The sequence below is a fragment of the Podarcis liolepis genome (genome assembly GCF_965112155.1).
Source record: "Podarcis liolepis genome assembly, chromosome: 13".
In the NCBI taxonomy this organism is placed as follows: Eukaryota; Metazoa; Chordata; class Lepidosauria; order Squamata; family Lacertidae; genus Podarcis; species Podarcis liolepis.
In genome coordinates, this window is record NC_139573.1 from 24,745,937 (window position 1) to 24,990,963 (window position 245,027).

The 245,027-nt window shown below is 41.7% G+C and overlaps 10 protein-coding genes across 21 annotated transcripts; 5 read left to right on the plus strand and 5 right to left on the minus strand.

Moving 5' to 3' along the window:
* Window positions 1-524: 524 nt before the first annotated feature.
* LOC310691973 (butyrophilin subfamily 3 member A2-like) lies at window positions 525-65,270 on the plus strand. The gene is made up of 12 exons (XM_083472303.1): window positions 525-601; window positions 45,982-46,145; window positions 48,106-48,202; window positions 49,192-49,548; window positions 50,374-50,658; window positions 51,085-51,183; window positions 53,144-53,170; window positions 54,830-54,856; window positions 55,719-55,745; window positions 56,553-56,579; window positions 63,761-63,787; window positions 64,452-65,270. The coding sequence occupies exons 3-12, from the start codon at window positions 48,136-48,138 to the stop codon at window positions 65,006-65,008; spliced, it is 1,500 nt and encodes a 499-aa protein (XP_083328429.1). The 5' UTR covers window positions 525-601; window positions 45,982-46,145; window positions 48,106-48,135; the 3' UTR covers window positions 65,009-65,270.
* LOC310691981 (E3 ubiquitin-protein ligase TRIM39-like) lies at window positions 696-40,760 on the plus strand. 3 transcript variants are annotated; one of them, XM_083472327.1, is made up of 9 exons: window positions 696-762; window positions 3,346-3,630; window positions 4,242-4,340; window positions 5,305-5,331; window positions 36,110-36,130; window positions 36,458-36,478; window positions 37,737-37,757; window positions 38,684-38,710; window positions 39,493-40,760. In XM_083472327.1, exons 2-9 carry the CDS (start codon window positions 3,600-3,602, stop codon window positions 40,035-40,037), a joined length of 792 nt encoding a protein of 263 aa, XP_083328453.1. In that variant the 5' UTR covers window positions 696-762; window positions 3,346-3,599; the 3' UTR covers window positions 40,038-40,760. The 3 variants fall into 3 exon arrangements, with proteins under 3 accessions (XP_083328453.1, XP_083328454.1, XP_083328455.1); XM_083472328.1 differs by lacking the exon at window positions 36,458-36,478; XM_083472329.1 differs by lacking the exons at window positions 696-762; window positions 3,346-3,630; window positions 4,242-4,340; ... (1 more) ...; window positions 36,110-36,130; window positions 36,458-36,478 and adding an exon at window positions 15,104-15,494.
* LOC310692510 (E3 ubiquitin-protein ligase TRIM39-like) lies at window positions 15,527-19,029 on the plus strand (the record flags this gene model as incomplete). The annotated part of the gene is made up of 4 exons (XM_083473455.1): window positions 15,527-15,539; window positions 15,822-15,842; window positions 17,010-17,036; window positions 17,757-19,029. The coding sequence occupies 4 exons, from the start codon at window positions 15,527-15,529 to the stop codon at window positions 18,353-18,355; spliced, it is 660 nt and encodes a 219-aa protein (XP_083329581.1). The 3' UTR covers window positions 18,356-19,029.
* A 3,777-nt stretch (window positions 65,271-69,047) lies between the features above and the next one.
* LOC310691946 (butyrophilin subfamily 3 member A1-like) lies at window positions 69,048-82,721 on the minus strand. 3 transcript variants are annotated; one of them, XM_083472236.1, is made up of 13 exons: window positions 82,303-82,721; window positions 80,813-80,919; window positions 80,244-80,585; window positions 78,514-78,909; window positions 77,505-77,864; window positions 76,577-76,630; window positions 75,080-75,121; window positions 73,525-73,545; window positions 73,366-73,386; window positions 72,652-72,684; window positions 71,191-71,232; window positions 70,858-70,884; window positions 69,048-70,226 (listed from the first exon to the last, which is right to left on the minus strand). In XM_083472236.1, the coding sequence occupies exons 2-13, from the start codon at window positions 80,883-80,885 to the stop codon at window positions 69,712-69,714; spliced, it is 1,926 nt and encodes a 641-aa protein (XP_083328362.1). In that variant the 5' UTR covers window positions 80,886-80,919; window positions 82,303-82,721; the 3' UTR covers window positions 69,048-69,711. The 3 variants fall into 3 exon arrangements, with proteins under 3 accessions (XP_083328362.1, XP_083328364.1, XP_083328363.1); XM_083472238.1 differs by lacking the exon at window positions 75,080-75,121; XM_083472237.1 differs by lacking the exon at window positions 73,366-73,386.
* A 1,831-nt stretch (window positions 82,722-84,552) lies between these two features.
* LOC310691595 (butyrophilin subfamily 3 member A3-like) lies at window positions 84,553-97,443 on the minus strand. Its single transcript, XM_083471454.1, has 14 exons — window positions 96,795-97,443; window positions 95,030-95,132; window positions 94,635-94,706; window positions 93,385-93,660; window positions 92,773-92,871; window positions 91,020-91,046; window positions 90,626-90,652; window positions 89,785-89,811; window positions 89,398-89,424; window positions 88,509-88,551; window positions 88,318-88,370; window positions 87,858-87,878; window positions 87,733-87,759; window positions 84,553-86,398 (listed from the first exon to the last, which is right to left on the minus strand). Exons 2-14 carry the CDS (start codon window positions 95,052-95,054, stop codon window positions 85,860-85,862), a joined length of 1,263 nt encoding a protein of 420 aa, XP_083327580.1. The 5' UTR covers window positions 95,055-95,132; window positions 96,795-97,443; the 3' UTR covers window positions 84,553-85,859.
* A 1,972-nt stretch (window positions 97,444-99,415) lies between these two features.
* LOC310691947 (uncharacterized protein) lies at window positions 99,416-152,317 on the minus strand. Of its 5 annotated transcripts, XM_083472239.1 has the most exons (10): window positions 141,510-141,829; window positions 139,089-139,154; window positions 137,006-137,314; window positions 111,518-111,583; window positions 107,087-107,377; window positions 104,541-104,624; window positions 103,516-103,582; window positions 102,888-102,943; window positions 101,345-101,376; window positions 99,416-100,844 (listed from the first exon to the last, which is right to left on the minus strand). In XM_083472239.1, exons 1-10 carry the CDS (start codon window positions 141,529-141,531, stop codon window positions 100,773-100,775), a joined length of 1,065 nt encoding a protein of 354 aa, XP_083328365.1. In that variant the 5' UTR covers window positions 141,532-141,829; the 3' UTR covers window positions 99,416-100,772. The 5 variants fall into 5 exon arrangements, 1 of the variants encoding a protein (XP_083328365.1); XR_014518617.1 differs by lacking the exons at window positions 107,087-107,377; window positions 111,518-111,583; window positions 137,006-137,314; window positions 139,089-139,154; window positions 141,510-141,829 and adding exons at window positions 117,837-118,127; window positions 124,674-124,691; window positions 150,280-150,570; window positions 151,898-151,963; window positions 152,160-152,317 and having other exon boundaries at window positions 101,345-102,943; XR_014518618.1 differs by lacking the exons at window positions 107,087-107,377; window positions 111,518-111,583; window positions 137,006-137,314 and adding exons at window positions 117,837-118,127; window positions 124,674-124,691; window positions 126,019-126,309 and having other exon boundaries at window positions 101,345-102,943.
* A 2,360-nt stretch (window positions 152,318-154,677) lies between these two features.
* Window positions 154,678-174,736, plus strand: LOC310691917 (E3 ubiquitin-protein ligase TRIM39-like). Of its 3 annotated transcripts, XM_083472187.1 has the most exons (12): window positions 154,692-154,805; window positions 155,570-155,674; window positions 157,412-157,468; window positions 159,178-159,279; window positions 160,892-160,939; window positions 162,860-162,928; window positions 164,589-164,642; window positions 165,669-165,713; window positions 166,631-166,651; window positions 166,881-166,901; window positions 168,042-168,068; window positions 173,767-174,736. In XM_083472187.1, the coding sequence occupies exons 2-12, from the start codon at window positions 155,572-155,574 to the stop codon at window positions 174,360-174,362; spliced, it is 1,143 nt and encodes a 380-aa protein (XP_083328313.1). In that variant the 5' UTR covers window positions 154,692-154,805; window positions 155,570-155,571; the 3' UTR covers window positions 174,363-174,736. The 3 variants fall into 3 exon arrangements, with proteins under 3 accessions (XP_083328315.1, XP_083328313.1, XP_083328314.1); XM_083472188.1 differs by lacking the exon at window positions 164,589-164,642; XM_083472189.1 differs by lacking the exons at window positions 159,178-159,279; window positions 160,892-160,939; window positions 162,860-162,928 and having other exon boundaries at window positions 154,678-154,805.
* Window positions 174,737-177,759: 3,023 nt separating this feature from the next.
* LOC310691596 (vomeronasal type-2 receptor 26-like) lies at window positions 177,760-185,956 on the minus strand (the record flags this gene model as incomplete). Its single annotated transcript, XM_083471455.1, has 4 exons — window positions 177,760-178,664; window positions 183,010-183,673; window positions 184,558-184,849; window positions 185,937-185,956. The coding sequence occupies 4 exons, from the start codon at window positions 185,954-185,956 to the stop codon at window positions 177,760-177,762; spliced, it is 1,881 nt and encodes a 626-aa protein (XP_083327581.1).
* A 2,414-nt stretch (window positions 185,957-188,370) lies between these two features.
* LOC310691597 (vomeronasal type-2 receptor 26-like) lies at window positions 188,371-208,367 on the minus strand (the record flags this gene model as incomplete). Its single annotated transcript, XM_083471456.1, has 10 exons — window positions 188,371-189,281; window positions 191,046-191,172; window positions 192,225-192,452; window positions 192,816-193,679; window positions 195,292-195,583; window positions 196,094-196,240; window positions 202,971-202,990; window positions 204,656-205,513; window positions 206,192-206,483; window positions 208,336-208,367. 10 exons carry the CDS (start codon window positions 208,365-208,367, stop codon window positions 188,371-188,373), a joined length of 3,771 nt encoding a protein of 1,256 aa, XP_083327582.1.
* An 11,459-nt stretch (window positions 208,368-219,826) lies between these two features.
* Window positions 219,827-243,251, plus strand: SSC5D (scavenger receptor cysteine rich family member with 5 domains). Of its 2 annotated transcripts, none has more exons than XM_083470552.1 (13): window positions 219,827-220,108; window positions 227,028-227,378; window positions 228,644-228,949; window positions 230,176-230,490; window positions 230,783-231,088; window positions 232,462-232,776; window positions 234,836-235,141; window positions 236,633-236,947; window positions 237,876-238,190; window positions 239,697-240,026; window positions 241,281-241,604; window positions 241,696-241,827; window positions 242,328-243,251. In XM_083470552.1, the coding sequence occupies exons 1-13, from the start codon at window positions 220,015-220,017 to the stop codon at window positions 242,489-242,491; spliced, it is 3,573 nt and encodes a 1,190-aa protein (XP_083326678.1). In that variant the 5' UTR covers window positions 219,827-220,014; the 3' UTR covers window positions 242,492-243,251. The 2 variants fall into 2 exon arrangements, with proteins under 2 accessions (XP_083326678.1, XP_083326679.1); XM_083470553.1 differs by lacking the exon at window positions 219,827-220,108 and adding an exon at window positions 225,756-225,795.
* Window positions 243,252-245,027: the final 1,776 nt, after the last annotated feature.

Genomic DNA, 245,027 nt, shown 5'->3' on the forward strand with positions numbered 1-245,027 from the left:
GGGACATGATGGGGCAAGGCAAGACATACTCTTATTCCAAATGCAATCTAGCATGATCATGTGACTTAGGGCCTAATTCTCAAAACCTGGGCCCACACCCACCTGTCAGTTCAGGGATAGGGGTTACAGACAGCAACAAATGTGGGTGCCCCTGTTTCACGTTCAAATGTGTAGACTCATGAAGTTTGAAATTCAAATACAAAACAACAACAATGATAATACTTTAGCAAGCCAAGTAGGAAATGAGTCCATTCTTATTCTCATGTAACGTGGTTCTAGTAATTATACACACACACCAACAATATCCAACAAATCCACAAGTCACATACCGGTATATATTGCAGCTACCCATAGTAAATTTTACATAAGTACATATCTGGATTTCACCAGCTGTTTAGCTGAAAGCCTTGTTAGTTACTGGGTGCGCTGCATGTCATGTTACCATTGAGCAAAGGTGAAGAAAATAAAAGTTCTGAAGGAAACTTTGAGAAATGAAGCCCTGTCATCACTGCATTAGCTCTACAAGTATCTGTGGAGCATAGCGTTTACATGGGACAAGCATAGTGTTTGCCAAGAACACTCCTTTATCCTTCAGAGGAAGGTGTTGCACGTCACAGCCATTAAATGTAGAGCAAATTGTTGGCAGTTAGTTATCTCGATGCAGAGCAGGAAAATGAAAGTAAATAACTCCCGTAACAAAGGTCCGCCAGAAGCAGGAGCAAGGTGCAGGAACTGACAAACAAATCTCAGTTTGCTAAGAAGGTAAGAAAAAATATTTCCAGAATTGCATTTCATTCTTTTTGTTATTGGAATGTGTTTGTTTAATGATGAATTGGTGATCAGGTGAAAGGAGCAAGGCTTTTCGCTTGTTTCCATTCAGGATATATATAAGATTAGTTTACCTTCGTGTAGAAACTTTCAAGCCACATTTGCAAATATACTTGTGATAGTAAATTTCAGGGGCTTCCGTGCAAAATTTAAGTTTACAAATATAAATGTGTGTTTGTGTTTGTGTGTGTGTTTGAGAGAAAGAAGAATGAAGGCAACATGCTCCTTTCTGCAGAGATCCTCTGGTGGTTGCTTCTTTCATTTGTAATGGACATAAAATGGCTGCTTCTTTGCCACTCCCATTTGACACTGCCAAGTGATATATATCCCTTGATACACAGAGTTAGCTCTGCCATGGGACATCTCAGATGTTCCTGGTCTTCTTAGTTGGGGATGTCATTGACCATCTCTCAACTTGAAGGGTTTGTCCTGCTTTTCAAGCTCTATAGTTAAATATGGATCTCTCATTTCAGTACAGATGCATAAGCAGCCAATTCTAGACCTTTCTACAAAACCTGTTTTTCACTTTAGAGGATGCAGTTTCTCATTATGGGAATATTTCTTATACCTGAATATGTTGTGTTGTGAAAAGCTCTGTATCAACATTTACATGAGGAAAGTGGATTAGTGAGTGGTGTAGGACAGAAAGAGCAGTAACTGTGTGACATGCATACATGGTGCTACACAACACAATTTACCTGCAACTTTTAAAATTTAGTATTGTGGTTTAACAATATTGGAGCAGTGCATTCGATTATCTGAAATGCTGACAAGATGTGTATGTGTGTGTGTGTGGGGGGGCATAATCTGTCTACTTGCAATAGAGACAGACTAGATAGCTTTTGAATATATATATTACTATATTACTATATATGCAATACATTTCTTTTATCAGATCTAAACTGAAATAGGATAAGAACATAAAACGTATTATATAAAAAAATCCTATACATGCCTCATTTTCAGAAAAGTAAGCCTATAGAAAACAGCTTTAGTTGACACATACATTCTGCTGGTGTGGTGAAATAAAGGTAAAGTTAAAGGTAAAGGTAAAGGGACCCCTACCTGTTAGGTCCAGTTGTGGATGACTCTGGGGTTGCGGCACTCATCTCACTTTACAGTACTGGCCAAGGAAGCTGGAGTACAGCTTCTGGGTCATGTGGCCAGCATGACTAAGCCGCTTCTAGGAAAACCAGAGCAGCACACAGAAACGCCATTTACCTTCCTGATGGAGTGGTACGTATTTATCTCCTTGCACTTTGACATGCTTTCAAATTGCTAGGTTGGCAGGAGCAGGGACTGAGCAACGGGAGCTCACCCTGTTGCGGGGATTCGAACCAGCAACCTTCTGATCGGCAAGCTCTAGGTTCTGTGGTTTGGAAATACACAGCTATAATTCCTTTGTTTTATTTAAAATCATAAGAAATTACAAATATGCATATTTGTGGAGAAGGATTAGAAGAAAGACAGAAGGGGACACTGGAGTGAATGTATAATTTATAAGCAGCAATCTCCTTTTCAACTTCCTTCCAACTCTACAGGAAAGTGAAAAAAGACTTACCAATATCATTGCCACTTTTTTGTTTACCGTTTCCCCACATAATTTGCGTTCAAAGAAATAAACATCAAATGCATGACCAAAAAAAATCACTAAATATATTAACCCATAAAAGCAAGTGAGCCCAGGCCAGAGAGTTCATATCATTGATTTCTGACAGAACTACCCAATTGACCTGACAGAATCATTGAGGCAGCCCCTCCCCCAGTCTCCCTAGGGCTACTGTGTTCCTTGAGGAAAATCAGAAACTGGGATGCCCAGGCTAGGGAGCATGGCAAATCAGCTCCTGATAGGTGGCCTGAGAAAACTACTGGGACAGCCCTCATTTACCCATTAAAGTCCCATTTGCCCTGAGAGATGGCAAGGAAGCCGAGGCCAGGAGCAAATGCCATGAGTCAACCTGAGAGGTCTCTATCACTACATTTTTGATCTACTATTTTAAAATTGTAAATGACCTCAAGTGCATTGACTGAAAAGTGGCGTGAAATAAATGCAATAAATATATAAATAAAACAAGTTCAAATCAAGATAATCAGAATAACAAAAATACATCATAACAGAAAAATAAACTTCAAAAATTGCTTGGCTACGAGGAAGAAGAAAACAAAACATTGTAATGAATACGGTCCTCTGACCCACTTGCAAAATAGGATACAGATTTGCATATATATACAATTCCTGGTATATATAGCATAAATTAAGTTTTAACAGAGTCAAAGTACATTACGTGAAGATTAATGTACAAAAAAGCCTATTTTCTAAAAAATAAAGTAGACAGACTGTTGACAGTAATTAATAAATAGTGACCAGTGGATCTTGCAATTTTATATTTTATTTCTGCCTTCCAACAACTGTACAGGTATAGTCCTATTTTTCAGATCTTTGATCCATGTGTTCTAGACAGGTTCTATTATATTTGGAATGATGAAAAATTTATATGTGGTGTTCTTCTTGTGCAGCAAAAGTAACCGAGCCTACCATTTCCTTGGTGGATTATTAAGGCTGGGGGATTGGCCTCACCTGCAGCTCCAACGGTTGGTACCCAAAGCCCAAGGCTTTCTGGCTGGACAGTGAAGGGAAAGTCTGAAGTAAACAGTCAGACACTACAAATACAGAGACCAAGGCAGGAAACTTCAGTGTTTCCAGTTCCATTATAACAGACTCAGGAGTTGACCATGAAGTCTCTTGCAAAATCATCAACGAACTGCTAGAGATGGAGAGTGAATCGAGAATCCTGATCTCTGGTGAGTAGGGGTGAAGCAAAAGGGCCAAGAGGTTAAATGCTTTCAATGTGTTTTCAGTACAAGTACTATAAGAAGAGAGAGGTTTGGGAAATTAATTCCGTTTTGATGCCTCTGAAGTACACTATGCTCTTTGTTTGAATGGATTATCCAGATTATCTACGAAAGTACAGTGGCACCTTGTATTACATACTACCCTCCTTATGAATGCTTTGGGTTACGAGCTCTGCCAACCCGGAAGTAGATCCCCTTGTTGCGAACACTGCCCCGGGATGTGTGCGGAAGTTGCCCGCCGTGTGGCAGCAGCGGGAGGCGCCATTAGCGAAAGCGATCCTCATGTTAAGAACAGTTTTGGGTTAATAACAGACCTCTGGAACCTTCTGGCTTCTATCCCATATCCACTATTCAGCAGAGAGGCAGGCAGGTCACAGCTGAAGGCCGCCCCCCCCCCCGAACAACTTCAGATCAATCCCTCCCAAAAGAGGAAGTTCAGGAGAGTTTGGGGCAATGAAGGTGAGTGGCAAAGGCAGACTCTGGTTAGGTTAGTTTTGCAACTTGAAATCTTCTTCAAGAGAAATATGTCGCTGTAACTGAGATTTTAATGTGTGTTTCAGATGCCCTTTATCCTACCACTTTCCCTTGGCTAGGACCCTTCCTAATAATTCTGTTGCTTCCCATCTGCCTTCTTCTTTGTATTAAGTGCAAAAAGAGACGTAAGTATTTTAAATCTGTCATTTTCTTAACGTCATTTAACTGTAGATGTGAACCGTTAAGGAAAACTTTTTTTTGTGTACCTATGATTATAAAAATGAACGGTGTGTTCTTAGATACAGAGAAGAAATGCATACCAGTTTAATCAATACGTATTTACTACAGGCATTTATTGCTCCTTAAACTGCCTTAAAATGAGCTTAGTTTAAAAGCTGCTTCAGGCAATCAGAGTCACTTCCCGAGCAAGAATCAAGAATCTTCCTACCATCTGGCAGTGACACATGGTGGTATTCCTGAGGTTCAAACCCAAGAGTCCTTGGCAAGAAAAATCAGTGGCATTCATTTCTGATTTTTGTTTTTTGTTTTTCGTCCTCTATGCTCAGTGTAAAACTTTTACTTTGCTTATTTTCCATATTGGTCTTTAATCTTTATTTTTGACAGAATTGGCTGAAATTGTCAGGCATGTTAACCCCCCCCCCCCAGTTCAGGGGGGATGAATCCTTTCAAAATTAAAAAGAATATCTGCTGTAAAGTTTTTTCAAGAGTAGGCTTTCTGTTTGAAGTAGCAAACAAAAAGTCATATAAATTGCCTTGTTGTTTTACAGTCATATATGAAAACAGCATATATGAAAGAAGTACTTCTGGGAAAGAACTCTTCCAAATTATGGACAAATAGGTCCAGGGTTTTTCTCCCCTGCTGGGCACAAACTAAATTAGAATGAATTTACTTCCCTAGTTTAGATAGCAGTGATTTTATTATGAGAATAGCACACACCATACAGGTATCCATAGGAAAGTAATCTGCACAATTGTAAAAGGAGGACAGAGGCTATAAAATTGCAATGAATGGAGGATGGGCTGCTTCAGGCTAGTGTTCTGCTCAAATTAAACCAAGTATCCCAGGAAGTGAATGAAAAGCTGGGTATACGTGTGCTAAGATTTACTCTTTTTCATTTATTGTTGTAGAAACTGAGAAACGCACAAGAAAAGCAAGTGAGTATCCTTTGAATGAATAACTAGCCACAAAGTGCCTGTAGTCTTTGATAAACTGCAAGCTTCTTTCCTGCACTTATGTGAGCCATTGTTACCAGCTCCTTGATACACAACAAAAGGTCAGCAGACTTGGGTTGGTGCTTAGAAAGCCCTTGGGGTTTTCCCTTCCAGATCTCCAGATAGGCATTTGGGAGGAAGGGTTGGATATACATTTCAAAATGACTCTGCGACATGAAAATAGAGACAATGCACCTACATTTATAACCCAAGAAAATCTTTAATAAAAATTATTTAAAAAATAGAAAATGAAATAAACAAATCCATGTTCTTAGTAGAATAAAGAGCATGGGGAACAGGCCCACCTATTGACTGCTAACAAATAATAGCACAATACATTCTGATGAACTCCTGTTGCAATAACTTTGCTGGATGTTGTGCTGATGAATCCTTCATTGTTCTTGGGGCAGTGAAATAATTTAGTATAAGAGTTTATATGTAATAATAACAGTTTGCAATATATACATAGGAGGGACATGGCTGCAGTGGAGAAGGAGGAAATGAACAGCCAGCAGTGGGGAGCACCGGGGGGTGGATGCCTGGCAGTGACAAGGAACAAGGGGTCCATGTGTGTGTGTGTCAAGGGGAGCAGCACTGTGGGTTTTGCATCTAGTATGTACTTAAAGCAACATAGGACCTATAGGGATTTTTAGTTGTGTAGCTTGTCCTCACATCTTAGTCACTCATTTCGTCTCATATGTTTTCCTAATTCTTCATTGTACTGCTTGAGAAAGTCTAATGCTGTGCTTCAGGATATTTCAGTGTCATCCATTGTTTCTATGATTTTTAAAATGTATCAATGACTCATACTTTGAAGGACGTGGTTTTGCAAAATATTGTAAGCTCCCACTCAGTTTCATTTACAAATAAGTATCTGATCTCCCTGTTTGGTATTTGTTTCTGATTCTCCCTCAAGGAGCTTTGTGGCTCAGTCCCACTTTGCCTTGTTGCCCCTCCCTTACACCTACAGTCCACATATCCCCCAGGCTGAATTGCCTCTCCCAGTTCAGCTCCATGCTGAAGACAACCAAACTACAGGCCTGTTTGTTCCCTTCAGCTTTACAAACTCCAAGGCTTGTGCCTGTGCATCTGCACAGCCCTCATCCTTGGCTATTTTGAGGCAGGTTTGGCAAAGGCTGAGGAGAGGAATAGGATGGCCAGGACTTCCGGGTTGGTGCCATCGGTAATGGCGGACTCCCTCTGAGTTTCTGAGGGACCAGCTCCGCGGGATCGGGTCTGACCACTGTGGCGAAGCGGGGACCCTTTAAAAATCACAGGCGGGTGAAGCCTGTGAACGTGGGGACTCGGCGGGCATCTTTTGCGCCCCCCCAAACTGCGAAGGGACCCTTTTAAGGGCTCCGGAGTGAGACGGGGTGAGCGGCGCGGTGCTGAGAGTCGACTGCTTCTTCCGCGGAGTGAAGCCGCATAGCCGTTATCGGAGAGCGCTGACTTTTTCCTGAGACAATCTGACTTTGAAAGCAACTACCCGTGATTAGGATTAAATTGGATTTAAAGGGAAAAACAAGTTAATTCGGCACCGAAGCGGGAAGGTATAAACAGGAAGTCTGCCTTCCTTTCTTGTAAATAGATCAAAGCAAAGAGACTGTAAGCGGAAACTCTGAAAGACGTTTGAAAAAAGATTTAAATCTCAACATCAGGAAAGCAATCTCCCCTCCGGATTGCAGGAGAGGAGGGGGGAAAGGTTTGAACTGTACTTATCTGCAAAAAGGGGAAAAGGAGCTAAAATCCACCGCCTAAAACCTGGGAATGGACTGCCCCGAGATAAGGAATGCCGCTCTGTGGAAAGCCTATTGGTAAGCAGAGGACTTTTGACAGCTAACTCTGCAAAAGAGATACAGTGTTTCTGAACTTCTCCTGGTTTTAAAGTAACTGATTAAGTGCAACTGAAACTGTTGTTTTTATGTGAATTGGGGGACTTATAAGGACTATTTTCTTTTCTCAAAGTTGCACGCCTTGGCTGTTACTGTGTCCCCCTAGAGGAGGCTTGACACTGCTACAATAACAACTGGGCTAGAGGAATTTTCCATTTCAAAACAAATTCCAGCCGTGGGATCGACCTTGGACTCTCATGAGAGTGTTATGGCAGATGGAAGAGGAAAGTTAGAGTTGACGCAGGAAAAAACTACTAGGTCTGGCAGACCCTATCGGACAGATACTGGGTTGCAGCGAAGGGCTTCAACATCTGATCCTTCTGGACCATCTGGAATACTGGAATACCAGGGGCTGCACCTCCACAAGTTAAACCAAAAGTTATGTCGTCCGAAGACGTTTTGGCTCAGGCACTTGAAAAAATTAACGAATCTTTGGAAAATTTAGCTAAACAAGTAGCTGAAACAAATAAACAAGTAGCCGAAGCTTCAGTTAAAATTGACCAAAATACTACAAGCATTAATAATTTGGGACAGAAGGTGAATACCAACACAGAGTCTATTAAAAATTACTACAGGAATCTGCTTCGACCTGAAAGACAGCTGAAGAAGCAAAAGATATAGCAACTGCTACTCAAGAGAAGATACCACCGATATATAGGCAACTTGAGGACCATGGTTTGACGTTGTCTATGATTGAATTGAAGGAGAAACAAAGAAATTTAAGAATCAGGGCTGTACCAGAACGTGAGAAAGATAATTTGGCTGATTTTCTTACGCAGGAATTCTGGCAACAGGATTTGGGGAAGGAAGAATTTAAGATAGTGAGTGCATTTAGACTTGGAAGAGGAGGAAGGAAGAACAAGGTGAGAGACTGCTTGATCACCCTTCGAACAAAAGAGGAGAGAGACAAAATCTTGAATCTGCATTACCAAAAGACTCTAGAAATTTACGACTCAAGTGTGGAGATATTTAAGGATATTCCAAAACATCTTTTGGATTTAAGGGTTAATTATGGAGATCTGGTTGCCCTGTTGAGAAGTAACAGAATTATCTTTAGGTGGGAATTTCCTCAAGGCCTGTTCTTTAAATATAAAGGAAGAAAAATAAAAATAAGATCAGTCAATGACAAAGATAGGTTTTTGAAGGATCACGGAGAAGATCTACAGAAAGAAGTGGAATCTGGAGAAGAGCCAAAAGCACTGGAAAAAGGAATACTAGATATAGCAAACCTATCTTTTGGATTGCATGGTCCAGAGAAAGTGACACCACTGACAGAACAAGAACAGACACTTGGCGCAGTTGGAGGTAAAGCGAAGTAACCCCATCATGGCTCTGCAACTGTTAAGTTGGAATTGTAATGGTCTAAATTCTCCTCGGAAGAGAAAAAGTGTTTTTCATTTACTAAAAAAGGAGCAATTGGACTTGATTTGTCTACAAGAAACACATGTAACAAGGTTATACAAGAAACTACTGATTAACAAGAGATTGGGACAGGAGTTTATTTCATCTGACAAAGTTAAAAAAAGAGGAGTTGTGATTTATGCAAAGGAGAGACTATCACCAAAATTTATTTTTAAAGATGACCAAGGAAGATTTCTGGCAATTGAAATTCAAGTTCAAGGAGAGAAATTTTTGATAGTAGGAATTTATGCACCGAATGAGGGGAAATCTGAATTCTTTAAAAAGTTGCATGAGACCTTAATGGATTATTTGGATTACAATCTGATTTTGATGGGGGATATGAATGGAGTAGTATCTACAAACATGGATAAGGCACAAAGACAGGTAGTTACCAAGGATGGTAGACTACTGAAAACATTTTTCAAGATGACAGACAATTTGGACTTAGTTGATACTTGGAGAACAAAGAACCCCTTGGGAAGAGAGGGAACCTTCTTTTTCTGAAGCCAAGATGACATGGGCTAGAATTGACCAAATATGGGTAACTAGAGGAATGGCACCAAAGATAAAGAAAGTGGAAATCTGCCCCAAAACCTGCCCCGACCATAATGCTGTAAGGATGGAGTTGAAACTAATATCAACTGGCTCCTTCAGATGGAGGATGACTGACACCTTATTCAGAGATGAAGAAGTGTATAAAAAGGCCCAAAAAACCTTGAGAGACTATTTTGAAATAAATATGATTACTAATGTAGAAAAAAGAGTAATCTGGGACGCAAGCAAAGCTGTCATGAGAGGGTTTCTGATACAACAGAATGCAATAAAGAAGAGAAGTCAAAATGAGAAGAAAGATAAAATTTTGGGGAAAATAAAAGAAAGTGAAAAGAAATTGAGAGCAAAACCAAAGTCGCAGGAGATTTTGAGAGAAATAAAGTTATATCAAGTTCAATATATGGAAATGATGAATCAGGAAATAGAATGGAAAATCAAACAAATGAGACAAAAACATTTGAATCAGCGAACAAATGTGGGAAATTGCTGGCCTGGCAAATGAAAAAAAGACAAAAATTAAATACTATCACAAATTTAGAAGTGGAAGGAAAGAATATACATAACCCAACTGAGATTAGAAACTGTTTCCAGAGGTATTTTAAACAACTATATACACAAGGGCCACAGAAAGAAATGGACTTAGACCAATTTCTGAAGACAAATGGATTACAAAAAATCTCCCAAGAAAGTAAATGAATGTTGAACTATAAAATATCTGAACAGGAAGTAGAAGGTGCCATTCAAAACATGCAATTAGGCAAATCTCCAGGACCGGATGGGCTGACTTCTAGATATTATAGATCTTTGAAAGAGTGGTTATTACAACCTTTAAAGGAAGTCTGCAATGAAATATTGGAAGGGAAAAGGGCACCAGAGTCGTGGAAAGAGGCGTACATTACACTTATACCGAAGACAGAGACTGAAAAGACTCAGCTTAAAAACTACCGCCCCATATCGTTACTTAATGTGGATTACAAAATTTTTGCAGACATTTTGGCCAAGAGATTGAAAAAAGTATTGATGGAAAAGATTCATAAAGACCAAGTGGGCTTTCTCCCGGGAAGACACTTGTCCGATAATTTGAGGAATATAATTGATATTTTGGAAAAACTAGAAGTGAACATAAATACTAAAGCAGTTTTGATATTTGTGGATGCGGAGAAAGCTTTTGATAATATCTCTTGGAGTTTTATGAAGAAGAACCTACAGGGGATGGGGGTAGGCCAAGGTTTTGAAAACGGTATAAGTGCAATTTATTCAGAACAAAAGGCTAAATTAATTGTAAATAATGTGGTGACGGAAGAATTTAGGATAGAAAAAGGGACAAGACAAGGTTGCCCAGTTTCCCCATTGCTCTTTATATTGGTCCTGGAGGTTCTGCTGAATATGATTAGAAGGGACCGGTTGGTTAAAGGTATACAGGTCGGAGCCAAAGAGTACAAATTGAGAGCATTTGCAGATGACTTAGTATTGACGTTACAGGAGCCAGAATCTAGTACCAAAAGAGTTTTAGAACTGATTCAAGAATTTGGTCAAGTTGCAGGATTTAAATTGAATAAGTTAAAGACCAAGGTTTTAGAGAAAAATTTAACACCAATGGAGAGAGAGAGGTTTCAGAATGAGACAGGTTTAACAGTGGTTAAGAAAGTTAAATACTTGGGGATTAACGTGACAGCAAAAAATGGGAATTTATTTAAAGACAACTATGAAAAATGCTGGGCTGAAGCGAAAAAAGATTTAGAAATTTGGTCAAATTTGAAGCTTTCACTGCTGGGCCGTATTGCTGCGGTAAAAATGAATGTATTGCCTAGAATGTTGTTTTTGTTTCAAACATTGCAAATTGTGGACAAAATGGACTGTTTCAAGAGGTGGCAGAGAGATATTTCTAGATTTGTCTGGCAGGGCAAGAAGCCTAGAATAAAATTTAAAATATTAACAGATTCAAAGGAAAGAGGTGGATTTGCCCTGCCAGACTTTAAACTTTACTATGAATCAGCAGCTTTTTGCTGGTTGAAAGAATGGTTGCTTCTTGAAAACACTGACATTTTGGATCTAGAAGGTTTTAACAATGTATTTGGATGGCATGCATATCTGTGGTATGATAAGGTCAAAGCACATAAAGCATTTAAAAACCATATTGTCAGGAAAGCATTGTTTAATGTCTGGATAAGATACAAGGGCTTATTGGAAAATAAAACCCCAAGGTGGCTGTCACCGATGGAAGCAAAAGCTCTGAAAAAGCTCAATATGGAGGCCAAATGGCCGAAATATTGGGAAATTTTGGAACAAGACGGAGATAGACTGAAATTGCAGAGTTTTGAGAAATTAAAAAACAAAGTGTGAGACTGGCTTCATTATTATCAGATAATGGAGGCATATAATTTGGACAAGAAAATTGGTTTCCAGGTGGAAAAATCAAAATTAGAAACAGAACTGTTAGAACCCAAAACTAAGATTTTGTCAAAGATGTATAACTTGCTGTTGAATGGATGAAACAGTGAAATCTGCTATGATTAAATGGGCACAAGATGTTGGAGATAACATAATGTTGTGGTTCGAGGACCCGACCCCTGCGATGTGAAATAAATACACAAGGACACGTGATATAAGGTTAATGGGCAAGAAAAGGCCACAACTTTATTGATTACAGCAGTGAAAAGGTATTGGTTTAGGCATTGGATGTCTAAAACAAGTGGGTTTATTCACCAGTAGGTGGAGCCTGTTGATGCTGATCCAACTATAGGCTCTCCCCTGATGTCACCTGGGGTCGTGCCATGGCCTCCCGCCAAGCAGGCATCAGACAGAGGACATGACCGCCAGATTCCTTTAACGGAATACCCAAAAATTGAAGGTATAGGCGATGGCCACACCCAGCCCTTCGACACACCACAACATATTATTCCAATGCCTAACCTACCCACCAATACCACAAAAAGTTGTGACGATTGCTACGAGGTAGGCGAAAAAACCAAAAAGCCTAATGCCAAATGGAAAAATTCCTACCAGGCCCCCTAGACAACCAGGGCGACTATCCTAAGGTCCATAGCAAGGCCAAAGAACAAAGACCCTGAGCTAAAAGGGAGTGGAGGGTGGGTGACTCGTGACGAGAGGACAGAGAAGAATGAGGCCGAGGAGAGGCTGGCGCCGCCGCAAAATGCTGCTGAACACGCCCCCTCGAAGGCACCTGGTTGGATGCCTGCCAAGGGGGTGTGGGCGCCAGCCAGGTGAGAGGAGGAGGCAGGGGGCTAATGCCCCCTGCTAGGGGCAGTGCTCGGGCTCCCACCCACAACCACTCCCCTCTCTTCCAGGGAGGAGAGTCTATGGCTTACTGGGAACAGTTATGGACCACAGGTATGAAGTTTACAGCATGTAATGCCTTAAGAGAGAATATTATGAAAATGATATACAGGTGGTACATGACCCCAGTCAAGCTTGCAAAAACTTATCATTTGTCTGATAACAAATGCTGGAAATGTAAAGAAACTGAAGGTACATTCTTTCACCTTTGGTGGGCGTGCCCAAGGATTAAGGCTTTCTGGGAGATGATATATAATGAATTGAAAAAGGTATTTAAATATACCTTCTTGAAGAAACCAGAGGCCTTTCTCCTAGGCATAGTCGGCCAATTGGTGCCAAAGGAGGACAGAACTTTTTTTTATGTATGCCACAACAGCAGCAAGAATACTCATTGCAAAGTATTGGAAGACACAAGAACTACCCACTCTGGAAGAACGGCAGATGAAGCTGAATTCTGGCAGAAATGACTGGCAGAATCTGAGACCAGGGAGAAGAGTCGGTGGAAGAAGATTGGAAGAAATTCAAAGACTATCTACAGAAATATTGTAAAATTAATGAATGTTAGAATGATGTTGGATAGAAGTTAAGTGGTTTCCAGCTGTAATGCTTTAAGGGAATATGAAAAATGGGTTGTTAATAAGTAAAAATCTAATGTTACTATTTTAAGACCAAAGATTAGGATAAAGAAAGAGGGTAAGGATTTGCTGAACCAACAAATTGAACTGGAATACAAAAAAGGGAGGTATGAGGAGGTCCGGGAAACAAGCTAAGGAAAAATAAGTAATGGAAAAATTGAGTGGTTTTTAATTATTTTTATTTTGTATTTTGTATTTTTTTCTCCCCCACTTCTTTATCATTTTTATATTGTAACATCTGGAAAATCTTAATAAATATCTTATTTAAAAAAAGAGGAATAGGATGGCCAACCTGTCTTTTCTCTACCACTTTGGGAGAAATGTGCCTCCCATTGCTCTTCTGTGTTTAGACTACCAGGATTCTCAGATGTGGCACACACTCTTAAAAATATAGCATAATAATAGCTACCTTCTCATCCTGTATTAGTAATGGAAAACACAGAGCCCATTTCACCCATAAACATGCATTGCCTTTCTGCGTTCCTTTTCCAGAGAAACGTAAGAATTCACAAAGTAGATATGGTGAAGAAAACAGAAGAAGAATACCAGGTGAGGTTCCTGCTTGAGTTAATCGAATGATGTGCTTCTGGATATTTATGTATGTACATTTATGCTTTAAAGTACTGAAAACCAGCACTGCTGTACAGTGATTAAAGCTAAAGCAAAGCCGTGGATGCAAACTTCCATTCAGATTTGAAAAGAAAGTACCATTACAAGGAAGTGTTATAGGGAAAGGAGGATTAGTCCTGAAAAAAAGGCAGAGGAATTGTTGTGGTTAGGAAGGAGGCTGGGGGCGAGCAGGCAATGATTCAGATGCACCCGAACCAATCTCCCCAGACCAACGTTGTGCATCACAGTACACCTTCTGAATCCAAATCCTCTCAGGCATTTTAGTGGTGATGAGGGAATTTCTCCTTGCCAATGAAAGGAACGTTCGTGGAGGGAATCGGCTGGTGTACAGCACAGGACATATTATCCTCCCGGCTGAACTGCCTCTCTTGCTTCTGCTCCATACTGAAGACAAGCAAACCACAGGCCGGTTTGTTTTCTTCAGCTTTATGAATTCCCAAGTCCAGGCTGACTGAGGGCTTGTAACTGTGCAGCTGCACACTCCTCATTTTGAGCCAGGCTGGGGCAAGGCTGAGGGAAGGAATAGGAGGTCTACCTGTCCTTTGGGAGAAATACTGCTCCCTTTCCTCTTCTGCACTTAGGCTCCTATGTAAAACACCTGCTTTACAAAATAAAGTAATAATACCTTTCTGTATTTGTATTCTTGTTTTTCCAGAGAAATGTAAGATTTCACAATATAGTGGGTCTGAAGGTGAATTTCCTGCTTGAGCTACTCTAATATTGTGATTCATGATATTTCAGAAATTCATAGTCCTCCTCCACCTCTTCTTTTCTTCTTTTTAAAAGTATGGCTAGAGAGTGTGTGGGGCTCCTGCCTCCAGGCACATTGAATTCAATATAGCTAGACCTTCTCAGAGTACTAGGTTTTGAGGATGTACCTCTCTGCAGGGGAATTTTGCATGTTATATATGAAAGGCTAAGGTGTTGGTGGGAGTTTGCATGAAAATATATGAATTTTTTTATGAAATACCATCAAGACCTGACATGCCCAGGGATATTGGTTTCTTATGAAAAGCTGCTAATAAAATGTTTTAAGTATGTTTTAAGTGCAATATACAATGTGACGGTAGATGGCAATGGTGAGCCTTATGGATAATTCAATGTATTTTTAAAAACACTTTTAAAATCATTTTTGGAACGATTTTTATATGCGTGTAGATTCCACCAAAGTGTCTTTCCATAAATCCTGATGTGTCACAGGCACCCTGACTTTGAATGGCTCCCAGTACTCACAATGTATTGCTTTTAGTGCATTTCACTTTTTATTCCTGTGTGGAGGAAATGTAATTGTTTTCTTTTCTCTCCCTGCCCCTCCATTTCCAGATGAATTAAAGGCAATAAATGATAAGTCTTGCAAAATCGTTCAGGTTTGAACATGTAAATCCAAATGACTTTCTCCATTTTGCCATCCAATGTGGTGGGAGGTGTGTGTGTGTTGGGGGGGGGGAACAGCTTGGGTCTGCTGGAACTTTGTGCATGCCCCAGAACTACGTGCCTAGTTTGGTTTTGTTCTGTGCAACAAATGCTGTGTCATTGCCAAGCAGCCATTCTTCGTCTTGACATAGTGATATTGTCATAACCTGCTGAGGAGAAATGGCAGCTAGTAGTGCTCTCTGTCTCTATAAATCAGAAAAGAAAAGTAATTCTTTCTTTGTTTTCTCCCCCTCTTCTTTCGCAGATAAATTAATAGCAGAGAATGGTAAGTCTTGCAAAATCTTTCTGTTCTTGAACATGCAGAATCCAAGTGGCTTCCTCCATTTTGCCATCCCATATATGTTTACTGAACAGCTTGGGTCTGCTAGAACTTTGAACATGCCCCAGAACTATATCATACCCTCCAACATTTCTCTGATGAAAATAGGGGCATCAAGTGTCTAGTTTGGTTTTGATCTGTGCAATGAATGTTGTGTCATTGCCAAACAGCCATACTTGGTCTTGACATGGCAGCTAGGAGTGTTCTGTGTCTCTATAAATCGGAAAAGAAATGTAACTCCTTCTTTTTTTCCCTACCCCCCTCCCTTTGCAGATGAATTAAAGGCAAGGCTTGGTAAGTCTTCCAAAATCTTTCAGTTTTTGAACTTGCAGAAACCAAGTGACTTCCTCCATTTTGCCATCCTATGGATGTGGGTGGGGTGGGAGGGTTACTGAGCAGCTTGGCTCTGCTAGAACTTTGAACATGCCCCAGAACTATATCATACCCTCCAACATTTCTCTGATGAAAATAGGGGCATAAAGTGTCTAGATTGGTTTTGATCTGTGCAATAAATGTTGTGTCATTGCCAAACAGCCATACTTGATCTTGACATGGCAGCTAGTAGTGCTCTCCGTCTCTATAAATCAGAGAAGAGATGCTTTTGACACCCAAGCCTCAAGAAAAAAGCACCGATGCAAGCAATATACTCACCTAAAATATTTCTCCCTTTACCCTCCTCCCCGCAATCCCTTATTATAAAATGTATATCCCATAGAGGTAGCAAAGCATCTTACAACAATAAAATATACAATATACAAAATTCAAAACATAAATTAGACATTTGACAGAAGAAGACTTCCATCTGTGGAAGGGGTCCTTTGGGTACAAGTATTTGTTACTAATTCTAGTTTACAAACTGATTTTCTTGGAATCAGATAGGAGCCCATGAACATAAGGAAATGGGGGCGTGGGGCTTACACATGCACCTCCTGACCCACCACACAATTTTACCACAGTGGAAGAAGGCTTGCGTCATACATAGCAAAGATCTATTGAAATCAAAAAGATGTAATTGAGTCGAATCTAAGTTAAACTGATTTCAAACAGCATGTTCTAAGCATGGTTAAATCTGGATCTCACCCATGGTGTTGATGTGATGTGTAAATAGGTTTATTCACACTTTTGTATACTGCCTTAGGATCCATGGAAGGGTAGAGGAGAAATATTTTAACTGAGCAAAAAAATCAATTGTGCCTGTTTTGTAGGTTGTAGAATGAGTAAAAGTCAGTGCTTTTTTTCTGGGGGGACACAGGGGTACTACACATAACCCTAAACATTTTGTGAATCTTTGTACTTTTGCCCATTTACTGTATTTATTTACCCTGATTTGTACTATAAAATGGTGATTTTCTTCAGTCAAAATGAGAGTACCACAAACATTTTTAAAGAAAAAACGTACTGGTAAAAGTGCCCATCACATTCTTACCAATGAAACCTTTCTGTTCATTCTTTTATTCACAGAATTCTCAGATGCCTGCTTATACAAAGGTGAGGAGGATGCAAAATCATGTGCAGAATGTATATTGGATATTGGGCTTCTTCAATAATGCGTAGCTCAAGCTGTGTACTGATAGATGGTGCTAGACTGTAAATCCTATCATCCCTTGCTATTGGTCATACTGTTTGGGGCTGATGGGAGTTGTAGCCCAGAGCCACACCTACTGGATTAGTTTACATATCTAATTCTATTTGGCTTAAGAAAAGCATGGACATTTTTAAATGCACATTTTGAGGAGAAACACTTTATACAATGTGTTTCAATAGACATACGGGAAGGGTAGATCAATGTGGAAATGGACTGACAGGTAAGCACATGCAAAAGTGAGGATGACCATCATTAGTGTGACAAGAATGTGCTTAGCATATTAAACATGTTGTAGATGGATAAAGCATAAGGAGATATGTTGAGGAATATAGAAGAATTGTTGTAGAGAGAGGATGAATCATGCAATGCAGAAAGCTTGGATAGAAATTGGTATTAGTCATCATATCATAGATTCATAGAATTGTAGAGTTGCAAGGGACCCTGAGGATCAGTTAGTCAAACTGTCTCCAAGGTAGGAATATGCAGCTATCCAGCAGACAGATGAGAGTGTGGTCCACAGACGGGTGACTTAAAAGAGAGATGCCCACAGACAGCCTTACTTAATTAATTTATACGCTTCATTTAAGTCTGTGCCTTTGAATCAAGGCTTCTTTTTGTTGCAGCTGATGTGATCTTGGACCCCAGGACAGCTCACCCAAAGCTAAAAGTGTCTGAAGATGGCAAAAGTGTTTGGAACACAGGAAATGTTTCTAAGGTTTCTGACTGGGAGGAGCGGTTTGACTCCCACACATTCATTCTGGCAAAATGTGGATTTTCAGAAGGCAAACATTACTGGGAGGTGGGGATTGGTCAGAAGAAAACCTGGGACTTGGGAGTTGCCTCTGCAACAGCTTCTAGAAAGGGGGAGATCACCCTGTGTCCTGAGAATGGCTACTGGGTCATAGGATGTGATGATGGGAAAGATTACTGGGCTCGGACAGAGCAATGGACCCACCTGAAAGTGAATGGAAAGCTTAAAAGATTAGGAATATTTCTAGATAAATCAGCTGGAAGCCTATCTTTTTATGATGTCAGCAGTAAAAGGAAATTGCACACTTATAAAACACTTGGTGTTGGGGAGCTTTATCCCTTCTTTTCCACAGGATCTGTGACTGCAGAGCTAGATAGTTCTCCACTAAGGATTCTTCAAAGGACTGAGGAAGTGATTGTGAGTACAGAATGGGAAAACACACCAGCTAGCCCTGGAATAGTTCAGAATTAGTGAAGCCCTTTCATTTAGCCAGGATAGTGGTATAAATCCAGGTGTCAAAAAATGAGAGAAACAGAGTAGACACAATGACGTCAATGAATTCCATCATGTTCCCACATCTAAGAAGTAGAAATGATTCAAAGCATATGGAATGTGGACAAGATTCCAAGATCTACTTGAAAGGGAAACACCTTTATGGCTATCCCCTGTAGAAACCAGTAGACAAAAGAAACTTAATATGATGGAGAATTGGGGCAGATATAGAGACATACTGTATTTTTCTGGAAATGTATGCAAATTGAAAAAGTTTGAAGAAATGAAAGAATGGGTAATGGATTGGTTTCAATATTATGAAATTAATGAGTTATTTAAAATGTGTTTATAGAATGAAGTTCTGATTTTGAAAAGATTTTTCTTGAAGGAAAAGAAAAACAGATTTCAAAAATGTATAAACTGATATTAGAATGGGAGACAAAAGATGAAATGGTTAGATTAGATTAGAAATATAATAGATTATATTGTGGTTATGATTTGGTAGGTAGAAGATAGGGTGTAGCAGAAGGAGAGAAACAACAACTCCATGGAAAATGGGGGGCGATGGGACAAAAATAAAATATGAAACTGTGTTTTGACTGTATATGTTAAAAATGTTGAAACTTAATAAAATATAATTTAAAAAATATAAATGATTCAAAGCCTAGTTGTTCCTTGTAAGCATGTATAAATAGGAAATGTAAATTTCAGTGATGTATAAATGTTGTAGATTGTTCAACAAGGAAATTCATAGTAAATTCTATTGATTTGATTACTGTATTTTGAATAATAATAATAATTTTAGAATTGCTAAATTTAAAATGTCAAGTTTTGGCATGTCATGATACCATAGAGCAAAGGTGAAGAAAATAAAAGTTCTGAAGGAACCTTTGAGAACCGTGTATCTGAAAGATGGATGGTGAAAAGGGGAAGTTACTGGAAAGTCTTATACCACTACAAAAGACAGAGTGTTTTTAGAAGCAGAGATTTAAATATACTGGTAAACTGTAAGAGAGTGGCACAGCTAAATCTGCCATACGGGTATAAATCAGCCTTCCCTAACCTGATAGCCTTCCGAAGATGTTGGATGAAAGCTCCCATCATCAGTGAAGTTAACCTGGCACCATCATTAACATCCATTTGTTTTTGGGATATAACTATTCCCCAGGTATTGGATAGAGTCTTATGATTCTGCTGTTTATTGATTGTATATTTGTGTGCTGCTTAAGTTCTTGCTTATGTTTTATTGGGTCTGTTCTATGGCTTATTGAATTTTCAGTAAATGGGGTAAACATTTGGATTGGATCAAGAGTAATTTAGTTGCACTTCCCATTGAAACTACTGAGACTAATAATGGATTTCACATGGATTTCAATGGGAAATAAGTGTATATTTGTATATACAAAATATACAAATAAGACAGTGTATATGTTGTCCAGACAACTCATGATATTGTTGAACATAATATAGCATATTGTTTTGAAATTGCAAAATTCCAATCAATGGGGACTCCAGTCAGGATTTGTACTGTGGTGAGTAGTTCCTCTCATTGTTCTCTTCCCAAACATTCCTCTGGAGCTGCTATTTGCATCAGGAAGAAAGTTCCCGTTTGTACAAAATGGAAATTAGCTTCTAATGCAAATAGCAGCAGCTGCTAAGTGATATTGGGACCATGATGGGGCAGAAGGGTAAACTTCTTCTCCCTGTGTTCCACAATGGGAGCAACACTTACCTGGGATGCGACAAGTCTGTTGCTTTGTGAGATGAATACCTTAGGTTTTTTTTTTAAAAAAATCATGCAACATGAGTATGATTGTGTACCTTGAATTAGGGCACAACTGATATTACTAGCACTCCTCTAATAGTATATTGGCATTAATCTATATAGCTATGGTGCAAGAGTTCTTATTAATCAATACTAACTAGTCACGTGTTTCTAATAACCTCCTGCACTGCCGTCAGCAGTATGAATGAATGAATCTTTATTTGCATCAGCCACCAGCCATCACAATAAAACAAACAAAATGCGGTATACAGAGGATAAAGGTAAATAGTCAAATAATGGATCTTATTCTAATTGCCCCAGCTAAAAACCTTGCAACCTTTGCTGTCACCTGCTTATCTTGGTCTGCCAAGAGAAAGGACACTGTAACAGTGGTTGGGTGACCAGGAATGGTCAATAATAGAGGAGTGATAACCATACTCTTCAAATCTTTATAAAGAGTGCAAGCCAGAAGGACAAGAGCAGTATGTACTGCATGTGCTTGATGAACTGGACTGTGCTTCACAAAAACCCAGATAGGTAATATATTCAGATTCCACTCTGTTAGAGATTCACATAGTCAGTGGCATAGCATGGGTTGCCAGTGCCCAGGGCCATGTAGAGGGATGGAAATAGATGGAGTACACCTGTGCATTCAGCCGCCTAATGGCATCCACATCACCCAGGAGATCGCAGCCACAGAGATAAGAAGAGTCATTCCACTTTCAGCAGAGGTCACTTCTGGTTCGCATGGAGAAGCCATTTTCAATGGAGCCCAGTGATAGAAGTGCACAGCTGTATTGAAGCAGCACCGGGTGTTGAAATTTTATGCCCTTAACAATTTTGTGCCTGGGGCAACCACCCATGTGCCCCACCATGCTACACTACTGCACATAATTCTGCTCATAAACAAGCCCCTCTAGCCTAAACTAGAAGTGTGCCAATCTGTTAAACATGTGTACATCTAGTTTGGTTCTTAGCTGCCTTTAAATATCTAGCATATTTTTCGTCCCATAGGATGCTCCGTCCCATAGGACGCACCTAGTTTTTTGGGGGGGAAATAAAGGAAAATTCCCCCCCTTTATTTCCCCCCCAAAAAACCAGGTTGGGGAAACCGAACCAGGTCGAGGAACAGTGGGATGGCGGCACTGCGCCTCCCTGCTGTCCCCCGAGCTTGTGGGGCTGGCCGATGTCTGCCCGGCGCGAGGGGCGCTCTGCTTCAGGGCGCCCCTTGCGCTGGGCGGCAGGCTGCTATCCGCAGGGTGGGGAGCCCTGTGGGGAACTCCTGCAGGGCTCCCCACGCTGCGGATGTCTGTCCGGCGCGAGGGGCGCTCTGCTTCAGGGTGCCTCTCGCGCCGGGTGGCAGGCTGCTATCCGCAGGGTGGGAAACTCCCGCAGGGTTGCCTAGGCTGCGGATGCGTTCCTGAAGCGCTGGGCGCTCTGCTTTCAGCGCGCCCGGCACTCCGGGAAGCAGGCTGCTATCTGCAGCCTAGACAGCCCTCCGGGACCTCCCGCAGGGCTGCCTAGGCTGCAGATGTGTTCCTGAAGCGCCCGGCGCTACGGGAAGCAGGCTGCTATCCGCAGCCTAGACAGCCCTGCAGGAACTCCCGCAGGGCTGCCTAGGCTGCGGATGTCTTCCTGAAGCCTGCAGAGTGAGAGGGGTCGGTGCGCACCGACCCCTCTCACTCTCCAAGCTTCAGCGAAAGCCTGCATTCGCCCATAGGACACACCCAGATTTCCCCTTCATTTTTGGAGGGGAAAAAGTGCATCCTATAGGGCGAAAAATACGGTACATAGAGGGAAGGCCTTCTAAATATACTTCTACTGGATGTGCTATTTGCACACCAAAAAAACAATCCTTACAAAACTAAAGCTGTTTTTCCTGTCTGTCTAGGGTCCAAGTCACATGTTACCCTTTTAAGGAGGTAGTACCCATTTCCCAAATTTCCCACACCTATATTAACAGGATAATAATGGCAAAGAGGTGGTGTGGAAATAGCAGTGAGGTGGAAAAAGCAAAATTTTTTTTGCAAAAAGGGCAACACCTCCCACAATGAGAGCAACACTTACCTGGGGTGGGTCAAGTCTCTTGCCTTGTGAGATGAATACCTTTAAAAGTGAACATACTGTAATAAGCTTTTAGTAGCAAGGAAATACTGATTTTGACCTCTTTGAAAGGCAGCAGTGTCATTCAGATGCATGAATCCTTGAGAATATTTAGATTTGCACCTCAAATAAAGACTTACATTACTCTGAAATCACAACTCAATATATGATGCAAAAATACTGTGATATCATTTATTTCCCCAATATTATTTCCCATTACTATGCACTAAAATTAATATGAACATTTGAGGGAGTTTGGAATATGACACTGGAGTGATTGATCAAAGAGAGGAGAGTCAAAATCCCATTTCTACAGTAGCACTTTTAAAAATTATTTCTATTTTTGTATTTTCTATTTCACATAAACAAATGAATTAAAAACATAAACATACAATCCCTTCTGACTTCCCTTCCCCCATTGTGGATCTTAATGTAATGATTTCCCCTCTGCAACTCTATCATAACTCTATTTTTATAAAAATAAAAAAATTCCTTCCAGTAGCACCTTAAAGACCAACTAAGTTAGTTCTTGGTATGAGCTTTCGTGTGCATGCACACTTCTTCAGATACCCTGAAACAGAAGTTGCCAGATCCTTCTATATAGTGAGAAGGTGGGGAGGGGTGTTACTCAGAAGGGTGGTGGGAATGGGAGATAGGCAGATAGCTGGGAGAGCCTGTTGACGACTCTTAACGACTGTAATAGGTCTTACAGGAAAAGGCAAGGGGTGAGGAGGTGAGAAATGGTATTTTTTTAAATACCATTTTTATAAATCCTTTGTCAATCCATAGTTCAAATTTGTTACCACAAATTTTCTGTCAATCCTACCAATGTATGTAGTTGTTTACAATAGCTTTTCAAATAAATTATAAACTTTCCCCATTCTTTGTCAAATACCTCCTCACTACAGTAGCACTTTGCAAACACAAAAATGAGATTGAACAAGAATCTCCACTCACAATTTTCCAGCAATTGCTTTTTGTATCTAAGTCCTTTTTTAAAAAAATGTTTTTTATTAACAGGCCAATCGAATCACATTAATTCCAAATCACATTAATTCCAAATTATACAGCCAATTTTTTAAAAATTTTGTTGGGGGTACCCATACTTCGAGCTCCAAAAGGGATCCAAACATCACTCTTGCTGCTGCTTTAATTTCTCAGTTCTATCCAGTTCTGTCCAGATAGTCTCTTTGTTATTTTCCTCATCTTCTTGTTGTTATCATATATTCCTTTCTTTGTGATCTCTGATAATCTTCACAAGCGGGTTGAAAACAAACATATCCTGTGTGGATTTTACACTCTCCAAGAGCCATATCACATAAAGGACAGATGCCATTTCCACACCTCCATAGAAAACATTCCCAAAGTCTGTCGGTTGATTTCCACAGACCTGCCAATCTGTATCTCAGGGGGCCCTGCCAGGTCAAGTTCACATTCTGATAACCATACATTCACATTCCGATGACCATGGTTCTCCTCCCCCTCGTCCTCCTGTGGGCAGGCCTGTCTTGATGAATCTCCATTTGTAACTGCGTCACAAAGCTTTCTTTCCATTCTTGATGTTCCCACCAGTCCTCTCTTTGATCAGAAATTCATTTCCACACAGTTCTTAATCTCCTGCTTCTAATTAGTAATTTGCAATGATTCTTTCTCTCTGGGGGTGAGGGTTATTGGGTAAGACAAAAAAAAAGAAAAGTTTTTTCCTCCCCCCCTTCCCGTCTCACTCCAACATACCGCTCTTTTAATGATGAGTCTTCACTTGATTTATTATCCAGCCCGTCGCTCCGCATCACAGAGATCCCATTAATCAGCAGTCTTTACTCCCGATCTTCACTTGAAGTATGTGCATTTGCTTCTTTTCTCCAATTCTATATTTCAAGCTGATGCAAACCAGTGCGCGATTAGAGACAGCGTCCGGGAGAGCCTACCTCACCCGAGGGCTTCGTGCCAAGTGCCCTCACCCCCTTCTTTCGAATACGGGGGTGAATTATGGACACAGCAGGCAAGGCAGTGCCCCCCATTCCCTTGGGGGGCAAGAGAGGCTGCATACTCCCATATCAGCCTCTTAATTATGTCGAGTGGGTCGGAGAGATGTTATTGTCGGCCATCTTCCAATGCGTCCCCTGGTGGCCCCCCTCTTTTTGTATCCAAGTCCTTGGATGACTGACAACGATGGGAAAAGGTGTGGGTGGATGTGTTTAGTTTGTTATTATGTTATGTATTTTTGTGTTTTTATACTGTAAACAGCCCTCTGATCCTTGGACGACAGACAGTTTATAAAACAAACAAACAATAAATAAATAAATAAATATGAAGGAGCTACAGAATGTTTCAGCATGCTGGCAAAATATTGTAGTTCATGCAGATTTGGCAAAGGAATTTAGCAACCCTGTAAGAGTGGCTCTTTTTTCATTATAATCCTGACTATTACCGTATTTTTCGCCCTATAAGACGCACTTTTCCCCCTCCAAAAATGAAGGGGAAATGTGTGTGCGTCTTATGGGGCGAATGCAGGCTTTCGCTGAAGCCTGGAGAGCGAGGGGGGTCAGTACGCACCGACCCCTCTCGCTCTCCAGGCTTCAGGAAGCTATCCGCTAGCTGTGGGAGACCCAGCTCTCCCAGGGCTAGCGGAGTGCTTGCCTGCACCCAGAAGCTTGGGGCGCGCTGAGCTCCGCACGCCCCAAGCTTCGGGGTTAGCGCAGCTGTCCGCTAGCCCTGGGTATAGTGGCACTCTGAGGTAAAAGTTTTAGGATTAGGTAGCAGTTTAGGCACAATGACCCAACCTCCCATTTTATCATAAGATGGCCAGTTAAATTTCCCACCTTCCATTTTCCTATTGTGGCACAGAAGCACCCCCCCCTCAAAGCTCCCGTCCAACTAATCTCTGCCTTTTTATCACAGGGAGTGGGGCAGGAAGCAAGCAAAGAGATAACCTCCTTTTAAAGAAACATTTCCTTTTTTAAATGGAGGGGAGCTGTTTAGGGGGAACCAGCAACGTAAACACCAGAAAATGCAAATAAAACACTTCCCCCCTCAGCAGCACATTAGGAAGTGGAGGATTGGGGGAACAAATGTGTGAGAAATAAAGGAGTGAGGGGAGAATTGGGGAGAGGTCGGGGTAAGGAGGAGAGAATGGGGAACATAATGAGGGGAAAGCAGAAGGTGCATGGAAGAGGCCAGCCATGGAGCCCCCTGGCCTAGTGATTCCTGCCTAGGAATGGGGGAAGAATTCAATTTGTATTTAAAGGGGAACCTACCAAATTCATGCTTTCTGAAACAATATGAGAACCACAGCACAACCATCCTTTGAAATTCACACTGCTCCAAATTTTGCCATGCAATTTTCCAGACAAATAATGTGTACAAAAACGCTAACACTGAGGTAAAGTGTGAATAAAAATACATATATATTAGTGAAGATAACATTAGAATGTTCTTTGATACTGTCCTGGCTTCTACTTCATAGGTTTCCTTGTCCTGGGCTGGTTGGCTGCATCTGCCCAAGCCAGGCAGTCTCTGAGGGCACAAGAAAGCATTCATGCCTCAGGCATGGTCAGTCAGGGACAGTGTTTTCCTGGCAGGTGAGGAAGTTTGAAGAGAGCCTTGGAGTAACAGTGCCTTCTACATTTGTAGTGCTGCAGTGAGAAAATGGCAAGTTAAATTTCTTTTTCCAGCCCTCCATATAATATTACCCCTAATCAATTAAAAAACAAGTAATCAAAAATGTCCTAATGTACTTGATAAACTACTGAGTACAATTTGACATGAGGACAACATATCTGGAGAGTTGGGGGTCAGATCCAATCCTTAGAAAAAAGGACCCCTTAGGTAAACTAACTTAGGTTCTTCTAACTGTTCCTGAACAAATCTTGTCATCCTCATCCATACTGGCCGGATCTGATAAAAGTTGAACTGCTGCAACATGTGGAGAGCCACAGCACAGTGTCTGCAATTTGCAAATGTGCACACAGGCCCAGAAAGCTCTCTGTTCAAACACAAGCTACCCATCATAATGACAGGTGGTTTTTGCTAGTATATTTTCTCAGTTACAAACCAGTTTCATGTGTGTCAAGAGGGTGTTCTTGCAAACAAAGGTATTTGTACAATAAGTGGATGGTTAATAGGTAACTAATCCTTAAGTTTTCCTGGTCAATGTTCACATCATGTTGTGCTTTATGATTTATCTACTCTCATTTTCAGTTGTGCCACAACAACATGCATGTCAAATGCAATTCTCATTTCATTAATTGGGGACTGAACTTTGGGATTACGTCTAATGCTCAGGAAAAGGTACATTTTCCTTGTTGTTTCTCTCTCTCCAAATAACATGAAAATGGGTGATATATGGTTTAAAAGGGGTGTGGGCGGTGAGCAGTTCATGAAATATTTTTGGATTATGACCTGTTTCTTTGTCTCCCTCTCATTATATGCAAATTAGTTCACACACCCTTGGATATTAAATTGTGTCACCAATTGAAATTTCGCTTTCCTGGTAGTTTCTGGGACTCAAAAAAACTATAGTTTCAGTAAGAACACCCTGCATAAAAAATGCAAGGTACATTTTTAGCACTTGACAAGGTAATAGATTGTATTATAATTCTACTGGGAAAATTGTTAAATGGTGGTTATGGTCACATACTCTGGTTGTATACTCATCACTGCCTTAAAATGCAGATCTGTCATTCTTTTTCTCATTTCAGTTTGAAGCTGGTCTGAGGGAAAAAACCATCAAAATGCAGCTTTTCATAAGGAAGTTCAGGGTAGATCTATAATGTGTTTAATGTTTCATGTACATGGCTTTTCACACCATCTGTGAGAGTGCACTGGGTGCAGAGTAATCAGAAGTGTGCACCAGCCTTGTTGCACTAGTTGTGTCAGTGACCACTTGTTTGTAAAATGGGTTGTGTTGGTCTTATTTTTGCTTATACAGTGGTACCTCGGGTTACAGACGCTTCAATTTACAGATTCCACTAACCCAGAAATAGTACCTCGGGTTAAGAACTTTGCTTCAGGATGAGAACAGAAATCGCGTGGCGGCAGTGGGAGGCCCAGTTAGCTAAAGTGGTACCTCAGGTTAAGAACAGTTTCGGGTTAAGAACGGACCTCTGGAACGAATTAAGTTCTTAACCAGAGGTACCACTGTACTATTTTCTGAAAAGATGGAGATGATTGAGAGGATGGTGGTGATTTTATATAAAAAAAGCTTTCCCCACCTTTCTTATAGCAGTTCATCCTCAGTGAAAGGTCAGTCCCAGAAATTTTTGATCCCTCTGAAACAGCCTGGTACAAAGGCAGATAGCTGTGGTAGTTACAGATATAATAATAATAATAATAATAATTTTTATTTATATCCCGCCCTCCCCTGCCAAAGCCGGGCTCAGGGCGGCTAACAACAATCAAATAAACAATCAAATAATAACACATTCTAAAAATATTTCATTATAAAAATTAGTTAAAATCAAATTGATGGCAACCGATTAAACAAAATTCTGTGCAGGTTGCCAGAGGAGGGAGTCAGGCTGCGCCCTGACCAAAAGCCTGGCGGAACAACTCTGTCTTGCAGGCCCTGCGGAAAGATGTCAGGTCCCGCAGGGCCCTAGTCTCTTGTGACAGAGCATTCCACCAGTTTGGAGCCGCAGCCGAGAAGGCCCTGGCTCTAGTTGAGGCCAGCCTAACCTCTCTGAGGCCTGGGACCTTGAGGATGTTATTATTTGCAGACCGTAGGTTTCTCTGTGGGGCATACCAGGAGAGGCGGTCCCGTAGGTACGAGGGTCCTAGGCCGTATAGGGCTTTAAAGGTTAAAACCAGCACCTTAAACCTGATCCTGTACTCCACCGGGAGCCAGTGCAGCTGGTATAATACCGGATGAATGTGCTCTCGCAGCGAAGACCCCATAAGGAGTCTCGCCGCGGCATTCTGCACCCGCTGGAGTTTCTGGGTCAGTCTCAAGGGCAGCCCCACGTAGAGCGAGTTACAATAATCCAGTCTGGAGGTGACCGTCGCATGGATCACAGTGGCTAGGTCAGGACGAGAGAGATAAGGGGCCAACTGCTTAGCTTGGCGGAGATGAAAAAATGCCGCCTTTGTTATAGCTGTAATCTGAGACTCCATAGAGAGGGAGGTATCAAAGATTACACCCAAACTCTTAACGGACGGTGCTGGCACTAATTGCACCCCCGCAAGAGATGGGAGTTGCCCTCTCGATCCCATATCGTCCCGCCCCAGCCAGAGGACCTCTGTCTTCGAAGGATTTAACTTCAACCGGCTCCCACGTAACCATCCAGCCACCGCTTCCAGACATCTGGTCAGCGTGTCTGGGGCCGAGTCAGGATGGCCATCCATCAACAGATAGAGTTGGGTGTCATCAGCATACTGATGGCAACCCAGCCCAAAACTCCGGACAAGCTGGGCGAGGGGGCGCATAAAGATGTTAAAAAGCATCGGGGAGAGAATTGCACCCTGAGGCACTCCACACACCAAGGAGTGGCGTGATGACAATTCCCCCCCAAGCGCCACCCTCTGTCCCCGACCAGAGAGAAACGAGCGCAGCCATTGAAGGACTGTGCCCTGGATCCCCACGTCGGCAAGGCGGTGGTCCAGGAGTTCGTGATCGACCATGTCAAAGGCTGCTGACAGATCTAGAAGAATCAGCAGCCCTGACCCGCCTCGATCCAGCTGCCTGCGGAGATCATCTGTTAGGGCGACCAGAGCCGTCTCGGTCCCATGACCAGCGCGGAAGCCGGACTGGAATGGGTCTAGAGCAGATGTTTCATCCAGAAACCTACCAAGCTGTTCAGCAACTGCTCTCTCAATCACCTTACCCAGGAATGGAAGATTCGAGAAAACAGGTTAAATGCGCTCTTCCTTAATTTTGAATCAGGTGGGCTGTTTTTGCATTTGCATGAATGTTACAGAAAGCCATTTCATGTTATTGGCACATATTTATTTTTGCTGGCATTGTTGCTGTTATTTCAGATCAGAACAGCCTGAAGAGGAACAAGAGACTTGGCTCTCACGGAATGTAAATTTTTTGCTTCCTTCTGTGCTGTAATCCTGGGAACACCAATGTCTTTATTAGGTAAAAGGTTCAGAGAAACACCAGAAATGTGCTGTGTTGTCATAGACTTGGTAACGTAGTTAAATGCAGGCTATGAACCAGAACTTCATATGTGCTTGAGGCTCCTATTGCTTCATAGCTGATCGACTCCTACAAATTAATGGGCCTTTCCCCCACCTCCCATAATTCTCATCCAGGAACTCTTACTTGTATATATCAGGTTACCAGAATCAGGAAACGTGTTCGGGGCTATGCTCCTATTACAGATGCTGAGGGAATCCAAGCAACTAAATCTATACCTTTTTGTAGTTCAGGATCAACTTTAAATCTCATTAAAACACATCAGGAACTTTAAACTTTTTAAAAAAGTGTTTATTTGTGACTTCCTGTTGAAGTCATTAAGAGACAAAATACAAACTACATTATTCACATAAACATATCCAAAACTTGTGCTTAGGAGGTCTCATTTCATCTGAAGAAAAAGCAGCGGCAGTGTTTCACGTCACAATCTAGATCAGGGGTCTGCAACCTTTAAGACAAAAAGAGCCACTTGGACCCGTTTCCAAAGAAAAAACAACAACTGGGAGCCGCAAAACCATTGCGACATTTAAAACAAATATATCTCTGGAGCCATGATCTGACAGCGGGCGGGAAGGTGACGTCGGGACCCCATGCGATGTCACAGCCAGTACAGCGCCCGCCACAGTGAGGAGTGTCGGGGCGCACAATGCGCCTCCTCCCCTCGCTAGTATCCGCCCCGGAGCCGCAGCAAAGATGTAAAAGAGCCGCATGCGGCTCCGGAGCCGCGGGTTGCAGACCCCTGATCTAGATTATGAAGGGAGGGAACAGGACTTGCCAACTCCTTCCCAACCAGACCTGAAGGTGTTTTTTGCAGCATCTTCAGGAACAAACAGCACCAATGGGAGGGGTGGGGTGGGGACTTAAGGATAAACTGTTTTGAAGTCCTTGATCTAGAGCATATTCTGGATTATTCACATGGATGCATTATTTACAGAATTTTTTTTAAAAAGTCATTTTGAACTTTTTTGGGGGTAAAAAAATATGAAGAACACAGCCTAAAAAGAAATATCTAAGGCAAGACTTTTCCTACAGCCAACCATCAGCAAGTTAGAATTAGTGAAGAGGGCAAGAATCTGGAGCTCAGCTCAACAGACAGATAAAACAAAACTGTCTACAACTGCTGGCCACAGCAACTGAAGCCAATTGCAGCAACTGCAATAAGATAGGCCCATAATACCTCACAAGAGGTCCACATATCACAAGGGGCCACAAGACACCCATTCTGATAGGGCCTTCACATACTTTGAAAAGGAATTGAACCTGGAGCTGACTGCATGAAAACCCATTTTCTACCACAGGGTGTTGTAGCAGGATTTTAAAGGTTTCTATTGGTTATGAAGAATTCACTCACTATTCCCCCCCCCCTTTTAAGAGCATCACATAATGAAGAAGCACAATTTCTAAATACCTTAAGTCTCTCTGCTTCAGGTAATGATGACTACTCTGTCCTGTGTAGGAGAGGGGGGTGGTACAGCTTATGGTATGTGTAAAATTATATTAAATAGTATTTGAAGTGATTAAATAAATCATGTAAGTGACAAATTGCATATTAAAACATATATTAGGGAAAGTAAATACAAAAATATTTATATTAGGGAGATTAATGTACTAAAATAGATTATACTAGGCCAGCTTCTGTAAGGAAAAATATGTGTATTAGGAAAAATGCACAAGAATCTGATCAAATTTGTGTGCTGATTATCTATCTATATATCTTCAGCTGTCAAAAACAAACTGATGAGAAAATGGGCCAAAGGGAAGATTAGAGAAATGAGAAATGAGAAACTAAGAGAAAGTGAGTCTGTCCTTAGCCACGGTCCACATATTTAAACATGCAATGCCCCAAAATGTGAGAAAAGTAAAATCTATTGGGATGAGCATGCTAAGTCCTCAGAAAAGACATTTGCTTCTGCTTGGGCCAAGCTGTTATACTGTGTTAACTGTCCCATATAACTGATACACTGAAAATGAAAATATGGGGGAATGCAGCCTAGAAAGATGTAATTAATTTACTACCTTCTTTGTTGTGTTTTTAATATTCTGTTAGGAGCTGCACAGAGTGGCTGGGGAAACCCAGCCAGATGGGTGGGGTATAAATAAATAAATAATAGTTATATTAACTTCTTTGACATTTCTGTTTTGCAGAAAACTCTACCTCATATTGCTCTGCTTGGAGCTCTGTTTCCTGGGCACTGCTTGCAGTAGCCATCATAGCTATTCTTGCTTTAATTGCCACATTGATTTGTTTCATTAAAGGTAAATATATGTTTGGTAAAAGGAGTGGGATTTCTTCAATTTCCCCTTTGTTTACAGGTGGGAAATCATGGTTAGGTCTTTAAGTTTAGTTTCAGAAGTTCTTAATGAACCCTCAAAATGATGCCATAAATGTTTCAGAGGGAGAATGCAGAAGTATTCACTATGAGGAAATTGCATCTTCTTTTAAAACTTGCCTCTCTCTTTTTTAAAGGTGTTCTGAAGCTGGGGGCTGGGATAGGAATTCCTATTCCAGTTCACTTATTGGTTTGCCAAAATGACTCCCCTTGCAAATATCTTGTCCCTTTCATTCATGTTGCATTGTGAGCTTGGTCAAAATGCTTCTCAAATTTGGCTGAACCTGTGCAGCAAAATGAATGAATATGAAATATTTCAAGAGAATAAGGAAACACTTTTGTTTTAGGTGTATTTGTGTCATCCATTGTTTCTATGATTTTTAAAATGTATCAATGACTCATATTTCGAAGGACCCGGTTTTGCAAAATATTGTAAGCTCCCACTCAGTTTCATTTACAAATAAGTATCTGATCTCCCTGTTTGGTACAGTGGTGTCTCGCAAGACGAAATTAATTCGTTCCGTGAGTTTTTTCGTCTAGCGAATTTTTCGTCTTACGAAGCACGGTGTCGGAAAAGTTTTGGAAAAGCTTCAAAAATCACCAAAAACCTCAAAAAAGGCTACCACACCATGTTCTATGAGTTGCTCCTCGAAGTCAAGTCGCAACTGTATTAACGGTGTTAAGAAAAAGGAAACAAACTTGCAAGACGTTTTCGTCTTGCGAAGCAAGCCCATAGGGAAATTCGTCTTGCGAAGCAGCTCAAAAACTGCAAAACCCTTTCGTCTAGCGTGTTTTTCGTCTTGCGAGGCATTTGTCTTGCGGGGCACTACTGTATTTGTTTCTGATTCTCCCTCAAGGAGCTTTGTGGCTCAGTCCCACTTTGCCTTGTTGCCCCTCCCTTACACATACAGTCCACATATCCCCCAGGCTGAATTGCCTCTCCCAGTTCAGCTCCATGCTGAAGACAACCAAACTACAGGCCTGTTTGTTCCTTTCAGCTTTACAAACTCCAAGGCTTGTGCCTGTGCATCTGCACAACCCTCATCCTTGGCTATTTTGAGGCAGGTTGGGCGAAGGCTCCCTTTGCTTCCCTTTGCTCTTCTGCATTTAGACTACCAAGATTCTCAGATGTGGCACACACTCTTAAAAATATAGCATAATAATAGCTACCTTCTCATCCTGTATTAGTAATGGAAAATATAGAGCCCAATTCACCCATAAACATGCATTGCTTTTCTGCGTTCCTTTTCCAGAGAAATGTAAGAATTCACAAAGTAGATATGGTGAAGAAAACAGAAGACCAGGTGAGGTTCCTGCTTGAGTTAATCTAATGATGTGCTTCTGGATATTTATGTATGTGCATTTATGCTTTAAAGCACTGAAAACCAGCACTGCTGTACAGTGATTAAAGCTAAAGCAAAGCTGTGCATGCAAACTTCCATTCAGATTTGAAAAGAAAGTACCATTAGAAGGAAGTGTATAGGGAAAGGAGGATTAGTCCTGAAAAAAAGGCAGAGGAATTGTTGTGGTTAGGAAGGGGGCTGGGGGCGAGCAGGCAATGATTCAGATGCACCTGATCCAATCTCCCCAGACCAACGTTGTGCGTCACACCTTCTGAACCCAAGTCCTCTCAGGCATTTTAGTGGTGATGAGGGAATTTCCCCTTGCCAATGAAAGGAACTTTTGTGGAGGGAATCGGATGGTGTACAGCACAGGACATATTATCCTCCCGGCTGAACTGCCTCTCTTGCTTCTGCTCCATACTGAAGACAAGCAAACCACAGGCCAGTTTGTTTTCTTCAGCTTTATGAATTTCCAAGTCCAGGCTGACTGAGGGCTTGTACCTGTGCAGCTGCACACTCCTCAATTTGAGCCAGGTTGGGGCAAGGCTGAGGGAAGGAATAGAAGGTCTACCTGTCCTTTGGGAGGACAAAAAGCAAAACTGATAGTAAACAATATAATAACAGAAAATATTGAAATTATGAAAGGTACAATACAAGGGTGCTCACTATCACCATTATTATTCATATCAGTACTGGAAGTCTTTCTAAGGACAATAAAGAGAAATGAAAAAAATAAAAGGAATTTCAGTTAGTCGGAAGTAACATAAAGTGAAAGCCTTTGCAGTTGACTTGGTATTAACAACAGAAGAAACATTAACCAGTGCTAAAGAAGTATTAGAAGAGATAGAACAATTTGGGCATGTAGCAGGTTTTAAATTGAACAAAAAGAAAACTAAAATGGTAGTTAAAAATATGAAACAAGACTTGATGGATATGTTGCAGTAAAAGATCTGTACAGAAGCTGTCAAAAAAGTTAAATATTTAGGAATATGGTTAACACCAAAGAATATAGACCTTTTTCAGAATAATTATATACCGGTGTGGAATGGAATTAAAAGAGATCTGGAGGTATGGGGAAGGATTTCTGTCATTAAAATGAATGTGCTGCCAAAGATGTTATTTTTATATCAAGCAATTCCAATAATCAAGGGGGCAGCAATTTTTAAGGAATGGCAGAAGATGGTTTCAAGATATATCTGGCAGGGGAAGAAACCAAGAATTCAATATAAGTTGTTAACAGATGTTAAAGAAAGAGGGGGCTTCACCCTGCCAGACTTGAAATTGTATTATGAAGCATCTTGCCTCTATTGGTTAAAGGAATGGATGTTGTTAGAAAGTTCAGATTTGTTGGATTCGGAGGGTTATGATAATAGGTTTGGTTGGCACACATATTTATGGTATAACAAGACAAAAGTCCATAAAGGATTTGGTAAGCATATTTTCTGAAGATCTCTATTTGAAATATGGGATAGGTATAAAAACCTATTTTTGACCAAACTGTGGGAGGCAGTGGAGGACAGAAGTGCCTGGCGTGCTCTGGTCCATGGGGTCACGAAGAGTCGGATACGACTAAATGACTAAACAGAAACATAAAAACCTATTAGAATGTAAAACACTGTGGTGAGTTTCCCCATTAGAAGCGATGAGTGTGAAAAGGACAAATATGAGTAAAAATTGGGTCACATATGAAAAATTAATACAAAAGGAAGGAAGTAAATGGAAACTGAAACCCTATGAAGAGGTTAAAGGATATTTGAATGATTGGCTGCACTATCGCAAAGCCGATGAAATGTTTAAACACGATTTGAAGGAAAAACGATTTGATTATAATAAATCAAAATTTGAAATAGAAAAATTGAATAATGATTATAAAATTTTGTCTAAAATGTATAAATTGCTGCTCAAATGACATTTGAAAGATAAAGAGGTAAAGGTGGTTATGATACATTGGGCCAAAGATTTTGGGTATTGTATACAGTTAAAAGATTGGGAAAAACTGTGGAAAGAAGGATTAAAATTTACAGCACGCAATGCTTTGAAAGAAAATGTGATGAAAATGATGTATTGGTGGTAAATTTCACCCTTGTGAAATTAGCTAAAATGTATAAAATAAGTAATAAATGTTGGAAATGTAAAGAAAAAGAAGGAACTTTTAACCACATGTGGTGGGAATGTAAGAAAGTGAAACACTTCTGGGAGATGATATACAATGAGATGAAAAAGATGTTGAAATATACATTTACTAAAAAACCAGAACCATTTTTACTTGGCATTGTAGGGGAGGATATTAACTGACAGAATTGTAAGTTGTTTTTATGTACAACAATGGCAGCATATTTTTTTAAGCCCATACATATACTGTAGTGCATACATGAGTATGTATATGTGTGGGTGTGGGTGTATATGTGTATTGTTTTTATGTATAATTTTACAACTTTTAATTGACACCATCATTCCCTTGTAAATTATTGCTGCCTTTTATGTTTTTTTTCTTTTCTTCTGGTCTATGACCGTAATAAATTCATTCATTCATTCAACAATGGCAGCAAGTATATTATTGGCACAAAAATGGAAGCAAGAAGAATTACTGACGAAAGAAGAATGGGAAATGAAATTAATGGACTGTGCTGAATTAGATAAATTAACAGGAAGGATTCGAAACCTGCGGGACCAGAGATTCTTTGAAGACTGGAGTAAATATTTGAACTATTTGAAAAGCAATTGTAATAAACAGATTACACTAGTAGGACTGCAAGAAGTTCTGTAAGGAGGATTGTGTTAAATATTGCAAGGAAGACTATGAAGAGAATTATTAGTTAATGATAATTAAAAGTAATAGAGAAACTAAGACATGCAGAACAAGTGATAAAGAACGGAAAATCTTCAGAAGTTGTTTACGGAAGTCTAAAATATTGTATAAGATAAGAAGTTATGTTAAATGACTGTTGGAAATGATATGTTAAAAAATTAATAAAAATGTGTGTGTGTGTGTGTGTGTGTGTGTATGGAAATGTAATTCATTCTTTTTTTTTCTACCCCTGCTCTCTTTTGCAGAGGAATTAAAAGCAGAGAATGGTAAGTCTTGCAAAATCTTTCCGTTCTTGAACATGCAGAATCCAAGTGACTTCCTCCATTTTGCCATCCCATATATGTTTACTGAGCAGCTTGGGTCTGCTAGAACTTAGAACATGCCCCAGAACTATATCATACCTTCCAACATTTCTCTGATGAAAATAGGGGCATCAAGTGTCTAGTTTGGTTTTGATCTGTGCAATGAATGTTGTGTCATTGCCAAACAGCCATACTTGGTCTTGACATGGCAGCAAGGCGTGTTCTGTGTCTCTATAAATTGGAAAAGAAATGCAATTCTTTCTTTTTTTATCCCCCTGCCCTCTTTTGCAGATAAATTAATAGCAGAGAAAGGTAAGTCTTGCAAAATCTTTCTGTTCTTGAACATGCAAAATCCAAGTAACATCCTCCATTTTGCCATCCCATATATGTTTACTGAGCAGCTTGGGCCTGCAAGAACTTTGAACATGTCTCAGAACTATATCATACCCTCCAACATTTCTCTGATTAAAATAGGGGCATAAAGTGTTTAGATTGGTTTTGATCTGTGCAATGAATGTTGTGTCATTGCCAAACAGCCGTACTTGGTCTTGACATGGCAGCTAGGCATGTTCTGTGTCTCTATAAATCGGAAAAGAAATGTAATTCTTTCTTTTTTTCTACCCCTGCCCTCTTTTGCAGATAAATTAATAACAGAGAATGGTAAGTCTTGCAAAATCTTTCAGTTTTTTAACATGCAGAATCCAAATGACTTCCTCCATTTTGCCATCCTATGTATGTGGGTGGGGTGGGAGGTTTACTGAGAAGCTTGGGTCTGCTAGAACTTTGAACATGCCCTAGAAATAGTTTGCATTTGATCAGTGTGGCTGCATTGTGGGATGGCAGAGGCTTCCCTGGGGCCCCAATGGGGGAGTTGGAACAGTGGTGCCCTTCCTGACAGGCGGTGGGGGCATAACCCCCACCCGCCTATCAGGAACTGGATCCTAGCCTGACCCTGCTTCAGCGAATGGGGAGGCAGGCTGGGAGTCAGGCTGTGCCAGGAGGTGGAGCTGTCGGAGTGGGTGGCTTTCCTCGGATCCGCCCCTTGCCCATTTAAGCAGCCCGCCCCTGGGGCACCACCTATTTGAATGTTGTGTCATTGCCAAACTGCTATACTTGATCTTGACATGGCAGCTAGTAGTGCTCTCCGTCTCTATAAATCAGAGAAGAGATGCTTTTGACACCAAAGCCTCAAGAAAAAAGCACCGATGCAAGCAATGTATCCACCTAAAATATTTCTCCCTTTACCCTCCTCCCCGCAATCCCTTCCATTTTGACTCAACCTGAACCAAAGGTTTCCTTCCTCTGATGGAATGAGTATCCTATTTATTATAAAATGCATATCCCATAGAGGTATCAAAGCATCTTACAACAATAAAATATACAATATGCAAAGTTTAAAACATAAATTAGACATTTGACAGAAGAAGACTTCCATCTGTGGAAAGGGTCCTCTGGGTACAAGTATTTGTTACTAATTCTAGATTACAAACTGATTTTCTTGGAATTTGTTTTTCTTTTTTAATTTGAATGAGGCTCTTCATTTCTAAGCCATGCAATTTTTCTTTTGCAGAAACCTTGAAGATCGAAAAAGGCAAGTAGCCTAACATTTTGTATATGTGTTGCAAATATATATATATTCCTGAATCATAAAAATACCACACGTGCCACAACCACTTCATTTCCCCGTTTCTTTGCACTTAGTCCAGGAATTAACCAAAAAGGGTGTGTTCCAAAGAGGAGACACACTTCAAGCTTTTGTATTATCAAATTTTCATCAGTTTTGGACATAAGGAGATTTCATATCACATCTGTGCAGAGTTTTGAAAAAGCTGTCAGTGCTGCATTTTCCTCATCTTAGAAATATATTATATTATATTATGCTTTATAGTTGTGCCTGAGATGAGTAGATACTAACTTATGCTTTTAGAATATATATTTTTAATGAAATATTTATTATAATAGTTGTTTTGATTGTGGTCTTTTGACAAAGGGTGGTTTATTAAATCCACCCACCCACCCACAATATCCATCTACATACAGGATCTTCCAGACTTTAGTTAATGGGGTGAAAAAAGTATGAAAAGAGCTTCTTTGAGCATTTAATTAAACACGATCCATATCTGCCCGGGTTCTTACACTAAAGCTTCCATGTATGTTCAGCTGAAAGCAGGTTAAAGCCCCCTTTAGACATACATGCTCATTGCATCAAGATCAGATAGGAGCCCATGAACATAAGGATGTGGGGGCGTGGGGCTTACACATGCACCTCCTGACCCACCACACACTTTTACCACAGCGGAAGAAGGCTTGGGTCATACATAGCAAAGACCTATTGAAATCAAAAAGATGTAATTTAGTCGAAACTAAGTTAAACCCAACTTATTTCAAACAGTATGTTCTAAGCATGGTTAAATCTGGATCCAACCCATGGCATTGATTGATTAGGTTGTAGAATGAGTAGAAGTATCCATCACTTTCTTGCCAATGAAACCTTTATGTTCATTCCTTTATTCATAGAATTCTCAGATGCCCGCTTCTACAGAGGTGAGGAGGATGCAAAATCATGTGCAAACAGAATGGATATTGGAGAGAAAGCAGCAACTTCTGCAAACTGCTGTTTGTTGACTAGGGCTTCTTCCAGTCATCCTGTAATGGGTAGCTCAACCTGTGTGCTGCCAGATGGCGCTTGACTGCAAATCCCATCATCCCTTGCTTTGGTCATACTGTTTGGGGCTGATGGGAATTGTAATCCAGATCCATACCTACTGGACTAATTTACTTATCTAATACTGTTTGGCTCAAGAAAAGCACAAACATTTTTAAATGCACATTTTGAGGGGAAATACTTTATACAATGTGTTTATACAATAGGTATACAGGAAGGGTAGATCAATGTGGAAATGGACTGACAGGTAAGCAGATGCAAAAGTGAGGATGACTCATCATTAATGTGACAAGAATGTGCTTAGCACATTAAATATATTGCAGATGGCTACAACATAAGGAGATATGTTGAGGAACAGAGAAGAATTGTTGTAGAGAGAGGGGGAATCATGCAATGCAGAAAGCTTGGATAGAAATTTGTATTAGTCATCATATCATAGATTCATAGAATTGTAGAGTTGCAAGGGACCCTGAGGATCAGCTAGTCGAACTCTCTCCAAGGTAGGAATATGCAGCTATCCAGCAGACAGTTGAGAGTGTGGTCCACAGATGGGTGACTTAAAAGAGAGATGCCCACAGACAGCCTTACTTAATTTATACATTAATTTATACGCTTCATTTAAGTCTGTGTCTTTGAATCAAGGCCTTTCTTTTTGTTGCAGTTGATGTGATCTTGGACCCCAGGACAGCTCACCCAAAGCTAAAAGTGTCTGAAGATGGCAAAAGTGTTTGGAACACAGGAAATGTTTCTAAGGTTTCTGACTGGGAGAAGCGGTTTGACTCCCGCACATTCATTCTGGCAAAATGTGGATTTTCAGAAGGCAAACATTACTGGGAGGTGGGGATTGGTCAGAAGAAAACCTGGGACTTGGGAGTTGCCTCTGCAACAGCTTCTAGAAAGGGGGAGATCACCCTGTGTCCTGAGAATGGCTACTGGGTCATAGGATGTGATGATGGGAAAGATTACTGGGCTCGGACTGAGCAATGGCTCCGCCTGAAAGTGAATGGAAAGCTTACAAAATTAGGAATATTCCTAGATCAATCAGCTGGAAGCTTATCTTTTTATGATGTCTGCAGTAAAAGGAAATTTTACACTTATAAAACACTTGGTGTTGGGGAGCTTTATCCCTTCTTCTCCACAGGATCTGTGACTGCAGAGCTAGATAGTTCTCCACTAAGGATTCTTCCACTGAATTTGGAAGACTGATTGTGGGTACAGAATGAGAAAACATACCAGCTAGCCCTGGAATAGCTCAGAATTAGTGAAGCCCTTTCATTTAGCCAGGTTAGTGGCATAAATCCAGGTGCCAAAAAATGAGAGAAACAGAGTAGACACAATGACGTCAATGAATTCCATCATGTTCCCGCATCTAAGAAGTAGAAATGATTCAACGCATATGTTGTGTGGACAAGATACCAAGATCTACTTGAAAGGGAAACACCTTTATTGCTATCCGCTGTAGAAACCAGTAGACAAAAGAAACTTAATATGATGGAGAATTGGGGCAGATATAGAGACATATTTTTCTGGAAATGTATGCAAATTGAAAAAGTTTGAAGAAATCTGAGAATGGGTAATGGATTGGTATCAATATTATGAAATTAATGAGTTATTTAAAATGTGTTTATAGAATGAAGTTCTGATTTTGAAAATATTTTTTTGAAGGAAAAGAAAAACAAATTTCAAAAATGTATAAACTGATATTAGAATGGGAGACAAAAGATGAAATGGTTAGATTAGATTAGAAATATAATAGATTATATTGTGGTTATGATTTGGTAGGTAGAAGATAGGGTGTATCAGAAGGAGAGAAACAACAACTTCATGGAAAATGGGGGGCATGGAACAAAAATAAAATATGAAACTGTGTTTTGACTGTATATGTTAAAAATGTTGAAACTTAATAAAATATAATTTAAAAAATATAAATGATTCAAAGCCTAGTTGTTCCTTGTAAACATGTATAAATAGGGAAAGTAAATTTCAGTGACTGCATAAATGTTGTAGATTCACTGGTCAACAACAAATTTGTTGTCTGCGTTTTTTCAGTTGATTTAGAACGAATCTGATGCGCTGAATCCAAAAATCACATTGGTTTTGCTCAATCAGGTCAAGTTTTTGAGCTATGGCTACATGTCTTTTTTTTAACGTTTTTGTTCACATATATGCTTGTGTGGAGTATTGAAGTTGGTGGGGGTAAAATGCCATGTCGAATAATTGTTTTGATTGGAAATGATTATTTTAATGACAAGAAGTATTCAGGTCCGATAGTTCTGGGTGATTATGTCGAAAAGGGATCAGTTTGAAGTCATAAAACCTCGAAATCTTCCATAAATTGGTCCAGCAAAGCATAAAGTTGGGGGATCAAAACTAAGTTAATGGGGCGGCCGCCCCACAAAGTATCCTGATCTTCAATCAGCACGTCGTCCTGTAGCTCATTGTGATGAAATTCCAGTGCCTATCTTCAGAGAACTTCCTGACATTAGTGACGAAGATGCCTCCAGTGTTGAAGGACATGAAGAAGAAGTGGTTCTTGAAGATGATGCTCCACATCCATTTTCCCAAAAGGAGTTGAATGATCTAGTTCACGACCTCAGCTTGTCAAAGGACTCTGCCGAACTGTTGGCATCCAGATTGAAGGAAAAAAACCTCCTCTCTGACAGTGCTCGCATCAGCTTCTTGCGCAACAGGCATCAAGAGTACCTCCCGTTTTTTCTCGGAAGAGAAGGACTTGGTGTACTGTGCAGATATTGCACAGCTTCTGCTCAAGCTTGGAGTGCCACAGTACGAACCCAAAGATTGGAGACTGTTCATTGACAGCAGCAAGCGATCACTGAAATGTGTTCTGCTACACAACCGCAACCAGTTTGCCTCTATACCCCTGGCTCACTCGAGTACACTGAAGGAGAACTATGAAGCGGTGAAGTATGTGCTGGAGAAAATTGGTTATGATCAGCATAAGTGGTTTATTTATGTTGACCTGAAGATGGTGAACTTTTTTTGGGACAACAGTCTGGCTTCACCAAGTACCCATGTTTTCTGTGAATGTGGGATAGTAGGGACCGTGCTCAGCATTACACGAAGAAGGACTGGCCTGTGCGGGAGGAATTGGTGCCTTGCAAAGAAAGGAACGTCATCAACGACCCTCTGGTGGACAGAGACAGAATACTCTTCCCACCGCTGCACATCAAGCTCGGCTTAATCAAGCACTTCACCAAGGCTCTGGACAAGGATGGTGACTGCTTCATTTACTTGTGCCAGGCTTTTCCAGGATTGACCATGGAGAAGTTGAAAGCTGGCATCTTTGACGGTCCTCAGATCCGTCAGCTCATCAGAGATCCAGAGTTCGGAAACTCAATGAACGAAGTGGAACTGGAAGCGTGGAAGGCATTTGTTCTGGTAGTGAAGAACTTTCTTGGCAACAATAAGGCCAGAAACTACGCAGAACTTGTCAACAACATGCTGACTGCTTTCAGAAACCTGGGCTGCAACATGAGCGTCAAGATGCACTACCTATTTTCACATATGGACCGGTTTCCTGAGATCCTGGGTTCAATGAGTGACGAGCAGGGGGAGAGATTCCATCAGGACATGAAAGAGATGGAGACCAGGTATCAGGGTCGCTGGGACGCAGTCATGATGGCTGACTACTGTTGGACTCTGAAGAGAGACCTCCCTGCCACTGAGCATTCCAGGAGTTCCAAGAAACGGAAGTTCAAGCCCTGAAGTTTGAAAAATGGTGAAGCAACATGCAATTTACGTGTACTTACTTTATCAACGTCCACCATTCAGTTTACAGTAATCAATGTTTCTATCAGGTAATCAATATATGTTGTTGGAAAAACATTTTTTTTCTCTTAAAAACATATTTAGGATGATATGTGTTGACAAAAATCAGCTGATAATACCACAAAAATGTAATTGATTTTGTCACAAGATCTGATTTTTTTTCAAATCAACATAGCACAAAAACCTGACCTGATGGAGAGAAACGGATGCCATTTCCTGATTCAGCAGTGCAAAAATACCCTAAATCAGTTGTAGAAATCTAGACAACATTCAAAAAGTAAAAAATTGTTGCCCAGTGAATTATTCAACAAGGAAACTCATAGTAAATTGTATTGATTTGATTACTGTATTTTGAATAATAATAATAATTTTAGAATTGTTAAATTTAAAATGCTAAGTTTTGGGAAGCACAGTCCCACCAGCTGTAAAGGAGGCAGGCAATCACAGGCTGCTCCGGAAGAAGCCCTGCCTTGGACCCATGGGCAGACTTTGATCTTTCAAATTTTGGCAGCATCCCGTGTGAACCCAGAATTTGGCACCCTGCTGCCTCTCACCTTCTGTTCTGCTCAATTCATTGCAGGTAAAACACATACTCATAGAGAAGCACAGACTGGTATTCTGAAGGGCCCCCCTTTCTTCTTATGTATGGAAAAGAATCAGGAAGCGGCTTCTTGGTTCAGATGCAATAATCCTTTGCAAGAATAACAAGTGATATCCACTGATAACCCCTACCCACCCCCAAGAAACTCATTGAGTTCCGTTATTCACTGCACTTTGTTTCAGAGAGTTATTGGAAGGTATCTCAATGTAGTGATAATTGGTAGTTACAATACAGGCCTCCAGTACAGATCAGAATGTGGAAGTAACATGTGGATAGAACTTCTGCTACTTTAGATGACATTGTAGTTTTGACAAGCCTTCAGAATACAGGAGTCATTACAGATAAACCATATTAGATTCCCAAGCCCTTTGGAAGAATCTCTGATACAGTCTTCTGAGGGAATAATACTTGGCATGACAAGCCAATACAATTCTCATGGGAGTGTGGGAATAGTGCTGGGCATTCTAGAAAGAAAAATTGTTTAGGGATTTTTAAAATCCATTATGACATTAAAAAAAAAGTTTGCCACTGCTAATTTGCTCATACTTTTAGCCATTACTGGTGTTTAAAAACCTCATTTGTAGAGCCATAGATAGAAATCAGTCAAATCCTGTTAACAATATGAGAACAACATCCTTCTTCTTCAACAATTTACCCCCACCTCTTTTGCCAGTCTCTTCTTCATTAAACCATATTGGAATATTAAATGAGAGATAAAACTTCAGATAACAATAATAAATGGCAATGTATTGTTTTATTATTTACTTATTTATAAAAATATTTGTATACCACTATATGACTAAATATACTAAGTAAATATACTAACTATATGACTAAATATACTATACTAAATAACAAAATATACTATACTAAATAACTAAATATATATATAACAAACATACAGCAATCAAACATAAAGCCATACAATAATACTCTAAGAAGCCATTAACAAAAAATTAACACATCTAAAGTGGCGCTGACTGATCGCAGGACACTTTGTTCTTGTTTCTTGTTTACCACCAATCACCCGCTTTGATAAGGCAAGTAGCACCACTCCTGCCAGCTGAGCCCATGGGCCGAACACTCAAAGAATGCACAATGGAGACTTCATTACCTGAGGATGATCGAGCCGCTTCTAGGCCAAAATAATTACGCCGCTGCCGCCTGCAATAATTGCTATATTTTAAATAGAAATTCAGCACAGCTCATCATAGAGCGGAAGTCTGTGACCAGGAGACTTGTGTGACTGTTGGGCTGTTGTCCTGAGGCTAATTGCTGCTGCAGTACTTCAAGGTCTCTGTTCTCCCTTCTTAAGGTTATATTTAAACCAGACTTGGGGTAGAGCAGTGTTTCCCAACCTTTTTTGGGCAAAGGCACACTTGTTTCATGAAAAAAATCTCGCCGCACACCACCATTAGAAAATGTTTAAAAAATTAACTCTGTGCCTATATTGACTATATATAAAGTAACTCTCTTTAATAGGAATCAAATAAACACAAAGAAAGTATTTTATAATTACTTTATTATGAAATAGTAAGTTGCAGAATTTATTCAGCACGCAGAAAATGGCCTTTTGGGGGGTGAATGTGGATGAAGCAGGAAGAGAACTTAAAAAAAAGGCATGCATGAAATCTAGCCCCAAACACACACACGCACACTTTCCCCAAAGTGGTTGATGACGCAGGATATTTCCACATGCTTCTAAAATGCACATTAAATAAAACGAGAGAGAGAAGTGCACGCATTCACCTGCCAGCCTCGGAGCTGTGGAATGCAGCGACATGAAGCAATCTGTGTCCTTCCAGGCGCCAGCTCAGACCTGCCGTGCTGTTTCGTTCCCCCGGCGTCGCTGCCTTCATCCAGCCGGATGCCTCTCCTGCCCAAGGGACGTGTCAGCAGCCACCCGGCATGGGGTAGAGGCAGGACGGCCCCACTTCCTGCTGCCCACAAGGCTTTGGGGTGAGAAACGCGGAGGGGCAGGAGAGTGGAGGCTGCCTTAATTGGAAAAAGCAGGGAGGTAGGCTGGTGTGCCGTGGGAGGGAGGCGGGCGAGTCGGGCGGTGAGCACACGCGGGGCGGCGAGCGAGCTCCCTCCCACATCCCATCGCCGCTCGCTTCGGCCGGCCTACTGGGCTGTCGCAGGCGGAAGGCCTGCGCATGCGCGAGGTTTCCGCGCCTTCCTCCAGTAGGCCGGCCGAAGCGAGCGGCGATGGGATGTGGGAGCTCGCTCACTCGCCGCCCCGCGTGTGCTCGCCGCCGCCGCCCCGCCTCTCGCCGCCCGACTCGCCCGCCTCCCTCCCACGGAGGTAGGCTGGTGTGCCGTGGGAGGGAGGCGGGTGAGTTGGGCGGCGAGCACGCGCGGGGCGGCGAGCGAGCTCCCTCCCACATCCCATCGCCGCTCGCTTCGGCCGGCCTACTGGGCTGTCACAGGCGGAAGGCCTGCGCATGCGCGAGGTTTTCGTGCCTTCCTCCAGTAGGCCGGCCGAAGCGAGCGGCGATGGGATGTGGGAGCTTGCTCGCTCGCCGCCCCACGTGTGCTCGCCGCCGCCGCCCCGCCTCTCGCCGCCCGACTCGCCCGCCTCCCTCCCACGGCACACCAGTCAACGTCTCGCGGAACACTGGGGTAGGGAAACACTGGGGTAGAGGGCCATTCATATAGGACTGTCCTTTCAAATGAAGTCCTGTCATCACTGCATTAGCTCTACAAGTATGTGTGGAGCTTAGTGTTTGCATGGGACACTCCTCTATCTTTTGGAAGCAGGTGCTGACTGTCACAGGGCCATTAACTGTAGAGCAAATTGTTGGCAGTTACTTATCTTGATGCAGAGCCGGAAAATTAAAGTAAATAATTTCCGTAACACAGGTCCACCTGAAGCGGGAGCAAGGTACAGTAACTGACGAACACTTCTCACAGTTTGCTACAAGGTAAGAAAAATATTTCCAGAATTACATTTAATTTTTTTAGTTATTGGAATGTGTTTGTTTAATGATGAATTGGTGATCAGGTGAAAAGAGAGAAGCTTTTCCTTTGCTTCCATTCAGGATATATAGGATTAGTTTATCTTTGTGTAGAAACTTTCAAGTCACATTTTCAAATATACTTATGATAATAAATTTCAAGGGCTTCCATGCAAAATGTAAGTTTACAAATATAAATGTGTGTGTGTGTGTTTGAAAGAAGAATGAAAGCGACTTGCTCCTTTCTGCAGAGATCCTTCCTAGCCACACAAACCTGAATACTCGTCATTGCTTCTTTCATTTGTAATGGACATAAAATGGCTGCTTCTTTGCCACTCCCATTTGACACTAGCAAGTGATATTTATCCCTTGGCACACAAAGTTAGCTCTGCCATGGGATGTCTCAGACTTTTTTCCTTCATGTTCCTGGTCTTCTCAGTTGGGGATGTCATTGACCATCTCTCAACTTGAAGGGTTTGTCCTGCTTTTCAAGCTCTTTAGTTAAATATGGATCTCCCACATAGTCATTCATTTCAGTACATATGTATTACCAGCCAATTCTAGACCCTTTCTACAAAACCTGTTTTTCACTTTAGAGGATGCAGTTTCCCATTACGGGAATATTTCTTATACCTCAATATGTTGTGTTGTGAAAAGCTCTGTATTAACATTTACATGAGGAAAGTGGATTAGTGAGTGGTGTAGGACAGAAAGAGCAGTAACTGTGTGACATGCACACATGCTACTGCACAACACAATTTACCTGCAACTTTTTAAATTTAGTATTGTGGTTTAACAATATTGGAGCAGGGCAGTCGATTTCCTGAAATGCTGACAAGATGTGGGGGAAAACATCATCCATCCACTTACAATAGAGACAGAGTAGATGGCTTTTGAATTCATCTTTTTTACTACAGTATATGTGCAATACATTTCTTTTGTGGAGAAGGAGTAGAAGAATAGACAAACGGGGACGCTGGATTGAATGTATACTATATAAGTAGCAATCTTCTTTTCAACTTCCTTCCAACTCTAGGGGAAAGTGAAGAAAGACTTACCAGTATTGTTGCCACTTTATTTGTGTACCATTTTCCCCACATAATTTGTGTTCAAAGAAATATCAAATGCATGACCAAAAAATCACTATCCATATTAATTCATAAAAGCAAGTGAGCCCAGGCCAGAGAGTCCATATCATTGATTTCTGACAAAACTACCCAATTAACTTGACAGAATCACTGAGGCAGCCCCTCCCCCAGTGTCCCTAGGGCTACTGTGTTCCTTGAGGAAAATCAGAAACTGGGGTGCCCAGGCTAGGATGCAGGGCAAATCAGCTCCTGATAGGTGGCCTGAGAAAACTACTGGGACAGCCCCTCATTCACCTTCTCTGGGGCTATTAAAGTCCTATCTGTCCTGAGAGATGGCAAGGAAGCCGAGGCCAGGAGCAAATGCCATCAGTTGTCAGTCAACCTGAGAGGTCTCTGTCACTACATTTTTGTTCTACTATTTTAAAATTGTAAACAACCTCAAGTGCATTGACTGAAAAGTGGTGTGAAAGAAATGCAATAAATATATAAATATAATAAGTTCAAAACAAGATAATCAGAATAACAAAAATGCATAATAGAAAAATAAACTTCAAAATAGCTTGGCTACCAGGAAGAACAAAACAAAACACTGTATAGAATATGACCCTCTGACCCACTTGCCAAAGAGAATACAGATTTGCATAATATATACCATTCTTGGTATATATAGCATAAATAAAGTTTTAACAAAGCTAAAGTGCATTACATGAAGATTAATGTACAAAGATGCCTATATTTATTTAAATAAAGTAGACAGAACAGTTGACAGTAATTAATAAATGGTGACCAGTGGATCTTGCAATTTTATATTTGATTTCTTTCTTCCAACAATTGTACAGGTATAGTCCTATTCTTCAGATCTTTGACCCATGTCTTCCTCATCAACAATTGTTTGCATCTTGATCTTTCTGCATATCTCCCATGTGCTAACTGCAGGTAAACAAGCTACTTTTGTAAGGTTTATACTGCAGTGAGCAGTTCAGCTCTGAGGTAATGCTTGTGTGTAAAGCACTGGTCTTCAACTGGTGGCTCAGAACCCACTAATAGGTACTCCCACCATGTAAATCTATGATAAAAGACTAAGAAATGAATCCCCAAATGCATGTTTGGGTTAAAAGTAGGTTCTGGGTCAAAAAATGTTGAAGATAACTGGTGTAAATTACAGCTGAGCAAAACATGCTTCTTAGAATTATAGAATCCAAGAGTTGGAAGGGACTCCAAAGGTCATCTAGTGCAACCTCTTGCAATATAGGAACCTTTCCTAAAACATCAGTGACACATGGCCAGTCAACCACTGCTTAGAAACCTCCAATAAAGGAGAGTGCACCACTTTCTGAGGGAATCTGTTCCACTGTTGAATAACTCTTACCGTCCTGAAGTTCATCAGTATTCTGCAGAATAGAGTGGGACTATTGCTTCTCTTCCTCAGAACATTATACAGTGGACGCTCGGGTTGCAAACGTGATCCGTGTGGGAGGCAAGTTCGCAACCTGCAGCGTTTGCATTTGCGCACACATGGGTCGCGATTTGGCGCTTCTGCGTATGCACGAGTGCCGAAACCTGGAAGTAACCCCTTCCGGTACTTCCAGGTTCGGTGCAGTGCGCAACCCGAAAACACGCAACCTGAAGCATCTGTAACCCGAGGTATGACTGTACTTCAGTTGATGCAACCTAGAATAGCAATAGCTTTTTTTGCTACTGCATGACAATGTTGACTCATGTTCAGATTGTGGTCCACTAAAACCCCTAGATCCTTTTCAAATGTACTATTGGCAAGCTGGTTTTTCCTGCCTGAGTGCAGAATCTTACACTTCTTACATGGGTGCCATATCTTCCCACCCCCAAAAAAGAATTCCATGGAGTAATCACTGCCAGTAGTGGTCAGTTTAAGGTGAACTTTTGATTATTATTTTTATTCCCCAAAGGTCGATTTGTGATCATTCCACCCGAAAACCCTATAGTTGGTTTCCTTGGAAAAGACGTTATCCTGCCATGTCAATTAACAACTTCAAGCACACCAGAAAGCACCAGCATCCAGGTCCAGTGGATCTTGGATAAATCCTCAGAAAAAATTGATGTGAAATCCTATTATGGTCGAAACAGGCCAGAAACACAGGATAACAGATACCGAGGTCGAGCTGAGCTTTCCCGTACTGATCTTAGTAAAGGAAACATGTCTCTGATTCTGAAGAAAACCCATCTGTCTGACCAAGGAAATTACACCTGTATAGTCTTCCTTGGAGACTGGTATGAGGAGGTGGTGGTTGAGTTGGTTTTGGCAGGTGAGTTTATTCTTATTAGTCTTATTATTAGGGTTGCCAAACTTCTGGGGCTGACCTGGAGTATCTAGGTTTGCCTGCCCCACTCCAGGGTGCAGAAAGAGGACTTGAATCTCCAGGTAGGCAAGAGCACCTTTGGGGGAATACCATGTTTTTAGAAGACTCTGCATCAAGCTTACAGGCTTCAAGCCCTCAGAAGCCAATTGCTTTTTTTGGGCATATGTGGTATGCGTGTGTGTGCGCACACGCCACTTAACCTCCTTCTCCAGGGTTCTGTGCTGGGAGGGAGAACAGAGGAAGAAAAGGAAGTGGGCTGGGTTCTAGAGGAGGATGGGGTTAAGAGTATGCATGGACACTTGGCACAAGATGCATGGCTGCAGAAGAGAGAGGAGCACATGAAGAAAAGCAGCAGCAGCCAAGCCTTGCTGCCTCCACCACCTACACCTAACTCCTGGGTGTTCTTCTTGAGCAAGTCTGAGAAGGCAGGGACATCGCCAGGTGCTGTGGGCCATATTAAGCATAGATTTTCAAAAATACAAGTTGTCAAACCTAAAACTGTATAACCCAGGTCAGTAACTCATTCATTCAGACTTCTCCATCTCTTCACTGCCATGAGCAGTACTGACAGCACCAATCGTCCTGTAGCTTGACAATACAGTAGACACAAAAATGGAATTTTGAACAGTAGCTTGTCACAAAATGTGTACTGTAAGAACTGACTGTAATAATGCATCATTCCTGGTATTTGGTCAGAGTGCAGAAACTCTAGACAGGTTTTATGATACTTGGAGCAATGGAAAATTAATATGTGGTGTTCTTCTTGTGCAGCAAAAGGAACCGAGCCCACCATTGCCTTGGTGGGTTATAAAGGCTGGGGGATTAGCCTCACCTGCAGCTCCAACGGTTGGTACCCAAAGCCCAAGGCTTTCTGGCTGGTCAGTGAAGGGAAAGTCCGAAGTAAACAGTCAGACACTACAATCACAGAGACCAAGGCAGGGAACTTCACTGTTTCCAGTTCCATCATAACAGACTCAGGAGTTGACCATGAAGTCTCTTGCAAAATCATCAACGAATTGCTAGAAATGGAGAGTGAATCGAGAATCCTTATCTCTGGTGAGTAGGAGTGAAGCAAAAGTGCCAAGAGGTTAAATGCTTTCAATGTGTTTTCAGTACAAGTACTATAAGAAGAGAGAGGTTTGGGAAATTTATTCCATTTTGATGCCTCTGAAGTACACCAGGCTCTTTGAATGGATTATCCAGATTATCTACAACTGTAGTTCTGCTCAGCAGCATTTCATCAGTTATCATCTGGGGTAACGGCTAAAGTGTCTTCTGGTTCCCGTATCCACTATTCACCAGAGAGACAGGCAGGTCACAGCTGAAGCCACCCTCCCCCCATTGGCACAACTTCAGCTCAGTTCTGCCAATTCCTCCCAAAATGGGAAGTTCAGGGGAGTTTGGGGCAGTGCAGGAGAGTGGCAAAATCAGACTCTGGTTTGGTTAGTTTTGCTGTAACTGAGATTTTAATGTGTGTTTCAGGTGCCCTTTATCCTGCCACTTCCCCTTGGCTAGCACCCTTCCTAATCATTCTGTTGCTTTTCATCTGCCTTCTTGTTGGTGCTGGGTACAAAGTCAGACGTAAGTATTAAATCTGCCATTTTCATAATCTCATTAAACTGTAGATGTGAACTGTTACAGAAAATTTCTGTTTGTACCTATGTTTATAAAAATGAGTGGTGTGTTCTTGGGTATAGAGAAAAAAATACATACCAGTTACATCAGTGCATATTTACTACAGCCAGTAATTGCTCCTTAAACTGCTAAAATGAGCATAGTTTAAAAGCTGCTTCAGGCAGTCAGAGTCACTTCCCCAACAGATAGTTGGGAAATTCAATGTGGTTTACATTTTAATGTGGATCTACCTGCTTTGGAGTTAGCAAACCAAGATGGAAACCAAAATGCCAATTTATTGAATTTTGTAATTCATTTTCTCAACCAGAAATACCATATTTTTCGCTCCCTAGGACACACTTTTTTCCCTCCTAAAAAGTAAGGGGAAATGGCTGTGCGTCTTATGGAGTGAATGCCTACGGATGGCAGAGGAATCTGCTGCAGTTGCGAGCAGAGGTTCCATGGTTCCCCTTCCTTCCCTCCTCCATGGCTCGCTTTGAAGCAGCCAAGCGGGAGAGGAGCTGCTTACATGGGTGTAAGCGGCTACTGTCCAGTTGGCTGCTTTAAAGTGTGCGTGCTCTCTTTCCCTCCTTTGCTCCCCACTCAGCTGGCTGAATAGCAGCAAAGCTTTTCAGCTCGCTGAGCCGGGGAGTTGGGAGAGAAGGAGAGCCTGCTTGCTTTAAAGGAGCAAAGCAGGAGAGGAGAGGAGCCACTTACATAGGTGTAAGCAGCTCCTGTCTGGTTTGCTCCTTTAAAGCAACCATGCTCTCTTTCCCTCTCTCCCTCCCCGGCTCAGCGAGCTGAAAAGCTCCTTCTCCACACACCCCACACATGCTCCTTGTCCCTTCAGTGTTTTTCCTTCCCTCCCCATAAACCACTCTCCTGCGTTGTTAGCAGCCTCCTTCTCCACACACCCCAACATGCTCCTTGTCCCTTCAGTGCTTAAACCCCTCTCCTGCGTTGTTAGCCGCCTCCTTCTCCACCCCCCACGCATGCTCCTTGTCCCTTCAGTGTTTTTCCTTCCCTCCCCACTTAAAACGTGGTTACAAAGCACGGATCCACATGGATCCTCAGGATTTTTGCATTGGGTCACCCCAAGTTCACCATCATATCACATAGCATGTCCATGGCTACAGCCAGCACCAAAAAAATCATGCATCCACTGTTGCCTGGGGCCGCAGTGGTGCAAAAATGTGGTTACAAAGCACGGATCCACATGGACTCTCAGGATTTTTGCATTGGGCTACCCCAAACTCACCGTCAGATCACATGTCTGTGGCCACAGCATGAACCACAAAAACCATACATCCACTGTTTTGTTCAGAATATTTTTTTCTTGTTTTCCTCCTCTAAAAACTAGGTGCGTCTTTTTGTCAGGTGCGCCTTATGGAGCGAAAAATACAGTATATTAGTGGAAAGTGTACACAAAAAATGCATATTTTAGTGAAAATAATGCATCATATTAAAGGAAATTGCCTTCAAAAATGTGTGTATTAGGAGAAATAAGGACTAAAATGTTGGTGAATTTTCATGAAGAAAAAATGCAGAATCATGGCAAACTAAATTTAAGATTAAAAATGAAAAATGGAGAGAAACCAAAATTTGTAGATCTATCCATTGCTATTGGCAGGTCATGGAAATAAAGTAGAATTTACTTGTCCTGTTTAAGGGCATGACCCACAGACTAAGGCACAACAGCTGAAGGTGCTGTTGACATGGTAAAGGCCAGACTCCAGGGACCTATATCAGGCTTCACTAATCAAGAAACTTCCTACCATCTGGCAGTGACACATGCTGATATCCTCAGGTTCAAACTCAAGAGTCCTTGGCAAGAATAATCAGTGGCATTCATTTGTGATTCTCCCCCCTCATCCTAAATATGGTTATAAACTATCTGATTTCTATCATCTGCTATACTTTGTTTCAGAGAGTTATCAGAAGCTATCTGAATGTGGTGAGTAATTGACAATGACATATTTTATACATATCATTTATGTAAGGGACAGCAGTGGCGTAGCGTGGGGGGTGCAGGGGGGGCCGGCTGCACCGGGCGCAACATCTGGGGGTTAGGCAAATCCACGGGTTAGGGGGCGCAAATTACTTGCCTTGCCCCGGGTGCTGACAACCCACGCTACGCCACTGAGGGACAGGGAGTTCACTACAATGTTATTGGGAAAGGTATAAAGGATCCTAATCAAATTCCTTGGCAAGTCCATTTTTTTTCCTTGGATGAAAGCAAATTCCACCTCTACAGAGGATCAAGACTTATTATTCATCTATTGCTAACCATAGAATATTCTCTGATTTAGCGTTTCTGGGGTTTCATTTGCCTTTCTAAATGTTTATTTGTTGATTTAAAATTGTATTCATATGTTCTGTGAATTATATTCACACTTTTGCTATCTGATCTTCTGATGAAGGGCTAATTGTCTCTAAGTGATAGACAATTAAAATATGGATCATACCCTCTAACATTTCTCTGATGAAAAGAGGGACGTCCCATTCCATAATGATTATTTATCTATTTATACCCCACTGGTTGCCCCAGGTACTCTGGGCAGCTTCCACCATATATAAAAGCACAATAAAACATTAAACTTTTTTTAAAAAAACAAACTTCCCTATACTGTACAGGATTGCCTTTGGACAGCTTGGGAGTCAAACAACTCCATACCCTCTAATATTTCTCCAGTGAAAATAAGGACATCCTAAGGAAAAGCAGGACATTCTTTCAGACTCAAATCAGAAACTGAGAAGGCTTCTCTAAATTAGGGATGCCCCTGGAAAATAGGGACACTTGGAGGGTCCAGAAAATGAAGTCATTCTCAGACATAGTATACCTGCTGAGATCAGTAGACTCAACTGAAATAAGACCATTGTTTACAGTGAGTCTACTTTGATGTATTTGTTAGATACAACCAAGAAGTGGGGAAATCCATCATTTCTGGTTGTTTTAGAGATAAGCATGCTTTCCATTCCTGAAGATGACACCTAGCTTAAATATTGCCACTTGAATCCGTGGTGACCTTGGTGGCTAGGAGTGCCTTTTATCACCTTGGGCAGGTGCTACAACTAAAATTATTCCTGAACTGTGATCGCTTGACCACAAGAGTTCAGTCATTGGAAATGCCAAGACCCTAGTAATTCAGTCTATGCAGGACTTCTCTTGTGGTTGATCTGGAAACTGCAGTGAGGGCAGAATGCTGCAATACTGGCTGCAACTTTGTTACTAAGCCAAGTTCAAGGTATTACTATTAGTATGTAAAGCCATTAACAATTTGGAAACACTTTACATGCCAATTTGAATGTTTCAGTCCACAGAACTTACACTTTTGCAGGTGCCACAAACTTCTTTATTTCAGCAAGTCTCCACAGATATATATTTACATAGTTATCTATGCTCTATTTCAGTGATATTTATCTTCTGTATACTTTGTAATCAATCTTGTGGGTTTTAACTGAGTTTAGCTGTGTTTTACCAATAGTTTCAGTGTGTGCATCACTTTAAAAGCTTTATGATTGTGGTCTACGAATCTTTCTAAACAGATACAGTGCAGCATATAATGTTCAGTAAATAAATGAATAATGTTGCAATGTATCTTGTTTTCTGCAGAAAAACAGAAGAATGAAGTACAAGCTGGTAAATGCCTCTAAGAGAGATTCACTTCTTCTATAGTAGTGTTCCATAATTGTTTATATTTTTAGCATATGCCTCCCCCTATCAGTATTGTTTTCAGGCTGACTAACAGTAACACTTTTTTAAAAGCCCAGTAAAGAGGAGCAGGAGAAAAATAGCAAAATTTTAACCACAATTAAAGAGTGAGCCCCAGAATTTTTTTATTAAATAAATAATGTGCTCTTATTACCTGGAAAAACTTAATGTGCTGGAATAGCTATATGACTGGATGGTCATACAGTAGCCCTGGTGACTGAAACTATTCAAAGCAGAGGTTGGGTTGAGCAAGGAAGGAATAATCCTGTCACATCCTCAAGATACCTTGTCAAGCTAATGCAGTGACGGAGGACCCCTCTCCGGCAACCGGGGCGGCGCAGCCTGTATGGACTGTGCATGTGCAGTGACCGTATGGGATGCCACACATGTGCAGTCTGTACAGGCTGCCGCGTGAGCAGCATCCCTTATGGACGGCACGCAAGAGTGGCAGCCTGTACGGATGCTGCGCGAGTGGCGCCCATATGGACTGCACACACCCTCGACTGCTCTACAGCTGGGGGGAGGCAGGGGCCATCTTGTCACCCCTCCCAGAGTGGCATCCGGGGCGGTCCGCCCCCTCCGCCCCCCTTCCTATGCCCCTGAGCTAATGCTTTATATACCATAACTTGTATTATTAATAGTAGTTGTGTTAGCAGTAGTAGCTAACAGGCAGAGTAGGGACTCTCCCCACCAAAGGTACCCCTTTAGCTATAAGTAAATCCTTGATTAATCATACTTACATGTATGTATAGAGTGTGTATGACTAACATTTTGTTATCACTCTTTTCAGACCAAAATCATGTAATTGAAGCAATAGGTAAGATGAAATTGTTTTCCTTTTTTCAAGCTCCCTTTTTTTATATTGGCGGGATTTCTTCTATCCTTCCAAGATTTCAAAAGCCCAACTGGGATAGAAAGCTTGTTGGTTTTTGAATGTCTGATGCAGATTTTTTCAATTTCGTTGTTCTGTATGGGACAATGACAATAAAGATTATCGTATCATATCATATTTCTGCAGTATAGGTTCATTGATTCACCTACTGTCTAGGCATTTCGTACTGCTATGAAGTTTTACTCCTGGAACCATGTTCATATTGACAACTGCAAGAGGCATTTCAAATTCCATAATGCTGACAACTTGGAGTTGGGCTGTATGGAGGTCTGTTCTTAACCTGAAACTGTTCTTAACCAGAAGCACCACCTTAGCTAATGGGGCCTCCTGCTGCCGCTGCACAATTTCTGTTCTCATCCTGAAGCAAAGTTCTTATCCCGAGGTAATATTTCTGGGTTAGCGGAGTCTGTAACCTGAAGCTTATGTAACCCCAGGTACCACTGTATAGGGTTCTTTTTGTGCTGGGCACAAGCTAAATTAAAAGGAATTTGCTTCCCTGTGTGGTTTTGAGAGCAGACTTTATTATGAAAATAGCACACATCATACAGGTATCCATAGGAAGGTAATCTGCACAATTGTAAAAGGAGGACAGAGGCTATAAAATTACAATGAATGGAGGATGGGCTGCTTCAGGCTAGTGTTCTGTTCAAATTAAACCAAGTATCCCAGGAACTGAATGAAAAGCTGGGTACATGTGTGCTAAGATTTACACTTTTTCATTTATTGTTGTAGAAACTGAGAAACGCACAGGACAAGCAAGTGAGTATCCTTTGAATGAACAACTAGCCACAAAGTGCCTGTAGTCTTTGATAAACTGCAAGCTTCTTTCCTGCACTTATGTGAGCCATTCTTACCAGCTGCTTGATACACAACCAAAGGCCAGCAGCAGACTTGGGTTGGCGCTGAGAGAGCCCTTGGGGTTTCCTCTCTCTTCCCGATCTCCAGATAGGCATTTGGGAGGAAGGGTTGGATATACATTTCAAAATGAGTCTACGAGCTGAAAATAGAGACAATGTACCTACTTTTATAACCCAAGAAAATCTTTAATAAAAATTTAAAATTAATAAAACTTATTTTCAAAATAGAAAATAAAAATAATAAATTTATAAATAAATAATAATAAATAATAAATATTATTTAAAAAATAGAAAATGAAATAAACAAATCCATGTTCCTAGTAGAATAAAGAGCATGGGGAACAGGCTCACCTATTGACTGCTAAATAAATAACTTTACTGGATGTTGTACTGATGAATCATTCATTGTTCTTGGGGCAGTGAAATAACTCATTATCATAAAAGTTTATATGTAATAATAAAAGTTTTCATGATATACATAGGAGGGACATGGCTGCAGTAGGGAAGGAGGAGATGAACAGCTAGCAGTAGTGAGCACGAGGGGTGGATGCCTGGCAGTGGCAAGGAACAAGGGGTCATGGGGGGGTCATGGGGAGCAGCACTGGGTTTTGCATCTTGCATACACTGAAAGCAACGTATGACCTATATGGGTTTTCAGTTGTGTAGCTTGGCCTCACCTCTTAGTAATTCACTTCTTCTCGTTTATTTTCTTAACTCTTCATTGTTCTAATTCAAGTCATTCTTTTATAGGTGTTCGTGAATTGGAAGAACGTTTTGGTGAGACAAAATGTGATGTATGGATTTGGAGTCAGGGATTAGGGATTGAATTAACAGGGAAGGAGTAGGATGGTGACATGCATTTTGGTAGGAGAAAGTACTGTATTTTGCAATTTGGATCAGAATTTATTTCATGTATAGTTAGTACTATATAGAATTCCAAATATATAATAGTATTATGAGTTTACCCTGCAATATATTTTTCTTAGGTTGGCTCCAGATTAAGTTACTTGCACTTAGTCCACCTTTAAATCAATGGGACAAATAGGTCACCATGACTAATTTCTTACTTTAATTTCAATAGGACCTAAGTGTGACCAAGGTCACATCTGCACCATAAATTTTATAAAAATATTATACCACTTTATCAGTAGTAGCTTTCCCCAAAGCTTCTTGGAACTGTTATTTGTTAAGGGTGCTGGGAGTTGTGAGGAAACACACACAACCACTATTCCTTTAAAGCCCTAAACGGTCTCGGTCCTGTATACCTGAAGGAGCGTCTCCACCCCCATCGTTCAGCCCGGACACTGAGGTCCAGCGCCAAGGGTCTTCTGGCAGTTCCTGTTGGTTTCTGCTTTCCTTCACTGTGCAGCGAAAGGGCTTGTCACGAGACAGGTGTTTACATACCACAGTCTGTACTGTTGGAGTTTCTCACGGGAAAGGGAGGCTGGATGTGACGTACACTGGTTTCCTGTTTTTCACTGTGTGATTCTCTCCGAGCTGTCGAGGAGAGAGGATGCATTTTTTCTGCTCCGGCAGAGGCAAGATGTCTTTCTGTAATATACCAGCTTTGAACTATAAATAAAGCAATATAGAGTATGCAGCACGTACTCCTCATCCTTCCGCTGGGCACAGGACTCTGCTTTAAACCAACACGTGGTTATGGGCTCCAGAAGTCAAATCGGAGTGCCGGCAAAGGATCGGAATGCAGAGGGACAGATCGGAACGGAATCTGCTCTGCGCGTAAAAGTGATTGATGAGGTATGTGCTACTGCTCCGGGCAGCCTGCCAGCTTCTAGTTAATTGCTTTATGGCTGGACTTTGAACCTTTAAAGCCGTTTTGCCGGGAACAGGCAAAAGGCTCCCAGGCACAAGTCACTATGCTGGGGAAATCGAAAGTAACTTTTAAGTGCGCTTTTGGAATAAAGCAGCTGCAGCAGTGACGCAGCAGGATTTAAAGCAGCATATATGACGCTGAAGGCTAATGCCAGAGTCATGATGGCCCTTCAGGATGCTTGTGGGATTCCTAAGCTCAACAAGAAAAACTATGCCGACTGGATTCTGTATGCAGAGGCAATTCTGCGGAAAGAGGGTTTGTTTGAGGTGATTACAGACACCCCCCCCCCCAGTTCCAGTTACAGATGCATGGGAAGCTAAAGATTCCAAAGCAAGGGGAACTCTTACATTGATAGTATCCCCAGAAGAGCTCTGTCTATTGCGTGATAAGACCTCAGCCAGAGAAATTTGGGACGCTTTGAGAGAGGCTCACTTAAGGACAGAAGCTGGATCCACTATGTTTTACTTTAACAAGCTGCATAATATGGCTCTTGCTGAAGGTGGAGATGTGCGTTTACATCTGATGGAGATGCAAAATCTGAGACATGAGCTGCAACAGAGAGGACTCAACTTTCCAGAGGCTGTGTATTCTTTCATGATACTACAATCTTTGGGTTCAGGTTGGGAGTCTGTTGCAACCCAGATTGCTGTGAAGCCAACCGCTCAGCTGACAGTGGACTATGTAACTGCCGTGATATTGAATGAAGCAGATCGCCGGGGTGCTAGCTGCATGGGCAAGGGGGAGTCTTCACAGACGTCATCCCATAGTGCAGTGGAACCACCAGATGGCGCCAAAGCTTTGAAGGCAGTGAAATGCTACTCGTGTGGACGTCTAGGCCATATGAAGAGGGAATGCAGATATCCCAGGGCCAAGACAGAGCAGCGCAGCGAAAGCTCATCGCGTGGAAAAGGCCGAGGCAAAGGCAAAGGTCCGGTGTCTAGGACAACGCAGCACAAGGCTATGGTTTCACGCTTCACTCCAAAGGTTGCAGAAGTCCAGAAGATGTCTAGATCTTTCTTCGTTGTTGATTCAGCGGCAACTCACCACATGTGCAACGATAAGAGACTGTTTGTGTCTTTTACACCGCAGGAAGGTGCGATTCACCAGGCGGATGACCACACTATTCCCAGTAAAGGCTACGGAACTGTTGTTCTTCACAGTTTGGACTTATCGATACAGAATGTGCTATATGTGCCAGACGCCAAACATAATCTGCTCAGCGTTGGACAGCTGAATGAGCGGAACATTGACGTGTCCTTCAAGAACAAGAAGTGCATCATCACAAAGAAAAATGATTATGTATTGCATGCTGAATATGTTGATCGTTTGTTTGTTTTGTATTATGATGATGTTGAAAAGGATGACACTTGTTGCATTGCAGGTTCTAACAAAAGTTTGCATGCAGAATGTATTCATGATTTTCACCGAAAATTTGGTCATTTGCATTTTGAGGCAGTATCTAAAATGCCTGCCTTGGTTGAAGGTATGACTATTAAACCCTGCAGGTACCACATGAAGTGCAAAGCATGCGCAGCAAACAAGGTGAAAATGGCTGCGAAAGGTAAGGTGTCTAGTAGGCAAGCTACGGAACCATACCAGGTTGTTCATGCTGATTTGGTTGGACCACTAGTGCCCTCTTTGGGTGGAAATAGGTACTTCATGGTTCTCATTGATGCATTTTCTAGATATATTTTTGTGTACAATCTCAAGCAGAAATCAGAGGCTTTTCCTAGGTTCAAGGAATTCTGTGCTTGGTTGGAAAATGTGCATGGTAAGAAGATAAAGACTCTTTTCAGTGATCGCGGGGGAGAATTCACTTCTCAGCAGTTTGAAGCTTTTCTGACTGAGAAAGGAATTCAACACGATTTGTCTAGTCCTCGCTCGCCATGGCAGAATGGACTTGCGGAACGGGCAAATCAGACATTGCTTCAAGGGTTGAAAACCTTGCTGCATGATGCCAATCTTCCAGAGAGTTATTGGGCCGAAGCTCTCTCGTGTTTTGTTTACAGTTATAATCGCAGGTTATCTTCAGCGATTGGTTGTACCCCCTATGAGAAGATGTTTGGCAAGAAGCCATACATCAAACACATGAAGATTTTTGGTTCTGACATGTGGGTTCACTCACCACAAAACTCCAAGTTAGACAAGCGTGGATTGCATGGTATCTTTCTAGGTTATCAGAAAGGGTCTTACAGAATAATGATGACTGACTCTAAGACAATTAAGCTCACGAGAAGTGTTGAGTACAATGCAAAGTGGGGGGAGAATGTGGGAATTTTCCAATGTTATCCTGATGACGGTGATGAGACTGAGGATAGTCAAAAGCAACCACAACAACCCACTGATGAAGGTTCTGAGTCTGAATCTGAAACTGAATCGGGTGATTCAGAGGATTTCAAGAGTGCGAAAGCCTCTATGCGACCCTCTGAAAGCTCTGATCAGGAATTGGAGGAACCATTGTTCACAATAGGTCGTTTTTCTCCTAAGAAGGAAGAGGAGAGTGTTGAAGACTTAAGGCTAATTCGTAGGTCACAGAGAGCCACAAAAGGCAAACCTCCAAAGAGATTTGCTGATGAGTTTGCTACGATAGCAGTAACAGCTGTTAAAAGCTCCAAGAAGGTATTTGAACCTTCAAGTTTCCAAGAAATCCAGGGTTTGGATTCAAAGGAAGCTGGGCCATGGTTAAATGCCATGAAGGCTGAGCTTGATTCCTTAGAAAGGAACAAAACATGGGAACTAGTTCCAGTAGTTCCAGGAATGAAACTGCTTGGAAGCAAATGGGTCTTCAAAGCGAAGACAGATCAAAATGGCAAGATAGTCAGACACAAAGCCAGATTAGTAGCCAGAGGTTTTGCACAGGTACCAGGTGAAGACTATCACGAGACCTACTCACCCACAGTGAGATATGAGAGCATTAGGCTTATGCTCAAGCTAGCTGCAGAGGAAAATCTACACATTAGCCACCATGATATTAATACAGCTTTTCTGTACGGATCTCTGGATGAATCACTTTATATGCTTCCACCTGATGGCGTACAGGTAAAACAGGGATTTGTTTGTGCTCTGAAGAAATCCCTTTATGGTCTCAAACAAAGTGCACGGTGTTGGCACACAAAACTCACTGAAGTATTGTTTTCTCTAGGTTTTCAGCAAGGGAAAGCTGATCCATGTGTATTTGTCAAAGAGGAGGGGCAAAAGAAACTGTACTGTTTGTTTTATGTTGATGATTTATTATTCTTTTGGAAAGATGTCGCAATGTACAATAACGCCCTAGCTCAACTGAAAGAGCACTTTGACATGAAAGATCTTGGTGAGGTAAACAACTACCTATCTCTGGAAATAGAGAAAGATCAAGATGGTAACATTCTAGTACACCAATCACGGAAAATTACTGATGTGTTAAGCAAACTAAACCTGATGGATGCTAACCCTGTAGACACACCGATGACAACAGGTTATCAGGTAGATGACACTGAAGAAGCATTTTCTGACACTACACTGTACAGAAGTGTGCTAGGCAAGCTAAACTTCATTGCCAGATGTTCAAGACCAGACATTGCTGTTAGCTGTAATTTGCTAAGCAGACAAGTCAACAATCCTAGTGTCAAGGATTGGAAAGCTCTGAAACGCATAGCGCGGTATTTGAAAGGCACTATGCATTACAGACTGAGACTTAACAATCAGAAGTCTGGTGGTCTTGAAATATTTGCAGATGCAAGTTTTGGAAGTGACAATACAGACAGGAAAAGTACGTCTGGAGTTTGCTACATGTACAATCAGGGTCTGTTTGACTGGTGATGCAAGAAGCAAACAACAGTTAGCTTAAGTACTTGTGAAGCTGAACTGAATGCACTGTCTTATTCACTTCAGGATTGTGAATGGTTAGTACAATTGTGCAAAGATATGAAAATTCCTGTCAAATGTCCAATCCAGGTTTACCAGGACAACAAAGCATGTTTGGCTTTGCTGAAGTCTGAAGGTCGTAAGCAAAGCACGAAGCACTTGCAATTAAAGTTGCAGCATGCTAGGGAATGTATTCAGAAGGGACTCGTAACGGTGTCCTATATGCCAGGTAATGAAATTCCTGCTGATGTATTGTCCAAGATTGTATCAAGGGATCAACACTGTACCTATGTGCAGAAGTTGGGTTTGTACTGATATTGTACGAACACGCTGCCCAGTGATGTTCACAGAAAGGGGGAGGATGTTGGTTTCTGCTTTCCTTCACTGTGCAGCGAAAGGGCTTGTCATGAGACAGGTGTTTACATACCACAGTCTGTACTGTTGGAGTTTCTCACGGGAAAGGGAGGCTGGATGTGACGTACACTGGTTTCCTGTTTTTCACTGTGTGATTCTCTCCGAGCTGTCGAGGAGAGAGGATGCATTTTTTCTGCTCCGGCAGAGGCAAGATGTCTTTCTGTAATATACCAGCTTTGAACTATAAATAAAGCAATATAGAGTATGCAGCACGTACTCCTCATCCTTCCGCTGGGCACAGGACTCTGCTTTAAACCAACAGTTCCCTCATTGCGAGAAGTGAGGTTACAGGGAACCAGACAGAGGGCCTTCTCAGTAGTGGGATGCCCTCCCATCAGATGTCAAAGAAATAAGCAGCTATCCTATTTTTAAAAGACATCAGAAGGCAGCCCTGTTTAGGAAAGTTTTACATGTTTAATGCTTTATTGTTTTTAACACTTGATTGGGAGCCGCCCAGAGTGGCTGGGGAAATTCAGCCAGATGGGCGGGGTATAAATATATTATTATTATTATTATTATTATTATTATTATTATTATTATTATTAATTCCCCTCACAGAGCTGCACTTTCCAGAGGATTGATGGTTAAACCACCGTGGGAACTGTAGCTCTATAAGGCATCTCCTAACAGCTTTCAGCATCCTTAACAAACTGCGGTTCCTAGGATGCTTTAGGGGTAGTCTTGGAATAATAATGCTATAAATATAAGTTGAGGATGTGGACTAAGTTTGTCATGATGCACAACCCCATATATTTTGACAATGATATCACTAATTGGAATATTCTTTCACTTCAGGTCAACTCTCCAATGAGCTGGGTAAGGCAGATGGCTTTTGATGAGGCAATGATTGTTCTGTGCTGAAGTATTGTTTTCTAGTATGTTAATTGGGTCTAAATCACTTTATTCAATTCTGAAAAATTCTGGGTTGTTCACTTGTTTCATAGATGTTTCCCTGTTCTCTATGATTGATAAATTTTCTCTTCTGCTTGTAGAGGTTAGAAGAGCTCAGCAACACGCAGGTAAGGAAACTGTCCTAATTAGGCCTAATGCATGGCTGTGCACACATGACTCAAATGTCATCACTCTGTGACTTTTCACTTGTGGTCCTTTTTCATATGAAAACATCACAGTAGCAATGGATTAATTCAATTTGTGCTTTCATAGTTTTAATTCAGTCTGAGGTAATCAGAATTCAACTTCGGGGCTGCTAAAACTATCCTACCTTGCTCCAGTTGTATGAAAGTGCAGAGCTGACATGCACACAGACCAGAGAGGAACTGAGCTAACAGATTTCTTTAGGACTGTACTTTGCATGTGGCTGTCTGTATAAAGAAGTCAGCACTGGAGCTCTTTCTCAGGTGTATCATTTATTTATCTCAAAAGAGCCCAGGGCAGAAAACAGATGCACAATGTAAAATTAAAAACAAAACAAAAACATTCTGAACCAGGGGAAGGGGTGATGACAACACCTCTACAGCCATGTCTTCTTATTGTACTGAGCTCCTACACAAATGTGTTGGCATTTCTATATAGACAAACCAGTTAAGTTTCTATATCCAAATTGTGAAATAACTATAATTGGTCAACTATGAGATAAAATGTGTTTGCTAAAGCAGATTGAGGAATCTACTGCTCCGGAACTAAACATTGTTTCCTTTCTCCCTGTGATTGCTTCCCTTATAGTTCCTGTCACTTTGGAGTCATATTATAAACATCCAGAAATCAGCATCAGTGGGGATAAAGAAAAAGCCAGCCTTCAACCTCTGCCCCCAGGGAAAGAAGAAACTGCTATGGGAATTCAGATTTTTGTGGGGAAAGAAGGTTATGCTGCTGGGAAACACTACTGGGAGGTGGAGGTAGGAGAGAGGTTGGACTGGGAGCTGGGGGTGCTGACTAAGGCTGAAAGGGACAAATTCCAAAAGAAAAAGGTTGTTAAGTCCTTTCAGGAAGGGTGGTGGGCTCTCAAAAGCAGCCAAGGAAAATTTTTTTCCAGTCCATGTGAGAAAGAGATTGAAAAGAATCAAAATGTGTCTTATTCAGTGATTGGTTTGTTACTGGATCAAGAAAAATGGGAAATCTCATTTTATAACATCTATATGGGCAAATTCCTTATAGATTCTATCCCCATTAAATCCACTGACAAATTGTACCCATTTTTAGCTTATGGCAGTGCTTCAGAAAACAGTGGTCCAAAGTTGTTAAAGAAAAGCATTTCAAACTTTGTAAAGAAACACTTATAGAAAAGAAGAGTTCTCAGGGAAGAACTGTTGGCATGAAATGCCCAGGCTTCACAAGGATGGTAAAATAATGGAAACAGTACTAGCACGATTGAAGTGATGGATATTTTGCTTTGCTTTTGCCATTTCGTTTTCTTTTATATGTTTTTAAAAACCACTGCTATGGATGTACATTTACGGCACCAACTCAACCACCATACTGTACATTTTCCTTCATTTTTGTGTATGAGCCTTTGTCATATTTGTAAATAAAAAATACTAAAAACAGTGTTTGTTGGGAGTTGAATGCTAGTAGTGGTGTCCTCACCCCCCCCCCCAGTGAAAGCCTTTACGTAGTAGAGTTCATGTGCAAATCAGGCAGCAGAGTCTAGATTAAAATGGGGCAAACGGTGTTTAAGGAACAGTTGAGATAAGTAAGAAAGAAGGTGAAACAGAAAAGTGAGCGAATGTGAAAATGGGGAAACAGAAGGGGTTGCAAAAAGGAGGGAATGGGAGACATGGAAATTGGGTTAAAGGTTAAAGCAGGGGCATGCAACTCTCTGAAGAAAAGAAGGGGATGATGTCTTCATAACTGAGCAGAAGGTAAAAAGAGTGTTATGAGGTATATGACTGAACAAACATGCTTGTACACCACACACAGCAACTCAATGCACAGGTCCATGAGGATTACAGTCATACCTCGTGTTGCATTCTGCTCTTGTTACGGACTTTCAGCTTATGAACGCTGCCCCCACGGAAGTGTTTACTTCCAGGTTCGTCGCATGCACAGAAGCGATTTGCACACTTCATGCATGCGTGGAAGAGCTTGATCACACTGCACACATGCACAGAAGAGGCACTCTAGTTGCTGACTTTTCAGGGTGTGAATGGTACCCCGAAACGGATTACGGCCGCAACTTGAGGTACCACTGTAGTACCTTTTGTATGGAGTCAATATGTGAGTAGCATTTTCATTTTAACAAAAACAAAAAGAACTTGTTACAGTAGGAAGTAGGGTGTGGCGTTTGCCTCCTAGAATGGGTCATAAGGAAAGGGTTAAATGACTGTGATGTGATTGGCCAGTGAGAATGCAAGGGGAGGAGTAAAAGTTAGAGTGGGAGTTTTTGAAAGTCAGTTGAGGTTTGGGAGTTGAAGAGGGAAGAGGGAGGATAGGTCTGTGGGTTGGTAGAGTTGTATTGTGAGGGAGTGAGAGGAATTGTTAGGTGGAGTCAGATAGATAGTTGGAATAATCAGTTAGAAGTTGTTAGACACGTATAGGACAGCAAAGGAACTAAGTTTAAGAAACTGACAAGAAAAATTAACTAAAACCATAAGCTTGTTCTGCATTTAAAAATAAACTTGATCATTTGTTAATGTTAACAACTGTCTGGTCTCCATGTGTCCCCGAGAGAAATGGGGTGGTAGCAGCAAAGAAAGCAATCACAGTGGTGGCACAGGGTCAATAGACTGTCAAACATCCGGGGGCCCTGTGTGATCGCTGCATAGGGAAATATTGGTTATTACATGGAAATGAAAAGAGGCAATGCAGATTGATGCTGCTTCGTACAGCAAGTACAGACACCTTAATCCTAAAGAGCAAAGAGAGTCCCTAACTAGACACTGGGTGTAGTTGTGTGCTGCAGACTCCCACTAAATGAAAAGGGAGGGGTATTCCTGATCCAGAAGCAAGCAGAACACAATGTGAGGGATTTGAGATCTGTGCCTTTTGAAAAAGTAAAGTTCTCCCCTTCAAGGCAACAGTGTCTCTCACCCATTGCTTGGTTTGTGGTCAAGCAAAGCGTGTGATTCATAAATTCACTTTTAAACAGAATTTCATTGTCTGTCTGAAGTCTGGCTCCTGCATATAGGAAAGTGACAATTAAACTTTCTGGTAAATACAAGGATTTGTATGCTGATCTTTACTGCAACTGTTAGGGGTCAGGATATTTGCTACACCTTCCAGGTCATGTCTTAGATAGGAGCTTGTACCAGGGTCACAGATACTTCATGAGAGGTATATTTTATATTAAACCAATGCTAGCTGCACTAATGCCACAATCCATTGCTTTTCATTAATTGGTTGAAATACTTTTGTTCTTTTAATCTAGAAGGGAGAAAGTGTTTTGGATATTGAAAAGTTAAATTGATTTTGGTAAAGAGGAGAACTGCATGCAACTGGAAGCAAGTGTTCCACACACATTTTAAAACATTGGTGTGCTTAGCTTGTTGACAAGGGATACACATTTTTTTAAAAAAAGTCTTGTGATAAGCTTTATATATGGAATCACTCTTGTCTGAAAATCATACTTCGGCCCGCTTACATGGACGGTCTTCCCCTGTCCAAATATGTGCACACAATTATTTATTTATTTATTTCAATGGAAATATGCACACTAAATAAGCACTGTAGAAGCTCTACTGTGGTGAAAACAAGAAGATTAAAAATTGCAGGCCTGGCAACTCAAAATGTTATCAATTTTTGTATTTAATTCTAATTCTAGATATCTGATTATAATTTAATAGATGTCAGCAGCAATACAGAGGAGAGGAAATACAATATGCGGTTTGCACCAGAGTTAGGGATAGTGACAGTTCAGACCAATACTTTTAAGCTGGGATTTGCAGATGCTACTGTGTCTTAGGTTCTCCAACAACCACTGTAGGATCTGCAAATCAGCAGTGTTTCCCTTTACCTCGATTTGGGTGAGATGCAGTTATTGGAGATGGCTGGTGCAGAGTTCCTTGGTGTCTATAATGCTAACCCTGTAATAACTGTTGATCTGATTCCCGACCAAACTATCAAATTTCCAATGGTCTTCTCTTGCATTTGTCATTCTACTGCCACACACACTTAGCTGGGCCAACAGGAAGAGGATAAGGAGATTTGAGATGTGACAAACATGTTTTCTTCAGTAGTGCTACAGTGAGCCCATAACTAGGAAATTACTGGCTTGCTTTGTAATTATCAGAATGACTGTGATTAATGTTAATTTAATACATGTCGCCATGAAGTTCTAGTGGTCCCTAGTTTAGTTTGTTATTAAGGCTGGATGATCATTTTTAAAATGTGCTGATTAATCACAATCATGATTTCTTCTAAATCCAAGAAAAGGTACCTTCTTCCCTGTATTTTATCTCTATTGGCAGAGTGTTCTACAGGACTGGGCCAATGACTAAAAGTCTTGTTTTCTTCTTGTTGTAAATGAACCCCCATCAACTTGGGAATGACAAATAGCACTCCTGCAGAAAATCTCAGTGAAGAAGCTGGGCTATAAGGGTTCAGGTCATCCCTCAGGTACCCTGGACATAAGTTGTTCAAGGCTTTGTAGATTATTACAAGAACCTTGAACTTGGCTTGGTAGTAAGCAGATATCTAGTGCAGCTGTTTTAACAATGTTGTCATGTGTCATCAGCCAGTCAGCTTTCTGCACTAGCTTGAGCTTCCAAATCAGACTCAAGGGCAGCCCAACATAGAAGGCATTACAGTAATCCAGCCTTGAAGTTACACATGGACTTTAGTAATCAGGCTATCCCTAGAACAGCTGTAGTTGGTAAACCACACAGAGCTGGTAAAAGACATTCCTAGACACAGAGGACACTTAGGCTTCTAGTGACAAAGGTGTATCCAGGAGTACAGAGGGAGTGCAACCCATCCAGAACATGCAACTTGCCAAGTTCCCATATATGGGAGTACTCCAGACAAAGAACCTCTGCCTTCCCAGGATTCAAGCCCAGTTTATTGGCCATCATCCAGTCCACCTCTGTGGACATCATGCAAAGACAGACTTCTGGACAACATATTTAGAAATATCCCTATTTGGATTGCTCTGATTGGGTTCATAAGAGGATTTTTTTATTTATTACAGTTTTTAATTCTGATATATGTCAAAATTAGTTATACAAAATTCTAAAGAAAACAATGGAAACATGTATTGAATATTCAATATATTTATTCATTTTGAAAATTTGTAACCAACTCCTTAATCAGATTATCAGAGTGACTTAGATCAACAAAAAAACCAGATCAAGAGTTAAAAGCCTGAGAAAATAGATATATTTGGATGGCCCAGAGTGATCCTGGGCTGTCAGGGGGCAAGGCATCAAGCTGGAAGACGAGCAGGCATCATTTAGGAAACCCCACAAAAGGCAAAGATCTATCTGCCCACTGTCTGCACCATACCAGAAAAAGGAAGGTGCCACCTCAATCTCTTTCTTCCCCAATGTAACCTAACTGTCCTTTTTTCCTGAAGACTTGCCCTGCAGGATTGCTCCCCTTGCTCAACAACTTTTGAGTGAAGGCAGCAATGCTGCTTTGCAATCAGAGAAGACACTTAATAAAGGTACAGAATGGAACCCCAGTTCTCAGATGTAATGGCTCCCTCACCTGCCATCCTCCCAGCTCTGTATTTATTTAGGATTTTTTTTTTACCCTGATTAAAAATTAGCCCCTTCCCAAACTAATTTGGGATGGGTTTCTGGGCTGGCTAAGGAAAGGTTGCTTTAATTAGGGGCTCTGGATTAGAGCCACAAAATTGATTGGGGAAGGGGACTGTACACAGTGCAGTCACTTGTAACATTACTTCTATTCCGAGTCTTTTATTCTCTGACACCAATATGGGAAAGAAAGAAAAAATCATGGTTAAACTAAAGACCTGTGCTAATTAATTCTCAGCTATCTGTGGAATTTGTTTTCATTTTTTCTCCACAATCTTATTTTCTTTCAAATATTACACAATTTTCAATGGCTGATTAGTTACAGAGCCTATATAGAAGAAGGGATAAAGCTCCCCAACATCACGTGTTTTATAAGTGTGCAATTTCCTATGACTGCAGACATCATAAAAAGATAGGCTTCCAGCTGAATTATCTAGGAATATTCCTAATTTTGTAAGCTTTCCGTTCACTTTCAGGCGGGTCCACTGCTCTGTCCGAGCCCAGTAATCTTTCCCATCATCACATCCTATGACCCAGTAGCCATTCTCAGGAGACAGGGTGATCTCCCCCTTTCTACAAGCAGTTGCAGAGGCAACTCCCAAGTCCCAGGTTTTTTTCTGACCGATCTCCACTTCCCAGTAATGTTTGCCTTCTGAAAATCCACATTCTGCCAGAATGAATGTGCGGGAGTCAAACCGCTCCCCCCAGTCAGAAACCTTAGAAACATTTCCTGTGTTCCAAACACTTTTGCCATCTTCGGACACTTTTAGCTTTGGGTGAGCTGTCCTGGGGTCCAAGACCACATCAGCTGCAAAGGAAAGGAAAGGGCTGAACTCAGAATGCGCAGACTGGAGGGTTGCTTTATGTGACTCTTTGAGGACACCAGCATCCCTTTGTGGGTTACACACACATCTGCTGCTACATGGCATTGTGACATATTATGGAAAATACAAATTTCTATTCCAGAGAACAAAGCTTGTTTCAAAAAGCAATTCAACCCATGTATGCACCAATGTAATTCTGCTGCAATCCTCAGCATACTTGCAGGCCCAGGCACTGTACACCTCCGTCCCCAACCCTTCAGAAGAACTGAAGGACAACATAAACTCTTTGGGGAATATCAAAATTGGAAGGCAGTGAAGATCAGCATGATAACGAAATGGGGAATGAAGATCAGCATCAGACACAAGGAGGAGAGTGAAGATATTTTCCCCATGCTGAGCTTCACTCCCCTTTCATTGCAATGCCAAACTTTACTCCTCTCTCATCACCGCTTATCCCTCTTCCCTTTAAATAATCATCTGGAAAACCTCTATGAAACTAATTAGAATTGCAGATTACCACCAGTGCATTGGTTGTTATTTTGTGTTGCTTAAAAAACAACCCTATTTTTCATTTATCAAACCATGTGAATTTTTAAAAGTATTTGTTAGTCTCACCTTTGTGTAAGTGGGCAGCTAATATTTCTGTATGTAAAGAAACGAACAAAAACATTATGTGAGGAAGGATGACATCCATAGCTGAATTTTTAGAAGATCTAGCAGTGAAGATGCAAATGTCCACATAATAATTGTTGGCATGGTAAGGTTACACAGACACTGCATTGTAGTATGGCAAAGGAAACAATTAAGAGGAAGAGGATGGGACATTTAAGTTTCTATGGTTCTTGTAAATTGCACTTTTAAAAATAAGAAGGATAACCTTTTCATTCCCCATGCCTCCTAAAGAATGTATTTTGTCCACAAATGTGCAAAACATTACATAAGACTCACCTTTAACCATCTCCAATTGTTCCTTTCCTGCTTCATATTGTTCTGCAAAGGAAAAAAATATATTTCTCAGATGAAGTACAAGTTTAAAACTAAAAACATGCTTCCCAATAAATCAGGAGTTTGAAATGTGTTTGTTTGACATAATGAGAAACATAGAATAAGTGAAATAGTAAGTTGACTGATTCACTGGTTGAAAGCTGAAAGACTTAATGAGATTTCTCATTCTGTTATCTTGAAATGGGAAAAAAGATTTATGCTCAGATAATGCCACCAAAAATGGTGGGCCATCTGGTGCAAGGCAGTCCAACTTTTCATACCAAGTGTCACAAGAGTCCTTTGATATGGTACCCATGGAATACACACTGCCTTGTCACATGGAGCAGGGGAGGCAAAATTTTCTGAATCTCAGTCTTTCTATTCTTGTGCTGTCTAAACCGTCATTTGCATCCAAATTTCCCCTTGTGCATCTAGGTCTCTAGTGCAGCCCTGCTAGATGTGTTGAACTACATTCCCACATATTATACAGGAACCATTAGAATTTTGGGGCTCTGATTTGATCTCAATTATACAAAACAGCTAGATAGGTAAGCTATTAGTTTAGGCAATAAGGGTTTGTGTAGCCTGTGTATTATTTTGCATTAACTGGCAATTTTGGTAGCATTGCATAGCACCTCTACTCTCAAAGCCTTTTAATGGACTGTCTGTCCTTTGGGTTGTAATAATTAAAACATATTTGAATTTACACTGAGAATCTGCTGTTTTTTCCTAATTCCCCCAAGTGATTAAAAGTGTTTTGGCACATTGAAATAACTACCACGGTATGCAATGATCTCTAGATTTAAGATCTCCCAAAATGCATCTCTGTAAATATACATGGAACACACATATGTAAACTGGCACACTGGCAGAGCTGGTAAAATCATTAATCCAGTTAAGGTGAGAGGAAAACTTCTGAATATGTCTTAAATGCTATGTGAAATGTGTGTAAGTATTGAATATGCCTGATCTGTTCTTTAAATAGTAGTTATGATGGAAGGAACCAGAACTATGATGCATGAAGCAGAGCTTTAACTCATTTCTCTCCATATTGCACCCCGATGACAATAATCTTCCCCACACTGAAGCTGCTGGAGGAAAGCTTTCATTAATGTTCAAGGAGGATGCTTCCTTTCTGAATAGTCCCCCCCCCCCCCCGATTGGGGGTGGGTAATTTCTAAAAGGGCTATGGCACGGGGAGCATTAATTTGGCACATACTTACTGACAAGGCTATTTTGGCAATATGTGATTTAGAAGTTACCTTCTTTAGAAGTGGAAAAATAATGGGAGGTATTTAACAAAAATTTCCTCGGAGCAGACACTTTGAAAAGAATGATCACAACTATGCTAGGCAATTATTCTGAATAAAACTTAGTTTTACTTGAAGAGTAAGTTCCAAACTAAGAAAGGAGAGATTCACTTACCTGTTTTTGCCTTCATTTCTCCCTTTAGTTTTTCTAGAAAGGAGAACATATATGGTTTTATCTTAACAACAAATTTAAAAATCATGTTATGGCATCTGTAAATCTAATTTGCAGTACATATTTCCTTACACACACACACAGAGAGAGAGAGAGAGGTATCCTTTTAGGATACCCAAGTAATATTGTTGTGAGGTTGGTGGTGGGGTTAGGCTGTATGATGCTTGAGCCCCTTCTAATTCCTGGTTCCAGCAAATGTTAAAATCTAATGAAGGATCTCATTGTTGAATTAGCCAGGCAAGGACCATAATGGCCTATAAGTATAGATTGATAGCATAAGAAAGGAAGTTGCTCTGGTTGGTAGTGAGAAGGACAATAGCAGACAAGAGCAGGAGTTGAGGTGTGTGAGAGAGTTGGGCTAGAAGCAGGAAGAAGCCAGAGAGTCAGAGCCATGGTTGATTTCTGTTTGAATCCAAAGCTGTGACTATGGGAGAAGCAAAACATTCTGGGATGTTAATGCTATGAGCCCCTCCATCGTAGGTTCAGGTTGTATACCATATATCATAAAGACACCACAATCTCCGCAGTCACTTGTTCCAAGGAAACCAAACTCTGGGTAAGTGCCTGGAATCCCTGGAATCTCTCACAGCTCCAAGGTTGGGGTGACGTGCAACAATATTTTGTTTAGATTTTGTTTGAAAAGTTTTTGCTACTTACCATTTTCTGTCTTTAACTGTTCTGCAAGGTAAGATATATTTGCTTTTCATATGAATTTTAAAATGAAAATTTTATCAGCAAGAACAGCATGAGATTTGTGATATGTTTCTTTCACTACCAACTGATGGTTTAAAAGGTGGAATCTATTACAAGACTTACCATTGCCTTTCTTTAATTCTTTTGCAAAGAAAATCAAAGGTTTCATGTGAGGTAGATATTTTGAAATAATAAACCATACATCCTAGCACAATCAGAGCCCAAGAAGACATAACAGAGGGAAACCATGATTCAGTTATCTCACTTCTTACAAAACTTCACAGCAACTTCGTGTGCATGCACACGAAAGCTCATACCAAGAACTAACTTAGTTGGTCTTTAAGGTGCTACTGGAAGGAATTTTTTATTTTGACTATGGCAGACCAACACGGCTACCTATCTGTAACTTCACAGCAACTGTGAGCAATCACAGCAGGGAAGGGAATATTTAATCGTTTTTCCTCCATACCATTTCCTGATGGAAGTCAAGGTTTATTCTTAGCTTTCTGACTGTGGTTTGTTTGAGTGAATCAAACCATGATGCCTGGTTTGGGCAAAACACAAAGACAAGATTGACTATAGTTCCCCCTCATTAATGGTGGTGGGAGGAGCAAAGTAGGAGTGGTCTGTTTGCTAAATGAGTAAAGCATTAACTGTGGCTTACTGTGACATGCAGATCCAGCCATTGAGTTTGCTATGTATTTATGTCACTGAGAGAAACATAGAAACAAATGTTACACTTTACTTTGATTGGGAGCAATTGTTTCTGCAAACCACATGCACACAAATGCAGTGATTTTATTAGAATAAATAGCTTGTTTTCAAAAATAAAATGGCTGCATTAAATCATGGATTATGTTTGTCTTTCCTTTCTACACATCTTCTATTGCAATTGAAATCCGCAAGGAGGGCCTGTCTCAGTGTTAACTACTGAATTGTATCATTGGCCACCCACTATAACCCAGTGCTTCCCTCTTCTTCACCACATTGCCCTGCTCCCATCCTGAGTGGTACCATGTGCCACGACTTCCAGAGGTGTCATAATAAACATCCCTTCTTGTAAGAGTCTTTACAAGTATACAAGCTTTCTAATACCCTCCTCTTCTGGTCATGGGGTGATTACTTCAAGTATAGGTGCTATTTCAATGGGCTATTGTTGTTTTCCTTGAGCATTTTCTGTGTTTGACCAGCTGAATCCAAATTGGCCTGTACCTAGTTGATACACTTTTGACCGAAAAACCAAGTATGACACCAACACGAAGGTGGCTAATGCCAATTTGCTGCCAGTATAAACTTATCCTCACATTGGTTCAGCTATATGGAGTCACATTCCTTTAATCTTGAAATAACTCTGTTGGCTGACTATTCATTTCTGAGCTCAGTTGAAAGACTGATGCTTAAAGCCCTAAACAACTTGGCTTTCAAATATCTGAAGGAAAGCAACTTCCCATACCAGTTTCAAGCACTGTTCACTGTTACAAAATGCATCTCCTGCCTCTTGGAAGAAAATCACTCCATAGTTTTCTGTGTCCTAGAATTGTAGTGGCTACAATTAAGAAAGGATTAGGCCTTGTCTCTGATATTAGTTCATAATTGAAGGTAGGGCAAAAACACTGCAAGTATGTTTAAGAAGTTAAAAAAAACCCACACACTTGAACAAATGAGAACATTAACTCACCTAGCTTTCTATAAAAATGCCAACTTACTATGAAGAGGAAAGCTGAGAATAAATAAAAAGATTATCCTTTTTAGTTTAAAAAGTGCTATTTACAAGACAAAGAACACTTAAATAGGGATGGAATTACTTTGAGCTTATTCACATGGATCTTTGCCCTGTTTCTTGGGTTTTCATTAACAGTACTAATAAAAATACAAAAAAATCTAGCAGACAATAGGCATTATCATATGCATATGCACTTAAGGTTTCCTAAAATGACCAGCACAGAAACAGGTACATACAACAATTCATATAACTGTATAAAAACATTTATGCACTAATAATTATAAAAGCATGTGTGTGGCTAAACCATGGGTAGGCAAACTAAGGCCTGGGGGCCAGATCCGGCCCAATCGCCCTCTCAATGCGGCCCGTGGATGGTCCTGGAATCAGTGTGTTTTTACATAAGTAGAATGTGCCCTTTTATTTAAAATGCATCTCTGGGTTATTTGTGGGGCATAGGAATTCGTTCATTTTTTCCACAAAATATAGCCCGGCCCCCCACAAGGTCTGAGGGACAGTGGAACGGCCCCCTGCTGAAAATGTTTGCTGACCCCTGGGCTAGACTCTTTGATATGTATTTTAAACTGTGCATTAATAGGGTTGTGCACTGCAACCAGCCATGTTTGGAACTGAATTGGGTCAGTTTCAGTGGAATCCAAGTGTTGCTCAAGTCTGGGGGTTGGGTGGCCCTGAGGGATCCAGGGATGTCAGGGGGTAACCCAACAGGCAGAAAGGAAAGACAGGCATTGGGTGGGAAAGGGAGGCAATGAAAAGTCAGTAGGGGGAACCTACCTGACTAGAAGCAACTTCCCAATTTCCAGGCAGAAGGTGGGGCAGTGATAGTGGATGCCTTTTGATTTGGGGTGCAGGCTTTCAGTCCCTACTTATCAATCCTGCCTGGCCACTACTTCTTCTTCCCAAAGCCCTACCCTGAAGCAGCATTTCACCTACTTCCAGAGGCCCTGGATTGGGGTGTGTGTGTGTGTGTGTGTGTGTGTGCACGCACGCACGCAGCCCTGATAACTAATCTAGCTTTGAAAAAGGACAATGCTCAAACAGCATAAACAGGCACATGATGCAAGAGACCTTCCAATAAGGGCAAAGCCTGAAGAGGTCAGAAGCCCCAAATACTGTGTTTAAATCCATTAAAAATGGATTCCTCCTCCATCCTTACACTTATATTTTGATCCCTCACAGCAGTAACAGAAAGGGTCAAAGATGGGAGATAGCCATAGCCCTGTGGGCTTGTTCTGTCAAATAGAAAGGTGGAAAACCTATTTCTTACTTAATGCAATAAATAGATTTGAAGACCGGCTGACACAATGAAAGGAAAGCATCACCTCTTATTTTTAATTATCTGGCTCAAAACATATCTTAATAAATAAATATGTCACAGTGCATAACACTGCATTTTAATGAATTTCATACCTACTCCATTCATGTAAGGAAACTTACCTAGGAAAGCAAAGCCACAGAACATCCAGACTTCAGCACTTTGGACAGGCACTTCTAAAAGACAAAAGCAGGCTTAATTAAATTTCCCTTCATTGCCTCACCAGAAGCAGGGTTTTCAGAGGCTCATACAAGCTCAGAGTTTATCTTGGAATGTGTCTTAGGTCTCTTCCTTCTAGAACTTACATGAAGCTTTGGCCCCTCCATTTCCCTTTGGCCACATTCAAAAACATTATACATATTCAGGAGCAGGGCAGATGTTCCATTGGGTGCCACAGATGTCATACAAGGTGGTCTGAGAAGAAGTTATATTTTTTTTCTTCAGTTTTCCACTTTAAAAAATCAAGTCATGGATTGAAAGTTTCCGGCACCTCTCAGGTGGGCTCCATTGCCATCATAAGAGAACAAGGAAAGCGTTCATGGTGAGTCCAGAACCTCTTTTTCTGTCATTACCCCTTTGGAAACATCTCCTGAAGCCCTCACAGAAAAATGAGGTCCTCTACAGACTCATGGCCACACCAGGACATGATTGCGGTAGAAAACCACCAACAAAACTGGAATAGCACCACTAACAGGCAAAGAAAGAGGAAAGAAAGAAACTTAAGTTGTTAAGATTTGAGATACTTGAGGTTTTAAATTTTGGAGGTTTCATTTAGGTTTTGAATTTTCTATCGTGTACATTTTATTGCTGTGAACTGCTTTGAAACCTCAGACAGTGAAAAGCAGGATGTAATTTTTAAATAAATAAACAATTTTTTAAAAAAATAAAACTCCCAGTCCTAAAAAGGAAGAAGTGTTTACTGCAACCCCAAATGCATTTAGGAGGGAAACTTTATCAAATGCACATTTTAGGAAATCAGTGGGTTACAGTTTGTGCTGAGCAGAAGAGAAGAATTATGGAAGTTCTTACCATCTAAGCCTTCATAATTACCTTCTATTATCACCTCCACAATATCTTCTTTGTAGACATCATCACATGTTGTGGCACAAACATACTGGCCACTGTCTGCTAGTTGCACATTAAGAAGAGTCACTTCAAGGAGCCCATTCTTATAGTATCCTTTGTGAATGCCATTCTCATCACTCTCTCCTGTGCTTTTTTCTTCAGCCCTGTGCTGGTTTGTGCTGTTGTGGGTGTACAATGTGTGATTTTTTGAGCCTTCCCACTTATATAATTGCACTTGCACTCTGGAAGATTTGCATCCTCTTACTTGGCAATGTAATATCACATCTTGTCCAATTCTGCCAATTTTAGGATTTACATTGCCGACAACTAAAACACCTACAAAGGCTGAAAAGATAATAAGAAATATTATTGGACTTCATTTACCCCTCACCTCTTAGCAAATAAATGACTGAATAAATGCATACTTCCAGCAAAGTCTCTTGATTTAAATGGAACTGATTCTCAGGTGTGTGTAAAATTGCCACTTGAGTCTAGAACAAGTTCAGTTAAAATCAATGGACACACATTGGATTAATCATTGTAGGATTGTAAGTTCAAGCTGTAACCCTATCCACATCTACTTGGAAGTAAGTCTCATTGAAGTCAATGGTTGCTTTTGAGTAGACTGATACAGGATTGCACAATTCAAGAATAGGACCATTTATGGCAGATGCAAATATTGACCAGTAGACTATTGATGCAAAACTGGAGGATGTTCATAGTCACACTGGTGTGATCATTTTTTACAAGCACACACAATTTTGGAATTATCAGTTATAACATACAACCCACAGTAAATACTCTTAAAATAGTGCTAGTTTGCCATTTAATCTTGACTATAACCAAAAGCAAAGCTTTAAAATTGCCTGCAAAGACCCCAGTTACTTTTCATGTGATCCCAGTTACTTCTCCTGCAAGCAAAGCAGGAAAAAGGTGTTATTACCAAACCCTTTTCCTTGCTTCTTTCTTTCTTTTTGACATTGGTATTAGTTACCTCTCACATCAAGCTTGTAGATTACCACTTTACGCTGCAAGTTAGAGTTCACTGAACATTCGTATCTCCCTGCATCTTCTTTCTGAATGTTATTTAGTTTCAGGGAAATATTTCCAACCCCAAGATTATTGTGTTTCAACACCTCTGTGTTTAGTTTGTACTTCTTCCTAAGCCATACTTGGCTCTTGGGTCCATTTGAATAAGGGCACCTAGCATTAAATTTGTCTCCATAACAAACCGATGGGCAGGTATCCCAATAAAGTTGGTAAGAATAGATGTTCTTGCTCTTCCCAGGGCTTCTTCTTCTCCACTGCAGTTCCAGATGAGAGGGATAATAGGTCTCAATCATCTGGCATGGAAGAATGGCAACATCCCCAACAGCAACACTAATTAAACCTGGAAAACATTCATTTATGTTAATAACTCATACTTTACATACACTCACACAGTAGTTCATACTTGTGATAGCACAGCTATACTAGGAAATGAGTGGAAAATAGAGATGTATAAAGCTGAAGCTATCATTTCCCATAAACACAACATTCGGTAAAATTTTAAAATTTAACTTGGAAAATTTGCTGTTTGTTTCTGGGTCCAGTTCAAGGTATTCACCTTAGTGTTTCAAGCCTTACCTAACTTAGGTCTCAAAGGCCACCTCCTTCCCTACAGACACTCTCTGGTGCTACAAATGGTGTATAAAGTAGCATTGGTTGTTTAACCACCACCAGACTTTCAGGAGATGGCATAATTTGTGGGAGCCCCTAAGTTGTGGAGTTCCCTCCCCACAGAGATGTATCTAGCATCTTCATTACACAGCTTCTGGTGAATGCTGAAGATGTACCTCTTTTGACACTTGAAATGTATATTTTTAGAACCCATCATATTTCTTGGATAGTAAGTTATTATAAACTATTTGTAACATGGTGCCATAATTGTGTAACCCACCCTGGGATCTTAGAGTGAAGGGCCATAAAATAATAATAATGTGAAGCAGAAGAGGGTGGTCAGAGGCGATTGTATTAATGGCACGAGCAATTCCCATATTTAGCAAATCACCCAGGGAGTGCCAGTAATATCAGCTGCAAAATCCCTCAGAACCATCTGCAAGCCATTTAGATCCAGCAGTCTTCAAGGGTGGACCTTTGTAACAGGTCCCCTGCCTCTGCAGAAGGGGAAAAGGGTGCTGGAAGCCTAAATCTTGACCAGAAGTGATCCAGCCATGACAAGCGACTGTGTTCGTATCTCCCACTTCCATATATCCCTCTTCCTGCCCAGTCCAGGAAACCAGATCCAGAGATTGTGGCTTGCCCCATGTGTTGGGCCAATGACAGGTTGGGACTACCCCTTGGTTGTCACAGCAGCCATGGTCCTGAGCCAACCCAGAGTTAATGGCCTTGGCAAGGATGCTGAAGTCTCCCAGAACCAATAGTCTGGGACTACTCAGCAGAGCCTTTGAGACTAACCTTGCCAGCTCAGGTATGTAGACTGCTAGGCACTTAGCTACGTAAACCTGCAGAATTCCTAATCTGTACCAATTACCCAGTGCCAGGGACAAACAATCTAGGTTCCCAACCAAGTGGACAGAAAGTTTGGAGAGAGAGAGAATTTTTCTAGAACTCCCCCCCCCAACTCTCAAGTCCCTTCTGAGGCGTCTACCTAGTCTCAGTAATATAAACCAGGTCTCCACAAGTCATGGATTAGGGAGATAGCATCTAAGCCTTTGTAGTTACCTTCTACTGTCACCTCCACAATATCTTCTTTATAGACATCATCACACATCATGGAGCACACATACTGCCCACCGTTTGCTAGCTGCACCTGGAGGAGAGTCACTTCAAGGAATCCATTCTCATAGTATCCTTTGTGAGTGTTGTTCTCTTGAACACTTTCTTGAACACTGTACTGCTGCTCTGTGCTATTGTGGATATACAAGGTTTGATTTTCGGAGCCTTCCCACTTATATAAGTGGACATGTAGCCTGGAGGATGTGCAGCCTCCTACTTGGCAGCGCAATATCACATCTTGTCCAACTTGGACAATTTCAGGGCTGACAGTTCCTTTAATATAAACAGCTGTAAGGAAATAAAAACAGCAACTTTGACTGATGGAATTAGTTTGAGGTCTATGTGATCTCAATACCAGCATAATAAAATGGTGTCGTCCCCATCCCCCATCCCCCCCGAAGTCCTGGTAAGTCAGAATTGCATTATTATGGGAAAACAATTTTGTGGAATGCTGTATATAAGAACTATAATGACAAATCAAGCAGTGTTTCTGGGGAGAGCAAATTGCATCTTACCCTTCCTCCATATTCCAACAAAACTGATCATAGCAACACCAACCACAAAGATCGGCTTCACTAGTCTCTCCATTGTGGTGAGAAGTCCCTGGCAGCCATCCAGATCTCTGGCAGCATAAAAGGGGGGGGGGAGTTGGTTAAACAATGCATGACTTTGCAATGTGTCCCGACTACTCAACACAACAGAATAATTTTAAGAATTGGATTTCAGTTAACTAATAAACTTCCCAACAAAATGGGTGACAAATGTGGTATTTCCAGGTTCACTAGCATTTTATTTTTTTTACAATCCTTCCCAATTAAAAGCTGTGTTGCCTCCTTCCTCATCCTTAACCTCAATCTCGTTTTGAGTGTTTGCTCCCTCTTTTCCCACCCTGGGCAGCCCACAAGTTGCCCTTGCAGGTGGAGGTTAAGTGTCTGTTTATCGTCAGCATCAACTGCATCTCCATCATCAGCTAACTGCACAATTCTATGCATAAGGCTGCCTCTCCCTATAGGAATCAACCTGGACCCCGCAATCATGATCTGAGGCCCTTCTTCGTGTTTCTCCCTGTGGAGAAGTCTGGCTGCCAGGGTCAGATAAGCAGACTCCAACAGGAAAGAAAAGGGAGTCATGGAGACCACAGAGGTCCCAAGCCAGGAAGATAAGAATTAACCCCAGGTAGCGTGGGGGGGGGGCAGAGAAGAAAAGAGCTGGACACTGGACCCCATGTTCGCCCAGTGCCAACAGACAGTTGATCTTTCATTATTGGATATGGCCCTCATCTGATGCTGGAGTCAGATGACGGGTGAGTGAGGTGGGTCTGTTCAGCTGGCTGCTTCTTTCAATGAGGCAGCAGCAACAACAGCTACCCAGCAGCAGTCATGCAGAGGGAGCAGATGTATAATAATAATAATAATAATAATAATAATAATAATAATAATAATAATAATAATAAATAATTGCATATCATTTGGGAATTTTTCATGATAAAAGCACTTCTGACAGGTATAAAAGCACTTCTGATTTAACATTTCTGACAGGGTGTGCAATTCCAAATGACTAAAAATATGACTTGAACAGATATTCACTGGATATTACAGTCATATTCAGAAATATTTTCAGGATGTTTTGAGTGCTTTATAAATAGCAGTATCAAATTACTTTTAAAAAGAGCAGAGAAGTTTTTGTCAAGCGTATTAGTAGATTTGTATAGCCAATATAGGAGACAGTAGTTTAATTCATCTTTGTAAAGGTTTAATTCTTCTTCGTAAAGATATCCACAGCTTTTCAAATCGTGCTGTGGGTCTCCTTCTCCCTCCCTCCCTCCCTCCCTCCCTCCCTCACACAAACACACCTTTGCCCCTAGCTTTATTAAAACATTAAAAATCACCTTGCCAAGTGTAATTAGTGAACAACTCTAAAAGTAGAGACAGACCAAGATCATCTTTCATAATAAAAAATACCATAAAAAACCAGTTTGCCATACCTGAAGACCTCTCCTACTTACAGTTAATTCTCAGAACTGGACAATATATTTTGCAAATGAATTGAAATATGAGCCAACAATCCATTCCTCTGATCCATATCCATATGGCTTCTTCCAGACCATACCTTTAGACTTTTTCATTCATTGGATTAAAACAGAAACAACCTGTAATACTGATCAGGTGGTATCCAGTAGCATCAAATTTGAATAATGGTGGGCTTAGCTCTATATGAATAGGTGGCTAGAGTAGAAAGTATTGGCCCTCTTTCTACCACAAGAGCCAATCAGCAACAAGTCACTTTCCATGTCTTTGTCAAGATCTTCTTTGTATTACATGAAGCGAAAAGGTAAAAGGTACAGTAATATATCTGAAACTGATGAGCTAGCAATGACAAATACGACAGAGACTAGATTTCTAACTAATCTAACTAATTTCTTCACTGAAACTGAATAAAATGGTTACGATTGTGCCTCAGATGGGTGTGTCACCACAGAATTCAGAGGAGGAGAGCAAACAAGGAAGTATAATTCTCAACTGCCTGCTTATCCAACCTTTGCTCCCTTTCAATAATTAACTGTTACACACCCTTTCTTCCCTGGTAGTTTTATAACTAAAAGATATGGTTGCTTTATAGTTCAGATCAATAAATAAATTCTTCTCCTACCTTCTTGGCCTGTATCCCTCATTGGCATCTTAGCCAAGAGTCTCAGATCCTGTTTTCACCAACAGGGCTCTAAACTAAAGTTACCAGACATCCCCGTTTCCCGGGGACAGTCCCCGGATTTACAAATCAGTCCCCATACAAAATCCACTGAAGTTGAAAAGTGTCTCCGGATTCATTGAAAAACATCTGGTAACCTTACTCTAAACACACTATTCTTAAGCAGAGTGCAAACCAAACTGTCCTGCCTTAAGTGTGACATTTACAGAAGCCACCTTGGCTTCTGAATCCCAATCCTGGGTGTCCCACTTTGGCTCCCGTGCTCTGGCCACACCAGAACAAAAGACAAAAAGACACACATGTTTTGCTCCTACACCGTGGCATGAGTCAGTTGGATCACACCAGACCGTGGGACCAAAAGAGAGAACCACTTGTCTTTCTCCTTCAGGACGAGGTACTGGCTTCTGGAAGTGCAGCGCTGGCATCTGGAAATATGTTGGCTGGAAAGTCGAGTTGCTGTAGGTTTCAAAGCAGTGGCAGGTGTGATGGCCACAGTGGAGATATCAGCGGGATGGTGCGGGGTAGGGGGAAATGGTGAGCCCCAAGGGAGGAAGCTGAGAGCCAAGAGAGAGGGGGCAGGTCCTGATTGAGACGGGGTGCAGCTCCTATGGTCCTGTCCATAGGAGCCAACTCCTAGAGGTCAAGATCCCTTCATCTCCCCTAAAATGTTTGAGGGGGCCTCCCCCCCTGTTGATGGGCATTGCCATCCAAATGGTGTATGCATGCTGTGTCTTGTGATCAATTATGCTGGGCGGGACTTATCTCTCCCTCCAATATTTTATAAAAGTGGGCACCCTTGGTCCTGTCACTCTCACTGGCATGCCGGAGAGGGCCTTCTTGGTTGCTCCCAGACTCAAGAACTCCCTCCCTGGAGGAGCTAGACAAGCTCTCTCCTTGTCCTTCCGCCAGCAGCTGAAGACCTTCTTGTTCCAACAGGCTTTGGGAAACTGACTGCTTTTAATGAAACGGCTGATGTTGTGATGTTTTTATTGAAATTATTTGTATGTTTTAAACAGATTTTATAGACACATATCATTTTAATTCTATCAGTGTTTAATTGTTTTTAATTATTGCTTTTCTATGCTTTTAGTGATTCTTGTTTTATCTGCAAGCCACCTTTAATTCCATTAGGGAAAAAGGCATGTTGTCAACAACAACAACAAATGTTCCTTCCCTTTTACATTGACTGCCTTAATATTTGGCTTCAAAGGTTGTGCTGTTCCTCATTCCCACCCATCCATCACTACATTGCGCATATCTTTTGCACTTAGAAGTTTCTCAATGTGTGTAGGCTCCCTGCATGATTTATAACCTCTGTTATTTTTCCTAGGGTTGAGCTAAATGTATGACCTTGCAGCTTTCACTACACTTGTCCTCTACATAAAAGTAAGGCAACAGTGGCGAACAACGAGCTTAGGACTTCCCATTCGGCCTGCAAGTCCACGTGGCCAAGCCACATCTATCTGCCCTATCTCTGAAGTCATATGTAACCATCTCTGCTTGCAAATTTATTCCAATTCATGTATGCAAAGGAAAAACTGTCAGAATGAGTTGATACAGGGCTGTCACGTTTGGTGAAAGTTTCAATTCTTTTTAGTAATAAGTAGTTCTGTCCCTAGTCATTGTTCTTTAATTTCCAGTAATAGGATTACTGATCTAAATAAAAATGTTGTAATCAGAATAAACTATCAAATAGCTTCTTCAAGGAGGAATATTGTTGCCCATCCCAGAAGTTACACCGTATGCCTGCAGTTTTTAAGTTACAGATTCTAAACCCACTGACAATTGTCTCATTTTTGCTTATGTAACCGACTGTATAAAAATTCCAGCACCTGATGAAAAAGGTACAAAGATATAACCAATATATTAGTACATATATTGTGTTGAAAAAAGTAGTGACATAACTGAAACAAGTAGTCCTCTCTGCTGTTTACAGTTGAAGACCATGAGACTGATGACTGCAGTCTGTGATATAACAGAGTAATTTCATATTTCATAAATCTTCTTTCAAATTTATTTATTTTTCTATTATTAATATACCAAGGGGAAAAACATATTCATATTATATATATATTTTATAAAATAACAATATACAAAATATTTTATTTTAATGATTACTATCAACAGTAGATTTCATACTACTTCTTCAGTTATTGATATGTACAGAATTGCTGACCAATCTATCATTTTCTCAATATAGCACCAAGGCTTGGTTCAGTGCTTGGTAGTGCATATTATATTTTTTTTCTGAAAAAGATCAGTTTTATCCATGAAATTTGGCATTTCAGAAATGTTTATAGTATCATGTGCTTTTGAGGCTGTGGGATGTTTTGCATATTCTGCAAACAAAACAAAATCCAACAATCTGGAAAAAACCCAAACCTGTTGCATATCTGAAGAGACAAGACACATTGGTAACTTGTGGCATGTGTTCTCCAGGGTCAAAATCAATACAAAAAAGCTAGTCCAAATGTCTGTGATTCTTTCTGTAGCTGAAAGAGCATGAAGGTTGTCTCATTTTTTCTGCTTCTAGAATGAACCTGTCTTCTTCTGATCCAGATCTAGTAACACCCACAACAGATACCTGCCCGTTGGTTTCTGTTTCCAGGATAACGCTCCCACCATCAATCACTTTAGGCTGGTTCATATGATTATCATCTGATGGGAGCAACATCTAACAATGATGACTTGCAACACAGGCAGAACACTGCAAAAGTTAGGCTTCCTAATGGAGAATTTACATTAACTATGAGTAATTAGGTGTAAAAAAAAATAAATCAAAATCAAAGGAGCAGGTGTAAACCAGTCCTTACGCAAGGTTCTGTAACATGTAGAAAACATGGGAAGTACTTTCTTTCACAGGGATATTAAACATTTAGGGATGCTTATTGGTCGGACTTTCAAGAACTTATCATCACTTCCAGGATTGAAGAATGGATACATTTCCTCAGAGAATCTATAAGGGATTGACCGAATAGGGCACATCTTCTGGACATTATAAAATGACAGCACTTGCTCATTCATATCCAGAAAAACACCTACAACTTCACATTCTTCATTCTGGCCATCAGTTAGGCTATTTCCTCCAGTGCAATGAAACTTACCCTGGAACCATCGTATACCAATATATCCCTCCTCCAGTGGCTTTTCCAGCTTCTCCTCTTCTAGCCTTTTTCTTGCAGTTATAGTAATTACTCCCAGCTCCCACTCACATTTGTCTCCAACCTCCACCTCCCAGTACATCTCCCCCTTACTAAACCGCTCATTTGCCACTGCAATCAGAAGTCCTTTGGGATCTTTCAGTTGTTCTAAGGGGGAATGGTTATATTTGACTTTATTCTTCTCTTTGATGATGAGTTTGGCATGTGTGCATTTTGGATCCAGAGTGACATCAACTAGATAGCAAGAAGGAAAAATAATGCCATTTACAAAAAGAAGATTGTTTCTATCTATATTAAACACAGGGATCTTTTTTTGTGTGAGGTTATTGCTTGTGACCCCTTGCAGTGGTATGGTGAACTATCTCTGACCCACCTCATAAACCACTGTCCAATTACATTCCACCACATCGTTGAGTATTACCACCATATGGAGTCTAATTTAATGCATTCTTGTGTTTATGCAGTTGTTGACTTCAGTGTAATATAGACAGAAACATACCTTTAAAATGATAATGTTGAACCCAGCATCAGCTTTTGAAATCAATGCTCTAATCTAGCTATTCGCTATATGGGGAAAGGACATCTGGAGTGTCCCTAAATACAAGGACTTTCTAACTTGGCACATTGATTGCCCCCTCAACTGATGTAAATTGAATTCTTATGTAGTTCTAGTGTACACTTGAAAACGTTGACAACATTAAAATAAATTCAACAGTGTAAATAAGTTTTGGTGGATGTAATAATGGAATACTGAATGGTTTAGTTTATGTAAAGTATGCAGGGATTTATGATATATGAAATGAACTATGGAAAGAGAAGTAGAGAAGTCATTGATATTTTAAGGATGCTTAAATGAGTATTCTAAATTGTAAAATAGAAAATTTAATAAAAATTATATATATAAAGAAAGTGCTTTTTCTGGGGGGACACAGGGGTACGCATACCCCTAAACATTTTGTTAATCTTTGTACTTTTGTACTTTTCACTGTATTTATTTCTCCCAATTTGAACTATAAAATTGTGATTTTCTTGAGTCAAAATGAGAGTACCCCTAAACATTTTTAAAGAAAAAAAGCACTGTATAAAGGGATTCTTATGTAGTTCTAGATTGGAGTGAAGACCAAAATAGTTGTTGCAATAGATTGCAATTGTTGTGGGGAGTTTATAGTTATCAGAATCACAGCAGATGAATAAGGGGAGTTTAACCCTTTTTGATTTTGCTGTGCTCCAGATGAAGATTGCTCCTCCATTGATGCTGCTTGCATTGGGAAGAAGGGTCTTGTTGGTGCCAAGATTCACAGCAACGAATATGCAGATAGCAGCTTGGGGGGTATGATTTTTGTCAGGAATTTTTGTCAAGGGAAGAGAGTTAAACTCCCCACCTGCCTGCAATAATTTATTAGTCTTCTGATATACTGATAATTATCACTTCCCAACACCACTATTTGTATTTTTAAAAATGGGCACACTAAATGCAAGGAAGCCTTTAATACTATACGATCTCATTTGGCATTGAGAATATAAACCGACAACTGCTAAAGGTGTTCTATATTCACAAATGATCATACCTGCACAGGACAATGCCCTCCTGAACTCTGCAATGTAAAACAATAGGTAATCGTGAGATTTGCAATGGTGCAACAGTTTACATTTAAAGAATGTAAGAATCAAAACATGTTTTGATCCAACTCACCTAGTTCATGTTCGGCTTTTGCTGTAAATGAAGATAATATTCAATCAGCAACTGTTTCACAAATGTCTTCTGACAAAACATAGATAATGTGAGTGTTTCAAGAAATCAGATGGAATGGCTTTAGAACTAAGCATGGAAAAATAAAGAAGTGCAAGGTTTTTGCTCAATTCTTCTTCAGTTGAAGCTGAATGTAGCCTGAGTTTAGGTCTTAAGTGTAGGTAATAAGTATAGCTATAGACCTCAGATCAATGCATAACTTCAATAAATAAAAAGACCTAAAGTGCAAATTAAAGGGGGGCACACTTTGAGGGTGGCTTTTGCATCCTGACTCTGGAATGCCTTATAACCTCTTAGTCAAACAGCAAGCTATATCCTTCCTGGATAGATTCACTTGGCAGAGAAAATAATGTTTCTTCCAGGGCCTATCTGAGGGCAAAAAGTACCTTAACAAGATACCCACTTTTCTTGTTAGTGACACTACTAGTTGTTTGCCCTGGCAGGTGCATTCTATGGCTTGTGAGTGCGGGGGGGGGGGGAATAGGAAACAAAGACAATTTAAACCTCATGAGTAAAAACAGCCTCTGGGTGAACACAAAACATATATGAGTGTTGCACCGTCCATCCACTCAGTCACATGTTACTGAATATTACTGAAAATCATCCTTACCGAATTTTTCTTGCACTTTCCTGAATTCTGCAAATGAACAAAATGAAAAGGATCAATATTTTATGAATACAAGCAAGGTAGGGCTTTTCAATTTGCCTTTTAGAATGTTTAAGATTAGCTTAGTCTTTTTTAGTTTAGTTTTTCTATACCTCAGAAACAATCAGAACTATCTATCTATCCATCCTAAAATTTAAGGCAGGTATTATTATCTAATTATATATACTGTTTTTAGATCAGATTTGATTTGCGGATATCAAAACATTTTGCACTACCTTAGAGATTTTTAAAATATTAAGCAGTTTAAAAATTATTATAAATACACCAACTTCTAAAGTAGTACAGTCATACCTCGGGTTAGAGTAGCTTCAGGTTGAGCATTTTCAGGTTGTGTTCCGCAGCGACCCGGAAGTAACAGAACGGGTTACTTCTGGGTTTTGCCACTTGCGCATGTGCAGATGCTCAAAATGACATCATGCGTAGAAGCGGTGAATTGCGACCTGCACACGTGCAGACGTAGGTTGCGTTCTGCTCAGGATGTGAACGGGGCTCCGGAACGGATCCCGTTCGCATCCAGAGGTACCACTGTATTTCCTTGGCTAGAAGGTGCAGCAATGAATTTCCTCTTCATATTTAGTGTCTACTAGACCATTCAATACAATCTCTATTTTATGATTAAATGTCATTGGCCTTCATCTGCCTAGCTGCCAGGTTCAAGCTATGGCAGCTGCAGCTGGAGAGAGAATCAGGCTGTAAAAGGAAGAGTGGCTGCAGCAACCCTGTCAGATGGGTGGGGTACAGATAAATTATTATTATTACAGGTATTATTATTAAGAATTTGATTAGTTGACATCCCTGCTAGTGCTGTGGAATTACCTTCTCCTGTTTCTTCTTTTACTTTCTCTGAATAATAAAAGAGTGATAGAGTTAGTCACATGGTGAGCAAAGTATTATTAAATTGTTAAAAATGTATAACAAGTGAAATGTACAAGTTGATGTTTCTGTTTTATCTGTAAGCTGCCACGAGTCCCTGTCAGGGAAAGAGGCAGGATATAAACAAATATAATAATGATGATGGTGATGATAATGTATTGACAGTGAAATTTTAAGTGTGGCACATGGATCTCCATAGCAGTTGTGCAAACTTCATTTCTAACTGTGTCTGGGAACATAAACACAGAATGATATCTGTGTGAAATCTACAATGAATGACCCCAATGTATTGTACCATTATGACAGGCAGAAACTGAATGGGACTCTTACCTAGTTCCCATTGAAGCTTTGCTTTTTCTTAAAGAGAGAGAGAGAAGAGAAATATTATTGTCATCTGTGGATAATGAGGGGGAACGCACATGAATGCACTGTGATTTGGAAGAGAGCTGTACTCTGAATTTCATTATATTTTTAGTGGGCCTTTCAAAGCTATAAACTAAAAGCATATCCTTAATCAGATTTTAAAGCCACATTTCAGATGTAACATTCACATTCAAATCAGCAAGACCTTTAAAGCCACTAGCATTTATTGGATCATGCCATATATCGAAGGAGAAGGGGATTCTATTGGGCAGCAGTGGTAACATCCAACTACAAAAGCTGGCCTTTGGGAAGTGGGGAATTAAAGATCTGACCCACTGGCAGTATCTCATCTTCCAGTTCTGGTTTGGGTTTTATATTCCAGAAAACCACCAGCTGATACTAGATAGATATCCAAGACACATACACAGGAAGTGTGTGCGCTTCATTATGAACGGGAGGTAAACATTTCTCTTTCAGTTCATAGATATTATCTACTGGCCTGTACTCAAATATTCTTCCCCTGCACAATATGCTAAAGCTCACAGTTGGAAACAAGCCAAGAGGACTATGCCATAAACAGTGGTGGCCCCAGATGCAGAGGGCAAGTCAAGCGGAGGGTGTAGTTCTAGCCCTGCACTCTTGTCCCAGACCATTTGCTCAGAGGCGACAGGCAAGTGAGGAAGAGCAGGAGCAATGCCATGGGATTCCAGTGCCAGGGGATGCCCAATGGTGCCAGTCATGGAAGTAAACATATTCAGGGTAATTCATATGCAATTTTAATAAGGACAAGTAGAAAATCCATGCTTACCTTCCTCTAATGCTAACGTTTCATTTTCTGCATATGGGGAGGGATATATTAGTATTATTAACATTTGTTCAGTGCACTTTACAAAACATTTGACTTACAAAATCTTAAAATGATGATCAACTTATAAAACATTTAAAATCCATATCACAGAATATCTAATTATCGGGTGAGTGTGCAATAAAAACACTAATATCTATGCTCTGTTATGTAATGTATGGAAACCCAGCCAGCTTTTTTGGGGTGTGTGTGTTAATAAATAATAAAACTATTATTACTTCAAACCTTAAAATAAACAATGTATAAACTTTCAGCCCTAGTTAGACTTTGCTCAGCCCCTTATTCCCCCTGTTAACGCAATCCCATTAATCATTCCATAAAGTGATACGGTGATTACCTGAAAAAGCAATCTTCCAACGATCGTCTGAAATAAAATAAAGAACAAGATTTTTAATATACTTTCTATTTTTATACGCATGTTCTTTGTTTATGGGGGAAACCACTCTCAGCATTATGTAACAATAAATGTTTGGTTCTGAGCAGGTGCATGCTTAACAGGAGACCATAGACAACCCTGGCTCTATGATGTGATGGTCTAAACCACTGAGCCTCTTGGGCTCACAACAGGGTGAGCTGGTGTTGCTCTGTCCCAGCTCCTGCCAACCTAGCAGTTCAAAAGCATGCCAATGCAAGTAGATAAATAGGTACCACTGTAGCGGGAAGGTAAAAGGTGTTTCTGTGTGCTCTGGTTTCCGTCTCAGTGTTCCGCTGCACCTGAAGCGGTTTAGTCATCCTGGCCACATGACCCGGAAATCTGCCTGTGGACAAAGGCTGGCTCCCTCAGCCTGAAAAGTGACATAAGGGCCGCAACCCCATAGTTGCCTTTGACTGGACTTAACCATCCAGGGGTCCTTTGCTTTTTTTTTTTTAACCTTACATGCCATTCTTGAGATTTTAGGTGCACACTTCTATGACAGAGCCAGTATGGAATGGTCTGGGCCAAGAGGATTTGCCTGAGGCAAAATGTACCATACCACATCTCAGTGTTGTGGCCGCTCACTGCCACTACCTGCAAGTACACCAGCATTGCGGTGGCCTGCCTGAGTTTAGGTCTGAAGTGCTGTGATGAAGTGGGTTATGGGGAGAGGGGAATGGAGGGCTGCCCTCTCCAAAGTCTCCAGGCTGCTGCTGCACAGCTGCAAAGCCCAAACGCTTCCTTCCTGTTTGCCTTTTCACTCAAAGTCTTTACTTGCTTTTCCTCCAGCACCACCACCAGGCTGCTAGCAATGTGGCGGCAGCAGTGGGCGATGCCTTCATTGGAGGCCAGCTCCACCACTGCTGTGGCTCCTGCTGCTTGAGGTGGCCATCTTACATTGCCTCATGGGCACAGCGGCCCTGGGTATGGTGGTGTCAGATTAGGCCTCCAGAGACAAGAGTTCAAATCCGGACTCACCCATGAAGCTCACTGGGTGGTATGTATGCGGCGGCACATCCATAATCATTGGCACATGCCCTTCTGGCCTGCACTATTTATAAAGACTTGAGGAATGAGGTTATCACCCCACTTTTATTGTCCATTCCGGGTCGCCCAGCCACTGCCACAGTGTCCTTTCTTTTGGCACCTGATCAAGATGAGAAGGTGACAGCAAAGGCTGCAAGGTTCTTAGCTGGGGCAGTTAGAATAAGATCCACTATTGGACTATTGATTCAAAACCCTAAAATGTATTTTATATAATTGACTTTTTATTTTTATTCTTTGTATATCATTTTTTTATTGTTATGGCCTATGGTTGACACAAATAAAGATTCATTCATGTATGCCACTATAAGCTTCTTGGAATAGAGATGGGATACAATTGTAATAATAACTACTACAACAATAATAGTAAAATTTTCGTTGTACACCTGACATGTGAACCAGCCCGTATAGAAAGTATGGAAGTGGGTGTAAACCTAGTTTTAGATTAACTTCATATTCTGAATTTTCTTGTTCTGCTTCTGGTTATTTATATACCCTAATGCACATCCAATCCATGTCTCTCTCTCCAAATCCAGAAACATGATGATAAAGATATCCCACACCCATTTAATGTCTCTCTCTCTCTCTCTGTGTCTTCATGTTCATGTTCTGGAACAATGGGAAAACTTACGGTTTAGTTTCAAATAGGTGAAAATTATGACATTGATGATAAGTACTGCAATGACGAAGAAGCCAACCATACAGAGGGAGGTGGAAGGGAAAAAGATATCTGTGAATAGAACAAAGTCAACAGTTAGAAGATCTTCTCTGCTTTTTCTTTCTTTCTTTTTAATTCGTCCATAGGAAACAATAAGCACAGATTAAACCAAGTTTCAAAATAATAATGATAAATAAATATAAATATCTACAGATAGCAGAAAAGACACCTGGCAAATTCTGCATCCATTGACGGAATTCTTTAGTTCAGATCAATGTGGAACCATAATGCGAGTTGAGCAACAATTCACGTTTCATGTTATATTTCAAATCTTTTTAGGATTAATTTTTCCTAGTCCCATGGACCATGTAGGAAAGCAACATTAAAGTAAATCCTACTCAGAAGACTGGATTTATTGTTTCTTTGCTCCTAATCCTCAATATGCATAGGCAACTTATTTCACTTAATAATGTTCCCTCAAAAGTTCATACTATTGTTAGGGAGCATTGTGAATATTCATTGTTAACATTGAGTTCATTCTACACATTCATCACCAGTTTCTATACAGCACCGTTTCTCATTCACCTGCAATTACAAGGGATGTTGATCCTATTGGTGTATTTGAAGATTTACTGGTGATTCTGCAGGAGACAGCACTCCCAGAACCCCATTCTAGAAGAACAGAATTTTCAATGCTGCTTTTGCCCAGAGTGGTTGGAGTAGCAGAAAGTTCCTGTCCTTTGCCATCCATCCATGACAGCTGCAGAAGCTCAGGAGATCTCACATTCTCAGATTTGCAGACAAGTCTGATCCCACTACCCTCATATTGGTCAAGAACAATCAAAGGGCTCGTACTGTTACCTAAAGAGATAGGAAGATAGTTCAGTGTGAAGCATAAACACCAATAAATATTTGGGCAAAATTTGTATTTATTTCTGTAATCTGGGTTACATAAAGCAATGATATTCAACTAGCGGTCTTGAAACTTGCATGCTAACCCAATCCTACCACCACTTAGTTTTTATAAAATAAATTGGAGAAGCAAACATGTTGTAGAAAATCACAAATGAGTCCTATGTTTTAGGGTAGAATTAATAGTGGTCACTGGGTTTGAAAAGATCAAAAAGTTCTAATATGAAGAACATAATGTTATCCACTATGTGAACTGCATAGCAGGAAAAAAACATTGGGCTCTGAGGTAACGCTTGTAAATTTCAAACCAACTCTGTTTCAAGGAATGTAGAAAACATTCTCTAGTCATTCCCACTTATAAGAAGAATCGTTTTGAGTGTGCTCAGAAATGATCACCTTTTCTGGTAACTGTGGCTTTCCTCGCCCTTAAAAGGTAGGCTTGCTTGGGGACAGAATTATAAGCTCAGTCTGAAGGATATTGAAACAGCAGTTACTGGAAAGGGCGATCACTTCTATGCAGGCTCAAAACTGCATAGACAGGAAAAGGTGAGCAAGACTGAACGCAAAACAGGTTTATTGATCACCAGGGGTTTGCACTAGATGATCATCAAGGTCCTTTACAGTTCTATAATTCCAACCCATTAATTGACTATTCACTGGATTAAATGTATGACCAGAAAGTCAAATTAGCTGTCTTCTTGAGACACTGAAGGAGCTTTGTATCACTTTTAGGTTCATTGTTAAATTGAAGGGTCATCTTTAATGTATTCTTTACCAATAAAAATAAAAGTCCCTCCAATTAAATCTTTAGTTGGTGACTGCAAATTAAATTGATTAAAGCTGACATTTCTAGTAAAAACAGAGCAGGGAACTGGCCAAGGCAATTACTTTTTTAAAAAAAACACACCACTCAGAATACTTACCAGTTGCTGAATAACTCATAATCAGGAATGGCAGCAAGTGAATGGCACTGTTCCTGGAGTTGGTGAGAACAGCTATGAAAGCAAAGAAGCATTTGAACATCAGTTTGGATAATTAAAAAATGTATAGGCAAAACCCACATGGAAAGGGAATGAGAGTGGAATTCAAGAGGAGTTCTGTTCTGTCACCAAGTTATTAAGGCTGTGATCCTGTACATTTCCATTCAGAAGAAAGCCATATTGAATTGAAAGAGACTTATTCCCAGGTGAGTTAAACTTTAGTCTCCTTTTGATTATAGTTCTCCAATTTTCCTTCACCACTTATCCCCACAATATTTGAGGTTTTCTGTGGGTAATTTTGCTGTGGTTTCTTTTGGAGAGATATAAAAAAATCTTACCGCCTAAAAGTAGAATAATATTCATGATGCGGCTTCCAGTGCATGAAAAGCGATATGCTGTTGTTCTTGCTGTAGATTTTTCCAGTTAATGATTAATCATACACTGAAAGGGAAGCAGTGAAAGGGAAGGGGAATTGCATGAGTTGTGCGCTGATATGTAGGTGAAAAACTCCCTCGCTAAGCATTCAGCAATGAGACTGGGATGATCAGACCACTTAAACAAAAAGCTAGGCTACAGTGCTGTTGTGACTCCAGAACAATTTTAAGACAGGGTTAGCTAAGCTGTGGGCCTCCAGTTTTTGCTGACTACAATTACAATCAGTGCTGACCATGGCCATGCCTGCAAGGTCTGGTTGCAGTTGGTATCTGATAATGTCTGGATGGCCAAAAGTTCCTCGTTTCTGATTTCAGATCTGAAACAGGAGAGGAGATTCTAAGTAGACCTGACTTGGGACTCAGCTACATTAGTCAAAATACAGCGTTCTAAATGTGTTATAACACTGTGACAGCGGATGGCGCTGTAGAGTTCGATTCTTCGGCAATGTGATTTTGCATTGTGAGCTTTACAACATGTTTTCCTGAAATGTTTTTTGATGTGTCTAGATCCAGCCTTGATCTTCTTAAAGTCTAAGAATTCATACAAACTCTTCATAAGGAGTTCTTACATTTAGGTGTAGGTGGTCCTTGGATGGAGAATAAGGACAGGCTGTGCCCAAACCACCTTCAAAAGGAAGGTGGCTACCAAAGAAAGCCCACCCCTACCAGCCAATCTTTCAGATTCAAGATATTAAGCAGCTTGCCCAGGGAAGGGGAAGCTGTGGCCTTCCAGATATTGATGGCTTCCATCAGCTTGAGCCAGCATGGTGAATGGTTGGGGAAGATTGGAGTTGTAGTACAACAGCATTCAGAGAGCCACATCTTCCCCATCCCTGTTCAAGCCCATTTGCAGTTTAAGGAAAACTCAGGAGGCAAAATTCTCTCCAACCCATCACAAAAAAGGAAACTTCCTCCCACCTGCCAGTTTTGTGGAATAAAGTGCAAAGGCAGAGGAAACATGACATGTACTAGACCTCACTTAAAACACATTAAAACTATTTGTATTTGCATTCTAGCTGTGTTGTTACCATAGGCTCCCACACCATGATATTTCTGTCTCGAGGTTTGATGCAGCAGTGGGATAAGTCCAAAGAAATGGTAAGTCCAATTAGCTGTTCTGCCAGGGAAGCCCTCAAGAATGCTTTTTAGTTAATAAAGGCCTTCTAGATGCCCAAATAGGTATCCACATGAAAATGAAGTTGAATTGCCCATTAAGAGTGCTTCACTTGGCGTTCATTGTTTCATTGCTTATACACCTGGCACCTGAGGCAGATAATCTGCCTCCCCAGCAGTAAAAATACAGTACAATAAAAGCGAATTAACAATTTGTTCCCACCATCTCTCACTCTATGTGCGTCCTCTCTCTCTCTCACACACACACACACACACGCACACACACACAAACCACTAATAAGTCATTTGCACAGCAGTTTCCTCAATTTGAGGTCAAAGTGCTAAAACAGAAATTTAGATAGCATCAATGAAAAAGGACAGGTGGTCTTATTCTGTCCCTTTATGCCCACAAACTCTTGGCTTAGATAGAAAACTGTTGCTCACATATCAAGAGAGGACTTTATTCAGCCTGTCTCCACAAGAGCCGATTTCCTGGAATTGTGTGCCTTACAAGAAAAGAGGCTTTCACTTTTAATCCACCAGGACAGAAACAAACCTGATTTCCCACAACCGCTCCTTTTCCAAGAAAGGGTGGCTTTTACACTGCTGGCACTTTCAATTTGTTTTGTGGTTTTCAGTTCCTGAACACAAACACACACCTGAAAGGAAAAGGGGAGTAACAGAGGTGCATTTTTTTCTGAGCTCAGAATGGTTTTGTTATCCAAAAACAATCAACAAAGGACTACCTCTTGCAGCTTCAACAGTCAGTTCCACGCCAGGAAATGCAACTGGCACCTTTTGGAACATTGAAGAGCAAAGAGAGAAACTTGTGCCAGAAACAACAACTAAAAGTTAGTGTTGATAATGTTAGCCCTGATGAATATTGTAATGCTTACAAATAACTTGGTTTACACAAAGTTTCAAGGTGCCAACGCCTTCACACGTCACTCTCAGGAGCTATCAGGATTTCAGGATCTTCACACAACCAGATGGTTTTATCAAGAAATTTTGGCAGCAGAGGGAGAGAGGAGGGTTCACCCTTCCTGATTTTGAATTATATCATGCGGCTGCCGGGTTAGTTTGGATTCAGGACTGGGTTACTCTAAAAGATGCAGATGTCCTGGACTTAGAGGGTTTTGATAACCGCTTTGGTTGGCACACATATTTGGTGTATGAGAAGGTGAAGGCTCATAAGGGGTTTTTGAACCATATAGTAAGAAAATCGCTTTATAAAATATGGGTTAAATATAAAGTCTATTAGAATCCAAAATCCCCTTGTGGACCTCACTGACAGAAGCCCTGACTGCAAAAAAGAAAAACATGAAAGGAGACTGGGCCACATATAGAATGTTGTTAGAAGAAAACAATAATAAACTCAATTTTTTAAAAAGAAATAAGGATATATCTGATGAACTGGTTACAATATTTTCAAATAAATGAGAGATTAAGTATGGTTAGAAAGAAAGTATTCGAGAATGCAACATCTAAATTTGAAAAAGAATTAATATAATCAAGGATGTACAATATTCTTCTCCAGTGGGAGGTAAAAGAGGAAGAAGTGAAAGGGGTAATAGTAAGGTGGGCCCAGGACCTTGGCTACAATATTTACACGGACCAGTTGGAGAAACTATGGAAGAAAGATATTAAGTTTACGGCATGCTATAATCTCAGAGAAAACATCATGAAAATGCAATATAGATGGCACCTTACCCTAGCCAAATTGGCTAAAATGTATAAAAAGAGATCAGAACTTCACTGGAGGTGTAAAAAAGGTACAGGTTCTTATATGCATATGTGGTGGGAATGCACGGTAATTAGAGAATTCTGGGATTCCATTTATAATGAATTAAAAAAACTACTCAGGTTCTCATTCTCAAAAAAACCAGAGGCCTTCCATTTAGGGATAATGTCATCAGAAATAAAAAATAATGGTAGACCACTCTTCATGTACATAACAACCGCAGCCAAGATTCTGGTGGCAATGAAATGGAAAAGTGAAAAGATTCCTACAGTAACTGAATGGCGGGTCCAAATGATAGAATATTTACAGTTGGCCATGATGACAGGGAGAGTCAGAGGATATCTGACACGGAAGATACACAATGAATGGAAAATATTTAAAGATTACTTGAAAAATTGTTGTAACAATAAAAATCTCCTGGCAGACCTTGATTGATTCTTGCAAGACGAAGGTGACAAATAATCAGATACTTTGGATAAGACTTAGGAAGACAAAATAATAGTATGATGCTGTGTGTAAAATAACCAAAATAAGTGACAGTACAATGGGTTTAATCAGAAGTCAATTTTATTTTCTCTTAATTTTTCTTAATTTTTCCTTTTTTCTTCTTTTCTTCTTTCTTTTCTGTAAATTAGTTATTGATAAAATTAGTGATTGGTGATGCAGATAATGTATAGTTGTGTATAATTGTGTTCAGTAGTATATTAGGGTGTGATGTGGGATGTTATGTAATTTTAATGTTGTTTGTCAAATAAAAAAAAATTGGCAGCAGGATTTCAATTATACATTATCAAATCCATCATGGATTAAATAGAAAGGGGAATTTGCACTGGACAGGAGAAGGCGGAGAACCTCCATGAGAGGCTTTAAAAAAAAATGACCATGACACATAACTCTGACCTTTATAAAGTTCGTAAGTAAGTCATTTTTGACTTACCAAACATGTGGTCTCTTTCTATGTTAAGGGAAGCAGGGAACTTTGGAGGCAACTTAGAAGGGGGTATTTTAAAGGTTTAACAGCCTATATTTCCATACTTTGCTGCATATTTTGTGATTTTAAATCTCTGTTGCAGTTCTCTTGCCAACAAGGTCTTGCCCCAAACCTGGACTAGGCATCTATAAAATTTTCCTTTTTATACCTATCTTCCTTTCACCAAACCCAAATTAACCAACACTGGAGGGACCCAGCCTTTTCCTATCTTTGGCTGGCGGAGAGAAACAACATGTCCCACCCCACCCCCTTCTGACTGATTGAGAGCCCACCTGGACTCAGTCTACCAGGAGCGTGATGAATTATCAAGGCATTGGCTGACAGAGGCAGTGGTGCCCTCCCCCAGTGGTGGTACCCCAAAGGGGTTGGCACCAAAGGCACTCTTTCCTTTGGGATGAGTCACTTTGAGGGGGGTTGGGGTTAAGCAAGGGCTCACTATGAAGTTGTTACAGTAAGTGCCACACTTTCAACATTTGAAGGGGGGAAGGTGCTAGTACCGCAAACCCTGGAGTTCCCCCAGAAAAACTGCTTGTTCCTCAACTCTGAACTCGTACTGTGTTATGAGTCAATTCCTATTGTTGTGTGGTGTTCAGGTCTCTACAGTACTATGTGCACATGAAGTATAGATAGGAAGCCCAGTTTCATTCATATTCATGCTGGAGGAAATTCCACTATGTTCAATGAGACTGAGTCATGCCCAAACTGGCAAGCATAAGTTACCCCTATTCCTGAACTGGCAGTTGATTGTGGGCCCAAGTATTGTGAATTAAGCCCTGAGTCACATGATCACGCTAGATTGCATTTGGAATAAGTGCATACCTCTCCTTGCCCCATCATGTCCCTACCACACCCTTTTTAGACTTACACGGGCTTATGTTTCACCAGTGGGAATTCATGCTCATATCTCCAGCTCAGCCAGCACAGGGAACCTAACCAGCATTGCCCTGGCTCAGCCCTGGGAAAATCTAACAACAACAAATTTATATGCCACCCATCTGACTGAGTTACCCCAGTCACTCTGGGTGGCTTCCAACAAATTAAAACACAACACATCAAACATTTAAAATTTCCCTATACAGGGCTACCTTCAAATGTCTTCTAAAAGTCAGATAGTTGTTTATTTCCTTGACATCTGATTGGAGGGTGTTGCACAAGGCAGGCGCAACTGCTGAGAAGGCTCTCTAAACTCTCTTATCCAAACAGATCCTGGGCTTCAACCGCACTGCTAATTTGGAATATAGGATAATCTCCAACATTCTCATGTGTGAAGGAGAGATTGATTACTTCATCTTCATATCTAACAAACCAATAGGCAAGTTACATTTGCCATGATTTCTATGCTTTCTATGATACCCATATTTATAGGCCTAGGATGTCAGCAAGCAGAATTCCCAGGTATTTCTATTGTGTTGAACAAACAAGTGTACCATAATTAACACAACAGAATGAACATCACTTTTGTCGTTCCATCGACCTGTGGTTACATCATTTAACGTTTGACATTACCAATGAAATTGCAATCAGACACAACCATGAGGATATGGTAGAATTTGAAGGTTACCGGTAAGTGCGTATAACAGTAGGAAAACAAATAAAGGATCCTTCATGGTTAGAGGCAGGAAAGAGTAAATAAAATAATAAACAGAAAATTGGATGAAAGTCTTCTCAGATCTTCTGGGGGCTGTAAAGCTTCCAAATTCCTCCAATTCTAGCACTTTCAAACTTCTTACATATTATCAATTCCCATAAATTGTCATGCATTGTGAGGATGCTGCATCGGCATGTGAAATGTTGGAGGTGTCTCAGGCAGGTTGCATGTACAATGGAGTAACAGATGCATAGGTTGTTGTTTCTGTATTTCGGGGTGGTGATCGCTTGGAAATTGGAAAAAAAATAGTTACCTACTGATATTGGCTTTTTGGCAGAAGTAATTTGGGGTCAATTGTTGTTATGACAAGAAAAAACTGTTCACCTATCTGGAATATATTTGTAGTTTTATACAGTATCCCAGGGTTCTTGGTACATAAGTGCACCCAGAGGGGGTATGAGTGGGGCAGGCTACAATAGTCCACTTCCTTGGGTAATAACAGGCCAATGCAGAGCTTGTCTGAGGCTCATGGAGGAAGTTTTATTAGAATAAAGTTCTTGGCACAACAGTGTAAGTCCCGCAGGCCCCTGGTGCCCCCCCCCCAGCCAGCTTAGCCCTCCGAGTCCAGGGGCAAGTGTACTGGACAGCCTCCTACCCCTGAACAGTCCTGGGTTCAGGGGTAGGAGGCTGTCTGCTACACTTTATAAACTAGTCAAAGTCAGAATTGAATATGGTCTACTGTACCAAGACAGATCACCCCAGATTTGGCTGAGACATTTTACTCACCACTGTTTGATGGAGTCCCGTAAGTGTGGCATCTGAAGACAAATTCACAGTTAGTCTAGTCGCATAGTACAACTTCAAGGATGTGTATAAGTATGTGTACTTATGTGTATTGTGTACAATTGTAACATGTATCAGCCTTTTAGGAGTGGTTCATCCCTGATCACCAGGCTCTTTCTTGAAGTTATCATTTGCTTCAAATACAACAATGCCCACGCAGCTCCTCAAGGACCATTGCCATCACTGACACCTCCTGTCAGTCCTGCTAGTATTGAGCTTCTCCAGGAAAAGGTGTCTGAGAATCAGTCAGCACTGACCCAAACATACCTCACAGGCCCCATTCACTCACCCTAGAGCCAATTTGCTTTCCCAGTTTGCTTTTCCAGAGCAGAAATACCTCTCGTTTGCTATGTCAATACTTGTTTCTGTCCTACTCTTCATAAGGAAGAGGCAGAGTGTGTGTAGCTTCTTGGATCAATGTCTCAGCCCACACTAAGCCATACAATTCATCTGCTGTACCTTTACTCTTGTTTGCCTGGGTATCACCCAGGTCTATGCGTTAATGGGTTTGGCAGAAACAGAAAGTTTGAGTTCTTCATTCAACAACAAGGGTCAGGAGTGGAAAGGCATGTTGGCTGGGTCTGATGAGAGTTATAATCCATCAGTGTCTGGGTGGTTGTGCTATCCTGAGAATGCATCTGACTAAGAGGTCATGGAGGGCAACAGAAACAGTTGTATACTATAGGCCTTCAAAAATAGCTCTCTGGAAATGAGTAACACATTCAAATTCAGCGGTTCTGGTAAAGCTACATTGAGAGAAGCCTTCCGAAATGGCTATGTGGGCGTCACTGTTTGTTGAATGCGTCATGTGGGTTAGGAACCACAGTGAGAGCATTCTCTCCCACAGCCCACAACTTCTATTTATAAGCCTATTCTACCAAATAATGTATTACAATTTTTGTAGGTAAGCATGAACCAGAAGCTTCACTGAGTTAGAAATAACTGCAGAAAAATCTAGTTTCTCCTGGAGACACAAGGGTTTGCATCTGAGGTCATTGGAATGCAGCTGTATAACAAAATAAAACCATTGTACCTTCCATTAGGTTTGGAGAGTGAAAGGATTTTTAAAAACTTAATTAAATTTGTGGTTTTCATGTTCCAGAACATAATATTTGTATCCTAAAACTAAATACTGCCTTTCACACAGAAACCTCCAAGGGATTGTATAGCAATACTAAAAAGTAACACCTGAATTCAAAGTTCTTAATCCTTCATTTTAGATATTTCAAACACATTTTACAGTCACGTGATTAGCTGAAGAGCATAACTGTCTTCCTAGTTTTTCAGCAGAAACGTGTATATACTCGTTTTTAGAGTATTTTCCCACAGTCACAAAGTCTGCAAACTTAACTATTCAGACCAAAAAATATAAAGCTGCTAAACATTCTGCAGATCCTCTGATTGTGTGCTAGACTTGTGGCATGATTCGTGATGGAACTGTGGTTTTCATGACCCACAGTCCAAAGGGAGAAAAGAATTATCTTACACTGAACTTCTTCAGAGGCCAGGTTTCTGCTATTGTCCTTGACTGCAGTTTCTTCCCTAAGAAAAACAAGAGACAAATGCATTTGTGATGCTGCATATTTACTGGTTCTGTAGGCAGAAAGCCTTTTCTGAGAAGGATGAGATCTGCCTTCCTTCACACAACCATGAATGATACAAAATGCAGGAGATCTGAATTTTAAAACTTGGTTTAGTCACATGAAGCTTTAAATCTGATAAGAGCAGAAGCTTCAGTATAAATGTTTAGGCAACAGCAGAAGGCTCTTGTTAGTTCATTCATGTATTTTCTTCCCCTGTACCATGTCTCTGATCTAAATCCGTCTGCTATTTGTCCAACAGTGGCAGTGGGGAGATGCAGGAACCTTGCCAGAAAACAGCTTAGGAGAAAGTGTAAAAAACAAGAAACAAAAATCCCCACACATTCTCAACAATAGGGCTGAACAAAGAACATAGTGTATGAAAAAATATTGTTTTGCTATGTTAACAATGACCTTGTTTTTGGAGTGCTTGAAATAAATTCCTGCCTTCTTTCTTTCTATGCTGCTTTGAGCATATTTTTTTTGTGGAAAAGCGGCATACAAATAAAGCAAATGAAGAAATGAAAATCTTACACATAATCAAAAGGAATGTGCTCAGTGTTGACTCTGTCCTGCCTTGAAGATAGCTGATGACACAGCACTAAAACAAAAACAAAAAAGAGAGGCAAAGAAGCTGTCATAAATTAGGTATTTCAAAGGCGGAATTGTCATCTGGATGTAATTTCCAAAAGGCGGTGTTTGGGGGGGGGGCGTTTTTGTAAAGAAAAGAAAAGAAAAGCTCAACAACTTCAGGGGTGGTTTTTGGTTTTTACTTTTTGGCAACCCTATCACAAAATTTTACCCACAGCGCCACCCGCCACCCGCGCCGAAGAATTGATGCTTTTGAATTATGGTGCTGGAGGAGACTCTTGAGAGTCCCATGGACTGCAAGAAGATCAAACCTCTCCATTCTGAAGGAAATCAGCCCTGAGCGCTCACTGGAAGGACAGATCGTGAAGCTGAGGCTCCAATACTTTGGCCACCTCATGAGAAGAGAAGACTCCCTGGAAAAGACCCTGATGTTGGGAAAGATGGAGGGCACAAGGAGAAGGGGACGACAGAGAATGAGATGGTTGGATGGTGTTCTTGAAGCTACTAGCATGAGTTTGATCAAACTGCGGGAGGCAGTGGAGGACAGAAGTGCCTGGCGTGCTCTGGTCCATGGGGTCACGAAGAGTCGGACACGACTAAACGACTAAACAACAATCACAAAATTGGAAGGAGGGGGCAGTTCCATGAAGGAGGAGTGGCAGTTGAAGCCACTCCTCTAAATGCACACTCCTCTAAATGGATACAATTTCCCCTAACAGAATTCAGTTTCGTACTTTCTTTTTGCTAACATATACATGTTTGTGCACAATTTCTCCCATACCTGTGCATGTGCATGCACACACACATATATGCACACACATAGAAAGTAAAGACATTTCTGGTTGGAGACTTGCATTGCAAGTGTGTGTTTTGAAGGAAAGCTGAGTTTCAGTTCAAATGTTGTTCCTACTTGAAAAATCAACCCTTTTCGTGGTAGATTATCATTGCTTCAGGTTACCAGCACTCACCTTTCTTGACCAAAAGGTAGATCAAAAGTACCAACACCAGGATGGTAACACCCACAACTCCATATATAATTTTCTGATTTGACCCTGTCAAAAAAGAAGAGCAACCTGAATTAGATCAAAGAAGAATGAGCACTCACACTTTACATTGTGGGTGCCCTTTGCGGGATCGCGCACGGTGCTACAGTTCCCAGGGAACATACTGGCAAACAGGGACTGGCCTGCCTCTCAGCATTATTAATTGGAGGTTAATGTGCAGCCTCAGTAATCAAGTTTCTTGCTGGGAGTTGAGGCCAGTCCCATTTATAAATAGGGGGTGAAGCTGAAAGTAGCCAGGCAGTTGGCCCAGGAGATTCTCCCACCCTCCCCTCCCTTTGTTTAATGTTTTCTTGTTTGCAGGTTAACTTTTTCTTACTGTTTAGTGGGTACTGCTATGGTCTTTGATTGGTTGCTGTTGAAGGATTGGGAATAAATTTTCCTGCATTGGCAGGTTTTGTCTTCCCTATAGCAATTCGTCACAACTTTGGTGGTTATGGCCTTGGGTGGAATCCTTTAGTCTTATTTTCCCTATGGGGGGTGATCCCAGGGTTCCCTCTTAAAGGGGTTATATAATGGGTGTCACTGGCTATACACTGAAAGGTCGTCAGTGAACTACATGTGGGGATATGGGCTGGGCTGCTTGTGTGCACATACATTTTGCAGTGCCCATATCACATTTGCCCTGATGTGCCCCAGTTCCCCTGGCTGGGGGGGGGGGCGCTGGGAGGTATACACGCCCAAGGCCTAAGCCAAGGTCTTCTTACATTCGGAAGTTTAATAAAGTTGTGGCCTAATTTTAATTCCATAACACATTGTGAGAGTCTTTGTTCCTTTCCTATGATCCTTGGGGGCTGTGGCTGTTGTGGCCTGGTCACGCAAAAAAGAGTCTTCATTTGGTTTCCCTCACAAAGCCAAAATTGGCCCCACCTAAATCAGGCTGGGATTGCCATATGTCCTGAAAATCCCAGATATGGAAGGAAATCAGATGCCTAAAAAGGCATCCTGGGGGAATTTTTGAATTTTAAGCGATGTCTGGATTTTCCTGTACGTGTAGCAACTAGGTTTTTTTTGGGGGGGGGTCTGCCCCCCCGAGCAGCAGAAGAAATGTCCCCCATTACGTGGGAGACCCAAAGGGTGCTTGTGCCCCCTGACTCCCCACATGCAGTAGTACCAACTGAGGAGTAGGAGGATGGTGGAAAATAAATATGACTTGGTTATCCTGACCTCATCTTCCTCCCCCCGTGTGTTTTTTGGAGGAAGGCTAGGGTGTCAGGAATTTTACTTTTTGAAATATGGCAAGCCTAAATCAGGTATTACTCCTCCCTCATGTTTTTGAATAAATAAACTATTTATCCATTTTCCTCTGTACAGTGACACCTCGGGTTACATACGCTTCAAGTTACAGGCTCCGCTAACCCAGAAATAGTACCTCGGGTTAAGAACTTTGTTCAGGATGAGAACAGAAATTGTGCTCCAGCAGCATGGCGGCAGCAGGAGGCCCATTAGCTAAAGTGATGCTTCAGGTTAAGAACAGTTTCAGGTTAAGAACGGACCTCCGGAACGAATTAAGTACTTAACCTGAGGTACCACTGTATAGCCAACTGGCTTGATTGATGGCAATCATTGGTCTTTGTCAAAAATGGAGAAAAATTCAGACATTGACATCAATAGTGCTATCAAAATTTCTACAGTGACAAAAATATTCTATTATTGTGGTCTCAGGGTATTAATGATCTGTGACAGGAAATGATAAAAAATATTTTCTTTTCATGATTGTGCTTGAGTAAATTGCATTATTTTGTTTCTGTGTTAAGATTTAAAATGGCATACTAAAACAAACAATCAAACAAATAAACAAATAAGTAAGTAAATATTTTTACTCAGTAATGCTGCTTATGTACCATTGGAATATAATGTATATATTAATGTGCATCATTACAATTTGAACTAAATTCTTTCATTTGAACTAAAAATCACTGGTTATGACTAAGAGCCATTCATTTCATTGGGCCTACTCAAAGTATGACGTAGCTGGATGGAAGAACACATGTAACCTTTCATGCACTCTTTAGAAAAACATGATGTGCCAAAAGGAATGAAACAGGGTGGATTTAGGCTGATCTAAGCCCCATCCCTAGAGGCTAGACACATAAATCATGAATGTTTTTGATAAGCTGCCTAATAGCAATACCTCTTTTTTAATAGGCCATTAAACAGTGTCCCTGGAGAAGTGCTATCATCTCTATGCTATTGGCCAGATTCTCCAACATTGGTTGCATAGGTGCAAAACAGCACCTATTTTCATTTAGATAAATATATGAATGTGCTCCCGGGAAGTCTGAACATGCTCTGTGGCTATGATTAACTGTTGTGGTGGGGGCATAGAAATGGACTGTGCTGAAATATGGCATGGCTGACTAGCTGGAACTCTAAACAGAACTGTTCCACCATGCAACATTCTCTTGCAGGTCCCTTGCAGGTTCCTAGTCTGATCATTTCTACAATCTTACCTGACTGGAGAATCAGATCCTGAGCAACACTGAGGGCAGAAGTCTTCTCTTGGTTCTTTGCATCCTTCTGCTGGTAACCACAGGAATATTGGCCAGTATTCTTCGGCAATGCATTTACGATGTATCGAGCATTTTGAGATGTTGCTTTCTTGAATGAAATAGGAGCCCCATCTTTACAGAAAAAAAATCTGGTCACCATGACCTCTGATGGAGCCGTACAGAGTACTGCAATAATTTCCCCTTCAGGAACCGAAGTTGCGTTCAAGAATAAATCAGGAGCAGGAAGTTCACCTAGAGAACAAATGAAAGAAATAAAGAGCATAAGTGAATGCAGAGAGTAAGTGAAAATGTAGTTGCAATGGACCAAATCAGATTGCTTTATCACCATTATTTTGTCTTGCTGTATTGCTTTTTAGCACTTTTTTTCATAATTGTGTCTTGTATACTGCCTTTAATTATTTCTTTTTGGGGAAAGTGGCATGTCAGTGCTCTATTCTGTTTTTTTAATTTAAAGTATTTAATGCCGCCTCAATTTTCATTTAGAAATTTGGGGTTGTAAACTCTCAATTTAATTATTTAAAAGGTATAGAAGATCAATAATTAGGTGAGCAAAAAGATCCAAGATGGCGACTGAGACAGCAGCCTAGTCAGAGCTCCTGCTTTTAAGTAGTTTTTAGCCATTTCCTGATTCTAATCGCACATTTTTAACATCTTAATGGCTGCCTTATTGCCTCTCCTTGTTTTTAGTTTATTGTTGTATTGTTTTACTGCTCAACCTGACTTACCCCAACAATCGACGCCTGATGAAGCCTGCCTCTGTGACTGACCTGCACTTTTGTCTACTGGCTAAAATTTTGGACTAACACATTGCTGCAAAGACTCGACTCCAGCTTGGTAGAACTCTGCTAACTTTACTGGAATGGCTGCCAGAAGGGAAAAATGAGGCACGAATAGCCGAAACAGCATAATTGGGACTCACAAATCCTCTAAAGCAGAGAAGCAGCTGAAAATCGACATCTTCATCCCCAGATTGGAAACCAAACAAATAATAAGTAACGATGTCATGGGAACCCCCTCCCTTTCAGGGAGGCAATGAGACAATCCTACGCAGAGATTAGGAACAAGAGGGGTTCCCCCTATCCCAGATGCTGGCCCACCCATCTCTTTAGAACAAGACAGTGGAGGAGCTTGTATTAAACAGATTTCTAACATACACCCCTACCAAGAAATTTGCCTAATGTCTGCAGAAACCATGGTCTTAGTTCTTCAAAGACTGAATGAAATTCTGACTAAATTAGTTAATATAGAGGAAAATTTGGACATGTGCTCCCCCTCCACAAACTCTCAAATGGTTAAAAGGATGACAAGGCACAGCTGCTTCATCGATCCAACAACCCGAGTCCCGGATGTAACAAGATCTTGCCAAGTCCTTCAAAAGAATCAGATAATGCTCGAGATTCACCTCAATGTGCACAGATGGGCGTTACACAGGTCAATCATGACACCCCTATCCCAGCTTCTGAACTGCCACTATCAAAATGTAGATCTGGAAAAAATCTACTTTCTGCCCAGCATATGAAATACTATATGTTTACTTATCACTTTTAGCAAACCAGCCCTCCCATCCCGACTTATGCAGAAGAAAAACATCTTATGGCGGACTCACTCCCTTCCCCTTCAAGGATGAAACAGTGAGACAGCTTATCTCTGGCAGAGAATCACAGCCAATGTTGAAAAGTGAAACTAAATTAAATAACAGAAATGCCAGTTGCACGAAGGGGGAGAATAAAACCCTGAGTTTAGAACTACAAGAGCTGAAGAGGAGATTAGTAAGCATAAAGTCTGAAATTTCAACTCTAGACGTAAGGACACTGGAACTGTAAACACAACATTTAAATATGACCAATAGCTCCCCATCATGAAGAAGGCCATGTGTGCATCTGACTGATCTCTTCCCAAGTGACAGAGATGAAGAGGGGGACTCTGACAACCCTGACACTCCCATGTTAATAACCTTCAAGGAACCCCATGTCGCCGACAGACAGTTGAAACCACACAATAGTACCCAGTCTACACATGGACTTTTGCCTAAGGCCTCCAAAACTCACAATCCAACTGGTGCCCAGATACTCACCGTTAAACAGGAGGACCAGTTTCCCCACTACCTCTCTGGCAGAACAGGACAAATGAGGTCCCTGCTCAGGAAGTTGGCTCTTTGCTAGTCAAAGATCCCCACTTTGCAGCACATGCCTCCCTAATACTTCCAAAGGCACAGAAGGAACTAACCATCCCATGAGGGAAAGAGGGACTGACAGCCAACAGGCCAGCATAAGGTCACCCTCCAAACCTGGAATGTAGCCAGATGGGCTGCATCTATCAGGGGTACTTGCTTCACTGATTTTCTATCACAACATCACATCATCTTGATTCAGGAAACCTGGGCCAGGGATGACATATCATTAAATGGATATAATTCCTTTACAACCGGAGCTGAACCAGGGAAGAGGCTTGGCAGAGCAAAAGGGGGGTTGGGGACCCTTATCTCTACCAACATTGGCTCTACACCAAGGCCCCTCCCCTCCCTTAAGACACTTGCCATGGCTACTATGCTCCACCTCAATGAGAAGGCTCTACTATTTATAAATGCCTACATGCCCCCAATGTGCCAGAAATCTGATATCAGAACCCAATGGAGTGAGCTGGAAGGATACGTTGCAGACCTCATCCTACAGAACCCTAATGCAGCTCTCTTCTGGAACATCATAAGGCTCTCCCAACCTAACAAACCATTAGTGGCAGAATCCTATATCCCGTCAAGGATTTGGGAGACACGTTTTCAGGAACTCTACAGGGATAGAGCTGATGGGTAAGGCCAAATTCCCAAAAGCATAGGGAACCTCCCAAAGTAGGCCCCAGTAACAACAGGAATTGAGCAGCGGCGGCGCGGCAGCAGCAGGAGGCCCCATTAGCTAAAGTGGTACCTCGGGTTAAGAACAGTTTCAGGTTAAGAACGGACCTCCAGAACAAATTACGTTCTTAACCAGAGGTACCACTGTATTACATAGACATACGGGCCAGGTTTATCCTGCCTATCCTGCAAAAATCCTCAGGACGTACAGAACAACTTAACATCTCCCTACTACTCCAGGATGAAAACCCAGATGTCACATACTCAGTTGCCATGATGGATATTCACCGAAGGATGGTTTGTGTCACAAACCAGTCCTAAACTGACGGCCCATATTGCAAGACCTGTCTTCCCTTAAGTTTTGCTTCTTACAGTTGTTTAAACTGCATGTTTTTATTTCTTTATTTCTTAGCTTTTATCTGTTTTAATTATCAGTATTCATCCATTATCAGTGTTTAATCTAATGTTTTATTCATATGTTTTATCCTATGCTTGTTTCTTCGTCCTTATTTGCTCTAACAATTATCTGTTTAAATCCTAACCACTATTTTATTATATGTTTTTCTTATGCTGTTGTGACCGTAATAAAGTTCATTCGTTCATTCATTCATTCAAGAGCGTAAATGAATCCAGAGAGTAAGTGAAAATGTAGTTGCTATGGAGGGTGAACATTTGAATAATCATGTAGAATTAGATTGTTTTATCACCATTAGTTTTGTATTACTGTATTGCTTTTTAGCACAATTTTTCATAATTATTTATTGTATATTGCTTTAAATTATTTCTTTTGGGGGGAAACTGGCATACAAGTGTTCTACTCTGTTTTATTTATTTAAATTTATTTATTTATTTATTTTATTTAAAGCATCTTAACACACCTCAATTTTTATTTAGAAATCTGGGGTTGTAGACTCTCAAATTAATTATTAAAAGGGTATGGAAGATGAATACTTAGGTAAGCAAAATATATCTTACGAGGCAATCCTATGTCAAGTTTCCAATAGGATGATATTTTTAAGGATAAAACAACTCTCTAGCTCCAGCCCACATGAGCTGCTTAAATGAGGATGGGAGGCCCTTCAGAGAGTGGTTTTGCTCTCTAAAGCCCCTCCTGGCCTCATTTAAAAGCAGGCAGTGCAGGATGTGAGAGAAAGTCAGAATAGCTTTAGTAAGTGGTCAGAATGTGAGGGAAGGAGGGTTCAGCCAAGCTGAAAGGGGGGGAGGTTTGGGCAAGATATGAGGGGATAGGCAAGGGGGTGAGTGAGGGGTAAATGGAGGAGGGGTTAGCCAGGTGGAGGGGATGGAGGGCTGGAGGGATTGGTGAGCTGAGAAAGTGTGGGTGGCGGCCTCTAGTACATCCCATATTTTCCAAAAGCTTGATGATGAAACAAAACAGCCCTGACTTTCTTTGATAATGAACATTTAGCATTAAACATGTGGTTCGAGTAGAGGAAGAAACACACACCATTCTCTGCAATCCTGCACACACTAGTGCACACAGTCTTGCACAGTCTCAAACTCACCTGTAGAAGTGCAAAGCTCTGAATCTTTGTCATCACCCAAACACCAGTGATTTGAAAGCAGAGCACCTGCAATAACATCCATGCAATATGTTTATAATATATTTTAACAAGTAAACACAAGGGCAGAGCAGTAGTTTAATAATTTTCCAGACCTGCTATTTTGGCTGCAGCCTCTTTGGAGTGGCTTTAGTGTGTTTTCTAGGAATCCCTGGTAGTTTCCAATTATGAAAATAATACACATATAAATGAGAGTCAATGTAATGGCATATAATTGCCAAGTTTCCTCTATGTCAGAGCACCTGCTATTCTGCTGCAGGTTTTTTCTGGGTGCAAAAGGGTGCATGGGGTTGAAAGAGATTAAACAAGCATGTACGAATGCAGAGCTGAGGAGAAACCAATAAAATTCGCCCTTTCCCATGTGTTTCACTGTTCCCTCTACTAGCACTTCTTTAATTTGTACATTTACATTATGTTGTGCAACCCAGTCATTCTTAAACTGAAATCCTTTATTCTCTTGCAGATAGTACTAGAAGATGATGATGAAGAAGGGGGAAAAAGAAGTTAGATGTTTTCATGAAATGTCCTCCACAAGTTGAAGAAGACCTTATTTCAGTTTATTTTTTAAAATGTCTGTTGAAAACAGCTTGGTTTTTCTGCAGTCCTCAGGGGGGGGGGTGTCAAAGCTTGACAATCACCCACTCCCGCCCTGCTGTCCACCACCACCAATCGCACTGATCCCCCTCTCACACAGGGACATGTTCCCTCACATGCTCCAGAATTTCCCTGATAAAACATGTCAGTTTCACCATCTCAGCTAAGTCCATTAATTTTAACAACCACTCTTCCATTCTTGGTAATTATGAGTAATTCCATTTTTGACACAAACACATACATTCCTAGGAAAGCTCTGATGGGAATTACGAAGTTTACTTTCCCCAGATCAAATTGCCCTCCCAGTTTCCCAAACTTACAGAGAACCCAGAAGAGATTCATCAGGGCAGGAGTTGGCTTCCCAATCTGATGTTTGTCCCCACCTCTGACTCTCAGCTCCTTCTACTTCTCTCACAGATGAGACGGAAATCATCACGACTTTTGCAGCATGCATGCTTCTATCCCCTCCCCTGGGGAACACCCCCACATGTGGCTGCAGATACGATTCAAGGATGTATAATTTTACACCATTCCTTCTGATGTATTCAATGTATCTCTGACCCTCAGGCACATTCAAGATAATATTTGATGGTCAGAAAGGCAGCTTTTCATCTGTTATCCTATTTCCCCCCACCAGAAAGTGCTGTGAAAATGAGTAGATTAGTTCACATGATAGAGAGAAGATTCAGACATTAATTGTGTTGAAAATTTTGTTATGGGGAAATAAATAGGAAATCCCCCCCTCCCCGAGAACAGTATTCCCTCAAGATAAAGTGGATGGGGTTGCATACCAGCAGCCTATGCCCAAGATAGATCTAAAGCAGTGGTGTCCAAACTTTTTTCAAAAAGGGCCAGATTTGATGAAGTGAAGGGCCGTGAGGACCAGCCAAAGGGCCAACCATAGTTGCTGACCTTTTTTAGGATTGAAGTTATCAGGCTTTTTTTAGGATTGAAGTTGTTGAGGTTTTTTAATGATTTTACCCCACAGGGGCCAGATTAAGCCAATCGGTGGGCCGGATAGGCCCCCGAAACGGACTTTGGACATACCTGAGCTAAAGCATGTACACACCCATGCACACAAACCACCCCCAAGGTAGCATGGCGTATAAAGAAGGGAGAGTGCCTGGGCTGCATTGTGAGACCTTGTGGGCCACGTTTATGCCACAGGGCCTTGATCCCTAATCCAGCAGTTTCTGATGTTGGAGTGGAACGAGCAACAGTTTTGTGAGGCAACTGATCCTGGTCCTTCCTGCTGTCTGGCTACAAGTTTCATCTTATTATGTTATATCTCTGGTGTGAAGGATTCAGCCATTCTATTAGTATCCCCATGGAAAAGGGCTCCAGCTTCCTTGAAGATGTTGAAGTGGTAATTTCTGTGAGCCTTTAGACTGGTTTAGGAAGATTATTTCTCTGCCCCAAAGAAAAACAACAATTTCTGAATTAATCTGAGAGAAGTTCATCAAAACTTACTCATATCTTATTATTCCATTGCTGTGTCCCCCCCCCCCACTTTTCTTTATGGCAATTCAGTATAAGGATTCTCATGACTGGAAAAGAATAAAACATTGGGGGGGGGCTGGTTCTTTATATGACAGGGTCCCCAGGTAACTCAAATGTCTAGTGGGTGGATTATTTCTTTTGCTCAAAGCACTATGGCAAGATCTGCTGAGATCGGGAGTTTGTGATGCAATGGGTTAAGCCAGATTATGTCCCCAACCCTGGCTCAGTCAATGGTGTAATTTGCTCAACCCAGTTCAACCAGGACTCTGCCTGCTGAACCAAAGCTAGCTGAGACAAGGCCGGTGTAACTTCCTAAAATGAGCATACCGGCGGCATGACATGAGCAAGACCTAGAAAGGAGAGTTTAGGCTGGATCCTAAACCCATTCAGCTAGATCATGTGACCTGGCAATCTGGCATAAGCATGCTTTTAAAGGGTTGTTTTCATCTGGCAGTCTTAAGTAGAGCAGCAGCTCTGCTTCTCAAATGAGCCTCGGATCTGGTAAAACTTCATGCTGCTTTAACTTTGGTTTGCTTTACTATAACCTTTTCTGCAAAAGTTTGCTTCCTAATATGATACCCACCTCTACAGATACAGGAACCTCATGAGAGGCAATGATGTACTTGGAAAAACAGAACTGCAAAAATTAAACATAGTCATTAAGCCAAACTATTAGAAATGCATTGATAAAAACCTCAAAGGAAGGAAGTGTATTCATCAAAATAGATGTTAGGCTGAACCAGTGTAGTAAAAGAGTCTACAATAAATCTAAGTGCTATTTTGGGGCTTCACTGCTTTTCCTTTCCCTCCTTTTACTGCTCTTTTAATATTTTAGCTTATTACTCAAGTTCACCTTTCACAGCTGTAACAACAAGAGCCTTTCTCATGAGAGAGTCCATGTCAGCAAATATCACTAGAACAACAAAATATTCTGAAAGTGATCAAAACATTTAATAAACATTATTGTATCATAGTCCCACCTCCCTGTCACTGATATGCAAACTAGAGGGCCCATCACCCTGTTTAGCAAGCATCTGAAGTGGCCCTGTCCATGTGCCAACATACGGCATAGAGTGAGCGTGGGAAAGCTGTGGCCTTTGAGATGCTGGTGGACTCTATCTCCCATCTGCCTCAGCCAGCATGTCTTATGGCAAAGGAAAATGGGAGTTGTAGTCCAACAGCATCTGGATGACCACAGCTTGATACAGAATCTGGGGTCAATCCACAATCCTGGGACACTTCCCAGCTTGCACTTCTTTCCTCAGAAATAGGTACTGCTCATGCAACGTACATGAAAGGAGTAATGACTTCAAGTCTTCCAAGTAAAGGGAGGCTGGGGAGATGGTCTGTAAGGTGTTCCTGTGAGGAGGAGACCTATGAAATTGCTCTTCATTTGGACTGACTACCTCAGCAGCGCAGAGATGAGGGGTTGCAAAGCAAGGCATGACAAAGAAAGTACCATGAGCAGGGTTCCTTGCAGGGTTCAGCCTGGGGACTCTATTAGAGCAGAGCTGTTTTTTCAGCAGTCATGTTAAGACTGAGCCTTAAACAGAAACTTCCCTGTGGCTATTTTGGCCTTCTATGAGAGGGACAAGTTCCCTTAAAGGGACTTTAATGAACATTGACTCTGACAGTGAAGGAGGCTGATCCCCTCAGCATCCTAGAAGAGCAGCAGAAACTCAACTGGTTGGATAGATACCAGCACAATGCAATCTACTTCTACAGGTGCTTCTGATTTGGTATGTACATTTGGGACAGTTCGTTTGGACAATTTGCTCTCCCACCTGGAATCCCTGGTCACAAGATTGTATACAGCATAACAGTGCTTTCACAGTGTTTCACCCATTTTAAAATCTTTGGCTGCTCATTCCCACTTGCTTGTGTCTTGGGAGGACTGAGGTGTGTAATAAGAATGCATTTGTGGTTGAGAACTATTGAGGAGCCAGGAGGGAAGTTGCCATAGGCTGGATTGTTTTTACACTGGTGTGGGAAGCCTCCAGTCCATGAGCACAACAAGGCCCATCACGTCTCCTCCTTTGGCTGACCAAATTATGGGAGCCCTCTCCACCCATCCTAGACCTGACATCCTCAGCTTGTTTCTGATTTAAAACTTTCAATATGGTTCTTATTATATGGCTTTATGTACCATTGTTGTAAACCACTCTGATATTTTCATATGAATATCAGTATATAAATATTTTTCTAAATAAATAAAGTCAGGCCTTCAATGTAATAATTGGGAGCTTCACATGAGCCCCCAGTTGTCCCTTTGCTGGAGCAAAGCATGCCTTGTCCAAGGAGAGGGAAGAAATTTCTCCTTTCAGTGTAGCTCTTTGAAGCTGTCTTGTGCTGCTCCTTTGAGTCCTTAGTTTTGGATATTGAAAGGAGTGTCATGAAGTGGCTTGCAAAACATAGGGTGGACAACCCCCCCCTTCCTTTGTGTTTCACATGTTTTGATAAGGTCTGAAGGGATTTTAACAGAATTACGTCATGTGACAGACAGGTGGGTTGCCCTGGCCATCTATCAAAGTTGCCTAATGGGGTTGGACCCCAAAAGGTCCCCACCATGGTTTACCTGCTGAGGATCCCTATATAATTGTTTTTCTATTTGTGTATCTTTTTCTATACTCCTTTACATAGAATGTGGTCTTTGTAAACATAGCACACACCAGGTGGCTAACATATTATAGAAATACGGCACAATTCGAAGCAACATAATAGTGAAACAATTTATTTGGCAGAAATACAAATAATATTTTAAAACATAGGCATGTTAAAATAAGCAGCAGATAATATAAATCCCAGCAGATAAAAGGCTATACATTGATGTCCATTAATTAATACTATGTAGACATCTTTGCTGTATTGTTTTCAGTACCTGCTATTAAAACTTCTGGAACCCATGCCATTTATTGGAACCTTAAAGGTCAAAACCAGTACTTGACCTGGGCTTAGTAGAATACTGGAAACATTACTATAAGTGAATAGATGGATGAGAGAAGGAGGATAGACAAAGAACAGCCTGGATGCATTTTTCTTTCTTCCAGTCGGATTACCTAGTTTCTATGTCCGACCAAGGAGCAATTACACTTCTCCATGAAATAGGTCATGATTGGCGCTGAGACCAGGAGAAGAAGCACCAATGAGGAGCGGAGAATCCAAATATAGGGAGATATTGTCTGACCTGGATTGAATAGAAAAAAAACAGAAAGGTTTTTGTGTCTACTCAGATATGACCAGAGACAGATAGATAAATCAGCAGATAGACGTTAACAAGTTCCCTACGGTTTGATGCTTGTTGGAAGAATGTACAAGTGTATCACAGCACTTTTCCTACTCTGATTATATACTATTGATTCTCTCATATAGGAACATGTTGGCAGCATAGAATGACTGACATAGCAGCTAAACAAAGGTTTGGTTTAGAGATTCACCTGAATCTAGCTTTGTGGTTCAATCTCTTTCACTTAATCTTAATTTGTAGTCAAGGATGGTCCTATTGTTAGCAAAAACCTGGGTTGAGATGACATGGTAAGGAAAATGTTGGCATAGCTGTTTTGCTATGCAGTACTAAAAGGGCATAAGGATTAATGCAACTATGCACACAGCTCAAAATATTTTTATGCCTACAGTGGAAAATTGAGAGGAGTGCATAAAGTATTCCAGCTCATGGGATAAGGATGTACCTATCATTTACCTCCCTCCCTAGAATAGGGAAAACTGGTTACATCTATGCTGATCATTTAGAAATTCTGTGCCATCAGGTGCCATCAAAGCACTCTGGAGGAACTCACTCCCCTTGATCTACAGAAACAATCATCCATACATTTTCCACGATCTATTTGTTCAGAGTTGAGTGTCAAACCTTATGCAACCAAAATGGCACCTTACACACTCAAGGCATGTGCTAGTTGTATGTAAACAGATGAAAAACATTTCTAAAAACACTGTAAGGTTTGAACACTGTAATCTCAAAAGCAGACCAGGGAGGTCTGAACATGTTCTGTGGCTATGAAATACTGATAAATTATTGTGGTGGGGGGATAGAAACCAAATGGATGGAGAATGAAATGGACTATGCTAGAATATGGCATGGCTGGCTAGCTGGAACCCTAAACAGGACTATCCCACCATGCAACATTCCCTTGCAGGTCCCTGACAATCTTACCTGACTGGACAATCAGATTCTGAGCCACACTGAGGGCAGATGTCTTCACTTGGTTCTTTGAATCCTTCTGCTGGTAACCACAAGAATAATGCCCAGCATTCTTTGGCGATGCATAGACTATGTATTGAGTAATTTGGCATATTGCTTTCTTGACTGAAACAAGAGCCCCATCTTTACAGAAGAAAAATCCAGTCACCACAACCTCTGATGGAGCGAAACATAGTGCTGTGATAGTTTCCCCTTCAGGAACCAAAGTTGTGTTCAAGAGTAAATCAGGAGCAGGAAGTTCACCTAGAGAATGAACAAACGGAAGAAATAAAGAAAAAGCATAAATGAATGCAGGGACTAGGTGAAAATGCAGTTGCAATGGAGGGTGAACATTTGAGTAATCAATCGGCATTAGATTGCTTAATTACCATTATTTTGTTTACTGTATTGTTTTTTAGCACTGGTTTTTTCCATAATTGTTTGTTGTATACTACCTTTAATTATTTCTTTCTGGGGAAAGTGTTAAGCAAGTGTTCTACTGTTTTATTCATTTAAAGCATTTTAATGCCACCTCAATTTTTATTTAGAAATTTGGGCTTACAGACTCTCAATTTAATTCTTAAAAAGTTATAGAAGATTAATAGTTAGGTGAGCAAAAAGATCCTATGGGGCAATCCTATGTCAAGGACTTTTGCAGAATGCATGTTTCTATCCCCAAGTGAGGATTCCCAAGTAATACCCTCCCTCTATTGTGTGGGCAGGTAATCCCTCCCCTACCTGGCCTGGTCTCCTTGGCAACACTTCCCCCAGGTGGGATTGGACAACTGACTGAGGTAGGCGGAGACCTCCAGGTATCCCACCTGAGGGAAGGCAAACCAAGCCTATGCTGTTGGAGCCGCTCCAGATCTAGGGGCTGCGCGCGTCCACGCAAAGGGTGTCCCCCGTTTTAAGCAGGGAGCGGTCATTCTATCCCCTTCCTCTAGGGCACACCCTCAAATTTGGCTGCAGCTACGACTCAAAAATGTATAATTTTTACACCATTCCTTCTGATGAACTATTCAATGTATCTCTGACCCTCAGGCACATTTACTTAGAGAATATTTGATTGTCAGAAAGGCAGCTTTTCATCCGTTATCCCATTTAACACCCACCAGAAACCCCTCTGAAAATTAGTAGCTTAGTTCACATGATAGAGAGAAGATTCAGACATTAATCTGTTGGGAGATGCTGACTGCCCTAAGTTAAATGCGAAAAATTATGAAACCTGGGCAAAATGGTGTGAAAGTTTGCTGCGTCAGTTTGGGGTGTGGCATACCGTTTCTGAGCCCCCCCCCCCGGTTCCTCTGACAGAGAGATGGAAAGCAGATGATTCGAAGGCCATTGACATAATAGTCTTATCCGTCTCTCTTGAGGAAATTAAGACGCTTGCTGGCAACACCACTGCACGTGGGATGTGGGATGCTTTGAAGAAAGCCCACCAGCCAGTCATCCCAGCCCAGAGTTTGACTGCATCGGAGGTCCTGGATGTTTCCCAGAATGCAAGTGAATGCAGGGATGCTGAGGGCACCGGTTGCAAGCTGCAGGGGGAGCTGACCATCACGTCATCCCAGGCAGCATTCCAGCCTCCAGGGGGAGCCAAGGAGTCGGCAGCTGAGAGCTCTGTTTCTTGTGGGAACCAAGGTCATCGTCTTTGCAGAGGCCGGAAGGCCAGAGGTAAACAAAGACAGATGCCTGCAGATGGCCCGAAGCAGAGGGAGGGTGAAGAGCCCGCGCCAGGGAAAAACAAGGCTATGTTTGCTGGCACTGCTTCACCAAAGGCTAAAGGCATGTCTGTTGGCCAGAAGCAGGGGGGCAAGCTGCAAAAGCCCACGCCGGTGGAAAACAAGGGATTGCTTGCTGTAAAGACTGCTCCAACAGCCAAAGGCAGATTTATTGTTGATTCAGGTGCCAGCCGCCACATCACGAAGGACCGCCATCTCTTTATCTCCTTCAAGCCTCAGGAAGGTGAGATCCACCTGGCTGATGGAAGGACGTTGCAAATTGCAGGAGAAGGGACTGTGAAACTTGCAAGTCTGCACACTACCATCAGTAATGTACTTTATGTTCCGGGAGCTGCAAGCAACTTGCTTAGTGTTCCACAGCTTACTGGGCGTGGTTTTCAGATTTCCTTCAAGAGGAGCGTCTGTGTCATCAGTAAAGGCAAAGAGGACTATTTGCATGCAAAGTTTATGGATGGTTTGTTCCATATAACTTATGACGACACTGCTGTTGTATCTAATGCTGATTCTTGTTGTGTTGCACAAACTAACAAAGTTCTTCATGCAGGTTGCATTCACGATGCACATCGAAGGTTTTGTCACCTCTCTTGGAAGGCACTGGCCAAGATGCCAGAGGTAGTTGAGGGTTTGAACATCAAACCCTGTAAATTTCACATGAAATGCGTATCTTGTGCAGAGAACAAGGTGAAGGTTGCTCCAAAAGGCAAGGAGTCTAGCAGGCAGGCTTCCAAACCCTACCAGCTAGTGCATGCAGACCTGGTTGGTCCACTTACGCCCTCTTTAGGGGGAGCAAGGTACTTCATGGTTCTAATTGATTCTTTTTCCAGGTACATTCATGTGTTTTTGCTCGAACAGAAATCGCAAGCGTTTCCGAAGTTTAAGGCATTCTGTGCTTGGTTGGAGAATGTGCACGGTAAACGTATTGGCTCTCTGTTTACCGATCGAGGCGGGGAGTTCACTTCTCAGCAGTTTGAAGCTTTCCTGACTGAGAAGGGAATCCAGCATGACATGTCAACACCCAGATCGCCATGGATGAATGGGCTTGCGGAGCGAGCAAATCAGACATTGCTGCAAGGAATGAAAACCTTGTTGCATGATGCCAATCTCCCTGATAAGTTTTGGGGGGAGGCTTTGGGGAATTTAGTTTATACCGTTAATCGCAGATTGTCATCACCCATTGGCTGTACTCCCTATGAGAAGATGTTTGGCAAGAAGCCCAACATCAAGCACATGAAAATCTTTGGTTCTGACATGTGGGTACGCACCCCACAAACCAACAAGCTTGGGAAGCGTGGGGCACATGGTTTGTTCATGGGGTACGAAAAAGGTGCATACAGGGTATGGATGACTAACTCTAAGTCCATTAAGTTCACAAGGTGTGTTGAGTACAATCCTAAGTGGGGGGAAAATGTGGGAATTTTCCAGAGTTACCCAGTGGAGGATGAAGGTGATGACAAGCAAGCAGCTAAAGCTGAGGAAGCTGCTGCTGCTGCTGCTGATGATGATCAGAGTTCGGATTCCAGTTCAGTGGGCGGTGCTGCTGCTGGTGTCAGTGACAGTGATGACACAGCAGACTACCAGAGCGCAAAGGCCTCAGTCAGACCATCTGATGCGTCTGACAATGAACTGGAAGAGCCACTGTTCACCATTGGTCATTTTTCTCCTAAGAAAGAGGAGATGGGTCAAGAAGACTTGCGTCTAGTACGTAGGTCTGAAAGGGCGACCAAAGGCAGACCTCCAAAGAGGTATGCTGATGAGTTTGCTAAGACAGCAACTGCTGTTCTTAGTAGCTCAGAGAAGGTGTGGGAACCTTCAAGCTTCAAAGAGGTTCAGGAGTTAACCTCTAAAGATGCTGAGCCTTGGCTTAATGCCATGAAGGCTGAAGTTGATTCCTTGAACAGGAACCAAACTTGGGAATTGGTACCGGTAGTCCCAGGAATGAGACTGGTTGGCAGCAAATGGGTCTTCAAGGCCAAGACAGACCAGAATGGCAAGGTAGTCAGACACAAAGCCAGATTGGTTGCCAGAGGTTTTTCACAGGTACCAGGACAGGATTACCACGAGACCTACTCACCCACAGTCAAATATGAGAGCATTCGGCTGATGTTCAAGGTCGCTGCGGAGGAGAAACTGCATGTTACCCATCATGACATTAATACAGCTTTTTTGTACGGGATTTTGAACGAGGAACTGTTCATGCTTCCACCTGATGGGGTGCAGATACAGAAGGGAATGGTCTGTAAACTGCGGAAATCCTTATATGGTCTTAAACAGAGTGCCAGGTGTTGGAACACAAAACTCACTGAAACATTGCTTTCTCTAGGTTTTCACCAGGGCAAAGCTGATCCATGTGTGTTTGTCAAGGAGGAGGGGCAAAACAAACTGTATTGTTTATGTTTTGTTGATGATCTTCTGATGTTTTGGAAGAATCAGGCTTTTTACCAAAGCACCCTAGCTCAGCTGAAGGAGCACTTTGACATGAAGGATCTTGGTGAGGTATCCAACTATCTTTCTCTGCAGGTGGAGAAGGACCAAGCAGGTAATTTTCTGGTACACCAAACACAGAAAATTGCTGATGTATTAACCAGGTTGAATTTGGTTGATGCAAACCCAGCAGACACACCGATGGTGACAGGTTACCAGGTAGACAGTACTGCTGAAGCGTTTTCTGACACAACGCTGTACAGATGCATTCTAGGCAAGCTGAATTTCATTGCCAGATGTTCAAGACCTGACATAGCCATAAGCTGTAATCTGCTTAGCAGACATGCCAACAATCCTACGGTTCAGGATTGGAAAGCTCTGAAGCGCATAGCCCGCTATTTGAAAGGGACTATGCACTACAGGCTGAGGTTCACCAGTCAAAAGACTGGAGGTCTTGAGATCTTTGCAGATGCATGTTTTGGAAGTGACACCACAGATGGTACAAGCACTTCTGGAGTATGCTACATGTACAACCACTGCCTGTTTGACTGGTTGTGCAGGAAGCAAACAACGGTGAGCCTAAGTTCCTGTGAAGCAGAACTCAATGCTCTGTCATTTTCACTCATGGATTGTGAATGGTTGATGCAACTGTTTAAGGACATCGGGGTTTCTGTGAAATGTCCTATACAAGTGTATCAAGACAATAGATCTTGTTTGGCTTTGCTGAACTCGGAGAGTTGCAAGCAGAGAACCAAGTACTTGCAGATTAAGCTACATCGTGCAAGAGAGTGTATTCAGAAAGGACTGATTCGGGTGTCCTACATGGCAGGAAATGGAATTCCTGCTGATCTGTTGTCTAAGGTTGTTAACAGAGAACAACTTAAGGTTTATGTACAAAAGTTGCAATTAGGTTGAACCACAGGTACTACAGGTTACACGGAAAGGGGGAGGATGTTCGGATATTTCCGTTCCACCTTAAAAGGGAGCAGGCTTTGTAAGTCACAGAGTCTGTGCATGTCCTGTTCACAGGATGTTTTATGTTTGCTGTTCCTTTCGATTTCAGTCAGTCGGTTGGAGACGCTGACTCAGAACGGTCATGTTTTTCTTTGTTCTGTTCAACGCTAAATAAAGTCTGTAGAATATGCTCTTCTTCGGTGCAAGCTTTCTGGCTGTGTTTTTCTGCTGAAAGAGGGTGCACCAGCCTAGGAATGCAGCCAATCTATTTCTAAGGCTTTGTGCCCCTAATTGCTGATACTGCGTAACTGCGTGACTACGGGAGGCCGATGGATCGTCCGGCAGCCGGCTTGGGGGCTCAGATGGACGTCATCTCCCTGGCAGTATCCCAACATAATCATGGTTGGAAATTCCTTCTAAGGATATAAGTAGGAAACATTTTTCCAGCATAAAATGAGTGGGGCTGCAAACAAGCAGCTAATGCCTAAGAGGGAGCTAAAGCATGTGCACTCCCATGCACACAAACCAGCCCCATGTAGCCTGACCACCCCCAAGGCCTATAAAGACTGCATTGAGAGACCTCATGGGCCAGGTGTATGCCACAGGTTCTTGATCCCTATTCTAGTGATTATATACTCCTATTGATTCTCTCAAATAATATCAATCAATCAATTTCTATGATCTATCTTGTGGCTGGTTTCTTTTAATCATTCTTTGCACAGGCAGGCACATTATGTGACCCATGAGAGCAGCAAAATAGTCAGACTGCACATCGATGATGGGATAAAATCAGGCCAAATCTTTATTGACAGCAGCAGGCAGGGCAAGGGTTTGCATGGCATTGGGTCGCAGGATCAGTTCACCATTCCACAATCCCCATGTAGATGGAATGGATCCACTGGGTTTGGATCTCTCCTGAACAGTACGACAGGAGTCGGCCAGTGCTGAATCTTGCAGTGGTGCCAGCCAAGCATGCAAGGTCTCACTGGGGGACCAGGGTGCAGATTCCAACCAGGCAGATACTGAAACGATGCTTGGGGTTGCCATGGTCAGTCCTGTCCTCTTATGGGGCCCACCTCTATACTCTCAAAGAAAAATGACTGTGAGCTGTGGGGAAAAATGACTGTGGGGAAGGAGACTTATGTAAGCTTCCTCCCCCTCCCTCTTCAGCAAGGGTTCATGGGGCAGCTTTTTCCCATGAGCCCATCACACAGAGAAAAGATACTGACCAAAACCTTGTCCAGTATTTTGCTGCAATCTATGGGCCACAGTCCCGCTGGGCAAAGGCGTCCCATGCTTATTGGGCACGGAATGGGGCATAAAGAGGTATGGTGAAAAACATGCACAAATAGCAGGAAAACCAGTAAGGAGTGATGCATTTCCCTGACTCTCTGTATAGCCAACTGGCTCTTGATTGATGGCAATCATTTGTCTTTGCAAAAAAGGAGAGAAATTCAGACACTGACATCAAGAGTGCTATCAAACTTTCCACAGTGGCAAAAAGATTCTATAAATTTGGCATCAGGGTATTAATGATCTCTGATGGGAAATGAGGAAAAAAAATGCTTTCTTTTCGTGATTGTGTTTGAGTATAGATTGCATTATTTTGTCTTTCTGTTAAGATTTAAAATTGCATACTAAAACAAACAATAAGATAAATAAATATTATTACTCATTGATGCTGCTTACTTACCATTGGAAGGACAATTACCTGGGCAGGAAAAAACATGGACAATATCAGAAAAGCATGGCTCATCAACAGATCAAGAAACACAAAGCTCTCATAAATGTGCTCTTATCAAGGCAGTGGTGCGAAACCAAACTGTGGATCAGAACAAAACTCCTGATTGGATCACACACTTCTCTGGATTTTGTAATGTGGTTTTACCACAAAAGGGGCCCACTTTGTATGTATTTTAATATAACGTGTGTATTTTATTTGGAAATGCATTGAAAAGCAATGCTAAAATGCATATTTTGAGGAATGCATACAAAATGAGTACATTAATGTATATATTAAGGTGCATCATAACAATGGGTTTGATTTGAACTAAAAATCAATTGTTATGACTAAGAATCATTCACTTCATTACTCAATGTATAACTGAGCTGGATGGAAGAACATATGTAACCTTTCATGCACTCTTTAGAAAAACATGATGTGCCAAAAGAAATGAAACAGGATGGATTTAGGCTGATCTAAGCCCCAACCCTAGAGGCTAGACACATAAATCATAAATATTTTAACAGGCTGCAAAAGCATCACTCTTTGATAAGCTGCCTAACAGCAATATTTTTTAAAAAATGCCATTAAACAGTGTTCCTGGAGAAGTGTTGTCATCTCCATGCTATTGGCCAGATTCTCCAACATTGGTTGCATAGGTGAAAAACAGCACTTATTTTCATATATGAATGTGCTCCAGGGAAGTCTGAACATGCTCTGTGGCTATAACAGTTGTCGTGGGGGCATAGAAACCTAATGGGTGGGAAATTAAATGGACAGTGCTTGAATATGGCATGGCTGGCTAGCTGGAACTCGAAACAGGACTATCCCACCATGCAACATTCTCTTGCAAATGATGGGAAGTTTTGCTTCTGCACATTTGCTTCTGCACATGAGACTGGCAAACTGCTCTGAGCTGAAACATTCCTTCCTAGATTGTTCGGTTCACATTGAGTTCATGAAACATCATATCCTGACCTGTTCTTAAAGCATGGTTGACCACATCTATGGAATACAATAGTTATGCCCTGTTAAGCTTTGCCATATCAATCATTAGTAATTGTTTAATAAGGAGGTTTTCATGCCTGTCTAATTCTGTGTTCCCTTTCCCAACCTTTAATCTATTGATGATTAATGCCTATATGCAACCCTTGTATTTGTGTTAACCAATCAGCAACAAGCACATATGTGGCACTGCTGTAATATTCAATAAAAGGGACTACCCGAGACATGCTCGGTAGATGCCTCCCATATGACACTTGCCACTCGTCTGTCATTCATTTCAACCCTAGACCGATCATTTCTACAATCTTACCTGAGTGGAAAACCAGATTCCGAGCAACACTGAGGGCAGATGTCTTCACTTGGTTCTTTGCATTATTTTGCTGATAACCACAGGAGTATTGGCCAGTATTCTTCAGTGATGCATAGACTATGTATTGAGCAGTTTGAGATGTTGCTTTCTTGAATGAAATAGGAGCCCCATCTTTACAGAGAAAGAATCTGGTCACCACAACCTCTGATGGAGCCATACAGAGTATTGTGATAATTTCCCCTTCAGGAACCAAAGTTGAATTCAAGAATAAATCAGGAGCAGGAAGTTCACCTAGAGAACAAATGGAAGAAATAAATAAAGAGCATAAGTGAATGCGGAGAGTAAGTGAAAATGTAGTTGCAATGGAGGGTGAGCATTTGAGGAATCATGTGGAATTAGATTGTTTTATCACCTTTGTTTTTGTCTTACTGTATTGCTTTTTAGCACTGTTTCCCCCCATAATTGTTTATTGTATACTGTTTTTAATTATTTCTTTTTGGGGAAAGTGGCATGCCAGTGTTCTACTCTGTTTTATTTATTTGAAACATTTTAATGCCACCTCAATTATTATTTAGAAATTTGGGGTTGCAAATTCTCAATTTAATTCTTAAAAATGTATAGAAGAAGGAAGGAGGGTTCAGCCAAGCTTAAAGGGGAGGTTTGGGCAAGATATGAGGGGATAGGCAAGGGGGTAAGTGAGGGGTAAATGGAGGAGGGGTTAGCCAGGTGGAGGGGATGTAGGGCTGGTGGGATTGATGAGCTGAGAAAGTGTGGGTGGCAGCTTCTAGTACATCTCATATTTTCTATAAGCTTGATGATGAAACAAAACACCCCTGACCTTTTTTTATAACGAACATTTAGCATTACACATTTGGAATGAGTAGAGGAACACCCCCCACACACCATTCTCTTCAATTCTGCACACACACAAACACACAGACTTGCACAGTCTCAAACTCACCTGCAGAAGTGCAAAGCTCTGAATCTTTGACATCACCCAAACACCAGTGATTTGCAAGCAGAGCACCTGTAATGACATCCATGCAATATGTTTATAATATGTTTTAACAAGTAAACACAAGGGCAGAGCAATGATTTAATAATTCTCCTAACCTGTTATTTTTGCTGCAGCCTTTTTGGACTGTCTTAAGTGTTTTCTAGCAATCCCTGGTAGTCAGAGGCGAAGCAACCTGCTCTGGTCCCCAGAGCGGTGCTCGTCTCAGGGGGTGTGGCGTGCATCCCGGGGGTGTGGTGCACCACCCACGGGGCATGGTGCACTGCCCGGGGGGGGGCACGGCAAATGGCGTGTGCCCAGAGGGTTGCGGCCAATCAGGGGTCAGCTTTTTGTCACCCCCCTCTTTGGAATGGCACCCGGAGCAAGCCCCCCCCCTGGAATGCCCCTGCTGGTAGTTTCCAATTATGCAAACAATATGTAAAGGCAGTTAATGTAAAGGCATATAATTGCCAAGATTCCTATATACCAGAGCACCCCCTATTCTGGTGTAATTTTTTTTTTCTGGGTGCAAAAGGAGTGCATGGTGTGTGAAAGAGATTAAACAAGCATGTGTGAATGCAGAGCTGAGCAGGAACCAATAAAATTGCCCTTTCCCCCATGTGTTTCACACCGTTCCTTCTCCCAACACTTCTTTAATGTGTACATTTACATTTTATTGTATAACATTTACATTATGTTGTATAACCCATTCTTAAACTGAAATCCTTGATCCTCTTGTGGATAGTACTGGAAGAAGAAGGAGGAGGAGGAGGAGGAGGAGGAGGAGGAGGAGGAGGAGAAGTAGTTAGGTGTTTTCATGAAATGTCCTCCACAAGTTGAAGAGGAAGGTCTTATTTCAGTTTATTTTTTTAAAATGTATGTTGAAAACAGCTTGGCTTTTCTGCAGTGCTGGGGGACAATCCTTTGAAAAGATCTAAAGACATAGGCAGTTTAGGATACAGCAGATCTCTCCATCAGCTGGGCTCACCATACAGTAAATCTCTCAAGCTCAGACAAAGATATGCTCATCATAGCTCAGCTAGTTAAGCTGAGGACACTGTAAGTCAGGGGTCAGCAAACTTTTTTAGCAGGGGGCTGGTCCACTGTCCTGCAGACTTTGTCCTGCAGATTTTGGAGAGAGAGAAAAATGAATGATTTTTGCCTGCCTGCGAAGAGGCCTGAAGATGCTTCACTTTACCTGTCCCACTTGTCATTCCAGTAGCTGCAGTTGGGCTTCCCCAGCCAGCCAGTCTCCGTGGCGGGGTAGGAAGCTGCGTTGGCCAGCAAAGACAGAAGCATCCCTGGCAGAGGAGCCGTGGATGGAGGTAGGGGAACCCGGGCATCACTGGAGCGTCACTGGAGCTTTTACCCACCACCTGCTGCTGCTGCTTTCCGAGAGGCACCGTGGAGAAGAAGATAGCCACCTGCCAATCCACAAGCAGTAGCTGCGGCCACCACAACGACCCGCCTGAATGCCATGGGAGGAATGAAGGAGGGAGGGAGGGAGGCAGGTGGCAGTGAAGAAAGCTTGCGAGGAAGCAGTGCAGAGGAGGAAGAAAGGGTGAACTGAGGGAGAGGGAGGAGGAGGAGGAGGAGGAGGAAAATGCAGCAGCAGCTGGCAGCTGGTGTCACACGGCCCCTTCACAGTGCCGCCCTGCTGAGGCGGGCAGGCGCCCGGTGTGGGACAAGATTGCTCCGTCCCTGAGGAGAAAAGCACTGCCGTGTGAGGGAGAGGAAGGGAGAGAGAGGAAAAGAACGTGCACGTTGGCAATCCACATGCTGGCAATCCATGTGGCGATTCCCCAACCGTCCGCGGGCCAGATCTAGAAGGCAATTGGGCCTGATGCGGCCCGCGAGCCTTAGTTTGTCGACCTATGCTGTAAGTTCCCCAGAAGGCTGCTGCAGGGATGTGGCAAGGAGCAGGTGACTTAAACTGGAACCTAAGCTCATTCAAATCATTTTTGAGTCCTGGCAACCTCACACAGAACAGTATTTTTAAAGCTTGTTTTTCCAGTGCCTCACTTAGGCAGGGCAGCAGCCCTTCTGAAAATGGGCTGGATCTGGTATATCTTTAACTCAGCTTAACTTGTGCCTGTATGCTTTATACCATCTTCTTCTGCATAGGACTTAGAATCTATAATGGAAGCTTCAAGGAACCTATCATCATACAGCTTTCCACATTCTCAAAACTACAGATCTGGACAAAGTTGTTGAGTTTTTTCTTTTTTGGGGGGGGTGTATGTCAAAGTTTTACGATCACCCACTTCCCACCGTGCCATCCACCACCGCCAATCGTGCTGATCCCCCTCTCACACAGGCACCTGCTCCCTCACATGCTCCAGAATTTCCCTGATAAAACATGTCAGTTTCACGATCTCAGCTAAGTCGATTAATTTTAACAACCACTCCTCCATTCTTGGTAATGATCAGTCTTTCCATCTTACAAACACACACTATCCTAGGAAAGCTCTGATGGGAATTATGGATTTTACTTTCCCCAGATCTTTCAAGAGGTTGACCATATCTACAAATTCTCTTCCCAGTTACCCAAACTTACAGAGAACCCAGAAGAGATTCATCAGGGCAGAGCAGGAGTTGGCTTCCCAATCCGATGTTTGTCCACTCTTCCCCACCTCTGACTCTCCGCTCCTTCTACTTCTCTCACAGATGAGATGGATATCATCACGACTTTTGCAGCATGCATGCTTCTATCCCCTCCCCTGGGCACACCCCCACATGTGGCTGCAGCTACCACTCAAGGATGTTTAATTTTATACATTGTCTTCAGGTGGACTATTCAACGCATCTATGACCGTCAGGCACATTCACTTAGAGATAATATTTGATGGTTATAAAAGTAGGTTTTCATCCGTTATCCTATTTGCCCCCCACCAGAAACCCCTCAGAAAATAAGTAGATTAGTTCACATGATAGAGAGAAGATTCAGACATGAATTGCTGTGAAAAATTCATTCTAGGGAAATAAATAAGAAATCCCCCCCCCCGCCAGACAGTATTCCCTTAATATTCCCAAAATGGAGCTAAAGCATGTACAAACCCATGCACACAAACCACCCCCTAGGTAACATGGTCTATAAAGAGGGGAGAGTGCCTGGGCTGCATTGTGAGAGTCCAGCAGTTTCTGATGTTAAAGTGGAAAGAGCAACCATTTTGTAAGGCAAGTGTCCCTGGTCCTTCCTGCTGTCTGGCTACCAGTTTCATTTTATTACATTCTATCTCTGGTGTGAAGGATTCTACCATTCTATTAGTATCCCCATGGAAAGAGGCTCCAGCTTCCTTGGAGATGTGGAAGTGGTAATTTCAGTGAGCCTTTAGACTGGCTTAGGAAGATTATTTCTGTGCCCCGAAGAACTGCGACAATTTCCAAATTACCGTATTTTTTGCACCATAACACTCACTTTTTTCCTCCTAAAAAGTAAGGGGAAATGTCTGTGCGTGTTATGGAGGGAATGCCTACGGGTGGCATGCCTTCGGATTTTCCTCCTCTAAAAACTACGTGCGTGTTATGGCCGGGTGTGTGTTATAGAGCAAAAAATACGGTAATCTGAGAGAAACTCATCAAAGCTTACTTATAGCAAATTCTTGTTCCATTGTTCATTTCTTTTTCAGCTGTGGGTTAAACTACAGAGCCTAGAAATTACCGATCAGAAGGTTGGCGGTTCGAATCCCCATGACAGGGTGAGCTCCCGTTGCTTGGTCCCTGCTCCTGCCTACCTAGCAGTTCGAAAGCACGTCAAAGTGCAAATAGATAAATAGGCAAGAAGGTAAACGGCATTTCCGTGTGCTGCTCTGGTTCGCCAAAAGCTGCTTAGTCATGCTGGCCACGTGACCCGGAAGCAGTACGCTGGCTCCCTCATCCAATAAAGCGAGATGAGCGCTGCAGCCCCAGTGTCGGTCACGACTGGACCTAATGGTCAGGGGTCCCTTTACCTTTACCTGTTCCCTGCAGCTGCTCTTCTTTATGTAAATTCAGTATAAGGAATATCACGACAGGAAAAGAATAAAACATTTTTGTGGGGGGCCGTGGACTTGGCTCTTTATATAACAGGGTCCCTAGGTTACCCAAATAGTTAGTGGGTGGATTGCTTCTTTTGGTCAAAGCACCATGGCAGGATTTGTAGGGATGGGTAGTTTGAGATGCAATGGCTCTTTTGTTAAGCCAGCTGATTCCTGGCTCATCTGGGTTCAGCCAGCATTAAGTCCCCAACCCTGGCTCAGTCGAAGATGTAACTTGCTCAACCCTTTCAACCAGGGCTCAGCCTACCTAGCCAAAGCTACCTGAGACAAGACTGGTGTAACTTACTCAAAATGAGCATCCCGGTGGCATGACATGGTCAAGACCAAGAAGAGTTTACGCTGGATCCTAAACCCATTCATCTAGATCTTGTGACCTGGAATTCTGGCATAAACCCGCATTTAAAGGATTTTTATCCATCTGGCAGGCTTAAGTAGAGCAGCAGCTCTGCTTCTCAAATGAGGCTCGGATTTGGTTAAACTTCATGCCGCTTTAACTTTGCTTTGCTTTACTATAACTTTTTGTGCAAAGGGTTGCTCCCTAATACGTTTTCTATGATACCCACCTCTACAGATACAGGAACCTCATGAGAGGCAATGATGTGTATGGCAAAAACTGCAAAAACTAAACTCCAAAAATTAAACATAGCCATTAGGCCAATCTATTAGAAATGCATTCATAAAAACCTCAAAGGAAGGAAGTATATTCATCAAAATAGATGCTAGGCTGAACCAGTGTGGTAAATTAGTCTTCAGAAAATGTAAGTGCTATTTTGGGGGCTTCAGTACCTATTCCATTCTCTCCTTTTAATGCCTTTTTCATATTTTAGCTTATTTCTCAAATTCACCTTTCAGAACTGTAACACCAATAGCCTTGCTCATGAGAGAGTCCATGTTAGCAAACATAACTAGAGCAATGGAATAAAAAATTCTGAAAGTGATCAAAACATTTAATAAACATTGTCTTTGTCCCACCTGTCACTGATATGCAAACTAGCTGCCCCCATCTGCCTGCTTAGCAAGTATCTGAAGTGCCCTGTATATATGCCAACATAATGCATACAGTTAGCCAGGGAAAGCTGTGGCCCTTGAGATGCTGATGGACTCCCATCTGTCTCGGTCAGAATGGCTTATGGTAAAGGAAAATGGGAGTTGTAGTCCATCAGGATCTGGATGACGACAGCTTGATACAGAATTGGAGGTCAATCTGCAATCCTAGGCAATCCAGCCTGCACATCTTTCCTGGGAAATAGGCAGTACTCATGCAACGTTCATGGCAGGAGGAAGGATTTCAAGTCTTCCAAGTAAATGGAGGCTGGGGAGATGGTGTGTAAGGTGTTCCTTTGGGGAGGAGACCTACGAAATTGCTCTCCTTTTTGACTGACTACCTCAGCAGCTCAGACATGAAGGGATGCAAAACAAGGCATCACAGAGAAAGTACTATGGACAAGGTTCCTTGCAGGGGTCAGCCTGGGGACTCTATTAAAGCAGAGCTGTTTTTTCAGCAGTCATGCTCAAACTGAGCCTTAAACAGGCACGCCCTGTAGCTAGTTTGGCGTTCTATGAGAGGGACCAGTTCCCTTAAAGGGGCTTTAGTGGACATTGACTCTGACAGTGAAGGAGGCTGGTCCTCTGAGCCGGAGTCCTCAGCGTCATAGGAGAGCAGCACTACCTCAACTGGTTGGATAGATACCAGCACAATGCAATCTACTTCTACAAGTGTTTCTGATTTGGTATGTACATTTGGGACAGTTCATTTGGACAGTTTGCTCTCCCGCTTGGAATCCCTGGTCACAAGATTGTATACAGCATAACAGTGCTTTCACGTTGTTTCCCCCATTTTAAAATCTTCACCTGCTCATTCCCACTTGTTTGTGTCTTGGGCGGAATGAGATGCATAATAAGAATTCCTTTGTGGATGAGAACGATTTATAAGCCAGGAGGAAAGTTGCCAGAGGCTGGATTGGTTTTACACTGGTGTGGGGAGCCTCCAGTCCACGGGCACACCAAGGCCCATGACATCTCCTCCTTTGGCTGACCAAATTATGGAAGCCCTGTCCACCCATCCTACACCTGACATCCTCAGCCTGTTTCTGATTTTAACCTTTTAATATGGTTCTTATTATATGGTTTTATATACAATTGTTGTAAACCACTCTGATATATACGTATGAATATCAGCATATAAATATTTTTCTAAATAAATAAAGCCAGGCCTTCAATGGAACAATTGGTAGCTTCATGTGGGCCCCCAGTTGTCCCTTTGCTGGAGCAAAGTATGCCTTGCTGAGGAGAGGGGAGAAGTTCCTCCTTTCCAGGGTAGCTCTCTGAAGCCGTGTTGTGCTGTTCCTTTAAGTCTTTAATTTTGAAGGTTGAAAGGTATGTCATGAAGTGGCTTGCAAAACATAGGGTGGACACCCCCCCTTCCTTTGTGGTTCCCATGTTTGGGAAATGTATGAAGGGATTTTGACCGATTTATGTCATGTGATGGACAGGTGGGTTGCCCTATCCATCTACCAAAGTTGGCTAATGGGGTTGGACTCCAAAGTTGGCCACCATGGTCTACCAGCTGAGGGTCCCCATATAATTTTTTTACTATCTGTGTACCTGTTTCTCTACTCATTTACATAGAATGTGGTCTGTGTAAACATAGCACACACCTGGTGGCTAACATACTATAGAAATACGGCACAATACAAAGCAACACAATAGCTCAACAATTTATTATTATATTTTTTTATAAAAAATTTATTGGTTTTTCACAGTTTTTATGAACACAAACATTACACAATACAAACAAACAAACACATAAACAATCATGTATAATTTCGAATCCTTTTTTCTTAGACCTTACTTCACCGACTTCCCCATACCTCCCCTTTCTGGGGAAGGGTAGCTCAACAATTTATTTGGCAGAAATACAAATAATATTTTTAAACATAGGTATGTTAAAATAAGCAGCAAATAATATAAATCCCAGTAGACAAAATGCTATCCCTTGAAGATGTCCATTAATACTATGCCGTCACCTTTGCTGTATTGCTATAAAAACTTCTGAGAAGCCTAGCAGATGTCATGAACCCAAGCCATTTATTAGAACCCTAAAGCTCAAAACCAGCTTAGTAAAATACTGGAAACATTATTGTAAGTGAATAGATGGATGAGGTGTGGAGGATAGAAAAAGAAGAGTCTGGAGGCATTTTTCTTTCTTCCAATGGGATTTCCTAGTTTCTAGGTCCGACCTAGGAGCAATTACACTTCTCCATGAAATAGGTGATGATTGGAGCTGAGATCAGGAGAAGAAGCACCAATGAGGAGCGGAGAATCCAAATATAGGTAGGTATTGTCTGACCTGGATCGAATAGAAAAAGATCAGAAAGTTTGGGTTTCTATTCAGATATGACCAGAGACAGCTGACAAATCATCAGATAGACATTAACAAGTTCTCTATGGTTTGATACTTGTGGGACGAATGTACAAGTTTATCATAACACTTTTCCTACTCTGATTATATACTCCTTTTGATTCTCTCAAATAGTATCAATCAGTTTTTATTGTATATCACCAAAGGCCTTTACAATGGACAACAGAGAAGAAAAAGAAATTCCTGTAGCAGTTTGCAACATATAATAAAATAGTAAAAGAAGAACAATCCTCTCAGTTTTCAAATATAGTTCTTTCCTGGATAGTTCTTTCCATCCTATCCACCCTTCGAGGGTGTTTTAGAGAAGGGGAGAACAAGAGAGGAAAATGCTGAAGAATTTGGTGTTTGCTTGAAATGTCTACAGCAAGTTGAAGAGGCAGACCTTATCATTTACATAATCTCCAGTCATAACTGAACTATTGAATACCTTCTATATAATATATATATTATCTGAGGTTTAAAACTCTCATTATTGATGAAAGTTAATTTTACAGTGGATGTGAATGATCTATTTGTGGCTGGTTTCTTTTAATCATTTTTTGCCCAGGCAAGTGCACTATGTTACCCATGTGAGCAGCAAAATAACCAGATTGCTCAATAGTGATGGGATAAAATTAGGCCAAATCTTTGTTGACAGCAGCAGGCAGGGCAAGGGTTGGCATGGCATTGGGTCCCAGGATCAGATCATCATTCCATAAGCCCCATGTTGAAGGAATGTATCTGGTGCCTTTGGATCACTCCAGACCTGTACGACAGGAGTCAGCCAGAGTTAAACCTTGCCATGGTGCAAGCCAAGCAAGCAAGGTCTCACTGGGGCACCAGGCTGCATTTTTCAACCAGGCAGATACCAAACTCACGCTTGAGTTTGCCATGGTCAATCCTTCCCTCCAGCCCCTTATGGGCCCGCCCTTAGTATGTTGATCCTGACCAATGCCATTTCCGCCCTCATACAAACAATGTTCTTCCGCCTAACAAAGGAAAGTCATAATTTCACTGAGGTAAAGGCGGAAAAACCCCCAACCCCAACCAAATGCCTATCAGGCTGAGAGAGAAAAATTCCTTTCTGGTCCTGTCAACCAACAACCCAAAATAGCTCAGTGAAGACTCTCACCCGAGGATAGGCAGGCAGGAAGCTCTCAAAGCAAAATGGCTGTGAGCTCTAGGGAAAACATACTTATATAGGCTTTTGCCTCCCGTCCTCAGCAAGGGTTTCATGGGACAGCCCATCACACAGAGAAAAGATACTGACCGAAACCTTGCCCAGTATTTTGCTGCAATCTATGGGCCACATTACCGCTGAGCAAAGGCGTCTCATGCTTATTGGGCATGGAATGGGGCATAAAGTGATATGGTGAAAAGCTTGCACAAATAGCAAGAAAAGCAGTAAGGAGTGATGCATTTCCCTGACTCTCTGTATAGCCAACTGGCTCTTGATTGATGACAATCATTTGTATTTGTCAAAAAGGAGAGAAATTCAGACACTGACATCAAGAGTGCTATCAAACTTCCCACAGTGGCAAAAAGATTCTATAAATGTGGCATTAGGGTATTAATGATCTCTGATGGGAATGAGAAAAATGTTTTCTTTTCATGATTGTGTTTGAGTATGAATTGCATTGTTTTCTTCTTGTGTCAAGATTTAAAATGGCATACTAAAACAGTAAGATAAATCAATATTTTTACTCACTAATGCTGCTTACTTACCATTGGAATCATAAGAACCTGGGTGGGGAAAAACATGGACAATATCAGAAAAGCATGGCTCATCATCCCATCAAGAACAACAAGGCTCTCATAATTGAGCTCTATCAAGGCAGTGGTGCCTAACTGAACTGTGCATCAGAATACAACTCCTGATTAGATCACACACTTCTCTGGATTTTGCCACAAAAGGTGCCCACAGAAATACGTATTTTAATATAACCAGTGTATTTTATTTGGAAATGCATTGAAAAGCAATGATAAAATTCATATTTTGAGGAATGCATACAAAATGTGTACATTAATGTATATATATGTCTGTGTGCATTATTACAATCGGTTTGATTTGAACTAAAAATCAATGGTTATGACAAAGAACCATTCATTTCATTGGCCCTACTCAAAGTATTAATGAGCTGGATGGAAGAACACATGTAACCTTTAGAAAAACATGATGTGCCATAAGAAATGAAACAGGATGGACTTAGGTTGACCTAAGCCCCATTCCTAGAGGCTAGACACATAAATAATGAATTTTTTTGATAAGCTGCCTAAAAGCAATACCTATTTTTAATACGCTATTAAACACTGTTCCTGGAGAAGTGTTGTCATCTCCATGCTATTGGCCAGATCCTCCAACATCTGTTGCATTAGGTGCAAAACAGCACCTATTTTCATTTAAATAAATATATGAATGTGCTCCAGGGAAGTCTGAATATGCTCTGTGGCTGTGATTAACTCTTGTCATAAGGGAATAGAAACCAAATGGGTGGGGAATTAAATGGACAGTGCTGAAATATGGCATGACTGGCTGGTTGGAGCTCTAAATGGGACTATCCCATGCAATCTTACGTGGCTGGACAATCAGATTCTGAGCAACACTGAGGGCAGATATCTTCACTTGGTTCTTTGCATCCTTCTGCTGGTAACCACAGGAATATTGGCCAGCATTCTTCGGCGATGCATAGACTATGTATTGAACATATTGAGATGCTGCTTTCTTGGATGAAACAGGAGCCCCATCTTTACAGAAAAAAAATCCAGTCAGAAAAACCTCTGCTGGAGCCGCACATAGTGCCGTGATAGTTTCCCCTTCAGGAACCAAAGTTTTGTTCAAGAATAAATCCGGAGCAGGAAGTTCACCTAGAGAATGAACAAACGAAGGGAAGAAATAAAGAAAAAACATAAATGAATGCAGAGAATTAGTGAAAATGCAGCTGCAATGAAGGGTGAACATTTCAGCAATCATGTGGAATTAGATTTCTTTATCGCCATTATTTTTGTCTTAAAAAGCAGAGACATCATCTTGCCAACAAAGGTCCGTATAGTAAAAGCTATGGTTTTCCCAGTAGTGATGTATGGAAGTGAGAGTTGGACCATAAAGAAGGCTGATTGCCGAAGAATTGATGCTTTTGAATTATGGTGCTCGAGGAGACTCTTGAGAGTCCCATGGACTGCAAGAAGATCAAACCTATTCATTCTGAAGGAAATCAGCCCTGAGTGCTCACTGGAAGGACAGATCCTGAAGCTGAGGCTCCAATGCTTTGGCCACATAATGAGAAGAGAAGACTCCCTGGAAAAGACCCTGATGTTGGGAAAGATTGAGGGCCCAAGGAGAAGGGGACGACAGAGGACGAGATGGTTGGATAGTGTTCTCAAAGCTACCAGCATGAGTTTGACCAAACTGCAGGAGTCAGTGGAAGACAGGAGTGCCCGGCGTGCTCTGGTCCATGGGGTCATGAAGAGTTGGACACGACTAAACGACTAAACAACAACATAGCGTTTTAGCACAGCTTTTTCATAATTATTTGTTGTAAACTGCTTTTATTTTTTTCTTTTTGGGGTAAGTGGCATGCAAGTGTTCTACTCTGTTTTATTTATTTAAAGCATTTTAATACTACCTAAATTTTTATTTAGAAATTTGGGATTGTAAACTCTCAATCTTCTAAAAGGTATAGAAGATTAATAGTTAGGTAAGCACATAGCTGTCAACTTTCAGATTTGAAAATAAGGAATCAGCAGCCTCACCTGTCCTGGGGATAGTCTACGGGATATCTTACAATCCGGGATAGCAGCAGGAAGCAGCGGTAAATGGCGCTGGAATAAGGGAATTTCCCGCAAAAAAAGGGAAGGTTGACAGCTATGGGTAAGCAAAAAGATCTTATGAGGCAATCCTATGTCACATTTCCAAAAGGCTGAGTATTTTAAAGGTAAAGGTAGAGGAACACCTGACCATTAGGTCCAATCGTGGCTGACTCTGCGGTTGCGGCGCTCATCTCCCTTTATTGGCCGAGGGAGCCGGTGTACAGCTTCTGGGTCATGTGGCCAGCATGACTAAGCCACTTCTGGCGAACCAGAGCAGCACACCGAAACACTGCTGAGTATTTTAGGATACAGCAACTCTCTAGCTCCAGCCCACATGAGCTGCTTAAATGAGGATGGGAGGCCCTTCAGAGAGTGGTTTTGCTCTCTAAAGCCCCTGCTGGCCTCATTTAAAAGCAGTCAGTGCAGGATGTAAAAGAAGATCACAGTAGCTTTAGTAAGTGGTCAGAATGTGAGGGAAGGAGGGTTCAGCCAAGCTTAAAGAGGAGGTTTGGGCAAGATATGAGGGGATAGGAAAGGAGGTGAGTGAGGTGTAAGTGGAGGAGGGGTTAGCCAGGTGGAGGGGATGGGAGGCTGGTGGGATTGGTGAGCTGAGAAAGTGTGGGTGGCAGCCTCTACATCTCATATTTTCTATAAGCTTGATGATGAAATGAAACTGCCCTGGCTACCCATCTGTAACTGAAACTGCCCTGACCTTCTTTGATAATGAACATTTAGCATTAGACATGTGGTTTGAGTAGAGGAAGAAACACACACCATTCTCTGCAATCCTGCACACACTAACACACACAGTCTTGCACAGTCTCAAACTCACCTGTAGAAGTGCAAAGCTCTGAATCTTTGTCATCACCCAAACACCAGTGATTTGCAAGCAGAGCACCTGCAATAACATCCATGCAATATGTTTATAATATATTTTAACAAGTAAACAGAAGGGCAGAGCAGTATTTTAATAATTCTGCAGACCTGCTATTTTGGCTGCAGCCTCTTTGGAGTGGCTTTAGTGTATTCTAGCAATCCCTGGTAGTTTCCAATTATGAAAATAATACACATATAAATGAGAGTCAATGTAATGGCATATAATTGCCAAGTTTCCTCTATGTCAGAGCACCTCCTATTCTGCTGCAGGTTTTTTCTGAGTGCAAAAGGGTGCATGGGGTTGAAAGAGATTAGACAAGCATGTCAGAATGCAGAGCTGAGAAGAAACCAATAAAATTGCCCTATCCCATGTGTTTCACACTGTTCCTTCTACCAACACTTCTTTAATTTCTACATTCACATTATGTTGTATAACCCAGTCATTCTTAAACTGAAATCCTTTATTCTCTTGCAGATAGTACTAGAAGATGATGATGATGAAGAAGAAGAAGAAGAAGAAGAAGAAGAAGAAGAAGTTGGATGTTTTCATGAAATGTCCTCCACAAGTTAAAGAGGAAGGCCTAATTTTGGTTTATTTTTAAAAATGTCTGTTGGAAACAGCTTGGGTTTTCTGCAGTCCTCAGGATGCAACAGATCTCTCCCTCAGCTGGGCTCACCATGCAGCTCAGACAAAGATATGCTCATCATAGCTTAGCTAGCTAAACTGAGGACACTGTAAGTCCTCCAGAAGGCTGTTGCAGGGATGTGGCAAGGAGCAGGTGACTTAGACTGGAACCTGAGCTCATTCAAATCAGTCTCGAGTCCTGGAAACCTCACACATAACAGTATTTTTTAGACTTGTTTTTCCCCTGCCTCACTTAGAGCAGCAGCCCTTCTGTTGAAAATGGGTTGGATCTGGCTTCAACCCAGCTTAACTTGTCACAGTATGCTTTATGCCATCTTCTTCTGCGTAGGACTTATGATCTATAATGGAAACTTCACAAAACCTATCGTCATACAGCTTGCCACATTCCCAAAACTAAAAACCCAGTTGTTGAGGCACACGCTCTGGAATTTCCAGGACGTCTGGCAACCCTAAGTATGAGTACATACTACTGTCTCTATTAGAGTTGCCTCTCCCCATTTTTATTTTTAGAGTCAAGCAAAAAATTCCTACAAGGTATTTTTCTGAGAACATTTCAAAAAATATGTTTTCTATGAGTTTTCCTTTTCTCACTGTTATAGTAAAAGGCCATCTTGAAGCATCTGCTTCTAGTATTTTCAACACTTTTCTATGCTGTTTCTGTTCCCACCCACCAGATAGCCTTAGAAAGACATTGGTTTCAGGCAATGTGAGAGGATACAGAATGGGAGCCTGGCTGCCAACTCATTTCCCAATGCCATTAATACACAGAATCAGAGAAAAGGAGATGGAAAATGAAAAGCTGTGCTACTTCTGGAATGTTGGGGAATTTCTCCTCCACTTCAAGTAATTACATGGAATTTTCTCACTAGTTTCTCTGTCCACTAGTAGTATGGAGAAGTATAAGAGGCCATTTGTACATAACTCTCATTACTTATGGGCCTTTTCTAGAATCCTGCTATTTGTCTATTAACTATTTTTAAAAAATAAATTTTCTTAGAGTTTATAAAGAGAATAACAAAGATTATTGTCCAATACAGTGGTACCTCAGGTTACATACGCTTCAGGTTACATACGATTCAGGTTACAGACTCCACTGACCCAGAAATAGTGCTTCAGGTTGAAAACTTTGCTTCAGGATGAGAACAGAAATCGTGCTCCGGCGCCGTGACGGCAGCAGGAGGTCCCATTATCTAAAGTGGTGCTTCAGGTTAAGAACAGTTTCAGGTTAAGTATGGACCTCCAGAATGAATTAAGTACTTAACCTGAGGTACCACTGTATCTATTTCTAAAATACAAACAAAAACATTAATCCAGAGGGGGAAAATAAAGGAACAACGAGAAAGAGATAAAGAAAAGGAAATGATAAATGAATTAAAAGAGAAAAAGAGAGAAAAGTTGGGAAGTTAAAGAATTTCTGATTCTTCATCTGACCGCTACGTATAAACATCACTCACTACATCCACTCCAGTGTAACACCTAATAATTCCACCTTCTATAAACCATTTTCTTCAATCCTCAAATCCAAATGTCGTTATTTCATTTTCTTTTCCTCACAAAAAGTCTGTGGGAAGTTTCCAATCTTTAGTAAATGTTAATAACGACTTTTCTCTGATAAAACATGTCAATTTTGTCATCTCAGCTAACTCCATTAATTTTGACAACCACACACACACTCCTAGGAAAACTCTGATGGGAATTATGGAGTTTCCCTTCCCAGTTTCCCTAACTTACAAAGAACCCAGAAGATATTCATCAGGGCAGAGCAGGAGTTGGCTTGCCAATCTGATGTTTGTCCGTTCTTCCCCACTTCTGACGCACAGCTCCTTCTACTTCTCTCACAGACAAGACGGAAATCATCAAGACTTTTGCAGCATGCATGTTTCTATCCCCTCCCCTGGGGAACAGCCCCACACGTGGCTGCAGCTACGACTCAAGGATGTATAATTTTACACCTTTCCTTCTGGTGAACTATTCAACATATCTGTGACCCTCAGGCACATTCACTTAAATATATTATTTGATGGTCAGAAAGGCAGCTTTTCATCCATTATCCTATTAACTCCCCACCAGAAACCCCTCTGAGAATGAGTAGATTATTTCATATGATAGAGAGAAGATTTAGACATGAAATGCTGTGAAAAATTCATTCTAGGGAAAGAAATAGACAATCTCTCCCCCCTCCCCCCAGGACAGTATTCCCTTAGGATAAAGTGGATGGGGCTGCACACCAGCAGCCCATGCCCGAAATGGAGCTAACGCATGTACACACCCATGCACACAAACCAACCCCTATAATAGGCATGTACAAAGTCCAGCCCGAGGGCCACTTGTGGTCCCCGGACTGATTTCAAACACCCCCCCCCCGCAATTTTGAAAAAGCAATCTTTTGCGGCCCCTGAGCACCTGCCCACTAAAGCCATTTCCTTTTTGAGGGCTCGTCACGTGTTCTCCCCTCTGCGCGGGGGGGGGGGGCATTGCTAGCCCCTGCTCAGTTAGGGAGTCCCTGGTTGCATCACTCCTCGGGTCAACCAATCTGGTCGTCTGAGGCGGGCATGGCTAAATAAATAAATACTACAGTACACTTTTGGGGCATTGATGCTGCAGCGATGGCGGTGGCAGAGGGGCGGCTGCTGCCTTGACCCAGTGATGGATTTATGTATAGACTAAGTAAGCTGAAGCCTAGGGCCTCTAAATCTAGGGGGGCTCGTCAGCCCACCCGCTCCCCAGCAGGCAGTCTAGCTTCTCCCAAAATTGCAAACCCAAGAGTTCATGCGAGGGCAGGGCAACTCAGGCCCAGCAACTATGAGATGCAGGGCTAGTCAGTGGGGCCCAATTTGAAGCAGTGGGGCACAACTTGAATTTTTTTTTTTGTAGGGCCCCAGTTCCCAGCCAAAGTCTGCCAAATCTTATAGATCTAAATGAAATCCATCTAGATTGCCCTGATGCGGGGGCCCCCTTAGGAGCGGCACGTGGGGCCCAATTTGGCCAAATTGCCCCAATTGCCTTAAGGTCAGCCCTGATGAGACTGTGCAGGGGTTGGACTGACAAGTCCTGCACCTTCTAGGTCCCTGGTGTCACTATTCAGAGTACAAACTCAAGGACTTGTAATGGAAATAAAGGGGGGCACTTATTGGAAATCAGTTTTGTCACCTCCCCCCCCCCCCCACAAATCCCGGGACGATGAGCCCAGCCACCTTTTATTCACAGTCGCATAAGCACTACACTACAGCATGGCCATAAAGCTGTATGTTCAACCGCTGAAATACACACCCAATATGTAGCAATGGAGATTTATGTTACTGTTTTATGAATGAACACTGTGTTTTATTAACGGACTCTGTATTTACCCAAGAGCCACCAATAGGGAGCTCTAGAATCTGACAGCTAACCAACTGGGTACTACCAAACAGTGACCCCTATTGCTGAAAGCAGGTAACCAGCAGGAAACGCTTCAGCTCAGCCTTTGCACTGTTGACTGAACACCCCCTGCTGTGCAGACAATAGAGAAAGCTCATAAATTGTATCTCTTCTTTCATACTGGCCAACTTTATTACACTGGTGTAAACCCTGGTGCACCAGGAACCCAGAATAACAGCAAATAAAATCTGCTCATACGTCAGCAACTGATAAGACTTGTCAACCTGTTATTCCAAAGTCTTCCTAAATTATAAAGCTCCAAAATACAGGCCAAAAGAGAGCAGGTCTGGGAATTTCGAGGCATACAATGGGCACCACCAGTGAAAAGGCCCTGCTCCGAGTAGCTCCTGCCTTGTCATTTGATAGGGTGCCCACTTGCCCTCCTTCTTGACATGGAATGCTCTCTGTTGGAGTCTCCTGGTCCAATATAAAGACCATTAGAAGGGAGAGCAGGGACCTTCTATGGGACCTTCAAGTTCCCAACAGCTGTTAATCAAGCAAGCAAGCACACAGGTCACCTTTGTCACAGGTGTGTCACGCCTATGTCCTGGCCAGGCCTACACCCAATCTTGTTTCTGTACACTCTTGTTTGTTCTCAGTAACCAAAATCATATTATCAACATATACAAGGAAAAAGGTTGTTTTCCGTCATTTGCAAAGAATTGTACAAACCCTAGTTGGTTAATTGATTTGGCAACTTCTATGCACATGACGTCTGATGCCAACCCCCCCCCAAAGAGTTAAATGAGATTCAGGTGAGGGTCATATGCCTTGTCGATCCCAGCAGGTATATAACAGGAAGACCCGGCCTGCCCAGGCGGATGACCTGCCCTCAACCACCACATTTCCCCTTCCTCAGAGGCTTCTGTCTCCTTTCTCCATGAGCCTGGGCAGCCCCTGAGTTGTTGGTTCTTCGGTGGTGGTGGAGGTGAAGGGGTGCGCGGTGGGTCAGGCATGGAAGGCGGAGGAGGGCCGAGAGCGGCAGCGGTGAGGCTTGGGCAGTACAGTGCCTCCCTTTCCATTGGAGCAGCCCCAATTCCATTCCTACTTGCGTGCAAGCAGAAGGGGGCGGGGATCCCTCAGCTGCAGTCCAGAAGATCTCAGTTTCACACTTCGCATTAGTTCAGGCATGTTTTTGTTGTTTTTTTCAATTGAGATGAATACACTGTAAAATCGCAGTTAATATCAGTTGGTCTAAATCAGGTATAAATATGTTTGGACACAAGTATACCTGGTGTTATGTTCCTGTTAATATGTTGTGAACTTAAAAGTTGACAGACAACCTTTATTACTGTGTAATGTACTTTACTATGTTCCTGACATATATTTCAGCTTTCTGGATTTATTTTTCATCTGGCCTTCAGATATGAAAGGCAGAGTGATTTAATTTTAATGATTCTAAGAATGTCAGGCAAAATGGTCGGGCCTTGCGCATGTTCACTTCATCAAATCAGGCCTCAGCTCTGTTGTTGTTGCTGCTGCTGCATGTTGTAGTCTCCATGACAAAGGATGCTGTAGAGTCTCAAAAGTTGAAGGAGCCCAGGTAAGGAGATGCTAATACTAATGGAGAGCTTCTTTCTTTGAAGTTTGACCACAGTCACTGTTCTCTTCTGCCTCTTCAACACCTAAGTGTAAATGTAATTTAAACCCAACAATTTCTGTGGCAACAAATTTGGGGCAATTTTTTTTTGAAAACGCTGAACAACTTTGGCCGGCCCTCACACATGATCACTTCATCAAATCTGGCCCACTTTGAAATTTTTTTGGACACCACTGGCCTATAAAGAAGGGAGAGTGCCTGGGTTGCATGGTGAGACCTTGTGGGCCAGCTTAATGCCACAGGACCTTGATCCCTGCTCTAGCAGTTTCTGATATTAAAGTGGAAAGAGCAACAGTTTTGTAAGGCAAGTGACCTGGTCCTTCCTGCTGTCTGGCTGCAGGTTTCATCATATTACATTCTATCTCAGCTGTGAAGGATTCAGCCATTCTATTAGTATCCCCATGGAAAGGGGCTCCAGCTTCCTTGAAGATGTGGAAGTGGTCATTTCAGTGAGCCTTTAGACAGTCCTAGGAAGATTATTTCTGTGCCCCAAAGAACTGTGACAATTTCTGAATTAATCTGAGAGAAACTCATCAAAACTAACTCATATTGAATTATTATTCCAGTGTTGTGTTTCATTTCTTTTTCAAACTTGTCTGTTCATTGCAGTTGCTCTTCTTTATGGAAATTCAGCATAAGGAAAAGAAAAGAACTTTTTGTGGGGGGACTTGGCTCTTTATATGACAGGGTCCCCAGGTAACTTGAATAGCTAGTGGGTGGATTCTTCCTTTTGGCCAAAGCACTATGGCAAGATCTGCTGAGATAGGGAGTTTGGGATGCAATGGCTCTTTGGTTAAGCCAGCTGATTCCTGACTCATCTGGGTTCAGCCAGCATTAAGTCCCCAACCCTGGCTCAGTCAAAGGTGTAACTTGCTCAACCCAGTTCAACCAGGGCTCAGCCTGCTGAGCCAAAACAAGCCGAGACAAGGCCGATGTAACTTCCACAAATAAATCCCTGTGACATGACATGGGTAAGACCAAGAAGGGAGAGTTTACGCTGGATTCTAAACCCATTCATCTAGATCATGTGATCTGGCAATCTGGCATAAACACACCTTTCAAGAGTTGTTTTCCATTTGGCAGGCTTAAGTAGAGCAGCAGCTCTGCTTCTAAAATGAGGCTCGGATCTGGTTAAACTTCATTCCGGTTTAACTTTGGTTGGCTTTACTGTAGCTTTTTGTGCAAAGGGTTGCGTCCTAATAAGCAATGGCATACTTTGAAAAACAGAACTGCAAAAATTAAACATAGCCATTAAGCCAAACTTTTAAAAATGCATGCATAAAAACCTCAAAGGAAGGAAGTGTATTTATCAAAATAGATGTTAGGCTGAACCAGTGTGGTAAATTAGTATACAGTAAATCTAAGTGCTATTTCGGGGCTTCATTACCTATTCCATTCTCTCCTTTTAATGCCCTTTTAATATTTTAGCTTATTACTCAAGTTCACCTTTCACAGTTGTAACAACACCATTGCTTATGAGAGTCCATGTCAGGAAACATCACTAGAACAACAGAATAAAAAAATTCTGAAAGTGATCAAAACGTTTAATAAACATTATCGTATCATAGTCCCACCTCCCTGTCACTGATATGCAAACTAGCCGCCCTCATCATCCTGTTTAGCAAGCATCTGAAGTGGCCCTGTCCATGTGCCAACATACTGCATAGAGTGAGCATGGGAAAGCTGTGGCCCTTGAGATGCTGGTGGACTCCATCTCCCATCTGCCTCAGCCAGCATGGCTTATGGTAAAGGAAAATGGGAATTGTAGTCCAGCAGCAACTGGATGACCACAGCTTGATACAGAATCTGGGGTGAATCTACAATCATGGGACACTTCCCAGCCTGCACATTTTCCCTGGGAAATAGGCAGTACTCATGCAATGTACATGACAGGAGGAAGGATTTCAAGTCTCCCAAGTGAAAGGGAAGGCTGGGGAGATGATCTGTAAGGTGTTCCTTTGGGGAGGAGAACTTACGAAATTGTTCTCCATTTGGACTGACTACTTCAGCTGGACAGAGATGAGGGGGTGCAAAGCAAGGCATCACAGGGAAAGTACTATGGATAGGGTTCCTCAGCTTGGGGACTCTATTAAAGCAGAGCCGTTGTTTCAGCAGTCATGAGCATTACATGGGAACTCCCCTGTAGCTAGTTTGGCCTTCTATGAGAGGGACCAATTCCCTTTAAGGGACTTTAATGAACATTGACTCTGACAGTGAAGGACGCTCGTCCTCTGAGCAGCACAACCTCAAATGGCTGGATAGATACCAGCACAATACCATCTACTACTGAAAATGCTTCTGATTTGGTAGTTACACGTCGGACATCTTGTTTGGACAATTTGCTCTCCCTCCTGCCTGGAATCCGTGGTCACAAAATTGCATGCAGCATAAAAGTGCTTTCAGTGTTTCACCAGTTTTAAAATCTTCACCTGCTCATTCCTACGTTTGTGTCTTGGGAGGAATGAGTGTGGGATGTAAAACTGCAGTCAAGTACAACATTCCTACAGTAGACATGTGACTTGAAGAGGGTGTGGTCTGTTGTACTAGCATGGAGGAGCACATGGCCTCCATGTTCTGATCAGTGTGTATTAAATAATATATCCTCTCCTGCCTCCCTAATCATCCCCACAATGAGGTGTGTAATAAGAATTCCTTTGTGGATGAAAAATATTTAGGAGCCAGGAGGGAAGTTGCCAGTTGGATTGCTTTTAAACTGGTGTTGGGAAACTCCAGTCCATAGGCACACCAAGGCCCATCATGTCTGCTCCTTTGGCTGACCAAATTATGGGAGCCTTCTCCACCCATCCTACACCCGACATCCTCAGCTTGTTTCTGATTTTAACCTTTTAATATGGTTTTTATTATATGGTTTTATGTACCGTAGTTATATACCATTGATATTTTCGTATGAATATCAGCATATAAATATTTTTCTAAATAACTAAAGCCAGGCCTTCAATGGAACAATTGGGAACTTCACATGGGCCCCCAGTTGTCCCTTTGCTGGAGCAAAGCATGCCTTGCTCAAGGAGAGGGGAGAAGCTTCTCCTTCCCAGTGTAGCTCTTTGAAGCCCTGTTGTGCTGTTCCTTTGAGTCCTCAGTTTTGGAGGTTGAAAGGCATGTCATGAAGTGGCTTGCAAAACATAGGGTGGACAACCCCCCCCTTTCTTTGTGGTTACCATGTTTAGGAAACATATGAAGGGATTTTAACAGAATTAATCATGTGGTGGACAGGTCGGGTTGCACTATCCATCTATCAAAGCTGGCTAATGGGGTTGGACCCCAAAAGGTTCCCCACCATGGTCTTCCAGCTGAGGGTCCCCATATAATTGTATTTCTATCTGTATATCTATTTCTCTACTCATTTACATAGACTGTAGTCTTTGTAAACATAGCACATACCAGGTGGCTAACATATTATAGAAATACGACACAATACAGAGCAACACAATAGCTCAACAATTTATTTGGCAGAAATACAAATAACATTTTAAAACATAGGCATGTTAAAATAAGCAGCACATGATTTAAATCTCAGTAGACAAAATGCTATCCATTGAAGATGTCCATTAATACTATGCAAACACCTTTGCTGTATTGTTTTCAGTACCTGCTATAAAAACTTTTGGCAAACCAACCAGATGTCATGAACCCAAGCCATTTATTGGAACCTTAAAGGTCAAAACTAGTTCTTGACCTGGGCTTAGTAGAATACTGGAAACATTATTGTAAGTGAATAGATGGATGAGAGAAGGAGGTTAGACAAAGAACAGTCTGGAGGCATTTTTCTTTCTTCCAGTGGGATTTCCTAGTTTCTAGGTCCGAACAAGGAGCAATTACACTTCTCCATGAAATAGGTGATGATTGGAGCTGAGACCAGGAGAAGAAGCACCAATGAGGAGCGGAGAATCCAAATATAGGGAGGTATTGTCTGACCTGGATCGACTAGCAAAAGATCAGAAAGGTTTGGGTGTCTATTCAGATATGACCAGAGACAGGTAGATAAATCAGCAGATAGACATTAACAAGTTCCCTATGGTTTGATGCTTTTTGGAAGAATGTGCAAGTGTATTATAACAGTTTTCCACTCTGATTATAAATGTTAATGTGCATCATAACAATGGGTTTGATTTGAAGTAAAAATCAATGGTTATGACATAATCAATGGTTATGACGTACTCAAAGTATAATTTAGCTGGATGGAAGAACACATGTAATCTTTCATGCATTCTTCACAAAAACATGAAGTGCCAAAAGAATTGAAACAAAATGGACTTAAGATGATTTAAGCCCTATTGCTAGAGGCTAGACACATAAATTATGAATATTTTTAACAGGTTTCAAAAGCATCACTCTTTGATAAGCTGCCTAACAGCAATGACCGCTCCCCACATTAAATGGGGGGGCGCCTTTCGCATGGTTGTGTGCAGCTCCCCGGATCCCAATGCAACTCCTGGTAGTTCAGGCTGGCTTCATCCTCCCCAGGCTGGATACCTGGAGGTTCTGTGCCAATCCCACCTGGGGAGGTGTTGCCAGGGTGAATCTTACCTGCAAAGCGGCAGTTGGCTCCCACCCTGCCCTCCCTCAGTTAAGTCTTCTTTTGCAGGTTAACCTCTTCTCCACAGGTATGCAGGCGCTGCTACATCAGGGTTACTGTTGAAGGGCCAGAAAGGAATTTTCCTGCATTGGCAGGTTTTGCCTTTCCCGTAGAAAAATGTCACAACTTTGGTGGTTTCAGGCCTTGGGCGGAATCCTTTGGTTTATCTTCCTAAATGGGGGGGGGGGAGTGAAACGGTGATCCATGCCCCCCTTGTGGCGGTGATACCAGGGTTCCCCGTTAAAGGGGTCTTGAGGGAGGCATTGTCATTGCTCTCCCCTTCAACGGCAGTGAAATGGGGGGGCAGGCTCTCTGCTTGAACATATGTTCCCCAGAGCCAGCCCAATCCCCACACATTCTGGATAACCTTGAAGTCTCCCAGATCCCTGGCTGGGAACTGAGAAGGATAAATGCCCAGTGCCTGAGCCAAAGTCTCCCTACATCTGAAACTTAATAAAGTTGGGGCCAATTTTAATCCCATAGCACGTTGTCTTGAGTCATTATTCCACTCGGGGGTTGCATGGGGTGGGGGGGAATCCGCCTGTCCATGCAATATCTATTTTAATAGGCCATTGACCAGTGTTCCTGGAGAAGTGCCATCATCTGTATGCTATTGGCCAGGTCCTCCAACATCTGTTGCATAGGTGTAAAACACCACCTATTTTTGTTTAGATAAATATATGAATGTGCTCCAGGGAAGTCTGAACATGCTGCATGACTATGATTAACTGTTGTGGTAGGGGAATAGAAATCAAATGGGTGGGGAATTAAATGGACTGTGCTGGAATATGGTGTGGCTGGCTAACTGGAACTCTAAACAGGACTATCCCACCATGCAACATTCTCTTGCAGGTCCTTTCCTAGTCTGATCATTTCTACAACCTTACCTGACTGGAGAATCAGATTCTGAGCAAAACTGAGAGCAGATGTCTTCTCTTGGTTCTTTGCATCCTTCTGCTGGTAACCACAGGAATATTGGCCAGCATTCTTTGGCAATGCATAGACTAGGTATCGAGCATATTGAGATGTTGCTTTCTTGAATGAAACAGGAGCCCCATCTTTACAGAGAAAGAATCTGGTCACCACAACCTCTAATGGAGCCGTACAGAGTACTGCAATAATTTCCCCTTCAGAAACCAAAGTTGAATTCAAGAATAAACCAGGAGCAGGAAGTTCACCTAGAGAATGAACAAATTGAAGAAATAAAGAAAGAGCATAAATGAATACAGAGAGTAAGTGAAAATGTAGTTGCAATAGAGGCTGAACATTTGAGTAATTATGTGGAATTAGATTGCTTTATCACCTTTATATTTGCCTTACTGTATTGCTTTTTAGCACTGTCCCCCCCCCCCAGTAATTATTTGTTGTATATTGCCTTTAATTATTTCTTTTTGGGGAAAGTGGCATGCAAGTGTCCTACTCTGTTTTATTTATTTAAAGCATTTTAATGCCACCTCAATTTTTATTTAGAAATTTGAGGTTGTAAACTCTTAATTTAATTTTGAAAATGTAAATAATAATAATAATACATTTATTGTCATTGTACAACATGTGTACAATGAATTTAAACAAGCCCCCCTCCCCAAGACTCAATCTCTTATCTAACAGCACACCACCTCACCAGTCAATTTCGCTATGTTATTTTCCATTCAACAGCCTAACAGCCCACGGATAGAAGCTATTTTTTAGCCTGTTGGTATGGCCGATTATACTTCTATATCTCCTGCCCGAGGGTAGAAGATTAAAGAGGTGATAACCAGGGTGTGAGTCATCCCTGAGAATTTTTCTTGCTTTCCTAAGGCAACGATCCCTTTCGATGATTGTATAGAAGATTAATAATTAGGTGAGCAAAAATATCTTATGAGGCAAACCTATGTCAAGCTTCCAATAGGATGAGTATTTTAGGATGCCGCAACTCTGAATATTGGCCAGAATTCTTTGACAATGCATAGACTATGTATCAGCATTTTGGGATATTGCTTTCTGGGATGATATAAGAGCCCCATCTTTACAGAAAATAAATTTGGTCAGCACAACCTCTAATGGACAAACACATAGTACGAAGATAATTTTCACTTCAGGAAAAAAAATTACATTCAATAAGAAAAGAGGACCAGGAGGTTCACCTAGAAAATAAGAAAGAAAGAAAGAAAGAAAGAAAGAAAGAAAGAAAGAAAGGAAAGAAAGAAAGAAAGAAAGAAAGAAAGAAAGAAAGAAAGAAAGAAAGAAAGAAAGAAAGAAAGAAAGAAAAGCATAAGTGAATACAGAGAGCAAGCGAAAACTTAATTGCAATGGAGGACGAATATTTGAGCAATTCTGTGAAAGTGCATAGATTGATTTATCGGCATTATTTTCTTTCCTAGCACTCCTTTTTGTGCTCTTTTATATCGCATCTTAACATGTTTATTAGTTATACATTGATTTTAGGAATGTGGCAGTACACACACACACACACAGTCCTGAAGTCCTTTACATACTTACTGGTGTGCACAGGCTCAAACTCACCTGTTGAAGTGCAAAGCTCTGAATCTTGGTAATCACCCAAACACCAGTGATTTGCAAACATAGCACCTGCAATGACATTCATGCAATATATTAACACTATGTTTTAACAGGAAATAACAAGGGCAAAGCAATGATTTAAGAATTCTCCTAACCTACTGTTTTTACTTCAGCTTTTTTGGACTTGCTTAAGCGTTTTCTATCAATCCCTGGTAGTTTCTAATAACCATATTCATGAATTCGCTTCCCAGTTTCCCAAACTTACAGAGAATCCAGAAGAGATTCATTAGGGTGGAGAAGGAGTTGGCTTGTCAATCTGACGTTGCCACTCTTGACTCTCAGGTCCTTCTACCTCTCTCACAGACGAGATGAAAATGATCAGGACTTTTGCAGCATGCATGTTTCTGTCCCCTCCCCCAGGGCACACCCTCAGATGTGGCTGCAGCTACAAGTCAAGGATGTATAATTTTTACACCATTCCTTCTGATGAACTATTCAATGTATCTCTGACCCTCAGGCACGTTTACTTAAATATAATATTTGATGGTCAGAAAGGCAGCTTTTCATCCATTATCCCATTTCAGAAACCACTCTGAAAATTAGTAGCTTAGTTCACGTGAAAGAGAGAAGATTCAGAGATTAATTGTAGTGGAAAATTCCTTCTATGGATATAAATAGGCAACATTTTTCAGGATAAAATGAGTGGGGCTGCACCCCAGCAGCAAATGCCCAAGATGGAGCTAAAGCATGTACACTCCCATGCATATACACTCCCATGCACACAAACCACCCCCATGGCCTTTCAAGACTGCATTGAGAGACCTCATGGGCCAGGTGTATGCCACAGGGCCTCGATCCCTATTCTAGCAGTTTGCACTGAGAAACTGGGTAGAGCAAGTCTGCTCACCCTTTTGGCGTGGCGGCATTGTGGGACAGCAGAGGCTCCACTAAGGCCTCAATGAGGGAATCATGACATAAGTGCCCTGTCCAGATAGGTGGCAGGGGTGTAATCAATTCATTGGGTCTAAACATTGTATTTGGCTAATATTATATTTCATCCTGGTGGTTGAGGTTCATTGATTCAAGTTAATTGATAATATTAGCCAAATACAATATTTTTGCTTGATTGTCTAGGTCCACCTGGGTGTTCAGTAGGCATAGTTAATCCATTGTGAATGTGTTTCCTACCTCATTGTTTCAAAGTCCTTCTATAGAAGGCATTGGTTGAGTGTGGGAGCTTTCTTTGGGGACTAGGTATCTTATCTCTGCTCAGCAAATATGCCACGTGCTAATCAGCCTGAGCCCGTATCCCCACTGCGTACAAGGAAGGGCACATCCCACAAGCCACTAACAGCAGCAGCACATGGGCAGGCAGCAGGGACCAGCCGACAGGGGCCTACTGTAGGCAATGAGTATGCACGTGGTGCCAACAATAGGAATAACAGCTGCAGTCCAGCCCAAGCAACTGCTAGTCTGGTTGCACCCCCAAATGTGAATGCAAGAAATCGATGAAACTCTACTCTCAGGAGACCTAATATGGGCTATAATTAAGGATTTGCAGACGCTGCACAACATGTACCCCACCATATGCCTTGTATGGTCAGATATGCTTGAACGATGACAATGGCACAAGTGGAATCAACAGTGCTTGGAAAAAGGCTAACTGTGCAGTTAGGCGCCACATATTGCAATAGGGTGGCTGTGTGATTCAGCACTCCAACATTACATTCTTGGAAGAGACTCTGTTCAGGTCTGGTGTCATGCACCTTTCCAGGAAATGATTTTTGGTTGGCAGACATTGTAGGAGATATCAGGTTTTGGATGCAGATGTGAGTAATTTGGCGGTGAGTGTTTTGCTTGATTGGCAGTTGGGGCATTGGAACAATCCTTTGTCTTGGGTGGAGGGAAGGTGGCAGTCTCCACCTGCCCCTCTAAACACTGGGGTATCCCGTTAAAGGGATCTGGGGGGGAGTGATAATTTCTGTGTGCCCAGGCAGAGCCAGGACCGATGGCACTCCCCTAGATGGCGGTCCCTTTGGGGGGGTCACCTTATTTGATGTAAGTCTTAGGAACCCCCATCTGGATTAATCTACGTGTCACTTCTGGTGGGCAGGCCGGAAGTATTTTGATTGCCCCATGCCCAAGCCAAACCTCATTCATACCACTCCCCACAGGATGAGATAAAAGGTCTTCAAGAGGTTATTAAGCAACTCACTCAAAAAGGTAACGCTACACCAAATTCAGTCGCTCCTCGGCCACCTGAACTTTGCATGCAGAGTAACTGCCATGAGCAGAGCTTTCTGTGCACACCTGGTGCAGTTAACAGAGAACTTTCAGTCTTCACATCACAGGGTTCGCCTGGGTAATGCAGTAAAAGCTGATCTGCTCATATGGCTTAAATTCCTTGATAATGGCATATCTCATTGGCAGGACATTCTGGCCACTCAGCGTGATTTCCAGATACACTCTGATGCTGTATGTTCCCTAGGTTTTGGGGGTTATTTTATGAGTAGTTGGCCACCCCACTGGAAGGGTTCTCCTATCACCTGTGATCTTACATTCCTTGAATTCTTTCCTATTGTGGTTGCCATTCACTTGTGGGTTGATGTTTCTAAAAATCAGATTATTATTTTTAACATAATACCTGGCTGAAGAATCCTGTCAAGTTTCATTTTGAAACCATTTTCTCATATCACTGATATGGAATTTGCCCTCTCACTACAAATAAGCTGACAGTCGACTTTCCCTGGGTGGTTAGTATGTGGCATTCCCCACCTGCCTCCAGTCAAAGTTCATACTCTTGTGTGATTTGTTGTTTCCTGCAAAACTGCAAATCTCACTTGAAATCATTCTTTTCCCTTCAGTCAGGGAGTGATTATTTTCAACACCATTGTGGTTGCTTCAGGAAAAGGTATGTATAAAAAGTATTTTTCTGCCATAAAAGTGGGGTAAACATTTCATAATTCTGAATCATATTGCCAGTTCAGTAGACTGAACTTTAATACAAATCTTTAATACAAACTGTATACCTTTCACTTTTATTTTGGTGATTTGACCTTTGTTATTATTTTAACTTGTTGACTTTTCTGGTTTTGGTTGTGAGACACCTTTTTTGGGCTTTGCCTAAAATGTAATAAAAATGGTGTAAATAAATAAATGCATTGAGGTAAAATTCACTATTACTGGTGATTTTTTTTATATTATTTGTCAAATTGCACATCTCTCTGTAGTTTCTATAAATCCCTGGGGCATGCCATTAGCATGATATACATAGAGTAGCTGCTTATATAAAATGTATTAGATTGGCCTGCCAAGGATTCTGCTTCACAAAATGCACTCAATATTTTTCTTAGTGTGCATTTTCGAACCATGTAAAGGGAAACCTCAGCCAAAATTAACTACATTGTTTACAATGGAAGTGTTGAGTAAATGCTTAAAGTTCTCCCTTTGAAATTATTTGTAGCTAAAATGCTTGAAATTACACCTTGAAGTATGAATTACCTACATTCAAATTGGTTAACAACCTTTCAGGGTTTTTTAATTTTTAAACGTGAAAACAATTTGTGACAAGTTGGTAGACCCATTTAAAAGCAAGTTGTGTTGCAGAAAAACCAAACAAAAACCATGGAGATTTAGCTCAGACTTATCTCATTCTTTTTAATTTCTGCCTTTCAGGCATGAAATTGTTATACTTTCTTTTCTGGATTGCTGATACTGTGAAGCTGATATTGGGAAAATGGCTACCCCTTGGAAGTGTGATGCAGTCTTTAAAATCTAAAGGTAACTTAGATTAAAACCAAGTCAAACTTTCTCAGAAAACTTATTCTTTTTCTTTTTTTAAAATAATTTTTATTAGTTTTCTTTTCTCATAACAAATATCCAATATCATTACTAAACATTCATTTTCCAATTCCCCCCTCCCTGTTGACTTCCCTCAACTTCCATTTCTGGTTTGTTACATCAAATGATACATTCTGCTGTTTGTATGTAATACTATGTTATCCAATTGCTGTACTTCTTCTCTGTAAATAAAGTTGTAAATGTTTATTTAAATCCTGCCAGCGAGTCCATTTCTTTTTGTTGTTTCTGCAAATATGTTGTAAAAGGTTCCCATTCTTTTTCAAAGTCACTATTGTCCTTTTCATGCAGTTTGTCCATTAACTTTGCTTACTCTGCATAGTTCATCAACTTTTCTTGCCATTGTTCTTTTGCTGGTACAGTGGTACCTCAGGTTACAGACACTTCAGGTTTCAGATGCTTCAGGTTACAGACTCCGCTAACCCAGAAACTGTACCTCGGGTTAAGAACTTTACTTCAGGATGAGAACAGAAATTGCGTGCCAGCGGTGCAGCGGCAGAGGGAGGCCCCATTAGCTAAAGTGGTGCCTCAGGTTAAGAATAGTTTGAGGTTAAGAATGGACCTCCGGAACAAATTAAGTTCTTAACCCGAGGTACCACTGTACTTCTCCGCTATTCCAATTTTGTGTTATTAAAATTCTTGCTGCTGCTGTAGCATACATAAATAATGTCCGTTTTTCTTTCAGCAACTCTTGTCCTAAAATACCTAACAGAAACGCTTCTGGGGTTTTTTTAACAAAATTTTGCAATCTGTTCTGAATATATGGCTTGGATTCCCATATTAATTTTTTCTCCAAATTCCATTTCTTCAAGAACATTTTTCATAAAGTCCCGAGAAACATTATCAAATGCTTTTTCTGCATCTATAAACATAAATGCAGCTTGCTTTTCATTTCAAACTTCCAGGTATTCTATTATGTTTAAAACATTCCTAATATTATCTTTCTTTTGCCTACATGGGAGAAATCCTGCTTGATCCTGGTGTATATATTCTTCCAAAAAAAAAAAAATCATTCTGTTGGCTAAAATATATGCAAACAGTCTGTAATCATTATTTAATAATGAAATGGGCCTATAATTTTTAACTAAAGTTATGTCTGAATCTTGTTTTGGGATTAATGTTATGTATGCCTCTTTCCATGTTTCTGGGACTTCCCCTGTTTTTAAAATCTCATTCATCGTGTCTCAGAATACTTTTTTGAGTGAGCAGGGAGATCATTCTTTCTCACAGCTCAGGAAGAAAAACAACCTTGTAGAGTTTTCTACAAATGCAGTAGAACAACTGCTGCAATAATAAAGTTGCCTGTGAGAATCAGTGGTGGAAAATGTCATTTTCTGGTCCCCTATATCTATATCAATGTAGTGCCCTCCAGATCTTGTTGAAACACAACTCTCAACACTCCCAGCCAGCAGTCTTCACTTATAGTCATAATACCAAAAACTTTAAAGTCCAATTCATCCAAAAGCAATATTTGAGTAGCTATATCCTCACAGAAAAGCATAGGGGAAAAAATGTTTATGGGTAAGTTAATGTAGTACAAACCATGGAGAGGAACAATGAATAATGATTTGGTTTTGGAGTGGCTTTAATCATTTAATGTAGTTATAGAGTCCATCTAACCCTGAAGCTTGCATTAAACTTTTTTTCTTCCTATCACAGAGAAGCAGGAAGATTCCCAGCCGAAATGCACTGAAAAAAGGGAAGGAATGAGTCTAGGTAAATATTACGTTCCATACTATGAGGGATGACAAGGTAGTATGAATAATTGTTTGCCTCTGGAAATGCTTTAATAATTTGAATTATGGGTTATTAAACTGTTGGGTCAATGGTTCAGCCCACCTTTTGAATTCATTACACTGAAATCTTAATGAAAATATAGTTAAAATAAAATACTTTTGAATAACGTGTCTGAAAATTACAATGTTTTTATTTATCTTGTTTTTGACAATTATTATGGAGAACTTCATAGATGTATGAAAATACTTGTTGCAGATGTAGCTTACACATTCAAGATAGTTCCTGTCTTTGACCCACAAATGAACTGTGAAAATTTCCATTTCTAATAAGGCTACTCAGTGTCAATTTAGCTTCCTTGCACCCCCTGAGAAAACAAAATATCTCCTAGATAAACCCAACCTTACTTTGGAGAGTCTTGGCTTTTCCCAGATTTATTCCAGAGGTCAAAGTTTTCACTATGGTCAGTCATCAAGCAAATCAATCCACCTTCAAGCTCCATAGCATTTCCTCTTCCCAGTAAACAAATCTTAATATGATCCATAGTTTGTCCGCCTTTGGTCTCCAGCCTACACCCATCTCAGCTCTCACCTGTGGCTCATTGAAGCTGTCAGCATGAGACAGTGGTCACACCACAAGAATGGATTCAACTGGCTGGCTTAATCAGGTGGGGGGTAGCTGATGGGTCTCAAACCCTGAGTGAGTTAGGGACTTAACTTGCATGCAAAGACATGCTTCAGTAGACTAAGTGGACCAATAGTGGTTCCAACAGTCAATAAGGCAGTTTCTGCACGTGCTGTAGAGGGAAATGAAGTGCAGATAAGGCTCATCAATCTGGGAGGGTGATCCATCTAGGAGAATGAAAACTCTGATCCCAAACCTCTGCTGCCTTATGGGACATCTTCAGGAGAAGAAAACGCTAAGGAGTAAACCCTACACAAATCTGGAGAGGAGCTTGTAAGATGGTTGGATGGCACCTGGTACACCTTTCAGCAAGTCCTGCAGCCAAACTGGTGCCAAATGTATTGCTGTGCTTTCCTTTGGACCACAGAAGTGAGGCTGAGAGTTTGGTCTTGTCACTTGGGCAGCCCAGGACCTCCATATACACTGCCCAGGCTTGTGCCTCAGAGAGGTCACTTCAATGCTGTTAACACAGCAAAAAACAATGCAGTTTAACTTCATCCCTGAAGGCACACTCCATTGTCTCTTGCGACAGACGGATGCCAAGAACTGCTGATAACACAGACTCCCAGCTTTCCATCTCCTCTGTCTCCCCCCTGCTTGACTCTTCCCCATTGTTTATAAAGTACCTGCTGTGGCTTTGGCATTTGTCTTGTTCCTGACATCTCCCCAACATCCTTTACATGTAGATATGCATGTATATGACAAATCCTTCTATATTTTAATTGTTCCCCCTGATAAGAGCTGGAAGGATTTTCTTGTCATGTTCTGATTCATTATAAAAGCAATTACAAGTGATATAGGAAATAGCAGAATGCTGTGAGTGGAGTTAATTGCACAGGTACTTCCCATAAATGTCCCCATTTTTAGCCAGCAGGATGGAACCGCAATATCTTTAGTTACATCCTATTTTTAATGCAATACCGCCCTCATCCCAAACTGTCTATCCATGAATACTTCACCGCTGTCTTTAACCGGTTTTATATTCATTTGTTTTTTCTGCTTTTCAGACATCATTCCGGCCTATATTTTTCAGTTTCCTGACTTCATAAAAGCAAAAGCAAAAAGTCTTCAAGAATATGCACACAACATGTGGCCTGTCAAATCTATAGGTACTTTAAATATATACATAACACACAGTAAAAGTATAAGCCAGTGTTTCCCAAACTTTTTTGGGCAACGGCACACCTGTTTACTGAAAAAGATTTCTCGCGGCACACCACCATTAAAGCCCCGCCCCGTGACGTCAGCGCGCAGCGTCACGCCGGGAGGGACGCACGAAAGTGAAAGTTTTTTCCCTCCCCCTTGCCGGGGAACCTCCAAGCTTTGGGGGTGGGAGGAGGCAGCAGAGCGAGGGACTGAGGGACGGCGGCAACTGAGGCGGCGGCGGCTGTTGTGGTGGTGGCAGGCGGAGGAGGGGGCGGCGGCGGGGCTTGAGGAGCCGTCGCCGGGAGTTGCTGCTGCTGTTGTTGCTGCTGCTGCCCGGACATGCCGGCCTCCTCCTCCTCCGCTGTCTCGCGCTCCTCCCTTTTGCACGTGCTGCCCCGCCGCTCGGCACCACCACCGCGGAGCCGCCCCCGGCTCGACGCGGATCCTCGCCGCCGCCGCCGCCTCTCACCGCCCGACTCGCCCGCCTCCCTCCCACGGCACACCAGCCAATGTCTCACGGCACAGTAGTGTGCCGCGGAACACCGGTTGGGAAACACTGGTATAAGCAACCCATTAACTATGAAATTCATGTTTATGCATAACATTTCCCCCCATCAGTTTAAAGAATTGATGATTTTGGTCCTGCCTCTAAACATAATCAATGATACCTAACCTGAGGCAGAAAGGGAGAAAGCATTCTAGAGGGAAGAACTGGGCTTAGAGGACATATACCTTCTGTTTTGCCAAATAAATAAAAACGCGTTATTTTAGATTCTGCGGCAATAACACTAGTGAGGAAAAATTCAATGCTTGAATACAGAATAATATGCACATCAAAATGGTCTTTAAAGAGAATAACACGGCATAAGCAAGATAAAATACTTACCCATTCAGTTATCAGCAGCTTCAGGAAACAATAACAAAAAAGGATGCAGTGCACCGAACCCTTCTGAGCAGGGTCTACATATATCAAAGCTCCAAGGGCAGACCCCATCAGGGAGATTTCTACACCTTAGGCCCTTAGTGGTTACATGCTGGCTGGCCTGATATCCAGATGCCTCACACCTATTCCAGAAGCTATTGGGATGGTGCAAGGGATGTTATATCACCTGCCGGGTAATGTAGGCAAATAGGCAGGGCCCAGCATAGTTGATTAATCCTGCAGCTCTACTGCTTCTGGCAGTCACTCAAACTTCAACTGGCCCACAAGAGCACCCTTGCACTTCCTGCTGGCACTTATCCCTGAAGCACAAACAGAAATCAAGACAATAATGTCAACCAAAACCCCTTGGGAGTCCTAAAGGGCTTGATCCTTTAGGATGTGCCAAACAACAAGGAGGAATAATTGTACAAACCAGTTGACCTACCTCCTTGGGGGGGGGACCATCCACAATAGGTTTTCTATATCCTCTCTTATATTTAGGCTCCAGGTTGTACATATGTTGCACTTCCACTTTGCCAACTGGAAGACTGACAAGTGCCATCTCCTGGTCCTAGAGTCATAATTACAATGCTGATTTTAAAGCTGATTTCATCCACATGTATGTCTTAAATGTTGCTCTTGTTCTGTGACAGAACGTTTCCTGAGAAAATGCTACGAAAAGGCGCGAAATACATTTAAAGGTAGGTTACCTTAAGCACAGTGGTGCCTCGCAAGACGAAAATAATCCGTTCTGAGAGTCTCTTCGTCTAGTGGTTTTTCCGTCTTGCGAAGCAACCCTATTAGCGGCTTAGCGGATTAGCGCTATTAGCGGTTTAGCGGCTATTAAAGGCTTAGCGGCTTAGCGGCTAAAAGGCTATTAGCGGCTTAGCGGCTTAGAAAAAGGGGGGAGCGAAAAAAATCGCAAGACTCGCAAGATGTTTTCGTCTTGCAAAGCAAGCCCATAGGGAAATTCGTCTTGCGAAGTGCATCGAAAAACGGAAAACCCTTTCATCTAGCGGGTTTTTCGTCTTGCGAGGCATTCGTCTTGCGGGGCACCACTGTAATTCCAAATATTGTATTGCAGAAGAATAAGAAATTATATATAGATCTATGACTGCAGTTAACTGAAAGAAGAAACTTCCAAGCTCCTTCTCCTGGATGAATTGGAGAAGGGAAGGGAAGTGTGAAAAACAGAAGGAATAAAGCTGGAAGGAATTCCAAACCTTTTGCTTCCACTTTCAGTCAACTGTAATTTGTCATGACACCAGGACATACAAACTGCCTCTGCTGTTTTTCAAGCACTATTCCCTTCTTTATGTGTGCACCGGTCCCTGACTTTGTGAGGTCATAGTCAGAAAGCTGAGATTTTGAAAACACAAGGTGACCTTTCAAATTTATAGGTACTTTAAGTATAAGGTTGACATTTTAAAAGACCAGCTAACACATACAGTAAATATAAGGAAATATCTGTGTCATTCACACTTTTCTACAGACATTTTAGTCCTATTTGGAAAAAGAATATCAGTGATTGCAGATACCTGCATCCTATAGAGAGGAATAGGGCTTAGAAGACATGTGTTCCTTCCCATATTTAGGCTTCCAGGTTGTCTATATGTGGCACACCAATTTTGCGAACAGTTGACATGATCATTGCCACTACCCAGTCATGTAGCCATAGAATTGTAGTTTGGGAGGGACCCTGAGGGTCATCTAGTTCAACCCCCCTGCAGTGCAGGAATCCATCCAAGGTATGACAGCTTCACTAATTGCAAATATTGCATTACTGAAGAATCAGAAGTGTTGTGTAATTGATTGAGTTGTATAGTCCTCTGACTAGCAATTCTTGAATATGAAAGTGAATGCTTCAACTACACATGCACCTTCTAGTAGCTCTCCTGTAATGTGTTTGACATTTGTTAAAAATCTCTCTAGCCTTAGAGTCCCATCACCTTCCTTTAAAAAACAGTCAAAACTTGTCTTCCTCATAAAACAAAGATAAAGAGTGCTTATGTATCACTGATAAAACATTTGCTACTGTTTTCTTACATTATATCCTCCCAAATGATCTTCACTGCTGGCATTATTTTCCCAAATGAATTTATCCCCCAAATGAATTTTGCAGTCACTCCTGCTCTGAGATGGTGGAAGCACTATCATAGATTAGAGGCGAGCTTTCAACCTGTTCTTGTTTAGATAAAGAGATTTTCATCACCAAGGACTTGGGTGATGTTTCTTGTTTGCCACCTCCTGTTTCATTATTGAAACAATATCCAGCAGAGCAAGAAAGTCACAAGGGAACAGCAATCACATTGGAAGTTACACAAACTCCTCCTATGGCTTCAGGATAACATAATTGGGGGGGGGGGTGATTATGTAACAAGTGAAAGCCACCTAAAGAGCAAGACTGATTAAAAAACCCCATAGGGGTCTAGCTCAGCAGAGGCAGAGCTAGCTGCTCCGGCACCTGGAGCGGCCCCCAGTTGCGGGGGCAGGGCTAGCCACCTGCAGGGGCGTGCCGGTGGCAGAAAGTGTCCCGGGGGTGCGCCAACTGTGACAATGTCACCCTTCCACCCGCATCTGTAGCCCAGGCCTTATTTAACTTTCCCCTTTTTGTTTTTCAGGCATTTCCTTCTATATTCGTGAATTTGTGAGGTTGATAACAGAATGTCTACAGCTTCTGAAAACCAAAGGTACTTTAAGTATACGATTGACATGTTAAAAGTACAGATCATCTATTGCAGGAGTGCAGTGGCCCTAGCCTGGGGGCTGAATGCAGCTCTCCAGGCCTTTCTAACCATCCTTCAGGGTTCTTCCCAAGTTATGCCCCTGCTCTGCACCCTCCTTAAGTGTTATGTACTGAAGTTTTCACCCTGGGCCAGCAGGGGGATACTGTAGATAGTTTTCACTCAGATCCACATTTGCAAATAAGGGATTGAAAGTGATGTTCAGTTGGATAGTTACAGAAAATGGTTATTGTTGCGTTGTAGTGGAGCTCTATATAAGCAGGCTGGCTGAACCCTTCAGTTCAGTTCTGTTCTGGCCTGTGAATAAACAAGAGCTGTTTGAAGAATCGCTGTGTCGTCTGATATGTTCACCCACAACTTAACATTGAGTGTTTTCATCTGGCTGGAATGTATGCTTGAACTACAATAAAGGCTCATGCTTGCCAAAACTAAGAGCTACGGGCATGAGTGTACTAGAAACCCCTGGTTTTTATAAATGGAATGAAACTTGCATTTTTACAATATGAGTAATATCTCTTGCGGTTCTTACTACCATCTCTGGCCTGGGCCACCGCTGGCACAAAGCCCCCCAGGTTGTGCACAAGCATGGCCCATCTATGAAGCAGAGTGAAGCAATTTGCCTTGGGTGGCAGATCCAGCCCCCTGCCTGCCCGCACTATTGCACTGACACCAGCCCTGCTGCAGCTTTGCCCAGGCCACTGCCACTGCTACCACAGTGCCCTTGTCTCCACTGCTGTGCCCCTGCTGCTGCCCCGCTGCATCATGGTTGGCAGTGCACGCATGACCACGAGTAGGGGTGCAGTTGTGGCAGGACCAATGGCAGCACACATGCAACAGTTCGGGGAAGGAAGGGGAGATGAGGGGGGTCTGTGGGGGAGGGCATTTTGTCTACAGTGGCCATATGTCCAAGGCTACCCCTGGCTGCCCAAGAATATATCCCTTAGTTAGAAAAAGGCTCCACAACCGTTATCTGTTAGGTGGAAAAACTGAACATCCATTCTATTCTATCCTCACTTTGAAGAAATTGTGATATTGGTCTGGACATCTAAAACAAATCAATGATTCCATACCCTCCAACATTTCTCCAATAAAAATAGGGACATCCCATTCCATAATAATAATTTTACTATTTTTTGCCCTACACATCTTACTGGGCTGCCCCAGCCACTCTGGGCAGCTTCCAACATACATAAAAACATAATAAAACATTAAACATTAGGGGGAAAAAACACTTCCCTATACAGAATTGCCTTCAGATGGCTCAGGGTAACTCCATACCCTCCAGCATTTCTCCAATGAAAATTGGGGAAATTCTAAGGAAAAGTAGGAAATTCTGGGATCAAATCGGAAACTGGGACAGCTTCTCTAAATCAGGGACACCCCTGGAAAATAGGGACACTTGGAGGGTCTGTGATTCTAGACAGAGGGTGTTGTCTTCAAAGCTACACCAACTCCTCCCATAGCTTCAGGACAATTGCATGGAGGTGGGAAGTGATTGTCTGAGATGTGAAAGTCTCCTAAAAAGCAAGCGTGATAAAAATGGGGGGGGGACTATGGAAGTTTAGCTCAGGCCTTTCTCATCACCCTCCCCCTTTCTGTTTTTCAGGCATTTTTTCATGCATTCGTGACTCTGTGAGATGGACAGTGAAAAGACTCGTGGGTACTTTAAATATATGATTGTGTAGCATTTTCATTTAACTCTCCTTGAGTGTTTTTGTCTGGCTGCAATGTATGCTTGAAGTACAGTAAAGGCTCTTGCTTGCCTGGGCAAAGAGATGTGGCTGTTGGGCATACTTGGGGTGTCAACTTGAATAAAATATGGGGGGCACAGGTAAGCCCCGACCCACATAATCAATCACATGGCATGCCGCACACACACCATTTGAATGGCAATGCCCATCAACCGGGATGGGGGGTTTGACCCTCTCAAATATTTTATTGGGGCCCTCAGCCTCTAGGAGTTGGCTCCTGTGGGTGTACTAGAAACCTCTGGTTTTTGTGTAGATGGGCTGTAGCTTGCTGCACAAACGTAAGATTAAAATCTCCTGCTGTGTCTATTATCACTTCTGGCCCTGGCTACCACTGGCCAAGGATTCAGTTGCCAAGTATTGCATCTCTTGGGTTCGAAAAGGTTCCCAAAACCTGATCTGTTAGGTAGAAAAACTGGAAATATATGCACACCATCCATTCCTAGTGTTGCCATATCTTGAAAAACAGATAAGAGGACAGCCCAAGCCACCTGAGCCCAAATACCCCAGACATTTCCTTTAAAATGTAAAAATCTGGCCAGACGGGCATGTTGACCCCCCAAAAGAGGAGATGTCTGGGTTTTCCTGGACGTATGGGAACTCTGCCTTCTCTTTGAAAAAATGATGATATTGGGATGGAATGCCTCACATTAAAGGGCCTACTGAAGTGAGTAGTGAAATAGCAGGGCAAGTTAGTACACAATTTTTATTCCATAAAATGGGATTCCTGGTTTCCCACAAGCTGTATTTTAGAAGAAGCTGCAGCGATCTTCTCTGATGCTATATTGCACACAAATAGTCCCCCGTCAGCAGACTACTTGTGAGCAGAGTGATTTCTGTGACTTGTAATCGGGGCCTGGTGAGATTCACAATAGGAATCATCCTTGGTTTCATTTTCATGCTGTTTACTGTTTTAATCTGAAACTTTTCATTTGCAGGTATAATCTATTTTTCATTGTTTCCTGATTTAAAGTCAGAAAATGGTAAGTGTTGGGAAAGACTCTGAATTAAAAGCAGAGGCACTGTATGTACTTTTCTTTGTTTCTTTGTTTGTTACACAGGAAAATCTTTAATAAAAACTACTTTTTAGAAAGCTGAAAGATTTAAAACAATACATCCAATAAAAAATATTAATTCACTTATTCTAAGTTGGTACTGTAGTAAAATACTTCGCCACTTAAACAGTTACTTGATCCCAACTTTCTGTTAGAAAATATATCACAAAATTTTAGTTTTCTTGTGGTTATATTTATTATATTATTACATTTACACTGGGAAGTGTTGTTAAGCGTATGTTCGTTTCCTTGAATAAAAAGTTAGCTTCACTGACAATTGGCCCTGCTTCTTCATGCTGACCTGTATCTGTTCCCATATGCATGTTGGGATTAGAAGTGGGTCCTGGGTCTGTAAACATTGATGATACCCCAGTTGAGAATACTAAGTTCAGCTGATGTATGTTGCACATATATCGGTATGTGCTAATAAAATACCTGCTTAAAATTACAACACATACTAGAACTTCATGTTGAAAACAACACATAGTACCAGGAATGAAATACATTGTGTGGCATTACTATATTCTATTTGAGGGCTCTGCAGCCTTCATGTCTCACAGAAGGCAGCTAAGAAAAGGGAGAGGGAGCAGTTTGAGTACAGCAAGAATGGAAGAACAGGGGATGGCAGAACTTTGAGTAGAGGAAGCAGGGATGGAGGGACACTGACAGAAAAATTGTTATTCTTAACAACAGCATAGGTCTGAGTAGAGCAAGCAGGGTGAAACAGTGAGAGGGCAGTGGTGATTTTAAATAATGTCAGAGTAGGAATTTGAGCCACACATTGATTCTAGTTTTATTTTGAAATGCTTACTACATGTAAAATCCATATCTTTTTTCCTTTGCAGATGAATTAAAGAGAGAAATAGGTCAGTATTCTAACACCACCCAGCTTAAACTATCAGTTGATTCTATATTGCAACACTTCTTATCCTCTGAATCCATTGTGTCCAGTAGGTTTTTGTGCTAACAGAAAGCACTTCCTTTACACAAGGAAGTTTTTCAGTGTTCCACCACCAAATTTCTGATTTTGGAAGGGGAGGTGAATAATACTTCATTTTAACGTGTCATCTTTATATTATATCTTTTCTTTTTCAGAACAACTGAAGGCAGAAATAGGTAATTCATATGTAACATTTCACACTAACAGGGGGGGGAATGCATGTTCTCGAAAAAATAGTATATGACAGGTTATCAAACAGAATATGGAAGAGAAGAGGATAGAGAGGTAGTTATAACAGAGCACAAACTTCCTTAGGTGAGGGAGTGATTCTTTATCAAGATCTACTAGGATGAGTAGGGTTAGGATCCAGTGGATCTCTGGCTGACCTGATAGGTTCCTGGCACAACTGGGCTATACTGGCATAACTCCGCATTCTTGGCTCAGCTGGATATATGCTGGCATCCCCCCCCCTCCATCCCAACTGGCTGTCAAGTAACATGAGCAAAATGTGATATACCATGGTAAAGTGTGCATAGAATATGCATATTTGTGTGGAAATAACATATAACATATAAGATTGCTTGTGGAATGTGTACATCAGGAAATATTGCATTAATGTGTGTGTCAAGAGAAATCCACTAACAATGCTAATGAATTTTCACGAGGACTTTTCATTTGGGAATGTGGAGAACTGAGCCTTAAGATTGGGAAAATAAGAAACCAAAGTAGACAGATTAGCCGATCCGTGTCTGTTGCTATCTTTCCTTCTGGCAGCTGCCCCTAGGTGCTGATATTCAAAATATGATTGTATCTTGGCAATTAGCTATTTTCCCTTACTGCCAGGAAATCCAACATATTTCTTGTTGAAAACAAAATCATGCCTGGAACACAGGTCTGAATTGGATGTAATGTTATTCATGCCTTTGGGTCTTTTATTAATAGATTGCAGTTAAAGGGGAGAGAACCAGTTTGGGAGCAGGGTATAGGGATCCTTTCTCATGAAGAATTCTGGATACATGTGACTTCAGTGGCGGGGATTGAATGTGAGGGCCCCTTCTATCGAATACTACCTTGCTTTGTTCCCTTACGATACTGGTGCCAGAATGAGGATGGGTCCATTCATGTTTCCACAATTGCGGAAGCAGCCTCTCATTAGAGAACTCCTAACATGCTCTGCATTGCCCATGTGCAGAGAACTGACACGGGTTGAATATTTGTGTGGACTTCTTGTGCCAGTGTTCCCAGTGGTTGTGTGGCTAGCACTGCCTGTATCACTATTGCCCATGAAACTGCTTTGTCCATTCCTTTGTTCACAGAATTTGCAGATGTCCATCGCTACAGAGGTGAGAATAACAAATGCTTGGAAATACTAATTAGCAAAATGATAACCAATTAAAATCAATACTGGGGTTTGCAGTCTTTAATCATTATAATTAATTAATTAATTAATTAATTAATTATATTAATTAATATAATTAAAACCCTAGTTGTTTCATAGGGCTTATGTAGACCATCCTGCAAAAAACCCCACATCTCTCTCTCTCTCTCTCTCTCTCTCTCTCTCTCTCATCCATCCTAGATCCTAGATTTTATTGAAACTTTTCAACATACACTGCAGTAAAAAAAAAAGAAAAACACTCTGTGTAGCAAGCAGACTGTGCTTGATACTCTGTTTCCCAGAAACAACTGATACAATGGAACCCCAATGTCATAAAGGTTTTTGTGCTGGTCTGGGTAAATTAAAGTGGCACTTACAGTGTCAGAATGTGTGTTTTGTACATAGAATGTTTCAAGTTCAATCCCTATCTCTCATCAAAAGGATTTTCAGACCCTTCTGGATTTATTTATTTTTGCCAAGATATGGGATTGTCAGTTCCTCTACTTTCTGAGTCAGCTCCAGATGCAGCTTTTAGCTGTATAAAAATGCTATGTGTGATTTGCATCTGACCTTGCATCACTCAGGGATGTCCCTGGTCCCAGCTAGCACAGTCAGTGGTCAGGGATAAATGGAAGTGTCCAAAGAGATGCTTCTTCCAAACTTTGCCTTAAATGAAACAAAGCTGTCTTTGGTCAAAGGCAGCTCCCTTGCCAAATCCCCTCAAACTAGATAGCAATAAAAGGTAAGAAACCCTTCACCTTTAGAGTGTTCATATTTGTCTGTCCTTCTATCCCTCCTGACCTTTTCTCAGCTTTTCATATTCATGTTTAAGAGGGGTGCACCATTACTTGTTTACAGATTAGCATAATTTATTTAAAAATCAACACAAAGCCTGCTGCCCCAAATGCAAAGAAGGTGCCAATCATCCTGAAAGAAAGAGGTCCACATGTGCTGTAAATAATGTACAACAAATGACAACCCATTGAACATGCTGGAACTTTGGTTGTCGAACACTTCAGAAGTTGAACATTTGTCAAGGAGGTACGGTTCTCTCTTCACAGTAATTGCCACTTCACACCATTGACTTTTTATGGTCTTTATTTACAAGTATTTACAGAAGTCATCATGAGCTAATCACCATTAGTCTGACTCTGTTGAATCAAATTCCTCCAGTGACCTCTTCCTCCATTTCCAGCATCTAAAGTGTGGGAACTTTACGACTCTCCTTTGAACCTGTCTTTTGACCTTGTGTCTGGCTCCAGCTGTTGTAAATCTACCTCCTCCTTCTGATTCAGAGCTTAACCCTTGTGGTGCCTGTGAGGCTGCCTGCTCCCTTTCCACCTCTTCCTGATTCCCTGCGTCTACAGGAGCTGACATTTTCCCGCTGGGCTCTCCTACCCTCTCCTCTTCTGCCTCCTCCATTCCTAACCGAACGCTCTCTTCCATGTCAGGGGATTCTGAGCATACTGATTCTGCCCTGAAAACGTTTTGGCTTTCAAACACTGACAACCCAGAAGTGAATGCTTCCATTTTCAAACGTGCCTTGGAAGTTGAATGCCTTCTGAGGCGTGTTTCTCAGTTTTTTTCAATGGATTTTTCCAACTGGCAATTGCGCCTCAGTTGCTGAATGTTTCGGAAGTCAAACAGTCTTCCGGAATGGATTATAATTGACAACCGAGGTTCCACTGCACTATGGACTGAAATAGAATTGCATGGGGGTGGGCATGGGTTTGATACTCTTTGAAGCACACTTCATTTACTTAGAAATTCAGAGTGCCCATCTCTCTCTCTCTCTCTATATATATATGTGTATATGTGTGTATATATATATATATATATGCAGGTTTTGGTGTCTTCGGGTGTCTTCCCGTGTAAGAGTTGGGGTGTCTAGGCGACGTTTCGACGAGGTCTCACTCGTCATCTTCAGGCTGGTGCTTTCGGCTTCTTGTTACTGGAACAGAGCAGGATCTCAGTGTTTGAGTTCCTATAAATACTGTTGAGGGGGTGTGGTGTATAGCCTCCGATGTTCTGGGCAGAGAGGAAGTTCCCAGGTTAGTGTGCCTTTTCTTCTTTTGTTCCTTAATTACTTGAGGGATATCTTGAGTGATTTCTTGAGTGATATTCTGAGTACCACTTAGGAGGAAAAACTCTTCACAAGCTCAAGAGGTCAAGACACGAAAGCTTTAGCAACTAATCCACACTTAATGACCCTCCTAAGTGGTACTCAGAATATCACTCAAGAAATCACTCAAGATATCCCTCAAGTAATTAAGGAACAAAAGAAGAAAAGGCACACTAACCTGGGAACTTCCTCTCTGCCCAGAACATCGGAGGCTATACACCACACCCCCTCAACAGTATTTATAGGAACTCAAACACTGAGATCCTGCTCTGTTCCAGTAACAAGAAGCCGAAAGCACCAGCCTGAAGATGACGAGTGAGACCTCGTCGAAACGTCGCCTAGACACCCCAACTCTTACACGGGAAGACACCCGAAGACACCAAAACCTGCATTCCTGTACCCGTGAAAATCTACGAAAGCAAATATCTCACCTCTACGGGGAGGAAACCTTCCAGCTGACAAGAACCTACGAGAAACTAGAAATCCGAAGAGCCACCATCTTATGTGATCTCTTGTTCCTACGCAACTGCCGAGACAACAACTTAATTCCCACATGCTTCCAACTTAAATTCCACTCTAAAACCCCAGCTACCGAAAGGATCCTGAAACGAACTGAACTATCCCTAATCAGAAACGAAATACATAAGAAAAGATACCTACTAAACCAAACCAACAAAGATCTGCTCACTCTTCACCTCAAACTCTGTAACAAAATCCACCCTGCACTCTGGGACAAATGCAAACAACTAGCCGTCTGGAGAGCTGAAACTGAGACCTCACATAAGACAGACAGACACACCAACAAACTCCACAAACTAGAGAAACGGCAGAAGCCCAGCCACCCTCCACAACAACCCATGAAACAAACAGTACATAACATATCAGACAGGATCCTCACCTCAACTGAAACCAAAGTACTCTCCAAAGGTTTCAACTTTGCAGTCGCCCCGAGACGCATCCCCACGGAAAACATCATATGCGGAGTCGAAGCTAGCCTAACCAAAATCAACCCAGATGAAGCCAATAAAATCAGACTTGAAGTCACCAACATCCTCTGCTCCAGCAAACCACCCAGAAGCAATTTACACAAAGAAGAACAGAAAGCACTCACCAACCTGAGGAAAGACAACAACATAATCATTCTCCCAGCAGACAAAGGTAATGCCACTGTTGTGATGAACACATCGGACTACCAAGCAAAACTATCAAATCTACTCCAAGACCCTACCTACCAACCTATAAAAACAGATCCCACCACCTATCTGGAAAAAACCACCAAATCCAAAATAAAAGCCTCTCCTATCAGTGAAGAAATCCAGCTAAGAATCATCCCCAGAGAAAAATCATCCAGATGCCCCAAACTCTACGGTCTCCCCAAGATACACAAAGAAGGAACACCACTCAGACCAATAGTCAGCTCCATAGGCTCACCTCTACAAAATCTCGCTAAATTTCTCGCTAAGCAACTTCAGCCCTATGCAGAATCCATCGCTTCACACGTTACTAACTCCTTCCAGTTCATAGAAACAATAAAGAAGCAAAACCTATATCCCGATGACCTACTTGTGAGCTTCGATGTTGTATCTCTCTTCACACAAGTGCCCATTAATGAAGCCTTGACAGCCATTCAAAACAAATACAATCCCCCCGAATACATCCTGGACCTGACCAACCACTGCCTAACCAACACGTACTTCATCCACAATGGACAAAGATACAAACAGATAGAAGGAGCACCTATGGGATCACCCCTCTCACCGGTCATCGCAAATTTGTACATGGAACACTTTGAAACCAATGCTTTAGACAAGTCAGAACACAAACCCAAACTTTGGCTCAGATATGTTGACGACACCTTTGTAATTTGGCCACACGGGAAAGAAAAACTAGATAGCTTCCTCACACATCTCAACAGCCTACACCCCAAAATACAATTCACTATGGAAATAGAAGCCAACAACCAACTTCCCTTCCTTGACGTCCTAATCTACAAAAAACCTGATGGCTCCCTAGGACACACTATCTACCGGAAAAAAACACACACCAACCGCTACTTACATGCACAATCACACCACCACCCTGCACAAATAAACTCCGTAGCCAAGACTCTCATCTCCAGAACCAAACGCCTGGCTGACAAAGACCACTTGACAACTGAGTTACAGAATCTCTCAAATGTGTTAATCGCCAATGGATACCAGCAAAACAGGGTTACGAAGCTAATCCAAAAAGAAACACCCCCCAAAAACCAAGACACAGAAGAAAACAATGGCATGGCCCTCCTTCCTTATATCAAGGGCACTACAGATAAAATTAGCAAAATCCTCCATAAACACAATATCAAAACAGCCTTTTGCACCAACCAAAAAATAGCCAATATCCTCAGAAACCCCAAAGATAAAATCCAGTTGGAAAACCAAGGGGTCTATGAAATACCCTGCAAAGTCTGCCCAGCCACGTACATTGGACAAACAAACAGACGAATAAATGCACGTATCGCAGAACACAAGAATGCCGTCAAAAAAGAAGAAAAAACTTCCTCTCTTTTCCAACACATGAAAGAAACAGGACACGAAATTAATTTTGCAGATTCCAAATTGCTCTTTAACATGGAACATCACCACAAGAGAATAATCATGGAAGCCATCGAGATAGAGAAACACCCTCACAACATGAACAAGCGTGACGACACGTCCCGCCTGCCAGACATCTGGAAATTAGCCCTCCCCACAAAAACCGACACCAGAACCAGAGGCACACAGAACGCCATCACCAATCAACCACACCAGACCCAAACCCAGACCCTCTCCACAGATAAATTACAGACTCCATCCAGTAGCCAAACCATAGTGGCACCTCCGGATGCTGCACCCCCCTGCAATCCCTACACAGATCTGGCTGGCACAGGGCACAAAACCACAGCTCGCCCCTATACACGAAGCCAAGCCAGAGCACAACTAAGTGCAGTACAGCCATCTTCTCAGAAAAACTCTTCACAAGCTCAAAAGGTCAAGACACGAAAGCTATAGCAACTAATCCACACTTAATGACCCACCTAAGTGGTACTCAGAATATCACTCAAGAAATCACTCAAGATATCCCTCAAGTAATTAAGGAACAAAAGAAGAAAAGGCACACTAACCTGGGAACTTCCTCTCTGCCCAGAACGTTGGAGGCTATACACCACACCCCCTCAACAGTATTTATAGGAACTCAAACACTGAGACCCTGCTCTGTTCCAGCAACAAGAAGCCGAAAGCACCAGCCTGAAGATGACGAGTGAGACCTCGTCGAAACGTCGCCTAGACACCCCAACTCTTACACGGGAAGACACCCGAAGACACCAAAACCTACATTCCTGTACCCGTGAAAATCTACGAAAGCAAATATATATATATATATATATATATAGACAGGTGCCATTTGTAATTATCTATTTTCAGGCCTGAGTGTGATCTACAAGGGGGTGTCACTGTCCTTAAAGTGTAATGCATAGCTCAAGTCTGTGCCTTTGTGTTAAGTCCTTTTTTCTTCTTTGCAGCTAATGTGGTCTTGGACCCCAAGACAGCTCACCCAAGACTGAACGTTTCAGATGGAAAATGTTTTTGGGACACAGGAAACATATCTAAGGTTCCTAACTGTGAGGAGAGGTTTGACTCCCATACATTTGTTCTGGCAAAAGAATGTTTTTCCAAAGGAAGACATTACTGGGAAGTGGAAGTTGGCGAGAAAAGAAAGTGGGATTTAGGGGTTGCCTCTGAATTTGCTCATAGAAAAGGGGAGATCACGCTGTCTCCTCAGAATGGCTACTGGGTTATAGGACTCGAAGGTAGAAAAAATTATTGGGCTCGGACAGAACAATGGACCTATCTTAAAGTGAGTGGGAAGCCAACGAAAATAGGGATATTCCTAAACATGCCAGCTGGAAGCCTATGTTTTTATGATGTCCACAATAATAGGAAGTTATACACATTTTCTATTTGTTGTTCTGGGAAGCTGTATCCCTTCTTCTCTACAGGCTCTGTAGCTGCAGAGCTAGACAGCCAGCCACTGAAGATTTCCCCGTGGCTTAAAGAAGATGACATTGTTGAGGAAGATGGGAAGAAAGCAAACATCTCAGAGATGGCTCAGGATTAGTGTAAATCTTCCGTTTAATGAAAACAGCAGGAGAGAAGTAGAAGTGGTTTTAAAAAACCTAGACTAAAAGCATCCTTGTTTAAAGGTTTATATTATCACAACTATGGGGGGAAATTGTAACCAAAAGGATGCAATTGTTTTAACATAAAATTTAGAAATTTTTGGTGGGAAAATTCATTATGTAATTACAGAAACAGAATGGATTTTCTGTGTACTTTTCTTGTGACCAATGTAAATATCTGTCAACCTCTTTACATAATAGGTTGTGTTGTAGCAAATATGAATTGAACATAATTGAACTTAGCACTCAACTATTTGTGTATTAACTGGCTTGAACTTCCCTACAAAAAGAATAAAGGAGTATGCGAAAGCTAGTTTTAATGTTTTTTGTTTTGTTTTAAAAGATGTGACCAATGTAACACTTTTGCAACCTGAAGAATATGTTTGTAACTTAGATAAGTGTTTTCTCTAAAAATATCTTTTTAAGCCCATCTGAGGCAATATACATTAAAAAAAAACCAAAATTACAGGCAAACCAGGCAGACACTGAGGGTAATCTATAATTTACATTTACAAAAACAAAACCCTGTTCTAGTATTGAACGTAAGTTATGTTGCAAAGGACAAAAAGATTGGTTTTCTGCTGAATAATAAGTTCCTAAATAAAATCACTAAGAAATGATAGTTTGTAGTATGTTTAGCATGCAGAGAATGAGAGGTATGTATCAAGAAAATTTTGCTGAGGATTGTAACAGAATCCCATTGGCACAGGAATTGGATGAATTACTCTTTTGAAAATATATTTAACAAAAAGTATATCCCTCCTGACTGTATTTTTTTAAAACCCTCTAATGGGTTCACAAAAATATTTGCAGCAGTTTTTGAAACAAGCTTAGTTAATCCCTTTAGATAGAAATTTGTATGGTTCATCTGATTGCCAAAGAAAAAGACACTAGCATGTAACTACAAATGTGTGGGTGACCCACAAGGGGGCAATGGTGTCCTAAAAAGTAACACAAAGCAACCCTCAAGTGTGTGCGTTTTGAATTAAGCCCTTTTTGTTGCTTTGCAGTGGATGTGATCTTGGATCCCAAGACAGCTCACCCCAAACTGAAAATGACTAAAGATGGGGAAAGTGTTCAGAACACGGGATTTTTTCCTAATGTTGCTGACTGGGAAAACAGGTTTGACTCCCGCACATTCATTCTGGCAAAACATGGATTTTTATAAGGGAATCATTACTAGGAGGTAGAAATTGGTCAGAAGAAAACTTGGGACTTGGGAGTTGCCTCTGCAAACATTTTGAGAAAAGGGAGGGTCACCCTGTCTCCTGAGAATGGCTACTGGGTCATAGGATGCGATGATGGGGAAAATCACTGGGCTCGAACAGAGCCATTGACCCACCTGAAAGTGGAAGGAAAGCTTACAAAATGAGGAATATTCCTAGATATGCATGATCAAGTCTTGTCCTTTTATGATGTTCCCAGTGAAAGGAAACTGAACGTTTACAAAGGACTTGGTGATGGGAAGCTTTATCCCTCCTCTACAGGCTCTATAACCACAAAGCAAGATGAACAGCCGCTGAAAATTGCAGTACAGTTGTACCTTGGATTCCCAACACCTTGCGAGTTGAACGTTTTGGCTCCTGAATGCTACAAACCCAGAAGTGAGTGTTCTGGTTTACAAACATTCTTTGGAACTTGAACGTCCAATGTGGCTTATGTGCAGAAGCTTCCTGCAGCCAGTCGGAACCCACATCTTGGTTTCTGAATGTTTTGGAAGTCTAACGGACTTCTGTAATGGATTCCATTCGACTTCTGAGGTACCACTGTATTTGAAACAAAAGGAGATACCGGTGGGGAAATGAAAAACAAAACAAAACAACCCTTGGCTGTCATAGAATCAATTAAGGGCATATCTTTAATTTAACCAGGTTGGTTTTTGTGCTCTTTAGATATTAACACCTTTTAGGATACTTGGATATTTGACTCTATCCCAGGGGTTGCCAGTGTGGTGCCTATGGACACATATATTCCTGCAGAGTCCTTCCCTGGAATATGCAGTTTGCTTCTCTGTTCCTCTGCTCCCCATTGAAATTAGGCTTGGGGAAATTTGTGGGCAATAAAAGAGGATACAGAGTGTGCTTGGTTGCAATTTGTGTGGGGTGCCCACAACATTTCTCGAGTTTGCAAATGTACCCCAAAATGATTTGAGGATGCCTACAATCTATTCCATTGTGTATTTTAATGTTGAGCCACCCTGATACCCTCACTTATAGAAATATTGATAATAAAGAAATATACTAAATAAGGGTTTTATCTTTTACAAAGTATTGTCTGTAACTGTGCTAAACATTTGTGATAAACAAATATCCTTGATTTGAACCCAAACAGACCAATTAAAACAGGGATATTCCTACATCTAATTTCCAGAACTATGTATTTGTATGAGTTTGTTGATTTTTCATAGTTGTGATTCCATTCCATTTTATTTATTTCTTCAAATGTTCTAAGAAAGAATGATGCAAATATTGTTCTTAAAGATTCATTTTGATTTGATTTGTTCTCAGTGTGCTCTTTTCCCATAGTATTTTATGCCGCGAAGCCTCCAATATGTTCCCAGCCTCAGCTGAGCTGTGACCAAGTTACACCTTCTGAGCCCATGTTGGAGGGCTGATTGTGGACTGAGTCAGGATTTAGCTGTGCATCCTGGAAGATCTTGTCATAGGATTGTCCTCTTAGCTGGATGCAATAATCTTTTTACGGATGCTTGTTTACACTTTAATTACAAAGGCAAACAATATTGCAAAGAAGGATTACAATTTGAGATGCTAGAATGAAGTAGGATCTCCATTTAAAAAAGGAAAAAATATAATAAGAACTCCTGGGCAGGGGCATTGTGGAGGGGAGGCAGGGAGCCAGAGAGCAGACACACAATTTTGAAGGGATGCAAACCAGGAGCCCCCATGCAGCGATCCCCATCCTCCCCTGTGCAGGCAGGGCACAGAGAGTTCACAGAGCCAGCCCAGCCTTCCCCACTGGCCATGTAGCTGGTCCCCTCGATTAATGGCCAGCCCTTGATGAATGGCTCAGGTGGGGAGGGCTGTGCTGGCACAATGGTCTCTGTGAATCCTCTGTAGCCTGCTCTCTCCTGTGTGCACATATTTGCAAACAATGCATTCAAGAGCAGAAGAATGGGGGAAACAGAGGTTGTCAGATTGTTCCAGAAACAGTCCTGGAACCCTTTGGAACTAGAATAATCTATGTCAGCTAATTGAAAAAGCAGGTGCATTCGTCATCTCCTACTGCAAATATATAAAAGCCTGAGAGTGGAAGTTGTGTTGGAAGGCGACTCTGCAACTTTGGTCCACTCTAAGGATTGCAAGATGTCGACAAGCATCAGTGAGCATTTCTCTTTATTAAGTGATCTCTTTTGTTCAGTTCAGGCCTCAGCACAATAATGTAACATTTAGGGAAGAAGATGCAGACCAGCAATCCAGCACTGGAGGCTAAGATGGAGAAGATCTCCACAGCAACCATGTATTTCCCTTTGGTGCTCAGGTAGGTGGGGAAAAAGGATAACCAAACACTGCAAAACACAAGCATGCTAAAAGTGATTAGTTTGGCTTCGTTGAAACTGTCAGGTAATTTTCTAGCCTGGAAAGCTACAGTGAAGCTCACAATAGCCAGGAAGCCCATGTAACCCAGGACACAGTAGAACATAGTCACAGACCCCTCATTACATTCAAGTACAATTTCTTCAGTCATTGAATTCATGTCAATATCTGGAAATGGAGGATTAATTGCCAGCCATATGGTACAAATAATTCCTTGAACAAGAGAGCAGAGAAGAACAATGGAGTTGGCCACCTTTTTCCCTACCCATTTCCTCATGCTACTTCCTGGCTTGGTGGCCATGAAAGCCAGAACCACTGTAATGGTTTTTGCTAGCACAGAAGAGACAGCCACTGAGAAGACCATGCCAAATGCAACTTGACGGAGGAGACACATCACCTTCACAGGATGTCCAATAAACAGCAAAGCACAAGGGAAGCAGAGCAGGAGGGAGATGAGGAGGGTGTAGGTGAGGTTCCTGTTGTTGGCTTTGACAATAGGAGTGTCACGGTGCATTATAAAGGCTCCTAGCACTAGAGCAGTGATCAAGGAAAAGAAAAGTGCAAAGATGGCTAAACTCATCCCCAAAGGGTCCTTATAAGACAAGAAGCTTATTAGCTTTGGAATGCAGTGATCTTTTTCCTTGTTTGGATAATGATCTTTTGGGCATATTGTGCAAGAATCTGCATCTGAAAAAAAGATGAAAAACTTTTTCAGAAGTTGCTTTTTGCAGTTGAAGCTATTCCTTCTATTTCGACAAACAATCATGTTTAGGAATAGCATCCCCCCTTTTAAAAATTAAATAATGCTGTAGTCTTCCCTTTAAGAAGACAAAAGTGTGTGTGTGTGTTGATGTACAACTTTCAAGATAAATGAATAAAACTACTAACATATCACTTGGCACCAATGGTATTCTAAGGCAAGCTTTCCCTTACTACTTACTAATGTTCCAGCTAGGCTGAATTTAACAGGTAACAGAGAGAGATTGAAACATTTGCACTAGCTTCCAGGATGAGATATCTCTGCCACACAATTCAATGGAAGTAATAGTACCACTCTATCTTGCCTTGGTCAGATGTGGAGTGCTGTGTCCGGTTCTGGGCACCACAATTTAAGAAACATATTGACAAGCTGGGATATGTGCAGATGAGGGCAACAAAGGTGATCAATGGGCTGGAAACCAAGCCTTATGAGGAATGGTTGAGGAAATTGGGTGTGTTTAACCTGGAGAAGAGGAGACTGAGAGCAGATACGACAGCCATCTTCAAATATCTAAAGGGCTGTCACATGGAAGATGAGGCAAGCTTGTTTTCTCCTGCTCTGTAGGGCAGGACGCAAACCACAGGGTTTCAAGTTACAAGAAAGGATTTTTCAACATCAGGAAGAACTTTCTGGTGGTAAGAGCTTTTTGATAGTGGAACAGACTCCCTCAGAAGATGGTGGACTCTCCATCCTTGGAGGCTAGATGGCTGTCTGTCATGGGTGCTTTACTTGAGATTCCCTCACTGTAGGTGGAAGGGGCACCAGCTCCTGGGGACTGTGCCCTTTTTGGCCCCAGGCTGGCCTTCTCCCAAAGTCCAGTAAGTGTGGAGGTAAAATACGGAACCAAGCATGGCATGGCTCCAATGGCCAACCCCTTCTCCACTTCCTCCTGCTGTGAGTGGAAGGAGGGCCAGTTGTGGTGCCAGGAGGAAGCGGAGGCAGCAATGACTACTATCACCAACTACAAGGTGCTGTAACTAAGAGGCCCTTTGTGCCATCATTGCCATACTCTTGACACAATGATGCAGAATGCTAGATTACTCTAGGTGCTGCATATTCTACCTTTTTCATGAGAAATCTTCCCTTTTGGACATTGAATACAATCATAGCAGCAAAATGGCTCCCCCTCCTTTTTCTTCTTCTGGTAACCAGGTTGACAGTTGTCGTTGCAGAGTGAAAGGGGCATCATCTATTCAGGAAATTTGAATATTTCACATTGAGAATATATATTTATCAAATAGCATGGTAACATCACTATCCTCATAGAATTATCCTTGGATTCTGTCATATTAGTGCAGGTGCTCATGAGGTGTTGAGCAGTGTCAGTTGGGATGGTCAGTCAGTCTCTGTACGTTCTGTGTTGGTAGCATTCTCAGTTTCATTAACATACAGTGGTACCTCGGGTTACAGACGCTTCAGGTTGCAGACTCCGCTAACCCAGAAATAGTACCTTGGGTTAAGAACTTTGCTTCAGGATGAGAACAGAAATTGCACAGCGGCAGCACAGCAGCAGCCGAAGGACCCATTAGCTAAAGTGGTACCTCAGGTTAAGAACAGTTTCGGGTTAAGAACGGACCTCCAGAATGAATTAAGTTCTTAACCTGAGGTACCACTGTATAATAATAATAATACAAAACTGGGATAAAGACTATAGAAACATCCTATTAAGGATGCTACAAACAATTGTTTATCCTCTTCCTCCCTCCTTTTATTTTATGACAGCTAATGGCTATAGTGTTGTCCCACCTGGTTGAAACTTCTAGGCCACACAATGGTGTCTTCATCAATGCTCAAATGTTTGCGATCAGGAGCCCAAGGATTCATTCTTCCAACTTTCATTCTAACAAATGACTTATTGGGGAAAGTAATCAGATTTGTAATATCAAACCCCATTGTCAATTCTCCATTCTCATTCAAGTGCACCGTTTCTGCTGCACTGTTATTAAACGAGACGCTCCTCAGAATATGATGCAGCTAGGTGGAATGGAAAAATAAATCAGTGTTAGAATTGTATTAGTATCCAATATATTTCCTCTAAACTTGCATCCCATCCCATTTACTTAGATTTGTGGAGGAATATTTGTTGATAGGGTCAAATACACCCCATGTTAAAGCATGCTGTGAACCACACATGCCCTGCCCAACCCTTCTCCTTTCTCAGATTTTCCTCCCTACGGCATCTTCACTTCCTGCCCTTATGCAAAAATAATAGCTGAAGCTATTTTCATATTGTCCCTTCTTAAACTGCTTTCAAAGTGTTTAACTTATTATATATACTTGCAGTGTCTGTATGTTAAAGTGCATATTCTTGGGAAAGTATTAACTTGAAGTTAGCCTTTAATTATGTTTTAAATTGCATATTAATTGTGTTCTGCTTTTAAATTATAGTTTTGCTTCATTTTGGTTTGGGAAACAGCCAGAGAATGCCTGCTTCAGGAGGTGATTTTACTGCAGTTAATAAATTAACCCACTTATCCATCTGTAAGCCCCACTGAATTTAATAGGACCTGTGGGTTAAACCACAGAGCCTAGGATTTGCTGATCAGAAGGTGAGCGGTTCAAATCCCCGTGACGGGGTGAGCTCCCGTTGCTCGGTCCCTGCTCCTGCCAACCTAGCAGTTCGAAAGCATGTCAAAGTGCAAGTAGATAAATAGGTACCGCTCCGGTGGGAAGGTAAACGGCGTTTCCGTGCGCTGCTCTGGTTCGTCAGAAGCGGTGTAGTCATGCTGGCCACATGACTCGGAAGCTGTATGCTGGCTCCCTCGGCCAATAAAGCGAGATGAGCACCGCAACTCCAGAGTCAGTCACGACTGGACCTAATGGTCAGGGGTCCCTTTACCTTTACTATTTCAGAGTAGGCATGATTAGAAATGCAGCCTAGGGTAGCCACCAGACCCAATAGAATTGGCTTGTTTATGTTGCTACCTTCCCATGACCAGCTATTTGTGTTGAGTCAAGTAATACAACTGAGTTTGGTTTCCTTTAATGACATCCATGATTCTCCTCTTCCACATTTGATTTTCATAACCCTGAGACATACGGTGTCCATGAATAGTCAAAGATCACCCAAAGTGCCGATTTTAAACTCCTATACCCTAGTCCATTTCATATCCCTCTACATTCTGGAAAGAAGCTGTAGAAGTGAATAAGATGGGGGGGGGGCTTTTTTCCATAGGGCTGAAAGTTTTGGAGGGAACTTGTTAACAGTTTTGTATGACAGCCTTGACACTAAACAGTTCACAGGAGCCAGTCCTATCTGGTTAACATCTCCATGAAATTTAGTGATGCTGACTTCTGAGTAATTTATGGTTTTTGTGACATCAATCCACACTAGAAAATGTGACAGTAGGGATCCCTTCTAAAACAAAATTAGACACTTTGCAGTTTAGTTGGCACTAAGTACTTATATAACAGCAAAGCTTTGATGTCCACAACTTTGCAGTGGAGGATGTGACAAAAACAGAACAACTTGGCCTTGCCCATGTGACCTATTTGTTCCCACTCATTTGACCTTACTGACTCCATCTTCATGACCTCCTTGGCCATACCAGGTCCAGGTACTAACAGCTGCTACTCATTATATACAAATATTATTATATCCATACTTATAAAGGCCAATTAATACAGGATGGTACTTGTAGTTATATTTGCAATCAGGTGCTCTGAACGCACTAATATATCTGTGACCAAGCGCTACCTTGTAAATTTCAGCGTAAACAATTTATGGAAATGTTATAGATATCTCTTTCATTTCCACAGAGAAAACTGTAAAACCGAAAAATGTTGTATTGCAATATTCAGGAAAGGGTCATAAATGTCCAAATGTCAAATTATACAATTAAATTCAATATCTTTGTGAAAGGCCTTCAGAGCACATGATCTTGACACACACAGGCTTCACCAACTGATGACCTCCAATTGTTTTAGAATACAATTCCCATAATTTCTCACCATCAGCCTTCCAGACTCAAAGTGATGGGAGTCATGGTATACACGACTAGAAGACATCAGATGGGTGAAGGCTGCATTAAGATCTTGTGCTCTCATGGTGAAGACAGAATGCTGTGAAAACTACTACCTTCCATGGCTGCATATTTTTAAGCAGTAGCTTCCTTCTTTCCACCGTAACTTTAGATTTGAAAATGGATAAGTACATGGCATGTACCGAATTTGCCAGAGCCTGTACAGCATTGTAGATACTGTAGCTGTGGCCAGTCATGCTCATTTCAAAAAAAGGCCCAGGAAGATTCTGCAGCCTCTCTTCTCCAGTACAAGTGTCCACATCATCTCCATTAAAATGGGAATTTGGAAATGAACAGCCAAATGCTTGCTCCCAGAATGGTCGGATGAAGCCATCTCCCTTCATCAAATGAGGGTTTAGCTTTTGAAGAAAATTTTGGAATCCTGGCACCTCCTGTGAGTGGGCTGTGAAGGCTAAGGCACCATGAAAGGCTTCTATATCCCAGTCCTTGTGCATGGACACAGCTACAATGTCCATCTGGGCTACCATAATCCACACTTTACCAAATGATTTCCCATACTCAGATTCTCCTTCATGCAGCAGTCCTCTCAATGTTATCATGGTCAAAGTTTCTCCATAGACAACAATAGTGTTGGCTTTACTTTTTGTAACATCTGCAAATATTTTGTTCCACTTTTCTTGAAAATTTAAGAAGTCACCGAAAAAGGCTTTTGTGGGAATTTTCTCAGTGAAGGCAGCACAAATTCTGTTCTGAGAAAATACTGGTAGTAGATTGCTCAAAAATGTTTCTCCAGTTTCCTCCTTCCTGGTCATTAGACCCACCCAAATCCATTGGAAATGCAGAAGTAGCTGGACAATTCCCTTGTACTGGTGGATTTCATTTGGAGCCATCCGATACAAGGACAGTGAATGAGACTGATCCTTCAGCATGGGGACAAAATCACCGCAGGTGAACTAAAGGGGGGGGGGATTCAGGAAGTTGTTTTAGAAATTGATTTGGAAACCTGTAGGGCTGGGTTGGTGGTGTGCATGCATGTGTGTATTTATAGATACTGAACATTTTGTTTAAAATGATGTGAGTTGCTTGTGAAGAGTACTCGGAAACTTCACCCAATATAAAATTCTCCTCTGCACCTTAAGTAGCAGATAGAGAGACATGAATATTTAATTGAAATTCACAATATTTTATACTGCTCAAAAGAAATATAAAATAATTTACAGAAGGAAGAATAAAATACACACCACATTGTTTGCACATTGTTTCTAAATTTATTGTTGTACATTGTTTTAATTGTCTGTTTTCACCATATTGACACATCAGTATCTAATGCTGTGAGTGTCCTTTATTTCAGAGGCTTCTACTCTGCAGCCTCTTATAGTTGTTTTAACTGTGAGTCTTTTAGTTCTTACACTCTTACAGTTGTTTTAACTGCATGTTTTTATTTGTTTTTAGTTCTTATCTGTTTTAATTATCAGTTTTTATCCATCCATTATCCGTGTTTAATCTTGTGTTTTATTCAGATGTTTTATCCTATGCTTGTTTCTTTGTCCTTATTTGCTCCAACATTTATCAGTTAAAAAAAATCCTAACTGCTATCTTATTTATATGTTGTTGTTGTTTTTATCCTGGTCGGTGACCGTGATAAAGTTCATTCATACACACCAAGAACATTTAAAAGCACAAACCTCTTAACTGATAAAAGCTAGCAAGGAGTGAACAGCTGGAGCTGGCTGGGCCAGAAAGGTGATTAATGTCTCCTTCCAAGAGGAGTTAGATCCTGCCTCCTCAAGAAAGACAAATAGTTTTGAGAACTCAGTGTTCCAAGAGTATGTTATACCTGTGGAAACTTATAGATGTCCAAGATGGCAGCCAAATAGTAAGAGGTTTCAGAACCCAGTCCTCCTATGACTCCTATGAGGTTGTTCTGGACATCACAGTTATAATTAGGGACAAATCTGTACTGTGTGGAGAAAAACTCCATTGCAATGTGGTAGCTCCACCTCTGGCTGAAGTAGCTCTCAGGGATGTGGAATCCAAAGGAAGCATTAGGTAAAATCTTGGGATTTCCATTAATCTCATTTACAGCAAATATCAAGGCCAGGACATGCTGGTAATTCTTTGTCACAACACTGTGGGGGGGAAGTTAGATAATAAGTCACCAGGAAATGTAACAAAAATAAAGTTGTTTAGTAGCTGTCCTGCTTCATCAATAGCATGTAAATTAGTTGATAGACTGCTGAGAGCATAGCAAACTTGCAGAACCACACAAAGCTGAAACATGTAGAAAGTGATAGCATGTATATATTATTACACCGTGATCCTGAGGCAATGTATCTGGCATTGTGGGATTAGAGGATTTCAAATGATTTAAAAGAATGATCAAACTATATGTGAAATTGAACGAATCATGTATAGTTGCATGGATTTTTTTAAAAACGATTAATAGCACCTTCTGAATATCTATATGCCCCTCCAGTGTTTATTGATAAACATTCACATGTGTGCTACTGATTCCATTAAGGCTGCAGCTGACAACCTTTGTCATAATACAGAAAAACAAAAGATCCTTACATGGGAAAGCTAGCATCAGGATTAGGATATTCAGTGAAGGAAAATGAATCCAAAAACAGTAGCATCAGAGAGGCAGCCCCACCAATTATGAGATCGCCTGACTTATAATACTTATGAGGCGTATAGATGGGGTCATGAACAATGCATCTTGCAGCATGCTCCTGGAACTCACTGTGAGGTATCTGCAACAGCATTAGAAACATCTCCAATAACACTGTCCCAATTATGGTCATTCCCCTCCCAGTGCAGATGCCAGATTTTCCGCCTTCTTTCATAACAACAGGTATGTACAGCAGTCTGTCTTGAAAAGCAGCAGCCTCTGCTGATGCAATATTTGGAACCTGTATCCTCTATCTACATACATATACCAGAAAACTATATGGAACTGGAGTATGCTGGAGCCTGGGTCCTTAGCTCCAGTTCTGAACAACAAGCAAGGTTTTTAAAAACATAGCTTGGCCTTTGTTGGTGTTTTGTTAGGATTCAGATTCTGGAAACCAGGAGGTGGCTTGGTCAAAAGGAGAAAAATATGGCACATATCAGAGGCATTAATGACAATCACAATGTATGCAATTGAGAATGGCAAAAACTGTAATTATCCTCCCCCAAGGAACTAGGCTCTTGGTGACACTCTGTCTAACATACTTGCTGGAGAAGGAAAACATGTTGGCCAAAACAAGCACAACTTTTTCTGTGTTCCTAAAGGTAGCTGAATTTCTGCTACTTTCCTGACATCATAGCAATGCCATCTGGCAACTTGAAAGGGTCTGCTGAACACTACTGATGGAGAAAGGGGGTGCGGTAGGTGCCAGCCACCCCGGGTGTCATCCTTGAGGTGAGGTGACATCGCCGCCAACACCTCCCCTGAGATGCTCGCCGCAGGCGGAACCCCCTGAGATGCTCGCCCCACCCCCCGTGGGTGCCTAGCCCCACCCCACAGGCGGCAAGCCCCGTCTCCGGGTGCACAGCATGCGTGCCGCTCCAGGAGCCAGAGCAGCTAGCTCCACCTCTGCTGAAAACAGACCTTTACAGGAGCTGAAAAATGAGTGCTGACAAGCAGCCTTGACTGCACTGATCCCCTCAACTAATGAATATTCCGGGGTGTGTGTGTCTTTAAATGTTTTTATAGGCACAACTCTACTCATTTTAGGATCATCTGCATACAGTTGTCAGACTACTTAGGCAGAATTCCTAACCCCACTTGCCTGAGAGTCAGGTTCTGGATCCAGCTCTGTCATTGCAAGCTCAGGTAGCCTCAGTGACTAGAAGTGCTTTATACCAACTGCAACTGATTTGACAACTACAGTCATTCATGGACCTGGAAAGCCTGGCCGCACTAGTTCATGCTTTTGTTATTTCAAGACTAGATTACTCAATAAACTCTGTGGAACTCTTCCTTTCCACTTGATCAAGGGGTTGAAGTAACTGCAGAATGCTGCAGCACGATTGCTGACTGCAGTTAGGTCTTCTCAGCATACAATTTCTGTGCTCATAGATCTGCACCGCTTGCCAATTTGCTACCACACCAAGTTCAAGATGTTATGATTAGTATATAAAGCCCTTAACAATTTGAGACCAGTTTACCTATGAGATATATATGCCCATTCAAGCACTTTGATTGGTCAAACTGTTACTGTTACAGGTACCACATAATACCTATTCTGCATGTGTATGAACATGGTCTTTGAGTGTGGCAAGACTTTGGAATTCCCTGTGGCAGGCAACTTCATTGTATTCCTTTTGGTGTCTGAATATTTTTTTTAGACAAGTTGTGACGGAAAAGTTTGTTTTTGCTGGGCAAGTTGGTTCACTGTGTGCTTTCTTTTTCTTTTTTCTCTGCCAACAAATGGTTAACCAACAGCAGCTTCTGATTGGCCAGGGTTCCAGAAGAGAGGGTTGAAAAGGAGAGGATTTTGAGAGGCAGGTCTTTTTGGTTGTGAGATAGGTTGGGAGATAGGGAGTGAAAGGAGAGAGAGAGAGTTGGTTCTGAGTAGAAACATCCACTCTGAGGAATAGATCAAAAGCTAGAGAAAGGAGACTCTGAGCTTAGAGTGAAGGACAGTGTGTGGTGTCCTGTGAGAGTATTAAGCCAGGAGTTAACTGGGAGACTGAGGCTGAGGCAGTGGCAGCAGAAGTAGAAATTGGAAAGATACAGTCTACTTTGGTCTCATTCCAGTCAGGAGGGGGGAGATTCTGCTACGAAAAGAGAAGACTCCCCAAACCACTTAAGAGGGGTGTGGTGATCCCTTGGGTCTGTTACCTGGAGTACCTCAGGAGCAGGGTTGTCAAAGGGGTGTGTAACTGAGGGGAAGCACCACCTTGTTTAAGAACCAAAGTATTAAGCAGCAACAGCTGTGAAACAACTGAGAAAGAACTGAAGTGAAATAGCATTATAATCTGAAGTATCCTATGTTTTACCCACTTTGTGTCATAAACTTCCTTATTGATTATTTGATCAAATCCTGCCTGAAACTCCAAATTATTAAGTTTTCCCTCACACAAGTCCCCCACAAGATAATCTGGGGTAGTTTGTAGGAATTCGTGGAATTGGTGTTTTGTGAAGTGGGTGCACTATATTTAAGTGGAGGCAGGTCCAACAGCACCGGGGGGAAAGTGCCATTGCACTATCACACAAGTCTACACAAATATTTAGAGGATTGATGTGAATTTTATTGTTATTTTAACTTTCCCAAAGTTTTAAATTATTGTTATCAATTCTTGGTATTGATAATTTTATTGTCTTAAGCACTTTGAGGTTGTTTTTACAATCAAATGGTGTATAAATCTTATGAAATAAAGAAATATAGCAAATCTGGATGTGTATTTTGTGTAGGGGGTGATGCAAGAGCTGCACAACAAGCCCCATGATCTCTGAAGGGTAAAGACACAACTTCCTTTAGAATGGCTACATGTTCATTCAGTGGGAAAAGAACATAATAGGCGTTAATGGCAAAATTGGGGTGAGATTCATCCAGTCCAACTCTAGTCACAGAAATCTAAGGGTGGTTGTCTGCTTATCATATCTCTACCATCAACATTTGCAAATAAATTTACACAATAGATGAATAACAATATGATCTTACTTACTTTCTCTATTTCTAATTATCAGTTGCTCCCTGTTGTTCAGCTCAGGCCTCAAAACAATAATATAACATTTGGGGAAAAATATGCAACCCAGTAACCCAGCACTGGAAGCCAAGATGGAGAAAATCTCCACAGCCACCATGTATTTTCCTTTGGTGCTCAAGTAGGTTGGAACAAAGGACAACCAAACACTGCAAAACACCAACATGCTGAAAGTGATGAACTTGGCTTCATTGAAACTGTCAGGTAGCTTCCTGGCTAGAAAAGCCACCATGAAACTGAGAATGGCCAGGGAACCCATATAGGCTAAGACACAATAAAACATGGCAGCTGATCCCTCCTTACATTCCAGTATGATTTCCACATTCAGTGAGTCCATGTTCCTATCTGGGAATGGCGGGGAAGTACTTAACCAAAGAATACAAATTGCAGCTTGGATAAAGGAGCAGGAAAAGACAATAGAATTTGCCAGGCCTTTCCCAACCCATTTTCTCATGCTAGATCCTGGTTTGGTTGCCATGAATGCCAGAACCACGGTGATGGTCTTTGCCAAGACAGAGGACAAAGCTACAGAGAAGATGATGCCAAAAGCCATTTGTCGGAGGAGGCAAATAATCTTTCCAGGCTGTCCAATGAAGAGAAAAGAGCAGAGGAAACAAAGGAGGAGAGAGATGAGGAGGATGTAGGTCAGAGTCTGATTGTTGGCTTTGACTATGGGAGTGTTATTGTGCTTCATAAATGTTCCAAGTACTAAAACTGTGATCAAAGAGAAAAAAATGGCCAAGACAACTAATATGATCCCTAAATTTTCTTTGTAAGAGAGGTAACTTAAAACCTTGGGAATACATTGAGATTGGTAATTGTTGGGATGCTTATTTTTTGGGCATTTGACACAGGCGTCCATATCTGAAAAGTACAAAAAAGGACACAAGCAAATTGAATAATTTCCCAAAATAAAGATAAAGAAAAATAACAGTAACAACAGCAACAACCCCCACAACAAAACAAAAACACTACACAATATCACAGCCCAGCCCAAGTGATGGACCCTGCCCTCCCCCCATTTAAAAGTAGTCATGCTTCGCTTAGCCATATAGCTTATGGCAATGCACCTTTGAATGCTGACTTCTTTAATCACGGCATTTCCCAAGCAAAGAGCCTGAATCTTTCAAGCAAGGGAGGGAAATAGGATAGTAGTCTAATCAACAGAGCTATGTTTTGTGGGGGTTTAGAGGTCTGGGGTCTGACGCTATGCACAGAATCCGCGGTTTGGATTTACCTCATCTTACTGACCTCTAACCATAGACAAATAAAAGGGGGGTCTTAATTTTATAGTTATTTTTAATCTTACATATTATAAAAGGTTAAAAGGTAAAGGACACCTGGACGGCTTTCAGGCCTAGGGAGCCGGCGTTTGTCCACAGACAGCTTTCCGGGTCATGTGGCCAGCATGATTCAGCTGCTTCTGGAGCAACGGAACACCGTGACGGAAACCAGAGCACACAGATAATCCTTGCGTGTAACAGCCACTGTTTCAATACAGCTTATTTCACATTATTTTCTCATGTGACCATATGTATAATGTGCTTTTGACTTGTCATTTATATTATTTGTGGATTATGTTTCCTTTTTCATCAACTAAAACTTATTCACTTGTGTTCTGTTGATACATTGTAAATAAGACATTCCCGTAACGAGTGATTGGTTGTTAAACCCCTCTGGGAATTGTAGCTCTGGAAGGGGAATAGGTGTCTCCTAATAAATCTCTGCACCCTTAAATTTCAGTCCCAGAATACTTTGGTGGAAGCTACAATAGTTTAAATGGGACGCGGGTGGCGCTGTGGGTTAAACCACAGAGCCTAGGGCTTGCCGATCAGAAGGTCGGCGGTTCGAATTCCTGCAACAGGGTGAGCTCCTGTTGCCCGGTCCCTGCTCCTGCCAACCTAGCAGTTCGAAAGCACGTCAAAGTGCAAGTAGATAAATAGGAACCACTCTGGCGGGAAGGTAAACGGCGTTTCCGTGTGCTGCTCTGGTTCGCCAGAAGCAGCTTAGTCATGCTGGCCACATGACCCAGAAGCTGTAGGCCGGCTCCCTCGGCTAATAAAGTGAGATGAACACCGCAACCCCAGAGTCGGCCATGACTGGACCTAATGGTCAGGGGTCCCTTTACCTTTACCTTTACAATAGTTTAAAAGGCTGTAAATGTGGTCGTTGACTGTCTTACATTGTATCCTATCCATCAGGTAGCAGATAAATGAAAGAGGACTTTGTCTAGATAGCATTTGAAATACAGGTTGGTCTGGTTGGAAAGAGGAAAGGTAGCCTCTAACCTAGCCATGTAGGATATATGTTGAAGAGGTACTATGGCTTCAGATAGGGCCTTCTCAGTGTTTATGGCACTCTCTGGCAAAGGAGGTCACCTTGCCACTTCTTATATAGACAGGCACCACTTCAGCTGTTGAATTCCAGATGCCACGATCCCTTAGTCCTATTTATTTATTTACTTACTTACTTTACTATTTCATTGATAGGCTCCCTTTCTCCCAAGGATCTGGAAAATTCTGTTTTGTGAACTGACCTCACAAATACTCAGGGGATATCCAGTACATTCTCCAAGCAAATATAATACATATGTATGCTATGGAAATTTATTGGTATCATGCATCCTACCTTTCTGGCTAGAGATCATGCCTTCTGGACATGGAGAACAATCATAGCAGCAAAATTTCTCTCCTTCCCTCTTTTTCCTATTGTAGCCAGGATAGCAGTGGTCATTGCACACAGAAACAGGCAGCACCTTTATGGGATAAGCAATAAGAGTTTAAGTGCTCTTCACTTTCCCCCTACTTCAAATATGTGAGTAGGTCCAGCTCCCTCCGCCCCACTCTTGCAAGCCATTTCCACCACCTCCATCTTGTTGGGGGGCTTAATGTATACAGCTAGGAGTCTTCTCTAATGCATTTCTAGTTATATCAGCCATGTCAATGGATTTAGAAGCACACATGAATAGAGAAGGCTCCCTGCTGCACCAAGCCACCAAAATATGTCATAGAAAGCCATTAAGAGCACAATGGACGATTGCAGCCAATAGACTTATTTCCACTACACCCATCAAATGATTCCATTCATGGGATTAAAAAACCGAAAAGGGTCCAAGTATCTTGAAGACTACTGTTCTGAAAATAGTGAGCTATTGAAATTGATGGCATTAGAGAGTCCAACCGTGATTTTAAAAGGGGAGGTGAGATGAATTTGGAAGGGAACTTGAGGGGCTTGTCATAGCCTGCCTCAAAGATGAGACAAACTCTACAAACTATCAAAAACAATATTTATATAGACATGAAAAAGATGTCTCATAACACATCAAAGTCTTTTTCGGCCAGGGATGATCCATCCCATTCTCGCTCACAGAATCAGGAATGGGGAAAGTATAAAATGTAGAGACGTTCTTTACCTATAGGATATCTTTATATGCAGAAGCAGCAGGAAAGCTACAGAATACTTTTTGAGCTAAAATAGTGTCAAGTGCCAACGGGATTTTTAAAAATCTGAATTATTTTGGGGGACTAAATTTGGGGGCACAAGTTGAGAGAGAGAGAACCTCTCCAAATGCCCTATTCCTTGAGCACAACAGAGTTCAGTTTTAAACAATCATAAGGTTGGATAATATGCAGGTCTGAACACTTGATATATTTTAACCTAGTCTTTGAGTGTCTTGTTATTTTTTAAGATTTCTATTGCAAGGGTCATTGGTAGCAAACAATAAGAACTGGACATTCTGAACTTTGATCTTTTTATTGCATAGTTACAAAGAAAGATGGGAGCTATGCATTTAACCAAATGTCTCACTTGATTGAAGGTTGGGTGCCATGTAATTTCGTCTTCATTAAGGGTTAACTCTTTGCCAGGAGGAGCCTGGGGTTCAAGTCTTCCAATTTTTACTCTTACCACTGAGCCATTAGAGAACATCACCCAGTTTGTAACATCAAAACCAGCAACTAATTCTCCATTGTCATCAAAATGCACAGTGTCCCCTGCACTGTTGTTGAATAACAGGTTACTCAGAAAGTGATGGATCTAGTTTGGAAAAACGTATGAGCAAAGGGACAACAAAGTCTTGAAATGATTTCAACGAATGTCACAAAGGCTTATCTCACACTTTTAAATAAACGTATTTCTGGTGGCTTTATCTACCTGCAATTCTAATCCATTTTTGTTTGTTTGTTTGTTTGTTTGTTTGTTTGTTTGTTTGCTTGTTTGTTTTTAAACCCACTATTTTATTATATGAATGCCTATAATCCAAAATAAAATAAAAATACAGCTGCAAACATTTTTGTGTGGTAATGAATTATTCAAGTATACAGCTCCTTTCTCCCCTTTAATCTAAAGTTATCTGGGTTTTATTATTCTTGTGTTTTTAAAGTATTGGGTTGTAATTACCTGCCATGGTTGCACATTTTGAAATACCAGCCTCTCCCCTTCTGCTATTCTTCTCCTTATGGAGTTGGATTTGTATATGGCCTGCAAAGCATGTGCCACTGCATAGACAGCATTGTAGACATTGTAACTATGGCCAGTCATGTGCATTTCAAAGAGAATTCCGGGAAGGGTCTCCAGCTTCTCCTCTCCAGTGCAGGTTTTCATTTCATCTTCCTCCTCCCTCCCTTGAGAAATGTTTAACGAACAGCTGAATGCCGGTTCCCAGAAGTCTTGGATAAAACCATCTCCTTTGGCCCATGAAGGTCTTAATATCTGAACAAACTGTTGGAATCCTAATGGCTGGTTTGAGTGAACTGTGAAGGATATGGAACCATGGAAAGTTTGCATATCCCAGTTCTTCTGTAGTGCATGTGCCGCAAAATCCCAGTGGGATGTGACAATCCACACTTTACCCAGAGGTGGAAAGTCACTTAAGGGTGCTACAAAAAACAATGTTATTAATATCTGAAAGCATGGATGTTCTCCATAAATAAAAAATACACTGGGGTTTCTTTCAAAGACAACTATATAATTTTTCCAGTTCTGGAAAACATAGTCTATCATCTCATCCACATAATTCCATTTTGGTATTCTTATGGTGAAGGCATGGCAGATGCCATTCTGGGAAAGGATTGGCACAATTGTCTGTAAAAACCTGTCCCCTCTGTCATCGTCCACAGCCACGAGCCCAATCCATGTCCATCCAAAATGTTGAAGTAACCTCACAACTCCCATTTGCTGGTGAGCTTCATTTGGGACCATCTGGTACAAAAATGGTAACAGCATATTAACACCTTGTAATGGCAAAAATGATCCATAAGTGAGCTGGGGGCGGAAATGTTTACGTTAATTTTAAATCCTAGAGTTGCAGGAAATCTTGTAGGCAATCTCTTCCAACAGCCCATGGAAATCCAGAGTTCAATGATCTGCCCGAGTCACTGCCCACCCTCTGGTTGAAGAACTGAGAACACACACCCCTTAGTAATTGTGTATTGCAATGGGCCACTTGGTTCAGATGCCAGATTGAGAGGTTTGTTTTGATAACACACTGAGCTGCCAACAGCGTATGTCTACTCTCCTGCCACTGCTCTGCCTCAGCCCCAATTGCACTGTCAGGAGAAACACCTGCCACAAGGTGCGACTTCCTGAGTTAATGCAGCTTGTAGCATCCATGTTAGGTGTGCCATGTGGACAGCTGACTAGGCTGGTGAGCACCAACTAGGCACCAGCCACACAGAGATTTAATAACATCTATGTTGATAGAGCCCTCTGTTCATTCTATCTATCCAATTGAAAAACAAGCAAGCATTACAGCCCTTAATGAATCACAGTATATAAAATCTAATTGTGAGTTTGGTGACAATTCTGTCTACCAATAGCTTTGCTTACTTTGACTTACTTTGACCCATTGGCTCTGCCTGCCCCTGATTCAGCTTGCTCTTAGATGCCCCACCTGTACAAATGAGCGCCACCATTATTGCGCATCTGGAGTAACAATGTTTCTTGTTAGCCTCCTGTTCTAAACATGCACTACTTCTTCAAATATTTCTTCTATAATTTATTTGATGTACTCTTGATCATCGCTGTTGCCCTTCTCTCAATCTCCTCAAATATGTCTCTAGCCTTCTTTTGCTACACCACAGAAAACTGCGCAAAGTACTCCACATGATGCTGACTAGTGCAGAGCAAAGTGGTATTATTGCATTTTATAACATACAATCTATGGTTCTGTGAATGCAGTCTAAAATTGCAGTAAATCTTTTTGCAACCATGATATGCTTACTCATATATCACTTTTGATCACCTGTTATTCTTGGGGGTTCTCCTTCACTTTCCTAAATGAAATATGTCTCATTTGTCTCTATTAGATTTCCTTATGTTAGTTTCAGCCTAGTTTTACACTGCATCAACATAATTTTGAATTTTATTCAAGCCATCCAAAGTGCTAACTTTCCGTCTCAGGTTTAGTCATCCACAAATTTATAAGGATTATCAACTTTGTCTGGCTCATTAAGCATTTTTTTGAAGATGAGCCCTGAAGCAGCCCAGTTTAAATCCGCCCCAACGTTGATGAGGAACCATCAATGTACACTCTTTGTGTACAGTTTTTTGATGTGGTCAGAATCCACCAGATTGTTAATTGGTTAATTTACATGTAACCTATTTGATAACCAAAATAACATGGAAACTTAAATCAAATAGTTTGTTGAAACCCAGATAGTGTACAGGCAACAACCATTTTGTGCAGGGGTTGTGTTTCTGACCCATAAGCCCACTCTGCCCCACTACTCCCCATTATGCCCATGCACGCATTCCACCCCATTTTCTGGTGTGGCTATGCACACAGTTGCACATCAGTTGGATGTGTGTTGACTGGTCACACGTTTATTGGTTCTTGCCTGTACCACGGTTGTGAAATCTCATTCACACAGCTTACTTGTGGAGTCTTGTAGATTGCTGAAAGGATGGCCACACTGGCAGAGATTTCAGAGATACACCCTCCAATGAGTGCTATCAAATTGTTCTGTTTGTCACACTTGAAGTTGGGGATAAACCCATGTTGTGTGGAAAGCAGGTTCATTGTCGCCTTATAAGTCATCCTTGCAGCATAATAGCTATTGAGGATGTGGAACCCTAAAGAAATATTTGATAAAATGTTGGGGTTCTCATTGATCTCCTTGACAGCAAATGCTAAGGCCAGGATGTGCTGATAATTCTTTGGGACTGAACTGTAATGAGAGTTAAAGCTGTTTAATAAAGCTGTAATAAAAATCACAGCAAAAGCATATTTGCACCCAACCTCAGCACTCAACTGCAAACGTCCAAGTTTTTGATTGCTCCGGATTATAGTTTTGGGCTAGCAAACCATTTCAAACAGGGCACTGATGAAATTTGAGACCCTGAGGTCTGCCACTGGGGAAAAGAAACATGTTGTTATCTCTATAATATGGCACTAAGAAATTGAAAACTAAAAAGATGTGGGGTTTTGTGGTGAAACTGAATAAAGGTTTAATCCACCAAGTTTTCTTTTCTATAGGAGTAAAACAGAAAAAGCACAGAAGCCATTCATTTTTACTTGGCTTCTGGAGGAATCTTACAAGTTTAGGGGGTCCAACAATATATTGTAGAAAATGATAAATAACAATTCCAGTCACACTTTTGTCACCCTACAACTATAGCACATCATTCCTCGATGACTTGCTCCAATCATGACCAAGTGAGAGATAAAGATGTCTTACAAAGGTTCATCAATCATCATCTGTGAAGGCTGTTCCATGAACGAGAGGGTATTATAGTGGAAGAAGACTTGAGAAACTATCTCACCGATGAGAAGGTCTCCGGACTGATAAAATCCATGAGGAGTAGGGAGTGGATCATCAAACATGCTGAGATTAATACAATGTGTGTTGCATACAGTATGACACAGCAAGACAAGAAGGAAGGCCACCACTAGCACGATCCTGTTCATAAAACTTCCCCTGCAATGATAAATTCCCATATTTCAAGAGTTATCAGTTTTGTTACAGTCTTGATTGAATGGTGGATGATTTTGTTGCTACATAAATTTACAGCATGACTAGTTAGGTAAGCTGTGAACTGGTATCCTATTTGTTTACTTAATAATAGCTCCTTGTTCATCAGTGTTTCAAACAGTGCTTTTTCATCCTGAGAGAGAGAGTATGAATTACAAAGTTATTGCTGTTTTCTTTCTTTGAAAAATACCACGTGAATCTCTTTTGGTAACTCATTCCCTTGATGGGCAAAGAAGCAAAATTATAACCATGTGAATTCTCTGTCGGTTTGCCCAAGTCTGTGAGGTGGAAGTCAGCAAGGAAAAGGAAGTATGAGGAACAAATATTCTCACAGGATCACTTTTTCTGGTTAAAAATCATGGTGGAATCAGTTGTTGAAAGCATAACCTAACATATAAAAGGGTATGGTAATGTCTGAGCCCTACATAGTCCTAGATCCAATTCTAAAAAGCACAAGGGTTTTATTGCTCTTTTCAGGTGTTTATTTTTGACCTTGCTTACTGGCTCTGGGTGTCCATTGCATCAGAGAAAAGCAGCAATTTTGATAATGATATGCATGGTTATCATTTCTCCAGTGTGTTTGAAGTTGCAGCTAGCATGACAAAATTACTAATGGTTATTTTCCTGGATTCTGCAGCTATTATTATCTTCCTTAAGAGATAATTAGTTGCCAGTGAGATTTTGCTCAGTTTGTATTGCCTTTGCCAAGAATCAGCTAAGTTCACACAAAAGTAATTCATATTTGGCATAAGTCTCGCTCTGGGCATCACTGGTGGTTCAGGGCTTCGAAAGTGGGTGTCAGGGACTGGGTGGACAAGGAAGAGTGGTGGCAGCCAGTGGTCAAGGAGGGACCGGAGGGGGGAGGGGACTTTGAACCAGGTTCAGACTGGTGGGACAGCCTGAGGGTGAAGGCTTGAGCCAACCATGGACACTGATAAAGAAGAAGCAGGGGCTGTGTCTCCTGCTCTGCAATACAGTCCTGATTAGGCTCCTTCCCCTCCCCCACTCTCAGCACAGGGACGAAGAGGAGAGAAAAGGCTAAAACAATTAAGAAAAGCTGAGTCACAGTGAAAAAATGCAATGATGGAGGCATAAATAAGGGGGAAGAGGGGCTGGAATTTTAGCTTCTGCAACTCACTTGCTTATCTGATAGATGTGCCTTGATTACTGAGCAATAAAATTAATTACTGCAAGCACTGTGTCTGGTTCTGCTTACAGCGTCGGACCACAGACAGAAGCCCTTTTCTGGCAGCCTGACAGTGGGATCTCAGAAGCCTTCTATCGTCTGAGATCTTGGGGGCAACAATACACTGTGGCATGTTGCAAGAGGGAGGAGGTGAGGCCTTAAAAGGTCTTGCTCACATTGCCCCTAGCAAGCTTCACACCCGCACTCAGTGTTACAGCCTCACTAGAACATTTCAGTCGCTGGTTGACAGGGTCAGAACTGTTTCCTCACCCCCACCCCCTTAATAGGTTCCTTGGTTGGTGTTTTTTCACATTTCCCTCTGTGACTTAAGGCTTACTGTCGTTAAATGATGACTGGACCTCTGTATATTGGTGGAACTAGCATTGGGCAGGATCAACATAGAAAAGGGTGCCTGCGGGATAGATTGGCTGTGGCTGTGCTGTCACATAGTCAGATCCTGGACACCTGACTTACACCACACCAGGGCTCAATGCTGGGTGATTCTCAGAGAGGGCATTAAGGCCATTCCCAACTCTGATAGAGGACCATTCCATCAGGAAGGGCAGGTGCAATGGGAAATTGGATTCTTGCCTTACTGCCATGCCAACCCTACTTCCTGCTGCACTCATTAAATATTTGGCTGGATTGTGGACCTACGCACAGTGTACGACCCATGGGGAAAGACTGAAGTATTAACAGGATAACAAATTAACACAACTACGTTATGGAATTAAAATTTTATTTGATTACAGATGTAGCTAGGTTTTGGTTCAGGAATTGTGCATGTATCCTGAATTAGCCTTTGGGTTGAAGGTGGAAATTTGCTTAAGGTTGTGCCTGGGTTAAGGACCACCTCAAGACAGGTCAACTAAGCTGCCTACTCACCAGGCTGCTATTAGAAGTTCTATAGCCCATCTGCCCTCCACTTGGCTTCAGGACAGAAACTTTCACCCAGACCCCTGTGATATCATGCCTGCATGGGGTCAGGGTGATGCTCCAAATTACCACCACATCCAAAATTGAACAAGGACTCCACCCAATGACTTATCCGCCAAAGGACTGGGAGGTGGCTTTGTAAAGAGTCTTCACTATGGCTGACCATCACTTGCCAACCAGAGATTATGGGAAATTAATGATTTTGCTTTTATTTCCTATGGTACCATGTCAGGCCTGCCACACCTTTACAATACTTGGAATAGCAGTAATTCCCCTCCCAAAGGATTTTCATCTTCAGCAGATGACTTGCCAACACCATAGTGCATCTGAAGAGAGACGGAGGCTGGCTACTGCAAATTCACATGGAGGAAGAGTTGGAGGAGGAGCAGGCTTCTAAAGCCAAGTCCCCCACCCATATTTCCCTATTGGCTGTGCAGTGTTCACATCATTACCCTTAAACACTTCCCTTCAGAAGCAACTAGTGCTCCTGAGTCATGTTTATTAAGAGAAGGTGAGGAGGAAGCTCCCTTATAGGCAGGACAAACATTATAATGTGCTATGGAAACGACAAATCCCAGGGACAAGAGCACCTCTGATTAATAATTATAGCTTTACACATGCTTTCCAACTAGTGTAGACATTAGGCCTGTTTCCCGGTGCCAACTACAATTTTTTAAAAAATTAGAGCTGCGTTAGCTACCATATCTTGCAAGAACACTGGTTTTTAGTTGTACTGTGTATGGCAATTGGAATGGTGATTTATGAAATCATCACATGTCAATTAGGATGTTATCTCTTATCAGATCCAGTTGACTTATTTCATCAGATACACTATTCCAAAGCAACACATGGGTAAAATTTTCCAAACCATGACAGAAAGAGGGGGGGGGGGGAGAATAAGCATTTTTTCCAATTCAGTTTCATCCCACTGCAATAAAGGCTGGTCTTGAATACAAAACAGAAATTGGCTTCAAGGACAGATGAAGGGAAAGCAGAGGACATCAAATTGTTCCAGAAATAATTCTGGAACCCTGTGGAACTAGAATAATCTATGTCAGCTAATTTACAAAGCAGATGCATTAGTCATCTCCTACTGCAAATATATAAAAGCCTGAGAGTGGAAGTCATGTTGGAAAGTTACTCTGCAACTTTGGTCCACTCTAAAGGTTGCAGAATGTCCACAAGCATCAGTGAACATTTCTCTTTATTATGTGATCTCTTTTGTTCAGTTCTGGCCTCAGCAAAATAATGTAACATTTAGGGAAAAAGATGCAACCCAGCAGCCCAGCACTGGAGGCTAAGATGGAGAAGATCTCCACAGCAACCATGTATTTCCCTTTGGTGCTCAGATAGGTGGGAAAAAAGGATAACCAAACACTGCAAAACACAAGCATGCTAAAAGTGATTAGTTTGGCTTCGTTGAAACTGTCAGGTAATTTTCTAGCCTGGAAAGCTACAGTGAAGCTCACAATAGCCAGGAAGCCCATGTAACCCAGGACACAGTAGAACATAGTCACAGACCCCTCATTACATTCAAGTACAATTTCTTCAGTCACTGAATTCATGTCAATATCTGGAAATGGAGGATTAATTGCTAGCCATACGGTACAAATAATTCCTTGAACAAGAGAGCAGAGAAGAACAATGGAGTTGGCCACCTTTTTCCCTACCCATTTCCTCATGCTACTTCCTGGCTTGGTGGCCATGAAAGCCAGAACCACCGTAATGGTTTTTGCTAGCACAGAAGAGACAGCCACTGAGAAGACCATGCCAAATGCAACTTGACGGAGGAGACACATCACCTTCACAGGATGTCCAATAAACAGCAAAGCACAAGGGAAGCAGAGCAGGAGGGAGATGAGGAGGGTGTAGGTGAGGTTCAGGTTGTTGGCTTTGACAATAGGAGTGTCACGGTGCATTATAAAGGCTCCTAGCACTAGAGCAGTGATCAAGGAAAAGAAAAGTGCAAAAATAGCTAAACTCATCCCTAAAGGGTCCTTATAAGACAAGAAGGTTATTAGCTTTGGAATGCAGTGATCTTTTTCCTTGTTTGGATAATGATCTTTTGGGCACATTGTACAAAATTCTGCATCTGAAAAAAAAGATGAAAAACATTTTCAGATCTTGCTTTTTGCAGTTGTAGCCAAGAAGCTAAGATTTGCATTTTGGAATACAATTTCCTATTTTTAAAATAGGATTTCCTATTTTTAAAATTTCCCCTTAAAAAAATCAAATCATGATGTCTTCCTTTTAAGACAAAAGTGTGTGCTTGTGTTAATGCACAACTTTCAAGGTAAGCTCTGCACCCAGCTCCCCCCCCCCATCCATGTCCTGACATCACACACTCAACATTTGCCCCCACAATCATCATCACAACCTGGCACCTCCAACTTACTCTAAGATATCCTCACAGCTTGAACTGCCTAGGAAAAGAAAAGGGCTGCAGAAAAAGACACTACTCATTTATCTGGTCAAATGCAGCACTTGGGCACTTTTGGTGGTGAGCATCACCATGAATTCAAAAACTATTTCCCTTTAAGAAAGGTCCCTAGTATTGTGCACTGATGCATTTCTTTCATTTCTTTGGTTCCATGGTGAAAAGTGCCCATAACTACTATTTTGAGTTGGTTGATATCAGGATAGTTTCCAGGAATACTAGGTAAAGAATTTCTCGGCCAGTAATAACTACTATCTTCACCTACAAACCACTTGAACTAAGAGGACCTTTGTGCCATTGCTACCATACTCTTGACTAGATGTGCCCAACGGTGCAGAATGCTAGACGACTCTCGGTGGTGCATATTCTACCTTTCTCATGAGACATCTTCCCTTTTGGACATGGAGCACAATCGTAGCAGCAAAATGGCTCCCCCTCTTTTTTCTTCTTCTGGTAACCAGGTTGACAGTTGTCGTTACAGAGTGAAAGGGGCATGACCTACTCAGGAAATGTGAATAATTAGCATTGAGAATATATATTTATCAAATAGCATGATAACATCACTATCCTCACAGTATTCTCCTTGGATTCTGTCATATTAGTGCAGGTGCTCATGAGGTGCTAAGCAGTGTCTTGAACTGGGATAGCCAGTCTTTGTACCTTCTGTGCTGGTAGCATTCCCTGTCTTCATTAACCTAGTCAGGCTAGATTCCATAAAAAGGAAGTTGGAATAAAGTAGGGATGAAGATAACTTAGAGGAACTTCGTTGTTTTAAACAATGGCAGAGGTTTGTTTGGGTATATTGAATGTATATGCACAACACATCCAAAGCTTGTCCTTCTCTTACTGAACTAGCTAACTGAAAGGCTTGCTCTCCAGACTCTATTCATCTTAAAGATACAGTCATATGTATCAGCATAGGCTGCAGAATAGAAGAGAGGAGGAGTCAGGGAAATGTGTGGTGGTTTGTGTGCAAGGGAGAGTAGAGAAAAGAAAGGTGGAAGGTGGAGAAAAAAGGAGTTAATGTGAAAAGTGGGGGTTAAAGTAAGTTGCAAAAAAAGGGCTCCGCTAGGGGCACCTTGGAAGATGGCCAACAATACCATCTCTCCAGCTCACACGAGTAATTAAGGGGCTGATATGGGAGTAAATCAGCCTCCTGTTTTTCTTCCCAGTGTAAGGGAAGATGCAGCCTTGTTCGTGGTTGCCCATAAATCACCCCCGAGTTTGAAAGAAGGAGGGAGTGAGGGCACTGGACGGAAAGCCCTCGAGCGAGCTCGGATCTCCTGGACGCTGTCTCCGAGTGCGACCCTAGTTGCATTTCTTAAGATGAAAAATTGGATATAAGATTTGCACATGCTTCGAGCGAAGAAAAGGGTATGTTAGCTGCTAATTAAGCCTGCCACTGAGAAGTTAAGAGTGATGGATTGGACTGGAAAGAAGATAACACCAAAGAATAACATCTATGCCGGTATGCTGAAACGGAACGGAAAAGGGGGGGGCTTTTTCTTTTCTTTATTACAATATTACCTAACAACCCCTCCCCTAGAAGAACCGTCAATACGACCTATAGCAAGTGAGATTGGAAAATAAACTGTGTGGAAATAAAAATATCAACTAAAGCTTTGGTTTTTTGAAATATCTGAAAATAAAATAAAAGGCTCTCTTGTGATGCAGTTTTTAATCGGGATCCGCCATTATGAGACAGACTATGTTGCAAGATTAACAGTCAGAGGGGGAGGCAAGCCATTGCTCTGTTATCATGTTTGTATTCTAAGTTTGACTTGGCAATTCTTCTCTGGAAAGACTAATTTATGGTGCAACTTGTCTGGGGAAATTAATGAGCAAACACCTAGATTTTATTTCATTGGAACTGGGAAAGATGGCGTCTGCCACCCTGCCACCCGAGGAGGACTTTTGGATCAGCGTGTGAGGATTTATTGCAAACAAAAGTCTTACCAGCTTTAAAAAAAGGGAGAGCCTTACAAAGTTCACACAGAAGCATAATATTGCTTACTTTAACTCACCTGTGGAAACAACTCAGAGGCTATTAAGAAGATAAAGGAAAAGAACAAGAAGATTGCAAGATGGGACTGGTGAACACTAAAAGCAGCAGAAATATGAGATGATTGGACCCTACTGAACTCAAAGCATGGGAACCCCCAACAAAAATTTATAATTTGGCAAAATATTTGGACTTTATGATATGTATTGGTATAATCTGGAATAATTAATGTGATATGATTGGATTGTTAAATGGAAAACTTAGTAAAAATTATTATTAAAAAAAATAAAATGAAGTGAGCTGCAAAAAGAAGAGAGAACAAGGTGTGAATGGGCATGAATATGAAAGCTGGTGTATCAGGGTCTGAATAAAAGCTCCCAATAAAAGCAGTCTACTTGAAGAATGGAAACAAAAATGAAATGTCTTCTCTTTGTCTTTTTATGTCACAAGTCACTGATAAAATAAACACAGCATTAGTTAAAAACACATATCATTGTTATAATATAATATCTTTTAAAAATGTACAGAGAAATGTTTATATTTTCAGCAGGAAAATTGGAATATCCTATACACACTCCATTCATCACAGTGGGACTTCTTTGCAAGTAAAGAAAAAAGAAAAAAAGCTTCACATTTTGCCAATATATACATGCTGAGATAAAGACTATAGAAACATCCTATTAAGGATGCTACAAACAATTGTTTCTCCTCTCCCTCCCTCCTTTTATTTTATGGCAGCTAAAGGCAATAGTGATGTCCCACCTGGTTAAAACTTCTAGGCCACACAATGGCATCTTCATCAATGCTGAAATGTTTGCCATGAGGAGCCCAAGGATTCATTCTTCCAACTTTCATTCTAACAAATGACTTATTGGGGAAAGTAATCAGATTTGTAATATCAAACCCCATTGTCAATTCTCCATTCTCATTCAAGTGCATGATTTCTCCTGCACTGTTGTTAAATGAGATGCTCCTCAGAATAGGATGCAGCTAGGTGGAATGGAAAAATAAATCAGTGTTGGAATTGCATTAGTATCCAAGATAATTCCTCTACCCACCCCATTCATTTAGATTTGTGGGTGGATATTTGTTCATAGGGTTAAATACACCCTGTGAATCACAAATGCATTTTTAAATTTGTGGCAAAAGTTCCCCAGAATTCTCTTCCCTTAGAAGGAAAGCAAGCCCTTCTAATGCATTTGACATTTGTTGAAAAAAATTCTCTTCTACCTTGCCTTCCCAAGATTTCAGCACTTTATAATTCTTCATTTTAAAATGTTTTTATGATGTTTTCTTATCTTTATTATGTAGGGAAATGATGCTCCACTCATACTACTTTGTTGTTGTTCATATTTTGATGTTTTGAAATATTCAGGAAAGGGTCATATATGTTGATATTTAAATGAGAGGAATTCCATTGGTTTCTGATGTCCAAATGTCAATTTCAAATTACACAATTAAATTCAACAGCATTGAGACTTCATGAGGAATGGCTACAGATCACATACTCTTGACACTTACAGCCTTCTCCAACTGATGACCTCCAAATGTTTTAGAATACAGTTTCCATAATTTCTGACCATTGTCCCTGCAGACTGAAAGTGATGGGAGTCATGGTATACACATCTGGAAGACATCAGATGGGTGAAGGCTGCATTAAGATCTTGTGCTCTCATGGTGAAGGCAGATTGCTGTGAAAACTACTACCTTCCATGGCTGCATAGTTTTAAGCTGTAGCTTCCTTCTTTCCACCGTGACTTTATATTTGAATATGGATGAGTACATGGCATGTACTGAATTTGCCAGAGCCTGTACAGCATTGTAGATACTATAGCTATGGCCAGTCATGCTCATTTCAAAGAAAGGCCCAGGAAGATTCTGCAGCCTCTCTTCTCCAGTACAAGTGTCCACATCATCTCCATTAAAATGGGAATTTGGAAATGAACAGCCAAATGCTTGCTCCCAGAATGGTCGGATGAAGCCATCTCCCTTCATCAAATGAGGGTTTAATTTATGAAGAAAATTTTGGAATCCTGGCACCTCCTGTGAGTGGGCTGTGAAGGCTAAGGCACCATGGAAGGCTTTTATATCCCAGTCCTTGTACATGGACACGACTACAAGGTCCATCTGGGCTACCATAATCCACACTTTACCAAATGATTTCCCATACTCAGATTCTCCTTCATGCAGCAGTCCTCTCAATGTTATCATGGTCAAAGTTTCTCCATAGACAACAATAGTGTTGGCTTTACTTTTTGTAACATCTGCAAATATTTTGTTCCACTTTTCTTGCAAATTTAAGAAGTCACCAAAAAAGGCATTTACAGAAATTTTCTCAGTGAAGGCAGCACAGATGTTGTTCTGAGAAAGTATTGGTAGTAGATAGCTCAAAAATAATTCTCCTGTTTCGTCATTCATCGTCATTAGACCCACCCAAATCCATTTGAAATGAAGAAGTAGCTGGACAATTGCCTTGTACTGATGGTTTTCAGTTGGAGACATCCGATACAAAGGCAGTGAATGAAAGTGATCCTTCAGCATGGGGACAAAATCACCGTAGGTGAACTAAAATGGGGAAACATTCAGGAAGTTGTTTTACAAATTGATTTGTAAACCTATAGATGTGTTTGTGTGATTTTATGGAAAACTGAACATTCTGTTTAAAATTAATATAAGATGTGAGTTGCTTGTGAAGACTGCTCAGAGTCTTCATTCAATGTAAAATGCTCCCCTATACTTTAAGGAGTGGATTTAAGGAGACGTGGATATTTTATTTATTTATTTATATTTACTAATATTCTATGCTGCTCAAAATAAGTATTAAATTGATTTACAGAAGGAAGAATAAAATGCACATCACGAAAATTTAAAAGCAAAAGCAGGGCTTCTTTTCAGCCAGATCTCAGTTCCGGCTCCTCTAAGGTAGGTACCATTGCCATTAATAGAGAGCAAGGGAAGGATTCGTGGTGAGTTCTGGCACCTCTTTTTCTGGAAAAACAGCACTGGTTTCTGCCCTGAGAAACTTACACTTTATCCATTTACAGTTACATTACTACTTAAAAATGATTTATGAAACTTTTCTAACTGCCCACCTTTACTTTCCAGAATTCTTTGAATACTGGCTAAGATTTCAATGTTTGTGCTACATTTGTTTTAATGGAATATACATCTGCACAAGCAACCACACGCTACCCTCCCAGAAAGGCAATGGTAAGACAAATAATTTGTCCCAGTTCTAAAAACCTGTGGAAATTTGTAGATGTCCAAGATGGCAGCCAAATGGTGGGATGTTTTAGCACCTAGTCCTCCTATGACTCCGATTAGGTTGTTCTGGACATCACAGGTATAATTGGGGACAAATCTGTACTGTGTAGAAAACAACTTCATTGCAACATAGTAGTTCCGCTTCTGACTGAAGTAGCTCTCAATGATGTGGAATCCCAAGGAAACATTAGGTAATATCTTGGGATTTTCATTAATCTCATTTACAGCAAATTCCAAAGCCAGGATCTGCCGGTAATTCTTTGTCACAACACTGGAAAAAAATTAGATGATATGTCACCAGGAAATTTAATAAAAAGTAAAGTGGCTTGGTAACTGTTGTGCTTCATCAATAACAGAGTCGTACCTTGGTTCTCAGATGGCTTAATTGTCGAACAAATCAGCAGCCAAACATTGCAAACCCGGAAGGAAGTGTTCCGGTTTTCCTGAATGTTTTTCCAAAGCAGAACATCCAACACAGCTTCTGCAACCAATCGGAAGCTGCGCCTCGGTTTCCAAATGGTTTTGGGAGTCAAACAGAATCCCAGAATGGATTAAGTTTGAGAACCAAGGTACCACTGTATATGAATTAGTTGATAGACTGCTGAGAGGATTGCAAACTTGCAGGACCATATAGAATTGCAATATATAGAAAGTCATAGTCTGTATACATTATTACACCCTAATCCTGAGGCATTATATTGGCCATTTTGGGATTAAAAGACATCAGTTTAAAAGTCATTTTAGAATGATCAGACTATATGTGAGATTCAGCAAATCATTTGTAGTTGAATGGATATTTTAAAAATGATTAATAGTGTCCTCTGAAATACACTATGTGCATCAGCCCCTCCAGTGTCTATTGATAAACATTCACATGTGCGCTATAAAATTCCTTTAAGGCTGCAGATAGTTTAGCCTCAGGTGACAACCTTTGGCATAATACAGAAAAACAAAAGAGCCTTACATGGGAAAGCTAGTATCAAGAGTAGGGTATTCAGTGAAGGAAAATGAATCAAAAAACAGTATCATCTGAGAGACAGCCCCACCAATTATGAGATCGCCTGACTTATAATACTTATGAGGAGTATAGAAGGGGCCATGGACAGCACATCTAGCAGCATGTTCCTGGAACTCACTGTGAGGTATCTGCAACAGCATTAGAAACATCTCCAATAACACTGTCCCAATTATGGTCATTCCCCTCTCAGTGCAGATGCCAGATTTTCCACCTTCTTTCATAACAACAGGTATGTACAGCAGTCTGTCTTGAAAAGCAGCAGCCTCTGCTGATGCAATATTTGGAGCCTGTATCCTCTATCTATATACATATACCAGAAAGCTATATAGAACTGGAGTATGCTGGAGCTTACGTCCTTAGCTCCAGTTTTGAACACCAAGCAGGGTTTTTGAAAACATAGCTTGGCCTTTGTTTGCGTGTTGTTATGATTCAGATTCTGGAAACCAGGAGGTGGCTGGTCAAAAGGAGAAAAACATGGCACATCTCCGAGACCTTAATGACAATCACAATGTATGCAATTGAGAATGGCAAAACCTGTAATTAGCCTCCCCATAGGAACCAGACACTTGGTGACATTATGTCTAACATACTTGCAGGAGGGGGGGAAAAATGTTGGCCAAAACAACCACAACCTTTCCTGTGTTCCTAAAGGTAGCTAAATTTCTGCTATTTTCTTGTCATGGTTGGGCAGGGAGATTCCACAAACTGTTCAGAAGACTTAATGTACAGTAATGGTGGAAAACTGAATCCAGCCAGTGCAATAGACATTCGCCCTCGCAGGCCAACTTTGACAGGGGCCACCCACATGTCCATCAGCTGACATCATAACAATAACATGTGTCATCTTCAAAGGGTCCACTGAAAACAGAGCTTCACAGGAGCTCAAAAATGGGTACCTGACTGCACTGATTCCCCCACCTAATGAATGTTTTTATGGGCGGTGGATCTTTAAATACTTTTATTGGCAAAGCTCTACTTATTTTAAGAACATCTGTGTATAGTTGTCAGACTGCTCCTGTGGCTGCTATTTATTATATTGACAATTTATATACCACTTAATTACAACTGTCTCTAAGCAGTACATAGCAGACTCTGCATAATGTACCCTCGTTGATTTGGCATACCTTTGACCTTCATCCTTGCTGCTACTGGAAATAGTGTGTGATGGCAGGGCTGACTGCTGCCTTACTGCCTGTTTCAATCTAAGCTTTGGTCATGTGACCATGTGATCAAAGGAAGTCAGCAGTTTGTATTAAAATTAAGGTCTAATTAAAACCCTCCCTAAGTGCTGCTATATTTTCCCAGGATTTCAAAGGTGGAATTGTCATTCAGAGGGAATTCATGAAAGGTGGCACTTTGTCCTGGATCTTAGGCAAGCCAATTGAAAAATTGCAGGTTTTTGGGGCATTTTTGTTTAAAAAAAGGCTCAAGAACTTTCAGAGTGGCCTGGTTTTTACTTTTTGAAATATGGCAACCTTCCCCTCCCCATCCTGGCCAGTTTAGTGATGAAATTTTGCTTTATCTGAAAACGGTACAAAACCAAGCTTCTAAACACATCACTCTGTAGCCCCCCCCCCCAGAAGGAAGCACCGAATAATCAAGTTGTAGTACTTTTTGCTCTGTGGAAATTTCAAGAGGTTGCCTGCTTTTAGCACTCCAATTCAGATACCAAGGATCATTGTGTAAGTTCTGCGTTGCCACAAGTACACCTGCCCAATGCGCAGATTAACACACTCAGATATCAGATTCAAACCTCAGCTTCTCCTTAAAGCCCACATGGTCACCTTGAGCCAATTACAGCCTCTCGGCCCAACCTACGTACCTCACAGTATTGTTCTCACAGTGGCAAACCCAGTGCCTACAAGCAGGATCTAAGCACAGGACAGAACCCAGACTTGGATCTAGAGTAGTGAAAGTTGCAAGATGCTTTTCTGTCCCCTTCCGCGTTATAGCACCCTATGCCTTGAAAGTGGCACAGTGAGATGCAGTAGTAATAAGAGTTGGTAGAAACTGAATGAGGCACAGCCCATACAAGTTGACATGCCCAATTTTTTAACACATCCTAAGCAGTTGGAAGGAATCCCCCAAAAGTACAGAGTAGCTTTTATCAGACACAAGGGACTGTTCTCCCCAGAACAGTCCCATCTGGGGCTTGGTTAGCTTTGTGACTAGAGTGGTACCTCAGGTTAAGTACTTAATTCATTCTGGAGGTCCGTACTTAATCTGAAACTGTTCTTAACCTGAAGCACCACTTTAGCTAATGGGGCCTCCTGCTGCTGCCGTGCCGCTGGAGCACAATTTCTGTTCTCATCCTGAAGCAAAGTTCTTAACCCGAGGTAATATTTCTGGGTTAGCAGAGTCTGTAACCTGAAGCGTATGTAACCTGAAGCGTATGTAACCCAAGGTACCACTGTATAGCAAATGCAACAATAGCTAGTATCTCTTGCCATTATGTGAGTGTCTGCTGCTACTCCTTTGCTTCCCTCGCTGCCTGAGAAGGAATTATGGGTATAAGTCACTTCCAGATGTCTACTGAACATTCATCCCAGTGGCTGCTGCCTGGCACCAGCAGTGTATTGTGCAGTGCCACAACTGCCGCCCACAAGAAGGTGAGCAGTGTTTCGCTGAACCATGCCTCACACAGTAAAGCATAAGAAGACTTCCAGTAGCAGGAAATAACAAATATGGCAGCCACTTGTAACATCAAGATGAAGTTCTTAGAACACTCCCAGACTGCTAGAATTAAAAGGGAGATGGAGGCTAAAAGTAAAGGGAAACAGACTTTGATCGTTGTCTACAACAAGGCTGCCAAATTAGGAAAGACACTCAAGCAAGATGCATTGGGGTCAAACTGGACATGACATTACACACATAACTTTCTCTGTGTGATGTTATATACCGGTATATAAGGGGGGGAGGACTAGGGCCTGTGCTCTTGCTGCTTTCCAATGCCACCTAAGCCTAACTAACCCCCACACCCCATTGCCAGCCCCAACCCCCTTCCTTTACACCTCACACAAACTTCCATATCCTCACAGCTCCTTCAAGTTCCCTCATATTTGCACAGCACTTCTGTGTGTCTCCAGATCCTGCCTTATTCCACCCTCTGCTCTTGTTTAAAACCTGCCTTCTCATTCCCTCCACTCGCCTCCCCTGACCTCATGCAAATCCAGGACTGTGGTTCAGCACTACAAATCCTCCAAGGCAGACTGTTTCATGACAGCTATACATTTTTATGTATATAGGAAGAAATGGCAGCTATACAGGGACGACCCAGATAAGACAGGGATCGGTGCCAGACAGAGGCTTTTTAAAAACAAAACAAAAAAATCTAGAGGAGCAGGGCTACCTAGGAACTACGTTAGGGACCCCAGACTTAAAAGTACAAACCCAGATCCTCTGGAGGAAGAGGTTTTCAGGCCAGAAACAATTGTACACATGATTTCTAGTTTTGTGCTGCATGAGAAAGTGTCCTTTCTCCAGAAGTTATGAAAGCTGAGGCTTGCTCAATGTTTCAGAGAACCATCCATTCCGTTCGGGGAAAAACAATGCTGATAGTGCAAAGTAAATTGAGGACTTGTGAAAGATGGAACTTTCATTTATGAAAAGAGAAGGAAACGTGACATTCGTCATTGAATTTGCCTTTATTGAGATGTTACTGGGTTTCTTTGTCTTTCTTAAGAAACAGTCAAAGGAACACAAATGCAAGTAGGCAAGTAGGCAAGGATTCTTCCTGCTTTGAAATGGTATGGACCCCTTTAGGGCAGTAATAATAATAATTGTTGTTGTTTAATCGTTTGGTCGTGTTCAACCAACTCTTTGTGACCCCATGGACCAGAGCACGCCAGGCACTCCTGTCTTCTACTGCCTCTCGCAGTTTGGTCAAACTCATGCTGATAGCTTCAAAAACATTGTCCAACCATTTCATCCTCTGTCGTCCCCTTCTCCTTGTGCCCTCAATTTTTCCCAGCACCAGGGTCTTTTCCAGGGAGTCTTCTCTTCTCATGAGGTGGCCAAAGTATTGGAGCCTTAGCTTCACGATCTGTCCTTCCAGTGAGCACTCAGGGTTGATTTCCTTAAGAATGGATAAGTTTGATCTTCTTGCAGTCCATGGGACTCTCAAGAGTCTCCTCCAGCACCACAATTCAAAAGCAGCAATTCTTCGGTGATCAACCTTCTTCATGGTCCAACTCTCACTTCCATACATCACTGCTGGGAAAACCATAGCTTTAACTATACAGACCTTTGTTGGCAAGGTGATGTCTCTGCTTTTTAAGATGCTGTCTAGGTTTGTCATTGCTTTTCTCCCAAGAAGCAGGCGTCTTTTAATTTTGTGACTGCTGTCACCATCTGCAGTGATCATGGAACCCAAGAAAGTAAAATCTCTCACTGCCTCCATTTCTTCCCCTTCTATTTGCTAGGAGGTGATGGGACCAGTGGCCATGATCTTCATTTTTTTGATGTTGAGCTTCAGACCATATTTTGCGCTCTCTTTCACCCTCATTAAAAGGTTCTTTAATTCCTCCTCACTTTCTGCCATCAAGGTTGTGTCATCTGCATATCTGAGGTTGTTGATATTTCTTCCAGCAAGCTTAATTCCAGCTTGGTATTCATCCAGCCCAGCCTTTTGTATGATAAATTCTGCATATAAGTTAAATAAGCAAGGAGACAATATACAGCCTTGCCGTACTCCTTTCCCAATTTTGAACCAATCAGTTGTTCCATATCCAGTTCTAACTGTATAATAATAATAATAATAATTTATTTAAACCCCGCCCTCCCTGGCCAAGACCAGGCTCAGGGCAGCTAACACTGTATATAAATACAGTAAAAACAAAAATAAAGAAGTTGATTAAAATGTAAGTTAAAATACAGTTTAAAATGCAGCTTAAAATGCAGCTTAAGGCAGTAGATTTTTAAACCAGTTTTGCTTACCACAGAAGAGGTTAGGGAATTCAATATACAGAGAGATTCATAAGAAACTGAGTTTATTTTTAAACCCTTGGAGTAGTTAATTTGATTATTCATTACTCTAATTTGATGTCCATCCATATGTTGCTATCCCATTTACGGAGCTGTCCTATGTTCCCCTGGAGGATAGCTGAGGGGCCCTAGGACACTGTGGACTTGCTTTGCCATGGGTGGTCAGTGGGTGAAACTACTTGTTAATCACACAGGCATCTTCAAGGCCCTGGTGGTACTTTTCATGGTGTACATTCTAGTTGAGCTTCTAATATACATATAATTAAGAATTCTCAAGAATTTTCGAGAGACTTGGTTCTCTTGATTTGCTTTAATCCAATCACTTATTTGAGATGAATTTCCCTTTTCTGGAGTGAATTACCCATTTGCCTATATACTGAATTAGATAATACTTTTGCCTCCATTCCTAATTGCTTCAACAACACATCTTGCACCAGGTCCTGGGTATCACTTAAAACTAAGCCCAGTGTCACCACTGCTCAGTTTAACTGTTCTAGGGCATAGTTGTTTAGGGTATTTAGAAACTGTATGTCTTTGTTGTGACTGGAACAAATGGGTAGCCAGTTTATGTGAGAGTAATTGCAGTCATTCTGTGGAATGCCCTCCCATCAGATGTCAAAGAAATAAACAACTATTGCACTTTTAGAAGACATCTGAAGGCAGCCCTGTTTAGGGAAGTTTTTAATGTTTGGAGCTTTATTCTGTTTTTAGTGTTCTGTTGGAAGCCGCCTAGAGTGGCTGGGGAAACCCAGCCAGATGGCCAGGGTATAAATAAATTACTACTACTACTACTACTATTACTATTACTATTACTATTACTATTACTATTACTATTACTATAACATTTGCTTTCTTGGATGCCTCATTTATTTCCTTTGCCTTTTCCATTTCCATTTCAAACGGAGCATTTTGGTCATGGAGATGATAACACATATCCAGTACTAAATTACTCTTGGGGCCCAGTACCACTACCAACCACAACAATTCTGTGCAGGAATCTGCCCTTTCGGGATTTTTAGCTCGTTGGACTCTGTCCTCTGTGACATGCAGAACAACATTACCTGCAATAAACCGTTCCCTGCCCTCCCTGTAGAGCTTGTATCCAGAGATAAGCCTGTCCCAGTGGTTCTCTCCAGCTTTCCTTCAAACTTTTGTCAAAACTGCCTGAACGCTGTTGCCGTCAGAGCATGTTTGTGGTGATACAGAATCGGTATCAGCTATGTTGACTGCAACTCTTGATTTAGGGTTGCATGTTAAGATGTGGACAAATTTGGATTCAGCAGGCTGAAAAACATTTTAAAAAACACAAGCTAACAAATCCCACTCAGCCTCAAATCTTGGGAAATAATCTGTCTACATGTCTTTCTGCCAGGGTAAACAAAAAGCAATTATTTGTTCAGAATTAGGAAATTTCTTGCTTCCTGTCCCATCCCCATACAAATCTTTTATTTTCCAGTGAAAAAAAGATACTTGTCTACATTGCAGCATTCTCAGCTGAAATTTGCACAATGCTCTGTGAACAGCTCAGGATATGTCTGCTCCTAGCTGATTTCCTGTTTTGTATAGAACTACTAAATGCCATACAGATCTTAGGTTGACCCAAACTTAAGTCACGATGAGGAAGCACTGTATTCCATAATTGCAGATTCATCATAATCCACTCTGAAGGGAACAATAATTGCAAACTCAGGAACATCTAGTGCATTTAAAAAAATACATGCCACTGGTTAGGCACGTTTATCAAATATATATATCAGTGAAATATACGTCAGTCTCATCAATTAAAATTTAAGCAATTAAAACAATTTTGATTGCTTTTCATATTACATGGAGATGCGCTGACAGCCTCATCCAACATGTACTGCAGAACGTAATCTACTAGCAGGCATTATCTGAGGTTTCTGAGTTTTGGTGTTTGGTGCCTACTGATTTTACTTTATTCATTTTTTTTCCCTGGAGTTTTAGCATTTCAACAGTACAGGAATGAAGGGCTGCTTCCTGGTGCTGTTGGTGTGAATAGGAATGTGTTTCTCTCATTCTGTAAGAGATTGAACTGGATGTTTCCAAGTATACATCTTTGATAGAGTTGCAAGTTAGGTGGATAACTGAAATGCCATGGACAATAGTATACCGTAACTTCAGCAAAGCATTTGGCTATGTCTCCCATGAATCTTCTCCTTGAGCGTCATTGCCTGGCTGGAATGGGTCCTTGAATTCTGATAAATATGCTTACCTCCCTGGATGGAAGATAGAGGAGGGGGGTGCAGAAACAAACAGCCTATATAAAGGTGAATTTTACATTCAAAGGATAAATGGACATAAATCTGACACCAGGAATCACAAGACAGAGAAACCAGTAGGAGAACACTTCAATCTCCCAGGACATTCTATACAAGATCTCAAAGTAGCTGTCTTATTACAAAAGAATTTCAGAAATAGACTGGAAAGAGAAGTTGCTGAATTGCAACTTATTACCAAACTTAAAACCATGGAGAGACCTGGTCTGAATATAGACATTGGATTCTTATCTTATTATACATGATAAAGCTATTTTTAGCCATCTCACCCCTTGCTTTTTCCTGTAAGACCAATTGCAGTCGTTAACAGTCGTCAACAGGTTTACCACACCTATCAGCCAATCACCCATTCCCACCACCCTTCTGAGTAATACCCCTCCCCACTCTCTCACTATATATAAGGGTCTGGTGACTTCTGCTTCAGTGTAGAAGAAGTGTGCATGCACACGAAAGCTCATACCAATAACAAACTTAGTTGCTCTACTGGAATGAATTTTTTAATTTTGTTTTTACATTCATTGATCTGCTGGCTTTTGCCTCCAGCAACCAAAAGGTTGCTCAGAAGGAAATGTGTCTTAGGGCTCAAAAAGGGTTGCCAATCGTACAAAAAGTGGCACTGATTTCATCACACACCATATTGGCCTAAATATAAGTCACACGTTTTTCCCCAAATTCCGACCATGAAAAGCTTAAATTCGCGGCCTTACAAAAATGGGCTTTTACGATATCACTGCTAAAACAGACATACAGTAAAACGGAACCAAATGTTTTATTGCTGATTTGCGAGTCTGAGACTGTTGTGCAATTAATTCTTATGTCATTCATCGCTTTCACTTGTGGGTCCTCTCTAGTACCCATAGGATTTTCTTCTATATTTGCCATTTACGAGTGGGAATGCCTGCGGAATTTTAAGGGAGCGGCTTATATTCGGGTATTCTCCCCGCCCCCTTGAATTTTAAAGGTGCGGGTGCGCCATATATTTGGGCCAATGCATTATTTTCATTGCCAGATTTATTGTTTCTCCTGAAGCAGGGGGGGAAATGGAACCAGCAGCAAATAGGCCACTAATGAGCAGCTTTGTTAAGAACACTGGTAAGCAGCAACAGAGATCAATCCATTAAATGTCCTGCATATTTCCCTAGAAGCCCCAATCGAAATATGGTCACATTCACACAATACATTTAAAGCATTCTGGTTCGCCAGAAGTGGCTTAATCATGCTGGACACATGACCCAGAAACTGTATGCCAGCTCCCTCGGCCAATAAAGCGAGATGAGCGCCGCAACCCCAGAGTCGGTCACGACTGGACCTAATGGTCAGGGGTCCCTTTACCTTTTTTATACCACTTTAACAGTCATGGCTCCCCCCCCCCCCAAGAATCCTGGGAACTATAGTTGGTTGGGGTGCTGATCTCACTGACCTACAGTTACCAACACCCTTAGAATCATAGACTTGGAATAGACCACAAGGGCCATCGAGTCCAACCCCCTGCCAAGCAGGAAACACCATCAGAGCACTCCTGACATATGGTTGTCAAGCCTCTGCTTAAAGACCTCCAAAGTAGGAGACTCCTTGGCAGCAAATTCCACTGTCGAACAGCTCTTACTGTCAGGAAGTTCTTCCTAATGTTTAGGTGGAATCTTCTTTCTTGTAGTTTGGATCCATTGCTCCGTGTCCGCTTCTCTGGAGCAGCAGAAAACAACCTTTCTCCCTCCTCTATATGACATCCTTTTATATATTTGAACATGGCTATCATATCACCCCTTAACCTCCTCTTCTCCAGGCTAAACATGCCCAGCTCCCTTAGCCGTTCCTCATAAGGCATCGTTTCCAGGCCTTTGACCATTTTGGTTGCCCTCCTCTGGACACGTTCCAGTTTGTCAGTGTCCTTCTTGAACTGTGGTGCCCAGAACTGGACACAGTACTCCAGGTGAGGTCTGACCAGAGCAGAATACAGTGGCACTATTACTTCCCTTGATCTAGATGCTATACTCCTATTGATGCAGCCCAGAATTGCATTGGCTTTTTTTAGCTGCCGCGTCACACTGTTGGCTCATGTCAAGTTTGTGATCAACCAAGACTCCTAGATCCTTTTCACATGTACTGCTCTCAAGCCAGGTGTCACCCATCTTGTATTTGTGCCTCTCATTTTTTTTTTGCAAAACCAAACAAACTATACTTCCCAGGATTCTTCATGACTGCTAAAGTGGAATAAGGGTACTTTAAATCTGTGGATGTGAGCTTAATAGTAGCCCCAGAAATGCCCCAGGGTACTTGAGAAGCCCAGTGAATGTAATTAACCTAAGAAAAATGTAGAGGTTAAATCACCCAGAATTTTAGAAAGCCGCATAATGGTTCAGGGTCTCTGCAGTCCACTCAAAACCTTTTGGCAGGCCATATTTGGCCCGCTGGCAGTGGGTTACCTACCCCTGCTTTAAGTACCAAGAAGATGTGCCCTCTGTAATTTGAACCAATGACCAGTTTTGTTGCTGTGTCCTTAACCAAATGAAGTTTCTAGCCCTACATTGCAGTGGCATAGTTACCAGGGTTTATACAACTGTAGCTGCTTCACACATTTCAAGGATGGGCAGCAGCTTGCCTAACAGCCCAAGCTGGTAAAATGTGCTACAAAGCACAGAAAACACTTGAGCAATCAACTCAAGTGAGTCTAACAGCACACCCATACTGTGAGCCTCCTTCTTCAGTAGAAATGAGTTGCCGAGCTGCCTTTGGGCATTGCCTCCACAAGTACAAGCAGTAGATTTCTCTCTAAGACCATTTTAGTTGAAGAAAGTACCCCCAAGGATTTTAGCACTCTAGGGAGTTGCCTAGTCTGCCATTTTAAGTTAGGCTGATCCTACCAAGAGTTGAGTCCTTGTGCACAAGACAGGTTCTGGGCTCAAGTTCTGTTTCCATGAGCCCTTAGCACACCAGTTCATACTGTGAGAGAAGAAGGGGAAACTGTTGACTAGGATTGGTCTTTGCCAAAGCATTTGCACACGTCCCATTCATGTGATAGGTGAGAGAATCAGCTTCCTCCTGTTGGGCAATTCCCTCTGCCATGTTTGTGCATGGTTTGAAAGTTAGAGTTGTTGTTTTTTGACTTGCTTCTGCAAACAAATGCCTCGATCGCCAGGAGTTCCCTGTTTGATCACACCGCTTCAAAAAATGTCAACATGTTCGTGTTTAAGGCACTTTGGCTGACACAGTTCTCTCATCATCCTGTAAGCTACGGATACAAAGGAAGATCTCACTGGTCAATGAATGTGTGCATGAATAAGTAAGTGAATGAATTAACAGCTGCTTTTGCTTTGGTCCCCCTCAAGCAGATGAACTAATTTACCCCTTCATTCCTTATGCATCTACTTTTCTTTAATTTTATCTTTTTATTAAAATATCATGATGTGGATATATATCATCACACGTGCTGGTAGTGTTGATAAATGTATACTCTGCCTTTCTACAAGTACAGGAGGCAGCTTACACAAGATCAACACAGTACATGCAAAAATAAAAATATACCCTAAAAACAAAGTAAAACCATAAAGTGTTAAAAACAAGCAATGAAAAGCAAGTGTTTTAAAAGCAGATCACACAACTGAATATTAGAAATCATAGGACTGTACTGTCCTCCCCTCCTTTGGCTGACGTTTTCTCCTTCAAAATATGCGAGCAAATAGTTTGTTTCAATATCACAGCAATCTACCTTCATTTTTCATTGCACTACTTCCAATATTTAAAAAGTGGTGCTCACCCTCCAAAGAAGAAAAGGAAGATTACATCCTCTATCAACCTAATCTGTGTGGGAGAAGGAGTATGTTGTTCTTCAAGATACACACAAGTGTTTTACAACAGATACACAAATGAAATGTAATCAGCTGGTGAACCTGCAAGAAATGGTTCAGGTTGCACTTTTCTTTTCCTAGCTCCCCCAGAAGAAAGTAATAAGGGATGGGGAGAAATTGATTTCAATTTTCATTCAAAGCTGGATCTATCAAATTTGCCCTTTCTGAACAACATGAGAACCAAAAACTCAAACATCCTTCAAAATTCACCTGTATCTGAATTTTGTGGTGCAGTTCTCCCATCAGTTTTTACAAAAATGCAACTCTTAGGAGAAAGTGTGCATACAAAGTGAAAATAACATTAAAAATGCATTATATGAGTTGAAATTACTTTACAAAAATGTGTGCATCAATCAGAACAGTATACAAATATGTGTTTATGGGGAGAAATTCACACCAAAAAGCTGAATAGTTTTCATGAGGCTTTAACAACAATAAAAATAGATTACAGGTTGCTGCAGAAATTTGGAGAGCTGAATTTAAGGTTGTAAAAACAAGAAACAGAGAGGTGAAAATAACAGATCCTTCTATCCATGGTCAGAAGGCCTACTGGAGTTGGCAGTCAGCAGGACCAGAGCCAAAAGCCAGTGAGGAGATCCCTTTTGTTGCTCTCCTTCCCTCTCTGTCTGTCTGCCACCACTTCACCTCTTTTCTCCATCCTCTCTCTTCCTAAGCAACCAGCACAGGGAGCGCTTGGCTTCTGAGCAGGTTGCCAAGAAATGGACTTCACTTTCTCAGTGCCCTGCATGGAAATATAGTTAGTTGGTGGTTCCCCACACTTTCCCTAGAAAACCCCACTGGTTCTCCTAAGTTTCAAAGACAGCACAACTTGTAGTGGAGATGACTGAAAGTTATTGAGTGAATGAATGGGTGGGTAAGAAACATAGGAAGCATCTTGGTCCATTGGTCCATCCAGCTCAGTATTAACTACAGTAACTGGCAGAAGTTCTCCAGGGTTTCAGACACAGGCCTTTCCCACCCTAATCTGAAGATGCTACAGCTTGATCCTTGGATCTTCTGCATACAAAGCAAATGATCTTCCACCTCTGAGCTGTAGTCGTAATATGGTGCAATACTAACTGAATAAGGACTATTGCAACTCCTCATACTCTGGATATTGCTACATATTGATGTTGGGCAATGCTAGTGTTTAAGCTTTCTTCAAACCTGCAAGCTTCCCTCATTCCTCAAAGTATGGCACGTGTTATGTCCTAGAGGGAGATAGGCACCCTTCAGATGCTCAGAGGCACTTGTGTTATTCCTTCACATATTCCATAAAGGATCCCTGACACTAGTAACGGGGCTGAGACTTGACTCAAACAAAGCCCCAAGGATACACTCAGGATTCAGCTATAAAGACCCTTGGAGAAAATACTGAAGCCTTGAGAGAAATTAGCCATTTGAGGGAACCGAAAGTTGTTTCACAATGTCAAAAATGGTAAAAACAGCAGTGTCAGCTGTCAGCCAAGTTACACTGGATTATGCTCCTCCCTCTCAGTTTCCACCAGCCCCTTCCGAGCATTTTGCCTCCCAACCTTTGCCCGTGGCATTGACCTGTGTGCGTATCTCATCAGGACAAGCTGCAGCCCAAATGTTCAGGATCTGAGCACTCCATTCAAGTGAGAAACCTCCTCTCACCTAGTTGAGTCCCTAGGACCTATGGCTGCCTGCACTCTCCCCTTTTGGGGGAACTCTCTAGGAAGATGGCTGGGACAGGTGGCGATGGTCCTTATTCTCTTGGTATCTCTTTGGGGTGAGTTGAGCCTTGTCGTCTCTTTTAAGTTGCATATTAGCAAATGGGTGCCTGCAACTCTTTCTCTCACTGCTGTTGTTCCACCATCAGTGCCTACAAAATCCCACTGCTTGGCTGTTAAAGATCTCACTAGATCAGCAGTGGCTAGAAAATATTTGCAAGGGGAATGATGACCCACTGGACTAATTCTGGTGGACCATATGGTGCCTGCTGGTTGCTGGAGCTCTTGGAAAGAAAGATGAAGTAGGTAGCTTTTTGTCTGATCCAGCAAACCTGATAGGGTGAGAAATTGGATTGTGGTCTACTTTTGCCTGGTCTGGTGTCTGATAGTTATAGGGGTTCTTGCAAAGAATGCTTGACTTGATAAATGAAACTTTTTTTTGGTACTTAAGCACAAATCAATACTCTGGATTCAGGAGTACTTAGTTATACCCTACTATTAATAGATCCTGAGTATATAATCTGGCTTTTTGCAATGCATTGGTAGACTGCAAAGGCTCAATCATCACAATATATAAAAAAACCACTTAAGTCAGCCCTCTCCAGGTTTAGTCTTGATCTTATTTCAGGATAAGTGAAAAACAAACTGATGGGTATCTGAGCATGTGCAGTGTGTTCTCATCACTAATTAACTTTCTCTCCTGTAGGATTCAGATAGAGCCTTCATTAAGTGCTGCTGCTAGAAACTGAAAACTAGGACATGTTCATTTTATCTCCAGTTGTTATAGAAAGGGAGACTGTAGATTAATATGAGGAAAAGTAACTTGTGTGTTCCTTCTTAACTGGGGGAAGAGGGAGAGGTAGACCAAATACGCTAGCCATGTAAGTCGTTCATAGGGTGGCTATATGTCCTTACATGCCTTTTCCCCAGGCACATTATGAAAGCAGCAAAATAACCAGACTGTACAGCGGTGATGGCATAAAATCAGGCTAATTCTTTATTGACAGCAGCAGTCAAGGCAAGGGTTGGCATGGCATCGGGTCCCAGGATGAGTTCATCATTCCACAACCCCCATGTTGATGGAATGGATCCGCTGGTTTTGGATCGCTCCAAACCTGTACAATGGGAGTCGTCAAGTGTTGAACCTTGCCGTAGTGCAAGTCAAGCAAGCAAATTCTCACTGGGGGACTAGGGTTTAGATTCCAATACCGAACCCATGCTTAGGTTTGCCATGGTCAATTCTCCCCTCAGGCCCCTTATGGGAGTCCCCATACAATGTTGATCCTGACCAATGCCATTTTTGCCCTCATACAAACAACGTTCTTCCACATAACAAAGAAAAAACATAATTTCACTGATGGAAAAGTGGGGGGGGGGGCCAACCAAGTGCCAATCAGTTTGAGAGAGAAAAGTTCCTTTCCGGCCCTGTCAACAAGTGACTCAGAATTGCTCAGTGAAGGCTGTAACCTGAGGGTGGGCAGATGGGAAGCTCTCAAAGCAAAATGGCTGTGAGCTCCAGCGGAAGCAGCCTTATATATGCTTTCCCCTCCCCTCTTCAGCAAGGGCTCATGGGACAGCTTTTTCCCATGAGCCCATTACACAGAGAAGATACTGGGCAAAACCTTGCCCAATGGAGTATATAATGGGTGAGATTTTCTACCTCACTTACCCCACAAATGCAAAGTCTTAAATGGATTTAGCCTCTCCTCAGACCAACCATCTGTGTCTGGTCAAGCATTCTGACAAAGCGATGTTCCAGACATTGGTGAACTATGTCTCACATGGTAAAGCATCAGAAGACTTTCAGTAATGGGCTATAACAAATCTGTCGGCCACTAGTGACATTTAGACTGGGTTTCCGGGACACTTGCTGGGATAGAAAAAGGAACACCAGACAATCAAAATGGAATCAGATCAGGCCACAACTTTATTGACTACAGATGAAAAGGCTTAGCATAGGCAATGGGTAACCATTTACTTCTGGCCAGCCTGCTGGAAATGACATCAAGGGTCAACTCAGCAGTGGGGATTCCTATGACTTACATCAAATAGTGGGATCCCTACAGGGGAGCACCGTGGCCCAAGCCCCGATCTGGACATATGGACAAAAGCAACTGCTTCCCAGATCCCTTTAACGGGGTAGCCTTGTTCAAGTGGGGGAGGTAGAAGCTACAACCTCCCCTCCATCCAAGACTAAGATCGCCCAATGCCTAAACCACCAAAGTTGTGATGATTGCTATGAGACAGGCAAAACCCTTCAGACCAGTGCAAATTTGTCTAATGGGCGAATTCCAACCCAGCCCTGAATACAGCGGGAGGGAGGGTTTTTTAAAAAACAAAACAATTTGGAGGACAGGGCTACCCAGGAACTATGTTGAGAAATCCAAACTTAAAGGTACAAATCCAGATCCTCCAGAGGAAGAGGTTCTCAGGGCCAGAAACAATTGTACACCTGTAGCTGCTTTCTAAAAGGGAGTGGAAGGCTCCAGGGGACAGCGCTGGTGTAGAGAAGCGCAATCAACACTTGTTGGAGCTCACCATTGCACTAAAGCTTTCTGGGTTTGCGACTAGTGTACTAATAATGTTAGCAGGGTTTCAGAGCAAGGTCTCTCATAGATCAAATCAGCCAGTGAGCTATGCTCATCTTTTTCTAGTTTTGCACTGCATGAGAAAGTGTCCTTTGTCCAGAGGTTATGAAATCTGAGGCTTGCTCAATGTTTCAGAGAACCATCTATTTTGTTTGAAAAAGAACAATGCTGATAGTGCAAAGTTTTTTGAGATGTTGCTGGATTTGTTTGTCTTTTTTTAAAAAAATAGTCATAGGAACACAAATGCAAGTTGGTAAGAAGTATTTCTACTTTGGTCAGTAAGCTTATAAACCAATCTTGCTTACCACAAGGAAATTAGGAAATTCAATGTGCAGAGAGATTCCTAAGGAACTCAGTTTATTTCCAAGCCTTTGGAATAATTAATTTGATTGTTCATTATTCTAATTTGATGTCTATCCACATGTTGCTATCTCATTTAGAGAGCTGTCCTTTGTTCTGTTGAAGCATAGCTGAGGGGCCGTAGGACACTGTGGACTTGCCTTGCCACTTGCCTTGACAGAGGCCTTCTCAGGGTGGTGGAGGAAAGCTCTCTTGGTGCTTTTCTATGCATGTAGAACCAGAAATGGGAGCAGGACAGAAGAGGCCATGATTCTGCCTTATCTTTCTCCAGACTGGCCCCAGGCCGATTGTGAAAAGATGCCAGACCTAGAGCCATTGTTGTGAAATCCCTCCAATTGTCATCAGTGGGAGGAATTTTTGAGAATGGATGGAAAATAGCAGAAAAGGCTGCCTCCTGCCACACCACCTGACCTAGCTGGTATGAGCCATTACAACTCTGGATGTTGTGGTGGTCCTGTAGTAATTTTTCCCCCAACCAGGAAGCTGGTTGGATTGCTCTGCCCATTGATCAACTTATTTTTTTGGGGGGGGGGGCTGATTTTCCTTATTTGCATTTTTTTCCCCCAAGATGTCTGTATTTTGCCAATATTTATCCATAACATCCTTATATTTGTCATCTTTCAATATTTTAAAGCTAAAGAGAGATTGAAAGATCAAGAAGTAGGCAGACAATTGAAGGAAAAAACTCAACCAAAGAGTAAATCACAGTTGACTACCACCCCATGACTTTGCAGATTTTTTGCAGTTTCGACTATATATATATATATATATATGTGTGTGTGTGATTGGCAGAGGCACATATTGGCTAAAACCCATTACAGTACAGTGGTACCTCGGTTTTTGAATGTCTCCATTGACGAATGTTTCAGAATTCGAATGCCATAAACCCGGAAGTAAATGCTTCAGTTTTCGAGCACTTTTAGAAGTCGAACGTGCCACACGTCTTCCATATTGAGTTTTCCATTAAAAAATGCTTCCGGAAGTAAATGCTTTGGTTTTTTACCATTTTGGAACTCAAACGGTCTTCTAGAACAGATAACATCCAAAAACCGAGGTACCACTGCAAGCCAAGGCAGCCTGAGGGAAGCCTGCCCTAACCACTGCTAGGAGGCAAGCTGAGGAGAGGACAGAAATTTAAGAGGGAAGGTGGTTCCACCACCACACATGGAAAGGGGCTAGGCAGACAGAAATTCACCTGTGAGGGGTGAGAGCAAGTGAGCAGGTGGGTGAGCTGAGGCAGCCTCTGGGGAACCTGCTGTGGCTGTTGCTGCCTTGGGAGCTAAGATGAAGGTAGGGTCAGAAAGGCTGAAGGGGATGGCTGGTGTCCACAACAGGAAGGGGGCTAGGCAGGCAGCAATTCTCTTGGATAAAAATACCTCTGCTGCACAGAAACTGCTTCCCAAGATGGGCCTCACCTGTTCCACCCCCCCCATAACACTTCAATTATATATCATATTTTATATACACTTGTGTTTGTGTGTGTGCAAATTGGACTTCAGAATAGAAGCAAAGGTGTGTGTGAGAGAGAGATAAGTTGTCTGTGTGCATACGTGTGTGTGTGTGTGTGTGTGTGTGTGTGTGTGAGAGAGAGAGAGAGAGAGAGAGAGATGCAAATGTATGGATGTGTGCCTGGGGTGGGGGAATACACGTTCAGTGTGTATTTGTGAAGGAGAGAAGGGAAGGTGGGTGTTCATGCATGTTTGTCTGAGAAGGAGGAAGAAATGTGGGGTGTGTGTGTCTGTGTGTGTGTGTGTGTGTGTGTGTGTGTGTGTGTGTGTGTAAGAGAGCTAGAAAGTTAAGGGGAAGTAGTGTACTAAGACAGAATTCCTTGAATACAGGAAGGAAAGTGTACCATGTTAGACTGGCACAATGTGGTCAAATGATTCATGATAGCAGGGAGCAGGGGGGAAGTGGGGTGTACCAAGGTTACAAAATCACAGTGGGAAGGGCTAGTGGGTCTGTACCAAATGGGAATTTCGGGGTGGGGTCCCAAGTAGGGAAATAAGAAGTGGTATACCAATTGTGAATCACCCAGTAAGGGAGGAAGGGAAAGAGGAAAAGGGAGAGAGGGAGAGAGAGAGAGAGAGAGGAGGAGGAGGAGGAGGTGGTGGAAGAGGAAATGTAGTGTACAAAGGATATCAGGCATGGAGTAGTGGAAAAAACAGTGCGGTAGGGAAAATCATGCTGCACGTGTTCAGAGGAGCATCTTAAGCAAAATCACATACAAAATGTTTGTGTATTATGAGAAATTTGCACTGAAATGCTGGTGAAATTACACGACTTTGTTGTTGTTGTTTTAAAAAAATCAGTGTGAGATGGAAAAGTGGAGGAGTCAATTTAAGATTAGAAAAATGAGAAAGAGGGAGTAACTGAAATTGACAATTTGCCTATCCCTACTGGAAAAGTAGATAATGGCATAGTGTGGACAAATGCCAAATGTTTGTGTTCTGTGCTTTGGAAACGAATACTGTGACCTCTGCTGATGTCAGAGTGGAACTGTCAAAGTTCGGAGCCTTGTGCTGTTAATATGTTGCAAGCCTCTTTAGCAGCAACTGCTTGTTGACAGTTTATCAACGGGGGTGGGGGCAGAGTGAGAAACACAGGACAGTTAACTGTCAATTGGAAGAAATGGTCAGTTGATGAGGGACATGGGAAGTGAAAATAAGAGAAAACTGAGTTGGATATCTGAAGCCTGAGTATTAAGCTATTCCTCCCTGGTGCCAAAACATCATCATCATCATTAATTATTATTATGAAAAAAAATATTGTTACAATACCATCCTTTAATATACAGATGTGTATGTTCTTATTATCCTAATATACATATAATTATCAACAACTCAGTATATTCTGTGTAAACTCAATCTAAATGTCATTGTATTTATCCAAAGAAAGTCTGTGTCCATAAGCTGTCAATATATGAATTGTGCAAAAACTTCACTTTGTTGGTGAAGGTCAGCTAAAGTCAGCTAAGTTAAGGGGGGAGGCAGGGCTGCATTCAGACCATTTCATTTTCCTGATGTTTACTTGCCTAATAATTTTCATGTAATGTGCAATCTTCCACATGATATAAAAGCTGCTTCTGCAAACCCAGCGGAAGTTCTATGTGTTGGGAAATTTCTATTCCGCTGTGTTATTGTTATTGCTTTTGGACTCTCTCGCGAGAAGACAGAGACTCAACGTGTTTCTTTGTCCTGATTTATGATTAATAAATACGTGGTTGTAGTATGCTTCCACAAGCCTCACGCCTATTCTGTGTGCACAGCTTGCTCTGCTAATATAGTGTGTCCTGGCTTTGAAGCCTGGGTCACTGGTTTACTTCGGAGCAGAAGCCAATGGGTCTTCACAGCGGGACGGCTGGAAGGAGACGACCCAGCTGGGGCTAGCCAGCTGGCCTTGTGACCCTCTGCATGCCGACACTATGTTCATTGCTTCCAGGAAAAAAAAATATTTTGCAAGCCTGTTCACCCCCAAAAAATCATGGGATGAAAATTGGGGCCGTATTCTGAGCACACAGTTCTTTCCCACCGTTTTCAAGGGTGAATTGCAGAGAAACAGAAGCACACATGTGTCACATGCCACCCACTGGTGAGAATGAAATTTAGTGCAACATGGTATAGCGATCAAAAAGACATCGTTCCACAATGCAACAGGAAATGCAGTGTAAAAAGAATGTTGTAGAATGGGACAGAAACACTAGCATTATAACCTCAGGTCTGAATGCTGAGAGACAGACAGACAGAGAAGCTCAGCTAGCTTAAAAGAAAGAGAGATATAAACAATAAAATCAATAAAATAAAATCATTGCTATTCATCTCATTGCGTAGTAACACTCCAGCCAACTGCTCGCTACTGCTACGACACCTTATTTATTTTGCAGCAGTGGGAAAGGTGTAACTAACTGAAGGAAAATGTATTTTGGAGCACAATCTGGATCATTTGACTGGGAAATTAAAATTAAAGTAAAAGTTAAAGTCAATTTAAAATTAATTAAAATGGCTAATCCACTTTCTGAAACTTGTGTACCTAGGTGGTGGAGCTTGGAGTTCACCTCCTGAAGAACCAGCCCAAGCTGAGATCAGGTTGGTGAATGGTTCGAGTCGCTGCAGTGGGAGAGTTGAGGTGCTCCATAATGGAGAGTGGGGCACTGTTTGTGATGACAGCTGGGGCATCGAGGAAGCCAGAGTAGTATGTCGGCAACTGGGCTGTGCAGCTGCAATATCAGCCCACCGTGAAGCATATTTTGGAAGAGGAGTTGGTCGCATCTGGCTAGATGAACTCAGATGCACAGGGACAGAATCAGGCCTCAGCCAATGCCCAGCAAGGGCTTGGGGAGACAATGACTGCCATCATGGAGAAGATGCTGGCGTTCTTTGCTCAGGTAGGTTATTCAGCAAGGTAAACACATGTCCTTGATCAGATGTGCATCCCTACATGCCCATGGAGGTGTGAATTTCAAAATTTGTGTTCTAGAGTCACAGCACATCATGGGGATGTTGCAGTGAAATTTAGGATAGCAATCAAATGCAGAGTCCAGTCTGGGTAAAAAAGTAGAATTGCATTTATTGTTACAAAATCAAGATGCGGTTAATGAGTGTGATTAAAAAGAAAGCTGCCTGAGACCTTTCTCATTATGCAGCCATAGGGATAGGATGCATGGTCTGTATGCCCCTGAGCACAGGCACCATCTTTGATTTAAACCATGTATTTTGTAATCTAGATGTCTATTTTGCCTTGAATCAAGTCTGCAGATTTATGTAAGTAAACAATAGTTTTATATTGTTACATTACAGACTTCTGTGTTGCTATTTTATTTATATAGGGATAAATAAAGGGGAAGCTCCAGTCTCCCAAAGGCATCCTGGATAATTTTAGAAAGCTGCACAGCTTTGTCCCAAGTTTCCATGTTAATGCTGCAAAGGGTGGCATATATTTTTTAACTCTGCTAAACCAGATGCTAATCTTACTCGAGTAAGAGGAAGAATAATAAATAAATCATATATCCTAACCTACCTTCCAAATCCATCCCAACACATGAAGCCATTGACTCCACCCCACCCCCTTAGTCATAAGGTGGTGAGGATGGTTACCTTTTTTGCCTTCAAAATGTAAATAGAGCTGGAGGAGGAAGTCGAAGGTGTGACACACTTTCCCACTTCCTCTTTCTGCTCTATGTGCTTTTCAAGGCTCAGATTAATTCTAATGAGTCTTATTTTTACCCAGACCCCTTGGACAGTGAGGTGTGCATGCATCCTCTCTCTCTCTCTAACTCTTATGGGAGGGCTCTGATCTGGGGAGGGTGGAAAAAAGTGAGGGGCGGGGAGTCGCACTCACAGCATTCATTCAATATAACACATTTGCCATGGACCTAGAAAGGTTGATAACCATTGAGTTACTTCATGGAGGAGATACGTCAGTCAGGGATGATTAAAAATGGCAGATAGAAACCAAACAACAGTGTCCACTAGTGATGCTTTGTCTCTGGGAACTCTGGGAACACACCAAAGAAAATGGATTCCATCAATACTCCATGTTCAACATGCACAAGGAATCTGATGGGCTACTGACAAGGGTGAAATACTGAAAGGATCATTGGTTTTGCTGAGAAGGTGAATTATTATGTTTTTCCCTTTTCTCTCTAAACAGAGGTGAGACTGGCAGGTGGTTCGTCTCCATGTACTGGCAGGGTCGAGTTGCTTCATAACCAAAGATGGGGAACAGTGTGTGACAATGGATGGGACTTAGCTGATGCCCATGTTGTGTGCCGGGAAGTGGGCTGTGGAGCTGCTCTAAAAGCAACTCTTGCAGCTAAATTTGGACAGGGATCTGGCCCCATCTGGATGGATCAAGTGAATTGCACAGGGGATGAAGACAGTCTAAGGAAATGTCCGCCAAAAACGTTGACAGAACACAGCTGTGCCCATAGCAAGGATGCTGGTGTGGAGTGTGAAGGTAATAATCTATGGATTTGTACAACTAAGGAACTATGAAAATTTAAAATAATAATCACATACTCTGTCCCCGAGCCTGGAGAATATATATTTCAGCTACTCATTTAACCATGGGAAAGTAGTGCCTAGTCTAGAACTAGCAGCCAAATGACATATAACCTTAACAGCATCAGGAACCCAAACTGGAGTGAGACCATAATATGGGTTGTGGTAGGAGAGCTTTAATACTCAGATGTTTGAGGCCTCTGTGCTATGAATTGCTTAGTTTGGGCCAAGTACTCTTTGGTGAAAGAACCCCAACAGAGATGTAACATGGCAAAACATGTAACAAAATAAAGCATGGAAATATAGGCTGTAAAACCTTTAAAAATGTGCCCCTCCAAGTAAGCTCCAAAGATGACCTGCTTGAAAGCTTCTTCCAAAGTTTCCTACTAATCCTATCATAGAAAAACATGTTTTTAAAGCTATGAATTGGTTTACTTACAAACCTTCCTTAGGTCACACTTATGTGCTTTTCCATACAGCAGTCAGATGGGTTGCACAGGCAGTAAAATGTAGCTTGGTTACAAAATGGTAAAAGCTCCTAAACTATTGGCATAGGGAAATGCTAATTTTGGACTCCATTCTGGTCTGAAACAAAAGAGGCTGGTGAAAGCCATGCGGCTAAGCTGGAGCAATCAGCTCATATGTCCTCACACACCAAAAAGGTAGACTGAAGGAAACAAAGACTTAATTGTCCATTTTATCCCAAGGTGAGGGGAAGTGACATAGCTAAGTCTGGCTTTAACTTCTTTGTGCATTAATTAGACTTAAGCATTTGGTTAAATGAGGCTGGTTATTCCACACTCATTACAGGCTTGCTCCTCAAATCTAAATGGGTACCAGAATGAAGGGCAAAGGGTGGCTGGCCTGTCTTCATTAGCTTTTTACACTTGCTGATTCCAGGAAATTAGTTTCTAGTATATCACTTAATTCACACAGTTAATTAACACCCCAAGCATTGATTAAATGCCAACATATACTAGATCCAGGAATTTAGGGAAATACAGCACTCACAAACTCTGGCACCCACAGACTCATAACACTGTGAATATCTGTAGGCATCCCAGAGAATCAAAATAAGACTGTGGTGTAGCAGAGGACAGAGAATTGGTGGAAACAGTTATGCATGAAACTAACTCAAAAAAAATATTGTCCATTATTTCTCAATGTTTTCCTCATTCTCAGAACCCCCTGAGCTCAGACTGATAAATGGCCCCAATCACTGTTCTGGGAGAGTTGAGATCCTGCACGATAAACTCTGGGGGACCATATGTGATGACGATTGGGACCTTGATGACGCTGCAGTCGTGTGTAGTTATCTTGGCTGTGGAACTCCTATATCAGCCCCACGAGGTTCTCGTTTTGGAGCAGGAACTGGTCCCATTTGGCTGGATGGCGTTAACTGCACAGGGTCAGAGACTGCCATCAGCAAATGCCAAGCAAAAGACTGGGGAGTACATGATTGCACCCATACAGAAGATGCCGGTGTTGTATGCGCAGGTAAGGCACACTTTCCCCCAATCAGAAATGAAGCAAAGAGCATGGGAGGATATTATTGTTCAACTATTTTGTATTAGTGGATAATCCTCGCCAATAAGAGTCCAACAAGTCTGTACTTCAAAGAATGGAATCATAGATTGGGGAGGGGTCTCTTGTAAGTCATCTAATCCAAACCTATGCCCACTTCCCCCCGCCCCAAGGTGTTTCAGTGATATTATCCACCTATTCTTGCTCAAGGAATTCTCTGCTGGATTACTTTTTTGGGGTTTAAACTCTTTTTTTGTCCCATCAGAGCTTCGCCTAGTGGACGGCACAAGTCGCTGCTCAGGGCGGGTCGAGGTGTATCACAACAAGCAGTGGGGAACAATTTGTGGTTCTGATTGGGATTTGAATGATGCCCACGTCGTGTGCAGGGAACTGGACTGTGGACAACCTGTAACAGTGGCAGACAACGCACGGTTTGGCCAAGGATCTGGTACTATCTGGCTAGACAGAGTTAACTGCACAGGAAAAGAAGCAGCTCTGAGTGAATGCCAAAAAAGACCCTGGGGAGAGCATACCTGTGACCACAGCAGGGATGCAAGTGTGGAGTGCTCAGGTAATTTTGTACTATGTGATGTAGTTCAAATCCATTCTTCATTACAGTCAGGTATTCTACCAAGGTAAATTATCTAGATGAAAGCTCTGAAGGAAGTAGGTTGTGGCCTAAAAAGATGGCAGAAGTGTTTGGCAATCACCCTGAAAGATAATGCAAGTATTTAAAATAGTGCCAGTTCCACCAAAAGCAATTGCAAACTTCAGCTTCTTTTCACCTCCCTACCAGCCAGTGGCAAGGACTAGCTAGACTGAAACTTCCATAATTTTGATTATTTATACACCGCCTATCTGGCTGGGTTACTCATTCACTCTGGGTAGCTTCCAACACCTATAAAAACATAATAAAATATCAAACATTAAAAGATTCCTGATGCAGGGCTGCCTTCAAATGTCTTCTATATGTTGTGTAGTTCTTTATCTCCTTAACATCTGATGGAGGGTGCTACACATGGTGGGCGCCACTACCGAGAAGGCCCTGTATTCCCTGTAATTTCACTTATCGCAGTGAGGGAACTACCAGAAAGCCCTCGGAGCTGAATATCAGTGTCCAGGCTGAACGATGTGGGTGGAGATGCTCCTTTGGGTACACAAGGCCAAAGCCGCTTAGGGCTTTAAAGGTCAGCACCAACACTTTGAATTGTGCTCAGAAACGTACTGGGAGCCAGCGTAGATATATAATGATGGTGCTAGGAAAGCCTTCCACAAGACTTTCAGGTCTTGTGGAGCATGTTGCAAACAGCTTTGCCAAGGTCTTCACAAAGTCCAACAATCAGCTGATTGTCAGGTCTTGCAAAGGAAAGACCCTTGCAAAGCCCTCTGCAAGTCCCAGCGATTAGCTGATTGTTGGTGATTTTCCCATCTGTCAAACTTAGACTGCAGTGGATGGGGGAGATAATGAGCTGGGAAACCAACCAGATACAAGTCCTTTTTGCTAACAGCTGATAGAGCATCTGCAGTGAACAGAATGTTTCATAGTCACATGGAGAAGGGTCACAATGATGATATAACAGCTTGCCTAAGGCTACCACTTAGCTACTACACATAAGTCTGAGGAAAATCAGCCAATCTTTTCCAGTTGAGCCTAGACACCAGCTGTTTGAACCACTATTTGTCGTTTTGGAGACAATAGGGTATCAGATTTCCAGAAGCCAACCTGCCAGGCCAAAGACACAGTTGTAAAGGAGAGAGCCTCTTGGTCACAGTCACCAAGATGACCAGACCCATGTACTGCACCTGCATTGCTTTCACAATGATCAGTTACACACTTGAGTAACCTCAGTATTACTGAATGCATTGCCACAAATGGGAACAAAGGCAAGGGACGCTGGAGAACTGGAAAGTGGAAAAAAATAACCATTCCTTTGATTGTTTCAGACCCCCATGAGATCAGACTGGTGAATGGTACAAGTCGCTGTGTTGGGAGAGTTGAGGTGCTCCACAACCAGCAGTGGGGGACAGTGTGCGATGATGGCTGGGATCTGAACAGTGCCCAAGTCGTGTGCAAGGAACTTGACTGCGGAGTAGCCTTGGGGGCTCCCCGAGGAGCTCAGTTTGGAAGAGGTGAAGGCAACATCTGGCTGGATGATGTCAAATGTAAAGGGACAGAAGCTGCCCTCAGAGACTGCCGCCTCAAAGCCTGGGGAGAACATAATTGCAATCATGGAGAAGATGCTGGTGCTGTGTGCTCAGGTAATGGGAGACCACTAGGGAGTGCCATACTATGGCCTTAGAAAGTGGCTAAAAGTTAAACGAGCTGTTTTGTCAACAGTGGGTTTCTCCAGAGCTCTACTACTGATAATACTTATAGAAGAAGAACAATCTTCAATGGATCTTTCTCCCGTTCTTCTTTCTTCTTTCTTCTATCTTCTTTCTTCTTTCTTCTTTCTTCTTTCTTCTTTCTTCTTTCTTCTTTCCTTCCTTCCTTTCCACATCCCTCATTAGATAGGCTCAACAGGACACCTTGCTAATTTCATCCACCCCTTTAAACTTTGTTTTTGTTTTTATTTTGTTTTTATTTTTGTTTTTGTTTTTGATATTTTTTGTTTTTGTTTTTGTTTTTGTTTTTGTTATTTTTATTTTTGTCTCTTTGTTTTTATTTTTATGGATACATACACAATTTGTTTTCTGAGCACATGTTCCACAGAAGAAGTTCACAACATAAGTAAACAAGCTTGCTATTTCAGCACTCCAGAAACCAGCTAACTTTTTCTTCATGCTTCTTTGTTCCCTGTTTTATATTCAACAACTACACAGGAAGTTGTCCAGTTTCCAAACAAGGAAGAGGAGCACTCTGTCTGAGACATAACCAAATGATACATTAAAATTAGGGATGGATAATCCTTTTTCTCTCAGGGCCATATTCTCATGGGAGTAACTTGCCAGGGTCTGCATGCAGCAGTGGGTAGAACCAAAATGGGCCAGGTTTCACAACATTGTAGGGCTGCATAACTGTCCTTCTCTCCCTCCCCTCTCTCCCCTCTTCTCTCTCTCTCCCTCTGTGCCACCCCATATCTATGGGCTGAGTTAAATTAGGCCAAGAACCACAAGTTCCCCACCCCTGCAATAAATGCACAGTCAGATTTCTTTAAAAGAGAGGAGTAATAGAACCAGCTGTGGAAGGCCGGTCCAGATTAGGACTGTCTGGGGGGTTTTCAATTCTTTCCTCCATTGTGTTTTCCTTACGGAAATTCCCTCCCCATAGATGGTACTTAACCCCTGTAAAACTCGCAAAGATTTATCATAAGAGTGAAAATCTATGTTGGAAATGTAAAGAAAAAGAAGGTACTTTTTATCATATGTGGTGGACTTGTCCCAAGGTGAAAGACTTCTGGGAAAAGATTTATAATGAATTGGAAAAAATGTTGAAATATACATTTATTAAGAAACCAGAGGCCTTTCTTCTTGGAATAATAGGTTTGGAATTGCCCCCAAAAGATGTTAGATTGTTTTTGTATGCCACAACTGCTGCTAAAATTTTGTTGGCCAAAAATTGGAAATTACAAGAAGTACCAACAGTGGAGGAATGGCAGATGAAGATGATGGACGTTTTGGAGCTAACCAACCTGACCGGAAGAGTCCGCGACCAGAAGGAGGAGGAGTATCAAGAGGAATGGAAGAAATTTAAAGACTATTTAGTTAAATATGTTAAGATAACTTAAATAGAATTGCTTATGAGTATCAAATCGGCCTAGGATTTAAATATGTGATGTTGTAGAATATTATGGATAAAAGTTAAAATGAAAAGAAAGAAAGTTGTTAATTGGACCAAGTAAATTTTATGTAAAATTAGTTTTGGAAAACTGCTACAATGATTTATATGGAAACTCAGTCAGGGGGAGTCGAGGAAGTCATCTAACAATGTTAACAAAAGTGGCATTTCTACAGTTAGGATATATGTTTGTTTGTTTGTTTATGTTTTCTTTTTATGTTTGATGATATGTTTGTTTTAAATCTGGAAAATTAATTTTAAAAAATTGGGGGGGGGAGAAAATTCCCTCCCCACTCTCAATTTGATATTCACCTTGGGAGGATGTAAATGGCCATTTCTGAGGCAAACATCAGCATTCGTTGAGGGAAATGGCATGGGGAACAGCTTCTCCTCATGGGAAGAGAAATGACTTGATGTATTCATGCCCTTTGTGAGATGAGGCGCAGCCTCTTTAGCTATTAGACATAAGATGTTCAAGAACCTTGCCAATAATGTCTTGTCTTAATGAGTGGCGTCCTTCAATGTTTTATTTCCCATCAGAACTCAGGCTGGTGAATGGCTCAAGTCGTTGCTCAGGAAGAGTGGAGATCTTCCACAATCATCAGTGGGGCACTGTGTGTGATGATCGCTGGGGCCTTAAGCAGGCTGAGGTCATCTGCAAAGAGTTGGGCTGTGGCGTTGCTTTGAAAGCTCGTACAAAAGCTGCATTTGGACGAGGAACAGGGCCCATCTGGTTGGATGATGTGAACTGTCAAGGAACAGAAACAGCCCTCAGTCAGTGCCCAGCAAGCGCTTGGGGGATCAATAACTGCAATCATGGAGAAGATGCTGGTGTTGAGTGTGCAGGTAAATTATATTCCATGCTTAATGGTTTGGAACATACATGTTCCTATTACATAAACCTGCGTCCCTCTTGCATGAAACTTTGGAGACCTTGCACTGCAGGCCATTGTCTTCCAATCTCGGGTTGGCTGGGATGCAGGACCAAGTCTTCTTCTTTGCCTAGACTATGTATAGTGGAGAAGGAATAGCAGGGGAACATGGCTCTAGCACTTTAGAGCAGGAGCAATGAGCACCAGGGAAACTGAAATACTTTCTTTGATCTGGCGACTGAATGATAACTAAGCTTTCAAGTTTTACAATGGTTTGTACTGTATTTGCATAGAGGAAGACTGAAAATGAGGTAAATAAGCAAAGGGTACTTTTTTCGCTTTGAAGAAATTTGTCCTTCATGCTGCCTGTTTAAATGGTAATCCTTCTTTGCAAGATTTTTTGCATTTCTAATTTAAAGCTAAAAGTTGTTAAAACTGAACTCATTTTACAAGTTGAACCTATGTAATTAGAAGTGAGCATTACTGAGTTCAAGGGAGCCTATTTGTAGGTAGCTATACATAGGAGTGACATCATGTCATATGGGAAATCAGGGATGTGATTCCAAATTTCCCCAGCCGAATTCCAGCTCAACTGCTACACCATCCACTGCCAGCTTCCTATTTTATGACCGTCTGCTGACTCTCATAAGCTGGGTGTTGTGCTATGTACTGCTGATCTATCTCCCTCTTAAGTTTGAGAAATTCCCCAAAAGGCTTTTGCAGGAGATAATCAGCAGGGACAGGAAAGGAGAATACTGTGAACAACATCTGTGCTTAAATAACTCCACTGGTCACCAATATGTCACCAGGCCACATTTAAGGTCTTGTTGTTAGTATAGAAAGCCCAGAACCAACTGGGATTAGTTTACCTCTGGGAGCATCTTGCCTTGTATATCCCAGATACTTCAATCCTTAGAAGAGGTACTCATAGCAGTGTCATAAGTTCTCAAGGTTCATCTTATGTCTACTAAGAGCAGGGTCTTTAGTGTGAAGGCACCAGTCCTTTGAAATGTGCTTCCAGTGAACATCAGGTAAGCTCCTATAGTTTTGGCATTTAGGAATCTGCTTAAAACCCATCTGTTCACCCAAGCTCTCCTTGAGGTGTGATCAGCCATGTTGATGCATCAGTTCTGCTCTACTGATGGGTAATGTGTTTTGTACTTATCTAAAATGTACTTTTATATTACTTTCATTAATGCTGTTTACCACCTTGATGTTTTCCCTTCCCCCTAATGTGGGCAGCATAGAAATTTTGCAAATAAATAAAAAGAAATGTATTTATTGGCAAACACAGTTTTGGCAAAACCTTAATTTGTCAAAGTAATGGATAGCACTGGCCTCAGTCCAGATGAGATTAGGTATAACCAATGCTAGCATGAGTAAAAATGAAACATCATCTTTCTTGGGAGTCTTCTTGAAATATCTGTGGCTTTGTGTTTCCATGTTATAACTTTTACCATTCCAGATCCGGTGGAGCTAAGGCTGGTCAATGGCAGCCATCGGTGTTCTGGTAGGGTGGAAGTGTTTCATCTCAACCAATATGGAACTGTGTGTGATGACAGCTGGGACCTAAATGAAGCCGTCGTTGTGTGTAGGTACCTTGATTGTGGATCAGCCATAGCTGCCCCCCGTGGAGCTCAATTTGGGCGAGGAGTCGATCCCATCTGGTTGGATGATGTCGAATGTACAGGAACGGAAGCTTCTCTCACTGCTTGCAAGGCCAAGCCTTTGGGAACCAATGACTGCAACCACGGAGAAGATGCTGGTGTTGTATGTTCAGGTAATCTGCTCTGGTGCAATAAAGGTAAAGGGACCCCTGACCATTAGGTCCAGTCGTGGCCGACTCTGGGGTTGTGGTGCTCATCTCGCTTTATTGGCCGAGGGAGCCAGCGTACAGCTTCCGGGTCATGTGGCCAGCATGACTAAGCCACTTCTGGCGAACCAGAGCAGCACACGGAAACGCCGTTTACCTTCCCGCCAGAGCGGTTCCTATTTATCTACTTGCACTTTTGACGTGCTTTTGAACTGCTAGCTTGGCAGGAGCAGGGACCGAGCAATGGGAGCTCACCCCGTTGCGGGGATTCGAACTGCCGACCTTCTGATCTGCAAGTCCTAGGCAGTGTCCCTATGCTCTGGTGCAATATCCTACACAAAAAGGAGGCAGTGACAAGGCAAGCGGGTCATTCCTAGCCCCATAAATCCTCTCAAGGATTCTTGATCTTCACAGCAATCCCTGATTTGAGCCATTCTTTTAAAACACCAAACGTCTGTCCTACATCTTCCTTACAAAGTCTCCTTCTGGTGATGGTGGCTCCTTGCTTGAGACAGGGAGATTATTTTTGCATGCCACCCTTTGTTTCACAAACAAGAGGTATTTGATTGCATGTTTCAATTACACATACCAGCAGCAAAGTACTAAAACTGGTCCGAGCTCATAGTGGCAGCAGAGTAATGCAGTTTGTCATCTACAAAGTGAAACAGGATCAACTGACAAGTCTGTTATTTGTTTCCCCTACAATCTGAAGCTGACTGCATGTTCATGATGGGGAGCCATCATCAGATCCTGCTGATTTCTGCCAGCTGTTTAGGTCAGCCAGGATGAAAAGGGAAAGAATTCATCCAAGTCCAAGTGACATTGGTTTTTTTAAGAGCCACTTGGAGTTGTTCTCTGTGGAGTTAATCATTTGACCCTCCCGTTTTATTCTTAGATGATCTCAGACTAGTAAATGGCACAAATCGCTGCAGTGGGAGAATCGAGTTCCGGCCGCCCCACAGTGATCAGTGGGGAACTGTTTGTGACCGTACGTGGGATTTGCAAGATGCTGAAGTCATCTGCAGGCAACTGGGCTGTGGAAAGGCTTCAGCAGCCCCACGCGGAGCTCATTTCGGACGTGGATCAGGATCCATCTGGCTGGATAATGTGAACTGTAAAGGCACAGAAGATGCCATCCAAGAGTGCAGCTCAAATACCCAGGGGAACAATAACTGTAATCATGACCAAGATGCAGGAGTTGTTTGTTCAGGTAACCTGCTATGGCCACCTTGTTGTTTCCAGAATGGGAGTTGGGAATGACATGCCCAGGGATGGGGTGAAGTGATGGGAAAAAATTCTCTGTTGGATGTGATGGAAGAGCAGAGGGACTATTAGCACAAGGCATTTTGACTTCCTTCCCCACCCCCATTTGTGTTGTATCGAAGTTCTTAAAATTCTTGTCAGTGTCTCTCAAGGACACCAGCTCCTGGGGGCTGAGGTACTTTGCCCTCCCCCCATCATTTTTTTAGGGGGTGCCCCCCCTCAATATTCAGAGGACCCTACATGCAATGCCAGGACACACAACATTAGGACGCCACATTGCTTGGGAACATTTTTCAGCCTGAGAGGCACAATCCCTTCTGCATAGATTAGTTTCTACACACACCTCACTATTCTTCCTCTATCTAGGCAAGCAAGAACTCAAAGACATGCTGCAGTCAGGCAAAAACAGTGAGGGGTGTGGCCTGGTAGGGCTGTATTATGACATCCTGAGGCCCTACTATATGCCAAGTTTAAGACACCACATAGCATTATCAAAAATGTGTGTTAGTCTAACAGAAGGGACAATGGAAACAGTCCTTTCTATTTGGGGCTTCTCTGGGAGGAAGCACAGCTTATAAATTTAACAAAATGAACAATTAGGCTTTATATTTGCATATACTGGTACATAGATGAGGATGCAGGTAAAAACTAGCAATCAAACTAAAATATAGATCTTGCAACAAGCCTGATGTAGTCTGCATTTGACCTGAACCAGAGGTCACCTGCCACTGGTGCTGTTTGACAACTTATGGACAGTTGGCCTAATGAAATTTCCATATAAATTAATAGTTGCTGCAACTGCTTTGCAGCACCTAAACCTGTGGACAGCATGGATTTATAAACACAGTATAGAAAATGACAAATAACTGAGTAGCCATTAAGTATATTTTTGTTATGTCAGTATAATGTCTGTTTCAGAGCCTGTTTTATTTTTTAACCAATTGTGTAAAAAGTGAAATTTAACGCAGACACCCCTTCATATTTGGAGGGATGAGCAGAGGCCCAAAATAATAACTTATTTAGTTTGTGCATAAATCTGGCACTGTGGCCTGGGGATAATTCTGAGGCTCAGAAAGATTTGGAGACTTCTGGTCTTGCAGGGAGAATGTCACAAAAAGACATGTGCTAAGATGTGGAGTGAAAGGTGCACAATTTCAGCTTGCCTAAGGTCAGACAGCAGACTTGGGACAGCAGCCATGTTTTTCCATCTCCTGCTTTGAAATTGCTTTCATTGAGCTTCTTGCTTTCCTTGTTTTTTCCTTGGTCATGAGATCCTTGGTGTTCCCAGTTGAAGCGATGGGCCTGCATTTCCTGTATTTTAATTTTCAGAGCTTGGCAGTTGATGCAGATAAACTCTTATGCTCACAGTCCCCCATCCCTTATGTGGATGGGGAACCTTCCAGTCACATCTTTACACCTGCACTGATTTTTGTTCATATTGGGTTCTCTATAGAGTCATCCACCATCAATGTGATTAACATCAGGCTAGAAGATGGCCCAAACTCCTGTTCTGGGAGAGTTGAAGTCATGCACCAGCAGCAGTGGGGAACTGTGTGTGATGATGGATGGGGCCTTCCGGATGCTAGTGTTGTGTGTAAGCAGCTGGGATGCGGCATTGCTTTGGAAGCCCTACACGGGGCACACTTTGGACGAGGCCCTGGCCCCGTCTGGCTGGATGATGTGAATTGTACAGGCACGGAAACATCCCTGAGAGACTGCCGGGGACGTTCCGTAGGAGAACACGACTGTGATCACTCAGAGGATGCTAGCGTGGTGTGTTCAGGTAACTCTTTCGGGGCATATAGAACACATATAAATCCTTAACTTGGAATGAATCTCCAACTTTTAAAAAACAAAAACAGCTTCAGAAAGCTGCGATTGTGAGAAAAAATATTATCATTTAGTTTGTTGCACTATTTGTAAAAGTATCTCCATACTGCCATATCATGAAATATCATGGCGGTGTGCAAACGATTAAATATAAAACAGGAGGAGGAAATTCTGTAGTGACCAATGCAACATTTGTAAGCTTCTTTACATATCTCATATTTTGGCTAATATTATTCAAACTCCAATTAGCATTCAACTTTTTCTGTTAACTGGACTGATCTTCCCCAGTGGCGTAGTGTGGGGGGTGCCAGGGGTGCCGGCCGCACCGGGCGCAACATCTGGGGGGGCACGAGTCCAGAGGGCCCAGCCCCGTCGTGCCCCCGGCCCGCCCCTATTGTCAGAGTGGCCGGCCAGCCTCCGCCTGCTCCTACCTTGCCCACCCGAGGACTGCTGCAGCGCCCGCCCCCGTGGCCACTGACCCCCGCCTCGCCCATTGGCTTGCCTCCCTCGGCCCCGCCTCTCTCCGATGGCCGGGGGTGTCCTGCTCGGCGCCGGCGCCTTTTTTCAGGAGGTAGGGAGGCTGGACGGGGAGGTGGGGTCGGAAGCAGGCAGAGAAAGAGGGGAGCTCGTAGCCAAAAGGGCTGCACCGGCCGGCAAAGGGCCGGGGAAAGTTTGGAGGGGAGAAACGCACCGTCATGATTTCCCGGTGGAAGCGGCAGGATTAGGGATGGCGAAGCGTAATTACGCACGAATTTCGCTGGGTGAGAGCTTCGGGGAAATGGGAATCAATTGCAATATGAGAAAGAGAGAGAGAGAGGGACCATCATTCATAGGCATAGATTTGTAGGGTTAGGGGGCGCAAATCCACGGGTTAGAGGGCGCAAATTACTTGCCTTGCCCCGGGTTAGGGGGCGCAAATTACTTGCCTTGCCCCGGGTGCTGACAACCCACGCTACGCCGCTGATCTTCCCTAAAGCATAATCAGTAAGTTTAAATGGTTTTTTTTCTAAAATTGTGTTTAAAAGAAGATATCACCAACATAACAGTTTTGCAAACTCAAATATTTATCTGTAACTTAGACAAATTTTCAAAGTGCTGAAATGGCATTGAAGTGGGTACCAAGGAAGCCTTTCTGGGCAGACTGTTGCACAAAGTGCATCACCTCAGTAGGGAACAACCTGTGTCTTCTTCCTCTTTCTTCCTGCAGGTCCTATGCAAGTGCGATTGGCTAATGGCCCCCATTCCTGTGAAGGGCGAGTGGAACTGAATCAAAATGGCACTTGGGTCTCTGTTGGTGACTCTGGATGGGGTCTTAAAGAAGCCAAGGTGATATGTCGGCAACTGGGTTGTGGTGAAGCATTGTCGGCACCGACGGGAAACCAATATGGCAACAGTGTTGGCCCAGCCTTTCTGAATGAAGTGCAATGTACTGGAGAAGAAGCATCAGTCACCGAATGCTATGCCGCCCCCACAGGCCCCCATAAGTGCATCTGCAACTCCTACGCTGGGGCAGTGTGCAAGGGACATGCAGGTACTTCTGTGATCCAGCCTATTCTTAAGGAACACTTTAAGGGGTTTAGGGGAGCAAATCTGACAATTTTTACTCTCTGCTTCTTTCACAGCCTCTTCTACAGCAGCTGCAGTGATCCTGAGTCTCTTGGCTGCTGCTGTGCTCATAGGTGCTGCTGCTGTGCTCTACATGAGGAAAAGGAGAGGAAAATCAATTTGGGTTAACCCTTTAGCTGGAAGAGGAGGTAAGAATGTGCCAACCAATTTTCCAGTCTAGCTCACCTGATTGCCAATCCCAGGGCTAGTCTGCACTGATGTTTTTGCAGAAAGTAACCTGTGCAGTTCCCCCCTGATAACCATCTCCTGCCCTGAATAACTCACCTCTTCCAGGTTTCGTTTCACTTTCAGTGCACAAGTTATAAAATAGTGTTCCTGGAGTGTATCCCAAATGCTACACACAAGAACAAGAATTCCGCATTATATACATATATTTAAATTCAGTACAGTTGTACCTTGGAAGCCAAATGCCTTGGCTCCTGAACAAATTGGCTCCTGAACGACTGAAAGCCGGAAGTGAGTGCTCTGGTTTTCAAACGATTTTCGGAAGCCAAATGTCTGGCTGTAGCTCCTGTGGTTCCAATAAGAAGAGAGCGCAAGGATCTGTTGCTGGAATATAATGGGATTTTGGAGTCTTGAGATCACTAGTCTGGGAGCTCAATCAATTCACTTTTTTGTTTTGTTGCAGAAGCATTTATGGAAAACATCACTGTTGGATCGGATATGGTCAATGGCATTCGAGAGATGTATACCAGGGGAAGAGAGCAAATTGCATCTGAAGGTGACTCTGATGGTGACACCATCCACCTGGTGAAAAATACTTCTGACTCAGCCACAGACGACGCCAACTGAGAGACAAAGAGCAGGCAATGGTTCAGACGCTTGTGAAAGATAAGTTTCATTCTGGAAGATTGGTTCTTCCTTCTGCCATCCCCTTGCAGAAGGACATATCCTTCCCACCAGCTCTTGTGCCATCACCACAAATGTTCAGAGACTTGCTGGGATCCCTAGGAATATTCAGATATCCCAATTTCTGGGAGCAAGGGACATTAGGAAGGGTCAGAAGACAACAAACTAGAAGACCTTAGAAATATCAGTGGTGTCAAAGCTTGGGGGATGGGGAGGTTGTAGAAAGTTTGTTTCAAAACTTTGCCTTTCTTGTCATTAACCTTGCGGTAACCATTATAGCACATACTGATCACATAGTAAATAGTAAGACCCAGGAACTGTGCCTCCTGCTGCTATTCTAACGCATTTGCAGGAATTGTTTCAGTACAATTTTCCTATTGGGAAAGGGGTCAGATTCTGACAAGTGTCTCTACAACATGAAAAGTGAGGTGATACAGTCCTTGCATGAGGACTGTACCACTTTGTTGATCGTACGCCTTAATTGCCATTTCCTCCCACTATCCAAGTGCTAACCAGAACCAACCCTGCTTAGCTTCTGTGTTTTTATGGGGCAGCACAGCCTCAATTTCCTTGCTTTAAAATCTAACCCATAGTAAATTGGCCAGTTGTTCAATGAGGGAAATTGCTCAATTGCATGTGCTGTTCCAGATGAGTTAAATTTTTGGATTTGTCTGTTTATTAAACATTGATACTAGACTTAAAAGTTTGTCTTGTAGCATGACCCTAAGCACACCTACTCAGAAGTAAACTGCAATCAACACAAGCAGGACTGCAGCCTTAACAGGGAAAAGCAAAAATGGGACAATCCGAATTCCTAAGAACCCAGGATGGTTTTGAACATACAGCAATCATTCTTCCAGCTATACCAGGAAGAGGAGCAACTATATTGTGCTCCTATATTGCAGTTAATGTTGACCACTGTAGAGTGTGTTCAGACACTGTTTCAGCAGTGATCATCTAACCAGGAACCCAATTTAGTAGGATGTGGACATGATGCAATAAGGTTGCCAAGCTGGCACCAAACCCCAGTGGAACCCATTACTAGAAATAGCCCAGTCATAGAAGTTTGTCCGATACCTTTCTTTAAAAATGGGGGGGGGGGGAGAGATTCTGCTTCAACTCTTGCACAAAAAACATGATGCACATATTTTTTTATTTCAGAACCTGCAAACTCTATAGGACACACTTATTCATTCATAATCAGTTTACATAGTCATCCCCACTCCTGGTTTAATATACCTTGTCATAAACCAGAGGGGTGCTTGTGTGTTTCTTGTTTTCTCTCCAGCTGAACTTGCTGTCTCTCCCCATTGCAGATGCCACCACACAGAATCCCCAGCCTTCTTACTGGAATTCAGATTGCCTCCATATATGTATTTATATTTCAATCCAAGGAAGTAGATTAGAGAAGCAGCAGAAGCAGGAAAGTGCCTGGGTAAACAGCAATTCCCCCTTTCCCCAGTTTACTGTGCCTCTCTAGGGGTCACCTTTACTTCTCCCTTGTTTTGTTTTTTTTTAACCCTTGGAGTTGCTCGGGGTGGGGCAGGGTCACCAAAAGCTGCTTGACCTAGCCAACTTTTTTTGACGGAGGCATGAATCGGCAACAAGAGGCAGAAATGCAACTGGTGCAGCACAACAAATGTAGGGTAGTGCAAGGGAGGCTGAGTGTGGCTACTCTCCCCATACTTCCTAAGAATATTTATGAATCAAGTGAGTTCAAATCCACGTTGGTGAATATTAGCACAGAACAGGGAGTGATTCTGGATTAGCTGATGCAGAGCTTGCATATATGATGTAGCACGTGGGTGAGGCTAATACATAATCAGAGACTTCCCATATAACACAACCTTTCTTTTTAATAACTACACAGAATTCTCTCTGGAATCATTGGTGCCAAGGGTAGTTCATTCTGTATTCATAAAACCAGTGCTTCCCCCCCCTAAAAAAATGTTTAGGGGTACTCTCATTTTGACTCAAGAAAATCACCATTTTATACTTCAGATTGGGAAAAATAAATACAGTAAATGGACAAAAGTAGAAAGATTCACAAAATGTTTAGGGGTATGCGTACTCCTGCGTACCCCCCAGAAAAAGCACTTCGTAATACAGTAATTAAACAGACCAAATCACTGTTTCACACATAAACATTATTAGAAGAGAATGGGTGGTTGGGAGGGCAGGAGAATTTTTTCTACCTATTCTCAGATGATCAAGATTACATTTTTTAAAAACTTAAAAAACTATTGAAATGCTAGAGCAGTAATAGCATGCAGCAACCAGCAGGTGGCAGCCATCATTTTCAGTGCTAGATTCTCCTTAAATAAAATGGGTGCTGGGGTGAAATGCTATTTTAAGCAACCACATCTCCTTTCTATCTGTCCCAAGGCACAGCATCCTGCACAGGAAGTATTGACACCTCCTACTATCCCAGGGATTCAGTATTCTCTCAGTGCCTGCAAGGAAGGATCATAAGAAAGGG

What these genes read in the sequence shown, in the direction of transcription:
- LOC310691981 (XM_083472327.1), top strand. Translation starts at nt 3,600, where the DNA reads ATGGAGAGTGAATCGAGAATCCTGATCTCTG. An exon ending in TATTAAGTGCAAAAAGAGAC is followed by an intron (nt 4,341 to 5,304) that starts GTAAGTATTTTA and finishes TTATTGTTGTAG; the next exon opens with AAACTGAGAAACGCACAAGA. An exon ending in TAAATTAATAGCAGAGAAAG is followed by an intron (nt 36,479 to 37,736) that starts GTAAGTCTTGCA and finishes TTTCTTTTGCAG; the next exon opens with AAACCTTGAAGATCGAAAAA.
- LOC310691973 (XM_083472303.1), top strand. Translation starts at nt 48,136, where the DNA reads ATGTCTTCCTCATCAACAATTGTTTGCATCTTGATCTTTCTGCATATC. An exon ending in GAAGAATGAAGTACAAGCTG is followed by an intron (nt 54,857 to 55,718) that starts GTAAATGCCTCT and finishes CACTCTTTTCAG; the next exon opens with ACCAAAATCATGTAATTGAA. An exon ending in GAAACGCACAGGACAAGCAA is followed by an intron (nt 56,580 to 63,760) that starts GTGAGTATCCTT and finishes TTCTGCTTGTAG; the next exon opens with AGGTTAGAAGAGCTCAGCAA.
- LOC310691946 (XM_083472236.1), bottom strand. Translation starts at nt 80,885, where the DNA reads ATGGAGAGACTAGTGAAGCCGATCTTTGTGGTTGGTGTTGCTATGATC. An exon ending in CTGTGGCTTTGCTTTCCTAG is followed by an intron (nt 75,122 to 76,576) that starts GTAAGTTTCCTT and finishes ATTTATTCTCAG; the next exon opens with CTTTCCTCTTCATAGTAAGT. An exon ending in GCATTTTTATAGAAAGCTAG is followed by an intron (nt 73,546 to 75,079) that starts GTGAGTTAATGT and finishes TTTTCTTTGCAA; the next exon opens with AAGAATTAAAGAAAGGCAAT.
- LOC310691595 (XM_083471454.1), bottom strand. Translation starts at nt 95,054, where the DNA reads ATGAATATTATTCTACTTTTAGGCG. An exon ending in TATTATTCTACTTTTAGGCG is followed by an intron (nt 94,707 to 95,029) that starts GTAAGATTTTTT and finishes TTGCTTTCATAG; the next exon opens with CTGTTCTCACCAACTCCAGG. An exon ending in AAAAGAAGAAACAGGAGAAG is followed by an intron (nt 88,552 to 89,397) that starts GTAATTCCACAG and finishes GTTCATTTGCAG; the next exon opens with AATTCAGGAAAGTGCAAGAA.
- LOC310691947 (XM_083472239.1), bottom strand. Translation starts at nt 141,531, where the DNA reads ATGAATATCTTCTGGGTTCTTT. An exon ending in GAATATCTTCTGGGTTCTTT is followed by an intron (nt 139,155 to 141,509) that starts GTAAGTTAGGGA and finishes ATGTTATTGCAG; the next exon opens with GTGCTCTGCTTGCAAATCAC. An exon ending in GGCCTCTGAAGAAGTTCAGT is followed by an intron (nt 101,377 to 102,887) that starts GTAAGATAATTC and finishes ATTTGTCTTCAG; the next exon opens with ATGCCACACTTACGGGACTC.
- LOC310691917 (XM_083472187.1), top strand. Translation starts at nt 155,572, where the DNA reads ATGAAATTGTTATACTTTCTTTTCTGGATTGCTGATACTGTGAAGCTG. An exon ending in GTGGCCTGTCAAATCTATAG is followed by an intron (nt 159,280 to 160,891) that starts GTACTTTAAATA and finishes GTTCTGTGACAG; the next exon opens with AACGTTTCCTGAGAAAATGC. An exon ending in GGCGCGAAATACATTTAAAG is followed by an intron (nt 160,940 to 162,859) that starts GTAGGTTACCTT and finishes TTTGTTTTTCAG; the next exon opens with GCATTTCCTTCTATATTCGT.
- SSC5D (XM_083470552.1), top strand. Translation starts at nt 220,015, where the DNA reads ATGGCTGCCTGCACTCTCCCCTTTTGGGGGAACTCTCTAGGAAGATGG. An exon ending in TGCTGGCGTTCTTTGCTCAG is followed by an intron (nt 227,379 to 228,643) that starts GTAGGTTATTCA and finishes CTCTCTAAACAG; the next exon opens with AGGTGAGACTGGCAGGTGGT. An exon ending in TGCAAGTGTGGAGTGCTCAG is followed by an intron (nt 231,089 to 232,461) that starts GTAATTTTGTAC and finishes TGATTGTTTCAG; the next exon opens with ACCCCCATGAGATCAGACTG.